The sequence below is a fragment of the Heterocephalus glaber genome, unplaced genomic scaffold (genome assembly GCF_053883595.1).
Source record: "Heterocephalus glaber isolate CG9 unplaced genomic scaffold, H.glaber_assembly_v1.0 deba00001687, whole genome shotgun sequence".
Taxonomy (NCBI): Eukaryota; Metazoa; Chordata; class Mammalia; order Rodentia; family Bathyergidae; genus Heterocephalus; species Heterocephalus glaber.
Window position 1 is genome coordinate 5,191,043 of NW_028258412.1, and position 288,358 is coordinate 5,479,400.

The window sequence follows — 288,358 nt, forward strand, 5'->3', positions numbered from 1 at the left end:
CATACATTGAAAAAAAAAGTGGTTTTCATCACTAACTGAGGTTTAACATACACACAGAACATTCCCCGATGCGATTTCAACCCTCAATACTTGTTGGTGTCTCCTCCACCCTGGGTAGAGGATAGAAGGAAGAAGAATGCATGTTCAGGTCATGAGCTTGACTTCTGGACTTGCTTCTACAGGCAATATAGGGAGAGAATTTTTAGAGTTCCTTTAATTATTTGATATGTTGCATGGTCAGCATGCAAACGCACCATTTAGCTCTTCTGCTGCGGGGGACATAACTGATTGGCAGCCCCAGGTGCTGTCCCTCTGGACCTACCTGACATCCGAGTTTGCCCTGAGGCTTCCCAGCCAATTATGGAGCACAGTGGGGTCTCGGCTCAGGGCCTTCCTAGGAGACACAGGACACCTATAGCTTTTTTTATGTCAACGATGTTGAACACCTATAACAAAATTTGAGTCAACTTTGGCTCAAGGACTCTGTATTAGCCCATTTTTCGGTTACTATCATGAAATACCTGAGGCTGGGTAGTCTGTTAAGCTCAATGGTAGAATGACTGCTTATTCACATGTGGGGGGCTCTGGGTTCTGACTCCAGCTCAAAAAAGAAAAGATGGAATGAAACTAAAGAAAAGAGGTGCATTTAGCTTGTGGTTCTGGAGGCTTAAGGGCACAGCACAGGCACTGGGCAGGCCCTGGTGAGGACTTGATGGTAGATGGACCATCGTGGCAGGCCAGGCAAGGGCAGAGGGAGGATAAGATGAGACAGGAATTAAGAGAGAGCCAAGGAGGGGCCAGATTTACTCTTTTACTTATTTTTTTGGTTTTTGATTTTGGACAAGAAATGGGATTTGTTAGTGAGTGTGATGTAGAAGGGGACACCACAGTGAAAGCTCTCACCAGTTCAGGGCCCGCCACTCATCCAAGGAACCACATCTGAGGACATGTTTGATGCCACGGCCTCTGAGAAGGAGCTGCTTCTCGGTCATCATGTCTTCAAATTCATCTACATTAACCTCGGTAAATTCCTACTCTTTGCAGTATGGATCTTCTGATGGCCAAGGAACTTAAACTTGGCCCTGCACAGGGCCTCAATCACATGCTCCTTGTTTTGCAGCTTGGACAGGATGCTTTGTCCAAAGTGAACCCTAGACGTGGTGCCCCAGGGCTTCTGAAAGGCAGCCTGCATACCTCTGTGGAGTGTCTCAGCCCCAGCACAGGACATCCTGTTGACACAAATGACACAGAAAGGGTGGAGCCATACTCAAATACGAAAACCATCTTTGCTGTAACTTTTCACCATGTGTTTACTGGTACAAATATGGGCAGCCTGCAGGACTTCAGAGGAGAGCTGCTCATAGTCACTGGACACCCTGTGGTCACAGTGGGAATGCACCCACTTCGGCCTTCTTCCACCCCAGGTCAAAGATTTGGATCTTGGCATCAAGGGCACCTTGATCCATCAAGGGAGACTTTGGATATGAGAAAGAAAAGTCCAGGTCCTGATGGCTTCACTGCTGAATCCTACAAGACATTTAGAGAGGAACTACTGCCACTACTGTTCAAATTCTTCAATGAAATTGAAAGGGAAGCAATACTCCCAAATTCATTCCTGGAAGCAAGCATCACCTTGATACCCAAAGCAGAGAAAGACCCAACCAAAAAAGAGAACTATAGGCCAATCTCAGCAATGAACATAGATGCAAAAATCCATAATAAGTACTGGCAAATAGAATGCAGAAAATCATACACCCTGACCAAGTGGGATTTCATCCAAGGGATGCAGGGATGGTTCAACATATGCAAATCAATAAATGTAATACACTATATCAATAGAGCCAAGGACAAAAACCATATGATCATCTCAGTAGATGCAGAAAAAGCCCTTGACAAAATCCAGCATACATTTATGATAAAAATCCTACAAGAAATTGGAATAGACGGTCTCTATCTCAACCTGATAAAAGCCATCTATGAAAAACCAACAGCCAATATCATACTAAATGGTCAAAAACTGAAATCCTTCACACTAAAATCAGGAACAAGGCAAGGATGTCCATTATCACCACTCCTGTTCAATATAGTTTTGGAAACAGCCACAGCAATTAGACAAGAGAAAGAAATAAAAGGAATAAAGTAGGAAATGAAGTCAAATTGTCATTATTTGCAGATGACATGATACTGTATATAAAAGACCCCAAGAACGCCACCAAAAGTCTTCTAGACTTAATAACCAAATTCAGTAAAGTAGCTGGATACAAAGTCAACACACAAAAATCAATAGCTTTCCTCTACACAAACAACAGACTCACTGAGAGAGAAATAAGGCAAACAATTCCTTTCACAATAGCATCCAAAAAACTGAAATTCCTAGGATTCAACCTAACAGAAGAAATCAAAGACCTTTTTTCTGAAAACTATAGCACTCTGAAAAGCGAGATTGAAAATGATATCAGAAAATGGAAAGACATCCTCTGCTCCTGGGTAGGAAGAACCAAAATAGTGAAAATGGCCATACTTCCAAAACTGCTATATAGATTCAATGCAATCCCAATTGAAATTCCTGCAGCATACTTCACAGACCTTGAGAGAATAATCCAAAAATTCATTTGGAACAAGAAGCGACCTAGAATAGCAAAAGCAATTCTAGGCAACAGAGACATGGTGTCCGGAGCAATGCTACATAATTTTAGGGTAAAATCATTTGGTTAGCCTAGTTCTCCTGTCTACAGCCCAGCTATGGAATTCTGAGACATAACTCCATTTTGGCCTCCAGTCACAACTGAGACCTCAATGATCCGGTGATGCTGTGATTCTTCAGGACAAGAAACATCCTGGGAGCTGAAAAAATCCTGGGAGGAACAAACATCTACTTAGTTCCTCATTCTTCTTGGACTGTTACCATCTTGTTTACCTGGATGTACTGAACTCTCTGCAAGTCATTTGTTACATTTGTTTCTCCCGATGTACTGAATAAAAGGTGCAGTAAACTGGGGGCTTTTGTCTTTGCTGCCCAGAGCAGGACTGATCAGGCCTAAAGCACAGCTTCTTCTCAGTCTCATTTTTCTACCTTTCCTGTAATTCGCCTTGTGCTGCCATGACTCGCAGGAGACCAGGACTCACTGCAGAGGTTCTGGTAACGTCCCCTTCCCCTGTTCCCTACAACATGGCAGGGAGTAGCACAACCCCCAACTTGAAACTATACTACAAAGCTACTGTGTTAAAAAAAACAGCATGGTACTTGCAAAGAAACAGACCTGAGGACCAGTGGAACAGATTAGAAGATGCAGGAACAACTCCAGACACACTCAGCCACCTCATCTTTGACAAAGGACCCAAACACCCTCGCTGGACGAAAGATAGCCTCTTTAATAAATGGTGCTGGAAAAATTGGGTTTCAACTTGCCAAAGATTAAAACTAGACCTATATCTCTCACCATGCACTAAACTAAAATCAAAATGGATTAAAGATCTAAATATTAAAAGAGAAACACTGAACCGGCTGGAGCAGAGGTTAGGTAGAACTCTTGAAGACATTGGTGTAGGAAAAGATTTTATGAACAAAACCTCAGTTGCCTGTGAACTAGCACAAATAATCAATGAGTGGGATCTTTTCTTATTAAAAAGCTTCTGCATAGCAAGAGAAAACACCAGCAGTGTGAAGAGACAACCCACAATGTGGGAAAAAATTTTCACCTGCTATTCCTCAGACAAAGGACTACTATCTCGAATCTATAAAGAACTTAAAAGATCAGACCTCCCAAATTTAAAGACCCAATCCAAAAATGGGCATCTGAAATGAGCAGACATTTATCAGACAAAGAAGTAGAAATAGCAAATAAACATATGAAAAAATGTTCAACATCACTGGCCGAGAGATGCAAATGAAAACAATGCTGTGATTCCACCTCACCCCAGAAAGAATGGCTGCTATCATGAAATCAACCAATAACAAATGTTGGCGGGGCTGTGGGGAAAGAGGAACACTGCTCCACTGCTGGTGGGAGTGTAGACTGGTGCAACCACTGTGGAAATCAGTATGGAGATACCTCAAAGAACTAGGGCTGGAAGTCTCATTTGACCCAGCTATTCCCCTGGTAGGTATCTTCCCCAAAGAATTAAAAGAATCATACAGTGATATATATACAACCGTGTTCATAGCAGCACAATTTGTAATAGCTAAAACTTGGAAGCAGCTCAATTGCCCATCAACTGGAGACTGGATAAAGAAAGTGTGGCTTTTAAAAAATAAAATGGAGTACTATTCAGCCATACAAATGGGAAATTAGAGACATTTATAGGAAAATGGATGCACATTGAGACAATACTCTTAAGTGAAATAAATAGGACACACGTGTAAATACCGAATAATTCCTCTAATGTGAGAAACTGAAAGTGTAAGTAAGGACTAAAAGGTATAATAGATAATGTGAAATAGGATGAAAAGGGGAAAAGGGAAAGGGGAAGTGGGAGGGGTAGGGGAAAGAAAAGAAGGGAATGGAATTAATATGAGAAAATGAAAAAAAGAAACAAAGTCTTTGTAAATAGGGAGGGGTGGAGGGGTTGAAGGAGGGCAGGGGGTTGGGGAAAAAAATAACCAAGGGAGATTATGTAAAGGTGCAAATTTCCAATAATGAACTGTATTGTATTATATATGTAAAATGTACCAATAAAATTAATTTTTAAAAAGAGGAGAGAGAAGAGTAAGAAAAGGAAGTGGAAGAGGAGGAGGAAGAGGAGGAGGAGAAGAAGAAAAAAGTGAGGAGGAAGGGAACGACTCTGTTCTATGCTGGGAGGATGTTACCAGTCTTCACCTGATGCAATCACTAATTTTTAGCATCCTTATTTTTTTCTTATTAACCCATGACAATTAAAATTAGTGCTATCTGATTTTGGTAAGGTCACAGACAGAAACAGATGCTTGGACACCGGTGGTCATTGAGTCCTTTCTCCCAAATCTCTGCCTCTCTGACTTCTGGAGAGGCACTGGCCAATGCAGTGTGAGGTGGCCCAGAGCATTTCATTGCTAGTGTGAGACCTCTATTTTCTTCCTTCATGGAAACCAGCAATATTTAAAGTGAGAACTACCTTGGTGTCATGCTGGGTCTTGGAGGGAGGTGACATGAAACAGTGTCAGCCAACATGTAATGGATATGTGGCATGAGATAGCACCAGTGTATCATGTGTATACTTCTGTTGTTAGAAAATCCTGAGGTGCAGAAGTTGTTTGTTACTGAGGCATAATCTAGCCCAGTGATGGTGAACCTTTCAGAGCTTTCAATGATACGGACAGTCCATTGTGGCATGCATGACATAGGTGCACCACCACTGATCTAGCCTGTCCTGTCTGATATAAGCACTGAATTTAAGGGAAGATACTTATTATGCTTGTATCTAGATGTCTCCCCAAAGCATCATAAGTGGGGATATTCAAGGGTGGCTGGATTAGGGTATGTGAATGTGGATTAAGGATGTGATACTGGGGTTAAGGGTGTGGATAATGGAAGCCCCACCCTAGGTGTGGGTGGCACCAGTCAGTAGGTTTGTAGCTTGGGTGGAGTATAAAGAGACAGAGAAAAGGCTGACTTGCTGCTTCACTGTCTTCTGCCTGCTTTGTCATGGACTATTTCTCCTCTGTGATGCCCCTCTGCCATGCCACACTGCCTTGGAGCCAGCCAACTATGGACTGAAACCTCTACAAACTGTGAGCTGAAATAAACCTTTCCTCCTCTAACTTATGGGTGTGGGGCATTTTGTCTCGGTAACGAGAAAAGTAACTAAGATAGTATTGTAATATAAAGAACTCACCAGGATGATCTAGAACATCTTCATATTAAGTTATTTGAATTACTAAAAATGAGAATTATATCATAAGTATGATGTTATGGTGATTTTGTGTTAGAAAATATCCTTATTCTTAGGAAATGTAATTTGAAGTATTTAGGAATAAAAAAGTTCTTACATCTGCAACTTATTTTCAACAAAGGTGAAACCGAAAGAACAAAAAGTTAATAATTTGCAATGCTAAAGAGAAGCTGTACATGGTGTTCTTTTCACTTTTCTGTAGGTTTGAAATGAAAGAACAGAAACAAAAATTAGCACTGAGAACTCAGGGGATCCCAAGAATGTTAACAGTTTTGGGTTTGAGAAGCAGCTGTGGGGGACTTCTTAGTCTGTTTTCTATTGCTAATAACATAAATCACAGTTTGGGTCATTTATTTTTTTTTTTCTGTACCTGGGATTGAACTCAGGACCTTGTGCTTGCGAGGCAGGTGCCAGAACCACTGAGCTAAATCCCCGGCCCCTGGGTCATTTATTTTTTAAAAAATGGTTTATTTGGGCTCACAGTTCTGGTCCAAGGTCAAGGACCTGCATCCGGTGATGAACTTCTTGCTGGTAGAGTCGCAAGGTGGCACAGGGCATCACATGGCAAGAGATAGGGAGACTATGTACATATTTCTTCTCTCTCTCTCCCTCCCTCCCTCCCTCCCTCCCTCCTACCTGTATTCAATATAGGGGGCTTTAACTACCATGATGACCTTTTTCTAAAACCCTCACCATAGTTGGATTTAGTGCCCTCTTAATACCTCACAATAGGGATTAAACTCCAACATGGGTTGTGGAGAGGACAAATCATATTCAAACCACAGCAAAGGCAATGCTTCTCTCAGGAGAGAAGCAACAGGATCAGATTTTTGCTCCAAACATCAATCTGGAAGCAGAAGGAACACCCTGGGGCAGTCTGTGGCAGTGATCTGAGTGCAAATAATATAGGGATTGGAGGTGGCAACAGATATGAGACAAATTTGGAAGTAGAGTAGATATGGCTTGAGCTGAGGGTCAAATGCTTTCCTCCAACATCTACCCTTGTGCTGTCCAATATGGTGGCCACGAGTTGCATGTGGAAATTTAAATTTGTTTAGTAATAATTACATAAAATTAAAAATTCAGGGCTGGATGGGATGGTTCAGTAGTAGAACATTTGCTTAGCATGTGCAAGACCAGATTCCATCCCCAGTACCAGAAAAAAAATTACAGTAGTAAACTAAAAATTCAGTTTCTCAGCCACAGTAACCACATTTCAAGTCCTGCATAGTCATCCTGGCATATTAGTCTGTTTTACGTTGCCTCTTTCTTTATAAAGTACCTAACCTTGGGTATTTTGTTAGAGAAATACAAAATGGAATAAGAGAGCAGTAGTTAGCAAACCTAAATGTAAATATACTTCAAGATCCAGCAATTCTACTCCTGGGGATATGTCTTACAGGGTGAGGATTGGATCTAGCAAAGAACATGCTCAAGAATGTCCTTTGCCATTTTATTTATCATACCCCAAACTGGAAACAACCCAAATGTCTATCAACATACTATAAGATTACATTATTATGAAGTTCAGCCAAAATTAATCCATGCTGATGGAAGTCAGAATAGTGGTTACCCTTAAGTGGGTTCTGACTGGCAGGGGCCAGAAGGGAGCCTGCTAGGGTACTTAAAACATTCTATAGCTTGATCTGGGTGGATGTTACCTGATTGTGATGGATATAAAAACTTCCTGGAGCCACACAACAATCACTTTATCAGAGAGCCCTTTCCCCACCACTCTTTTGGAAGTAGCACATCACCTCCCACTCTCCTGACTCCTGACCTGCCTTCTTCATAGTAATTATGACTGCCTAACTGTGTGAGCTAGCTCAAGCTGTCATAACAAAACCATACACTAGGTGACTTAAACAACAGACATTAACAGTGGTGCCTGGGTTTATGAACTTGATTTTTTTTGTGAATGTGGTCATCCAGTTTGGTTTGCAGCAAGAATCATGGAGAGAATTAAGTTCATGAACTGAGGTATTTTTTTCGTAGCTCTAGATGCTAGAACCCCAAGCTCAAGTTTCTGGCTGATTTTGTGTCTGAGAGGGCTCTTTTCTTGGCTTGCAGAAGGCTGCCTTCTTGTGTGCTCACAAGGCCACTTCTTTGTACAATTAAGTGTGTGTGGGGAGATCTATTTTTTCTTGTGGTGCTAGAGATTGAACCCAGGGTCTCACACATACTGAACACTTGGTCTACCACTGAGTTATACTCCATTTCCATGGTTTCTCTTCTCCTAAAGAGATTAGCCCTATCTGATGAGAACCCATCCTCATTTTACCTTGATGACTTCCTTATAGGCCCTATCTCTAAATGTAGTCACACTGGGTTAGGGCTTCAATGTGTAAATTGTGGTGGTGGGGGATACAAACATCCACTCTATAACAACAATATGCCATGTGTTTGGTTGTTAACATATTTGCCACCACCCCCCATTAGAATCTACTCGAGTGCAAGGACTCCATTTTGGTCACTGTGGCAACTCAAGCATCAATAAGGGTACCTGGCATAGAAGAGGAGCTCCATAAATATTTGTTTAATGATAAAGACCATCATCATTGTCATTCTCATTTTAAAATTTAAATTAATTTTTAACTGACATGTAAAGACTTAAAAATTGTAATGAGGGACCGGGGATTTAGCTTAGTGGTTTCGCTGCCTGCTGTGCAAGTGCAAGGACCCGAGTTCGATCCCCGGTACCAAAAAGATAAAACAAAACAAAAAAATTATAATGAGGTGTGGTGACACATACCTGTCATCTCATTGCTCAGGAGGCTGAGGCAGGAGGATCACAAGTTCAAGGCTAGCCTGGACAACTTAGTAAGACCCTGTTCTCCAAATAAATTAATGAATAAGTAAATAAAAATTATATGTATTTTGGGGCATTATGTGATGTTTGGATATATATGAACACTGTATAATGTTTTGTTTGTTGTTAATTTTGCCATGCTGATGATCAAACCCAAGGCCTCATACATATTAGGCAAGTGCTCTACCACTGAGCTCTGTCCCTATTTTTGTAATGTTTTCATCAAGTTAAACATATCTTTCTCCTCAAACATATCATTTTTTAATGATGAAAACATTCTAAATCCTTTCTTCTAGCTTCAATATCATTTTATAATTATAAGGGTACTTGGCATATCACCCAAAGTTTTTGCCTTTAAATAATTGACACTCTAAAGGGGGAGAAATTTTTAAATGTGCATTTTTCTGTGTGCTGTAGAGCATGTACTATGTTGAGCTATTTATTACTTCTTTTAAGAAAATTATTTCTTAGTTTGTCTCTGTGGTGTGCCTTTTTTTTTTTGGTAGCGGGGATCGAACTCAGGTCCTTGTGCTTGCAAACAGGTGCCGGAACCACTGAGCTAAATCCCCAGTCCTGTGGTGTCTTGAATATGGAATTGTCAAAGTTTAGGTCTTGGTTATTGTCTCAAGTTCACTACTAATTTGTCTATTCCCTGGTAATTCCCTTTCCCCCATAGACCTTGCCTTTCTCAACTGTGAGATAAAGGGTGACAAGTAAATTAAAATCTTTCAGGCCAATTCTTTGCAGCTGGAAAATGGTACTACTGGTTTAATGCGTTGTTCTTATTTCTAGCACTAGAGGGCAATATAATCAGCATTTTGAAACACATCTGGGAATTACAGTTCCTGCTAATAGGTAAAGTGATTAATGCAGCAAGGTTTTTATTCTCTCCTTTGGTTCCTCGAACTCTTCTGAAGCCTCAAGTTCACAATTTGAACCTTCTACCAGCCTAGAGACACAAACGTCCATCAAAGAGAACACGGCTGGGTCCCCTACAAGATCTTGGATCCCTCGCTTTTGTATCATGTATATGGTTGGGGAAAAGGCATTGTCCATCAATGCCAAATGAACGCTCAGAAGGAGAAAATCCAAGGTGAAGACAGATTCTGTTCAGAAGAGAAAGCCAGTGTAGTAATACTATCTAGCTACAATGTCCCTCTGAGATCAGCCTGTGGTTGGAAGTTACAAAAAGGCTGTGCATAGCTGGAGAGTCCAGCCTGTCCAGGGATGAGTTATGTGACCTGGGGCAAGTCACTGCCCTCTCAGCCTGTGAAATGAGGAGGGATCTATACACAGCCAGATGTCTTCCTCTTCCTCCGGTACTATGACAGGTGTGTCCAGCACAGATGCAGCCTCAAAACCCTAAACACTATAGCCAGTGAGAATTGGCCCACAAGGGGAAACCTTTCTGTCATCTCTTCTGATCTCAGATGATTTCTGACATTAGCTATCAGTGAAATGGAGCTTTTATTGTAGAGACCCCTCTGGGGTTGACCAACTTCAGCTGTTTATGGGTGATTAGGCATCAATATTCTAATGACTTTGCATATTGGGTAGAGACAGGGCAGTTTTCTGTTTTGTGTGACTACAGTGCTGACCAAACACAGAAGAACATGATGCTTGGCCCACTGGTTTAGTAGGAGGGCTTAGTTTTCATGGAGAGATTGATGGTAATGTTCCAAAGTAATTAAAAATGCTTGGCTTTGCCCTTGATTTTTTTTTTTTTTTTTTTTTGGTACCAGGGATCAAACTCAGGACCTTGCACTTGCCAGGCATGCGCAGTGCTACTGAGCTACATCCCTGGCCCTTGCCCTTGACTTTTAAAATTTCACTTGGAATTTTCAGATCCAGGTATAGAACATGATGACATTTAGGCACAAAATTAAATTCTTCTAAATAAATGTGGGATTAACTCAGAATTTGTTATCGGATGTTACCTCCATCATATGATTCAGACACCATTCATTTAAAAATGAATGCCAGTGGACATATCCTGGCTAATAGTATTATTGAACTAGAAGTTAGAAGACCTGGGTTCTAGTCCTGGCCTTAACCATGGTCACTTTTTTTTTTTTTTGGCACCAGGGATTGAACTTGGGACCTTGTGCTTGCTAGGCAGGCAGCAGAACCACTGAGCTAAATCCCCAGCCCTCTTGGCCTAACCTTTATAAGCCAAGTGACTAAACCTCTCAGGGACTCAGCCTCCCACCACCATCTGTAAAATAAATGTAATTATACCTGGCTTACCAATCTCGGTTATGAGGGTCAAGTGAGATCACACATCTGAAAGTAGATCACATGGAGCAATACATCATACAACTCCAAGGAAATGTGCCTTAGGTTTTTATAGGGACCATCTAGGGACATATTTACCATCTTGAGTTCAGTGAAGTGACTCAAGATTTCTGAACTCATGTGTTGTTGGCAGAAACCTAAATTGGGCAACTTTCTAGAGCTCTGTTTGGGCACTATGAATCAAAAGCCTTAAATGACCATGTTACATGTCCACTAAACTGGTTAAGATATAAAAGGCAGATGATATCAAATGTTATTGGAGATATGGAACAAACTTTTGTACTCTATTTACAGGCACCATGATTGGTACAACCACTTTGGAAAATTGTGTGGCAGTATTTCTTGAAGTTGACAATGTTATACCACATAACCAACAATTCTACTCCTAGGTATTTACTCAATGGAAATGTCTATATATGTTCACCAAAAGACATGGACTAGAGGTTCATTGCACTCTGCTTTGTATTGGCAAAAACTGAAAACTTCCCTGGGACTGCTGGCGACAAAACGGATAAATACATTGGGGTATGTTCACACTATGGGATTCTATCTAGCAATGGGATGAAGGAATTAAAATTAACTTGTTAAAATAGGATGAATCTCATAAATATAATGTTGAATTATAAGTGCAAAATCAAAAGCCTATATGCTACATAATTCCATTTATATAAAGTTCAAAAACAGGCAAAACATCTGTGGTGATAGAATGCAGAATACTTATTCCTTGAAGGGAAAGGCAGGGACTGGGAGGAAATATAAAGAGAGTTCTTTAGGAGCTCAGAATGGTGGTACATGCCTGAATTCCTAGCACTCTTTGGTACTGGGGATCAAACTTAGTACCTCAAGCTTGCCAGGCAGGCGCTGTGCCACTGAGCTAAATCCCTGGCCCAATCCTAGCATTCTTGGAGGCTGAGGCAGGAGAATTGAAAATTTGAGCCCAGGATTGAAAATTTGATTTAGTGAGATACTGCCTTAAAATTAAAAAAAATATATTTAAAGGCTCAGAATGTAGCTTAGTGAGAAGTTCCTGGGTTTAATCCCCAGTTTAAAACAAAACGAAACAAAGATAAGAAGTTTCTGGGTCAAAAGCATACAGATTCTTTTTTTTTTTTTTTGACAGTTAAACCAATAACCAATAATTTCGTATTCGCAACAATCAGGATTTATTACCACACAGCATCAACCTCTCAGCCTCTATCTAATTGACCATACTGATCAGTGATGTTCAAGCCCATTTCAGAAAATGGCAGAAATTCCAAGGCAAGGTGGTCTCTTGAAGTGGCATGGGGGGTTGTCTTCCTATGTTGCCCAGAGTGGTCTGAAACTCCTGGGCTCAAGCAGTCCTCCTGCATCAGACTCCAGATGTGAGACACTGCATCCCACCATAAATCTTGAGTGTACAGCTTGATGACTTTTTACACCTGTGTAAACCAGTTCTTAGATGAAGAAATTGAATATGTTCCTGCCTTCTATGAACCTTTTTTTGTGGTACTGAGGATTGAACTCAGGGCCCTTGCACTGAGCTACAGCCCCAACCCTTTTTTTTTTTTTTTTTGGTATCAGGCATCAAATTCAGGACCTTGTGCTTATGAGGCAGGCAAGGTACCACTGAGCTAAATCCCCAGCCCAGTAAGTTGCTAAATTGGCCAGGCTGGGCTAGAACTTTTGATCTTCCTGCCTCAGCCCTCCAAGGTATTGAAATTACAGGCATATGCCACCACACCCAGTTTATTTATAGGTGTATGAAGAGGGTTCCTAGGGCCCAGATATGCTGGCACATGCCTGTGGTCCAGCACTCTGGCTGAGGCAGGAGGATCACAAGTTCAAGCACAGCTTTGGCAACTTAATGGTTTAACTAGACTTTGTCTCAATATAAAAACATTTCAAAAAAGGGCTGAAGTTATAGCTCAGTACAAAGGGCCTGGGGTTCAACCCCCAGTACCCCCCCCCACCACCACTGGGGGTTTTTTTGGTACTGGGGATTGAACTCAGGACCTTGTGCCTTTGAGGCAGGTGGTGGAATACCAGTGGTTTGTTGGGGGTTTTTTGGTACTGGGATCAAACTCAGGTTCTTGTGTTTGTGAGGCAGGCGTTGGAACCACTGAGCTAAATCTCCGACCACACCAGTGTTTTTTTATAAATAAAGTATCTATGAAACAATTATTGAGGATAACTAGTTTAGATTCAACTATGAGCCACTTTGTAATAGTGATTTGTTTTTGTTTTTGTTTTGGTACCTCAGATTGAACTCAGGACCTTGCGTTTGGGAGGCAGGCAGTGGCACCACTGAGCTAATTCCCTGGCCCTGTAATAGTGTTTTATAAAAAATATAGTTATTTAGTTTTCTTCTTATTATGTGATACATCTTTTTCCATCCTTTTACTTTTTGTGATGATTTTGTTCACTGCGATAAAATATACATAACAGAAAATTCACCACTTTGATCATTTTTATGTTTACAAGTCAGTGACATTAAGTACATTCTCAATGTTGTGCAATCATCATCTCTACTCCTTTCCAAAAATTTTTTACTGTCCCAAATGGCAACCCTGTATTCAATAAATAATAATTCCATTTCCTCTTCCCCAGTCCCTGGTAATCGCTATTCCAGTTTCCATGTCTGTGAATATGCTTATTCTAGGTAGTACATACAAGTAGAATGATATAATATTTGCCCTTTTGGGTCTGACTTATTTCACTTCACATGATATCTTCAAGTTCATTCCTGTTGTAGCATGCATGATAATTTTTATCTTTTTAAGACTGGATAATATCTCATTGTTTGTGTACCTCTTATTGTTTATGCATTCATCTGTTGATAGACATTACATTAATCTGTTCATGGATTGCATTCATCTTTTGACTATTTTGAATAATGCTGATTAAATATTGCTATATAAGTCCCTGTTTTCACTTCTTTTGAAATATACCTAGAAGTGAAATGGCTGGATCGTATGGTAATTTATATTTAACTTTGTTTTTAAGATATGGTCTCACTATGTAGCCTAGGCTGGCCTCAAACTCACAGCGATCCTCCTGCCTAATCCTCTTAAGTGTTGGAATTACAGACATGTGCCACCACACCTGGCTTGTATTTAGCTTTTTTTTTTTTTTTTGGTACCAGGGATCCAACTCGGGTCCTTGTGCTTTCGAGGCAGGGGTCCTTGTGCTTTCGAGGCAGGCGGCAGAACCACTGAGCTAAATCCTCGGCCCTGTATTTAACTTTTTAAGGAACTACTTATTTTGTTTTTTGATCGTGGAGGTATGAAATGATGTCTCATTGTGATTTTGATTTGGATTTCACTAATGGCTAATGCTACAGTGAATTGTTTCAATTGTTTTTTTCTTTTTTTTCTTTTTTTCAGTTTTTAAACTTTTTTTTTTTTTTTAAAGTCAGGGTCTCTCTATGTAGTTCAGGCTGGCCTTGAACTCATTATGTAGCCCAGGCTGGCCTTGAACTTGCAGCAACCCTCCTTTAGGCATGCACCACCACACCTGGCTTGAACAAGATTTTTGTGGGTATGCAAATGTAGGAGTGTGATTGAAAAGCTATTAGAGCTATGCATCATCAGCTTTATCAGATATAGGTTGAGAATCCCTTATCTGAAATCCTTGGGGACCAGAAGTGTTTCAGATTTCAGATTCATTTCAGATTTTGGAATATTTGCTTATATACAATGAGATATTTAGGGGGTGAGACCCAAGTTTAAACATGAAACCATTTATATTTTATATGCATAGCCTGAAGATAATTTTATACAATATTTTAGTACACTTGTGTTATGATGAGGTCACATGTGGAATCACATTTACAGGTTTTTTTTGTTTTGTATTGTTTTGTTTTGTTTTTTTGGTACTGGGGATCTAACTCGGGACCTTGTGCTTGCAAGGCAAATGGCAGAACCACTGAGCTAAATCCCCTGCCTCATGTTTACAGTTTTAATTTTGGAGCATTTTGGATTTTGAATCTTAAGATTAGGATGGTCAACCTGTACCATAAAATTGTTTTTCATACCCACTGTTCCAATTTATGTACTCCCAGCAGTATGAGAATTCCCATGGCTCACACCATCACCAACACTTGGAACTGTCAAACTTTTTTATTTGTGCCCATCTTATGGCTGCAAAATGGATCTTATTGTGATTGTAATTTGCTCTTCTCTACTTAAGAGTTTCTTTGTGAATTTATTGTCATTCCGGTTTCCCAGTTATATTTTGTCCAGTTATGTTTTCTATTGGGTTGCTTATGTTTATCCCATTTATTTATAGATTTTGTTTATATATTCCTAATACTGGCCTTTTATTGATTACATGTTGCAAAAATCTTTCCATCTGTGGTTCAGATGGTTTTGTTTATTTAATAGAAGATTTTAAATTTAATGTGTCTCAAAAAATTAATTTGTCTCTCTTTTCCTTCATGGTATAACTTATTTAAGAAATCTTTAGAGCTGGGTGTGGTACAAACCCAGCACTCTGAGAAGCTGAGGCAGGGAGTTCTCAAGTTTGAGCCCAGCCTGGGCAACTTAGTGATTTAGTGAGACCCATCTCAGAAATTTAAACGGCCCTGAATTTAATCCCCTCTACTGAAGAAAAAAGAAAAAATCTTCAGGGGTGGGGCTATAGATCAATGGTAGGACATGTGTTTAGCATGTGCAAGGCCCTGGGTTCAATCTCCAGAACTAAAAAAAAACAAAACAAAACTTTAACACCACCAAAGTTGAAACAATATTTGCTGGTATTTCCTTCCTAGTTTTGAAGTATTGCCTTTCAAGTTGAGGACTTTAATCTTCTTGGAATTGATTTTTGTGTATTCTGTGATGCAGGAGTCCCTCTTTTTTCTGTTTGGATAACAAGTTGTTCCTTCCCTAGGTGACCAGTAATCAGTGACAGCTGATTGTCAGTCTCCTGCTTAAAACCCATTTATGTTCTTTAGTCCATGAGGGGAAGCCCATCTCCTTGCCTTGGCCTAGTCAGTATTGCTGGGACTTGTTCCTGCCCCTGGCCCCGCCCCTGCCCCCACCACTTCTCTCCTTCTCCAGCCACCCCAAGCTGCCTTTCCTTCTAAAGGGCTGGGGTCTCTTGTACCTCTAATCTTCACTGGTTTTGTTTTCTGCATCTGGCATGCCATTATCCTTCTGGTCTCAATGAATAATAGTTATAGTTAGTTAAATGATGGACCTCCAAAAGATATGCTTACCCAGAATCTGTAATGTGATCTCATTTCAAAAAAAGGTCTTTGAATATGTGATTCAGTTAAGGATCTCAAAATGAGATCATCCTAGATTACCGGGGTAGGCCCTAAATCCAATGTCAAGTATACTCACAAGACTTGGAAGAGGAAAGACACACAGAAAGAAAAAGAAAACCACGCGAAGATAGAGGCAGAGATTGGAGTGACACAAGCTAAAAAACTGTGGCAGCCACTAGAAGCTGGGAGAGTCAAAGAAGTATCCTCCCCTAGAGTCTTTGGAGGGCATCTGGCCCTGGTGACCCCATGATTTAGATCCTCCAGTCTTCAGACTGTGAGATAGTAAAATTCTATTATTTTATGTCACCAGGTTTGTAGACAGGGGGCCTAGACTGGAGGGCTGGAGAGGACAAGGCAGGTGGCGAGCAGGTGTGTCTACTCTTACTGATGAGTGTGTCTACTCTCCTCTTACTGATGAGTGTGTCTACTCTCCCAGGTTAGACAGTGGCCAGGAACTGGATGTAACTGACAGGGCCAAATTGGAAGGATCTTTGGCTCCAAATGTCCTCAAAGGAAGGAGCAAATCCACTTTAAGACACCTATGGATGCCTCATCCATTGAGGAAGAGGGAGAAGGGAGCCCAGATAGGACCAAAGAGCAGGAGCCAGGAAGGGAGCTAATGTTTCAGGAGCTAATGTTTTAGGAGCTGGGGTCTGGGGAGGCTATGGCAGTGCAGTCTGACTAGGTAGAAAGAAGAGAGGACATGATGGAGATAAGGACAGCTGGGACCTGGGAGGCACATGGCCTTCCAGTGGCCCAAGAGAAGCAGACTGATCTCAAAGAGAAGGGCTAATCAAAGCCTGGCTATAAGCAAGGTCAAGGGGCAACGGTGCAGCAGTAGATGCCAGCAGGCTAAAGGACAATTCTGGGACAGGGCAGTGGGAGGGCTCCTGTGTCTTTGAATTTCTTTGATCTCTGGGCCGCTTTGGCTGGGATAGAGCCTTGGGCACCAAAGGGGTCATGTCTGTTTAAACAAAATCAAACACTGGATGTAAATCATTAACTTGTGGAAGAAACAAACAGAAGAATAGGCCATATCTCCAGCACCGGGACTGGAGAGCCACAGGGATGTTAAGAACTCCTGCTTATCAAAAGTGGCTGCCAATCACCAATTCCTCTAGGCCAGCGCAAGCCTTTGCTGCCCACTTTCTGTAAGCAAGACCTGATGCCAGGTGCTTGGGAACAGATGCATGAAGACAATCAGAAATCTACCCTCAGCTCGAACAGGAGAAACCATGTGCCAGGTACCAGGCCCATCATGGCCTGTTCATCATCTCATGTAGACTGTGTGAGGTGGAGCAAGGATTGCCTGCACTTCGTAGGCAAGGAAACCCAAGCTCAGAGTGGGAGAGCAACTTGTCCTGGTCATCCAGCTGGTCAGTGGTGGAGGAAAAATGTAGGAGTTGGCTTTAGCACTAAGACAAAGAAATTGCTAGGGTTCAAAAATGTGGTTAGGAGTGTATAGGGCAGTAAGCATAACTGGGCTTCCTAAAAGATAGGGGCACGACCAACAGCCATCATAAGGCAACGTAGCTACTGTCTCTTTGTGGAATCATATAGTCTCCCGACTACTTCTCACTGAGTGTTTGTTTTGTTTTCCCTTTTACTTGGGAGTTAAGAGCAAAAGTTCTAGCTGGATGCAAACCTGTAATCCCAGCTACTCAGGAAGCTCAAGCAGAAGGATTGCCTCAGCCCGGACAAGTTAGCAAGATCTTCTTTCAAATAAAAGATTAAAAAGGTAAGAGTGTAGTTCAGTGGTAAAGCATCCCAGAGTTCATTCTCCAGAAACTACCACTCAATTAAAAAAATAAAATAAAAACCAAGGGTTCTGGGTCCAGCCACAGCCTCATCATTTATTACCTCTGTGATCTCACACAAACTCCCTTCTCTGCCTGTGAAATGGGGATACTGCACTCTCCAGGCAGGGATCAAAGGAGAAAACATGTGCAAAGCCCTTGGCACTGTGTCTGACACATAATAAATGCTCAATAGACATGAGTTGTTGTTCTCATCTTACATGACCGGAAACAGCCTCTCCAGCCTTCCCAGCTTCTGTGCTACCCATCAACTTACTAGCAAGCAACCTGGCTCTGGCTTCAACAGCCAGAGAACCAACTGTAGCAAGGGTCTGGGGGTGGGGGATGTTTCATTCAACCACACTCTTGTCTGTGTGTGTAGACTAGTTGAAAGAAAAGCAGAGATGAGAAAGAGCAAACTAGTCAAAACATTTCTATTACAGAATTTTCAATTGCAAGGCTTTATGATCAGAAAACTGGTTTGCTGACCTTTCCAGGTCCCTCGAACATGAACCCCTGGGGTGTTGGGGAGAGTGATCTAGGGAGAGAATAGCAGGATAAAGAGATGAGAAAGGGTCTTGTGTGTTTGGAGGAGTATGGGGTGCTGCTGACCTGTAGGGTGTGGAAAGTGCAGAAAAGGCAGGACAGATGGTTTGGGCCCAACTAAGAAAAAGCATTGAGTGTTAGGATTTTATTTTGGCATAGACTCAAGAGTTGGTCAATCATATAGCAAATATTCATTGTGTACCAAGTGTATCTGTGGCATTTTGCCAGGGATTACCTACCTCAGTGAAAGCCATAGTCTTTGTCCTCAAGGAATGAAATGGTCTAGTAGGAGGAAACAGACACACAAGTGGACATATGCTCCACAACACAATCCAAGCTGTAAGAGGGATCCACTCAATGTGCAAGAGGACAGGACAGGCTGGGCATGGTGGTGCACACCTGTAATCCCAGCACAGGGAGGCTGAGGCCAGCCTGGGCTATAGAGCATTAAAGGCCAACTTGAGTGACTTAGTGAGACCTGTCAAAAGGGGGGGGGGACAGAGAAGGAGGGAGGGAGGGAAAGAGGGAGAGAGACAGAGAGAGAGAGAGAGAGAGAGAGGGGAAGGAAGGAAGACAGGAGGTACCTGCCCTCCTGGGTCTGAGGAAGCAGGGAATAAGTGAGAGGAGGCAACTACCGAATCTGTTTTTGCTTTTGTGGGTTTTGCCTGCCTAGCATTCATTCCCCTTTTCTAAAGGGAAACACTTGGCCAGTCTCAGTGGATGCAGGTTGAAGTGGCTGACCCATGTCCCCAGCGTCAGTCCTTTGCTCTGGAGAAAGGCAGATGAGCCAGGTCTAGCACGGTCTATCACTCTGGCCATAGTGACTGGTTTAGCAAGGTGTACATTGACAAGGTTTGGTCAAGAATCAAGCTGTGGTTTGGATGGGTGTTAAGAGACCCCACCACCCATCCTAGTGTTTGCAGTGTGGGTGATAAGAGACAGGAAAGAGGTCGGTACAGTGTAGAATCTGAGAAAAATGACATAAAGGAAAGCAGAGCCACAAGCCTGAGAAAACTGGTTCTGGATAATATCCTTTGAGCCCCTGGACTCAGCTGTGTCTGGAACCAAAATAGTCCCTAAACGTTGCACTTTTATGAGAAGCATTAAATTCCTTTCTGCCTTAATTACTTTTCTTGTTGCTGGGACAAAATACCTGACACCCATACATTAAAGAAGGAAGGGTTGCCGGGGATTTAGCTTAGTGGTGCTGTCATCTGCCTCGAAAGAGCAAGGTCCTGAGTTTGATCCCCAGTACAAAAAAAAGAAAGAAGGAAGGGTTTATTTTAGCTCACAGTTCCTAGAAGTTTCAGTCCATAGTTGGCTGGTTTCAAGGCAAAGCAGCATGGCAGAGAGGCATGGGAGAGGAGAAACAGTTCATGGTGTGGCAGGCAGGAGCCCACATCAATGAGCTTCCCTTTCCCTTTTTTTTTTTGGTACCGGGGATCAAACTCAGGACCTTGCACTTGCGAGGCAGGAGCTGGAACCACTGAGCTAAATCCCCGGCCCTCCCTTTCCCTTTTTATTCCATCCAGTCTCCAAGCCTATTGATTAGTGCCACCCACACCCAGGGTGGAGCTTCTGTCTCCAGTAAATCTATTCAGCCACACCAAGAACTATGTTAAACAAATTAGTGTACTAATCCAGTATCATACACTCATAATCTAGCCACCTCCCAAAAGCCCCACCTGTGAGCATATGAGGTTTTGAGGGGACATCTATACATAAGCTGTAATGCCTTCTTTGCTTAAGACAATCTAAGTTTGGGTTCTGCCACTGTGAGTGAAAAAATTTCAATGTTATATCTCTCTACCATCCCAGACTTTCCATTTTTTTCTGTTTCAAAAAAATTCTTGTAAGAATTTATAAGAAGAAACTGTACTATTCCAGGGGAGATATATACATATACTTTATACATATACACACACACATCCATAAATATTTTTGTTTTATAAAAAGAAAATATCAATATAATTCCCTTATCTCACGGCCCTACCTTCCCCTATTGGAGTTACCCATCATCATGAATCCCTTGCTTTCCTTTTATGTAATTTTTTGTGTGTCTATATGTAATTCTAATTTTTAAAAAATTTTAGTTGCTTTTAACTTTATAAAAGAATATCATAAGGGCCAGGGATTTAGCTCAGTGGTTTTGCCTCCAGCTGTGCAGGCACAAGGACCCGAGTTTGATCCCCGGTACCAAAAAAAAAAAAGAATATCGTAAGTGTAATCTTTTGGGGGTCTTTTTCCCACTTAGTAGTATATTGTTAATACTTGTCCATATTCTTATGAGTCCTTGAAGTTCACATGTATATGAGCTGAAGACTGAATTCAGAGCCTTCACACTGAACTACATGCCCAGCCCTTTTTAAAATTTTTTATTTTGTGGCAGGGTCTCACTAAGTTACTATGTTGCAAGAGGCTGGGCTCAAACTTGTGATCCTCCTGTATCATCAATTCTTCAACACCTTTCAAACCTCATTCTTATTACTGTTTCTCTTTCTTGATTTTTCTCTTCTATTTCTTTCTTTTTTTTTTTTTTTGTACCGGGGATTGAACTCAGGACCTTGCAACTTGCATGGCAGGTGGCAGAACCACTGAGCTAAATCCCTGGCCCTTTCTCTTCTATCTTAGATGAAAGCAGGGCAGATGCCCAGAGCAAAGAAAAAGCACCAGTGGAAGTAAGGCCAATCACATAGCCATTCCTGGGGAGGAATTGTCATTAGCTCCCTGGATCTGGGTTCTATGGCTTCCAAAAGCCTCAAGACTCTAGCTAACCAGGCCAAAGAAGGCAGCAGTGCTCCAAACATTCAAATAAAGAAATTTTGTGGGGTAGTCCTCTTCTACATCACATGTGTGCTCAGTGTTTAGTTGTTGCAAAGAAGCAACTGAGTAGAAATGAGACAGTGTGAGAAGCTGACCACCACCGTGGTTTATGCTTTTATTGACTCATTAACTTGTGAGTTCTGGGTCTTGGATTTTTCATCTGTTAAACTAACAACAATAGCAATAATATTATATAAACTCTAAGGTGTTTTTCAGTGATAAAATGTGAGGGCTAAGTTCTATATCACATTTGGAGATTATAGTTGTCATCATCTACATAGTTATTTCTTCTAATTGCCCTCAAATTGAAGTTATAAGGAACCCTAGTCTAAAGTATTTATTCATTCACTTAATATATTGAGTACTTCTTTACTTTAGATCTTTTGGTTCCCGTTTTTCTCCCCTCCCTCCAGTACTTACGGGGATTGAACCCAGGGCCTTTGGACTGAGCTACAGTCCCAGTCCATTTTTATTTTTTATTTTGTGATATGGTCTCACTAAGTTGCTCAATTGCCCAGATAGGCTTAAACTGTGATCCTCTTACCTGAGTTTCCTGAGTATTCGAGCTTATAGGAGTATACCACCATGCCTGGCTTTCTCATTCCTTTTTGATTCAAATATTTTTTTCCTTGTGTGTATGATGATACAGAGATTTTGAATTGAAACTATGTTTGGCTCAATTATTTTTAGCAAATTTGGGTTTCTTGGCTGACCTCAACCTGAGCTTTTTTTGGTGTGTGTGTAGTCCCTATTGTTGCTATGGCTGCCGTATTTATCAGAAGCCTTTTGTTACAAGGATGGATCTAGGTGGTGCTCTTCTTCTTTGTCTCATCTTAGGCTGGCTTTTTTTTTTTTGGTACCGGGATTGAACTCGGGACCTTGCGCTTTCGAGACAGGCAGCAGAACCATGAGCTAAATCTCTGGCCCTCATCTTAGGTTGTTTTTGATGATGTACTTTCCCACAGCAGCATTTTCTATATGATTGAGGAAAATAGCCACACACAGCTTAAATTTACATAATCTTTATCGTTTGAGATCCCAGACCAGAAGACAAATTTTCTTTTACCAGGTTGCAATAGATCAAATTTCACTAAGGGAGTGGAGTACTCTGATTGGTCATTCTGGGTCACATGCCTACCTATGTTAGGATGCTGAACTTTGTGATTGACAGGTCCATAGAGATACCATGGGTCTGGAAAGGGTGGTTACCCATAGGAATGAGTGCTGAATCAATAATCCCTGTTCATTACAACCTCCCTGCAAGCTGATGTTGTTTTCCTGTGAGTGGAGCACACATTACTATATTATCGCCCAAGTCTCTTTTCTTTCCTATTAACTCACTTCTATGCTAAGCCATTCTGTTCAATACAGTTGGACAAAAGCAAGTAATTGACCTTTATTTCTCCTAGTGTTTTTTCCCAATCTTTTTTCTTTATCTTCAAATAGAAGTATAATCAGTGTAAAAGCAACATGACTTGTCTATCTTTCAAAGATCTAATGACCTCTCATCCATCATCAGTCTTTCTTGGCCAAGTAGGGATGCGATTACATTTCCACTTCAGTTAAATACTGCATCGTAAAGACATGTGCCTCTTGTGGTGAAGGGTGCTGCCCACAGGTACAACTGTCTCCTATATGTAGTGTGGTATTTATACTTCTCAGATCTTTAAGCTTCTTCTTCCTTTACCTTAATAGCCAAGAAGCAACAGCTTTACTGCTAGGTACAATCAGTATTTACACTGTCAGATTTCTCTTCTGTATCTCTTGAGCCAAACTTGGCCTATAGGTGAGTTTTATTTAGCCCGTACAGTAACACAAATCTTGAAAACCTATTGTAAAACATTTAAAAACCAGAGAAGCTGGGCATGGTGGTACATGCCTGTAATCCCAGCACTTGGGAGGCTCAGACAGGAGAATAGAGAGTTTGAGGCTAGCCTGGACTACATAGTAAGACCCTGTTTTAAAAAAATCAAACCAAAACTAAAACAAAACAAACACTAGTAGATGCTGTAGACTTATCTGGACTTTAACTTTTTTAAATAAGAAGATCTATGAGTCTTGGGCCCACATTCCCTAGAGCAACAGCATACTACTATGGCCCTCTAGACTGGCCAAGCATTCCCAGGCCACCACTCCCAAGGGTACTCCCACTTGAAGCCCCATTCCCATTTACCATCTCATTTACTGGTTACTTTTGCTTGCACCTGGCCCAGTTATTTCAGTCACATTCCCTGCCTGGCCCCTGAAGCATTGTTTGAGTTTGACTCCTGGTTGGGTGGCCATTGCAAATCAGGGACAGGTTGAAGCAAGGTTTAAACCACTGATGAGTCGGGGCCTAGATTGGCCTTCTGCCTTAAGGCTCAGTGCAGACATAGATTGATGGTGCACTTCAAAGGCAGAAGAGAGACTTCTAAGGATTTTCAAAGAACTGCCACTACTTGTCTGTATAACAACTATTGTACCTTTCAAGAGAATTATATGATGTTTAAATACAATAAATGAGTTTCCAGAAATAGATATACTGTGGAAGAATGCTAGCATGTCTTCAATTTGAATCACCTGAAAGAAACAAGATGAGACTGAAAGTCTTAAATTATTTTATAAAATAGTAAATGTGTACTTAAGAGTTTATTGGAATCTTTTATTGACTTGTCTTATATAGTAACAAATGTTTGCAGAAGGAAGAAAGGAAAAAAAGGAAGGAAAATACTTGCATACAGGGACTAGCCAATCCATTTGAATCTAATCTTTTTTTCTTTTTGGTACTGGGGATCAAACTCAGGACTTTGCGCTTGCGAGGCAGGCGGCGGCACCACTGAGCTAAATCCTCCGCCCTTAATTTAATTTCTTAAATTAAACCCAGGGCCTTTGCACTGAGCTATATTCCCAGCCTTTTTTTTTTTTTTCACACAGGGCCTCACTAAATTGCTAAATTATCCAGGTGTCCAGGTTGCGCTTGAACGTGTGATCCTCTTGGCTCAGTCTCCCAGAGAGCTGGGATTACTGGCATGTGCCACCTCACCTGGCTTAATTTTAATTTTTTAAATAATTACAAAATAGTACAGGAGGTCCTGTGTGTTCTTTACCCTTCTTCCCCCGATAATCCCATCTTTTATAACTATAGGCCAATTCCTTTTCGTCTCCTAGTGACACATTTTCTAGTTGCATAATTTTATTGCTTTTTGATAAAGTTTATGGAATGCATATGTTTGTATATAGAAAATGAATGCTATCATCTTTTGGTTTAGTAGATGAATCTTTTATTTTATTACTTTCGAGTGGGCAATATATGTACATGTAGCAATATTCAGTAAGTTCAAAATATACAGGGAAAAGCAGGTCTTCTTCTCTTCCCTCCTTCTCAGTTACCTATGTGCCTCTCTAGAGACAATCTTTTTTATTTTTTAGGTACTGGGGAGTGAATCCAGGGCCTTCCCCGCTGAGCTACATCCTCAGCCTTTTAAATTTTGAGACAGAGCTTTGTCAAGTCATTAAATTGCCCAGGCTGTGCTCAAACATTTGATCCTTCTGCCTCAGCCTCCCAGAGTGCTGGAATTACAGGCATGTACCACAATACCAGCCATAGACAATCTGTTTCTTAAGTCTCCATTCACTTAATGTATGCAAACCTTCATGTATCTAGTTTCCCCTTGCCCACATCCCCCCTTCCATTGTAGCATACTATTGGACACTTTTTTTTGCTTAGTAGAACATATTGTGCAAGTTCACAGTTTATTTTTCAAAATACCTATAAAATATGTATCCCATTATATATTAAATGAATGTACCATAATTTAGTTAACTAATTCCCCATTGATGGGCACTTAGGTTTTCAAGTGTTATTTTATATTTTATGTATACACTTAGGTTATTTTATTATTAAAAACAACACCACAGTGATTATCCATACCTGTTTTTATTTAGCACATTTATAGTCTCTTTAGGTATGAAAGCATATGTTTATGAACTTGAAATGCCCAAACTTCCTTATTTGGTCATATAAATAGAACCTTGATGGTAGAACTTTTCCGAAGCTTTGTACGGTGTTTGGCCTAAGTCTGTGAGATCTGCCAAAAATTTGGTAGCTTTAACTGATGGTAATGCACCTATTCTCAGTTATTTTCGTCTGAGTAGTGTCTGATAAATGGAGAAAAGAATAAGTTACACTCAGGATGATTTACCAGGGATATGCCATGCAAGCTAATGAATATGCATTACTTGTTTTTACTCCTAACATTTGATCCAGTTTGCTGATTCCATCCTTGCCCTTAGCTGGCAAGTCTTATCTCTTATTTATTTGAAGTTATTTCTATCTCCCTTCACTGCCTGCCAGATCGTGGTGAAACTTCATTACTTAGTAAATACTTCCATTTCTAAACAGCTTCATGCTGCTGAGAGATGAACTGTTGTTACCTCTGTGTTGCTAGCTTCTCTTAACTGTACCTTTCCTTAAGCACAGTTTTAAAGAATCAAAACCAATTTCTTTTCTGAGCCGTGTCTGGGTTTATATCGCAGTTCTTGAGGGAAGTACTATTCTTCTCCATACTCAGAATTTATTTTAGTCTGATGAAACACAGTGCTCCTAAACAGCTGTTAACAATCTGCTCTAAATGTCTGCAAAATAGGAGGGATACATGTTGATAAGTTTATCACTCATTTATTTAGTCATTAATTCATGCAACAAATACTTATTGAGTGTCTACACTGGCCAAGTAGCTATGGCCTGTTAGTGAACAAAACAAAGGTCCCTGCCATTATAGGGCTTGTTCACTGGCATGTGTGCATAGAGGACAGACAAAAATAAGCAAATTATTTAGTATGTTAGAAGATGATAAATGCCACACAGTGGTAGGAGGCAGGGCAAAGGAGGTTAGGATCAGGGGAGAGGAGGCACATTGCAGTTTTAAATAGAGCAGTCAGAGTAGGCCTTGGGAAGGGTGTGAGACTTGAGCTAAAAAGAGCATGAACTATCCTTACACAGTATCCTGTGCATGCATGCACACACACTTGAATGAAAATACCACTGAAACTGGGTGTGGTGGCACATGTCTATAATCCCAGCACTCTGGGAGGCTGAGACAGGAGGATCAAAAGTCTGAGTCCTGCCAGACTGGGCAATTGAGTGACTTAGTGACACCTGGACTCAAAAGCAAAACAAAACAAACACTGAAGGCTGATATATGTATTTCTTCAGGTGCTAGGGATCAAATCCAGGGCCAAGTACATGCTACGCAAGCATAATACCCCTGAGCTACATTCCCAGACCTGAAGACTTGAGTATTTTTTTAACAGCTGTATTGAGATATAATTAACATACCATAAAATTCAGCCTATCAAAGTGTACAATTTAGTGGTTTTTGTGTATTTATAGAGTGTACAACCATCACTATTATCTAATTCTGGTATATTTTCATTATCCCCCAAAGAAACACACTAGCAGCCACTACTCAATCCTACTTCCCCCAGCCCATAATAACTACTAACCTACTTTCTAATTCTATAGATTCTGGGCATTTCATATAAATTAAAACATAGTATATGTTTTACTTAACATTATATTTTCAAAGTTCACGATGTAGCATTTATCAGGATTTCCTTTTGGGGGACTAAAATCCAATTGGATTGGTAGACTATTTTTATTTATTTATTTATTTATTTATTTATTTCCCCGTTAACTTTATTGATACATTTTAGGTATAAAATACAGTTACATTCATCATTGGGATCTTGTACCATTACATGAGTCTCTTGGTTCTTATTTTTTTTCCCCTTCCCTTGCCCTCCCTTCACCCCCTCCACCCTTCCCTATTTGCAAAGACCTTGTTTCCATTTTTTTCCTCTTCTCATATTTTTTCCTTTCCCTTTTTTCCCTTCCCCTACCCCTCCCAATTCCCTTTTAGACCTTTTCTTCCTGTTACACAATATCAGTTATACATTTTTTAAATTACAATATTAAGATCTAGGAGACATTACCACAGATTTTACAGAATTTAAAAGGATATAGAAAGCATATTACAAAAACCTTTTTTGAAATAAATTTGACAACTTCTAAGAAGTACCTTGGAAGACAAATTAATGAAACTAACTCTGAAGGAAATATAAAATTTGAATAGCACCTATTAAAGAAAGCATATTCCTAGCTTGAAAACCTATCTATACTATTTTTATTTATTCATCAGGTGATGATGACCTTGAACTTTAACTATTACAAAGTGTGCACGGACTGTCGTGATTGCTTTCCCCTTTAATTAAGGATTGGATGGGACCATGGTGATGTTAAAGACTCACGGTGCCCAGTAGCAGTCAGCTACTGGCAAAGCTTGATTTTGGAAAAACTAAAGAGCCACTCTCTCCTCAGATCCCTATTTTCCCAGGTGCTTCCCTCCTGACCCAAGGCCCTGGATGGTCTCAATGCAGTAACACAGATCTGTGGATTTCTCTTCAAGTGCATTTTCTATTCCACATTTTACCAAATATTTGTAGGTATCTGGATAAAGCCATTCTGGCCAGGGCACGAAGACACACGGACCAAGTAAGAACTGAATGTAGCTTTCGAAGAGGGGTTTCGATTCACATTTACTAGATGAGGAAAGAAAAGGCCTGCTGCAACTGGTGGAGAGGAATTAAGTTTACCTTCTGGGTTACTGGGAACCCTTGGTCCCAGGCACGTGTCTTTGTTTTGTTAACTCGCCAGTCCCTGCTCTAAAAGTGTTGGGACTCAACCGCCCTTCGCCACGTGAGGAGGCTCAGGTTTCAAAACTTCTTTGAAAGTCAATTAGTCTCTTTGGTTGCTGAAAGAAGACTCTATTAGAATCCAAATGACTTCTTCAATGTGTCCTCCCACCCGTCCTGGCTCCTTTAGTTGACAGTAACTATCTAAACAGAACTGGACCCGTCCCCAGTGTGGCAGAGCTGCAAACAGCTCCTGATCGACTGGGCCTTTTCCCTTCCATCCCGGAGGTGGGGGTAGGACGAAGGGATCTGTGCTGGCGTCCACCCCTGCAGGCACTGTGGCAAAAGAGAGATTCATTCCCGAATGGCTCTAATTCCTGTGCTAGATCCGCATGAGTGGAGCCTGTAGATAGGACACGCACTGCCCTGGAACAGGTTGCAGTACAATTCCCGCCGAACCCTGGCAACTGCGAGGAGAAATGTCGGCCAAGGAGGGCGGAGCGCGGTCGAGGAGGCGGAGCTACAACTGAGGGGCGGGGCGAGCCAGAGGGGGCGTGGTAGAGACCAAGGGCGAGGGGCGGAGTGAGGACGATGGGGCGGGGCGAGACGGTGGGAGGGGGGGAGCGAGGACCATGAGGCGGGGAAAGACGACGGGAGGGGGCGTGACGAGGGCGACCTGGTGGAGTGAAGGCGAGGGGCGGAGTGAAGGCGGAGATGGGGAGGAGCGCGGGCGGGGAGTGCTTGGCCTCGGCCTCGGGGCCCCGCCTCCCGCCGCAGGCGCGCCCGCCCCGCCTTCCCGCTCCCCACAACGGCTACGAGGGCGGCAGCGGCCGAGCGCCGAGAGGGAGGGGAGAGCGGGTCACGACGCTGCCGGGGCGGGGTCAACCCCTCACGTGGAGCAGATGAAAGGGCCGCGGCGAGACTGCCGGGGGAGCCGAGCAGAGCCTGCGACCCACAAAGCCGCCGCCGCCGCGATGGGACTGTGAGGCGTCCGCCCGCTCTTGGTCCTCCGCCGGCCCGCGACTATGCCCGGCCGCGCCCGCCCTCCGCGTCCTCCCGCCGCAGGACCATGAGGCCGCGCTCGGGCGGGCGCTCAGGGGCCCCGGGCCGCCGCCGCCGCCGCCCCCGCCGCCGCTCCCGCGGCCCCCGCGGCCGCCGCCTGCCGCCGCCGCCGCCGCTGCCTCTGCTACTCGGACTTCTGCTGGCGGCCGCGGGGCCAGGCGCGGCGCGGGCCAAGGAGACGGCATTCGTGGAGGTGGTGCTGTTCGAGTCGAGCCCGAGCGGCGACTACACCACCTACACCACCGGCCTCACGGGCCGCTTCTCGCCGGCTGGGGCCACGCTCAGCGCCGAGGGCGAGATCGTGCAGGTAGTGCCCGTCACCCGGGCCCCGCGCCGTCGCCACAAGATGGCCCCGGGGGCTGCGCCCGCCGACCCCGCCGTGGGTTGGCGGGCGGGAGGGCAGGCGGCGAGGAGGCCGGCGCATCCCTCCCAGGAGGGCCTCGGGGAGCTGCAGCGGGGGCCAGCGCACGTGGGGACCCGGCCTCTGCGGGTCCAGGCGCCGGAGGGGGACGCAGGGCCCGGCATCCACCCTGGGCGGCCCCCTTGAGCTGGTTGAGCATTTCTGTCCGCCTCAGGTGGAAGTCTCGGGAACTACCTGTTGAATGCCAACTTTGGAAGGACAAGTGTTGCAAGGATGGGCGGCTTCTTTCAGGTCGCAGGCTTTGCTTTCCATCCCTGCGTGCTCCTTTTGGGAGAGGCCAGGTTTGTCTGAGGGGCTGCATACCTTCGGGTTCTTTCCTTGGAACCTGCCGCCAGCCTCATCTGGGCGCTGACCCTTCGGCAGGGCTCTGGACAGGCAGCAGCAGGCAGGGGAGCAGGCGAAGCTGACCGAGGAGTGAGGATCGAGGGTGTCCTGGAGTGGCGGTGGAAGGCAGCCTTCGTTGCGTGCCTCAGATTACAGAGGATAGGAGGGAGACCGCCTGCTCCTCCTCCCCTGCCCAAGGATTCATGCGAAGGCCTTGCAAATCGGGAGCCAGGGTCGCTCACTGACAGGGCCTCCACCTTGCTCCACACGAAGGGAGCTGTCTAGGGAGAGCTTTAAATTACGGCCACTCTTTCGGGGAGGGACTTTCAACTGAAACCCAGCGTATGGTTAGCTGGTTAGATTTCCCGCTTCCTTGGGTAAGATTTTAATCAACTTGCTAGTAGACGGCCAGTGCACTTTTGGCTGTTAATAGGCGTGCCTTTGGTGAAGGTGATCTGAAATGGTTAGTCTTTGAGCCTTTTGGGGCCACGGCATGGCTGCAGGGCCTAAACTTTGGGCCTTCTGCGCCTTACTGTTAAAGAGAAGGGGACTGCATGGAATGACTACGTAGAGTGTAGATAGTTTTTCCTTTTCCCCACTTTAGCCCAATATATGTATGTGTGTGTGTGTGTGTGTGTGTGTGTGTGTGTGTGTGTGTGTGTATATATATATATATATATATTTTTTTTTTTTTTTTTTTTTTTTTTTTTTTTGGTACCGGGGGTCAAACTCGGATCCTTGCGCTTGCGGGGCAGGCGGTGGAAAGAAGGAGGTGAGGCAGGCTCAGGTGGCACTGAGCTAAATCTCCGGCCCTTCCCCTGTAGTATAGACAGCGCTCTGCTTGGGTAAGACGGAGCTGTGCAGCGTGGATCCTTGGAGGTGTGTCCTTACAAAGCTGGGGGAGGTACCCGTGCCCGATTAATCAGCTTTACGGGGCCTTTCCCCCATCTTAAACTTCTGCCTGTTAAACAGAAGGGCAAGCACACTGAGTTCTGTGACTGAAAATGTTGTTAAAGGATTTTTGGGCTTTTTTACCTTAATGGTATTATTGCCTTTAACTTTTAGGCTTTAGAAAGGATGCTATGCTGAAGATTCCTAAGAATTTTCATTGCAGCCTTCAAGAATAGTTTGAATTTGGGGCCGGGGGTTTAGCTCAGTGGTTCTTCCACCTGCCGCGAAAGCGCACGGTCCCGAGTTCGATCCCCGGCACCAAAAAAAAGAATAGTTTGAATCCTTTTTTTTTTTTTGGTACCCGGGTTCGAACTCGAGTCCTTACCCTTGCGCAGCAGGCAGCAAAACCAGTGAGCTAAATCCCCTGCCCAATAGTTTGAATCTTAATCTTGCTTCTTGTGACTCCTTGAGATACTCTGCCCTTGTGGCTTTTTTTTTTTTTTTTTTTGAGACAAGGTCTCTATTTGTAGTTCAGGCTGGCCTTGAACTCACTGTGTACCCCAGGCTGGCCTCAAACTTGCGAGATTCTTCTACCTCAGCCTCCCTAGTGCTGGGACTACAGGTGTGCGAATCCTTATAGGTTTAGAAATGTTTAACAGCCTTCTAAAGGGTGAAAAGATGTCTTAATGTGGCATTTCACTTTTTGGAGGAGACTTTTGAAGTTTATGATTTTTATCTGCAGTGTTTTAGATTTTTTTTTTTTTTTTCCTACCGGGGATCGAACTTAGGTCCTTGCTCTTGCGAGGCAGGCGCCGGAACCACTGAGCTAAATCCCCGGCCCCCATGCAGTGTTTTAACTTGTACTCTTTCTGCATGGTAGTTTGTCTGGAGAGCTATCCATTATGACTAGTGCTATGCTTTGGAGATAATCTTGACTTCACCATTTAATACAAAATTAGCAGTTTAAACACACCATTTTTAACTATTTTATCCTTGTAAGTAGAGAGATACTGTGTGAATTTGGCTGAAGGAATCTATTCTCTTTTGAATCTTTTTGAAGTGCTTATCTAAATCTTTTGTAGTCCATTAGCTTAGGCCCCTTCCCCCCAAAGTCCACAATTGCTAAGGAAAGAAAAATGACTTAAATGGTATTTAATAAGTTTACCTGTTAAGCAGTCACTAATAGGTGTCCTTAATTTCCTTATAACTGCAGTACTATTGGTATGTTTATCTGAGCTGTCCAAATAGTCATTCTTTCTACACTCTATCTTTAATAACTTTATTGTGGTGTCCAGCTCATTGAACTCTGTGTCCACAAATGGAGCACAGTGTGGCTCTCAGGACTGTGTATGTACAAAGGTTGGCACATATTTTTGCTTTTTTTTTTGTACTGGGGATCGAACTCGGTACCTTGCGCTTGCGAGGCAGGTGCCAGAACCACTGAGCTAAATCCTCAGCCCAGGCATGTTTTTATTAGTTCTTCAAATACTGCCCCTGAAAAAGTGTTTATTTTATTTTGGTAAGGAAAGCTGATGTTTAGGACTGCTGATGGGAATATAACTTTTTTGTGTGTGTGAGAAATGAGAAATAGAAAATTGGCATTCAGCTTCAGATTAATCATGTTTTCTAAGTACTTTTCAAAACCATCTTTTATTTAAAGCATTCTGTATGATTTTCCATTTAATGTTTTATGGTCTTCAGTTTATTTTCTCATAATTAAAGCTAAATAGTAGCACTGTAGCATTGCTTTTGTTATTTGGGTTCTGCAGCTTTATTGTTTTTGATTGAAGAGAAAAATTTGTTTGAAAGATGCTCTCCTGAGCTGGACATGGTGGGTCAAGCCTGTGATCCCAGCACTAGAGGTTGAGGCAGGAGGACCCTTGTTCCTTCAAGGCCAGCCTGAACTACATAGTGAGACCGTGTTTCAAAAAAAAAAAAAGCTCTCCTTTAAGAATTCTGAGATTCTAAGATAAGAACTTGGTTTGTATTACTGTTTTTTTTCTTTGCTGTTATATGCCAATGAAAGTATGTGTGTGTATATATCTGTTTATACAGTAGATACCTTATCAGAGTCTGGTTTGCCCAGCTACTTCTAATTAGAAGTGTTCAGTCATTTGCATGGGTTAAAGTAGAGGAAAGCCTGTGTGTGTGTGTGTGTGTGTGTGTGTGTGTGTGTGTGTGTGTGTGTGTGTGTTGGGGGGGTAGGGGCAGGAATTAGATACCAGGAACCTTGGTGGTTCACTTTTGCGTTTGAGGCTTATGTAACTATCCTGAGGTCACTAGTATCTGTAAGAAGATTTAAAAAATTTTTTAAAATGTCTCCATTTGTGAAAGTTGTGATGAATAGATTATGGAGGTATGAAATTTCATTAATTACCTTTATTTTATTCATTCAGGATTACAGTTCATTTGCGTGTAAGAGTGCCAGGCATGCAGTTTGAGTGCTGAGGGAATTAATTACACTTTTCCTGTAGTTCTGAAGTGTGGAACTGTAAAGGGTTCTCAGATATATTGATAATATTTCATCTTTGAACCAATTTGTTGCTGTTAATGAGATCATTATCTGAAGCTTTTAGTCTTGGTTGTGTAGCCCACATGGTTGGCGATATTAAATAAAGGCCCGATTAAACATTGGCTAGTGGTATGTGGATTGGTTAAACAAACAAAGAAAATTTGCATTGCTAGAGATGAAAGATTGTTTTAAAGTAGAAATGCATTTTTTTCTCTTGAAGTCAAATATTTAGAAATGCTTGAGAAGTACATTTGTTAAAGGAATTGGAATGATAGGTCCTGTGTAACTTTTTTGGGGGGCGGTACCTGGGCTCGAACTTGGGACCTTGTGCTTTTGAGGCAGGTGCTGGCATCACTGAGCTAAATCCCTGGCCTCCTGTGTAACTTTTAATATCAACCTTTCTGGATCCTAAGTTAAGGGTTGAATGGACTTGAAGCTGAGAACATTGAGAACTAAATCAATTTTTTTACCTGTTAAAGGTAGGAGAGCTGGGTATGGATTAGAAAGGCTGATTGAGGTCTTTATATGTCCTTTGTTAACTAAAGGTATCACAGAGAATAATTTTAAGGAAACTTAATTTCCTTGCTTGTTTCCCTGTCAGTGTTTTTTTGGAGTTTAGCATTTGATCATACACTTGCTTTTCATCTCCATTTTAAATTAACTTAACAGGCCTCCCTCTAAAAATTGACTTGGCCTAATAGAACAATTGTATGTTGAGGCTGACCTGGATTTACACAGAAAGGGATTGCCAACTGTCTTCTCAGATGGGCCTTTATAGGTTAAAACCAAGCATTTAAATCAATTTGGGGGGAAAATTAGGGCCATATTTTATGACCTTATAAGTTAGGGTCTTGTTTTCCTTGTTCCCTGGAATATGATGTGAATTACTAGTACAGTTCTGCGTAGGCATGAATGTGGGAGTAGGAGAAGAGCAGAGTCCGTAGACCAAAGGAAAAATAGTGATGCACTGTGCCAAGTGTGTTAAATGTTTGCTCCTTGCATTCTGACATTAATAAAGCGTTAGGAACTGTTGTTAACCCATTTTACAGAAAAGGGAATTGAGCCTAAGACGGGCAAAGGACAGGTTCCTTTCTCTAATCTTGTACAGCTAGCAAATGGTCTAACCTGGATTGAAACCCAGCTTTGTCTAACCTCCCTGTTTTTGTTTTTGCCAAATAAGTAGAACTTGGCTGGTTAGGAGTTTGATATTAATTCAAGTCTAATCTTTAACAAGGTGCTACAGGAATTGTTAACCTGAGGGTCACAGACTTCCAGAGATGCTTGGTCAATGGACCTTTGAAATTATACACAACATTCTTATGAATGGGCACTTTTTTCTGAGAAGACATACAAATTTATGCCTTGGATGATTCTGTGGTGCTCCCTATCCTGAGAGGAAAAATCTAGTACTTGTCATCAGATAGTCTAGTACTACAAATTTGAGTGGAGTGATGTGGGCCTCAAGCTGGCAAGAGTTGGAGGGAAGTCTGCAGGTTTGCATGCCTTTCTTGGGCATATTCACTTGACAGATGTTTACCAAAGTCCTGTTTGGTGCCAGACATTATATTGTTGTTGTCTTCTGGTATCCAGTCTCTTATGGATACAGACATGTGCATGGATAAATGATAATCCTTCCCGACTGGATTTTTCCACAGAATTGAGTCCTTAGGCCCTAAGGTATTTATTATCTATAGTGAATTAACTTCTCTCCTGTGTATCTCCAACTAGTTATGCATCATCCTTGGGAGAAGTGAGAAAATAGTCACTCAAAGAATTTTCTGTATTTAAGTGAAGTGCAAGAAGATGACTATCTGGGTGCAGTATTTGGGAGAGTAGAGTGTAACTTCATTAAAAAATGAAGGGGAACATGTCAGTGTTGAAATGCCTTCAGAGCAGCTCCTTACATCTTCCTTTGTGGGCCTGGACCCCAGAGGGGTTTTTGCTCTTCCCTGGACCCACCCCTGCTAATTATCAGATCCTTGATATTTATTGAATGAATGATGGGTTTAGATAGACATCCGGTAGGCTGTGGGTCTTGGGGGGTTGGATTAATTTTAGAAAATACCTTCATTTGGTGTGGCAAATTAATTCCAGAATCACTGTTCCTTTTTTGGTTAGATGGAAAGGTAGTTCTCTCTGGTTCCAGTATGTCCCCTGGTATTATAATACCAGGTTGTATGAGAGTGAGCTATATGGAGTGTCTGTGTTTTAGGGCAGGGTACCTGGCATTATAAAAGTCTGCAGATGTCCTTTTCCTGATAAAACATTTGAGTGTACTGAGAAAGCCCTAATGTGGATAGGTGTTATGATGGTTGAATCCTTAATGTAATTGAAAGTAACTGTAATCCTTGAGAATAACTGTAAAGACTTGGTATTCAGAATAATCATTTTTGGCCGGGGATTTAGCTCATTGGTTTCGCTGCCTGCTGTGCAAGCGCAAGGACCCGAATTCGATCCCTAGTACCAAAAAACAAAACAAAACAAAACAAAACAGAATAATCATTTTTTGTTTTTTGAGACAAGGTCTCACTGTGTAGTTCAGGCTGGGTGAACTCATGGCGATCCTCCTGCCTCAGCCCCCTGAATGCTAGGATTACACGCATGTGCCATCATGCCCGACTCAGAATCATCAATAATCTGAAGATATACCATGTGAAATCTTGGCTTTTGACATTGTTTCAGTCCACATTCAATCCACATTGGAGAATGTGGATTTGTAGTTCATGACAAAAGTGATATTTAAATCAGTCTTCATAATCAAAAGAACAAAATACAGTATTTCAGTGCATTAGATACGAAGACTGAAATCCAGAGAGGAAAAGCATCTTGCCAAGGGCCACATAGTAAGGATAGGGATATCCCAGAATTTTAATCAGGTCCCCTGACTAGAGGTACAGGGTGTTCTCCCTGACTGTATGTAGGCAGGGTATACTAGAGAAGACAATATGTAGAATGTCACCTGTGGTCAGGTGTATAACTGAGGAAAACCAGGCATTCTTTAGTTGTATTTTAAGTTTAAGTAGTTGCTTTTCTCCTCTAATTAATTTAGGTTTAGGTCTTTCATTCTTCTTCTCTGCCAGAGTTTTTAAAAAGAGCTAATGAAGCTGGCCACAGGGGATGTACCTGTAGTCTATCATTAGGGAGGCTGAGGCAGGAAGATTTCTTAGCCCAGGAGTTGGAGGTCAGACCTCATTTAAAAAACAAAAGCTACTAATGAGCAAGTGCCCTGGACTTAGGGCTTTGCCCTATCTATCTATCTATCTATCTATCTATCATCTATCTATCTATCTATCCATCCATCCATCTATCTATCAGCTATCTGTTGAGGCAGGCTATCACTTATATAGTCCACTTATATATTGAACTCATTATGTATCCTAGTCTGGCCTTGAACCTGCAGTGATCCTCCTGTCTCAGCCTCTCAAGTGCTGGGATTACAGGCATGTACCACCACACCCAAACTTTGCTCTTATTTAATGGGCGAGATAGATGGCAAGGTAGAGGAAGCTGAGAGTGGAGAGGTAAAATTACCTTTCAGAGCAGCTGACTAAGTCAGTAGTACAGGTGAGATTTAATCTGTGGTCTGAATGATTCTAGTACTTTTCTGTTTCTAGAAGACTCCTTCACTTGGCCTTTCTTTATGATGAGATTATATGAACTGATGGTGGCATTGAGATTAAAGTTTAAACCCAGAACGATTGACTAAGAAATGAATCTGTAGCTTCAACTGAGAAACCCCCCTATCCTCACAGAGTTCTATTTCCTTCCTTCCTTTCTTCTTTTTCTTCTTTTTTTAATCACAGAAGGCTCTAACTTGTTTTTTCCACTAAGAGTGAGGCTGCCAAGTTTCGGAAGAGGGACCAGTGACTTGAAGTATACAACTGTCACTCGATGGCACTTCCGTTGTTCTTTTGGCTATTAGGAAAGCTGGAACGGGTGAAGTGTCCTGGCATTTAAAGGGATTTCTGGTGTGAGACACACCTCCTTCCTGTGGCTGACTTTTTAGACATTCAGGAGTCTGCACAGCTTTCTACAAAGAGGTCATGTCCCATGTTTGTCACCTTCCTAACTTTGCACAGTCTGCACATTCCCTAAATGTGGATTAAAAGACTGTAAGAACTCGAAGTTGTGGATTTTCTCTGTTCCTTCCTTCACCAGACATTAGCGGTGCCCTCTGCCCACCAGACATTTGATGGGGAGAGGCAGGGAACACGGATGAGTAAGACTGTCCCTGCCTGCTGACAAGTGAGTGTAGGGGCCAGACACCAAGCAAACAGTTACCTTTCACTAGGACATGTCCTGTCTGATAGGACACAGCCTGTGGAACACTGAAGAATCCCTGGGAGAGGGAACTTGGCCCTGGTACTGAGTTTGGGTCTGGGCAGCCCATTGTATATCACAGCACAGTATGTGGATTTGAGCAGTCTGGCCCTTTTGACTCATTTTTGTCTACCTTTGAGGTTAAAGCTGATAACCCTTTTGTGGAGACGTGCCTTTGTACCTGTCAAAGACAATAAGTAGGAGGTAAAAAGTGGAGGCTTTTGTTCTATTTGTAACCTGAATGAGATGTTTTAAAATCTGACGTTTTGCAGCTCTGTTGACTCATGATAGTGTGAAAAGAATAAGATCAGCTAGCCCAATGTGGTTCAAAGGAGAGCATTTTATTTTTATTACTCTTAAAATGTGTTGTAAGACTTGCTATTAATCCCCTTCTCTTCCCAGCATCCAGAGTGATATGATTGTTTAGAAACTGAATGTGAGAGCTGATTTGGTGAAAATAAACTGATGATACTGAAGTTTGATCTAAAAATGTATGTTGGAATAGGAACTTCTGGCCTCCTGGCACAGAAGCGGCTACATTTTTAAACTAAAGGATTAAGGGTGGAACAGTTTTAATTGTAAGATCCCATCTAGTGCAGTAAGAATTTGATTTAAAGTTGATTTTCTGCTTGAATTTGAGTTGATTTGACCATGCTAAGTTGTCTTCAGGCAATTATTGAATTCCTACTATAGATACCAGTTTGGAGAAGAAAAGTAGCTTTTATGTATCCATGATATGGTTTGTACATTATAGATATTATTGCTCTGATTTCTCCCATACAAACTTGGGCTGTTCAGTTAACATCACTTTAGAGGGGAAACTGAGGCTGAGAATTTAAAGCTTTTCAGAGCCACAGGGCTGGGATTGATTTGGGTCCCGTGAAGCCAAAGCTCATGCCCCACTTGCCTGAAAACCCAGATATATTTTGGAACAATTCAGGCAAAATTGTTAGAATTAACTCCTTTTTTTTTTTTTGGTACCGGGGATTGAACTTGGGTCCTTGCGCTTTGTGAGGGAGGCGGCGGAACCACTGAGCTAAATCCTCGGCTCTTAACTCATTTTTTATTACCTATACACAGGACTTAAACTTACATTTAAAAAAAAATCTGTAATTCTTTTTAATTGTAAAAATAACTTGTTTATTATATAATACTTGGAAAATACAGAAAAATGTGAGAAAAATTTCTAATGTCTACAAGCTTTTGTGTTTTGGATGCTTTTACAAGTTTTTCCCTTTGTGCCATTATATGGATTTTAAAGAAAATTAGAAAAACATTATATAGTGCTTACAACCTTTTGTCTACTTTGAATATTTTCCTATTACCAAATATTTAGTGACTAACATGTTCTTATTTTCTGTTATTATAAGTAATACTGTAAAGAATATACTGTCTGACTCTGTCTCTGTGCCCCACCCCCCCACCCCCGCCGCAGTGGTGGGGATTGAACCCAACCCTTGTACATGCCAGGCAAGTGCTCTACCACTGAGTTACAGCCCTAGCCCCTTTCTGTATCTCTTGATTTTTGTTAGAGGATTTCTAGAATTAGCCACACTGGATATAAACATTTTTATGACTTTTGCTCCTTTTGTCAGATTTGTTCTTCAGAAGGTTGGTTCTAGTTTATGCTTTCCTCAATGTACCTTGTTCACAATGAGTTATATCTATTTCTTTAAAAAAATCATAAAAATAACCTTCATGAAGTGAAAGTCACTATATTCTTGGAATTTAGTACACAGTGAAATACTGGCATTTTCTGTCATGAGACTTGAATTATAGTTAATTCTGCATCAATGCCTGGCATGTTATCTGAGTACTGCCCTGTGGTGTTTCTGAGCACCATTCAGGAGTAGAGGCTGCCTTTGTGTTCTGGGCAGAGACAAGGTGGCAGTCTGGACAGATGGCTGTGCTTGGAGGACTAGAGGAGATGTTGTCTTACAACCACGGTGTTGTCTCTATCCCTGGTGGCAGCAGATTGTTGCCTGAGAGGGTGCAGCCGTGCCTGCTGTTTCCTGTGCAGCCTTTTTCCCAAGGAGCAGGCTCTGCTTATGAACAGCCTGGGTTTGGAAAGGACCAATGAATCTGTCCTTGAATTCTGAGTGACACTGTCAAAAAGTTGTTGGTGGGCAGAGATGTTAGTATAGAGCCAAGCACCAAACTCTCAGGGCTGCATCTAAGTAGCAGGCCTGTGGGTTGAAAACAGCTTCTAGGTATTTTGTTTCATTCTTGTTAAATACTTAGAAATTTTACATGCACATCAGCGCTTGTTGAAAAATTAAAAGATCTGGCAACATTGAGTTCACATTCCTGTGTGGTAAGAGCCTGATGTGGTAGAGTGGCAGGGAGGTCTTCAGATGTGGCATGAGTCCTTCAGCTCACAAGTCCGTAAGTCCGTATGCCTGGCTTACTGTTCTCACTGACAGTTTTATGTACCAGTGCCAGGTCCATGCAGGCATTGGAGTTTGCCATCCTCTCTGTTTCTGTAAGTGCTGAAGTTAAACTTTCCAGGTGTGCTTGGTGAGTTTCCTTTCTTTTCCTCAAACATCCTGTGTTTCAGCTGTCCATCCGAGGGCCCTAGGAGTGTCAGGTCATGCTGCTGGTGAAAGCCTAACTGCCCCTGATGAGACCAACATGCTGTTTTTACTTTGGTGTAAATGTGTCCATTTTCTCTTGGATTTCTTGAAGGTTGGGGTCTCAGAGTCACTCGGCTTGTGCCTTCATAAGGATCTATGTCCCTTCTTTCTTTTTGTTTTTTTAATTATAGGAAGTACTTTTTGAGTTAAGAGCACCTTGAAAATGGCATGATTCATCTCTTATTTTACAGTGAAGGAACTATGGACAAGGGTGTTTAGCCTTTAGTCATAAAAGAAGCTGGAATTAGGACTCAGGTTTTGGGGCTCCTTGATAGTGGTCTTTCTAGAACAGTATCCCAGTTTGATGATTGAGTTCCAAAAAACCTTTCATGAGCCTAGTGCTTTAGGAAATGTCTGAAATGTCTTTCTGTACCTCAGTGTTCCTGGTACACTTGTATTATCTTAGTTCATCTTGTCTGGGAGTCCATTCTGCCCCAGAAAGCCACCTGTCATTTAAGTGTCCTTGTTGCTAAGACTTATCCCATACTTGATGCAGAATGCTTTTCTTTATACTAATTGTATGTATTTTTTTCTTAAATTTGAGATTGTGTTTAGCACCTTTATGTGCTTTCTGGAATATCACTGAGTACCCAGAGATGTGGCATCTTTAGAGTTTCTTAGTTGTGGAGTAGGTGGTAAACAGATAGCTAACGACATGTAAAGAATGTTGTAAACTTGACTTAGACAGCTATTTCAAAAGTTAAATCAAGTTATCTTGTCATGAGTCAAAAAATGGTGGTGTCCTCAAGAAGATGCTTGGCTTACTCTGACTCCTCTTGACTTTACTTCTTCATGCCCAGTGTTGATTAAGTCATTTCCCATTCTCTTGCCTCCCATCAGCTCTTCCTTTTCCACCAGATTCATCTTTCACAAGTACTGATCTCATCAGTTCCTTGATCAGTCTTTTGTAATATCCCTTTATTTGCTACTGCTTTAGTCTTTCTCACTGTTTGCTCTGGGATGTGGGCCTCTGTTTCTGCCCTTTTTCTCTGAATGGGTCCTAGGCTTTCCTCCCTTCGGGCTTTTCATTTTGATCACCCTTCTGCTGAAGTCTCTGTGCCTCAACATTCCTGACCCCCATCTTTACCTTCTGCTCCTTTTATTCTCTTCCAGCTCTCCCACCTGCACACAAGCCTTCAATCCTTTCCTAATTCCACCAACATGTTCCTCTGAGCCAGAATACTTCATACTTCTATTGCCTTGTGGATAAAACTCTTATAACTGAGCTGAATTGCTTCTAGATTTTATTACTTTGAGAGGGGGGTGTTAGTGTAGCCAGAAAAAGACAACTTTTTTAAGGAGAACTTTCTATGATTGTAGCAATATTCACAAGTAGTTCTTAGACATGGGTGTGTCCTAAGGCTATTCCAGATAGAACCTAGGCCAGGTTCTCAAAATAATTTCACTTTTCTTGTTCTCTCCTGGAGGTCTGCAGAAAGAAGGTTAAGTGAGATGACACTCTCTTAACTCCTTCCAGCCTGTGTATGACTGCCCTGGGTATATTGTTCCAAGCATATTGGAGAAGAGATTATCATAGCTTGACTGTAGAGTTCTAAGGATGTGTTTTATTTAAATATGTATATTTTGAATCACTTAAAAAATTGGTAGCTTAGGGGAACAGCAGAAATTATATGTAGTTACATGTAGTTCCAGAATGACCCAGAGGCAACTGTATGTGATTACAAATTTATATCATATGGCTTCCTCAGAATTTCTTTCCTCCTTTGAAACCTCTGGCATGGGCCTTGATCTTATGTTTAAGTTTTGGGTGTGAAGCAGAGTTTTAAAGGACTATAGTAGTGTTTCTGAAGAGGTAAACAGGCTATGTATGGAGAAATTTTAGGTTTCAATTTAGTGAATATTTGATTTTCTACTCTGTGGGTTCTTGGTAAGCATTTGGGAAATTATTAAATATTGCTTATTTCTTCTGCATGTTGGCAATCCCGCCACCCCCAGTATTGGGGATTGGACCCAGGACTTTGCACATGTCAGGCAAGTGGTTTACCACTGAAGTACATTCCCCAGTCCTTTTTTTTGAGACAGGGTCTTGCTAAGTTGCCTAGGTTGGCCTTGAACTTGCTGTCCTCCTGCCTCAGCCTCTTGAGTAGCTGGGATTATAGTTGTGTACCACTCCACAGGTATGTATGTATGTATGTATCTAAATATGTATGTATTTACTGTTGTTTTTGTGGGACAGTGTTGATCACATGGGCATGGGGACTTTCAGGAATATTCCAGAATCTATAAATGATATGTTATATTTCACTGGTGTTAGATACTTTTCATGGTTGCCTTTTCATGGCATGTCCACTCCATATCTGTTTTAGTGTCCATCAATAAATGTTACTCTCATCCTCGTATCACTTCACAAGATAATATATAGTTTTGATGTTATTAGGAGTAAATCTCTAGGGGACATATAAACTGGCTTATAGTATTAAATATGCCATATGAGTGATTTCAAGTTCCAGGGGCAGTGGTAATTTTTGCATTTCCTGACTCTTGTGTTTAAATTTGCAGCCTCAACATTGCATCACCATAGGTTTTCACATTTAATGAATATTTATGTTGAGCTGGTTCTATATGAATGTGGTGGTTTCTTACTTGATTATAGCTTGTTATGTACTGTGGCCAGGAGTGCCCTACAGACGACAGAGTTGGCACACGTTTTAGCATGCCAAGCCCCAGCGGATGTGGTTAGAGACCATGGTGACTGGTGCTTTGGTTGTCATGCTAACCTTGTTTTTGGAAGGGGGAGGTTTTAAAACAGCCATGAGATGGGGGCAGAATAGTTGTGGATGTTACAAGTAAAATTATTCCTTATAGGTGTCCCTGCAAGAAGATGTTATAGAAAACCCTAGAATTCTTACTAGATATTGGATAGCATTAATTATTTTTTAAAAATTAATTTTATTTTGCAAGACTGTTTGTCCTTTGGTAAACCTGTGGAAGTTATGTGGTAGGTTTTTCATGTGTATATGTTTTCTCTACATGCTGGGTGGTAAATAGAGAATCTTCTGTCTCTTAATATTGCCGACCCCCTCCCTCCAGCCCACTGACAAGCTTTAACCTAGTGATGGCCGATTGGTGGAGGGAGAAAGGATGTAATAACAGAAGAAAGGGTGGATGGGGAGACTTCTTCTTCCAGTTCCCTATTTCCCCCACCTTTTCCCTATCCTAAGAAGCCCTTTTGTCTGTCTCTGTTGAATCTATCTTATCTAATCTTACCTGTCTATCTATCTGTCTGTCTTTGGTGGTACTGGAGATTGAACCCAGGGACCTCACTTTGAGCTACATCCCCAGCCCTTTTAAAATTTTTTATATTGAGACAGTATCTTGTTAAGTTGCCCAGGCTGGGCTTGAACTTGTGATCCTCTGCCTTAGCCTTCCAGAATGCAGGGATTATAGGCATGAGCCACTGTACACGAAGCAATTTGTATGTGTGTTTGTGTGTATGTGTGGTCCTGGGGGTTGAACCCAGGGCTTCATGCATGTTAGGCAAGCACACTACCACTGAGTTGTACCCCCAGCCCAGCTCTATTCTTGTGTATCAGCAAAGACCATGGTCATAGATACATCATCTGTAATTGGGATGTTAGGCTGCCCCGCTCTTGAACTTTGCCAGTTAAAGCTGTGATGGGATGGGACCTGGGGCTCAACATCCTGCTGTAGGTACTGTGTACTCCTTTGCAAATGGTGTCCTGTGTGATTAATTCTACAGTGATTGGTGTTTTACAGTGAAATATCAGAAAGGGAATTGATCAGGCCTAGTAAACCAGATTCCAAAATTTAGAGTAGACAGGAAACAGGTAGCAAGGAGGTGTCAGGAATTTAGTATGTGGATTCTGGGCATCTGCTCTGACTGATTTTCCACTTGGTGCTGGATCTTTGGAGATGAGTATGAAGTCTTCAAACTTTTGGGCAACTTACAATTTAATAGATAGTCTTTTTGTGGAGCAGAGATTGCAGCATCACTTTATGGAAGAAAATACACATATATTCCTAATCACCAACTTTCAAGTTAAATTTTGGACTATAACTTGATTTGCATTTAAGTCGTCTTTTGTTTTAGAACTGCACCTCTTATCCAACTGTATTTGAGAAGAATTTTGGGAGGATACTTTTGTGTTCCCAGACAATGGCATGTCTTTTAGGGGCAATAATTTTCAGCTTTGCTTTGAGACACCCAATGTTTACCAGATTCCTTTGAGGACGTTGTAAGCTCTGCAGGATGAATGGTTCTGGGTTTTCTTTGGTGGTAGGAGAGGCAGAGGCAGAAGAATGCCCAGTCTGGGGCCAGTTGTCTGGGTTTGCATCCTGATACTATCAGTTACCTCTTGTGAAAAGGTGACTTTGCTTCACTGAATCTCAGTTTCTTCATCTGTGCCAAGGAGATAAATCCTTCCTATACTTGTGGAAAAGATTGCATGAGTTGCTAACAGCAGGAAAATGGTAGTCACGATAAGAATGAAGAAAATAACATACATAATTTCATGATGTTCCCTATATACACCTAACATTTATGTTGTGGTTCCCAAATGGTTGAGATTTTTTGTTCTAGAATAGTCTAAGTAGCTTATGAGGGTTAAAGAATAGTGCTCATTGAGCAGAGAAATGATTGTACCATGGAAATCTTTTTTTTCTTCTCATCTTTTTTTTTTTTTTTTGGTACCGGGTATCAAACTCAGGTCCTTGTGCTTTTGAGGCAGGTGGCAGAACCACTGAGCTAAATCCCCGGCCCTGGAAATCTTCTTTTTAAAAACATGCCGAATACTATCCTACTTGTACTATGTTCCTTTTCTCCTGATGTGGGACCTGTGGCTTCCCAGAGTGGGTTTGAAGCACCCAGGCTCTTCATACCTCTCCCTGTTTGTCACTCACCTCCATGTGCCAGGAGGTGCTTTGCTGCAGCCTCACCTGCTCAGCCCTGCTACTCCCTACTTTAGATGCACGCACACACTCAGCTGGACAGGAGGTACAAGTCCTGTGTGCTTCTAAGCCTGCCTGACTGTTGTTCATGAACCACATGGCCTTCAGTCGGGCACTCTGAAGGAAAGCAGGGTAGTTGATTGTGCCTGTGGGTCTGGCCAGAGCACATGGAATGCTGTGATACATTAAGGCCACGCTCTGGGGGCCTAATTATTTGGCAGGCACAAATGACTTCAGTGCTTGGTTTAATCCTGTATGTGATTTTGCCAAAGCAAATACTTTATTAATCTTAACTCCCCAAATTAGACACATTGACTTTTTCTAAAAATGGGAATGATTAGAGTGCATTTTTAAAAAATCCTCCACTCTTATCCTCTTTCCACTAAGACTGGGTTGTGCATTCCTCTCCTTGAATGGAGAAGGTGATTTTCATAGTTGTCTACCTCCTTCTCTTAAATTCCTGAAACCCAGTGATGGAAAGATGCCCCTTCTGTGAAGGGGTGTGTGTGAGTGTGTGCACAAGCTTTTCCAGCCACTTCTATGTCTTCTTTCTTCAGGGCCAAAGAAAGGATGACTTTCTGACTGAGTACTGGTCTTAGTTTCCTTGGGATTCTGATCCAGAACATGTGCAGGGAAAACTTTTGGCTGACTCCCATTAGTGACCTTGAGTGTGACCATAATTTGTATGGTATGACAGTAACCAATCAAAGTCAATAGGGCCTCCCACCTAACACACTGCATCTGTCCTTAGAGTGTGTTGGAAAGAGGGCAGCACACAAGGTAAAATGTACCCAGGATCAGAAAGTGAGCTTATTCTTATCTAACTAGGGAGAAAAGTGCCTCCAAATAAGCACCCTACCCTCATCTGAGGAAATATTTCTTGATTAACCTCCTCCTCCCTCCTGTTCACATGGGTTCTGCCTTTAGGTCTGAGTTGACCTGTTAGGGTTTATCAGCTTTGAAGTTGGAAGGTACTATTTTAGTTCATTTCTTTCACATTGCAGGTTTTGAGACCGATTTAACTAGATCCTGGAGGGAGCTTACTTTATAGCATTCTTAAGAGCTCGGATAATCTTGAAAGAGTTAAACTCTAATTAGCTCATTCCTAAGGTATTTAATGCCCTTATTAAAACTCAACTGCTTGTTCACTTTTTTCTTTAGTGAATCAGATTTCTTGAGCTGAGCCTTCGCTCCTCAGATCACAGGCTCACATGTTGAAGCTGGCAGTGCTAGAGGCTAGTTCTATCTATGTGACAGCATTTTTAATTTAACAGGACTGCCTTTGATGTTTCCAAATATTTATAGGCAGCTTTAGATCATTTCAGTGTGTGCTTGCTTGCTTTCTCTCTCTCTCTGCCTTTCTCTCAACTGGAGCAGAAGTTCTTCCTGATGAAACAGCCTTCCTTTATCCTGTTAACTTATTTTTGTTTCCTTTGCAGCTTTGGTGAAGATTCTTTGGCTGCATTCACACACATGAGGTTGACCCTTCTTTTTGCTTCTTTGGTAAAGGCCATTTCTCTGTGTCATCCTGCCTGCTTCAGATTGCTTAAGGCATTGCTGTTGCTTCCTTGACTTTCTTCTTTGTCCCTCAACTTTCTAGAAGTTTTTTTTTAATTTGGCTTTTTTGAATCTGTTTTCTGGCTGATCTTAAAGCTGTCAAGCCAGCATTGAGACCTGAGCCACGTGTGTGAAGGTAGCTCTTTATGGATGATTAGGCGGTGGTGTCCTCCTCTGCCTGCCTATATTATCCAGGCCTCTGTAGGCTATAGCTTACAGTGGACTTTCAGCGGGCACTGTTGTAGCTGGAGCAGGAAATTCAGATAAAGCTCTGTCTTGATCATTGCAGGCTTGTTCCATTTGGCGCTGCTGAACTTCTTGGCTGACAGTAATAGAAAATCAAACTCTTTCATCTCAGGAATAGGAAAAACAAAGCTGCAATATAGATTTGTTAAGCCAATAAGAAAAAAAAAATTTGTACCAATCAAAACAAATGACAGAACAGAGGGCAGCCTGGGTTCTAGGTAAACATTCTGCTTGTGAAACAGTCTATTATTGAACCCTCTCTTGCTGTTGCTTACCTCGCCCTGGCAGGCAGAAGAAGCTCAGAACATTTCATGACTTCCTCCCTCATTGCTGGCTCTGCCTTCTACTAGTACATGGAACCCTTGTAGGGCTGAAGGTCACATAGGTGGTTAATGAAATGTTTGAATGAACAAATACTGTATGTTTGACACTGTCTCACTAGATTCTCAGGAGGATTCTGAGTGATAAGAATCCTTGCTTTTTCTTACTTGTTTTTGCTTTTTTAGATGAGGACACCAGTGTGCAGAAAGGTTGAGTACATACAGCTAGTGAATTGAGAAGCTGGTTGAAGCTTAGGACTGTGTTTATTGGCTCACCATAAGGTAGTTTTGAGGCAGGCAAATCCAGTGGCAGTCTGCTATTCTCTTATGGTTAAAAAATGCTCCTTAGTGTAATATTTACTGTATGTTGTGACAGTTCAGAGCTGACTAGGTTCTTGTCATGCTAGGGGCACAGGAATAGAGAGCACAGCTTGAGTCAGACTATGTTTGTTATATCCTGGCTCTGCCACTGCCAGCTGTGTGGTCTTGGCTAGGTCACACAACCTCTCTGGACTTCCTCATCTGTAGCATGAGTCAGATAGCTTGTACCACCAAAGGATAATGAAATTAAGTGAGAGAGAGATTATGCATATATATAATATATAATGATATATAATACATTATATATATATATATATTTTATACAGCAGATGCGTAACATGTTAGATTCAGTGACTCTTGCTACTACTGAATTGTCACCACCCAAGAATTTGAAGACCTGTGAGAAGACAGTTACATAGGCCATTCATTGGAAGACAACTTGGCAGCTGTAGTAGAGAGATGTGCTGATTTTTAGCAGGGACCCAGGATAGAGCCACTGGCTAGTTTATAAGCTTTCTTTCAGCAGATACATACTGAATACATACTCTGTGGCAGTTGGACTCACTGAAGCACATTGATCCTGCCCCCTCCCCATTTTGTTTTTCCCTTCTTAGGGGAATTTGAGCTAAAATGTTAATTGCCACCTGGACAAAGATTTCCCGGAGCCATTTTCACATAAAACCCCAAGATGCCAAATAGCACAGCCATACTGTGTTCACAGTTTATCTTGAATGGCCTTGTGCTATCCTTCAACTGTTATTTTAATCTTATCTAATTTTACTTAATTTTTCTGGCTTCTTCTACATGAGAACTTTATGGTCCTTGAGAATGTACTTGCAGCTTGCCAAGGGAGCAGGTGGTGACCGTTTTGTTCCCCACAGTGCCCAGATGGTGTCCGTGCCTTCTCGTGGCCTGGTTCTATGGGGATTTGTTGATAAGATTTTGCTTTGATTTAGTTTTCCAACCTTTCACCATATTTAGATTCAATTACTGGCATTGAAACGTTTTTCTCTGCAGAGTTTCACTGTCTAGATCATTGGCTGTGTTGAAACATAAGTCTCATTTTCTATAACACCAACCCCTTTGTAAGTAGTGTGGATGGTTGTGCAGAAATTTTTCTTTGCCCATAATGTATGGTGTAGAGTACATTTTAGCAAACTTTTACTTGCTGAGTTGATTGTAAACATATTTAATTTAGAACAGAAGACACAATTGAAAGGCAGTTATTGTCTTTGTATACTTAAGAATCCAAATAAACCTTTCTTTAAAATAGATTCAAGGTCATTTTTATGTCTTTGCTCTTGAGTTAGGGAGGTTTTGGTGGGAAGTGTGTGTTTTTAATTTTTTTAAATATATTGTTGATTTGAAGCTAAGTTGATGCTCTACTTTTAGGCCATGAAAATAGTGTTAATTTTGATTTGGCTCTATTTGGAGGAACCACTGGGGCTGGTGCATACATTCAACCATGGTAAACATGCTTTCCTTAATAATACATTTAATTTCACATTAGAACTAACTTCAACTAAACTAACTGAAAGGTTGGTTCAGAAGAAAGCAGCATGGCTTCAGGCATCTCTGTAAGTAATTGAGAGTGAAGTGAAGGCGAACTTTCTTTTCAGAGGACCCTCAACAGCCCCTCTACATTTACTTATCTTCTTTTGGGCATCTTGGTGGCTTCCTTTTGTCCTTGGTGCATGGCAAGCAACAGCCGTTCTGTGGATAAGGCAGTTTGTCAGGGAAACATCTTAAAGTAGTGTTGGATTGTGTGCACATCTCTTTTGGAATGATATGTGGGAGTCACTGGCCAGCAAAATTTGGACAAAAAGAATTCCAAGAGGGTTAAATTAGTACCACTGAGTTGTATGAGGAGGTGTTTGACTTTTCTAATACTTTCAGAGTATCATTTTGTCCCATGCCATATGGGGCGTGTCTGCCTCCTTCCCTCCTTGGCTGTCAAAACTAGAAACAGAGGGCTGGGTGTGGTGACACATGCCTGTAATCTCAGCACTAGGGAAGCAGAGGTGGGAGGATCGCCTCCAGTTAGAGGCTAGCCTGAGCTACAAAGTGAGTTTAGGGCCAGCCGGAATTACACAGTGAGATCCTGTCTCAAAAACAAAAACAACAAAAAAAACTAGGAACAGAAGCAAAATTCTTTTTGCATTGGTTATCTAGCTGAATTGCTAGATGTACAATCAGTTGGATGCAATTTGTTATTGCTAAAGAAAGAGAAAGCCTACATTGATAAAATACAGTGATAGGATCTGTGCTTTCAGTTTAGGTTTTTAAAATTTGTGATTAGATTTATGTAAGTGGGGAGCAAAGATGAAGCTGATGGTGTATTAGAAACCATTAGTCCCAGGTGAAGGCCTAGAGTCTCAGTTGGGATTTTTAGGCATACTTGTGTAAAACCTTTTTTGATTTTTGAACAACTTTACAAAGCTCTGAAAACCCATTGTAGTCTTAACTCTTTGTTGCTGCTTTCTGCACACTTGCTCTGTGGGAATGGGCCACAACTTGGAGCCAGCAGCTTTTGAACCCTGTACTTTTCCTAGAAGCTTCATGTTGGACTAGTTTACTAACTCTACTGTGGATTCTTCCATTTAGATCAGGATGATTTTCACTGAAAATCGTCAAACCCAAACTTGCCCTTGTAGGTATAGAATGATTATGTAAATCAGGTCTCATGCTTATGTTCCTAGAAATGTCATTCATTGAAGAGAAGAAAACGCCTTGCTTTTTGACTTGCCTGGGCTGCATTGAATGAAGAGGAATCATCTTGGACTGCACATAAAATATGTAATATAGTTAATGTGTATAAGTAAGAAACTTCCTTTATTTTTTATATTTTAACTTACTACATTTTCTTATAGAATAACAAGCCCAGATTTATTTTTAATTTTTATTAGTACAAGTTTGCAGAACATAATGATTACATTCGTTGTGGGGAGTTGATACATGTACATAACACTTCTTTTTTTTTTTGTACCGGGGATTGAACTCTGGTCCTTGCGCTTGCGCAGCAGGCGGCGAAACCACTGAGCTAAATCCCCGGCCCAACACTTCTTAATTCTTTTTTTTCTTTTTTTAATACCTTCTCCCCTCCCTCCCCCTATCTCTTGGTCTTTTTCCCTTTTTTTAGTCCAAGTTTAATACTTAAATAAGAAAACTTACATGTCTGCTTAATAACAGGAAATGCCTGTCTTCACAGGCAACACACATGAGGTAGGTTGAACTATTGTTAGCAGGACTCACCATGTTTTAGTTGCCAAGTTGCACAAGCCCATGTAAAGTCTGATACATGTGGGCTTCAGTTTGACTGTGTGTGGCAGGTGTAAGAGGTGGAGTTAGCACTGCACTGTGCCTTTCCCTACACAGTGTTCATTCAGTTGTTGTCTATGCAGTCTGAACTTGAGCACTGTGTAATTGAATCATGAAAAATATTGCTAACTATCACATAACGATGTTAGAAGTTTTTCTAGCTGTCTAGAGCTCCATGTGGTATGCATGGGCTGCCAGTTGGAAACATCTGGAGTTCATGTACTTTTTTGATGAAATCTAATTTGTATTGGAACCCTCGATTTGTCCATTAGATTTTGGATCTCAAAGAAAAAGTAATTTAATACTTTCTTCTCTTTGTGGATGTAAGCGATCCTGGACCTCTTCATTTGGTCTGCCCTGCTGGTGTATTCTTGAGTATGAATATGAGGAAGACTGCAGAAAGGCTTTAGATGTTTCAGGTGTGTCTGGCCTCTCTTTCTTTGCCCTTCTGAGTTTCACCCCTAATGCTGTCTTTTTCCTGGAGAGAGTTGGATGTAGGGCCTGATGTTTTCTGGGTAGTGCTCACAGAATCACCACCAGTTTCCTCTTGGGTATATGCTAGGATTGGGCCTTTGGGCCAGTGGGAAAGACGGGATATGTTCCCAAAATGGTGACAGTATAAAACATAATAGACTGAGTGCCACATGCTTTGGGTCAAGAGAGAATGCCTAGAAATCAGAGAAGGGTCCTGGGGTAAGCCCCTAGCTGAGTTCTTAAGGGAAATGTGTGCGTGGATCTGCCCTTGCTGGCTATTGCTGTGGGCAAGGCTTTTTTTTTTTTTTCAGAGACCCAGGGTGGGTTGGCATCTAACTTTTCCTAGCTTTCTAGACCAGGAGGCTACTTATGTGGAATGTGCTTATGGGCACTGTTTGGAAAAAGGAGAGGCTGTCTGAGGCACGTTGGGAACCAGGACTCAACTGATCTGCTTCCTGGTCTGTTACTTAACTGGGACTTGAGGAGAACTAGCTTTGCTGACCCTCTGTCTCCACATCTGTAAATTAGGGGAATGTGTGGGGCCTTGTAAGATTCTGGGAGGGATGAGGGGGAATCTACAGCTGAATCTCAGTAAGGTGTCTGCAAATGGGAATATGAATGGGGAGAAACACCCAAACTAGCAAATCAGGGAACAGGAAGAACTTCAGAGGGTAAGGGATGGATCGTCTTGAATCCCAAGGAAGAGTATTTGACTTTTATCTTAGAGACCAGTAGGACCCACAGCCAGGATCAGATGACATCTTTGTGCACAGCTGGAGTTTTGATGACCCAGCCTCTCTCCAGCCTTATGTTATCCTGCACAGTTTGCAGTTATAACAGTCATTGCACAGCAGCCAGGGGACTCATTCCGGGGCTATTCCCCAGCAGTTACTCCCCTCATGGGAACAGCCTGGAATGTTAAGGGAGTAAGTGATATTCTAGTGACAACCTTGAATTTACTTTATTAAAGATAAATAAATCACACGCCAACTTTGACATTTAACTGTTATTAGTAACAAATTGCTCTCCATCCATACACTTGTCCATTCATGACACCTTAGGGAAAAATTGCTGTTGTGGCATTTGACCTTAGTTAGCACTTTTTTCTGAGCTTTTAAAAAAGAAATCATGAGTGTGTAGAAACTTCTGAGGAGCAATTTTTCAGCTGCCTGTCAAATTCTGCCTATCCCCCTTCAAATTGGGCTTCATCTGTTGGCTCTCCTGGGCTTTAGTGGTAAGATTGGAAGTGTGGCTCATCCTGAGCCAGGTCCATTAGCATTAGGCAATAGTGTGATAGGCTGGTTTGGAAATTTTTCTGGTTATTGACAGGCCTTACTGTGGCTTCTCCCAAATGAATGAGGAATGTATTTTTCTAAATTCAGCCATTGAGCCAAATGAGCCACACTGGGATAAACTCTGTTTGTTTACACATTATGTAAGAGAAGGGCTCGGCCATTAAATTCTTCTGAGCCAGAATTCCTACCCTTCTTCAAAGTTGTGATGAAACTAAACAAACACTTTCCACAGGAACTAACTCCTGCCCGAGAAATGGGAGCAGATGCTCCTGGGAGGCCTTCAGCAACTTTGGAATGTTTGAAGTAGAAATATGTAACCAAGGTGAAGTTGTTCCAGAAACATTGCTTGCTCTAGCCAGAACCAAAGCACATGTCAGCTTTTTTTTATTTAGGGCAAGAGGTGCAGAATGAACTGAGCCATTCTAGGCAGAATTTTCTTTAGAATGTTTAATTTGGGGTTTTTATCTCATTCTGCATCTCATAGCATCCACTTCTTGTGACCTTTATTCCTTTTTGCTTAACTTTAAAAAAAAATCTTGATTCTTATCTCTTATCTTAGCTATGCTGGATTACATCTTGGGATCAAGGAGCCCTTCTCTTAACTAAAGCATTCAATGATCACTTCTCTGTCCTTTGGAGCAATGTCAGCTGCAGCACAGAAGGGAAGCTGGGGCTCACCTTGCCTTTGTATTGTCTCAGTAAGACTGGGAAACTTGCTGCTCCTCCATTCTTTTTGGGATAGACAAAGACTCTACCCTCAAGGACATAGTTTTCTAGCTCTTGCTAATGTGATTCTGTGGAGTGAGTTGATTTATTTTGGCCTGGGTATGAAATTTTAGATTGTCAGACACACCAGATTCCCCTGGAATATGTCTGAAACAGACTTTTCTCAAGGCATCTTCATGGCTGCTTACTATAGTTTCCTCTTTAGATTTATGTATACTGTGTAGTAGTGAATTAATGGCTCTAAGAAATCCTACTGAAGTGAAACCTACTTTTACTCTATTTAATCTGGTATTTCTCAAATATTCTTGATCTCAGAACTTTTCCCTAAAGAGCCCAAGATACCAGAGGAGATTCTGCTCTAGGTACCCAGTTTTAGGTTGGTTTAGGGTCTGTTTGTTTAGTTGGTGTCCCATGGGATTATGAGTTGGGTAGGCCAAGACCATGCTAACTTCCAGTTTCAGGACTGTGGGGTATAGTCATTACTGGATGACCTGACTGTCTTTCATCTGTGATAGGACTGTTCCATTTCAGCTTAGCAGTCATCTCTTTAATTGCATGACGGGGCATAAGGAGTTCCAGTATAAAAGAACCAAGAAACTGTGCCTTTCTTTGAGGAACTTAATTTCTACTGGCGTGGGAAGAGTCACAAAACAGTCAAACAAGTAATACTATCCAAGGGCATATGAAATAATCCCAACGTGAGCCCAGCTCCAAGTGGTCTGTCTTGTGACATTTTGGGGTTAGGGAGTGGTAGGAAAGAGGTAGCCTTTATTGTGTCTTGACTTACTAAGGTATATTTTATGTTGGGTGAAATGCATGATGACCTTTTTTAAAGGTACTCTCTGGTTGATCTGTAGGTTTCCCTCTGGTGGGTTAACGTTCTGAATTTAGGATGGTCATGTTATCCTGCTCTGACTCTCAGGCTGTGAGTTGTCTGCTTGGTTTTGGAAGCCTGCTGTCTTGAATGTGCTATGATGAGCTGAACGGATGTGCATTTTGTAAGTTTGTCTACCTTGATTAATGCATAAAAGATGACTGTAGTTACCAGTATCAGTGGTGGTGAACCTATGGCATGCATGCCACAGAGGGCAGTTTATCATTGGAAGTTATACAAGGTTCACAATTGCTGGTATATAACCATGGTATATATTACTGGTATATATTATGGTATATATATTCCCCCTTTGAAGTGCTAAGAGGAAATTCTGAGATAAGTAGCTTAAATTCTTCTCCAACTCTGTCATATTTTATAGAGGATTGACCTAGGGCTTTTTTCTTTAACTTTTAAAATTAGGATTGATCTACCTGATGGATATCTTCAGTAGTTGACCTCTCCCTAGTTTGGAACAGCCTTTTTGCCTCAGTAGCTTTTGATGAGGTACAGGGTCTGTTCTTGGCACTAATGGTGGGGTTCAGCTTCTTTTCAATGATCCACACCCCCATTGAGGAGGCATTCCTTTTTTGCCGAGTGCTGATTACCAGAAAGTTCTTCATTACACTGGATGAGATTTCTGCTTCTTAGTTCCATGCAGCTTTCTGATGTACATGATGTGATAAAAAAAATACAGTGAATGTTTAAATTTTAAAAAATTCATTACAGTAAAAGACACATTGGTATTAATCCCCCTTAAAACACTCTCCTGTGCTTCAAACCCACCCCATTATTATTGCTACTTTGTGAAGCAGTTCTGGAAGTCCTCTTTCATGAGTGTCTAGTTGTGCTGTTGTGGCTGCCTCAATGTCCTGAATTGATTCAAAAGTTTACCTTTCATGGTCATTTTGACTTGGGGGAAGAGGTAGAAGTAGTATGGTGCTAGTTCTGTTGAATAAGGTGAACGAGGACATACCATAATGTTTTTATTTGACAGAAATTTCCATAAATGAAAACTAAACCATTTTTAGAAAGTAGCAAGAGTGATGGGATAAGTGTGTTCTAAGTGTAAATTTAAACTACTTGAGAAAGTGGCAAAAATAATGGGATAAGAGTGTATAAAGTGAGGGGGAATACATGTGTCATTTACTGTAATGAATTTTAAAAATTTAACTATTCATTGCATTTTTTTTTATCCCACCTTCTGTTAATGTCCTGGGGCTGCCATAATAAATTACTGTACAGTAGAGGGCTTAAACAACAGGAATTTATTTTCTCATATCCTGGAGGCTAGAAGTCTGGGAGCAAGGTAACTATAGGCTTGATTTCTTCTGAGCTCTCTCTCACCTCGGCTTATAAAATGGTATTTCATCTTTGTGTGTTTTCACATGGTCTTCCTTCTCTGTGTTCAAATTTCCTCTTAGAAAGACAGCAGTCATAGTGGATCCAGACCTGTTTTAACCTGATTACTTCTTTAAAGATGCTATTTCCAAATAGTCACATTCTTAGGTTCAGAGGAGTAGGACCTCAACAAACAATTTTTATTTTTAAAAAATGTATTACTACTGTACTTTTTTTTTTTTTTTTTGGTACCAGGGATCGAACTTGGGGCCTTGTGCTTGCAAGGCAGTGCTGTATTTTTTTTACAATACATAATGACCTTTTATTGTGGATATTTGATATAGGTACATGACACATTTTTTTTAATGTCTCCTTCCCTCCTCTCCTTTCCTTTTCCCTCCATCTCTTAGTCTCTTTCCATTTGCAAAAGATCTATGTCCCTAAACATAACAATTTTTGAGAGAAACAATTCAATCTATAACGTAGAGCTTGCTTATTTATTTTAGTACTGGGGATTGAACCCAGGGCACTCTTTCACTGAGCTACTTTTTTTTTTAAAACTGAGCTACTTTCCTAGCTAGCCCTTTTTATTTTCTATTTTGAGACAGGGTCTAAATTGCCCAGGTCTGATTTGAATTTGTACTCTTCCTCCTGCCTTAGCCTCCTTCATGGTATACACCAGTGCAGATTACTGGTGTATACTGTGATGCATGGTTTAATTTAGAGCTCTTAAGACGTATGATGGCCTTTCAGATTTTTGAAGGTTGTAATCTGTCACCCATCCCCATCAATTAAAAAAAACACAACTTCTCATTGGTGAGCACCCCCAGTTTTTTCCATTGTTTCTCATAGGAGATGGCTTTGAGGTCCCCCATCATCTTGAGCATGGACTTGCTTTAGCTTAGGAAGGACAAAGTGGAATATCTTGGACTGCTTGTCGTATTCCAAAGAGAATTTATTCTAAAGCTCTGCCTCAGGAGTTTTGATGATTGCTGAAAACAGTTTTAAAGTCTAAAAATAGGCCTACAAGGTTTCAGTAGTAATTATCATCTTCAATTTTGCCTGAATGTGTCTGACCATTGACACATACACACATCCTCTTATGAGTTCAATGCTGTGTCTTGTTTGACTCAGACATTGTATTTAGAATTAAGAACACAAAGTCTAAATTTATTCACCACTCTTCTCCCTTCCTCGTACTTCTTCAATTTTAGGAAATCAGTTGTGGATAGTTATCGCTATAGAACAGATGATTGTAAATATTTTTTTCTTTTTAAGTGTAATTGCTGTCTGGAGAGCTAGAAGTAAGTTAGTTACTTGAGCTCATTTTAGATGTATAGTCTTATACCAAGCTGTAATGTCATTAGATTTAAAATTATAAAGTATCCTCTTTATTTCTGGAATTTTTTAACTTTTTATTTCCCGGTTTCTCTACTAGAATTTACTGAAAAGACTGTGTTTTAATCTTTATGTTGTACCACACCTGGGTGAAGTTCAGAAAAAGTTTCTTAAACGACTATCAGTGATGGCTAACCTTTTAGAACTTTTCTAATAGTGATAGCAAACAGCCCACTGTGGCACTCATGCTATAGGTTCCCCATCACTGGACTAAATCAATCCTCTTAATTAATCTTGTACTTAATCAGATATCTTAGAAGCCTCATGTAACAGAAACAGCAATTTAGGGCTTAGGGTTTATTCTGGCTGCTTCGCCCTGCCCTGTGCTCCTTTTTTGCACAGTGCTGAGAATGGATCCCAGGGTCACATACATGTTAGGTAAGTACTCTACAACAGAGCTAGTATATCCCCCAGCCCCTGCTTTTCCTTTTGCTGTTGAATTGTGAAGCTTCCCATGAAGAACCCCTCAGTGCTGTTCACTCTTCTGCCAACTGGTGTTTTATAAATCCTGATGGATAGTTTTTATAGCCTTTTTCCCTTTCCTGTAGTCTCTTTAGATAGAATGTGACATCCTTGGAGTTACTTTCTCTGAAGGTGGCTTTGGCTGTACCACTCAGGATTTCCAAATCATGGCCCTTTGATTTCTAGGGCCCTGACCCCACACAGTTGTTAGGCCCTCTCTGTTTCTGAGGCCCAACAACATTAAGAACACCAACTATTTATTTATTTATAACATACTTTTCAGTGTCAGTAAAAATAACCTGACCTTGCTAGTAAGCCAGGGTGAACACTCATTGGCCTGCAGCTCCGTGATTGGCGGACAGCTTCAGCCAGGTGATGAGCCTACCTGAAAACTTCTGGGGCCTCACCTAGTACTTCTGCAGGACACTAAAGCCTGCTGGGCTCGCATGGGGTTCCTAGTTAGAGTCCATATCCCTTGTGATGAAGGGGTTGAGGGTAAAAAAAAAAAAGACACTAGAAACTTCTTCTGAACTTCACTTAGGCGTGCTTTTGAGAGAAGCCCATGCTGATCTCTCTGCCAACTCCCCAGGCAAGTGTGTTTTCAGTATTCTGCACAGTTTAATCACTGGTGAACTAGGGAGGATTGTACACAGTGTCCATTTACTCTTCCCTAGAAAGATAACTCAAAATTCTAACAAGGGACCTGAAGAACGTTGATTCTAAATGTGGGTAACTTAAAATCTGTAGGTGAAGAATTTTAAGAGTATGTAAAAGCTCTTGGAAAGGCCTAACGGTCTAGGTGCAATGGTGGGGAACCTATCGCTGTTATCATTGAAAGGCCTAAATGGTTCTCCATCACTGGTCTAGGGTCTTCTCTCAGGTGCCTCTGGGAAGAGATGTCCTAGTTTGACAGAGTGGATTGTGAGAAACAACCCCCCTTCACAGGGCATTGTTTAGAATTGGCTTAGTTGCTGGAATGCTGCTGAAGCCATACTCTCTCCTGGCTGTCACATGCCAAGTTGGACTTTTGGGGGCAAGTTTTGTTGTGGTAGCTTTTGAGCTCCTACAGTTCTTTGCATGGTTTGGGGAGGGCCGGAGCAGCAGAGTGAAAGAGGCATGTTCTGTTAGCTGGAGTTTCCACTGAAGTGCTAACTGTTGGATTCTTTGACCCTCTAGCCTATGAGGGTATTTATAACTAGCTGTTTGTGTGCTTGGAGGAACTGAGGCCCTGCCTTTCTGTAGTGGTTTAAGAGCTGTGTCCTTGGTATGGCTTGAAAGGACAAGCCTGGTGGAGTGTGGGAACTCATCCATGGCTCCTCACATCCTTGTTCTACCCACTGCCCTGCCAGGCCAGTGGCCCTTTTAGGGTTAACTTCTCTGCTTTGGAAGCAGCTGGCCAGTTTACACTCCTCCCTGGGCTGTACAAAAATACTTCCTTTGAAGTGTTAGGAGAAGCGGTGAAAGGTAAAACCTGGTGAAGAATAAGATCTGGAGTGGGTTTGAATGCACTTCTTTCCAGAGAGTGTACTGTGAGGCAGAGCCCCCAGCTTCATCATAACCTGCCAGGCCTGGTGGCTCTCCTCACATAGTTTACTGCTTTGAGCCCAGTTACAGCTGGCTCTGGGAGTGTGCACGCGTGTGTGCGTGTGAAAGGAATATTTCTCAACAAGAGAGATAGTTAGAATGCGGCCACCACACTTGCTGGTGGCAGGAATCCCTTTGAAGGCATTCCCCCTTCCCCTGGGTGAAGGGAGAGAGCTGTTCTCCTGTGTGGGGGAGGAGGTGGTATTCTGGAGTATTCGTGAAGTCCTAAAGTCACCAGTCCTGTTCTTGCTCCTACTGGGGTAGGAGAGTTGCCACTGATCCTATCTCCTTTGCAGTTCAAAGCCCAGCAGTCCAAATGAGCTCTGGGCCTGGAGTCAGTGGTTCGGACTTCTCTCAGCCTTGAGTTCCCTGTCAGTAAAGTGGAGCTAGCAGCTCTTGGCAAGTGTCTGTGGAAGTACAGGGCTAGAGGCACCTTGAGAAAGTGCAAGATACTTCTCTAGGATAGGGCCTGCTGTGGAGCAGGAATGGCATTTAGGATGAAGGGGCCAAAGAGAAGAATGCCAGAGCAGAAATGAGACGGAACAAAGCTTGAATGTCTCCTTAATCCTTGAGTATTTGCAGCCAAGGAGGGGTTGGGGCGAGATGGGAGGAGAGGCAGCTGTTATATTCTAGAAAAGAATGCCAACCTATTTCTCCCCACAGATGGGGCCACACAAGTTCTTTCTGAACTGGGGTTTGCAATTCTTTTTCCCTGGAAAATGCCCCCATGTGGACTTGTTACTTTTTACTATACTACTTCCTGTCTCTCTTAGACAAGGGACATGATCCACAGATTCAAAAATAATATCATACATTGATGACTTTTGTCAGGCACTGTGTTAGGCACCCAACATGAATGATTTCATGTATTTCTCTTAACAGCCCTGTGCTATTAACCTGGCCCCACCTTTATCTCTTTGTCTTTTCTTAATCTCCCACTGTCATTTCTCACTCCATCGACCCTTCAACCATGCAGGCTGAGGCACTTGTCTCCATTTTATAAATGAGGAAATTGAAGTCAGAAGAAGTGAGATGAGTTACCCAGGTTCTGTTACCGAATGTGCAACTGTGGAAATAAGACCCAGTCTCTGACTTTGGACTCTTTACTTTTTTTTTTTCCCCCTTTCTTAGACAGGGTTACCCAGGCTGCCCTTGAACTCATCATGTATCCTCCTCCTAGACTCTTTACTCTTAATAGATGGAAGTTAAGTAATGGAAGCTGAGATTTGATTTTGTGCCCCAAACTTGGGGAGAGGTTGTTTTTAGGGAAAGAAGTGGAACATTGAACTCTGTTCATTGAGGTAGTTTTGACTCATGTTAAATCCATCACTTGGCCCTAACTGATTAGTTATATTTGTTTGTTTGTTTGTTATATTTGAATAAACATAAATGCTTTTTGCCCAGTGGTTCCTGAAAGGGGACCTTTGTAACGACTAATCCTCCATGTTGTCTTTATAACACAAATGCTTTTTCTCTGTCTTTGAGGACAGGAAGGAAGGTAGTCCTTGAGCTCTAACCAAGGCTTTCTTCCAGTTGAAGGTCTTGGAATTGAGGATGGACAGGTAGCCTGCACCTCTAAGAATGTAGGCTTTGGTGTTCAGTTTAGAACCAGAGTTGACACTTCCTTCAAAGGACTTAAGGTCCTGTCCTTGACTCTACACAGCTTATAGGGGGAAAATGAGGTCTGAGAAACAGTGATTTGCCCCCAACCACACATGGAGCCAGACCCAGGGCCAGGCCCTGGCAGGTTCTCAATCCACTGGCCACATGCCTCTCCTTTTCACCTGAATTTCAAATGGAAGGGAAGATGAAAAGAATACAAATGACAAGTCAGAGGAGTAGGAGGGCTCTCATTTGCAAACAGTTTCTTTGATCTTTACCTCTTTGTTTAAAAAAGAAAAAGCCACACACACAAAACTACAACTGGTAGCCTGAGCACATGGTTCCCTCTAATTCATTGAGGAGCAGTCCTTTCTCTTCTAAGTGGGGTGCCCCTTACCCCCAGTGATCTGTTTTATTTCAGGCCACACTTCTTTTCTCCCTTCTGATGTTCCGCTGCCAGATGTCACCCTCCTCTTCCCAAGGTCTTGCTATATGGTTCATGGTGGCCTTGAACTTGCAGTCCTCCTGCCTTAGCCTCTGGAGTGCCGGGATTGCAGATGTGTACTGCCACAGCTTGCAAGTCTTTCAGAGCCTTTTACTGCTCTGCAGTAACCCTGCCTTACTGTAGTATTCTAAAGCCTGTGAAATTTTGCTCCTGTCTTTGTAATCGAGTATTCTGTAGAACCCCTCATGTCCATTCAAATGTCTCTTCCAAATAGGCTTCGGCCTTTATTTACATCTTTGCCCACATTCTGCCTATCTTTCAAGGCTGCCATCTCCAGGAAGCTTTCTAAGACCATTGCAGCACTCAGTTGTCTCTGCTGCCTCTGAACTTGAAACAACCTGGTCTGGCCACTTGATAAATGAAAAATAATAATAATAATAAAATGTTGAACTACAGAGATTTTTACCAGATCTATGCTATGGCAAAATGTATTTTAAAATCAGGAGTATTGGAGTGAGTCAAAGAATTTGAGTTTGTATAATGAAAAAAAATTTTTTTGAGACAAGGTCTTGGTATGTAATTTAGGCTGGCCTTGAACTCACTGTATAGCTCAGGTGGGTCCTGAGCTTGTGACAATCCTCCTGCCTCAGCCTCCCAAATGCTGGGATTACAGGCATGCACCACCATGCCTGGCAGGTTTTTTGTTTGTTTGTTTTGGGTTTTTTTTTTTAGCTGTTATGAGAATCTGTTTTGTTTTTTTGACCCTTTCCATAGTTTGTGTTTGTGCTCTTGATTCCGAGAGAACCAGGTATGTATGTTGTTGGAATCTGAGAGAATCAGGTATGTTGATGGCCTTCACTGGAATTTTAAGTTGGATCTTCTAAAAGTGGATCCACCTGTATGGGAAGGATTTGTTTTTCCTTCTTCATCCCCTCCCAGTCCTGTTGTCTGCCTTCTGGCTATATATGTATGAAATTCTGGTCCTGAACACACCTAAGAATCCTGGTCCCTGTCCCTTTCTCAGTTAACTCTTTTGTGCCTGATCTGTATGTTGCATGTTTAGCTGCAACTCCAGGTGGAATCATGCGTGTACCCCCCTTCCTTTCCTTTTTGTTTGTTTCCCTTTTGTACTCCTAAGTTAAGTGTGTAGCAGAAGTGGTCCTGATGTCACAGGGTCAGCATCACTAACTCTCCATTTTTAAAATATAGAAACAGGCTAGGAGAGTTTAGATAATTCACCCAAAGTCACATAGCCTGTAAGGAGCAAACTTGACCTTGTGACAGCCCAGGAATGTGCCATGCCTTGTGATGACCCCATGTGGTGGTGGTGGGATCTAGTAGCCTGTCAGGTCCCTGTAGCTTTCAAAGGACAGGAGTTGTCCAAATGAAGCAACTTGGAAATAGTTTAGTATCTCCAAAAAAAATACTTTACAAACAGTTATCTCAAGCTGAGGCCCATAAATGTATTGTTAGTGATGTCTCCTCCAAAGGTACCCCCCACCCTGCAAATGGTTGTGCTTTTAGGTGCCTGGGTCCTTGGCAGCTGGGTCTGGAGACGGATTTTGGGTGGAGCTCTGGAGCTCCAGAGGGCTGGGCAAGGCGAGGCCCCGCCTGGCTCTTTGCTGGCACAGAGATCTCCATCTCCGATCCTCCATCCGCTTGGGCGCAGTGATGGTATCGGCTTTGCCGTGGGCGGGAGCTGCAAGATCAAAGGCACCACCGCGAGCTGGGGTGCTTCAAAGCAGCCAGAGAAGTCAGATTGATGCCTAGAATGAGAGCACTCTGCTGATGTAATCATAGCCTGCGAGACAGGTTCTCCTCGGCGCCCCCCCCGCCCCCCCCCGCTTTTAAACAAAGACATCCCTGTTTGTTTAGCAAGGTGAAGCCTGTGCCACAGAGGGCACCGGGATCTGGAGGACTCCACTCTTCCACCTGGTGGGTCTGTGGTGGGGCAAAAGTGCTTCTAGTGGCTAGAGTTTTCAGGTGGGCTTGCAGATTTTCTGTAAAAGATAGGTGTGAGATATTGCCAGAGGATGGCAGGCAGAGCCAGCTGGTGGGATAGGGGCCCCCAGGAATATGGATGAATGCCAGGATCTCCAGTACCCTCAGCCTGAATATCTCCCAATCTGTAAAAATCACAGACATGTGGCTAATCTAGGTATTTTCAACTGTGTTGATGCCCTATCTTAAACCTTATATGCACACTTCTGTGAGTAAAATCATATCCATATTCTGTTTTCTTGGCTTGGTAAGTCTTGCAGATGAATACCCAGACAGACAAAGCAGCCCTTCAAATTGAGCCAGCTTGTTGGATGCTAAGTTCCTTACCAAGATCTTCCCTACATCAGAGTTCAAGATCAGTGGAGTCTGAGGCATTCCTCCACTGAAATGATGGTGACTGAAGTCCTCCTTGGCATCTTACAGGTGTCCCACCCAAACACAACACCTGTAAAAGCAGATTTCCCTGCTTTTTTGGGGGGGGCCCGGGGATCGAACTCAGGACCTTGAGTTTGCAAGGCAGGCGTCAGAACCACTGAGCTAAATCCCTGGCCCAGATTTCTCTTCTTAAATGGAGAGTTCCGCCTCTTCTCCAAAAGGACATTCCCCAGTATTTTAGTAAGAAAAATTTCAGCCATATAGGAACAGGGAAGCAGTTGTACAGTGAACACACATATATACCTACCGCCTATATTCTACTGTTGACATATTACTGTATTTATTTTACCATGTATTTATCAATCTTCATACAATTCTAATATTTGAAACCCAAGTACATGTATATCCAGAACATTGCAAGTACTTAGACATTTCAGTGAATGTGACAGGTTTTTTGAGGACCTATTTTTAATTCTGTTTCTACCACTTTTAGGTCCAATTTTCCTCTTTTACTCAAGAACAGCTCTATAGATCTGTATTCAGGCACTAAAGGGAGTACCCAGGAGATTGCAAAGACTAGAGTACCACTTGAGACACAGTTTTCTGTGGAGACTGTGCTTGAATGATGTGCACTCCTGTGTGTCCAGGAGTGGGACCCATGCCCTGCCTTCATTTTGGCCTGTCCTTTTGCCTTGTAGTGAGGTGCCCTTGTGGTCACAGTGAGCATGGGCAGATTTTGTTTAGAGGCTGCAGATTTTTGTATAACAGGGAATGGGGGAGGATGGGAATGGCTAGTGTAGAGCATACAGTTAGCTAGCTGAATGGAAGTTTTGGTAGGTTTTAAACAAATTGGTTTGAAAAATCTCTAAACTTCATTTACTTGTTTGTTTGAGATAGAATCTTGTCATGTTGCTCAGGCTGGCCTTGAACTCACAGTCCTCCTGTTTCAGCCTCCTGAGTAGCTGGGATTATGTTTTTTTAAATTAATTTTTTTAATGTTTAAAAGTGAATAGAACAAGTCATGTTTCTTGAGATAGCAATGTGAACTTGTGCTTTGGATGGGGGAGATAGAACAAGTTGACAAAATCAACTTATCCTGAAAGTCAGCCCTTTCATAGATTTTAACTCTCATTTGTAAAACTGTTCTACAATTCCCAGGAGCCTGGAGTTTGGACTGATTGTTTGTAAAATGAGTAACTTTTACAAAGTTAAGATTGGATACAACTTGTTATGCTTAGATGGGTTTCTTTGCTGTGATTTGTATCTCTTCTAGAACATACTGATATGTGAGTGTGTGTGTGTAAAGTCTTATACACTAGAAGCAGCACTCACTTTCTTAACTGTTGGGAGAAGTAATGGGACAGGGTCTACAAACTTACAAGTCTGGCCTTGAACTCACAGTGATCCTCCTGCCTCTGTCTCCCAAGTGCCGGGATTACAGGCATGTGCCCCCACACCTGGCCTAAACTTGCCTCATTCTTAACCTGGTTGTTTCTGTTCATGGAAATGGCTAAGCATGTTTCAGGTAACAACCTGTTTTGAGGGCTTGAACTCAGGTAAGTTTTCATTTTAAGGTGTGTATGTGTGTGCATGTGTGTGTGTGTGCATATGTGTGTGCATATCTTCAGAAAACCGACCTGACTTTGCATTGGTCTCCCATGGTATGTGGGGTGCAAGATATCTGTGATATGAGTTGGGTAGTGGACTTGCTGAGTGTCTTTTTCACCTGTGTTGTACCTATTTTATTTTACTGTAGCTATGAAGGCAGCTACACCGATTTTTAGTAATGAAGCTATTATCACCATTTCCAATTTGGCAGTTTGATTCTTTTTAGAGAATCTTTTTTGGTGGAGTCCAGAGTAATGATCTAGTGATGCCTGGAAGTTTTTTGATGTGTCTCCCTACCTTGTATGTTGGTCCGTGTTTATTTCTGGCTTATTTTTTTTTACTTCGAGTGTTTAAGCCTGTAAGAATAGTTTAGTAAGATGTTAACACTCAACCTTGATATTTCACTTACCGTGTACATTGTTTGGGGGGAGTAAAAACTTATAGACATTTGTAAAGCTGTCAAGAGCCTTCTAGAATAGAACTTAATTTTTCTCCCCTTGAGTCTTCAAAAGTTGCACTTAGTTCTTGGCGATTTTTAAAAAATTTGAATCATCTACCTTTTCTTTCCAAAGTGTTTGCCTTATTTTTCATATACTAAAACTCCAGTTTTGCATTGTTTATATTTAATTTGGTTAAGTAATTATAGGAGGTGAGTTGACCTAAATAGATCCAGATCCTCAGCTAGTGGTGTGTAAGACCCCTAGAGATTAGTTTATTAGCCAGGAGTTTGCAGTGGGTGCAGGTAGCCAGCGGTAGTAAGGTGGGCAGATCTGTTAATAGCCCTTGTTACATTTTGAAGTACATGGTTTGGTCCCCAGAGGAAATTAGTAGTGCACTTTCTAAGAGTGTGCCTCCTTAGTAATGCTTATCTTAACTACTGAGCAGGTTATCCTACAGGTTCCTTGCAAGTTGGGTAACAGGAAATGCCTTTGTAAATGTTCCATTACTTTATTATTAATAAGCTAGCTATTGCTTAGCCTGAGAATGGATGCATGCTTCTGAGGATGTGTTGGCTGCCTCTTGCTTTTTTGACAACATCACAATGACTTGCTGGTCAGAAGAGGAAACAGGAGGCTTTGCTCAATGCAGATGGTTTTGGGCTCCAACCATACTTGATGGTGAAGTTACGTCACAGAGCTGGGTCTTTTCATAGGTTTTGGTTTAGTGAAGCTTACTGGCTTCTCAGTGAAGACTCCTGAGTGGGCAGGGGTGAGCGGCTAGTGGGTGAGGGTATCAGGGGTTTGGTGGAAGTGTAAGAGGCAGCCAGGGTTCTCATCACAGTCTTTTACCCATATATGTGCAAAGTGAAGGACCTTGTAAAGACTAAGCCATTCTGGAGGAAAAGAAGTAATCATTTCAATACAATATTTTATGGTCTTCTGGAAAGAAGGAAGCTTTACTTCTGCAAGGGTGCTGTTTTCCTCCTTTCATTGATTCATGCAGGTTGACCAAAGTTGGATCTGTCTGCTTGTGAATCTTGTATCACCTGACAGTTAGATAAATCTTGCACTGTTGTTCATATCTTTTTTTTTTTTTGGTACGAGGGATTGAACTCAGGACCTTGTCCTTGAGAGGCAGGCACAGCACCACTGTGTTAAATCCTCAGCCCTTGTTGTTCATATCTTGAAGGACTTTCCATTGTAGAGTATTACACACTGGAGAGAACAGAGCTTATTGCTTTTTAGCTACTTTATTTTCTCAGCCTCTAAAGGAAGCTAGAATTTCCCAGTCTTGGTTCGCTAGATGAGCCTATTATTTTGTGAGTACTTATATAACATGAAGAATACTGAAATTGTGTAGCACGAAGGGGAGTTCTGTTATTATTGGCCAAAAGCTGTTACAGGTACAGCACAAATCTTGCTGGTAGGACAGCATTACTGTTTTGACATAGGACTTGACAAAAGGGGAAATAGAGGCTCCTTTGCTCTTAGAGAACATCATCCATCTGTCCATTCATCAAGCCTTATCCATTTGTCGGTCTCCCAACAGTGCTAGGTACTGTATAAGGCACCTTACAGGATACTGCAATGGCAAAGATCCCTGCCCTGGCGGAGCTAACATTGTACTGGGGCAACTTAGGTCCTAGCTGTGATGGTGAACCTTTTAGAGCTTTCAATGATACAAGCAACCTGTTTAGTGAGTTCAAGACCAGCCTCAACTGCATAGTGAGACCCTGTCTCAAAAAAACCAAAACAACAACAAGACAGTCCACTATGGCACCGTAGGTTTGCCACCACTGTCCTAGCCCATTGCTGTTCTCAAATTAGAGAGAAATCTTCTGTCCAGTGCCACTGGGATAGATATGTAAAGAGAGCTAGTAATTGAAGAATATCTAAACTTTGGTTGAATAGCAAGATACAACTGAGGCTCTTATGGTCAGAGAAGGGAGAAGATGTGGTGAAATTCAGTGATACATCACAGTAGACACCCTTTGAAAAGTAATGCAGGTCATTGGCCAGGCATGAGTCAACTTGGAACTGAGACTGGAAGAGCCAGGTGTAGTGTGTAGTAAGTACCTGTAGCTAAAGCTCACATGATAATCTTCTCCTGCTCAAGTGCAGAAAACCCATTCAGCCAGGTGTGGGGCGATCACTGAATGCCCATTAGTAACCAAGATGAACGCGTAGAATCGGGAAGGTCTGCATAGGCCAATGTGTGGTGGAACTATTTATGCTTGTTTTAACAGAGGGAAGCCAACCCCATCTCATGGTCTTGGTTTCTTCACCTGTAAATTAGACCTGTATCTCAAAAGGTTTTTTCCAAGTTCGACTTTCAAAAAATAATAATAAACCTGAACATAATTGACTAAGAATGTAACTGGTTGCCTCTTTGATCTTTGTTGGGTGATCTGCAGGAATGGAGGAGGTCTGATTTTTCCTATTTTCGCTGCCTTTGGAGGGAGTGCAAGTGTTACTACTGGCTGTGGTCGTCTTCCTTAAGAACTGTCACAGAAGAAAGTTATCATACACTTGTCTGCCCAGCAGGAGCTCCATAGCCTACTTCACCAGCATAAATCTTTAGTACATGCCTTCCCTGAGAGCCTTTCTGTTCTTTCCCCTCTTCCCTGTGGCCTCTTTCTCTCCTTCTGTTTACTTTAATGGAAGAGTGTAAAACTGCTAATTATATGGAAATGAAAGATTGCCAAGGTTTATTAGAATGAAGGTTGTGTATATGTGTTGTGTGTCTGTGTGTTCCATCTATAATAGTGGCCAAATCTTCCAGAGTACATCACCTGGTGTTCTAGAATATATACGTCCCTCTTGTAGCAAAATTGTATTTTATTTTTTTTGATACTGGGGATCGAACTTAGGACCTTGGGCTTGTGAGGCAGGTGGTAGCACCACTGAGCTAAATTCCCAGCCCTGCAAAGTTGTATTTTAATAGTGTGTGGTTTTAAAAATATCGTCTAAACTCACAAACAAATGCATTTTTCTCAATTATACCCTAGCTCCGCTATAATCTTCCCTTTCTTCTCCTTAATTTCTCTAGAAATTAAATTAGAATCCACTTATAAAAACTAGGGGATTATATGTTACAGTTGTTTAAAGAAGGAATCAAGTTTAACCCATATGGTAACTCAAAGGAGTTTTAGGCATTATTCACATTTTTAATAAAGAGCATTCTTGACCCTGAATGAAGCAGTTGGTGTTCCTGATGAGCCACAGGCCCACTGTGCTAGAATTCTGAGTCTCTTGGTGCTCATCAAATCTATTTTAGGAAGTTAATGTTACCTCTTTCATGTTTAAATATTAACCAAAGGGCTTCCTCTGTCATAATCTGTTAAAAACAATTACTTGGAACAGTTTTTGGCAGTCAAGCTTTGTTCTTCCTCCTGTAAGATGCTAGCACAGGATAAGGATAGACATTAGGCCACAACAAAGGACGATTCATTGTGCCCATGGCCTTGTGGTTGCATAGAGTTTGCCTTCTTAAGGTTAACGGGAATCGAACTTGGGACCTTGCGCTTGCGAGGCAGGCGGCAGAACCACTGAGCTAAATCCCCAGCCCTGCCTTCTTAACATTTTATAACCTCCTTGCCTACCTCACATTTACCTGGATATAGGGCAGAAGGATGTGGTGAGTGCTTTCAGCTTAAGGACTTGGGGTATTAATGTTCTCTAGGCTACTCATATTTGGGGGGATGAATAAGGAGGGTTCCACATTACTGCATATATATTCCTTTGGGTATTAACAAAAGGCTGGGTGGCCCAGAAATGTAAACACTGAGAAGAACAAAAGTACTTTCAAACTTAGAAATGGGAAGATCTTTGTAAGCTCTTGAATAGCTCTTCTGGAGTGCTTTCTTTGCCACCTAGCTGCTTTGGAGCTGTGGTGCCTAATAGCTTCTCAGCCTAGTGGGCCCCATAAAATTTTAGCCTTTTTCTGTATAGAGTGCTTTGGAGTGGCCATTTTTCTCTCCCTCTTATTTATTCTCAAATACCCCTTGGAAAAAGAGCTGATGAAGTGCATTGAGACTTGGCATCAGAAACCATTCATTGATAGCCATTGATTGCCTCTTTACTCTTTGTCTTAAATTTTGTTTAAAAAATCATTTTAAAGAATTATTCCCGTAATGCAACAAAGCATACTAATTAAAATCTAGGGTCGGGGATTTAGCTCAGTGGTTTTGCCACCTGCTGTGCAACCGCAAGGACCCGAGTTCGATCACTGGTACCAAAAAAAAAAAATCTAAATAGTGAAAAAATTATATGGATTAAGAAGGGGATGCCCACCCCACTCTTCCCTCATATACCACTGCAATTAGCTGGTGTCTGGGTTTTCTTTTTATGTATTTATCTGTTCTCACACGTTTTGCACAAAAGGGATTATCCCATGTACCTGTTACTAGGTTAGACTTGCTGGCCCAGAGGTTCTCTGAATGTAAGGTATTCTAGGTGCACTAAAACAAAATCCTATTATGACTTATGAATTCAGATGGTGTGAAACAGGCACTTCCAGTTACATGTTAGGGAGTAGCACTTGTCTTAAAATCCTGAGTTTTTCTTCTCTTCTGTAAGCTTTGCATTGTTCTGCTTTCTGGGTATTCCTTTAATAACTTGATTCTTCCTGTCTTATTCTCTTAATAGCACTCTTCTCGAATGGAATTTCTGCATATCCCAGTTCCTTCAACCTGAGATACAAGCACACAGGGTTTTTTGTTGTCTGCCTGCCTCTCTCTGTCTCTCTCTGTCTCTGTCTGTCTCTCTCTGTCTCTCTCTCTCTCTCTCTCTCTCTCTCTCTCTCTCTCTCTCTCTCTCTCCCTCTCCCTCTCCCCCCCTCCTCCCTTCCTCTCTCCCTTCCTCCCTCCCTCCCTTTCTCCCTTCCTCCCTTCCTTCCTTTGGCTTTCTGTCTTTCTAGGTTTTTTTCTCTTTTTTTGTGTGGTATTAGGGAATGGGGGATTAAGTAGTCCCAGGACCTTTGCACTGCACTACATCCTCAGCCTTTAAAATTTTTTCTTTGGTCTTTGGTCTTGCTAAGTTGCCCAGGCTGGGCTTGAACTTGTAATTATCCTGCCACAGCCTCCTAGGGACTACAGGCATGTGCTATCATGCATTGCTTAGTAGAAGTTTTTAAAAGCCTACCTGTGTGTCTGCCTTTTTCTTCTAGGGGTACTACCATGAGTGCCCAAATTATGAGTGCCTACCATCAGTGTCCCCTCTGGCCCTGTCTTGGTGTCCCAAGTGATAAAGCCCTGTTATTTTTAAAATTTCTAGTTATCTACCCTGACCTTAGGATTGTTCTTCTCTCATTTGCTTTCTGGGAGCTCTGTTCCCTTCCTTGACTCATTTTGTTCATTCCATGTTCTTTGCCCACAGCATATTCACTAGACTGCATTCCTTGTGGTCATGACTTGAGCACTATTTTGTATACTCACGAGTTAGTCTTTCTGCTTTTGGAGTGATGTGGGGATTTGCCCACACCAATACCACCAACACAGATCTGGCTGACCACCTGGGATCAACCTGCTACCTTTTATCATCTCCAAGATTTATTAGATTCCAACTTCTAGCAACTACAGATAATGATTTTCTACAGTTCTTTAAAATAGAATCCATGTTTCTAAATTTGATTATAGGATTATTTCTACCAGCAACAAGACGTTCTCTTAGCATCTCCAGAGAGGCTCCCTACCTGAGTTCCCAACTACCTCACTAACCTGGGAGGTAGAAAGGGGGAGTAGATATTTTTGCTTCAAGAAGCACTGCCTGTACAAATGTTTTCATCCTCTACCATCAGTGCCCACTGACCCCTATCAGTCTTTCTAGTGCCCTCTACGGTGTGCAAGGAGCTTGGGGTCCAGACTGAATATGCAGTTGAGGTAATTTAGGAAGCTAGCCTCTGTGTTCTTCTGAGCATGGACTTCTCTGCATCAGTTACTGTCTTCCAAGTCCCATCATTTTCATTCACCGTGAGTCATTTCTTCAGAGTCTCCACTCATTCCTCCCAAGTTCATGCAAAGGTCTTTCAGCCATAAGGCCCTGATCAAGGAGAACAGTTTCCTGTCTACACTCCAGTTGTATTCTTATCTGTGGCTGGAATTCCTAATCTAACTCAGCTACCATCCACACCCAGAACCCCAGTGGCCGATCTCTCATCTCTGTCTACATTGCCTGGGTGTTGTGGCTGTCGTACTCAGGCAACAACACCTTTGAAGTCTCCTGCCATGACCAGGTGCTGTCCCTTGCCCAGAAATAACATCGGTGGTCTTCACTGTAGAGCACCAGCTCAACACCTGGGAATGTGGCCCCTGTTCCTTGGGCCTAGGAAGCTGCCTTGGGTATCTGCTTAGTCATAGGTGCGTTACTTCTAATAAACTTATACTTTCTCCTCTCCTACTCCAGTTCATCTTGGCACTTTGATCCGTGGAGTGGGAATAAACTAATTGGCTGTAAGAGGTAGTGGTTTTTCAAGGCTGGATTTCTGTGTTTTTCTTCCTGTGGCTTTCATAATTTTACTGCTAGAAGCAGGTCCCCACGAGTGCTCTGAAAGTACAGCTGACATAAAACTTCTTAAGTCTTCTGCAGTAGTTAGGAGTCAGGAGCCTAAGGATGTACGTGGTGCAGAGAAGGCAGCTGGAGATTATAAATATGCCCAGACCACAGAATATGAATGAGGAAGGATATGAAGGGCCATCCCAAAGCAAGGGCTCATAATAACCTAACATGGCATCTGTTTTCATCTGAGCTGCTACCACGTACAAGTTTATGGTTCTCTTTAAATTATGAAGATGAGTCTCTACCTCTTAATCTGTTAGTTGATGTGCCCTGGCTAGTAGTGTTAATATAAAACTGAGACTAGATGCCATAAATTGGAAGACAAAGATGTTAATCTACTCATAAACATGTCTCTTACAAAATGGAATTGCTAGACCTGTTTATCTGAGATATGTCTTTTTAAGCTTCCCAGAGGCCCTCTTAGAAGCCAGCTTCAAGGGTGAGGAATGGATAGAACAGGTCACTATGAGCTTGGGAGTGGCCAGTGCCTGCATCCTGGGGCAGGCACTACTGTGTTTGGGCATGTGGCAGCTCTTAAAATGCTATTATCCATCGGCACAATGACCCCCTTTTCAAGTTTTATTGTTTGATTGTTTTGACAATAAAGTGGCACTTGTTACAAAACCAGTTTCTGTGGTCTAGAACAGCACTGTCAAAACTTTGGGATGCATTAGAATCCTCCAGACCCACTTCTGAGTGTCTCATTCAGTGGCTCTGGGGCGGGGCCTGAGAATTTGCATGTCTAACAAGTTCTCAGATGCTGTCTCTGTTGATTTGGCAATCACCCTTTGAAAGTGTGATGTAGGAAGTATAAGGAAAGAGAGTCAACAATGTTAACATTTTAGGGTATAATGAATGTTTGCACACATGCTAACATTCTAAAAAATGATAGTTCTGAGCTGCACATAGTATTGCATTTTTTTTCAACAAACTTTTGTTTTAAACTGTGGAATAGTTTTAGACCTACAGAAAAGTTGAAAAGATAGAATAGAGGACTTCTGTATACCTTGCACCCAGTTTCTCACATTGTTAATAACTTACACAGTTATGGAGCATTTGTCAAAACAAAGGAACCAACATTGGTACATTACTGTTAACTAAACTCCATGCTATTGTTGCTTTTGAAATAATGCTTTTTTTAAATTTATTTTTTTATTTTTTATTTATTTTTTGGTACCGGGGATTGAACTCGGGTCCTTGCGCTTGCGCAGTAGGCGGCGAAACCACTGAGCTAAATCCCCAGCCGCTTGAAATAATGCTTTTAATGAAAAGTAATAAATGTATTTTTTTCTAAGATTCAACTAGGACTGCATAGTAACAGTTCTGTTTGAATCTTTACTTGTTTCATCCCACTTCCTATATATTTCAGGTTGTTTTTCTACACATTTATATACACATATAATTACATATATATATATATACACACACACACACACACACACACACACACACACACACACACCCATCTTATTTTGGGACATGCTTTTTTCATTTAAACATTCTTTTAGAGGTTTGGTTTTTTTTTTTAACATCAGTGTATCTAGATCTGCCCCATTTTTTTTTTTGGTACCGGGGATCGAACTTGGGTCCTTGTGCCTGCACAGCAGGTGGCGAAACCACTGAGCTAAATCCCTAGCCCCTGCCCCATTTTTTTTTTAATGGACGATGCACACTGTTTTGTACCCTTTTAAATATCTTATCTGTTTCCAAATTTAAAATCTAGCAGATTATGGCTGAGGATGTAGCTCAGCAGCACAGTGCCTGCCTGACAAGTGTGAGGTGCTGAGCTTGATCCATGGCACCAACAAAAAAAATACTGGCAGATTAAAGATGAGGTCTGGCACACCTCTCTTTTATCTTACATGGGAGGTTAGAGATTATGTGCCCGCCTTTGTGGAGTACTTAGCATGTTCCAGGTACTGCCAAGCACTTAGCATATATTATCTAACTAGCTATCAAAACAATCTTAGGAAATAGGTATCATTACATCCCTGTTAACAGATGAAGAAACTGAGGGTCAGGAAGGTTAAGTGAACAAAATCCTTTGACAACTTTCTAGATGAAACTCTTTCTGGTATTGAGGGTGCCATGAGCCATTCAGCCTAGTGTGCACTTTGCTTGTTTGTTTAGCCTTCCTGTGTGCCACACCTAGTGTTATAATATGAAAGTGAAGGATATCCTTAAGGAGCTCACAGTTTAGTTGGACAGAGAAATATATAAGCAAATACTTACATATAAGTACTACGTGTTTTACAATAGAGATTGTAAGTTGTAAGTGGTTTCAAGGTAGGTTTTTGGTGCCTTAAAAAGTGTAGTGAAGGAGGTATGAGTGCCTGCAACTGTAATGTTACAGATGGAAGTACTGTATAGATGCTCCTTAATTTAAAATGGGGTTACATCTGATAAACACAAGTTAAAGATATTTAAAGCTGAAAATGCATTGAATACATCTGTCCTCTGGCCAGGGATTTAGCTCAGTGGTTCCGCCGCCTGCCTCGCAAGCTCAAGCACCTGAGTTTGATCCCCGGTACCAAAAAAAAAAAAAAAAAGGAATACATCTGTCCCCCGGAACATCCTACCTTAGCAGTATAACACATCATAGTCATGGTTGATTCCCCTTGTGATTGTGTGGCTAACTGGGAGCTGTGGTTCACTGCCCTGCTCAGCACCACCAGAGAGTAATCACATTACATATCACTAGCCCAGGAAAAGACCAAAATTCAAAGTACACATACTGAATCCATAAGGCTTTGACCACCATTTGAAGTAAAAACTTCCAAGTCAAACCGTCGTATGTAGGGACTTGCTTGTATAAGACCAGACTTGGCAATCAGACCTAAGTTCAAATTCTGAATATTACTTTTTAGCTGAGTGACTGTAGACAAGCCACTTAACCTGGATTTTTGTTACAAGTATCTTAATGTTTTCTAGGGTTGTTGTAAAGATTGAATGAATAGGGCTGGGGATTTAGCTCAGTGGTTCTGGCACCTACCTCGCAAGCGCAAGTTCCCAAGTTCAATCCACAGTACAAAAAAAAAAAAAAAGATTGAATGAATACATAATAAATAAGAGAAAGCTATTATTCTGCTTCACAATGGCATAAATGTATATTATTCAGTCTTTTAAGTATAAATGTGCACTCTGCCACATCACTTGCTGAATAGGGAACCTGCCTTTTAAAGTCCTTGGGAAGTTTCAGGTATAAACAAAGAGGAAACCAAATCTCATAGTCTTCTTTCTTTTATGTCTCCAGACAAAATCCAGAAGCCCTATCTGAGTCCTTTCTGACTTGTCTTTGGGTTCTCAAAGTATCTTTCTGATGGCCTCCCTCTTGGCACTATATCCTTCACTCCTGTTGAAGAATACACCATTGTATTCTGCTTACACCTTCTCTTCTCTGTGCAGCCATGGTTTCTTGGAACTCAGAATCTGTGCCTTGCATTCTTGTGTCCCCTGAAGCTTAACAGGGACACATTAAATATCAGTTGCAGAATCAGATGCTATAGAAGGGGCTCACATCCTATGTGTCAGATTAGGTTCACACATTCTGGTTTTTGAAAAGTTTTTTTCACCTCTATAACTGTCCTTTTACCCCCTGATTTTAAAAGATATTAGATTTTGAAATCCAGCCTTGAGTTTTTAGCATACAAGGGTCATTGAACATTTTGTTCAACAAGATTTTTAATGAATTATATCTTGATATATGAGTAGTCTTTATTATGAATTGATGTAATCCTCAGCTCTTTCAGTGGGAGGAAAGATTAACGTCAATATTTTCCCCCCTACTTAGAAAAGCAGAACAAAACCTCAGCAGGCCTGTGTCTTGTATAGCCTGGGCAATTCTTAACCAGATTGCCACAGGTTAGATAAAACACTCTTCTCTTTTCCTTTCCTGCTCATGCCTGGAGTAGAGGGCATTCCTACAAGGATTCTGGGCTAAGAACACAGGAATAATACTATTAAAAGTTTTGTTGAAGATAAGGCAGACTGAGTAATGGGAAAGACTAGTTTCTTTGCTATGTAAATAACTTGGAAATGTTTCTAAGTTTGTGCTAGGAAGATTGGTGGTTAAAGCATGTTCCATGTTAACCTGAACTGTCTAAATAGTAATACTGAGAAGTATAGCAGTGTTATTTTTCCTTCCTTCTCCTGGAAAATCAGCTGAACTTGTACAGTATATGAAAATCCACTCTCCCAGATTTGAAGAACAGGATTCTTGTTTTTAGAAGGCAGTAACTGAGAGCCACACTAGGTTCCCCCCACCCTTCACCACCAAAAGAGATTGTTCCCTCTTAAGAGAGCCAACTATTCAGAAAACTTAATCACAGGTTCGTCTTCCATTCAGACTTAATCTGGTTATTCAGAGGCCCTTGCCTTCCCCTTCAGAGGCTGCCTGTTCCTAACCCAGGGCCACAGAGGTCTTCCTCTTGGGATTTTAGGAGGCTCAAAAGGCAGGATCCTGCATGTCCTGTTCTTTAACTAGGGAATTGGTTTGGATCTTTGAAAATTAATCTTGGTTATGAACTTCAACCAGCAAAGTTTCACTCCATAATTTACCCATTGCAGCCAGAAGCTTTTGGTGGTTTCAGCCAAAAAACATTTGTTTTAATAAAAGTGACCAAAATGCAGTGGAACTTTATTTCATTGAGGTTGTCCATTTTACGGATAATTGTTCCTTTTTAGGCACTTGAATCGTCCTGATAAGATCCTCCCTCATTCCTTTACTGTTTTCAATTCTGTAATATGTTTAGTGACAGGAGTAAAAGGACTTTATTCATGTAAATAAGGGCCTACATTTATCACATTTGTACTTTTCCTCTGACATTAAAACGCCAAGAATAGAGTAGGGTTCTTAGCCACCTTATCACTACAGAAAAGATTAGCTTAAGATGGCAGTGGCAGTAGCAGCTAAAGAAGAATATCAGGAGTTCCTTTTTATTTATTAGTAGTTTGACACTGAACTGTCTTGAGTAGTGAACATTTGTATTTCTTGATTTGAATTCAAAGTGCTTTTGGTCTTTATTGTTCATTTTAGAAATTAATTTCAGATTTATTCTTAAATAGTCAGTGTTAAAATTCTGTATATTGGGCCAGGGATTTAGCTCAGTGGTTCTGCCTCCTCCCTCGCAAGAGCGAGGTCCCAAGTTCGATTCCCGGTACCAAAAAAAAAAAAATTCTGTATAGTCAATTCTAATCTTGCAAAACTGATAAAATAAAATTATTATTTTTTAAAGTTCATGTTTACTCTTTTACACTTGACTGAGTGTGCTTGTAAAGCCCTGGTGAACTGAATGAACCATTTAAATTTTGCCTTATTTTTGTTTTTAACCCAGGACATTTTATATTTGTAAAATGTGGTGAAGACAGATCCACTGATAAAAACAGATAGCATGACTGTTCAGCTTCTCAATATTTAAGCTGAAAAAAAAAAAAATCTCCATTTTAGCTTTTCCTTCCATGTGGGACATGGTTCTTTGATGTGTTTTTCAAGCCTGAGCCCTTAGTATATGTATCTCTAATCCCACAAACCTCTCAGTTGTTTCAAGAAATGATTTTGAACAAACCTCACCTTCTTTGAATGTCTCAATACATTTTTAGCAGGGCTTGTCAATAGAGCTATGTGGTACAGACACAGAGAGCTGGGATGAGGACATGCAGATGTGTCTACCTGCCTGGTGGCCTGACTCTTATATGAAAATCCCCTAAAATCAACAGGTGAACTGTTCTCTTTGGAAAGAGAAAGAAGACCCAGCACTTGGCCAGTGTCGATCAAGCCAGTTAGTAGCAATCAGAAACTAAGTGAGCAATGAAGACCAAGCTAAGCAAGCATGAGGACCTGAGTTTGATCCCCAGTTGTAGCCTGACAATGGAAAGAACTATAACCTGGAATTGGGAGACTTGGACTTTCTGCAAAACAGTGATCTTGAGCAAGTCTCTTAGAGTCCCAAGATGTTTCTCCAGAGTGAAGGAATGGGACTTTGTTTTGTAGTGGTCTCTTCCCCTTGGGTCTATATGATTCCTAGGGATAGGTCCTACATCTGGGGCTGGGGGTCTGAAATGTAAAAGGAACTAGTTGAGGTATTCACTTAGGGGCATAGACTCTATTGAATCTTGTGTCTAACCTGGGAAAATGAAGGTAGCTTCTGATAAAATTTAGGTACCTTTCGAAGGTCGGAAGCATTTTGGATTAAGAATTTAGAGATTTTTCTAGCAAGGGATGATCATATTTGTACTGAAATGATTCTTAAAGCTGGTAACTTTACTTTTATCATTAATGACTACTCTTTTCATAGGTGTGGACTTTATCCGACTTTCTGATTCCCTGAAAGATTTGGCTAGTGTGTTGTCAAAGGCATGTTTGGGAAATACTATTTTCTCTATTTTCCCCTACTTTCCCTCCTTGTGGAACAGCATAAAACTATCAGGATTTATGTTCCACTGGGCAGCTGCTTTGGGTTTGATGTTTTTTCTTTCCCCTTCTTCCTCCTCCTGCTGTCTCCCCCTCCCCTTCTTGCTTTGCTCTGAAGGGAACTGTACCTTTGTGGTTCTTCTGCAGCTGCTGGACTTTGATGGGGACATGCTTGCTGCCTCTATACTTGCTTCCCTTAGCAACCGGTCCTTTGACGATGACCTCTTGCTGTTTGCCTGTTGTCTCTCGTGTTGGATTATAGATGAGAGATTTACCAGGCCTGGGGGTAGGGGCCTGCTGTTAGCACATTTCTTTTAGGATTCCTGGCATCCCTCAGCCTGTATTTTCTTTCTCCAAAATGTGAGGTTTGGAAAGGGCATGTGTGTGTTTGTGTGTGTGTGTGTGTGTGTGTGTGTGTGTGTGTGTGTGTGTGTGTGTGCTTATGGAAGGTATTAATGCTGAAGCCAGGAGTTTTTTAAAGTTTTTAGGATGGTCCTAGCTGTCAGCCCATAGATCCTTTGGTGATTAAGGTTACCTGATTTACTTCTCATTTTTGTTATCATGTGATTAACACACATAGGAGGGGGGAAGGGGCACCATTTGTTTCTTTTTTATCTTCCCAAAGTGTTTGTATACTGGCACTAAACTAGCTTCCTGATGTAATCTGAACTCTGGGAATTGCCAGATTGCCTAATCTCCACACATTTTAACACCCGTTTTCCTACAAAGCATTGGATATTCTCTATATTTAAAGGAAAGAAATCAAATGGTATAAGGCTGTTGGCCTGTGTGAACGGCTTGTGATATTCTGTGCAGCTAGGATGTGCACTTATGTTTAGCTCAGATTTGCCTTGGACAAGGTGTGGATTTAAGACATTGTGGGACAGCAAGGATTCCAAAAGAATACTGGTTTAAGATAAAAACAAGCCATTTTTAATCTATCCAAACAGTAAAAGTTAGAATAAAATTACCCATTTTCATTAAAAGTTACATGAAAACAGACACTTACTATGCACTGCTGGTACATGTATCAAGTCTTAAAAATATTCATACCCCTTGACTTAACAGGTTTTTTTCTAGGAATTTATCCTTTTAAAAAAAATCCTAGTTTTTCTTAACTAAAAAATAAGAAAAAAATATGTAGCATATTCAGGAAAAAAAATGTAGAAGACTATAATGAAGTTCTATCCCCAAACTGTTTCTTAGATTTCAATTTTTTATTTATTTGTTATTTTTGTTATGCCAGGGATCCAACCCTTTTGTTATGCCAGGCAAGCACTTTTGCCATTGAGCTACACCCCTGGTCCTGTAATGGGATTTTAAACTTTTCTTCATTACATTTATAAATTGAGAACATTTAATTGACTCCCCATCTTCTAAAAGTACTATGAGAATATTTTTATCTGAAGCTAAGTATATTATGAGTAAGCCAAGAAAATGCCTTTGCTCTTTGTTTTGTTTTTGTTTTTTGGTTAGACTTTGTTTTTTTTTATTAAAGCCACCATCATTCTTTATATGAGAAATATTTTGTGGTTTTAAGAAATTATAGTTTTATCCAAAAGAATTTATATTGCTTAGCAGGAAATAATGTATTATCCTTCTGTAATCATGCAGTGATGCCTGACTTCAAAATGACTTACTAGGTTTTGAGAATTGAACTAGGTTTTAACCAATTGTTTATGGCAAAGTCTCCAGGAGCTGTCCATTTGGTAAAGGTGGATGAATGGCAGTGGACTTGAGAATCCTTCTGTTTGTTGGTGGTTGAAATAGTTAAGTACAGACCAGGTCTTTATTTGGAAAGTTTCTAACTTGGGAAGAATGAGAAGTTATTAGCAGATAATGGTAATAGGAGCAGGTTTTCTAGGGGTATCAGAATTGTGGGAGAGGAGCTTGAGAATAGTGTTTGGCCTTGGAAGGTAATTGCTGCCTAGCGTTGAAAAGGTTTTAGTTGTACTGTCATGGCTGCCTCCTTAGTTATGTTGTCATGGCTGCCTCTATGTTCTGAATCAGTTCAAAATGTTTACCTTTCATGCTTATTTTGACTATAGGGAAAAACGTGTAAATATCATGATACCAGATATGATGAATAAGGTGGATGAGGACACCGTATTTTATAAGCCTGCTTCTCTGTTGGATGGTACTCGGCAGCAGCGTTCACCATATTTTTTAAAATCACAAAATCAATAAAAACACTCATGAATCAGGACTTCCAGAACTGCTTCAGAAAGTGGCAAGAACGATGAGATGGGATAAGTTGTGTTCAAAGCAAGGGGAATAGTATCAAGGGAGTTAAAAGAATGTGTTTGTTATTATAATTATTTTTTTAAAATTTAAGTGTACACCATATTTGTTGATCAGCCCTATGAGGTTGGAAAAGAAGATAAATATTAGCAATCACTTCTCAGGAAATTGATAAGAGGCCAGTTCACTGTGCTACAACATGGATAAAACTAAAACCCTGTACTTCTGTCAAGTTCATCATTTGGGAGAGACTGGCGAAGTTAGAGTTGGTTCTCTTGAGAAGGTTCAGTCTTTTAACACTTTCTTCTGTTTTAATTCCTTTAAATAGGAATCCAGAGCTATCCAGACACTGTATTCTTCCATTGGTGCCTCGTTATCAACCATATATTGCTGATAATATACTGTATGGTCATACTACATGTATGTATTGATTCATCAGGTTATAGGACATTTGGGTTGGTTCCACTCTTTGGTTATTATGAATAATGCTGCTATGAACATTCTTGTACAAGTTCGTGTGAACTTTTTTTTTTTACTTCTCTTGTGTATATGCTTAGGAGTGGAATTGCTCCGTCATGTGGTCACCCTATGTTTCATGTTTGAGGAACTGCCAGTGTACCATTTTACATTCCCCTCAGTGATGGAGACTCATTTTTCCATGTCCTCACTAATACTTGTTACTGTTTATCTTTTTTGTTGTTGTTTGTGGTACCAGGGATCAAACTCAGGACCTTGTGCTTGTGAGGCAGGCAGCGGAACCACTGAGCTAAGTCCCCAGCCCAGCTGTTTATCTTTTTGATGGGAAATGGTATCTCATTATGGTTTTGATTTGTATTTTCTCTTGGCTAATGATATTGAACATCTTTTCATGTGCTTATTGGCTATTTATATGTGTTCTTTGGGGAAATATCTGTTTAGATCATTTGTCCAACTGGGTAAATCCCCTTTATCCCTTCCTCCCTTCTCTTTCCTTTTATCCTTTCTTCCTTCTCTTTATCCTCCCCTCCCTCTCTCTCTGCTGGGGGCTCCAACCCAGGGCCTTTTGCATTCTAGGCAAGTACTCAACCCCTAAGTTATATCTCTACTCTGTAAATCTGTTTAATGTCTGGCTTAATAATAGAGTCTCACTTCTGTTTCATTCATTCAGTACTGGGGTTTGAACCCAGGGCCTTCACATTGAGCTACATTCCAGCCCATTCTTACTGTTTATTTTGAGACAGGGCTGGCTAAATTGCCCAAGCTGGGCTCAAACTTGTGAATCACCTGCCTCAGCCTCCCAGAGTGCTGGGATTACAGGTGTGTGCCACCGTGCCCAGTATGCTTTGGTTAAAGTATATGAAGAAAACTTGGCTTTGTACAGATATGTTGTTAAAAATGAGTAGTATTTTAATAGCATCTTAAGATAATTATGGAGATTCTTTAATATTATATAAACACTTGGCAAGAGGTTGTTTTGTAAAAGATCAGTTGCAGTGTGAAATCTTGAAATCATATCAGTGAACTCTTGATACCCTTACAGTGAAATCCATTGGTCGGTCTCTCTCGCACCTTGAATAGAATTTTTCTTTCTTTTTTTTTTTTTGGTGCTGGGGATCGAACTCGGGTCCTTCCGCTTGCAAGGCAGCTGGCGGGACCACTGAGCTAAATCCCGGGCCTAGAATTTTTCTTATAAATAATTTTGTGTTATCATTCATTGGTCATTTAGAAAATATTGATTTGCTTAGTCATGCAGCTCTTCCAAATACAATATCGCACCTATCTCAGTAGGGAAATCTTTAAGTATCAGGATTTTGTTGAGTTCATGATGATAAATATAATGTTCCCAAAATTCTAATGTTTATGTGAGAGTTCAAATTTTATCACTGGCAACAAAAAGAGTTTAAATTGTTTTCCTTGAAGTGATGGACTTGCTTCATTCATTGAGAAAGTATCTGCCCTATACTTGTCCATGAGTACCTGAGATATAACTATGCTTTGTCAGTTATTCTTTGAAGTATAGTAGTATTACATGAAAAATGGGCTAGTTCAGCTTCCAACTCACAATTGCATAAGTTTAAACAGCCATTGTGTTTGGTATGCAGTATTTCATCACACAATATCTTAAAAAGTATACTCAGGGTCGAGATTTAATAAAATTAATGGTTTTAATTGCTTTGTCAAAATTGCTTCATCGGCATTCTTTAAAAACTACTTCCAAGTGTATAGTGGTCAAGAATACACTTGGTCCCACTGATGTGATTTATGGGACAGTTTTTCCTCACCATTATTTTTGCACATCATCACAAATGTCAATAGAGTGTAGAAGACAAATAGTGTCTTTGTGTTATTACAATAATATTTTTGCGCTCACAGATTACCTGAAAAGGTTGAAAGACATCCCACCCTAGTCCACAGGCCTTACAGATTGGACTTTGAGTATTGCTGGCTTAGATAGCATTTAATGGAAATTGGGTTGAAATTGTTTTAAAAGTGCTTGCTTTTGTTAACAGACCAGGTAATATAGACTTGCATAATAATGATGACAAAGTATATGTCGTATTATGCACCTTGTAATTACATCATTCTTTCCTGTCTTTGGTAATATGGAAAATCACAAAGCTACGACCAGTGAGGCTCTTTTAAAAAATAAATTATTTTTCATTTTCTTCTTTCTTGTTCTAAGAAAAAGACCCTCTTCATCATCCACCTTTGCCAAATGCACCATTTCCCTTATTTTATGTTTTGGGTTTGAAAAGTCAGTGGCCTTGAGGGCCTTTCTCCATATCTTTCATACAACACTCCTCCTCACACTGAAAACCTTTGACTGGTGTTTAGTTCAAGCCTAGGCCAGTGGCTGGCAATGCCCTGATCCTTGTCATGTAAATCCTCAGTGAATGGCATGAGACTCCCAACATAGCAGTTCATGGAATTGTAAGGTGAGCCCAGTTTCCCAGCCAATTATGACTCCATCTAAAGCCATGGCTGGGCCATTAATGTATTTTGCGCCTTGTCCTCTTTCATATCTTGCCAAACTCTGAGAGTCTACTCTATAGCTACTGGCAACAGGCCTCTGCCAAAACAGTCTATGAATGTATCATTTTACACCTCATTTTTCCTTGTTTCCCCCTGGGATGGCACCTTGCCCATATTTCTCTCTCCCACATCTTTCCACCCACTTAAAAATTACTCATTTAACTTGCTCTTGCATCTTGATATTTCAGACTTTTGGCTTCTGGAGTTACTTATTGTGAAAGAGATGCTGAAGAGTGAAAATGCTTAGTATCTTCTTACGGGGCCCCTTTTCAACTGCCAGTAAGTGGTTCTCCTAATGCCCTCTTACTGGTTGAATTCTGTCCCCATAAAATTTTATGTTGAAGTCCTAATCCTTATACCTCAGAATTTGACCTTATTTGGTAAAAGGGTCTTTATAGAGGTAATCAAGTTAAAATGAAGTCATTAAGGTGGATCCTAATTCAGTGTGACTGGTTTCCTTATAATCTTTAAGATACTCAATGGAAATTTGAAATAGACACACGCAAGGAGAATGCCAGGTGAAGATGATGCTTCTACAAGTCAAGAAACACCAGAGATTGCCTGCAGCCCACCAGAAGCTAGGGGAAGGGCATGGAACAGATTCTTTCTCAGGGCTCGCAGAAGGAACCAACCCTGCCAACACCTTGATCTTGCACTTCTTGTTCCCTGAACTGTGAGACAAATTTCTGTTGTTTAAGCCGCCTAGTTTGTCATACTTTGTTATGACAGCCTTAGGGAATGGCTGTTGGCACAACACTGACTGTTGCTTCCCATGGCCCTGTGGTTCTGTTACTTACCTTGCACCTTTGTTTTATAGGTCACATCATGAATGGTTTCCCCAGGGTGATCTCTGTCCCTACCATTTGAGGTTCCTGTTCAGAGCAGTTCTGTATGAAAGCTCACTAATTAAGAATATAAGGTTGAAGACAGTGTCTTCTAAAACGATGGATAGAGAAGGTTAATGGACCCAGAGACAGGTGGCTGCATGTATCTGCTTCCATTCTTTTGCCCATACCTCTTCCCCTGCACTAGTTAGAGATGTTGAAATCTGTCTGGCCTCCACTTGCTCCCCTTTCCTGTGGAGCAAGGAACACTGAGCCAGCACAGGTCTATCTGGCTTTATTTTCACCAAGTGCTTTCTCCATGGGACCCTCTTGTGGGCTCCCAGCTGACCACTAATTTGCACCACATAGCCAGGAGCAGTGGCCAAGAAAAGCAAGCTGCTGGAGTACTGAGGGCCCCGAAACATTACCCTTTGTGGTCGTTTGGTTCTTGCCAGTATGTCCTTGTAAAACTTTTATGAAGATGTTGTTGTACTTGCATTGGAGATTGAAAATTGCTGTTAACCTTGCTAAGTCCCCTGTCCCCTAGGAATGTGGGATACTAAGGAAATGCTTATGGCCCTCCCTTATGAATGGGGGCTCCACTGCTGCAGCTGCCTGCACAGAAAGTTGAGCTGGATGGATGGATTAAGGGACATCAGCTAGGCCTTTGTTTAAAAATATTTAAAATATGTTTGAACCTCCCTTTATCAACAAAGAACAGCTCCTTTTACCAGAGAAGTTTTTCATTTCCATGTTTTTTTTAAAAAACAATTTTGTTTGGTTCTTTTGTGTATTAGTGACTTTGGAAAAAAGTGTTCCCATTCACGTTTTGAAAACCAAGTTCAAAAGCCACTGCATAGTTATGTTCTATTTTGCTTAAGGGAGAAGAGCAGTTTATTTCTATTAAGAACATAATATTTATGAAGATAATCTTCTCTAGCTTGAGTTAATTTTTTCTGGTGCAGAGCTTTGATGATTAAAAAATAAGAACATTTTTGTGAAAGTGTGTTTAAATTTTCTGTGGAGTTAGGAGTTAATGGAGATATGTTAGTAATGAGAATGAGCTTTGGAAATTTTAAGGAAATAAAAATGAAAGATGTTCCTATGTCAGGATCTGCTAATATGAGAGCCCAGAGTATTAACCCACTCAGTCCTTGGCTATTGGTATTTTGAATTAATGTCAGAATAAGGTAGCATTTTCCTAAAATAAGGCCCAGGTTTTTCCCTAGCTGCCTTTGTGATGATCGCACTATGTATCATGTTTCTACCTAACTTCAGACCTTTGGGCATCTTCCCAGTGTTATTAGAAATCTGAGTTACTGCATACACACAGGAGGGGCCAGTGTGTTGCATAATTACAGGAGCCCATTCATCTTAGAGTATGTGGAGTAGGGCATCAAGGGCTCTGGGTGGCATTTGGCCCTGCATGCAGGTCATGAACAGGAAAGGTTTGGTGAGTTGAGGTCCCAGCTTCTTGGGTCATTTCGTACATTTTTAGGAGCGGATCCTAGCCATACTTCTGGTATTCTGTCCTTAAACCAAATCATTCATCTTGAATATTTGGCCAACTCTGGGGTATGGGTTTGCCCTCCAGCTTCTGGCTCAGCCACTAGCCACAGCTGGACAGGAATGAGGATGCAGCTGGTGACAGATCAGTCTGGAGAATTATTAGTTGTCTCAAGATTGCTTTAAAATCATTTGAGAGCCAAACCTGAAGTTGAGGAAAAGCATATGTTCATGTTTCTCCTCTTTATACCTCTCTCCTTCAAGTGTTCCTACTTTTCAGTTGACTCTGAAGACTGGAATATGATTGAAGAAGATGAAGGGGATTTAAGTTATGTATTCTAGAATATTTTACAAGTTTCAAAACTTTCAATTTAGTGATATGACCAAGGTGCCATTATATCCTGAAAGGAAATTTCTCTCCTGACACTCATACCTTAGTCAGTAATCAGTCATTTAACAAATAGCACTTTGTATATTAGGTTGAATCCCACGACTTTTTTGTTTTTGTAGGTCAGAATTGGTTGGTGTTGGGTATGGTGCCTCACACCTGTAATCCTAGCACTTAGGAGGCTGAGCCAGGAGGATCCCTATGAGTTTGAGGCCAGCCTGGGGTACAAAATGAGTTCAAAGCCAGCCTGAACTACATAGTGAGACCCTGTCTCAAAAAACAACAAAACAAAACAAAAAAAAGAATTGGTGAATATTGGCAGTTTCCCATGGCTCTACCTGGAGGAGCCTTGTGCATAAGATCAGAACCTTGGAGCCTTTATGCCTTGTGTTGGGCTGAATTCCTCACCGTGGACTTGTGTGTAACATCAGACAGGCCACTTGCCCTTGTTGTATTGCTGTATATTGATCTGAAAATGAGGATGATGATAGTTCCACTTCATAAGGTTGTTTTAAAGATGATAGAAAGTACCTGGAAGAGAGCCTGGCACACAGCTCACTATGTGTGGTTACTCAAACACTTTTTAGGACCTTCACAATTTCTGCCATATATGTATGCCACCTATTTAGTCCTTGTCTTAGTCCAGTGGTGGTGAACCTGTGGCACACATGCTGCAGTGGCCTGTTTGTATCATTGAAAGCTCTAAAAGGTTCGCCATCATTGTCTTAGTCCATTCAGCTGTTATAATGAAATACTACCATATTATAGGGGCTGGAAGTCCAAGATCAGGGTGCCATCATGGTTGGTTTCTGGTGAGAGCTCTCTACCTGGTTCATAGATGGCTATCCTCTTGCTGTGTCCTCACAGGGCAGAAGCTAGAATGGAGACAGCAGACTCTCCGATGTCTCTTTGTGTGAGGACACTAATCCAATCAGGACAGCTTCACCCACCTAACCTCATCTAACCCTAATTACCCCTCCAAAGTTCACTATACATTTGGGGAATTAGGGCTTAATCATATAAATGGGGAGGGGGCACAGTGGACAATTCAGTCCATAGTGGTCATTTAATAGTTTTCTTTAAAAGTGAGTACAATATGAAACATGGTGGAAATAACTTATTCTATTGATTCTTAGATGCTAATTTCATCTGTGAAATTAGAATATCTTAAATCCCATACTATGCCCTGTTTTAAATTTTTGTTTGTTTTGGTTCTTTTGAGACAGGGTCTCGCTATGTAGTTCAGGCTAGCCTTGAACTCACTATGTAGCCCAGGTTGGCCTCAAACTCATGGCGATCTTCCTGCCTCTCAGCCTCTCAGGTGCTGGGATCACAAGTATGCACCACCACACCTGGCTTGTCCTGTTTTTTTTTTTTTTTCCCCCCCTTGTTCAATAAATGTAGTAACAGTTGATGGGGTTGGTAGAAAATGATATTTTTAAAAGGACATTTTACTAAGGATGAGTGCTGGCTATCATTTTCTAATTTTTGTTAAATAAATATCTCTTGTTTCCACCCATGTGCTGCCTCAGATACTCTGAAATGGCAGTGACTTGGAGCCTGTGCTTTGGGAAAGACAAATACTCTGAATGGTTTTTAAATCATGTTTGTGGAACGCATGAAGGCCCCTACCAGGACCAAGGAGGCAAAAGGAACAGCCTTGGGCCTCTGCTTTTGTTGATTCACTAGAGTTTTACTTAAAAATTGTTTTATAAAAAAGACTTAGACTACTAAACATAGCTTGAGGATATCAGCTGTAAGCTATCTGGCCATTTATCCCACTACTGGCCTGCAGAGGAGGGTGAAGCTGTCTTGATGGGTTTAGTGCCCTCGCACAAAGAGACATTGGAGAGTCTGCTATCTCCATTCCAGGTTCTGCCATGTGAAGACACAGCAAAAGGATAGCCATCTATGAACCAGGAAGAAAGCCCTCACCAGAAACTAGCCATGAGTCCCAAAGACTAGGCAGGATGGGGTGGGGGCATGGAGGATTGTCTTCCTCCCTAGGACAGGAATAGCTAGTTGGTCTACCTGGCTAATGGAAGGTGCTGGAGCTCCTTGAGTGGCTAGAGGTGGAATGTCACCTTCAAGGAAGGAGTATGTTCATTACAGGCTGCTTTCTGGTATGAAAGTGAGCTAGTAAAGTGATATGTGGCGTTTACCCCAAAACAGAAAGGACTGAAAAGGTGTGAAGATACATTAAGTGGGAAAAGGTGATAGGTAGTCCTTGCTTATACCCAAAGATCTCCCTTTAGATGGAAAGTCTGCTGACATTTTGAGATTTTAACACTTTGTTTTCATTGAGTTGTTTTGTTTTTTGTAGCAGCTCCTTGCTTTGAATTGAATGAAACCTTGACATAAGCACCTCCCAACTCTTCCCTTCCCTCTTCTGAAACCAGCATTTCCTATATGACTGACAGTGTACCTTGGAAGTTTGGGAAAGCTAGTTTTGCCTTATCTTCTACAGTGAGAGGGACTTGTCTCCAAAGCAAGGGACCTGTCTTTCAGTTTTACAGTCACCTGCTCTAACGGAGCATTCTCTTGCTAGCTTCTTGAACCTTGAACTGAGAAAAAAATTACTCAGTTGCCCAAAGCAGTGTGTGAAGTCAGTGTTGAGGACTTCATGCATTCCTGCTTCGACTTTATCTGCAAAAGAGTTGAAAGAGGAATGAGGCTTTCCTGTATCTTGAGACCTTTGTAGGGATCAAGAGACATTCTGGTGAGTTGGGTGTAGTCCATTGCTTCAGGCATGGGGTGCAAATAGTCCCAGAGGACTTGGTAGTCAGCCTGAGTTAATTTTGGAGGAAAAATAGGGCCTAACAGCCATGATCCTTTTCTGCCCCCAAATATAGACCTAGAGTCCTTAGTAGCTGAGTGGGGTTCAGGGCCACTAGCTAGTTACTCCCCTCTCCCAGCACATCTTGATTTATTAAGAAGGTAGATTTGTTATAGGGATGGCAGTGTTGGTTCAGCATTGGAAGATCCACCCCCAACCAGATCTGACTTCTAAGGGTTTGTTTTGTTAAACGAATTTCTATCTATGTTCATACTTTTCCCTTCTATTGTCTTTATCCAGTTTTAGGATTAGCACAGTGTTGATTTCCTAAAATGAGGGGAGAAGTATTTCTTCTTTTTTCTGCTTTAAATGTTTGGTATAATTTATCAGTTAAAATGTTTATGAGCCTGCTGTTGTCATATAGGTAGGTTTTCAAGCTGGGAATATACTTTCTTTAATAGGTGCTATTCAAATTTTATATTTCCTTCAGAGTTAGTTTCATTAATTTGTCTTCCAAGGTACTTCTTAGAAGTTGTCAAATTTTATTTCAAAAAAGATTTTTGTAATATGCTTTCTATATCCTTTTAAATTCTGTAAAATCTGTGGTAATGTCTCCTAGATCTTAATATTGTAATTTAAAAAATGTATAACTGATATTGTGTAACAGGAAGAAAAGGTCTAAAAGAGCAGGGTAATTGGGAGGGGTGGGGGAAGGGAAGGTCTAAAAGAGCAGGGTAATTGGGAGGGGTGGGGGAAGGGAAAAAAGGGAAAGAAAAAAATATGAGAAGAGGAAAAAAATGGAAACAAGGTCTTTGCAAATAGGGAAGGGTGGAGGGGGTGAAGGGAGGGCAAGGGAAGGGGAAAAATAAGAACTAAGAGACTCATGTAATGGTACAAGATCCCAATGATGAATGTAACTGTATTTTATACCTAAAATGTACCAATAAAGTTAATTAAAAAAAAAAGGTAGATTTGAATTAAGTCTAGAGAAGGTAACGTGCCTGTTTTGCAAAATGCAGGGCTTTTTGTTTGAGGTTGTTTCTATTTGTAATTAGAATAATAGAGCAGTGTAGGTGTACACAGGGCATCTTGAGGTCTGTCACAACCCTAGGCCTTATGGTTTGAAGTCAGTGACAGTGCTTTTCAAAGTCTGTCTTTGTCAAGGGATTTTGCAGTTCTGAGATTATGCATTAATGGCACTGGATAAAAGGTAAGACCCCTAGTTACAAAATTCTGAACTGTGGATGATCATCTAGAACCATTCCACAGTTGGATCTTTGGGCTGACCCTCCACTCTACCATATAACACCTGTTCCAATGTATGTCATCCAGACGATGCTTGGTAGATTTATTTATTTATTTTTTGTACTGGGGATCAAACTTGGGTCCTTGCGCTTTTGAGGCAGGCAGTGGAACCACTGAGCTAATCCCCAGCCCTCAGATTTATTGAAGGAAGTTATAAACTTACAAATTGCTTTCTGGTTGGATAATAATACTTGTCTTTCTGAGACCTTGTCCATTACATTGACCCTAACAAGGTTTCCCCTGAAGTGGTACCATATTTAGCAGTGGGAAACAAATGAGCTGAGTTTCCAATGAGGAGAACTTAGCAGGCAATGCAGTGGGGTCATGGAGGATGCTTTGGAAAGTGTCACTGTTCTGTCCAGTTAGTTATTAATAAGACCTGAGGTTGAGGGGCTGGGGATTTAGCTCAGAGGTTCCAGCGCCTGCCTCGAAAGCACAAGGTTCAGAGTTCGATCCCCGGTACCAAAAAAAAAAAAAAAAAAGACCTGAGGTTGCAATTCATTGGAATGAGTTTTGTCTTTCCTGAAATACAGTTATCAGTTGGTCTATCAGCTGTTTCAGTACCTCCTTAGGCAGACAGTAAAGCAGTGATTGTCAGATTTGAAGATGGATAAAACAGTTGGTTTTTCTTTTGCTCCCCTTTTTTGGGGAACAAAAATGACATAGTGATTAATAGCAGAGACTGGAGGTGGGGTACCAGAGTCCCTAGTCTGAATGTAGATCCAGCAGACTCTGCTACATCATACTCTGGGAGTCTTCCCTCCTGGTCCCAGGCTCCTCCTCTCATGGAACAGTCATCTCTCTCATCCACTTCACACAAGGAGGAGGCAGAAGGGATTTGAATTATGAGTCATAAAGACTGCACATCTAAAGTGGTTGGGCCGGGGATTTAGCTCAGTGGTTCTGCCGCATGCCTCACAAGTGCAAGGTTCTGAGTTTGATGCCCTGTACCAAAAAAAATAAAAAATAAAAAATAAAGTGGTTGCTGTGCTCTCCACTTACTGGGAGCAGGTATTAAGAGTGGCCTTTGTCAAAGGAGCGTTTGGGCAGCGGGTACTGTAGATCCCTCTTCTCCCTCTCCCGCTGACCTGTTTCCACACTGTCTTCTGTGGGGTGCACTCCAGCAGGTGGGGACCTCAACTCTGGAGACCCGAGACCTTGTAGAGGGGCGAGCTGTGCTCTTAGCCCCTAGCAGGGATGTGGGCTTTGCCTGCATGGAGAGTCCGCAGTACCGTGGGCACAGGTACCGGCCGTCAGGACAGGGCTGCCCAGCCCTTGCAGGTAATGTGAAGTAAGAAGCTGCCAGGTTTGTAAACTTCCAAACTGCTTTGAAGCCACCGAGGCCCAGACAGCAAGTGTAAACCGTAGTGGACGCTGACGTTTCATGGTACAGAACAATTCTGTGATAACTTAGGAAAGGAAGACAGTGCAGACTAGTGATGATGGAAAGCCAGACTGGGGGAGGGTCAGGGCGGCAAGATAAAAATCACAATCGGAGGGGCTTCTTCCAAGACTTCCAAAGAGATGGAATTTTTTTTATCCTTTAGGTTTTCATGTTAAACGGATTGAGTCGACTGTCCTACTCAGTCTTTTTTTAAAGAATTGCCTTTTTAAAGTGAAATTATTAGGGTGTACGTAAATATTTCCAAGCCATTCCCCCTTGCCTCTTCGGACGCTGTCGGCCGGAGTCCGCCTCCTCCAGTACTCCTGGCTGTGTCGCCCTGCAGCCGCGGTGAAGGGTGAAGGAGGTCTGGATGCGGATCCGAAGGAGCCGAGTGGGGACCTGGAACTCGCAGGGCGCCCACACGGGGTGGGGCGTCGTGGGTGCTTAGCCTGTGCCTCCGACCCACGCCCTTTTTAGACCCATGCCTTTTCTAGGGATCCGTCCACGTCTTCCTGGTAGTGTTCTGGAGCCTCTGGCGTATTCCCGCAGCGCCCCACGTGAGAGCAAGCTCCCGAGTTAGATGAGCAGCTGCCACCGCAGCTCCCAGGCTGAGACCAGGCCCTCTTCCGAGAGGGTGGGGTGGCTGAGCACAGGGTAAGAGTTCAAGGCTCGGGTCCTTGCCCTGGATGGAGCCGGTCAGTGCAGCCTTTTTCCCTACGGTTCCTGGGTTACAGACTTGTTTCAGGGAATTTCAAGTCAACAACAGGTTGAATGAATATAAACTTGGTTACCAGCCTAATGATGTGAATTGGTACAGAATTATTCTATGTAAGAAGACAAAGACTTTATGTAGATACTTTAGCTATAAATTGATGTAAAATACTGATTTTTTTTTTTAAAGGAAGGGGCGAACAGTGTCTTATTCACTTACGCAATCAATCAGTAAACGTTTTTTAAAAGATACTATGTATGTGAGAGGTAGTAAGGAGAGATCATGCATGGATGGTCAGTTTGGTGTAGTTAGGAGAGGAGAAATCAGTCTCGTTATTCCATCCCAGTGTGGGAGAGAGAGGAGGTGAGAGGGAATCAGAACGTACTTAGTTGATTCCTTGTTAACAAGTGCAATGGGTATGGGCAGACTTTACTTTCAGAGCCAAGGGGACTTGATGGTTATAAATTAAGTTGTTTGTAGTGATGGAATTTATAGACAGATCATGTTGTGAAAGATGTGACTAGGACCCATGATAGCAGGCTGATTCAGGAAAATGTAGATACTTAAGACTAGCGAGTGCTGATCATTTGATTTCTTAGGCTGAGGTTTTAATTTTAGTATTTAAAAGAAATTTTTTAAAAAGTGGCCTTTGTGGGGTACAGAGGACACCAGGAGCCTCAGATGTATGACTGGCCAGTTTTAGTTCTCCCACCCTCCCTGGCTACCAAGTTCACTCTGTTTCAGTTTGGCTTCTCTTTTAGCTCAGGTGAACAAGTGACTGTTCAGAGCCGAATTAATTGCATATGGTATATTTAGTCTTTGTGTCTTGTAACAAAGACACCTCTGGGGGCTTGGCAATATGAGCATGTGCTCATCACCAGAGAAGAATGGAGTCGCTTGGAAAAGAGCAGCCATTCTGGTATGAAGCTTCTCAGTGATCACAAGTGCTTGTGAAAATTGTCTTTAGTATGCTCTTTTCATCTTCCACAAGAGAAGATTGAATTGCTTCTCAAGTTGTGCGACCTTGGGTGAAAATTTTGGTTTTGTTGAAAAGCTAGAACTCAAAAACAAGGAAGTATAGATAGTTTTTCTTGGAGGAAGGGAAAAACTCAGTGTACATGAGCATCTGGCCCAGCAGCTCTGTGGCTTCTGCATGGGAAGTGATCTTTTAGCTGTGGAACTCAGGCAGGTGGGTGAATATCTTGCCTTTTGGCTGCTGTATCCATTATATCCATTAGCTGCTGCTTCCTCTTTCCTTTTCCTGGTCTTCGGCCTGGGGAGATTCTCCCCCCTCCCCCCTCTCCCCTTCTCTTCCTCCCTCCCTCCCCTCTTCTCCCTCTTCTTCCTCCCTCCCCCTTCCCTCCCTCCTTCCCTTCTTCCCCAAGCCCATGGGGCTGTATCACTGAGCTATATCTCTAGCCCTAGCCCTTTTTATTTTTTATTTTAAAACAGGGTCTTGCTAAATTGCCCAGGCTGGGCTCAAACTTGTAATCCTGCCACAACCTCCTAAATAGCTGAGATTACGGGTGTGTGCCACTGTGCCAGGCTCTGAGTAGATCTCCTTCAAAGAGTATGCTCTTCTGTGGCTGAGAAGCTAGCCATTCACTAAGGCACATACTTTATCTCTGTAACTAATGACACCTTATTATCATACCAGAATTAAGTAGAACCATATATAGGTGCCATTTTTGTGAATAAAAAATTGGGACATGGTATCTATTCCATATGGTTCTTCCCACTAATAACTCTTCAGAATCTGAGTTATGATTTCTTTCTTTTTTTTTCCCTTTTTAAAAAATAAATTTACTTTCATCAAGGTATTTATTCTGTAGCTTGATAAAGATCCAGGTTATGAGGGCATAGAAATTTGTCAAAATTCTTCAAGCTGTAACACACGAGTTCTTATATGTAAATTATACAGCAAAAGAATATTAAATAGCAAAGTCAGATAAATTTAGAATTTAGAATACTAAATGGCCCCAAATGGAAAGAAAATCTTGGCTGATGTGATCTTCTTCTTCTTTCTAGCCTTCCCCCCCACCCAAAACATACTATGTGCTCAGCTATACATTAACCACTGGGGGCTTCGAAGGCGAAGTAAGTCCTAGTTCTTGCCCTCCTGGAGCTGAAAGAGGAGACTAAGAGGCCTTCTTCTATTCTTAGCTCTGTGGCTCTCAACTCATAGAAATACTCTCTGTCTCTCTCCTCTCTGTTTCACACACCCCCACCACCACACATGGGTATGCAAACATGCATGTATATATCTAACATAAAAGTTTCACAAAATAAAATTTAACTATACTAGTTTGATATACTCTGATATTTTCTTTCCTATTCTAATGTAGTCATTTTATTTATTTATTTATTTATTTATTTATTTATTTATTTATTGGGGGGGGGTCATACCGGGGATTGAACTTGGGTCCTTGCACAGCAGGTGACGAAACCACTGAGCTAAATCCCTGGCCCTTGGAGTCATTTATTACAAAAACAAAAACAGGTCAAACCGATAAATGAAATTCCATGCTTCCCTGAATGGATTATGAGCCACAGTTTGAAAAACCTAGAGTCTATAAATACTTCTCAGACAAAACTATTACAATGGGTACCCTGATGCTAAGCACTTATAGCCTTGCCAAATCAATATTTACTGAACATTTAGAGCTGGGTAGTGTTAGCTTTTTATAAAAAGAGTAATTAATCTGTCCTCACCCTACAAAAAACAAAACAAAACAACAAGTAAAATAAACTTGATACAACCAAAACACAACAGCAAGGAAAGAAGAGCAAGTTTACTGCCGTGAGGCCTGGAAAGCCGCCACCCTGGACTTCCTCACAGCCCCCAGCCCCGCGCCCGGCTGGGAGCCAGGGAGGCTGCTGTCCTCTTTTTCAACAGCACTTCAACCACATCCTGTGAAGTTAGCTTAGCAGACCTTCTTCAATACAATGGAAATAGCTTATCAATAAGGTCGGACAGGTCGTGCATGTAGTACTTGAAGACAGATGCATTGGTCGCCCCCAAAGCCAGCAATTACTCATTCCGGGCTTTAATGGCCTTCAGCTTATTCTCTGTGTACTTCGCTTGGCGCTTCTCCTTTATCTTCTCAATCTTCTTCACCGAGCTCCGCCGGACATGTTTCTCCTCGATGCGGACATTGGCTGTAGAATCAGGGGAACGCGGGGTCTGCCGGTCCTCCTGCTTCACGGATTTACCAATCTGCTTCTCTTGCTTCTCCACCTCCTTCAGCTTGCTCTGTGCACTGATGCTGTCGGCATTGTACATGTGATATGTCTTCATGACCGAGTAGAGCTCATTCAGGACCTTCATCAAATCATCTTGGAGCTGCTGGCCGACTTCTTTACTCTTGTTGCTGACCCCGACTTCCATGCAGAAGAAGCGAGAGGGAGGAGGCAGGGCAGGCCTAACCAATAAAAACTATGATTTCTTTCTTTTTGACTGGTATTATGGGACTGAATGTGTGTCCCCGTGTATTGAAATCCTAGCCCTCAAGGTGACAGTATTTAGGGATGGGGCCTCTGGGAGGTAATTAGGGTTAGATGAAGTTATTAGTTATAAGGGTGAGGCCCTGATGGGCTTAGTGCCCTTATGTGTAGAAGTTCCAGAGAGCTTGCTTTCTCTGTCCCCCTTTGTGTCCACAAAGAAGAGGTCATGCAAGTAGACAGCAAGATGATGGCCACCCAATAGCCAAGATGAGCCTCAGAAAGAAACACCTTTGCCAGCACTGGTCTTAGATTTTTAGCCTCCAGAACTGTGAAGAATAAATTTCTGTTGCTTAAGTCATCCAGTCTGTGCTATTTTGTTATGGCAGCCTAACAGATTAAGATACTTAGTTCTGATAGAAACTAGAAAGTCTAATTTTGAATATGTTCGCTGTTTGCTCTTGGTCTGCTTTTTTGTTGTTGTTGTTTTTTGTTTAGGAAAGTTATTTTCAAGTTGTTTTCTTTTTGGTACTGGGGATTGAACTCAGGTCCTTGCGCTTGCAGGTCAGGTGATGGAACCACTGAGCTAGATCCCCAGCCCCAAGTTGGTTTTGTTGTTGGTGGTGTTGTTTTTGGTACCAGGGATGGAACTCAGGTCCTTGCTGTTGTGCAGCAGGCGGCAAAACCACAGAGCTAAATCCCCAGTCCAGTTGTTTTCTTTTTGTTGTTGTTGTTAAATTCTTTTATTGGTACATTGTAGGTATACAACACAATTACCTTTCTCATTGGGACTTGTACCTTTACATAATGCATCTTGGTTCTTATTTTTTCCCCATTCCTAGCCCTCCCTTCACCCCCTCCACCCTTCCCTATTTACAAAGACTTTATTTCCATTTTTTCCATTTCTCATCATTTTTCCTTTCCCTTCTTTCCTTTCCCCTGTCCCTCCCACTACCCCTACCCCTTTGGACCTTTTCTTCCTATTTTGCATTATCGATTATTCATTCTAATCATTGGTACATTTTAGGTATACAATATAATGACATTCATCATTGGAAATTTGCACCTTTACATAATCTCTCTTGGTTCTTATTTTTCACCGTTGTCAACCCCTCCTGTCAACCCCTCCATTCCTCCCTATTTACAAAGATTTTGTTCCTATTTTTCCATTTTCTCATACTGGGATTAATATCAGTTGTTTTCTTTTTAAAGTTTACCTTTAGCAGAGTCCCCTGGGAAACATGTTAAAAACTCAGACTGAATCTCAACCCCAGAGATTCTAATTGAGTTTATGTGTGTGGAGGGTATGGGCATTTTTTTTCCTTTGAGATAAAATTTATGTGGAGTGAAATGTATAAATGTCATGTATACCATCCTATGGGTTTTCACAAGTGGGTTCCCTTGTGTAACCCAGCCCTGTCAAGATAGACAAGAACATGACCACCAGCTCAGAAATTCCCCTAGTACCCCTTCTCAACAAGTCCCCACTGGACTGGTCCATTTTTAATGGTGCTCCAGAGCTGCTTATTAGTGGTAACTGTAACCAGAGAGCTGCTGTTAATTAATGAGTGATGGCACAACTGAGAAATTAAACCTACTGTAGCAAGAAGGTCTGGGACTGAGTTGCCGTTCCAAATTGGGCTCTCAAATTCCATAGATCTTGGATCATATTGATAGGGACTGTGTTTTATAAAAAAATATTTTGGCAATTTGGTTAGAAGGAAATTGCAGTGAATTCCCCTTCAGACCCACTCTGCTGCCCCCTTCTGAAATTCAGGTGTTTTCAGTTCTGATTGCTGCATTGTTGTTCAGATTCTCATAGAACCCATCATCTGCCAGGCTTGCCTTTGCTTTGAGCCTTCCTGCAATCCCACTGTTATTAGGGTTTCCCAACTGCTCACTCTTCACCTGTTGCCAGTTATTGTAAGTGTAGGAGACTACACTGTTCTTAGCATCTGCCTCATGACACAGCAGCAGCATCTCCCTTCATTTTATGATGTTGCTTTTTGGGGGGAGGGTAGCAAAAGTTTGTCATTTGACATGCTATCTGTTCCTGCAGCTATAACAAAATAGTCCATGTACTGACAGTGTGTCTCAGGCCATGCTCAAATGTTCCCTGGGTCATTGCCCCAAAAGACATGATCAGTTGCTTGTTTTTCACAGAAAAAACTTCCAGGGTATGGTCATTTGTTGTATATTTATATGTAGAGCATTTTATGTGTTACTAGTGCTATGCATTTACACAGTTGTGTGTGAGCACATCCATGGGTCATATAAACATGTATGCCTGGATTGGGGCAGAGATTGCAGAGGAAGACAGCTGCAGCCAGAAAAGCTCCTGTTTAGAGAAACAAACTTCCCATGTTAATAATGTTCTCTTTTGTGATTTTTGGTCTCTGGCTGGAATTGCTGAGTACATTCTTTCAATTTGCAAGATAAAACCTTGAGTCCTAAGTTACAGGTGGAGGACTTTTGCTCAAATGCACTGAAATAAGTCTTTTTGTTGTTGTTCATTGATATATACTGTGACCATCCTTTTAGAAGGGCAAGGCAAAGAGAGTTCCTGGATGTCTCAGCTCATGTACTACTTCTGACTGGTGGTGTTTCAGTCTTTATTCTACCAAGATTGGTTTTTATGGAGCTTGGAAAAGAACCACTTCCATACTAGTTCTCTTGAAAAGGCATTGTCTCTTAGCTCCTTGGATTTTCCATGGCTCAGATCTGAGCTGGACCTGAATCAGAAAAGGACCCCCCATCAGAAAAGGACCCCCCCCCTTTCTTCATGAGGTCATTATGTACAATATTTGTGAATTGAAACTATATAACTAATGATACTGATAATAATCAAGTGGTCAGGATGGGGATTCTCATGACTTTTGGTTGGGTTTTAGAGCTCCATACTAGAGTTGCTGATTCTTTTTAGAATGCTTTGTTCATAGCCTGAATCCAATGATTTCCTTTTAAAAGACAAATATATTTAATAGAGGTAATTACATTCAATAGACATTTAAAGATGCATTGCATAGTGAATTATGACAGATGTATATACCTGTGAAACCACCCCTACAAGATACAAAGCATTTTCATCAACCTGAGAGTTTCTTTTCTCTCGATGGTCCCTTTTTTCTCTACTCCAGACCCAGACAATCACTGATCTGCTTTCTGTCACTATAGATTCGTTTATATTTTCTGGAATTTCACATAAATGAAAATATGCATTTTATGCCCCCTTTTTTGAAGGGGAGAAAGGTCTGGGTTCTTTCAGCTTTATGATTTTTAAGTTCATTCATGTTGGAGTGTATATCAGTGTTTTGTTGCTTTTTATTGCTGACTAGTAGTCCATTGTATAGGTCCACCACAGTTTATTTACCCATTAGCCTGTTGGAGGACATTGGATTGTTTCCACTTTTTGGCAATTACAAACAAAGCTGCTGTGGATGTTTGAATATAAGATTTGTGTGGACAAATTTTTCATTTCTCTTGTGCAAATACCTAGGAGTAGAATTTTTAGGTCACATAGTAGGTGTCTATTCAACTCTATAAAAGAATGCCAAACTCTTCCAGAACAACTGTGTCCTTTGGAAATACATCCCCAAAAGCAACATGCAAGGTTCCCATTGGTCCATATCCTTGTTAACATTTTATGTTATCAGTCTTAATTTTAGCCATTCTGGTAGATACGTAGCAGTATCTTGTTGTGGCTTTAATTTGCATTTCCCTGATGACTAATGATATCTTTTTTTGTGCTTATTTGCAGTCTGTATCTCTTCTTTGTGAAAAGTATTCAAATTATTTACCTATTTAATTGTGTTATGTTTTTACCATTGATTTTTTAAAAGAGTTCTTTATGTATACTGGATTATAGCCTTCTTATCAGTCTTACAGTAATTACTGTATTTTTTTAGTTAAGTAACAAGGCCTTATCTTCATTTTAGTGTTTAGAACTGAACTTTTTTCAAAACAAACATATTCTCTAAACTTCTTCATGTCAGGTAATGGCATTTCTATCCTGGGGGCCATCCTTGACCCTTCTTTCTCCATTATCCATATCTAACCCCTCAAAAAATTCTCACCACACCTGCCTGGCAAGTACAAGGTCCTGAGTTCAATTTCCAGTACACCCCCCACCCACCCACCCAATTCTGCTGCATCTGCCTTCATCCAAACATTTCCAACCACCTGTACAATTTCTGACCTATTCCAGGCCACCATCATTTCTCTTCTAGATTATATTACCTAACTGGTCTTCGTTCTACCCTTCCATTTCCTACCACTGTCCCCTCTCCCCAGTCTCTTCCCAAGCACAGTAGCCAGAGAAATCCTGTTAAATCACATGCCAGACCATGTTACTACTCTGTTCAGAATTCACCACTGACTTCCCAGCTGACTTGTGAAGGCTTATAAAACCTTTTGTGGTTTGGCCTGTTATAGCCTGTCTCCCCTTTTCTCCTATACTCTCCCTCTTGCCCATTCTATTTCAGCCATACTGGCCTCCTTGCCACTCTTCAGATATGCCAGACCTCCCTTAGATATTTTATACTCGCTCTTGTTTCCTGATTTGGAATAATTTTCTATGCCCAGACATGGCTTTCTCCTTACTTCCCTTAAGTCTTTAAAATTAGTGTTTAGTGTTTAATTTTGAATCAGCCCCCCCCATTCCAAACACCAAATATAAAGAGAAAATTAGAGGTATAATTATGTTCAGAGACAAAACGGAAAAAAAGAACAAACATCAAGATTACACAAGATTAATCTGGAAGCCAAAGTCCTGCCGTCTTTCATGTCTGGAAGTAGGTGCTGATGTTAGGCGCTCTACTGCAGCTCCTAGTTTAGTTTCAGTAGTTACTAAAAGTAGTCCATGTAGGGAAGGGATAGGAGCCAGACTTACTACTTCAAACCAAGCCCTGAGCTGGTCATGAAAGGAGGCTAAAAACAGCTGACAGGTACTGCTCAGGTGAAGCCTAGGGCAGTGGGAAGAAATAGATACAACTTTGCAACAGTAAGGGCTAAGGCCGCCTGAAGGCCTGATGACTGAAGTTTACCAGTATTATTGTGTTCTGGGGGTCCTGATATGTCAATATAAAATCTGTTAATATAAACAATTAGAAATGAAAAATAGACATTGAAATTTAAATCTTCATGTGCAACTCCAAATTGGACAAAGATGCATGTAGGATTGGTGAATTATTTATTTATTTTGGGGGGTTACCGGGGATCCAACTCAGGACCTTGTGCTTGCAAGGCAGGCAGTGGAACCACTGAGCTAAATCCCCAGCCCTGCTGAATCTTTTTGTCTTGGCTTCCTCACCCATAAGACAAGAGTATCTACTTCAGAGGTAATTTGTGAGAATCAGGTGAATTAATAATCCCCATAAAACTACTGAAATAGTGCCTGCAACCTGGCAAGCACATAGTAAATGTTAGTGACTGTTATTATCTTTGCTGTCTTAGTGGTTGTGTTGGACTTGTAGTATATGTTATCTCTCATCTTAACAACAACCTTATGTCATTATCAATATCTTCACATGTGGATGACAAAACAGTAAAAATACCAACTGTGTTATGAGGCTAACCCAGGAAGTGTTGGTTTGCTTGGGTCTAAAGTTTTGCTCACTGCCCTGGATCTTGCTGCTTTCTGTTGTGATAGACTAGTGATGATGAACCTTCTGGAGCTTTCAGTGATACAAACAGCCTACTGGGGTGCATGTGCCATGGGTTAGCCACTACTGTGATAGGCCCTGTGAAGCAGCCATGTACTCTTGACCTAGAGCTTTGGTGTAGTCACGGTGAAGAGTTGGGTATACCCTCTTGTCAAGCATAGAAGAGCAGACAAGGCCAAGGTCTTACTGATTCAGCTGGTAAAGGTACAAGCTGCTTTTCCATTCCATTTATTACTTACATAGAGAGCAGAAGGAAGGGAAGCCAGCAGTGCCAGCCAGCTCCCCTCAGTCTATGTCCTTCATACCAAAAAGTTTGATATGGAAACAGAAAGGGCTAATGACTGCAGTGTGTGCGGTGAGATGCCCCATTGCTGAGGAGTCTGTTTGGGACTGCTGCCAAACCAGTTTGACCTTCTGCAACTCTGTTCTGAGGGGACAGGGTAGGAAGCCTCATCCTTTTCAGAACTCAAGTGGTAAGACATTCTCTTATGACAGCCCAAGACAGAGAGGAGGTGGATGGGAGACAGTTTTGAAGTGCATCTCAGCGTCCTCTGGCCTTTACCTGTATGGCCTCTGTGGCTGTGTCAGGATGCCATGGCTGAGTGTCCTCACCACCCCTGGTCCACAGGCCTGTAGTCTTTACTTTCTTTGACCTGAAGTGCTTGGGTCTCTTTATCTGACTTCTGTTTTGTATAGTAGGGCTAGTGAGCTTTCTAGGAATAAATGTCATGTTCACCCAAGTGACAAGAGGCCAACATCAAGTGTTTTTTTGTACTTTTACACATACATGTTCATATATCGCCTTGCCTTCACTTAGAAGTACAATAAATTAGTTTCTTTGTATGTAAACCTAGAGCCAGCTGTTTTCTTTAGCTGGTTGCCTTGAAGTTAGACACTGCAAAAACTTGTCCATTAGTCTGACACCTAAGAACGGATTAGTTGAGACTCTAGGAGTCCCTTATTCCTGGCAACCTGACAGGTCCCCCACCACCCAGCCCTAGAATGTTGGAGTAAGGGATGGTAACACAGAGAATCTCAAAACCAAATGTCCAGAGGGACCTTTTTTCCTTTTAATCATCCATCACTGTGATTAAATGCCAAAATTGTGCTAGGCTTTCGAGGTACCCTTTACTGACAAGTGAGGGTTCAGGGAGTAGTTTTAAGACCAACTTGGGCAGACCCAGCCTGCGTTACGAACTTCCCAGTCTACGCTTCTTTAAACAAGAACTTTATAAGCAGATGTAATCAGGCACAGGTATCTTAATGAGGTGAGGAGTGGGAAAGAAATTGCCCTAGCTTGTGCTAGTAATTCCTGATATATAGCAGCTGTCTCCAAGGAACCCAGAGCACAGATTAGACATTAACTCATTAATCCTCCCCAAACCCCCATGAGGTAGGCAGGTGGCAAATATTCCCCTTGTGGGGCCCTTATGCGACTTGCCCAAGGTCATACAGGGTGGCAAAGCCTAGCATATAATTTATTGCTTTTAATGCTTGAGCTTGTGGTTTCCTCCCCTCTCTATCCTCCTTCCCCTGCTGTTAAGAGAGTTCATAGGAATATTTTTTTTTTGGTACTGGGGATCGAACGTGGGTCCTTGCGCTTGCAGCCAAACCACTGAGCTAAATCCCCGGCCCTGTAGGAATATTTTAATCATTTTCATCAAGTGTCCCTTCCTGAAGCATTCTTGGCTCTTTCCCTGGGTTTGGAAACTTACCAGGGCAATTACAAAGAACCAGGGGATGGAATGAGGTGAATCTATAGCCTGTGGATGTAGCTAATGAGCCCTTCGGGATCCCCAAGGCACTGTCGCCTTCCCAGGCACTCCTGCCCATTTTGGCTTCACCCCTGTTGTTTTATGCATTTTTTGTTGGGTTTCTTTCTTTCTTTTTTTTTTTTTGGTACCGGGGATCAAACTCAGGTCCTTGTGCTTGCGCAGCAGGCAGCGAAACCACTGAGCTAAATCCCCGCCCCTTGTTGGGTTTCTTGCTTGATTATGTGGTCTTGGGTATGTAGACTGTGGATAGCCTGTCACACTCAAATCCCCTTTTACTGTATCTCCTTTGAGGCTATGCCATTTTCATTCTGTTCATGGATCTGTTGGGCCCTTGGTTGAAGTGCTTTTTCCTTGAGCACTGCACCCTCATCTTCCCCCTTCATCCAACCTTGAAATCCTTACTTTTTGATTGCATGGACTTGTCCATCTCACTCGTGTGGGGGAGATGTTATCCCTGTTTTACAGACAAGCCGAACCTGTGGTAGATAAAGTAACTGCCTGGACAATAGACCTCTTTTCAGCATACCATGCTGCTGATGATCATTAGTCTTCCCCCCTGCACTTTTTTCCCCACTCACCCTTTATTTGCATAATTCTTTAATAACAGCTTTATTGGAATATAATTCACATGCCATATAATTCACCTATATGAAGTGTACAATTCAGTGGTTTTTAGTATGTTCACAGAATTCTACATCCATCACCACAATCTATTTCAGAACATTTTAATCATCTCAAAAAGAAATGTCATACTTTTTAGCTGTCATCTCCCTATTTCCTCATCTACCCCCGTCACACCTCCCAGTCCTGAACAACCACCAATCTACTTTATGTTTCTATGGCTTTTATATAAGATGTGGACTTTTGTGACTGACTTCTTTCACTCAGCATGATGTTGTCAAGGTTGATGCAAGTTGTAGCATGTATCAGTATTCTATTACTTTTTAAGGCTGAATAATTTTCCTTTGTGGGCTTATACCGTATTTTGTTTACCCATTCTTTAGTTGATGGACACTGGGGTTATTTCTACCTTTAGGCTATTATGAAAAATGTTGCTGTGAGCATTCATGTACAAGATTGTGTGGGTATGTATGCTTTCATTTATCTTGAGTATCTACCTAGGAGTGAAATTGCTGAATTATGGTAACTTTATGTTTAATCATATGAGGATTTACAGACTGTTTTCCAAAACAGCCACACCATTCTGTATTTTCACCAACAGTGTGTAAGGTTCTGGATTCCCATATCCTAGCTAACGCTTGTTATTTTTTGTCTTTTTCATTATAAGCCACCCTAGTGAGTATGAAATAGTATCTCATTGTGATATTGATTTGCATTTCCTTGAAGGGTTATGATGTGGAGCAGCTTTTCATATGTTTGTTGGCATTTGCGTATATTTTTTTGAGAAATATCTATTTACATCCTTTTGCCTTTTTTTTGTGGAGTCAAGGTTTTACTGTGTAGCCCAGGCTGGCCTTGAACTCTCAGTGATCCTCCTTCCTCAGTCTCCTGAGTGCTAGTTTTGCCCATTTTTTAATTGAATAATTTGTCTTTTTAGCATTAACTTGTAAGAACTCTTTCTGTATTTTATTTTATTTTTTTTTGTTTTGTTGGGGTTTTTTTGTTTTTTTTTTTCAGTACCGGGGATTGAACTTGGGACCTTGAGCTTGTGAGGCAGGTGGCAGAACCACTGAGCTAAATCCCCGGCCCTCTTTCTGTATTTGATATTAATCCTTTACCAGATATAAAATTTGCATATATTTTCTTTTATTCTGTGGGTTATCTTTTTACTTCCTTTTTTTTGGTACCTGGGATCGAACTTGGGACCTTGCGCATGCGAGGCAGGCGGTGGAACCACTGAGCTAAATCCCCAGCCCTCTTTTTACTTTCTTGATGGTATCCTTTATAGCACAGGTTTCTAATTTTGATAACATACAATTTAATTTTTTCTTTCGTTGCTTGTGCTTTTGCTATCATATCTAGTCCTTCATCTTTCATGTATGAGGCACACAGAATTCTTTATATCAAATCCTTAGGAATCTGGGTGGGTTGGAAAGATTCAGTACTGCCCTTCAGATGGAGAAACAATGTATGGAGGTTTCATGATTCTTCCAAGGCCACACAGAAGAGGCAGAGCTAGGATCCTTCCCAGGGCAGCATGGCTCAAAGCCCATGTCCATTATAGCTTAGCTTGATCAGGGTTCCCTGATGGAGGTGGTGTAGAATGGCAGGATCCACTCTTAGGCTAGACATTAAAGTGCCTGATCTCAGCACTGTGCTAAGAACCTCTTTCTCAGAATAGTTGCTTGGCGAATGTTAGATTATTCCTTCCTTTTTAGTTTCTATGTTCTTTTCTTTGTTTGGTACCAGGGATCGAACTTGGGACCTTGTGCTTGCGAAGCAGGCAGTGGAACCACTGAGCTAAATCCCCGGCCCTGTTTCTATGTTTTTCTAATTAAAGAAACTTTTTAGGGATTGGGGAGCAGACTTAGAATCTTGCTTGGGAGGTAAACTGCCTGTCACTACCCTCCTCTGCATTTGGAAAACTACTCAAGATTATAACAAACTGGGCTTATTACGTTTCATTAGTTCCATATAAAGAAATTACCTAAATATCAGGAGTCATTGTCTTTATTTTATAAAAAACCTTGATTCACACTTTATTGTAATAGTTGTAGGATGTGTATTTTCAGTTATACAGTTAAAGTATTTTTTAGTTCAGTTTTTGTTTTGAATATTTTTCTGTTTTGTGTATTGGAGAATGGAAATGAAATGATGCCATGGTCAGCTGATCTCTTGAACAAGCTCAAAGTGTTAGAATATTTGAGCTGAACTGCTATCATCATTGATTATAATGATATTCATTGTTGGTTCCACCTTGCTTAGAATCTTTTTTTTTTTTTTGGTACCGGATATCGAACTCAGGACTTTTCGGTTGCGAGGCAGGCAGAACCACTGCGCTAAATCCCTAGCCTGCATACTGTGTTATAGTACCTTTCTCTTGTGTCTTTCTTGATGAGCGCCTGCAGGCATCCTGTGGTTGCCTTGGAAGCCAGTATGTGTGCATGGTGCCATATGTATGCTTGGTTTTCAGCCTAGAGAGGGAGCTTGCTATGGGGTTCTGTACAACCCTGCTGGGCCAGCCCACTGGAGTCCGTGGTGCTTGTTTTGGGAAAGGAGCACATGTCTTTGACTAAGAATGTTATTACCCAGTTCACCACTTATTTTTATTTATTTATTTTTTTCCCATTAAGTTTATTGGTACATTTTAGGTATAAAATACAGTTACATTCGTCATTGGGATCTTGTACCTTTACATGAGTATCTTGGTTCTTATTTTTTTTCCCCTTCCCTTGCCCTCCCTTCACCCCCTCCACCCTTCCCTATTTGCAAAGACTTTGATTCCATTTTTTTCCTTTTCTCATATTTTTTCTTTTCCCTTTTTTCCTTTCCCCTACTCCTCCTACTTCCCCTGCTCCTTTAGACCTTTTCTTCCTGTTACACGATATCAGTTATACATTTTTTAAATTACAATGTCAAGATCTAGGAGACATTGCCACAGATTTTACAGAATTTAAAAGGATATAGAAAGCATATTTCAAAAATACGTTTTGAAATAAATTTGACAACTTCTAACAAGTACTTTGGAAGACAAATTAATGAAACTAACTCTGGAGGAAATATAAAATTTGAATAGCACCTATTAAAGAAAGTATATTCCCAGCTTGAAAACCTACCTATATGACAACAGCAGGCTCATATACATTTTAACTGATAAATTATATCAAACAAAGCAGAAAAAAGAAGGAACACTTCTCCCCTCATTTTAGGATTATGCTAATCCTAAAACTAGATAAAGATAATAGAAGAAAAAAGTATGAACATAGAAATTTGTTTAACAAAACAAACTAATAGAAGTCAGATCTTGCAGTATGTAGAAAGTGGTTTTGTTATAGGGATGGCAGTGTTGGTTCAGCATTGGAAGATCCACCCCCAAAAGTCATCCTTTTAACAGAGGAAAGGAAAAAGCCATATGATCCTGTCACTAGTTGGAGAAAAAGTGTTGGACTAAATTCTACAGCTGTTCATGGTAAAAGCTATCAGGAGACTAGAAGTAGAACAGAACCTTCTCAACAGATTAAAGACATGTATTCCATACTTCCAGCAAGAATGCCTTATATGAATGGAGAAGATACAATGCTTTCTCCATAAGGTGGGGAACAAGGGCAGATATGCTTACTCTTATCTGTCCATTAAACTTTGAAACATAGGCCCCACCAAAATAGTCTGGCAATAAAATAACACAATTAGGATAGGATTGGCAAGGTAGAAGCAAAATCTTTATATGTAGATGAAATGATCATCTACAGAGAAAATACTAAGAAATCTCTAGGAGACCCTAGAACTTTTACTTGAATTCAGCAGGATTAGAAAACACAAGGTATATATAAAAATTCAGGTCTGTGTATACTTGCTATAAATGAAGAATTGGATATTGAAATTTAAAAGTTATGTAGGAGTACAAAGGACCTAGAAAAGTTAAAAACAACAACAAAAACAAAAACAGTGTTGGAAGACTTTTAGTACCTAATTTTAAGACTTCTTCTAAAGCTACAGTAATCAAGGCAGTGTTGGTGTAAGGAAAGACATATAGATCATTTGAATAAAACAGAGAATCTAGAAATAGAACCACACATATATGGTCCACTGAGTTTTGAAAGATTATTTAACATTAGCATTTTATAGAATATAAACTCAATTCAAGAGCCAAGGAAGAGATAGTGTTTTCAGCAAATGGCACTAGAACACTTTATATAAAAAATTAACCTCAACCCTTTATTTCCATACATGAAAATAACTTGAAGGGATCTATGAACCTAAATATGAAAGCCTAAAAGTATAAAACTTTAAAAAGAAATTATAAGGGAAGATGTTTATGAATTCAGGGTAGGCAAGGACTACCTGGTACACAAAAGACATGATGTATAAAAGAAAAAAATTGATAAATGAGATTCCATCAAAATTTAGAACTTTAAATGACATAATTGAAATGAAAAGTAGTCCTTAAACAGACCATATTTCCAATGCATATAACCTATGACCAGAATATATAAAGAATTCTTAGAGCTCATTAATAGACAACCCAATTAAAAAGTAGACATAAGAAGATGATAAATAGCCAGTACAGCACAAGGAAAGGTGTGCAACTCTAGAATCAGAAAAATACTAATCAGTACAATAACAAGATTGAATTATACACTCATTAGGGAGGTGAAGTTACAAGTTTTAAAAGCCTTGTCATGACTTTTTCTTTTTGTTGGATTCTCCCCCTTTGCGTTTAATTTGTCATGCCCAATGGATTCATTCTGCTGGGTTTCCTGGGGTTGTGATCCTCATTGTCTTTTCCTAGGGTATTGTCTAAAATTTTTTGGAGTGCCGGTTTGGTATTCATGAATTTCCTGAGGTGCTCTTTATCATGAAAGTATCTTATTTCTCCATCAATTTTGAAAGATAGTTTTGCAGGGTACATCCATCTGGGTTGGAGGCTGTTTTCCTTTAGGGCTTGAAATACATCACTCCAAGCTCTTCTTGCCTTGAGGGTTTGCATTGAGAAGTCTGCTGTGATTCTAATGGGCTTTCCTTTGTATGTGATTTGTTTCTTTTCTCTCACTGCTTGTAGAATTTTGTTCTGTTGGATTTCTGGAATCCTATCATATGTCTATGTGTAGATTTTTTTTGATCAAGGCTATTTGGAGTCTTATATGCCTCACTTATCTGTATGTCAAGTTCTTTTCCCCTCCTTGGGAAGTTTTCTGCCATCACTTGTGTGAACAGTTTTTTTATGTCATCTGCACTCTCTCCTCTTTCTTCATTGACTCCAGTCAGTCTTATGTTATTCTTCTCTGCATCGTCTGTCAGCTGCTGGATTGATTTCTCGTGTTCCTTTACAATTTTAAAGCAATTTTTCTTTTCCTGGTCACTAATTGCAATCTTTTCTTCTATATCTGAAATTTTATCCTCACATTGGTTCATTCTGCTGAACAGACTTTTGATGGAGCTTTTAATCTCCTGGAAATCTGTTTGCATCTGTTTTATGGATTCCATTTGTTTCCTATGTTGGGGTTCCATCATGTTTTTCAGATCCTCTATTTTTTTATCTGTGTCCTCTCTAGATTTATTAATCATGTCTTGCACCATGAGCAAAATCTTTGCTGTTATCTGAGTAATTATTTCTGATTTCATTTTTCCCAGATCCTCTTTTGTTGCCAGTTCAGAGAGTCCAGGTGTTTGAGTATCAGATTGTTCCATCTTGTTTCCCTTTGGGGTTGCTGTAGGTGATCCAGAAGTCTGTTTTTGAGGCTTGTTTACATGTCTTCTCATTTCCATGGGGGGGGGGTTGCTCTGGCGCCCGTGCGGCTCACCTTCTCTGCCCTAGGAGTGTGGGATGGCAGCGGGGGAGCTTTCTTCTGGGTGCTGGGACCAGCTCAGCTTCTCTGCCCTAGGAGCTTGGGATGGCGGTGGGGGAGCTTCCTTCTGGGTTCTGGAACCGGTTCACCTTCTATGCCCTTGGAGCTTGGGATGGCGGTGGGGGAGCTTCCTTCCAGGTGCTGGGACTGGCTCACCTACTCTGCCTTAGGAGCTTGGGATGGCGGCGGGGGAGCTTCCTTCTGGGTGCTGGGTCCGGCTCAGCTTCTATGCCCTAGGAGCTTGGGATGGTGGTGGGGGAGCTTCCTTCCGGGTGCTGGGACCGTCTCTCACCACTTATTTTTATTTGTTTTGGTACTGGGGATCAAACTCAGGACCTCGCACTTGCCAGGCAGGCACTGTGCCACTGAGCTAAATCCTGACCCCACCATTTACTTTTAAACTGTTTATAGAGAGCTCATTTATAGTGTAGAAGCCTTGTTGAGCTTCCAGTTTCAATCACCTATATATTTTAGAATTTTTTCCAAATTATATTGATCAAACAATATTATAGTGATGGAGGGCTCCGGTCTTCATTGCCTTTTCTTACTCAGTGTCCACAGGGTCAGTGTTCAGTGAATGTTTGGTATGAATGAATACTAGAGTCTCTCGAAAGAAAAAAATCTGTACTTATTCTATAACCTATCAACTTCTGTAATTCTTTTTTTTTCAGTTTTTGGCTAAAGACTTTTTTTTTCTTTTGGTTTTGAGATAGGTTCTTGCTAAGTTTCCCAGGCTGGGCTAAAACTTACAATCTTTCTGCTTCAGCCTCCCAGAGCATAGACATTACAGGCACGTGCCATCATTCCTGGCTCAGAGGTGATTTTTAGATACTTGTTATTGTGCACATTAACTTTACTTAAAATTTTCTGTGTACCTTTTCTACCATGTTATCTTCATCATTACCACTTCTTGGTACAAAGAAACCTAGTAAGATATTCTTTTTTTCCTCTAAAATGAGAGTCCTCAGTAAAGGAGTAGTAATCCTCAAGCACTTTAATTTGAAAGTCTCCAGCAAACAGTAGCCACTGCAAGCTCATTTTCTGTGTCTGGGACAGTTTCTGTCCCTAGTCTAGTTTCCCTCATTGCTATGACAACAGAGGAGGGAGGGCACCTACGTTCAGGTTCTTCTGGATCCTTGATCCACAAAAAGGTTTAGGTGGTTGGGTCAAAGGACTACAAGTTGTCCCTTTTTTTTTTTTTTGGTATGTAGAAGAAAAAAAATTGTTTGAAGAGAAAATAAGTGGGGCTATCCTTTTCTGTTCCTTCATATAAATTGTAAATCTTGATAGTGGCCACCACACCTTTAAGAAAAGGTCTGGACTGTTTGACCTGAAACTCTGTACCCTAGTGACACCCTACCCTGGCCTACAGTGGCAAAAGGACAAAAGGAAGGAAGTTCCCCTTTTAAATCCCCAGGAATTTTTTGATGAGATAATATTACAGAGTGAAATGTCTTATCCTCCTATTAGTTTAGTGTTTGGCTCCTGTGTAACAGTAACCCACTTAGAAGCAGGCGGCCCTTTTGAAGTTATTTTAAACTCTCATTTGAACGTAGAGATAGTGTAACCTTGGATAAAAAGCACCACCAGCCCTGGTTTCAGTTTTGCCCTTCAGACATGTGGAAAGTGCACCAGTATATCTTAAGATTTCTTATTGAAACCTTAAAGAGTTAGTCTTAGTTTCAAAGCTTGGCTTGACGGATCATACTCAAGGGACCATCGTTCTTTTTCTCCAGATGGGTAACCTTGCCTGACGCAGTCTTTTGGCTCAGATGTTCCCATAGATTCTTTGTCTATTAACAGACAGTGAAACCATGATAATCAACCTTGTTGCACTCTGAGAAATTTGAAGGAAGTTTATTTTCATATTGCAACCTAAAATCAGTTGTTTCATACCTAGTACCAAAGATGATTAGGTGTATGCATTGGCTGTTATCAGCAATTGGGCCTTAGCAGCTCCTTTTTTTCCAGATGCAGGTAGGATGTTCAGTGCCTCATCTTGAGGCCATAGGATCTACCTGTGTCAGGGAGAAAATTGGTAGTTATTTTTACTTGTAAGGGTGGTGAAGAAATTGGTTCTTTCTCCACTGTGTCTTCCTGAGTCATCTCCCATGCCCTGTTCAGCCTTCCCTACCCCAGCTCCTGGATAGCTTCCAGAACAGCCATCCCAGAACAGCCTCCCTTCAAGGGTCCACTGTCTTGGTCAGGGGACCGGTAGGATCTCTTTTGAACCTGACAAAAATTCTTCTTTTCCTGGGAATTTAGTTCCGTGATTCCACCACCTGCCTCGAAAGCACAAGGTCCAGAGTTCAATCTCTGGTACAAAAAAAAAAAAATTCTTTTTTTCCTTTTTCAGAGGGGAGAGCCCATAGAATCTGCTGGGACACCTGCAGGAAGAAACTTCTGTTCAGCAGTACATAAATTTTTTTATCAGAATAAGGGGCCTTATGTTCATAGAAAAGCAAAAAGTACATCATCACTTGTAGGAAAGAGCATTCCACTGTTCCATTTGCAATTACAGTATTGACTCCTATTGCCAGAGACAACTACTTTCAGTTTTTTTAGTAGTTCTGCTTTTCATGAATTCTGAATATTTTTTAAATTTCTGTAAATAATGTTCATACTGCTGCTTCACATTTTTAGTTCATTTCAAAGTTGTCTTTTTGGCTTTCTCCTATGGAATGATGGTTTTGTCTCTTACTGTCCTACCTTTCTCCTTTCCTTCACTCTTCCCATTCTATCTTTCTTCCAATTTAATTATATCACAATAATTGTTTAGATCGGAATTTACACTATTATGGCTGTCAGAATTCTGGGCTGGTCCCTGTAGGTTATACCCTGAATATGGCCTACAGTTTTAGTGTAGCATCTTATTTCTTTCTGGAATTAATAGTTGTATGTCATTCCCCACCCCCACCCCCAGCCTCATTTACTTTATTTGCGGTGTAATTGTCACCTGTTGTTCCCTTGTTCAGAACTATAAATTCTTCTCATTACCAACAAACCCATTAGGTAATGAATGATTCCAGATTTTGGTTTTTTGGGTTGTTACAGCCTTCATCCTCTGGTCCCATCTGGATGTATCACTTGGCAGGTGGTTGTATAGCTTTTATCCTGGGATTTCTCATCTCTGTTGGAGGCCCTAGATCCCGTGCTGGCCTCTTCCTTGGTTTATTCTCTCATTTGTTGTCACTGACAGCAGCTTCTGAAATTAAACATGGGTGGGGAAACTTTGAGACTTTTGGATTTTGAGGGGGAGAATAGTCTGGTTTCCTTCCCTCTTCTCTGCCTTTTTGAGGCACTCCTGAGTGAGGGGTGGCAGTGTTGTGTTCTCTGTGTATAAGAAGTGTTGTGGCTTCATGTGCTTTTTTTCACAGCAGGGCCAAGGAGCAATAGCCTTTGCTCCTATGCCATTGTCATCAGTAAGTCTTTTTTGTCCTGGGAATGTCTTTGATGACTTAGTAATCAACAATTATAACAGCCTGGTCTTAAAGTTCATGCAACAATTTGATTAAATCTTGACCTATTTGTCCTGACGCCTCACTTAGCTAAGCAGAAACTCAAGTGCCTTACCAAAACAAAGCAGGAGGTATGCCAGCAGGCCTGTCTCCAAAAGCCCACAGGCTGTTCTGCCAGCAGCCTTTTATTGAGCACCTGTTGGTCGCAAGGCTCTGGGTGAGGTAAATACAGTACTAGTGTGCTTCTAGAAATAGATGCCTGTAATACAGGCAAGTAGAAGAAACTCCGTCATGCACCATACAAAGTGTTTGGGATCAAAAAGATGGAAACAGCTTAGCTGTATAGGTGTATTCAAGAAAGTTCCAGAGGGAGAGTGACATTTAAACTGGTCTTGAAGGGCAGAGTATTCTAGGCAAAGGCATAAAAAAGCACAAATGATCATGACAATCTAGAGAAAGTGGAGAGGACTTTCTCAATGATTGAAATCTACTGTGCTTAAATACCAGTATTTTAAATAACTTAATCCTTGAATATCCGACTGATACAGATGTTATTGTTCTTGTTTTATAGATGAAAAAAATCAAGGTTTATAGAGATAGAGTCATCTGTCCAGGTGATGTGCCCCTTAAGAGGCAGGAATGAGATTTAGACACAAGATTGCATAATTCCAAAGGTCTCATCTCTTCCATCCCCAGACACCCCTTAGAATAAAATGAGGAATAAGAGAGCAACAGCTGCAGCTTTACAATGATGTCCCACCTCATGATAAAGGACTAACTGGACATTTTTTCCTAATTGACTTAAGCAAGATGTTGAACATCCCAAAGTTATTATTATGGTAGCGCAAGATCAGAATTACAACACAGATCATACTTCCTGTTATATCTCTACATTTTAATTGTAGCTTATCATTTACATGAAGTTTTAATGTGGATCCATCCCAGGAATTTTACTTATCTTCTCATTTAAGACTGTCTTCCATTTCTAGTGGAGTAAAGCCAGTTCCATTCCAAGTTTCTGGGTTTATTTGATGTTAAATTCAAGGCCAGCCTGGGCAAATTAGCAAGACCTTGTATAGAATTTTAAAAAGTAAAAAGGGCTGCAGTTGTAGCTTGGTGTTTTCTAAGTTCATTCCCTACTACTGGCGGGGACGGGGGGGGGGGGTGGCGGCAGCAAAAACTTCTTAAATTTAAGTTAGGTAAACTCTATTCATCCAAACATTTTAAGAAAGTAAACTCAGAAATGACCATAGTTTTTAAATTCTTAAAAGTTAACATGCCTGAATATTGTACACTGAAGTGTCACTGAATAATTAAGCATTCAGAAACACACACAGGTCATGTAGTTAGTCTGAATGTCACTGGCTAGTGTGAGCATGAGTGAATTAGGAAGCATGGTTTTTATGTGATGACTGGAGCAATGAGGAAGCAATGCCTAGCTGAACCTTTGGGAGAATATATGATTTTAAGTGCAGAAGGTCCTCATTCTGTATAGATGATTGTTATCCAAAAAAGGACTTTGGGATATTTTTAAATTTAAGAGTTAATATTTATTAGTAGATAATAGAAATAAAGCTTTGATTGGGGCTATATCTTGAAAAATGAAACTGAAAATTATAGTTTTTATTTTATTTATTTTTTGGAGACATGGTCTTGCTCTGACATTCAGGTGGGCCTTAAATTCCCTGTGAAGCCCAGACTGACCTCAGACTTGCAGCGATCCTCCTACCTCACCCTCCCAAGTGCTGAGATTACACCCATGCCCCACCACACCTGGAAGTTTTAAAAAAATTTAACAAATTAAATTGTGATCATAGTCCTTGTACTGATTTTTGAGAATAAACACAGTGAATCTTGTGAGGGCAGCATTGGTACATTTTCTGCAGAATTATCTGAAACTATGATGTAGTTTCTTCATCAAGAATGATTTTTCAAGTGAGAGAATTCTCACTTTTCCTCAGCATTATCTCTTAATCCTTTGATCATTTTCTGTTGTCACTCCCATGTTTATTTCTTCTTTAATCCCTAACTATATTGTTTGCCATTGGCTTTGAGTGGGCTTCAGTCATTTATAGTACTATTGAGACTTTCATGGACTCCATTCGATTCTGCCTTGGTTGCTGATTCCTGGTTCTAGTTTGCAGCCTGTTTACATAGTTTAATCACCATATCACTGGATGTCCCAACAAGTAGCAAGAGTTTGCTGTAAGGATTAAAAATTAATATATATAAACACAGTAATCTAATATGCTAATTGAATGCGAAAGCCCTCTGCTTCACTTTTCCTAGATGTGGCATGCTCCTTTGGATTCAGTATCTTTCCCTGAAAGATTCCATCTTTTATGATAGGTCAGCTCACCTATAGATACGCTCATGCTATGACTACTTCCACTTCCCTATAAAACATTCTCCTGAGTTCGTAATGTGGAGTCTGTGGGCAAAGAGAGCTCTGGGGTGTATTTAGCTGGAGGCCTGGGATGGCAAGCATTTCTGGAAGCTGAAACTGTTGTCAGAGTTGAACTGACAGCAGCCTGAATCTTACAATATTATCTCTGGCAGGTGGCTCAAAGATGCCATTTATGCTTGAGAAAGGTGGTAGCAAGTTTGGGCACCTGGGAATGTAAACAGGAATAAGGATCTCAGAATATCTTGAGATAGAGGTAGGCAAGGATGGTGAGATGTGATTTAGGTTGTTTCTTTACCCTCCACATGAAAACAAACACACACCAACTGGTTGTACTCGTTGGAGCTTTAGAAAAATTCCTTTTGGTTCTTTAATTCTTTGATCCTGTTCAGAAGTCAACAACCTTGACAAGGCCAATGTGTTGAGCTGCTAACAAGTCACTCCAGTGTCATTAGAAGGTTTGATGGGGTGTCTTGGAGAAAGGAAGAGTGGGAGTGCTGAGGAGAGGAAAAAGAGAGCCCGGTGTAAAGTACAGCTCAAGGTGCTGACCTGATGGACTTGAGTGGACCCTGACAGATCTTCAGGGACCCTTAGGGTGTGTTTGATGCTTACTTACATAGTTGAGATTTCCGCATGCCCAGGGAACGTGCCTTTGACATGTCCTTGCAGTGGCCCTAAATTCTGCCTCCTTACAACATGAACCTCTGGTCTGGTCAGACAGTGAGTCAGGCCCCAGCCCAGGCCTCTATTGCTCTTAGTTCCTGCCCTAATCCTCTCCCTTTCCACATCTGCCACTCTCTCAGTCCTTGCCTTCTCTCCCTCTCAGTCCTTGATGCCCCTTCTGTCTGTTTCCACCATAGCCTTTACTCTTTATGTCATGGATAGTCAGCATTTGAGGACATTTGACTTTGCTTTGTAGCATATTTATTGTAGTTTATCTTCTCACGTATGGATATATGTTCTCCCTTACTGAGCATTTGCCAAAGTGTGTCCCGTGAAACCATGTGATCATAAACACAAAATGGACTTACAGTAGATCAGAGAAGGAAATGATTGTTATAATAAATCAGAGAGGAAATTGATAGATTGAAAACCTTTTGTTTGTTAAACCACAGTTTTCTGCAGAACTTTAATTTACAAATGTAGATTCTGACAGTTCCTGTGAAGTGTTTTTCAGTGTTATTTATTTGTGCAAGAACTTTTTTTTCATCTCACTGGGCCAGTATTCTGCAGAACACAATTTTTAGAAAGGTTGTTTTAATTGACTTCAGTTCTAGAAGGGTGGAAACTACATTGCCCTCTACTGTGGGTCTTCATGTGAGTTGAGGACAACAATAAGCAGGTTGCAATAATTTTTGAGTAAACTCTTAGGACAGTTTGTTTGTTTGTTTGGCAGGGTCTCACTATGTAGTTGAGGCTGGTCTCAAACACGAAGTGTGATCCTCCTGCCTCAGCCTCTCCCAAGCTGGGATTACAGGCGTGCGCCACCACACCTGGGTGTTTGATTTTTTTAAAACAACTTTTTATGGTAGTAAAATTCATATGAAGTCCACCATTTTAAAGCACATAATAGTGGCATTTAATATGTTCACAATGTTGTGCAACTGTTACCACCATGTAGTTCCAGAACATTTTCATCATCATCCCTTGGAGGAAACTTTTTACCCATTAAATAGTCACTATTTTTCTCTCTCTGAGCCCATGGCAACCAATGGATTTACCTATTTGGAATATGTTATTTAAATGTACCCATACAGTATATGACCATATGTTTTGGCTTTCTTCAGTAAAATTTTGATAAAGATACAGATAAAGATAAAGGTCAAACCTGGATGATTCCTCTGCTCCTTCAAAGCAGCTCTTTATATCATTGACCAAATGCCCAAAATATATAACTTTAAAAGCAGTCATCTATGTAGAAACTTCTTAAGTCATGTGGCTAGGTGAAAAGTATAGTATACATTAGAAAAGGGTCAGAAGTGTGTGCACCATTGCTATGACTGGAGCTGGGGTTTCAGGAAGCATGCTTGAACCATGCTGGCTTGAATTGGCCTAAAGCCCTTTCCTAGAAGCCAGAGGTGACTGAGCTGTTGACACAATTGGCTTGTCTTCCTCACTCCTCCTCCTTTGAGTCACTAATCTCAGGCTGTTCATCTCTTTAATAATGGTAGAACGTTCTACAGTGGCCCAAGCCCTGGAGGGACATCTCAGAAGGAAGACTATGCCATCCACTGTACTATAGAACTTTCACTGGACCTTTGAGCAAGCAAACTCTTTGAGCATGGGGACTTGTAAAAATTGGATGCTAAGAGCCCCCTTTCTCCTCCCTTCCTTCTCCCTTCCCCCTCCATTTCTTTCCTTTCCCCCTTCTTTTGTCTTGGAATTCCCAGGAGGGTGGGAGTACTTGTCCACTGCAAAGACAGCTGCACCTTTTAGCACCCTGGCCTTATGCAACCCCTTGTACATTGTTCCATGAGATTCAAGTTCCAAGGACCTCTCATCTCTAAGCTGTACCCTTTGCCCTCCCTTACTGTTGTCTCTGGAGTCCAGGCATACTGCTGTCCCAAGGTATATCACTCATCTGCCTAAACACCCATTTTCACTGTGCCTTCTTCTGCCTAAGAATCTGTGATACTGCCTTGGTATCTAAATTCCTTTCTAGCTTGTGTGCCTTTCTCTGCCTTCTCTGTGTGGACTGTGACCCTTTCTACTGTCTTTGATCAAGCCAATCTCATTCTCCTTCCCCCTCCATGTCATCTCTTAGCAACCTTTTCCCAGGCTTGAAATTACTGGCTTGCCTAATCAGTCTCCCCCCTCCCTCAAAGCTGACTTGAGGCTTAGCAGCTGCAGAGTTCTACCAAACATTCTAGTAACCCTTGCTGCTTGTGATAAATTCATGTTGCATTCAGATACAGGAGAAGTGAGATTTTCTGTCTTGGTCTTTCTCCACAGTCAGATGGCAGCTCTCAGAGAAAGAGACCATGAAGTAATCAGGCATCAGACTGTCAGTCCAGGGCCCAGGTCACCTCTGGGTATGCCACTTGCTGCTTGTGTTATCTTGGTAAAGCCACTTATCTTGAACCCCTCTTCTTATCTGTAAAATGAGAGAGGGAGAAAGTAGGTATATTAATTTCTTATTTGCTACTATAACAAGTTACTACAAATATCACTTGTATTCTAACCTAGATGGTCTCATTATAATTGCTACTTAATGTTAAATTTATGGTATTTTGCAGCAATTCAGATTGGCATTATATGGGAGTTACAGTGTTTTTCTCCCCCTACTACCTTTCCACCTTGAATGACCACGGGGCAGCCATAAAATATATTTATATAGTAGCTTAATTGTGTTCTCCTCAGTGCTCTGCTCGTTGTCTTGAAATAGGATTCCTCAAAAGTTGATAAAACTGTTCCTGCTTAAAGTTTTAAGCCTACTTTTGGCTGGAATATGAGAAATGCACAATGTGAATCAAGCAAATATGTACCTGGCCTATTGAAATTATTTTTCCATTTTATCTCCTAGATGCACCCACTGGGCCTATGTAATAACAATGATGAGGAGGACTTGTATGAATATGGCTGGGTAGGAGTGGTGAAGCTGGAACAGCCAGAATTGGACCCAAAACCATGCCTCACTGTCCTGGGCAAGGTAAGCACCCAGCCCTCCAAATTGCTGCCATTCTGGTTGGTGTTTTCCACTCAACCATTTCCCCAGTGTTTCAAATACAGTAACGCCTTGGTTCACAAATGTTTCTGTTTGCAAACAGTTCGGTTCGCAAACAAGCATTCTGGCAAAATTTTACCTTTCTTTGCAAATTCCATATCAAATGAGAAACAGGACCATGGCCAACTTCCCCAAAATCATAAAACAAATTAAATTCGTAAACCAAGGTACCACTGTAGCTGGTTATGGGGAAAAGCCAGTCCAGCCTAGCTCTCCCTCATGGCTGAAGTTGACTCAGACATGTCTTTCAGCAGCTTGTTACATTGTTCATGGGCTCAGGTTCTGAAGGAACCTGCCAGCTTCAGTTGGCCGTCTGCTTGGTGGCCTTGGGCAAGTTGTTTCCTCTCAAGGAGTCTCAGATTCTTGTGTATAAAATGGGTTGATAATAGACTTCCACAGTACTTTATCTTACACCCTTGGGGCCAGATATTTCAGAATTCTGAGATTTGGGGGTCTTAAAGGGTATTATTTTCTCTTTTTCTTTTGTACCGGGGATCGAACTCGGGTCCTTCTGCCTGCGAGCCAGGTGGCAGAACCACTGAGCTAAATCCCCGGCCCCAAGGGTATTATTTTCTATTAAGTAATCTCCAGGGAATCTGGGACAACATTCAATAATCATACACATTCATATTTGTGTAGCAAACCATATGGATATTCACATGAAGTGGGATAGCTAAAATCTAAATAGCTCATGTTAGTTCAGGGCAGCTTTACCTCCAAATGAGTTCAGGTCCATTAAGTTTTCCTGAGAAGTAAGTTATGGAAAAACTTTTGGGTTTTAGAGCTTTTTTGGTTTTAGAATGGTAGACAGCAATTATGATTCTGTTTAGAACTTACCTCATAGGGTAGTTAGGAGATGAGATGCAAATGCCTTATGCTAGAGTAAACCTTCCAAAAAAAATGTGCTGCCATTGGCTGTTGTCACCCCATTTGAAGTACAAAAAAAGACTTTTTAGTCAAGAAGGTCAACATTACTTCTGACTGCAGTATAAGATAGAAATAAATTTACTTTGGAAAACCATCCATCAAGAACCTTAAAATATAACAGGTAACAATCTGTTTTCAAGTAGATCATTTTGCTGAAAGGAAAGGTTCAGAGAAAGTTATTTGAATTTCTGGTTGACAGAAAGGTGGTATCCCCTAAGGGTAATGTTACAGCCTGGACATTTTTTATATTCTCAAAAGCTGAATTTCTAGGTGCTATGGGAAAGACTGCTAGAATGGGGTGGGGGTTTGTCCTAGTTCCTTACATCTTAGGCTCTCTTGGGAGATCAGGTAAGAGAAGAGGTGGTTTTGACTCAGAGAGCCAGAGAGACCCAAAGAAGCCCCCTGCCAGTGTCTCCTGAATAACCTCTGATGCCCGAGACCCTCACATATCTAATTTGTGATTTTTGTGTCCTCTTTGTTTTAAGGGTACTTGTCAAATTTCCTTGCCTTTTTATTGAAGGGGGAAAACCCAGAGGAATTACTGCCTGTTTGGTTTGCAGTTCACGAAGTTGAATCAAGGTGTTTTAGGTGGCTCAGGCTCTGATACTTCATTATTTAAATAGTTGACCAGAGCTGCTTAATGTTGGTAGAAGAGCAGTGACACTCTTGAGAATGTTAATATTTTCCTAGGAAAAATGCCAGCTACATCCAAAGCATAGAAACAGTGCTTTCCTTGTAGGTTTTCTTCTCCTAATAGACTGTTTTCTCCTGTAGTTAAATCGTTTCTATGCAGCACTCAGCTCACTGGCTTCATTTACTTTGTCCCAGTCTGGTAAGGCTCCATCTTTGTGTCTGTTCTATCAATAAATGGGTTGGAACAGTGCTCACAGAGTCACCATATCATTTCCCATAGTTTAGTGGTAGGGCTACTTGTTGGAGTCACTCAGAGAATTCAACTATTTCTTCCTCCTCCTAAGACAACCGTGCAATGGTTTTACTTGGAGAGTTTTGTATGGTTTGGCCTGCTGGCCTGTGAAGGGGGAGAAATGGAAACCTTTGACATAGATTGAATCATTAAGTATTTCTTGGGTTTACTCATTCACCAAATAGTAATTCAGTGCAAAGGCCTAGGAACCAAGTCTGTGGTTCTACTTGCCTGAGAGCAGCAGCCCCATGTTTCGAAAGGCTGGGAGATGGCAAGAGAGCATTTGCATATGGTTAGTTATTGCCATTGGCTTAGAGTTGACACTTAAATCATTAGCAGAAATGCTTTCTTGGGGCCAAAGTAAGACAGTTTCACATTTGCTTAGAAGCTGAGCTGGTGTAGGAGGTGTGATGAGTCAGGCCTGCCCCTGCTCCCACCCTCTCTCTGTCTTTGTTGCTCATCTTCCTAAAATGTGGTTGTTTTCAATTTCATTTTCATTAACTTTGCTAACTATATTTCCTTTTTTTCTGAGCTCCCAAAGGCTAGGGCCTGTAAAGGATGGCAAAGTAATCCTCATGGACAGCTCAGTCCTCTGTAGACTGCATGATTTTCTATTTCTTCATTTTTGGTGGCTATAGGAAGAAGAGATGGATAGCAAAGAGAGGCACAAAAGACATAGAAAGAGGGCTAGGGATGCAGCTCAATGGTAGAGCACTTGCCTAGCATGCACAAGGCCCTAGGCTCAATCCCCTGCAGTGCAAAGAAAAATAAAAGATGAAAGGTTTAGGGAGAAAGTATAGCCAGGCCATTGGGCTGTGGATGGGGGTGGAGGACCCCTGGGTTGTTGTTGAGACTTGTTAAAAACTCTAGAAGGGAGGGCTTCATCAGCCACAGCACACCAGGCATTCAGAAAGTCTAGAACATCAGAGGGCTAGACATACACCCCTTTCTCCCACCCTTGCCACCAACCACCCTTGCCACCCACCTATCCACAGAAAATGCCACAGGCCAAAAACTTGAAATAAGAGAGAAATATCCTAATTTTTTTTTAAAAGCCTCTCTAGGAGTTCAGATAAAGTTTCATTTTAAATGCAAAAGACATAAACTCATCACCTTTTATTACTGAGCGCTTTTGAACTCCTCAGAAAAGAACACTATAAACTCATGAGAGAAAAATGATTTGTGATCCCCTCTTTCTAATCTTTTTGCTTCTGTGGAGAAGGTACAAACCGTAGGAGCTGCTAGGGAGGCAGAACTGAGATATGGGCAACTCCCCCCAAGCAGCAGGCCAGGGTGCCCAGCCTGCCCTGCCTCCAGCCAGGCCAAGAGCAAGTCTCTTCAGTCTGGGCCTTCTTCAGGCTGGGCCTCTCTTTTTCACTTAATGTGAAGAGGCTGCCCTAGGTCCTTTCCTTGTCTCATATTTTGAGTGTCTGGATCATATTTAAAAATCTTTCCTCGATTTTTTAGTTGAGATTTTAGTTACAGCATTGAAGGATAGGCTTTATTATTTGTGACTTTTTTAAAGTCCTAAGAAATTAAAACAAAATAAAATTGACATTTCTGGGCAGCTTGCATTGAAAAGCAAGGGTCTTAAATCACCCCCAAAGTGCAGAATCTATGTTTATGTCTTAGGTGTGCATTTTAACCCTTCATTTAGTAATAGTTTGTTAAGCATCTTATAGAGCTACAAAGAATTTAGAAGGTTGACTTTAAAAACTTTGGCTCCTAAGACCCATCAACCTTACAGAGAGTCTCATGACCCCAAACACAGAAAATATGCTGGTCTTTCTAGTGGAGCCCACCTGGTCCTGATACTGTAGCTCCAGGCAGAATAAACCCACCTTTATCACCCCAGGTTGGAGCAATTCCTAAGGAGAGTTTTAAAAAACATCATGGTCAACAGGCCTCTTTCTTTTCAGGGCTTACGAGGACAATATGAGGAAGTTAATAAAATGTAAGAAAGGTGGGGAATTACATGTCACAATGACCTTGCCTTGGCTGAGTGACTTTAGGAAGGTGACTTTAGTTATCCATGACCTACTCGTTTGTGACACAGGGCTAATGCTGCCTTTGTCATTGTGGGGGTTCTGGGAGATATTTGTGGAGCATTTGGCTCAAAGCCTGGCTCACGTCAATGCCTGATGAGAGTGTAAAAGTAGCCATCTTATATTGGGTGCCCACAGTGTGCTGGGAGCTTTATATGCAGGGTCTTTGATTATCAGGATAACTCTAGAGATCCTGTCTCATTCTCATGTTATGGTGAGAAAGTTGACACCCAGAGAGGTTCTCTATATAACCTGAGACAGCTCACAAGAGCTGAGATCTGAAATAAGAACATTCTACCGCTTTACTGATACTGTTTTCTTCCCCTTACCTTATTTTGTCCTGGCCAGTTTTTCTCAAAAATCATATGCTGTTTCAGTGTGTTCACAGGCTTGGTCAGCACTGTTGGGTCCATGTAGTTAGAATCCCAGTCGAGTTCTGCTGACAGAAAGGGAAATTTGCTCTAAGAGTCCTGGGCTGTATCACAGAAGCCTTGTCTGGGTGCTGCTGTTCTAAAGCCAGCTGGCCCCTTCCCCTTCTCTGTGCCTCTGTTTTATCCCTGCTCCCTCTGCCTACTTGTTGGGAGACACAACCCCCAGTATCTCTGGGTTTGACACACTTGGTTTTGAGTCTAAAAGATTTCAGAAAAAGGATTCACTGGCTATTATGGTTTAGATCTAAAATGTCACCCAACAGTCTCATGTATTTGAAAGGTGATTGGTGCATGGAGGTGCTATTCCTCATCAGTAGATTCATCCATTGATTTGTTCAGTAGTTTGTGTTCTGTTAAGAGGTAGGGGCCTGGTCAGAAGAGATGAGTTATTGGAGGCGTGACCTGGAAGGATGTATTCTTGTTCTTGGCTCCTGCCTTTCCTCTTTGATTCCTGGCTGCTATGGTGGGCAGCTTTTTGCACCATGCTCTTCTACCATACCATTTCTGCCTTGGAGCTAGCCAGCTATGCACTGGAAACTCCCAAATTGTGAGCCAACTTAAACCTCTTCTCCTTTAAGTTGTGGTGTCAGGTATTTTGACCCAGTCACAGAGTCAAAATACAGGAAATCTGAGTAATATACTGGCCCATCTCAGAATCAGATGCTTATCTTTAGGCTGGTGAGCTGTGCTCTGAGAGTGGAAATACGCTTAGAATTTAACCTGTGCCACCTTCCATATATAGAAAGGCAGTAAGATGTGTCTTCCAGAAGAGAGCTGGTGGGGAACAGTGCTTGACTGCCATTCCCTAAAGTGGGCCCCTGCAGTCACGAAGTCTTAAATGCAGTCACAAGCTGGTGGGTCATATCCTCAGTTTATCCTGAGTCACTCAGAGAGGGTCTGAAAGGAAGGGCCCCTTGGTTCCTATATGCTCTTCTTCTCCAGCATGCAGACATTGATTGTGAGGGGGGAGGAAAAGCTAGTCCACATGGACCAGAGGTGGGGTGGGTAGGTTTTTATCAGGGGGCTGTGTGACACAGAGATGGGAGAACATGAGATATTAGGGTAAAGGGGGCAGAGGAGAAGGCTTTCTGGTCAAGGAGTTTGGTCTTGATTATCTAGGTAGCTGGGAGCCACTGGAGGCTTCTGATGAAAGGTCCAATATCACAGAATCCGGCTCTGGGGATGTGCACTTGGCAGTGGCATCTAGACTGATTGGAGAGAAGATCAGGTTATGCTTTGCTGCTGGATGCCTCAGGAACTAAGTGTACCTAGGCATCAATTCTTAACAATATTGGTGAGGCTCAAGCATTGGAACTGCAGAGGACACCTCATGTTTGCCCTCTGCCCTTCCCTGTTTTCATATGTGGGCAAATGTGCATTGCAAAAGCAGCATGGCAAACAGGGTGGCAAAGAGGAAGACTGCTATATTGTGAACAGGAAAGCTATTCTGTAGTCCCACCTCTTCTCATGAGTAGCAGGAAACCAGAGTATGGGGATTGACACACAGTTGAATCCCTACATTCAATCTATCAACCCTCATCCAGCTCTCAGAGTGTCTTGGAAACTTCATTGCAAAGAACAAATAAAGAAAGACTCTGGTAACCAAGGTGTGCAGAAGACAGAGTCAAAGGAAGATTTTTTTTTCCAGGCTGATGGGGGGATGGGAAGCCTGTAATGGTTAAGATTAACTAAACTGAGTTTGAATCTCAGGCTCAATCCTTCTAAGCTCTGTGTCTTCCAAGTGTCACCTCCTTTACATGTTTCCACCTCATGTGGGAACAGCACCTAAAGGAGAGAGAGTCCATTCAGTATTGATCATAGTTTCCTGGCACAGCTGAATATGCTAAACAAGCTAGCGGTTGTTACTGTCCATCTTTCTTCTCTCTCATTTTATCCTTCAGTGTCTTTTAGAACAGCTTTATATGACTTAAGTAGTCAAATTCATAGAAGCAGAAAGTGGAATGGTTGTTGCCAGGGACTGTGGACAGGGGAGAATGGGGAATTATTGAATAAGTACAGTTTCAGTTTGGAAAGTTGAAAAAGTTCTATGGGTGGATGGTGGTCATGTGAATATACTTATGCTGCTGAACTGTGCACTTCATGGTTAAAATGGTAAATTGCCTGTTACATATATTTTATCGTAGTTAAAAAATGTGTGACCTGGGCATGGTAGCGCATGCCTGTAATCCCAGCACCTGAGGGGCTGAGGCAAGAGGATTGCTACAAGTTCGAGGCCAGCCTGAACTATATAATGAAACCCTGTCTCCAAAAACAAAAACAAAAAATAATTTTTTGCTATTACTTAGATCATTTTGCAATATATGGAATAGGATGGTGGTAGGTATAAAAAATAATGATAAAAATAAGCTTTTTGTTCCTAAGTGATGGAGTACAGTCCCATCATGAATGGGTGATTGATATTACTAAGTTTTGGTGAAAATAGAAAAGAAATGGTACAGATAACCCAGATGTAGTGAGGACAGAAACCAGATCCTTCTTTGTACATCATGGTAGCACTGGGAAAATTTCTTACATATTTTTCAAACAACTCCTCTCAAAATAGAGATTTTGGTTAAAAGGGAAAATAGACTTTTATTTCTGTTCTCTTTTTGTGACATAGTGGATGGGACAAGAAAATGAAACTAAGTGAAATGCAAAGAGTAACTAAAGTGAGTTTAAATCCCAGTTTCAACACTTCTACTCTCTCTGACCTCCAAGGGTCACCTCCTCTGCATATTTCCACCTCCTTAAGTGGTAATAGCACCTAAAGGAGGGAGAATATAAGTGTTGATCGTAGTGTCTTCTTTATCACGTGTAGCCGGAGCTTGATATGCAATACAGTGATGAACAGCAACTGGTACATGAAGGAAAAAGAGGACTCAGAAATATATCTAGGAAGGGGACAGTTGCCTCATGATGATGAATGGGTTTTGACAAATGGGTCTGAAGTAAGATGTTTCTCTCTGGTCATTGTCTCAGTTAGTTCTCTGGTAAAAGCCAGAGCTAGTAAAGTCACCATATAGGTGTTAATCTAACATAGCAATTCTCAAAATGTGACCAAGGGACCTCTAGGGATCCTCAAAGTTAGGGTTCCACAGAGTCAGAACTATTTTCATAGTAATATTAAAATGTCATTTGCCTTTTTCACTCTCATTCTTTCACAGTATATGGTGGGGTTTTCCAAGAGCATCATTGTATGTGATGACTTCATCCCTCTAACAACTAATAGAATGTGTGCTTACATACTCTGTTTTAAAAATTTCTGTTTTAATTCCTAAAAGGGTAGATATCAATAGCTATAAACTACATAAACAAAAGTCCTTGGGACTCTTCATAATTTTGAAAAATATGAAATGAGACCTGAATTTTGAGTTCACCAACTTGGTGTTATGTTCACACTCAAGATCATCTCAGAGAGCTTGGCTGAGCTGTATGACTTTTATAAAGTCAGTAGAAATGAGCAAAAACTAGAGGATAGTCAATACGTTTCAGTTATAACCATCAACGTTAATGGTCTCAATTCACCAATCAAAAGAAATAGACTGGCAGAATGGGTCAAGAAGCAAAATCCAACAATATGCTGCATACAAGAAACACATTTAATTCAAAAGGAAACTCATAGACTGAAAGTTAAAGGGTGGAAAACAATACTGCATGCAACCGGAACCCGAAAAAAAGCAGGAGTAGCTATCCTCTTGGCAGATCAAGTAGATTTCAAACCAACACTGATTAAGAGAGACGAAGAAGGACACTACATCCTTGTAAAGGGAAGAATCCAAGAGGAAGAGATGACAATCATAAATATCTATGCACCAAACACTAGTGCACCCAACTATATAAAACAAATACTAACGGACATGAAAAGTCATATATGCACTAATACAATTGTAGTGGGGGACCTCAACACCCCACTGTCACAAATAGATAGATCAACTAGACTAAAAATAAGTAATGAACTACTAGAACTCAATCGAACTCTTGAACAAATGAACTTAACAGATATTTACAGAGTCTTCCACCCCACAAAATCAGAATACACATTCTTCTCAGCTGCACATGGGTCATTCTCCAAAATAGACCACATACTCACACATAGAACATGTTTAAGTAAGTGCAAAGGAATTGAAGTTATCCCCTGTATATTATCAGACCATAGTGCGATGAAATTGGAGATCCATAATAAAAGAAACTCAAAAAATTTCATAAACACATGGAAATTGAACAACACACTTCTGAATAACCAATGGGTCACAGAGGAAATTAAAGAAGAAATCAGACAGTTCCTTCAATTAAATGACAATGACAGTACAACATATCGGAATCTATGGGACACAATGAAAGCAGTCTTACGAGGGAAATTCATAGCAGTGAATATGCATATTACGAAAACAGAACGAGCCCAATTAAACAACCCGATGCTGAACCTCAAGCTTCTAGAAAAAGAAGAGCAGGACAACCCCAAAGCTCATCCAAGGGAGGAAATTATAAAGATCAGAGGAGAAATCAATGCAATGGAGACTAAGAGAACGATACAAAAAATCAATGAATCCAAGAGTTGGTTCTTCGAAAGAATCAACAAAATTGACAAACCTTTAGTCAACCTTGTCAGAAAAAGGAAAGAAAAGGCCCAAATCCATGCAATTAGGAATGAAAAGGGTGAAATTACAACAGACCCACCAGAAATCCAGAGGATCATCAAGACCTACTTCCAGAACCTATACGCCAATAATATGGACAACACAGAAGAAATGGACAGATTCCTAGATACCTATGAATTACCAAAGTTGAACGAAGAAGACCTAAAAATTCTGAACAACCCAATATCAACCAATGAAATTGAAAATATAATTAAAAACTTATCAACTAAGAAAAGCCCAGGCCCTGATGGCTTCACTGCTGAATTCTACAAGACATTTAGAGAGGAACTGCTGCCACTACTGTTTAAACTCTTCAATGAAATTGAAAGGGAAGCAGTACTCCCAAATTCATTCCTGGAAGCAAGCATCACCTTGATCCCCAAAGCAGAGAAAGACCCAACTGAAAAAGAGAACTATAGGTCAATCTCACTAATGAACATAGATGCAAAAATCCTTAATAAGATACTGGCAAACAGAATGCAGAAGATCATCAAGAAGATCATACACCCTGATCAAGTGGGATTCATCCCAGGGCTGCAGGGATGGTTCAATATATGAAAATCAATTAATGTAATACACTATATCAATAGAGCCAAGGACAAAAACCATATGATTATCTCCATAGATGCAGAAAAAGCATTTGACAAAATCCAACATGCATTTATGATAAAAACCCTACAAAAAATTGGAATACATGGTCTCTACCTCAAACTGATAAAAGCCATCTATGAAAAACCAACAGCCAATATCACACTAAATGGTCAAAAACTGAAATCCTTCACACTAAAATCAGGAACAAGACAAGGATGTCCACTATCACCACTCTTGTTCAATATAGTTCTGGAAACATTAGCCATGGCAATTAGACAAGAGAAAGAAATAAAAGGAATAAAGATAGGAAATGAAGAAGTCAAATTGTCATTATTTGCAGATGACATGATACTCTGTGTAGAAGACCCCAAGAACTCCACCAAAAGTCTTCTAGACTTAATAACCAAATTCAGTCAAGTAGCTGGTTACAAGGTCAACACACAAAAATCAATAGCTTTCCTCTACAAGAATGACAGACTCACTGAGAGAGAAATAGGGCAAATAATTCCTTTCACAATAGCATCCAAAAAACTGAAATACCTAGGAATCATCCTAACGAAAGAAATCAAAGACCTCTGAAAACTATGGCACTCTGAAAAGAGAGATTGAAGATGATATCAGAAAATGGACAGACATCCCCTGCTCCTGGGTAGGAAGGATTAATATAGTGAAAATGGCCATACTTCCAAAACTGCTATATAGATTTAATGCAATTCCAATTGAGATCCCAGCAGCATACTTCATAGACCTCGAGAAAACAATCCAAAAATTCATTTGGAGCAAGAAGAGACCCAGAAGAGCAAAAGCAATTCTGGGTAACAGAGACATGGCAGGGGTATCACAATCCCCAACCTGCAACTCTACTACAAAGCTACTGTGATAAAAACAGCATGGTACTGACAAAGAAACAGACTTGAGGACCAGTGGAACAGATTAGAAGATGCAGAAACAACACCAGGCACACTCAGCCATCTCATCTGCGATAAAGGAGCCAAACACCCTCACTGGAGGAAAGATAGCCTCTTTAATAAATGGTGCTGGAAAACTTGGGCTTCAACTTGCCAAAGATTAAAACTAGACCTGTATCTCTCACCATGCACTAAACTAAAATCAAAATGGATTAAAGATCTAAATATTAAAATAGAAACTCTGAACCAGTTGGAACAGAGGTTAGGTAGAACCCTTGAAGACATCGGTGTAGGAAAAGATTTTATGAACAACACCTCAGTTGCCCGGGAACTAGCACAAACAATCAACAAATGGGATCTCTTCTTATTAAAAGGCTTCTGCACAGCAAGAGAAACCACCAGCAGTGTGAAGAGACAACCCACAATGTGGGAAAAAAATCTTCACCTGCTTTTCCTCAGACAAAGGTCTACTATCTCGAATCTATAAAGAACTTAAAAAGATCAGACCTCCCAAATTTAAAGACCCAATCCGTAAATGGGCATCTGAAATGAGCAGACATTTCTCAGACAAAGAAGTAGAAATAGCAAATAAATACATGAAAAAATGTTCAACATCACTGGTCATTCGAGAGATGCAAATGAAAACAATGCTGAGATTCCACTTCACTCCAGAAAGAATGGCTGCTATCATGAAATCAACCAATAACAAATGCTGGCGGGGCTGTGGGGAAAGAGGAACCCTCCTCCACTGCTGGTGGGAGTGTAGACTGGTGCAAGCACTGTGGAAATCAGTATGGACATACCTCAAAGAACTAGGACTGGAAATCCCATTTGACCCCGCTATTCCCCTGCTGGGGATCTTCCCCAAAGAATTAAAGGAATCATACCACAGTGATATATGTGCGCCCATGTTCATAGCAGCGCAGTTTGTAATAGCTAAAACTTGGAAACAGCTCAAATGCCCACCAACTGGAGATTGGATAAAGAAAATGTGGTTTTTTTATAAAATGGAGTACTACTCAGCCATAAAAAATGAGAAATTAGAGACATTTATAGCTAAGTGGATGCACATTGAAGCAATACTCTTAAATGAAATAAATAGGACACACGTGTGTAAATACCAAATAGTTTCTCTGGTGTGAGAAACTGAAAGTGTAAATAAGGACTAAATGTATAATAGGTAATGTGAAATAGGAAGAAAAGGGGCAAAGGGGAAGGAAGTGGGAGGGCTAAGGGAAAGGATAGAAGGGAATGGGATTAATATGAGAAAATGGAAAAATAGGAACAAAATCTTTGTAAATAGGGAGGACTGGAGGGGTTGAAGGGAGAGCTGGGCAAGGCAAATTTCCAATGATGAATGTCATTATATTGTATACCTAAAATGTACTAATTATTAGAATGAATAATCAATAATGTAAAATAGGAATAAAAGGTCCAGAGGGGTAGGGGTAGTGGGAGGCACAGGGGAAAGGAAAGAAGGGAAAGGAAAAAATGATGAGAAATGGAAAAAATGTAAATAAAGTCTTTGTAAATAGGGAAGGGTGGAGGTCGTGAAGGGAGGGCTAGGAATGGGGAAAAAATAAGAACCAAGATGCATTATGTAAAGGTACAATTCCCAATGAGAAATGTAATTGTGTTGTATACCTACAATGTACCAATGAAAGAATTTAATACAAAAAAAAAAAAACCTAGAGGACAGTACAGGAAATAAAGCTGATTGTATTGTCATAAAATTATTCTGTTCTGTAGTACTGGAGCTAAGTGAGTAATTAGCTCTGACATGCTAGTAACTTGAATAAAACCAATGGGCTGATGTTTTTCACATTTAATAACCCCAGTGAATTTGAAGGATGTAGGTGAAGACGATCTTAATGTCCTTGAGGCTTGCACTGGGATGTAACCTTCAGCCTTGACCCTCCAGAACAGGGTTTCCTGGGTTGGCCCCTTACTTGAGGCAGGAACTTGGGTAAAACTGAAGAGTTGTTTACAATCCATACAGGTATTGGGGTGGGGGTGTTTATCCTTCAGCATACCATTCTCATTTGGATTTTGGTCACAGATACATATTCCCTGGGATACCTGAGTGCCCTGATCCTTGACTCAAGCCTATCTTAGCACTTCTGACTATGAGATATCCATCTCAAGAGGGGTGGTGAGACTGAATTCCTTGGGTTAGATCTGCTGTGGGAAAAGAAAGAAGGCAGCTGACTAGCCCAGGGTCTTGAGCAGGTGTTCCACATCATAGGCATTAGCCTCACCAGGCCTCATCTAGTCAGCAAGGAGGTGTTTGTCACATCCTGACCTCAGGGAACCGTGACTACACCTCGTGCCTTTGGCATCCTTGGAAGCACTCTGCAGCTGCTTGGGACACTTCTTGTACCATCTTTTTACAGTCTTATTGTAGTGGTTCTCAACCAAGGACAATGTCTGGAGAGATTTTTGGGTTTTAGACAAAAATAGTGGGGTGCTACTGGCATCTAAGGGGTGCATGCCAGGGTTGCTGCTCAGCATTGTACAGTACAAGGACAGCCCCTACCACAAAGAATAATCTGGCCTTATAATTATGTAATATATGCAGTTATGGTCTACCAATTAAAAATAAAGGGAAAAGAATAATCTGGCTACACATGTAAACAATATTGAGTTATACAAAGCTCTATTTATCGTGACATAAATTTTCTTATCCTAAAAAACCCTCAAGTTTCACTTCTTGTTCCTTCATTTCCCTTCTGCCCCATTGCCCTTTTTTATAATGAAAAATCCATGGTGACCTTAGGGCTGTGTTCTATAGAACAAATGGTAAATGTTGTTATGGCACGTTCTTTTGTGTTTCCATGTGAAGGGTGCAGAAAGCCTAAGCCAATGGTGGCGAACCTATGGCACATGTGGCACAGTGGATTGTTTGAAAACTCTAAAAGGTTCACCATCAGTAGACCATGGAGCTGAACAGCCTAGGTACAAATGATAATTCTACTCAGCAGAGGCTTAGTAACTTTGGGCCAAGTCTGATTGCCTATTTTCTCCATATCCCCTTCTGTAAAGATAGGTATGATTATTAAAATAATTATAATAATATAGGACAAGTTCTTAGAAACTCAACAAATATCAGTTTCTCCCCTGTAAACATATATCTTCCAAGCAAATGGGAGCATGATTTTTAGTGTGAGTTGAGGTGGGAAAGAAGTTTGGAAAGTTCTGCAGATTTATTTTAAGGAACACTTGGGTAAATGTCTCCCATGTTTGATTAAAAAGGAAAGCAAAAAAAGGAACTAAATTAAAAAAAAAAAGCTCAGATCAGAGGAAAAGATTGGCATGATATGAGTGGAAAAACTCAGGGAATACCATTTTCCTTTTGTCGCAGACTTTTAATTTAGTGCTTTTCATCTACACCTAAATCTTCTGGGAACTTCATGGTTAAAAGACTATTTAAACACAATACCTTTTTAAAAAAATTACATCAGACCCTTACAGCTATAAAAGTCTAGCTGAAAACATTTGAAACCCACTGGGAGGGTTAAGGGAATTTTGAAGAGAGAGTGAGTAGAGCAAATAACGTGCCAACCTGAGGAGCACAGGTGGCTGGCCACTTCTCAGGGTGGGAAACCTGGTTTGCTGCAATCCTCCTTACAACTCTCTCCAAGCTCTCAATGGCCACAGTGAAGTTATCCTAGAATACAAGAGATAATATGACAGGCCAGCTGAAACAGCCCATCAAAAATAGCTATTGCACTGCGTATATTGGCATTTGTCTGTAATTCCAGTACTCTGGGAAGCAGAGGTAGGAGGATCACAAGTTCAAGCCCAGACTGTCCAACTTAGTGACTCCAGAAGGACACTGTCTCAAAGTAAAAAATGGGGAAAAAAGAAAGTGAGGTGCTGCAAATGTCCTGGGTTCAGTTCACAATATTACCAAAAGAAGAAGAAAAAGGGCTGCTGAATAGTGAATTGTCTACTCCCAGCAGATAAATAATGGGTGTGTGTGGGTGTGTGGATGTGTGTGTATGGTACTGGGGATTGAACTCAGGGCCTTCATACTGAGTTGTATCCCCAGCCTGCCTGCCCTCCCTCCCTGCCCAGCCCCCTTCCTTCCTTCCTTCCTTCCTTCCTTCCTTCCTTCCTTCCTTCCTTCCTTCCTTCCTTCCTCTCATTCTCTTAAGTCACTGAATTGTCCAAGCTGGGCTTGAACTTGTGACTCTCTTGCTTTAATTTCCCATAGTGCTGGGATTACTGGTGTATGCTGTGACACCTGGCTTCAGACAGGCTTTTATAGCTGAAGACAAATATCCCTTAAGCAAGAGGTTCCCAGAAGTGTACTTGTATAGCACCTGTGCAGGAGGGGCAGGAGGAGTGGGGGCATGGGAGAGAACTTGTATGCTGGCCTTGGTCACTAGACCTTCAGACTTTAGAAAAATGCCATTTCTTTGTTCTTTTATGTTTGTTTCCTTTCCAAAAGCACCATATTTTATTTGATAAAAGGTTCAGGGGACTTTGTGTGTGTCTGTGTGTGATTTTGTTTCCCAAATGAAATATTGGACTATGTGTTGATTGATGATTTTTTTTCTCTTCTAGTTATAAAAATAATACTTTCAATGCATTCCAATCATTCTAAGTACTGTTAGTTTCGATTTTAGTTAGCCTAAAGAACTTGTGCTACTTCTTGTCCAGTATAAAGGAACTTGGCCTTTGCTATTCCATATTAACTTGTGGCTGTCAGTTTTCATAAATGTATTGACTCTTAAATGTGCCTTAGAGAAAAGAATGTGGAATATGTAAAGAACTTTTGTTACCATCCATTTCTAAAAATCAAAATTTAAAGTGTTTAACTTTACAGGCTTAATTTTGCATCTGTTTGTAAACATAATAGATGGCTTGTAAAAATCAGTCTTTTCTTAGTGCTTTTCTATTTTAAATTCTAATTGATAAAATCTCAGCATTTTTATCACTTCTAGTTTTAAAGGTATACTCAAATTTTAAAGCATAAATTTATTTAACCATTTCAGTTGCTATTCAGAATTCTCTAGTCCCTTTCTTTGTCTTATTTTTAAGTGTATACGCAGTATAAATATAACATTAATTTTTTATCCTAGTGCCAATAACAGAATCTAGCTCATTCAGTAGACACTAAGGAAGTATTTATTGTGTGAACAAGTTAATTATGGAGAGCTTAAAAATAGAAGGAAAGAAAACGATCTTTAATTCTACTCCTCTAATTCAAGTACTATCAATTGGGTTTATTCCTTTAAGTCTTTTTCCTGAGCATGTGTTCTAATGTAATCCCTGAATGTATAAATGATGACCTGGCCCTTTAAAACTAAATGATATAGGGGCCGGGGATTTAGCTCAGTGGTTTCTCCGCCTGCTGTGCAAGCACAAGGACCCGAGTTTGATCCCTGGTACCAAAAAAACCCCTAAATGATATATGCTAGTCATTTTATCATTTTATTATCATTTTCATAACCTATAATTTTAATCACTGTTTGTATAACATAAAATAATATAGCATGATTTACTGATGACATTTCCCCAGAGTTCAAGATTGCTTATTTTGTTTCTGACTCTTACAAGTAAACTAAACTGAAATCTTTATTTACGTAGGATGGCCTTTTAGGTCTCCCAACTTTGAATTATTTCCTTAGGGTGATATTCCAAGAGGAGACTATAGATAAAGTTACAAGCTTTAAAAGAAAATAGGGTGTTGATATAAAGTTACAAATTCCTCTGCAGCAAAATTTCCTCAGTTTTACCCTGCAATTCCTGAAGAGTAAATCATTTTTCAGAGAAATAATACAATTTTGTTTTTTGAGGCAGGGACTTGCTATGTAGTTTGGGCTGGCCTTGAACTCGCTGTATATCCCAGACTGGCCTCAACTTTGTGGCGATCCTCTTGCCTCAGCCTTCCTAGTGCTGAGATTACAGGCATATGTCACCATGCATGCTTGGTGGCTATTACTAATATGTTTCTTTTACTAAATTGAAAGATTAAAAGTAGTACTTCATTGATTTCATTTGCAAAGCCAATGGTTATTAGCAAATATTAAAATCCAAGCATTTTTCTATATGGTAATTTAATTTCCTCTCATCAATTGTTTATTCTTTTTCACTTATTTATGGGTAGATCTTAATATAGATAGTGTTTGTGTATTTGTTTTGAGTGCTAGAGATTGAACAAAAGGTAGGCAAGTGCTCTATCAATAAGCAATATCTCCAACCCATTTTTTGGTTTTTGTTTTTGGGTTTTTTTGGTACCTGGGATCAAAGTTGGGACCTTGTGCTTGCGAGGCAGGTGGCAGCACCACTGAGCTAAATCCCCAGCCCAAATAGGTTTTGTATTTGTGTGAAATGATTTTTTTTTGGTGCCGGGGATCAAACTCAGGACCTTGTGCTTAAGTCCCTGGCTTATTTTTTTATTTTGATATAAGGTCTTGCTAAGTTGCCCAGGCTAGCCTCAGACTTGTGATTCTCCTGCCTCGGGTTTCCAAGTAGCTGGTGTATAGGCACATGCTATCATACCCAGTTTAATGTAATTTTAAAATAGTGATGGTTTAATTTGTTGTCATTTGGAATTTGTTGCTGTTTGCAGTGCTGGGGATTGAATCCAGGGCTTCATACACGGTAGGCAGATGTTCTACCACTGAGCTACAACCTCTACCCAGGAATATTTTTAAACTAGCCCTTTTATTTGCTTATTTTGTTTGTTCAGCTTTTCTTGATATACAGAAGTTTGATTTATTTTTGTTTTTGAAACAGGGTCATACCATGTATCACCACAGTGTTTTGTTTTTGGTTTTTTTGGTACCAGTGATTGAACTCAGGTCCTTGCACTTGCAAGGCAGGCTGAGGAACCACTGAGCTAAATCCCTGGCCCCTAAAACGATTGAGGTTGTTTTTCTTTTTTTGTTTGGTACTGGGGATTGAACTCGGGACCTTGTGCTTGCAAGGCAGGCGGCGGAACCACTGAGCTAAATCCCCAGCCCTTATACCATGTAGCCCAAACTGTCTTCAAAGTCAAGATCCTACTGTCTCAGCTTCAGAAGTGCTAGGATTGCAGCATGCCTGGTTTAGAAGTTTGAAATATTTACATAGCCATCATTCCTTTATAATTCCTCATTGCTTCAAAGCTTATTCTATTCTCTCCTTTGCAAATTTAGAATCTTATCCTTTTCTGTTTTTTCTGATTGTTTTTCTTTTAATATATTACACCTTTAAATCACTCAAAACTTATTTTAATATATAATATCAGGAATGGGTAAATAGCATTTTTCAGAGTTCTCCCAATACCCTCTAGGTTGTTTCCTTCATTCTGTATATTCCCCTTCTTTAAAAAATATATTCATGGGCTGGGGATTTAGCTCAGTGGCACCGTGCCTGTCTTTCTTTCTTTTTTTTTTTTTTGGTACCGGCAATCGAAATCGGTTTCTTGCACTTGCTCAGCAGGTGGCAAAACCACTAACTGTGCTTGTCTTGCAAGCACAAAGTCCTGAATTCAATCCCCGGTACAAAATATATATGTGTGTGTGTGTGTGTGTGTGTGTGTGTGTGTGTGTGTGTGTGTGTGTGTGTGTATAGTAGGATCATATAACTACTGTTAAATTTTCTTTCTTTGGGGGCTAGTACAACATTTTTTAGTTTTTCTTGTTTTAAAGCATATATTTCCATAGATAAGTAAACTATGCCTGTAAACACATTTGTAAAAATTCACCTGTGGTTGAGGCGATACTCTTAAGTGAAATAAATAGGACACACATGTGTAAATACCGAATCGTTTCTCTGGTATGAGAAAGTGTATATAAGGACTAAAAGGTATAATAGATAGAGTGAAGTAGGAAGAAAAGGGGCAAAGGGGAAGGGGAAGTGGGAGGGGTAGGAGAAAGGAAAGAAGGGAATGGAACTAATATGAGAAAATGAAAAAATGGAAACAAAGTCTTTGTAGATAGGGAGGAATGGAGGGGTTGAAGGGAGGGCAGGGAAAGGGGAAAAAATAAGAACCAAGAGATTATGCAAAGGTTCAAATTTCCAGTGATGAATGTCATATTGTATACCTAAAATGTACCAATAAAATAAGTTTTTTTAAAAAAATTCACCTATGGGCTGGGAATTTAGCTCAGTAGTTCCACCGCCTGCCTCACAAGTGCAAGGTCTTGAGTTCGATCCTCAGTACCAAAAAAAACCCCCCAAAACAAAAATTCACCTGTGAATCAATAAAGTGAATGTTTGTGTTGTTCTTTAGATCAGGGAATTCTAATTAATCCTCATCCTCCCTCTATGCAGTGTATCATATGTATGCCCTGGACTCTGTCAGCATTGGGAATTGTGTTCAGAGTCTGTGTTCATTATCATAATTTCCATATTCAAGTATTTTTTTTATAAACTTTTTTTTTTTTTTTTTTGGTACCAGGGATTGAACTCCTGTCCTTGCGCTTGCGAGGCAGGCGGTGGAACCACTGAGCTAAATCCCCGGCCCCTCAAGTATTTTTTTTCAGTACTGGGGATCGAACTCAGGACCTTGCGCTTGTAAGGCAGGTGTGGTGCTACTGAGCTAAATCCCCGGCCATATTCAAGGTTTTTTCTACCCCACCATGCATATGAGCCCACACCCACACATGTTTTGTTGTTCTTGTTGTAGTTGTCATGTTAATATTGGAAAGGTATATTACAGTTTAAACCAGATACAAAATGTACTTCAACTTCTTGTTGCCCAAGATTATTTTAGCACTGAAACTTTTCTGCCCATTTCTATTATGGAAATATGTTTTTTAGACCATTGGATTCTACTTAGAAACAGAAAAGAAAGACCTGATCAGATTGTTTTATGTGAAAGTTTTTTTTAAAAAAGAAAAACAACATGCACAGTGGTTTTTTATTCATAGAATTGTACAACCATCACTACCATCAGTTTTAGGAAATGTTCATCTTTCTTATATAGCCTGGTTACAAGTCCCTTATCCGATATATGAACATTTTTGAAATTCTAAGAAGAAATCTCTTACCCTTTAGCAGTCAAATCCCTACCTCTTTCAGTCTTCCCTTGAGCCCTGGGCACCCACTAATCTGCTTTCTGTCTATGGATTTGCCTCTTCTGGATATTTCATATAAATGGAACTATATAATATGTGGTCTTTTATATTGAGTTTCTTTAACTTAGCAAAATGTTTTCAAGGTGTATCAAAGTTTGTTTGTAGAATGTATCAGTGCTTTATTTTTTTCTCTCCTTTTGTTCCCACTTCTTGTTATGGCTGACTGTCCTATTGTATGGACATACCATGTCCATTTTGATAAATTGATGATAATGATTGCTTCTACTTTTTGGTTATTATTATGCATAATGTTACTATGAGCATTTGTGTGCAAGTGTTTTGCGGGGGGGGGGGGGATTGGTACCCGGGATCGAACTCCGGAGCAGGTGGTGGCACCACTGAGCTAAATCCCCGGGCCCTGTGTGCAAGTTTTATGTAGGATAATAGGTTTTCATTTTTCTGTGTACCTAAGAGTGAAATTACTGAATCACATGGTAACTTTGTGTTTAACCCGCCGTAACATTCTTCATTCTATTTGAGGGTTCCACTTTCTCTATGTCCTCATTAACATTTGTTATTATCTCTCTGATTATCCTGCTGGGTATGAAATAGTATCTCATTGTGGCTTGATTTGTATTTCCTTGCTGGCTAGTGATATTGATCATATATTTTAGGTCCTTCTGAGTTTCCAATAAAGAATTCATTCCCTCTTTCCTCCTAAATGCTTTTAAGTGTATAGAGGATCTAGAAGCATTGGTCTGTTTGTAATACTGATCCCTGTACTGACCCATCTTCTAAGATTCTTTGACTTCACCTGGGACATCTGAACCACAGTAGTCACCATGTGGACAATGGCATGCTACTTCAGTTCCAGTTCAGTAGCTGAATGGATAGGTTAAAAATAGAAAGACAGGAGAGCTTCTGCCCAGACTACTTTTTTTTAGCCAACTATGGTTCTTGAAGAAATGACCAACCACTTCCTATAATCCAGAAAGTACATATAAATGTGGATGCTCCTGCTAACCAGCTTTAGGGGAATTAATTTGTTGTGAGATTAAAGTTATATTCGGTCAGGTTTAAGTAAGAGAGCACAAAATAGTCTATCAAAATAAAGATAATAGAAATGCTGTTTTGAAACCTAATGCTACAGAAAGGATGTAAGTGAGTGAATGACAGCTATCAGTAAGCCTCCCACCACTTCTCTGCTTTTAATACCTTGGAGAAAAGAACAGCTTGAAAATGACATTTTTGAATGTTCAAGATCTGAAAAAATGCTTTCAAAATAAACTTTCTTTCAGAAGTTTGCTGATAAGCACTAAAAATAATTCCCCTGCTAGCTGGGCCCTTATTCCTAGGAGGGAATGTAGGTGTCTTTGGGGGAGAGGGGTTATTAACTATGATTTTTTGCTTCTAAAAATGCTAACAGGCAGTTCAGGGACCATTCATTGAATTTTGCTCATAAACTGCAGCCCGTCTGGAAGGTCTAACATTCAGCCTTGGCAAGTGTGTGCCCAACTGAAGTAAGAGCTGATAGACAGGCACATATGGCAAAAGAAACTGGTTGTGTGGTGGCTTCATGCCTACTAGACCTGAAACTGTTTTCTCAAATTCTTTTTCATAATGCCAGAACACTGTCCAAAGGGGGGGGAAAAAACAAAACGCAGTGATTACTGATCTTTTCTGTCATCTGAAGTTTATCTAAAATACTTCCTATTCTGCTTGTTGCTTTAGCACCCCATTTTTCTGTTACATAGTCCTCAATCCCACCACTGGTATTATAATGGATCTTGCTTTTATAGAATAGTTATGTAGGGCTGGGGATTTAGCTCAGAGGCACCATACCTGCCTTGCAAGCAAAAGGTCCTGAGTTTGATCCCTGGTACCAAAAAAAAAAGTTATGTAAAACATAAATAGGTACAGTTGACTACCACACTGATTGTTTTACTTGGCATGGAAATGAACATGGACTCTTCCCAAAAAGTCAAAATAGAATGCCTTTATTTTGTGAAAGGACCGCCTGTAGAATTGCTTTCAATCATCCACACAGCCCTTGCAATAACCACCCATCCCTAACTGGCTAAACACACGCAAAAGACAAATCCAGTGTCTACTCATTTAAGAAATGACTGAGTGATATAAAGTTGTATCTCTTACCAACCCTCCCCTTCTCCTGATCCCTCTGTGCTATTGTCATCTTTGCTTAGGTTGGAATCTCTTTTATGAATAAAAGAAAATGAGAAAATTGCCTGTTTTAGGCAAGCCAGGTGTGTTTCAGAGATTTAGAGTTAAGAAGTCAAGTAAATATTTTGGCAGCCCAACAAAGGTAAGAAAGGGAGAATGCACCTAATGGGCTTCTCAAATTACAGGCCTGTCCAAACACCACCTTCCTCAAGAGAGGCTGGTCAGAGGTGAAGTCTGCCCTGCTCACCAGCAGCCAGGCCTCTGGAGAAGTGGGCCCACTTCTCTCCACTCTGGCCTTAAGCCAGATAGGACACTGTTTGACTTTGATTCAGTCTGGCCCAAGAGAAAAGATCTTCTTAACAGACACTAATCATATTGCTTCCTATTCCTCATTGGGGAAAAAAAAAAAAATCCCAGATCGCTTTTTCTCCCCCTTTTAAATAGAAACTGTGAAGAAATGGGGCACAGTGTCTCAGATACCCTAAGATAACAGGGAGACCTTTTCAGTGTAACTTCATCCATCTCAAGAGTCGAGAGGGAGACAGCTATGAAAGGGGAAGCAGGATGTGGCAGGGCTTCCGGTCTTTTGGGCTCAGGATCTGGGCATCCAAATGCACCCCAAGCATGCCAGTCTAGGTCACTTTTCTTTGGCTTGGTTTAAAAATAGAGACATGCCACAAGGAAGGAGCTCTGACCTACTAGTAGCCTGTCTCCTTTCACTCTGCACTTTGTGTCTCTTACAACCGAAAGGCAGACATAAAAGCTGCCTCACTTCCTTGCCCTCCCCCAGTGGCTTCTACTAGATCACCTTGGTGGGGCCTCATCCAAAGGAGGGCGGGTGGAGGCTGCTCCTTTGATCACCTCCCCACTCCCAGCAGCCCAGTCAAAGGCCTGGCTCTACTGATCTGATGAGGTGCTGAATAGGACCCAAGGGGCAGTGAGGAAAAGAAAGCCACAGGAATAAAAAAGGAAGCCCCATGAACCTGCTCCCCTTCATTGGCCGGATTTTCCTACAGGGAGCGGCTCAGTTCCTGCCAGCCTGGGGCTGTCTGCCCCTCACGCTGGCCCCTCCTGGTCTCTGCTTTTCAGACCCTGTTTGTGTTTTGTGTTTGAGTCACTGCTGCTTCTCCATGGTTCTCAGGCTGGGAACCCACTGTGCCTGTTTCCATGGTCACTGGGAAGCTCTTAGTGCCTTGTGCTTCAAAGGGAACCTTTCCCCTCCCAGCACTGTTGCTGCCTGCCCCAGGCAAGTGCACAATAAGCAGCTACTCTGAGCCAGGTCTGTGCCCCAAGCTTGCCAGGAAGACCTTACCTCTGCCATGTGAGGCTGTTCAGCCTGACAAAAATACCCCCTCAGCAGAGCATGTGGATGTGCACATACATGAGTCCTCACGGGCCCCGTTAGATTTTTATAGGATGTAGAGTTCGTAGATTGATGAAAGAATGTTACTCTTTCCTTCATCTTTCTGTTTAGGAGCTTTCCTGAAACTGAAGAAAAGAACAAAGCCTAAGCTTATCAGAAAAGAGGTGGCCTGTTTTAGGGATGAGAAATGACTTGGATTGGGGAAGGTATAGGGACTGAGAGGAAGTGGCTATGGCTGCCTGGCTCTGGAGCTGGGATGAGGAAGAAGCCAAGGGCTTCGAAGGGCCAGGGATGCTTGAGCTGTTGCCCACCAGGTTGAGGTTTGTTTTTGCGTATTTGTTGAATGGTGCTGGGGAATGAAGCTCCCACATCTGGCTAGAGAGAAAGAGGCAGTGGTTTAGTGATCTTGGAGGACTGCCTCATGATGATTCTAGAGTTGATTGCTGGGTCTTAGATACCAAGCCTGCCCTCTAGCTTGGAGCTCACTGTGTTAATTTCTGCCTTGGTCTTACTGTGCTGCAGAGAATATGTGTGGGAAATTATATTCTCCAGTGTTACAGTGATCAAGGTTTTTGTCTTTGACTAGGCTGTTTTGCCTTGATGTTTCCTTTCCTTATCATTCCTGGTTCCTTATCAGTCTAGGGTGCCTCTCTCTTTCTTGATGTTGGAGTGCTGGTGATTCCTACAGTGGTTTTGCCATGTGGCTTTCTGTGTTTGTGGTGATGGAATTCTGGAGCAGTTTCGGATTACCTTTTTTCTTTTGGTACTGGGGATCGAACTCAGTACCTTGGGCTTGCTAGGCAGGCACGACACCACTGAGCTAAATCCCCCTCAGATTACCTTTTATATTACTAGAAAATTCACTTTGGTATGTTATTAACTCTAATTCCTACTTCTAACTCATTCTTCTGAAAAAAGTTTCCAAATTTTGCAGATGCGCAGCTTGTAGCTTTGTTACACCAAAATAATACTTTGAGCACCTGGGACCCTTATCTTAATTTACTACGAGTCTTTCTCTTTTCTTTATGTTCCATAGACATTTTATTTCCTTTTAGCAAAAATATCTGAAGTTATACTTCTTATTTATATACTTAAATAATAAGAAAAGGAATAAAAGAATGGAATAATTTTTTCTATGTTCAAAAATGCCATAATCACTATCTCCCATTTGGTGGACAGAGTATACATTCTCACTTATAGAGGTTGGAGACCCACAGTTCAGGATCTAGCTATGACTACATAGCTGTGGAGTCTTATGGGGACAAGTTTGCCAATTGTTTTGTGCATACTTTCCTGGAGGTGATGGTATCATCATTCCATGTTCTAAACTAGTTCTTCCAGGATTCGTTATCTAACTTGACTTAGAAATTACTGGTGGCATGATTTATTTTGGCTCTTTTAGAGCCAGGTATGTGTCTTTTAAAAAAAAAAACTTTATTCTTTTTATTAGTACATATTTGTCATACATATTGATCACATTTATTGTAAGGAATCTGTACCTGTACATAACACATCTAAATTATTTTTTTTCTCATTCCCCTCCCCTCCCTTAAACCCTTCATTTCTTCCCATTTATACAAGCTTTCTTTCCATTTTTTTTCAGGTACGTATCTTGAAGAGAATAAGAAAGAGGGCCTTTAAGTTCTGATTCACTTGGACTTCCTGGAGTTTTTGGTCATTTTTTTCTCGCCAGTGTCAAACCTATTTAACTTGAAGGCTAAATGAATGAGTACCATTTTCTTTTTGTATGATCTCAGAATAGAACTTAATGGGGAGAGGCGTGCTGAGGTTGCATTCAGATCTCTGCTGTAGATGGCTCTTGACTTGAATTTTATGGTTCTTTAGAAAAGAATTGTGGTTTTTCATCATTTACACCAGTGACTGTCCTTAATGACAGCTTAGAGACAGTGGCATTCTTACCACTCACAACTGATTATCTAGTTCAGGTCTCTCTTCTTTCTTGTGGCTGTGATAATCTAGGTAGCCACCTAATCCTTTTTGTTAATGAAGAAGGTTTATAAAGCTGTTGGGCTAGGGTTTGTAATTTAAGATATAGACATGTCCAGAATGTTAAATTTATTGAGTATCTCAAATTAGACCTATCCAATCACTCCTTTGCCGTGGGTGCCCCAGTTCCTTAGTGTTCAGCAAGCAGCTTTGGTGTGCCCACACAGTGCTTTAGCCACACTCCTAAGTGCCACAGGGCCATCATGAAGGGGGAATCAGGATGAGCTCCTTCACATCTTGCCTTAGACATCGCTTTTTCCTAAATGTTTCTATAGACCAATAGTGTGTCAGTACTGATACTCCACAAAAGAGATGAAAACTCAAACTTTCAAGAATCAGAGGGCACCAGGCATGGTGGAGCCCACCTGTAATCCCAGTTAGTTGGGAGGCTAAGGCAGGGGCATCCCAAGTTTGGGATAATTTAGCAAGATCCTATCTCAAAATAAAAAAGTAAAGGGGTCCAGCACATCCTGGGTTCAGTCCCCAGTACTGGGAAAAAAAATTTTTTTTAACAGCTTGGGATAAGGTAGAGATAGAAGAGGAAAGTCCAGGAGTTGGGGCAATTTATATTCCTGTTGGAATGGGGCCAACAGGAGCATAAGTTGCCCCACAACTAGTTAACTGGGTCTGAGTGTAAAAGCAGGGAGAAGATCCCCTTGATAAGGAAAGCATTCCCAGAGAGACAGAAGAGCTGGAGGGAAGAGGCAGAAGGGAAGGGAATGGAGGGGAGGGGAGCGGACTCCTCGTAGAGGGAACAGGATGTGCTTATGCCTAGAAATAGCTTGCCTATTTCTGGACATTTCTATGGTATTGCTGTAGATTATTGTTCTGTAGCAATTTAAGTAAAAGAGAGGAGTAAAGTTTTGTAATGTATTAGAGACCTTAAAACTCAAAATCTAAGAGAATTTTACATGTAGGAACCAAAGTGGAGTTGGTAGAACTTCTAATCAACAGAAAACACAAATAAGGTTCCAATTCCCCTAGCTCTGTGATGCTAATTCCTTCATGATGCATCCCTCTCACCTTTTTAAAAATTGTGATTAAGGAGCCAGGGATATAGTGCTGGTAGAGCACTTAACTGACGTATGCTAGGCCCTGGACTCAAATCACCAGAATGCAAATGAGTGTTTGGTGTGTGTTTGTATTATATGACATATATAAAATATAACTCCCCATTTTTGTCTTCCTCCAGAATCTCCAGAGCAACCATTAACATACTTTCTCTTTCTCTGGATTTGCCTGTTCTTGACATTTCATATAAATGAAATCATACAATATTTGTCCTTTCATGACTGACTTCTTTTACTTAGTATAATGTCTTCAGAGTTCATCCATATTGTAGCATGTATCAGAATTTCCTTCTTTTTATTGTTGAATTTCACACATTCCATTCTATATGTCACATTTTGTTTATCCATTCATCTTTGCATTGTTTCCACCTTTTGGTCATTATAAATAATGCTGCCATGAACATCAGTGTATAAATCTCTTTGGAACCTGCTTTCAGTTTTTAGATAATGTTTTGGACCCAGAAGTAGAATTACTGGATTATATAGTAGCTCTATGTTTAATTGTTTAAAGAACCACCATACTGTCTTCCACAGTGACAGCACCATTTTACTTTCTCACCAGAAATGTACAAAAGTTTCACTTTCTCTGTATCCTGTTACCACTTTTCTGTTTTGTTTGTGTATGTACCATCTTAGTTGGTATGAAGTGCTGTCTCACTGTGGTTTTTATTTATATTTTCCTAATGATTAATGATGTTCAATATCTTTTTACATCTTGTCCACTTGTATACCTTCTTTGGAAAAGAGCTGTTCAAGTCTTTTGCAGATTTTAAAATCAGATTGTTTTTGTTGTTGTATTTTATTCTCTGGGTATTAATCTTTCACCTGATACGTGATCTGCAAATATTTTCTTCCATCCTGCCAGTTGTCTTTTCACTGTTGATATTATACTTTGATGCACAAATGTTTTTTTACTCTGGATGAAGTCTAACTTAATTGACTTTTTTTCCTCTTTTCCTCTCTTGCTCTTACTCTCCCTGCTCTCTGGTCTCTCCTTAATTCATCCTCATCTAACAATTTTTTTTATACATAGAAGTTTATACACATTTTCCTACTCAGCCTGGGTTTATAATTTATTTCCTGGGCCAGGTTCCCAGGGTCTTGATATATTAGAAGATGTGTTCTTGTGCACACAAAGAATGATAAGGAACTGCACAGGAGGTGCCCGGGGCTGGCCGCAGGGGTCCAGCAAGCTGGCTACACTATTCTGTGGTCAACCTCATACAAATGGGAAGCTGCTGTCCGTCTCCATGGCCAGCTGCCACCAGCTCCATGGTGTGAATGGTGAGGAAGTGAGGACTGGTGGCTGGCTGAACTCCAGGATGTAGCCTTTTCTGGCAGAGAACCAAGGCAGAGGGGGAAAAACACTCCATGCACAAGAGAAATAATGCTTGGTCCAAAACCTGTAATTCCCAAGTTTTAAAAAAATTTAAAAAGAAAATTTTCAAACCAAACTCTACTTTTATATTTAGGTTCTGAATGGGAGGTTGTTCACCCGGCTAAGCTGGCTGCAGAAGCCAGGCCAGTTAAAACAGTATGCAGGGAGCACTCCTCCAAGTAACCAGAACCTTTTGGCTCCAAGGAGCCTGAACCAAGGAACCGACCTGCTGGGAGACGTTTTCCAAGTAACTCCAAGCAACAGCCTGAATGTAAATCCTCTGCTGGGGAATGGCACTTTGGCAAATGAAGACCCTAATTAGAGATGGAAGGGTTTCTATTTTGTTTTTCTTTAATCCTTACCCTGGGGCTTTTACAGGGCCGCCATGTCTCTGCTTGTGTGCAAAGAAATTTCCAGTTTCTCTTTGTAACAAGATCCTCTTTTGGGAAAGCAGCAACAAGCCAACAATGTGGGCCCACCACAGCCAGGGGACCCTGCATCCAGCCTAACCCAAAACAAAGAGTTTAGGCTGATCCAGAGTGCGTGGGTCACCTGGATCAGCCAGCCCATTGAAGTTTGTTGACCAAGTTGGAGTTTATACAGCCCCTGCCCTGTGAGACACTGAATCCAGGCTTAGACTGCAAATGAAATGTCTTCATTTCCAAAGGAGAACAGAAGTATGAGCAAAATGCAAAGCAGTAAGGGAGAACAGCTCTGAGATGCCAAGGCCAAGGCAGAATTGAAGTGGTGGTTGCCAGGGCCCTTTTATCTCTTTAGCTTTCCATGTGATTCTTTGGCTGTTGCATCCAGATGGTAAAACAGAGTTAGGCTTCAAGAAATCTCAAGATACTTCTTTTTCAGCTCTATGCTTATGGTTAGCCTACTTCATCTTATTGGAGACAAGTGGCCAGTCTTTTTGCTTCCTATCAAAATGAATGATGACCATGAAGAGTATCCCTTCTGGGTTAGTGACCATCTGTATTCCACCTCACATTCTTTTTTGGGGGGGTACTGGGCTCAAACTCGGGACCTTTCACTTGCAAGGTAGTTGCGGTGCTGCTGAGCTAAATCCCCAGCCCTCACATTCTTGTTTTATTCTTCAGGGGCTTCTAGAAATTACTTAAAGCTATTGGGAAACAGGCACATTCAGGACTACAAAGAAAATTGGCTTTGTAGATGCTGCACTGATCCTTCTAAATAAATAAGCAAAACATTTTCATTATGTCCTTGATTTTATTCTCTTGCTGTTTATGATTTGTAGTACTTAGATGGCAGAACATGGTAGCAACTTTTACTCATTGTTGTTACCTGAAATTTTTGCCAAGTTATGCTGATTCAAAGTTGTATCAAACTGAAATGATGGGCCAGGGATTTAGCTCAGTGGTTTCGCCGCCTGCTGCGCAAGTGCAAAGACCCGAGGACCCGAGTTCGATCTGTGGTACCAAAAAAACCAAAAAACAAACTGAAATGGAGCTGGGAGGGTGTCCCTATTAATTTGCATGTCAACTTGCACTTGTACCTAATGAATGGCTTGGATCATTTCTTGCTAAAGTTGTGATGACAGTAAGTTTGGAAGGAAACTCATGTCAAAAACCAAATTCTGCCAGGGATTTAGCTCAGTGGTTTCACCGCCTGCTGTGCAAGCACAAGGACCTGAGTTCGATCCCTGGTACCAAAAAAACCCAAATTCTGTCACAGATTTTTAGATTACCTGTGTAGACCATAGGAGGTATATAGAATAAATTGAATAACAATGGATATATAGCAATGCTGCTTTACTACATTAGCAAGAGGAAGTGAGTGGGGTGGGCCTGGGGCCTGAGTTAGAGTAGGTCCTATTCTCTTAACATAAGCAACCTTTGGTATCACACAGTATTGGTAGAAGCCTTTCCTAGAACCACCTATCATATAAAAGTCTCCATGCTCATAGAAAAGTACAAAAGTTAACAATCTTAATATTGTTCCCTAAATATCTTTTCCCTGAATTTTTTCCTTCTGCTCTGGTCAGTTTTATGTTGCTGGTAAAGTCATATAGCTATCCCAAACGTTGCTGTAACAGTGAGAATCCTAGCCAAAATCTTGTCCCCAGGAAGAGCTGAGAAATGTCAGTCTAACTATCACCATTGGTTTTCTTACTTTTGAGTTGTGTCTCTGCCCGTTTACTAATGGCATATTTGATATCACTCAGTCCTCTAAAGACACTTTTTGTTAATGTCCTGCATGCCTCCTGCAGTTCCGCCAATAGCAGCAGCCAGCTGACTTGCTTGAGTTGTAAAGTAAGCTTGGGTTTTATAATTCCCTTTTTTTTTGGTACTGGGGATTGAACTCCAGACCTTGCGCTTTTGAGTCAGGCGCTGGAACCACTGAGCTAAATCCCAGGCCCAGGTTTTATAATTCCTGATGAATATGATGCCCAAGAGCAGTTCAGCAGCTGCTACTACAAAGAAGCTAGGCTCACAGACCGTCTCGGAGCAACTCCTTATTGGACAGGAAACAGATACTTTGGCCTCCCAGCTGTACCTAAAGGTAACATGGATGCAATGAGCTAAATTAACTAAAGTGGCTCCCTTTTGTAGTTCAGTGTAGAAAAACCCTATGTCTTTGAAATTCATTCACACATTTATTAAAGACCTACAACCCAGGTAGTGTGCTAGACACTGCTGATATGGAGTGGAGAGTCTCCATTTAGGCTGCCATGAGTCAAACGTCCCATAGTCAAGGTTCCTGGAAGAAGAAGGAGGCATTCTGCATACTCCTCTGTACAGCAGAACTTGCCTACCTCTGCCCTATCATCTGTTCTTCAACACATCTGCTGCTTGGAGCTTGTGCTCTGTGGCTTCCTGTCATTCCTGTCATTTTCAAACCCATCAAAAGGCACTTTGCTGCCATATAAGTATTAGCATCTGTTAAGTAATAAAAGGAAGGCTCTCAAGCCTTACAGACAGTTAGCTGCTTTATTTTAGGTATCATTTAAAATATTATCTACTTTACTGTTTTGTGACAGTTGCTTTTAAGCTCTTGGAAAGTTGCATAATACATGTGATATAAAAGGAAGTATATATAAAACTTTTTATCTTTCTAATAATTGCCTAAAAATACCATTTGGATTATTTAAAAACTGAATACATCCTGGGCCAGGGATTTTAGCTCAGTGGTTCCACTGCCTGCCTAGCAAGTGCAAGGTCCCGAGTTTGATCCCTGGTACCGAAAAAAAAAAAAGAAAGAGAGAGAGAAACTGAATACATCCTAAAACACCCAAAGTTTAACTAACTGAAATCTGGTCTTGATGTTTGCTTTGGGTTCATAGTCTTCCTTCCAGATTTCTTTTCCTCCTTCAGTGGCTGTAAGAGGGGAAGGAGTGTGAGCTAGGTTTGTAGCTCAGTGATAGAACACTTGCCTAGCATACACAATGCCCGGGATTCAATCTCCAGCATCATTTTTTTAAAAAGAGAAAAAAAACTGATCAAGGCATGGTTGGTGAGGCTTGTATTTTATACCTTGAGCTAAAAAATGTTGTAAGAGGTTAAGTGACAGTTACTAAATGATGTCTCTGGTACTGGTGGAGGTCACTGTTACATTTCATGCAGAGCTGCCCAGTGCATTAATCTCATCTTCACATGAAAGTCTAGAAACCAGATACTCAAAGTACCCTCTCAGCCCATGATAGGTACATTTGGGAAGTTCAAGTTGTATTTGACCACATTGAAGGAAGATGAAATCTTAGAGATGGGTTGTAATGGGTTAGAGAACTTTCTTCCTACAAAGAAGTGAATGAGAAAATAAAGTTTTGCTAGGGCAGGGGGTGGGAGCTCTAGCAAATAAAAGGTTATACTAGCACCCACTTCCTTTGTTTGTTCTATTAACTAAAGTCTTGCTAACACTGAACAATTACAGTAGAGAAATCCTGAATGAGAGTATCCTTTTCCTTGTTCAATGATGGTTAATTTAAGGGTCCAATATGACTTGAGTAGAGCTTGAATTTAGAGATTTTTGCAAATTATCTGTTAGAGGCCATGGAAACAGAAGTGTATTTGTTCTTTAATATGAATGTGGCCTCTTAGTATTTAAGAATGATTGCTGATTAACCAGGGAGTTTCGAATGAAATGTTCCCATATTTAAATCTTAAAGTTGTCCCGGCTGAGGGAGACCTGGTTAACATTGGAATGAGTTGTAAGGAGAGCGGGAGTGTATCTCAGGACTTTGTGACTTCAGCTGGAGATACCCACTCGCATCCAGGGGGTGTGCCCAATGGTGCACTAAAGCCACCTCTGCAATACATTTTCATCAAAGAGACCTGAGATAGGAAGGAAAAGTAACATTTTCTTTAAAAGGTCTGCTCCTGATTTTCTAGATGAAACTGAGGCAGTGTCCCTTTTCCCCCTCAGATTGGGCCAGGGCCTGTAAGTGCCAAAGACAGACATGACCTAACTCTGGAGCCCACTTGTTCATTTCCATTCTTGAAGGAGGGATGTTTTCTAGGCAGAGGTCTGGGTTTTATGAAGGCCAAAGATGTGAGGCATTGGCTAAGAGGATACACCTGCACATTGTTTTAAGTATAAATTAGTTGCCAGCACTTCATTTGGAAGATTTAATATAAACATTCATAGTTCTACCATCTCTTGAAAAATCAGGTCTGGCAGCAGTGGTGCTCCAGCCTTCCTGGTAAAGAAAACCCAAGCTGAGTATAAGTTAAGTCCTGTCAGGCAGGTGTGCCCTGTCCATGTGCCACAGTCCCTACAGCTTTTTTCTGTTCTCACACTAAAGTATCATGTCCCTTGGTATCAGTCTTATCTGTGGCCACTGCAGGCATCTGAATTTGTGATTTCCATTATGTAATTTTCCACATGCTGGAGGAATACCATTAAGATTGTCTTGGAAGACTGAGTGAATCAAGTATGAACACAGACTGATATTTTCTGACCATCAGATAGTAGATATGAAACAGGACCCAAGATGGCTTGGATTATCAGACTTCTTTTATGCCTCTGATTTTGTCAAGCATCATAGTACAGTACCACTGTAGGGTAACTATATGATTTGTTATCCTTGCTGAGACATTTTTGAGAATGGAAGGGAATATTATTACTGTTAATTGTGGTGATAGAACAAGTGTAAACTGGGACTGTACAGGGAATGCAAAGACAAAGACATATGGCTACTCGGGCCTATAGGACATGTGAACAAAAAGCCAAGATGAATGTAGTAAAAACTTGTAAGATGGGGTTTGATAAAGGGTACACTGCTGAAGAGACTGTTACAAAAGAATAGGGCAAGGCATTGCAGAGAAGAGGTGTTTTCTTGAGCATGTAAAGGTTCCAGGAGAGCAATTGAGGTAAAAAAAAGAAAAAACTGAGCAACAGCTAGATGTTTGTATGTCTTTATTTATCAGAAACAGGAGATAGTGTGCCTGGAACATAAGGTGCTTGGAGGCAGATGAGGGAGGCCAGGTCAACTGAATGCAAACTAGGCTGAGTCTTAACCAGATGTAGTGGTACACACTTGTAATCCCAGCACTTGGGAGGCCGAGGCAAGAGGGTCACTGCAGGTTCAAGGCCAGCTTGGACTACATACTGAGTTCAACGCTAGCCTGAACTACACAGCAAGACCCTGTCTCAAAAAAATGAAACGCCAAAACAAAAAGCCCACCAAAAGTAGGCTGAGTCTTAAACATTACTATATGAGGAGTTAGAGAGTTGAATCTGCAAAGGACGAGAGGATAACTCTAGGCATTGTGTATGGGATGAACTGGAAAACAGTTGGAAACAGGAAAATTCTTATAGTACAAAGTGGCAGGGGTGCACAGGAAGAACCCATTTGAAATGGATCCCCCCACTTTAAAGGGACTCCCTACTTAAAAGGGACCCATTGTAGAGGTAGATTGTGCAGATTAGATGAGAGAGGGAAAAGGGTTGTAAGAGGAGGGAAAGAGACTTGAATTTCTAGATTCGCCTAATGGTGATTCCATAAACCTTAGGAAGAATTTGGTGATTGTTCAATTGGAACCCTGGAATTCAGAAAAAAATGGGTCAGGGATAAAAATGAAGGTTGTGGACTCATTAGGTCCAGAACCCAGAGTCCAGAATGAGCTTGTTCAGAAAAGAATTTAGACTATGAAGAGAAAGGTGGTCCTGCATAGGACTCAATGGAAAATGATTGGGTGGGACCATGCAATAGTCAATGAAGGGAACCTGAATATATGAGAGAGAAGAAAAAGAGAAGCTGGCAGAGGAGCACAAAGCAAGCAGGATGGTGGCAGAGCACAGAGGACATGGCAGGTGAAGGAGCATGACCTTGTACATTCATTTAACAAACGTATATCAGTTTGCTTTTGCTACATAACAAACTATCCTTAAAATTTTGTACTCCCAAACCACCACTTGTTTTCCTCTACTTATGATTCTGTTGCATAGCTGAATAGATCTAGTCTGGGCCAGTATGGCTGATCTTGTTGGTCAACTGGTGGTTCATCTGCGGCTAAATGGTCTAGGATGGCCTCATTCATGTTTGGGACCTCATCTGGGACAGCTGTGCTCTCTCCTCAACCAATACACTAGCACCGTCCTTCATATGGAGGTCTCCGGGTTCCAAGCAGCAAGAGAGGGCAAGCCCAAGGCACAGGCACTTTCCATGCCTCTGCATGCATTGCATCCTACTTGTTAATCCCATTGGCCAAGAGAAGCCTAGTAGCTTCAAGGGGTAAAGAAATGAACTCCATCTCTTGCTGGGTTAAGCTGCATAATAGAGTGGTTATTTTCTTCAAAATACAGGAGGTGTGAATTTCTTGTAACACTGGGCAGGAGGAGGTATTTAATTCTTTGCATCAGTGATGTAACTTCTAGTTGAACTAGGAAGAACCAAAGATTTTAAGAGCAACTAAAATTCTATAGACACATCTAACTGTGAACATTATTTCAGTTCTTTTCCAAATGAAAGCAGAAGTATGAAGGTAGTGCAGCAAAAAACAGCACCACTCTTATTCATGCTAAAGTGGTTACTAAAGAAATTGATAATGCCCAGTTCCAAACTCAAACAAGTCCTCTTGCTCAAAGCACTATTGTCTGATTTGCAGCAGTCAGCACCTAAGTGCCATTACTCATTAAAGACTAGATCAATGAGTAGTAATCATAGCTGCCATTAACTCATGCCTACTGTACGCCCAAACTATGCCAAACACGTTATACCCACAAACTATTTGTTACCTTTGACAATCCTATAAAGTTCTATCATTGCCCCCATTCTACAGATAATGAAACAGGTTCAGATATTAAGCGACTTGCCTAAGGGTATTTATTTAGTAAGCTAAATAACCAGAAATAGAAAAATCCCACAGGCCACTTGGCTCCTCTGATTATGGGCAACAGTAGCAATACCCATAAACACTCACACATACCCCACACCTCACAATCCTGATCATCCTTATCTTGGTGAAGTATTCTTTAACAGAGCAGTCTTTTTTTTTTTTTTTTTTTTTGGTACCAGGGATAGAACTTGGGACCTCGCGCTTTTGAGGCAGGCAGCAGAATCACTGAGCTAAATCCAGTATTCTTTGATATATACTTTGTTGGGATATATCTCCTTTCCAGAGGCCAGGGGGACTCCATATGCCTGGGGCAATTTACCCTTACCCATTCATCTAGATTCATTGATAGATTTAAAATATCAAGACTGTTTTAGATATCAGAAGGAAATTATCTTGCTGAGTCTGGATAATTGTTAAAAATGGTTTTGGAATTTTCCTATATTGACTAAAAATAACAGCATTCACATGATAGAGTGTCATAATAATTTTGCTTTTAAGAAGTGATGGTAGAGGGCCGGGGATTTAGCTCAGTGGTTTTGCCGCTTGCTGCGCAAGCGCAAGGACCCAAGTTCGATCCCTGGTAACAAAAAGAAAAAAAAAAAAGAAGAAGTAATGGTAGCAATGGGAAAAGAATAGTTGTAGGTTTTCCTCCTCACCATTTTTTTTTTGTTAAAAAACTTTATTGAAGTATAATGAAAATAGATAAACAGCAAATATTTAAATTGTACAATTTGATAGTTTGACCTATGTACACATACACCTATAAAACCATCATCAAAATCAAGATGAGTATATCCAGAAGTACCTTTCATTCCCCTTTGAAAAGGTACTTTGAAAGTACCTTTCATTCCCTTCCTCCTTCCCTCCTCTGTCTGTCCTTCCCCAAGCCCTAGGCAACACTGATCTGCTTTCTCCTACTATAGATTAGTTTGCATTTTATAAAATATTATATGAATTAATTTTATAGAATATTATATAGACTAATACATGTCTTTATTCTGGTTTCTTTCACTCAAGTGTTATTATTTTGAGATTCATCCATATTTGTGGTGTGTCAGCAGTTCATTCCTTTTTATAACTTTTTAAGTTGTAAATAAGAAGAGAGAATGCTGCTGTTTTTACTCTGATCGTGGGCCAGGACTATTGAAGTTACCTGCGAATTGTACATTAACCAACTAATGGCAGTGATGAGTTAATCTGTAACTTCATCTGTTAGCTGTTAACATGACCCCCAAACCTAACGTTCTCTTGACTGTCAGACCCTGATTCCAGACACACGTTCTTGCAAATCAAAAACTAAAGTAGGGCTGAGGAGCTTGGGGAAGCCAGTGTTTCTGAATGTTGGTTGATCCTTGCCCATCATCATATCTTGATGCAGTGCATTTTATGATGGTATGTGACTAGCAGGGGCTGGTCGCTCTGCTAAAAACACTCGTTCTCTATCTTATAAGTTTGAGTTATATAAATTCTCCATCCCACTAGAAGCAAACTTAGAATGTTGGAGAAATTATTATTGTTAAAGTTCTCACCTTAAGATTTATTAAGAGAACATAATTGCTACGTTTGAAATTTAATTTACATTCTTTTTAAGATTCTGTCTCCCTTTTAAGCTATCATACACTCATCGGCTAACAAGTTCTTCGTAGTCGGCCTTCCTTTAACAAATTGTATCTTAAAAAATTCCTTAACTGGGCCGGGGATTTAGGTCAGTGGTTCCGCCACCTGCCTTGCAAGCACAAGGTCCCAAGTTCAATCCCTGATACCCAAAAAAAAAAAAAATTCCTTAACCAGGCTAGGGCTATAACTTAGTAGCATAGTAGCAGCCTAGAATGCACAGGGTCCTGGCACTGTTATGTACATGTACCACCTCCACAAAAGGAATGTAAACATTATGTATTGAAAATTGGTTTAAAAAAAAAATAAGGGGATCAAGAGGTGGGTGGAGGGGGAAGAGAGGGAAGGAAAAGGGGATGAGAAAAGGAATTAGGATGTATTATGTGCCAGCTCCCCACAAGGAATGTAAACATCATGTACTAGTACTAGTTAAAAAAAAAAGTCCTTAAACAGGCTGGGGATATGGCTCAAAGGTAGAAAATTTGCCTGGCATGTGCAAGGTCCTGGACTCAATCCCCACCACTTCCTTAAGTACTTGGCTTCAGATTTATTACTATAGTAATGTTCTAGTAATGATTGCTTGAAATAATACACACAATGTTTACATTTTTATTAACACACTAGCATATTTTAAAGCTATTTTTGAATAACTGACACTGGGTTCCACTGAATTCTGATTTTCTCCACAAACAAACACTTGGTCATTGCAGGGCTGTAAGAAGTAGCAGTGCACAGCTGACAGGATGCAAGTTGGCTATGAGTGAAATACCTTCCTCGGCTGCCAGCATATTGTGACCTCAGAGAAATTATATCCTCCTTTTGCAAATCTCAGATGTGGGAGTAGGTGTTCTTTCATCCCATCCCAGAATTAAAACATATTTAACTGATTAGATGGATGGTGGTTAGGCTCATTATTGCCTAAGAGATCCTCTTTGACCTTCTACACAGGACTGTAGTGACTCTTCTTCATTGGATCCCAGGACAGGAGAAGCAGGCTGAGTTTTAGAGTTCTACATATGCTCCTGGGCTGGCAGAAGCAGACTTAGTCTTAGGGTGCTACATATGTCCCAGGACAGCAGAAGCAGGCTTAATGTCTTCAAGTGTGCCACATAGGCTCTGGAGCCAGACTAAGTAGGATTGGTTACTCCACGTGGGACCATCTGGCCAGAATTCTTACCTTTTAAGGGAGTGGTTTGTGGTCCTTCTGGATTTGACTCACTAACTTTTTATTTGTTTAGCCTAAAGATGATGGCAGCCAGTCTCCCATGTCTGCCTTATAGCTGGGTGCTTCTTGAGCCAATGTTGGCATAACCTGCAGTTACCTGCTTCTTTTGGAGGGTTACATGACTTACAGTTTTACTTCTGTCTTCTTACCCACAACCAGACTGTCAAACTCTTGGATGGTAAAAGAAACCATAAGCATCCTGGATCATGACCCAGCTCTTTTCCTGTTCTTCTTTTGAGACTTTCCCAACAGGAAGTGCTCTGGGTAATTGATAGAGATTATCCCTGATTCACTTAATGTAACCTTTTTACTCTTTCCTTTTCCTGGGATTAAGCTCTTCCTTTGCAAGAAGTTCTTTTCTTAATGACAGAATCATTTACTTATTATTGACCGAAGGAAGTGATCCAGCCCAGCTCCACCTTTCTGTGGCTCATAGTCTCCATAGTCTCTCATTGTAATGACTTTTAAAGGCATTAACTGATATTCCCCCCCCATTTTCTGTTTTGTTTTGTTTTTTTGGTACCGGGGATTAAACTCGGGACCTTATGCTTGCAAGGCAGGTGCCAGAACCACTGAGCTAAATCCCCGGCCCTCCCCCCATTTTCTGCATTGTTAAAGTCTGTCAACACGATACTTTAAATTACTCTGCCTTCCTAAAACAATAATTGTCCATATATCTGTTGGTGGAGATAAGTGTTAGTATTGAGTAGATATTTTAGCATTTACTCAGGGAGGGCTCCTAGGCAGCATTCCTGCGTTGCTGAGGTGTGTCCTTAACAGGACAACCAATTGAGGTCTGATGGAGTAATCCAAACTCATAGGGACTACTCAGATATCATGTACTAGAAACTAAACTGTGGGCCTGCCACTGCTACTAAGAGAACAGTTAGGCTAAGTTTATGCGTTGGCCTTGTGAGTAGACTGTGATATGAAACCACCATGCATCTCACTTGGCACATTTCTCCCTCTATGCTACTTGCAGGGTCTGCTGTCTCTACCCACCTTGTATCTTCAGCTCCTGGCCTGCCCTCTTCCTCTTCATTCTGGCTGCTTGGCTTGAAGTCTTTCTAGACCACACCAGCTCCTGGCATGTCACCCATCCAAGCTCCTGCATTTCAGAACTGTGTTGAACATCTTTCAAGGGGAGCCACAGAATTGAGCTTGATCCATTGTTCCTCTCATTGGTCTAGCTCCATTTCTTTAATCCCATAGACTACTTGTTCTCCACTGCTTTGCAGCCCAAAGAGGCTCTGATGGGGCCATGAACCTAGGACCAAGAGGTATTAGTGATAATTGTTGCTGAACCCTTCACACTTGGGAGGGATGCCAGGAGCATCTTTTTCCTCCAGCTAGTGTCAGTTCTGGGCTACACAAGGCCAGTTTGATGTCTATTTCCACTTTTCTCCTTCCCCTTCCATCATCACTACTATTGTGATGACTGTTTATTGAGACCAGGACTGAAATGCATTCATAAAAAAAGTAGAGTTAACAAATAAAACCACCATTACCTGTTGGTCTGTAGAAGTAAAATTATAGCACTTGTCCTTTGAATTAAATGCTAAAATATGGCCTGTTAATTTATAATGTGTTCTGCAACCCCAAATCTTAGCTGTTATAGCCAGTAGCACCCCCCCACACACCCCTGTCTCCATCACTAAAATTGTTCCTAATGACAAATATGTCATGACTTTTTGCAGAGAAGTGGATATTGGGAGATTGACACACAAGTTCTGTAAGGTCAGCCAGAGTGTGTTTGAGGGTTTAATTCAAGAAGGTATGTGTTTGGTTTTTTTTTGTTTTGGTACCAGGGATCGAACTCAGGTTCGTGCGCTTGCAAGGCAGGTGGCACAACCACTGAGCTAAATCCCCGGTCCAGGCATGTGTTTTTTGAAAGAAAAATTAAATTTGAAAACAATGTCCTTGAGATTCTCATCTTTCTCATTTTTGTTTTGTTTTGTTTGTCATCCTGTTATTGCAAAAATCCTTCTGGAACTTGCATTTTACTGCTTTGCTCTGCAAAGGGGATAGAGACTCCTAATGTAAGGTCCTGGGATGCCTGTGGAATAGAAACTGAAAGCTGGACCCAGGAGGCAGGCATCTGACATGGAACCCCATTTGGAATGGTTGCTTTTGTGCCCACAGCTATGTCCTCCCTGCATTTGCATACCTACTGGTTTCAGTTGCTGTGACAGAAGCAGATGACCAGGATGCCTGTGTTAGTAATTGCCCATAAGGCCTTTATGAAGGATCCAGACTTATGCTTTGAGGGGGATACCTTTCTTGAGGCATCACAAAAAGCTCAAATATTTATTGCCTTGGAAGCACGTTTTTTCTTTGGGGTTTTTTTTTTGGTACCGCGGATCGAACTCTGGTCCTTCCGCTTGCAAGGCAGACAGTGCAACCACTGAGCTAAATCCCCAGCCCTAAGCCCATTTTTTTCTTAATGGGGCTTTCTTTAAATCTGAGTTAGAATAGTGTAAATGGTTTCTTGAGTTTGATCCCCGGTACCAAAAAAAAACCCAAAACAAAACAGGAATTTGGTCATTTGAGGAGGGGAGGAACAGGGAATCGATAAATTGGGTTAAGGGCATTCCTGCCAGGCATGGTGGCACACGCCTGTAATCCCAGCATTTAGGAGGCTGAGGCAGGAGGATCGCTGCAAGTTCAAGGCTAGCCTGGGCTGCATAGTGAGTTCAAGTCCAGCCTGGATTACATAGCAAGACCCTCTCTCAAAAAAACAAAAAAGAAGGGCATTCCCAGCCTGCCATCTCTCCCTGTCTAATCTCCTTAGGGTTTTGGTCTTGTGGTTGTCTTAATTACACCTCAAACTTCACCTGAGAAGCTTTCAGACCTACAGAGCCCAGGTGCACCTCCAGCCAGTTCCACTCAGTTATCTCCAGAGAAGACTATTAACAAGCTCCCTAGGTGTTCCTATATGCCACCTGGCTGACAGCCACTGAGCACCCGGTGCTGTCTCATGCCATGGCATCATTTCCTTTTCTTTTTTTTTTTTTTTGGTACCAAGCAGTATGAGGTGGCAGCTCCCCTCCCTGCCATTCTTCCATGACAGTGCTTTTAAAAAAAAAAGAGCCTGGCTGTCCAGCCTGGTGTCCTGCTGTCCCAGACTTTCAAGCTCTTATTCCTCAAGGCTCACAGCCACCTTGGTGGGATGTTAACAAACTGATTGCACCCAGATAAGAATAGTGGGGCAGGGGGGTTGTGACTGCCTTTTCCTAGAGAAAGGGATTTGATTCTTTTGCTGTTATAAATGGTGTGGGGTTAAGGATAATAAAACAGCATCATTGTTAAACTCTACTATGGTAATACAAAGTCTCAGATAAAGAGAGTCAACACAATAGGGTACAAAGAGGACCATTTTGAATCAGATCCTCAAGAAGTATTGGGCCGGGGATTTAGCTCAGTGGTTCCGCCGCCTGCCACACAAGCACAAAGTCCAGAGTTCAATCCCCAGTACCAAAAAAAAGAAGTATAAAAGGTGAAAATTGTACTGTTTGTTAGCTTGCATTGACCAAAATGCCAATGGATATAATTCCTTGAATGAAATAGCCTCTGACTAAATACACAGGAACTTTCAAGCTGCTAACCTATACAAAAGTAGGAAAAATTCTACCCTACCACCTCCCAGGGAGGGTGTAGTATGATAGGCTTCCCCTTCTTGTGTGACTTTTTTTTTTGGTACCAGGGATCAAACTTGGGACCTTGCACTTGTGAGGCAGGTGGCAGAACCACTGAGCTAAATCCCCGGCCCCTTTTGTGACTGTTTGAGCAACATGGCATTTGATGAGAAAAGTCTAAATGGGTCGGAGAAGAACTATCTGGAATTCCTTGTACAGGGAAGTATATACAGTTACATCATCTGTTAATGCAGTACTTGGAGTTTGAGCATGCATGTTTATGTAGTTATACGCCTTTCCATCTTGATTTTAGAAACTCCTGGGACTAGATAAGTATTTCTTTGGCCTGGGATTATGGAGAGAGGCGTAGGTCAAATGTCAGCTCTGTGCTTCATGGCAGAGTGGCTGTGGACAAGTTATGTAACCTTGGAGCCTCCGGCTGTAAAGTGGGGGTCAGTGACACCTCCCATGCAGAGCTGCTGTGCAGATTCACTTCCATAAGAAAGCACTGAGTGCCTTGCCTTGTACAGTAATAAGTACTTTCCTTACTTCTTAGAACTTCAGGCTTCCAGCCCATAGTGCCCGGAGACAAGGCAAGGGGTGGAGCATGCTCCAAGATTGAGCTTCTAAAGCTTCTTCCCTCAGGGTGAAGAGTCCAAGGGAAGCCCCTTATAAACCATTCCTCGGATCCCCTAACTCCCCAAATGACCCTGTGATGGGTTCCAGTCCTTGCAGCCCTCCACTCTAGTACCACCCTCCTGGGGGCAGACTGCAATGGCAGCGTACCCCTGTACCTAAGGAGGGTGGGTAGTGCTTGGCCTTGGAGGCAGGGGTGCTCACCTGCATGTGCCCAGGCTCCTCCATTTGGCAGGTGGGTTGGGGGTTAGCTGACTCCACTCTGGCTTGCTCTATCGAAGAACTCTGAGGAATTAGGCGAGTCTCACCTGGAACCTAATCTCTGAGGCCTTATGAAGGTGTATATGTTAAGATAGAAGGGCAGGATACTGTATATTGTATTTTGTGGTTTGCTAGTCCTTGTCCAAGGTCCCACAAATATTAGCACCTGCCCTACTTCAGGCATACAGAAGTTTTTCTCCACATAACGTACCTCTCTCTTTATGAAAATAAGAAAACTGTACAATCAAAATAATCCTTTTTAAATGTCTGCTTACCACCTGATTTGGGAATTCTGAATACCTCCCTTTGCCTCATTCTAAATATTGTTGTGAGTGCCAGTTAGGTAGCTCTGGGCTCGCTCTACTAACCCAACTGCATTAGGACAACAGCTCTAGAAAGGGCCTTGGACACTTACACAGAGGCTCTGTGTAGTTTTGGGTTACATCAGTGGTAACTGGAAAATTTAGAAAAATATCACTACTGGGATTCCATTCCACAAACATCAAACTGTTGTCTTCTATGGGTGGGGCTCAGGCATGGTTGTTTTCCTACTCCCCCCAGTTGCCTCCTCAGTGGGCCAAAGGTCAGAACTAAGACCGATGCTGAGAGCTCAGCCCTTAAAAAGGTTTTGTTGGGCCAGGGATTTAGCTCAGTGGTTTCACCGCCTGCTGCGTCCAAGGACCGGAGTTCCATCCCCAGTACCAAAAAAAAATGGTTTTGTTACACCCCCACCCCCACCCTCACCCTCACCACATACACACTCCAAAGAATGGCTGTAGGGTGTTCAGACTTTGCAGGTCCTGTTCCTTGTTAAGCTTGATTCTGCCACCTAATTAACACTTGTTTATATTAATTAATTACCACAAGTATAGAAGGTTGTAGTCTTTTTTGAAGTCTGTAGTTGCTGACTTTATAAGATTTGGCCTGAAGTGCAACTTTGGGAAACTCAACCCAAGATAACAGCTTCCAGGTTCTTCCAAGTTTCTCTTCCAGGTACAGGCAGTTCTGTAACCGTTTTCCCTAACATTGGTACCCATGGAACCAGAGGGTGTGGACAGCTCTCCTGGGCTTTTGGTGCTCCTTGTCAGGTGTTAAAACAAAGAGGATCATTGTGTTTCTTGGAACTGATCTAAAAGTCTGTGTTTAAGATTAAGATCTAGGGAAATGCATTTCCGTTTGACACCAAGTAGTTTCTGCTTGTGAAAAGGGTACCAACCTGTGTAGCACACTCCCCCCACCTCTGTGGACACCACTACTTTTGTCTGTTCCTTTAATTAGGAAAAATTAAGTGGGGGCAGCTACATATTTTGAGAATAAATACACTGTTTAAACTTAAGCAGCCTTAACCACTGAATTCTCGCTGCTACACATTTCCTGAATAGATCAGCATAATATTGACTATGACTTAAAATGTACCATCTTCTTTCTGGAGCTCAGAACCTGCAGCTAAGGGGAGCCTTTGGAGGCTTAATGACTTTAATTATGGCAAGAAGTATCTTTTCCCGGTAGGGAAGTGTGTGGCCAGGTTTTGGTGGGGGGTTGCTTTCTTAGAGTTAGAGAAAGGCTGGCTCCTAGATGGGGGTGGGGCATGGAGAAGCAAGACTAGGGAGTGAGGGAGGATGGGCGAGGGAGGGGGAGGAGGAACCCTGTTGGGGGGAACCACGAAGGGGGTGTTGGCCGCAGGGCCTCCGAGTTCTGAGCTGTTTGTGGCTTTGGTGCTTTGATCTCCTGCCAGGGAAACCTGGAAGGTCAAGCCAGGCTGCAGCTAAGCTCCGGAGCAAGGAGCCAGAGGAGCAGGCAGAGCTCTGCCACCCACCCTTACCTCCTACCCCCTGGAAGTGACCCTGCCCATCTGGTAACCCAGGCTTCTTGCCACACCCTTCTTTATCCTTGGGGCTTTTTTTGTGTGTTGGTCTCCTTTAGGCAGTGGATTACGGGCTCCAAATCCTGAAAGTAACCTAGCAAAATGCCCTACAAGTTTGGCTTGATAAAATTATATATGTTGTATGTATTTTAAAAGAAACCAGTTTCTTAAACCCCACCCCGACTCCTAACCATCCCACCCCCTTCACGATACCTAAGATCTAGGTCCTCCCCGTGATTTGTATCTATTTTGCCTCCCCATTTCTAACATCCCCCTTCCTAACACCAGGTTTTTCTCACCGGTTACCAATGTGCTCTGGTGTGTGACTTCATTTCCTATGGAATGAAAGGTTTCTGTCGGAAAACAGGCCCTTTGGTGAGACTGGCCTTGTAAGCCCCCTTGGCTGGTTGTGAGTGTCCCATGTCATGCAGTGACTCATGCTTCAGGGAATAGCAACTGACCAGAATTTGCAAGCCTGGTGCCTGGGTGGTCACTACTAAGTGAAGAATTTGGGGAGGAGGTAAGGAAAAAGTGAGGAGTAAGAGTTTAAAATCTTACTTTGTAGCCTGGGGGTAGGAGGTGGGCATAAAAGAACCCAGTGAGCCCAGCTCCTTGGGCTAGGGTAGGACTTGCTGAAAAGAGACCTGTGGGCATTAGGCGTGGCCAGTCTTGGGTGTAGCTGGTTGGTGTCCATCAGTGTGAATAGTCCCTCACCCCTCCTTGACCACATGCGCAGGCTTAGTGGCAGCAGCAACAGCAACAAAAGCAGGGCTTATTGCTGCCCTGCATTTCTATAGTGTCAGGACTTAGGTGGATATGTCTTTCAAGCTAGTGTCATGTGTGCTGCGGTGTGGAACCAGAAGGAAGGCTGCAGGAAATCCCATCTGTGGGAATAACACCCGCCCTCTGGCTGAGGAAGAGTTAGAAGAGGTAAAGATGAGCTGTGGGTGAGGTGTAGTGGATGCCTCAGTGGAAAGTAAGTGGGCTCAGAGAATTAATAGAAGAGGAGCGCAGTGTGGTGAAAGCGAGAGCTGGAGTGGTGAGTTTGGAAGCAGTAAGCAAAAGGAGAGCACCTCTAGCCCCAAGAGCAGGCCAGGGATGGTTGAGGAGAATAGGCAGGTCAGGTCCATGATTTAGAAAGATCCCTCTGCTGCACTGGGAGCAGTGCAGGCAGGCCAGGAGTCTCCAAGGAAGAATGTGGTTGTGACTCACAGGTTGCAGGATGGCAGCAGTGGAGACAGAAAAACAATGGATGAATTTGGAAGACAGAATTAGTATAACTTGGCAAGCAGTTAAGTGCAGGGATAAGAGCAAAAAAAAACCCCTGATTTTTTAATTGGCCCCTGAGCTGGGAGGGCAAGGCACATCTGCTTGAGGAAGAAACCCAAGTTGTAGAAAAGTAAGGACTGTATGAAGGGTAAGTCCATGGTAAGGACCCATGCGCCCACATTGTCCTGAGCAAGAAATGGCCCACAGATATCCAGGACAGTGTACTCTGCTCTGCCGGAACAGAAAGTTGGGGGTCCAAGCTGAAGCAGAAGGCTATGGCCAAGTCATGGGAACCAAGCTCTGGAATTCCAGTGCTATTTGAGTTCTACACAATCATGACTTATGCTTCCTTGGGTCAAGCTGCTGGTTTGTCCAAGGAGAACCCCATGTGAATTTTTTTTTTTTTTGGTACCGGAGATCGAACTCAGGTCCTTGCACTTGTGCAGCAGGCGGCAAAACCACTGAGCTAAATCCCTGACCCCCCCATGTGAATTTTACTTGGATAAAAAGATATAAAGGGATCAGTTCTGCTGGGCATGGTGGTGCACACCTGGAGGCAAAGGCAGGAGGACCACCACGAGTTCAAGGCCAGCCTGGACTGCATAGTGAGTTTGAGGCCAGCCTGAACTATTTAATGAGACACCCTGTCTCAAAAAAACCCTAAAAACTAGAATAGCCCAAATATGGGCGGGGGGGGGTACATAAGCAAGTAAATTACAGAACATGAAGACTATGTCAAAAACAGTAAAAATATTTACGGGGGCTGAGGATATAGCCCAGTGGTAGAGCACTTACCTAGTATGTAGAGTGCCCTGGGTTCTATCCCCAGCACCAGAAAAACATTATAAAGGATTTTAAATAACTTGTTGGAAGCTTGTATTTAGAAAAAGCAGAGTGCAAGATTATATTCAATACAGGCCAAAAAAAGTCTACTTAGGGCCCCCATATATCATAACTTTCCCATAAGAAGTCAAAGACATGTCTTCATATTAGCTCTAAAAATCAAACTTTTCTTGGTTATCCTATGATTAGGAATAGGGGACAAAGGAAATTTTCTGCTATCTTTTAGGTTATTTCCTATTAAGACTGTATTCTGTCTACATATCCCTACAGTAAAGGTTAGGGATTGGGGACATTGTATCCCATGCTTGACAAAGGGACAGGTAAACAAACAAAAAAGGAGTTCAGAGGCTCCAGGGAGGAGGTGTTGGGTAGGGCTGAGCCCCAAACAAAGTCTGGGTATTACTACATCCAACAGGGAGACGGTCAGATCCATTCCTAAGTGGAATTCCTTGGTGCTGGGCTCTAGGCTTTATATTTCCCACCTACAGTGGTGTTGAAACTGTTCTCATTAGAGTGCCCCATTTGTATTGGAACCTTCTAGACTTAATCTTGATAGAAGCACTTCCTGATAGGAAAACCAGATGCATGGTCAGGGAGCGCTTTCTTTTTACTGGCAGTAACCAAAAGTATGATTCGAGGCTCATGTGCACCATCACTCTCCCTCCCTTTCTCCCTCTCTCTCTCTCTCTCCTTCCTTCCTCCCTCCTTCCCTCCCATCCTTCCTTCCTTCCTTCCTTCCTATTCTTCCTTTCATAGTATTGGGGATTAAACCCAGGACTTTTGAACCAAACTACATCCCTAGCTTTTTAAAATTTATTTTAAGACAGGATCTCACTAAGCTGCCCATACTGGGCTCAGACTTTCAATCATCTTGTCTCAGCCCCCCAGAGTGCTGGGATTACGGGCATGCATCACCACTATTGAATTATTATAGGAGTGATAAGTGCCAACTCGGTACAGCCCTATATACTAAGGGTTCAATTTGCGTGCTTTGCAAAATGTAATTTAAGTGTGCAGATGTTTGCTCTTTTGTTACTTGTCTTAGTGGCTGTGGACATTGTCTAGCCTCTGGTCCTGCAGCCTTGGAAAGGAAAATAAAGGACCACGACAACCTTGAATTTAGCATTCTGCCCCCAGGCTTCTTTCTGGACACCAAAGACTGGTCCCATCTGCCTTCTCCTGCAAAGCTGATGAAGGACATGAACATAATTTTATGGAAAGGGCCTGCCAAGGTCATGTGGGCAAGGCCTTTGGCTGGCTGCTTCTTGAGCTTTGTTGAGACTTCACACCTCTTTTCTGTTGTCACACCTTCTCTTGCTCTTCTTTCTACTTTGGTTTATGCACAGTTTTAAGGATAACTGCCTATTAGAGTGTAACCCAGTTTATCAGTGACCTTCACCTAACCATATCCACCAAGTTGCATCCTTCGCATTCTTCCTTTTAAAGAGCCTTATTTGAAGGGCTGGGGATTTAGCTCAGTGGTTTTGCCGCCTGCTGCGCAAGTGCAAGGACCTGAGTTCAATCCCCGGTACCAAAAAAAAAAAATTCCTGGTAATAAAGAGCCCTATTTGAGAGTTTTGGATACTGTGTGACACTATAAAAATAATTTCTGGTGGTCACATGACTGGTATGTTGTGTAATAAAAAATTCAGTGTTTAAATTTTTAAAAAATTATTACAGTAAAAGACACATTGCCATTAACGCCCCTCAGAATATTCTTCTTCACTTTGAACACACTTATCCTATTGTTATTGCCACTTTCTGAAGCAGTTTTAGAAGTCCTCTTTCATGAGTGTCTTTAGTTGTGCTATTGTGGTTGTCTCGATGTCTTGAATCAATTTAGAAAGTTTACCTTCCATCATCATTTTGACTTTGGGGAAGAGCCAGAAGTCACTCAGTGCTAGATCTGATTAATAAAGTGGGTAAGAACACGCAGTGATGTTTTCATGAGCCTGCCTTTTCATTGGATGGTACTTGGTGACAGCATTCACCATATTTTTATGAAAACTTGTTCATAGAACTTGCTGCAAGTTTTTAAACTGAAAATGGGCAGAGGGGCAGGAGGGACAGTGTGACTAGTGTTCTGTACTTCTTAATTTGCTTTGGGAATAATATAATAGAGGTGTCACTTTCTGAATATAGGTTATTCATCGCCTATTTTAAATCCTAAGGTGGGTCCTAACAGGCAAGTTCCCAGTAGGTTCTGGGTTGACTCCCCACCTATCCAGTCCTGGCATGTGCAGGAAATACGAATTTACTTTAATAGCAGCTTACATTAAATGTAATTTTTTTTTTTTTGGTACCAGGGATAGAACTCGGGATCTTGCACTTGCGAGGCAGGCGGCGGAATCACTGAGCTAAATCCTCAGCCCCATTAAATGTAACTTTTAAAGTAAACTGACTGTGAGAATTAAGCATTTTCTTAAATACAGTATTTGTCCTTGGATTCTGTACATCACCCTGCTTGAGGTGTGTCTAAAGTCAAGCAGGAAATGGGATTTAAATACATTCTCCACCTGTTTTAAAGAGTTTTAAAACCTCTTTTACGGGGCTAGGGATGTACCGCAATGGTAGCACACCTCCTTAGCATGCACAAGGTCCTGAATTCAAACCCCATTACCACCAAAAAAAGAGACTATTATGCTTGTCCCACATGGGTCATACCTCATCTGGAGCTTCTAGGTGTTTTACACTTCCACATTCTTGGGAAGCCTAGAACCGTGAGAGAGGCTGCTTGGCTGTGTGGCTTCCTTGAGGCACAGTCCCAGGAAAGTGTCTTTGCCCCACGTCCTGTGAAGCCTTTCATCCAGTAGCTGGCAGACTCCCTGGTCGCACTAACATCAAAGCAGGAGGTGCTCTCCTTTGGAACACATCTGAACCCACATTTCCCTGCAGATGCTGTTTGATATGCTTGATTATGGATTGAGAACCAAAGAAATGATGAGAGTCCTGTTTATTTCTTTGTCTGTGGAAGAATTTGTGAAGAAGACCTGAGCAGAAAACACAAGCACTTACTCATTGTTATTACCTCTGCAGTCTACAAGCTGTTGACCCAGGCAGAGGTCTGTAGTCCTAAAGACTTTAAGGGAGAGGCCAGGCGTGGTGGTGCTTGCCTGTAATCCCACCACTCAGGAGGCTGGGGCAGGAGGATTGCCGAAAGTTCAAGGCCAGCCTGGGCTGTACATAGTGAGTTCAAGACCAGCCTGGGCTACATAATGAGAACTTGCCTTAAAAAAACAAAGCAATGCCACCTTGCCTCTTAGCTGTGTCACCCATGTTCCTTTGCCAGAGGGAGATGACAGGGCCATTGCAGTTCTGAGTACTCTGGATTCTCAGTTGAATGGCCTAGAGTGGGAAGTGGAAGGGACACCAATCATAATGCCATAGGTTCTCTCCTTTTGCAGATGAAGAGACTGGGGCAAAGATGAGGAAAGAAATACAGTAACTTGTCCAAGAATGGCTCCTAGGATTCATTCCTTCCTCTTAGTGTACTCTGGTGATGAAAAAGAAAGGGGAGGCATCACTGGCAGAGACTTTAAATACATTCAATCTCAGTTTTAAAAACTAAAAGCCCGCTGCACAAGGACAGATTCTTTCTTGAGCATAGCACCCAGATGTCTAGGGCTTCTTGAACTGCTAAGGTGCATGCTGTGCCCTCAGGATGACACTGAAGCTGGTTTTGCATATTGTGCCACCTGCAGGGAAGCTATTTAAATGCTATGGGATGAGACTGCCCCCTAGTGGGCCAGGAGAGTCATTGGTCTAGCCAAGTTCTTGCCTATTGTACTTTCTCACATCAATAGATAGTGACAATTCCTGTGGAAAGAACTCAGATTTTCTTAAGCACTTGGGTCCACAGTGACTCTATTGACCTCTTAAACACTAGCCATCATTTTTCCATCATATAGCATGCCAGTTTTGGGGTTTGTTCTCCCCACATTTAGAGGAATCATCTCCTTAACAAGATTCAGACTCCTAAAAGTAAGGGTCTGCCTTATGTCTTTTTCTTTCACACCTTCTACCCTGTTGCTCACTTAGTTGGGCATGAAATTAGAAGGTTCATTAGGAAAGGAATCCTCCTCATGCTCCCTACCCCTCAAAAAAGTAACCTTAAAAAAAAACAAAAAAAGCAACCTTGTCCCTTCTCATTTGTTCTTGAACCTTCTAATCTCATCTCTCTGATCTATAGTTCTACAAGTGTTTGAATCATTTGACTCCCTTGGAAAGCTTATAGAACTCAGTTTCCTGGGCCTGACTCCAGCCCTGCTGAATCAGTCTCTGTGGTTTGAGCCAGGAAATCTGCTTTTACAAACTTCCCAAGTGGTTTTTGATGTGCAGCCAGGTTTGGCAGCCAAGTGCTCTAAATCTCCATTTACAATTATTTCTTGCAGGTTTCCCCCCACCCATAGTGTCTCCAAAGGTCTTCAGCTTGTGTCACTTACTAAAATTGACCATTTTGAGGTTCATTCAGAGATAGCCAACATACTATTCTGACTAGATGACATGGGATGGAAGAAAGAACCATGAGTGATGAACTAAAGGCATTTGTCTTGGTTGACAGGGGCTCTGTGTTCATAGCAGAAAATACTAAAACCAACATCTCTGTGCTGGCTGGATCTATAGTTTGTTTTTAATGTTTGGGCCGATTAGGGAGACAAAGGCTTATTGAGTAATCAGCTACCTATTTCTACTTACTCTAACTCATCTGCTTCTTAGATAACATAAAAGGTAGGTAGCATTGTCTCCTTTTTTACAGATGAGAAAGTTGAAGCTTAGGAAAGTTGGGTAACTTGCACAAAGTCACATAAGATTGTTGCTGTCAGTTTCTTGCATTTGCACACAGGCTTGATCTGTAAGACCACCATTGGGAAAGTAAGAGGACCAAAGTTTTTTTTTGGTTTTTTTTTGGTACCGGGGATCAAACTTGGGACCTTGCGCTTGCAAGGCAGGCGCTGGAACCACTGAGCTAAATCCCCAGCCCCAAGAGGACCAAAGTTGTCAACCTGCTCTTTTTCACTTCTCCAGGCCAAGCGAGCAGTACAACGGGGAGCTACTGCAGTCATCTTTGATGTATCTGAAAACCCAGAAGCCATTGACCAGGTAAACCTACACCAATCTTGCAGTCTCCCTGAGAGTCACTTCCTTTAGTTAGCTTGGCCGGTCACAGTCATGTCACCCCAAGTTAGAGCCTTTGCCCTTGTCTGCTAAACTAAGATATCTGTGTTTGGACAACATACCCAAGGGAGCTTTACTGAGGGGTGTTCAGAGCCAGGGAGTTGGGAATTGAGGACATTTTCAAAGACTCTGCTGGGCCCCCAGCCTGCCCAGCCTATCTTTTTTTTTTTTTTTTTTTTTTTTGGTACCAGAGATCGAACTCGGGTCCTTGTGCTTGTGCAGCAGGCGGAGAAACCACTGCGCTAAATCCTCTGCCCCTGCCCAGCCTATCTTAGAGTAAGCACCACCCTTAGCCTTGCTCTTCTGGGAATCCCCAGGCTAGAATGTTTAAAGATTTCAAAGATTTTCAGACAGGGATTTGGTGTTCTTTTCCTTCAACCTTTTTCTTTTTCTTACATTCTCCTACCCCCTCCAATGCTTGACAGTCAAACCCAGGACAGGTACTCTACCACTGAGCTACATTCCCAGCCCACTCTCTGTCTTGGTTCTTGAAATAAGCACTTTTTTTTTGGTACCAGGGATCGAACTCGGGACCTTTGTCTTTCGAGGCAAGCAGTGGAACCACTGAGCTAAATCCCCAGCCCCAGTAAGCATGTCTTTTAACCAGAGCTCTCTTCTTCAGCTAAACCAAGGCTCAGAAGATCCACTCAAGAGGCCAGTGGTATATGTGAAGGGTGCAGATGCTATCAAGTTGATGAACATTGTCAACAAGCAGAAAGTGGCTCGAGCAAGGATCCAGCACCGCCCTCCTCGAGTGAGTGCACAAGCTAGCCAGCCTAGGCCCAGTGGTTTCCCTGCCACTACCTATGCCTGTGTTTCCTTTAGGCTTTGGGCTTTGTTTTTTGACATCTTTCTGTCTAAAATGCTGGCAGTCACGACCCAGGAAGAAGTTTCACCTATATTCCTTTATAATGAATTTGAAAATACATGTACCAGAAATAGATGACTAGTGCTAAGAAGTCAGTCTCTGGTCTCTTCCACCTGGCACTCGTCTTGGTAGCCTCTCATTTGTCCGTCTCTCCTATCCTGTCTCACCTGAGGGGCACACTGAGGAGGGTTGAAGGGTTGGACTCATCATTTGGCTTCCTGTGCCCCCATCCTCCCATTTGATTAGGCACTAGAGAAAAGGCCTGCTGCACTCCTTCTTCCTGTAGGGCAAATTACTTTATCAAGACTTCCCAGCTCACAGATGAGTCTAGAAAAGTTAGCTCTTGACTGGGACTGACTTCCATGGCTGACGAGTAGTACTTAGGCTTCTCTTCAGTGTGTTGAAGGAACAAACACTGCTGGCCATTAACCCTCGCCTGTCATCTTTTCCCCAACCTCGGGCTGAAGGATTCTAGGAATCTACACTGGTGCCCATACTCCTGGAGTTATTTCCTCCTCCCAGATAGTGGAATATTCACATGTAGAGTGTTCCTTTCACATGTGCTAAGTATCTGAATACATATAGCGTCCCATTAGCAAAGCTCTGTTCCTACTGACTAAATGTGGCATCCTAGGTGAGACAGCTTCAGGCTGTAGGAGGCAGTGTGCTAGTGTGCTGTGAGGGAAAAAGGCAAGGGCTAAAACTGGAGGGGGAGTTGCAGAACTGACTTGCTGGCCTCTTTTTAAAGGAAGAAAAACCGCTTTGGTAAATATGATTCATTGTAGTGGAAGCCGATATTTGTGAAAGCACCACACAATTTTCTGAGTTGTTGTAAACCGTTAATTACATGGTTCATAATCACTGTTCCCTCAAAACATGACACTCACTCCTTTGTACCATAAATGCAATTATTTGTGTTTGTTTGGAAAGGCCTGTGCTAGTCCATGGAGGTCCAGGCTGTTTTTATTTTGTTTTGTTTTATTTTTTGTTTTTTGAGACAGGTCTCACTACATAGCTCAGGCTAGCCTGAAACTTACTATATAGCTCAAGCCAGCCTCAAAACTCACAGCAATCCTTCTGCTTCAGCCTCCCGAGTGCTGGGATTATAGGCATGTACCACCAAGCCCAACGCCAGGCTTTATGAGTAGAGTTCCCTTGGCTATTAGGAGTTCTGGCTGAAACCACTGCAGGCCTCCCCCAGCCAGTCCAGGGCATGACCTGGGCCCAGAGAACATGCTGTGTTTATATGAGCTGAGCCCTAGGAGTTTACAACACACTGATGGGACCCACGCCCCACTCAGCCCATCCTTGTCCCAACTAGGGCCAACAACCCATATGTGCCCATTACCAAGCTGAAGAGTGGCTGAGATTAATTATGTTTGTGTTCTATTCCAGCAACCAATTGAGTACTTCGACATGGGCATGTTCCTGGCTTTCTTTGTGCTCGTCTCCTTAGCCTCCCTCATCTTCCTTGTCAGAATCAAGCTGAATCAGCGACGTCAGGTAATCCCTAAAGCAGCTCCAGAATGTTGACCTGGTTGTGCTGCTGCTGGTGAAAGTCAGGGCTCTGATCAGCCCATTGTTTGTGAGTCTGAGTGCCCATCGGGTCTTACACTGTGTCTTTAGTGTTCCAAAAGCCCAGGTCTATAAAGGCCCTGCATTATACATACTTTATCAGAAGAAATGTTTAAATAAATGTTCTTATTAAGCCCTACTGCCTCACTTCTCAAACAGACCTGGGCAGTAGCACCACTTGAGAGCCTGGTGGAATGCAGATTCTCAGGCTCTGCACCAACCTGCTAAATCCAGTCTGCATCTGCTAAGCCCTCTGAGTGATTTCAGATAAACAGAGTAGCCACAGTAGTGCTCCAACGAACACATCACTATGTACTTGTAAGAAAGAAAGATTTGGGGTCAGTATAGTAAGAGGATGAACAGGAAGCAGAACTCTGAGATGCATGGTATTGTGACATCTCAGGGAGAGATGGTGCTGCGCATGGTGGCAGTCATTCAAGAGGAGAAATGCTTAAGTTCTGATGAGGCTTGAAGGGCAACCCCCATAGAACAGGGGCTGATGTTTATCCACTACATCCTATGTGCCCGTGGCCAAGGTTGCATGCATTGTTTCATTTACTCTCACAGCTTCCTTCACCATCAACGGTGAACCTTTGGTGGAGAGCAGGGTCTCACAAAATTGGGAAGCACTGGGGCCAAATAATTGAAGGAGATTCCTGCCTTCAAAAGGAAGGCATGACCACTGGGGAAAGCCTGGGCTGATGTCATGGGTGCTCTAGGGGTCTGGAAAAACATCCTATGGCAGTCTGAATTTTCAGTGATGTGTCAAAAATCTGTGCTGGCTGGCTAGAGCCTAGCACTGGAGTTGACCACTACATGATTTTAACACTGACCATGTTCTGCCATGCAGAATTCCATGAACAGGCTGGCTGTGCAGGCTCTAGAGAAGATGGAAACCAGAAAGTTCAACTCTAAGAGCAAGGGGCGCCGAGAGGGGAGCTGTGGGGCCCTGGATACTCTCAGCAGCAGCTCCACATCCGACTGTGCCATCTGCCTGGAGAAGTACACCGATGGAGAGGTAGTGTCAGAGACAGGGCCTGCCTGTGGGTGGGGAGGAGGTAGACAGACCTACAGAGGTGCCCAGGACCACAGTCTTTCCCCCACAGCCTTGCAGGACCAAACAAGATTTCTAGTGGATGGCCTGGGCTGTTCTCACTGTTTCTCCTGGGCTTGGGGTGGGGGCCACAACACTTTCCACAGGATCACACTGAATGTAGGTGACTTCAAAAGTTGACTAAAAATACATGCCAGAAAACGTCCGGTTTTAAGAACATTTACACTTGTTGACTATTTTCGAATTGCACTTCTGAAAACTCTAGTAGTTGATATGTTTTACTTCCAAAGAGACATGGGATTTGATGTCCCCCTCCATACTTTTTATTTTCCTTCAGAAAAATTGCAAGAATAGGACCATGAACAACGTAGATTATTCACCAGAATCACCTCTGGGTAACATTTTGCCTGCTACCTTTGCTTAATCTATATCCAGATAGATGCATCCATGTTACAGTTTTGGAGAACAAGGAGCAAACCACTTGAGAATTTTAGCCATCTGATGCCGTTTGATTTTTTTTTTTTTGGTACCAGGGATCAAACTTCACGCTTGCCACACAGGCACTGTGCCACTGAGCTACATCCCTGGCCCCATTCCACTGCTTTTTAAACTGTTGAATGAAAATAAGTTTTTACAGAAGCCTCTGGAATAGTAGATTCTTGCATGACCTATAGGGTACAGACTACCTTGGCTCTAACCCTGGCCCAGGGTCTAACTTTGTGAACTTGGAAAAATGGCTTCATTCTCTACCTACACCTATGACATGGACTTGATACTGACCACCATCCCAGGTGGTCATGAAAGTTACGTGAGAAAATGCAGGTCAATCTCTTGGTACTCTGTCAGGTACAGTGTTAGGTATTAATTTGAATGTTACGGTGTACATTCAAAATGAAAAGATAAAGTAAAATTAGGAAATTTAGAGGATGCTTAGGCTTAAGAACTTCACAGGTGGTTCTGCCCCAGAAAAATCCTCTCTATGTAGGATCCAGTGACAGGGGACTGGAGAATTTGCCCCCTTGCCATCTACCCTATCAATCACAAGACCCAGGCACCTTTTTTTCCTATTTGTCTCTATTAGCACAACTTGCAGGCAAACCCCCACCCCACCCCACCCCAAGACATGCATAATATCTTGGGGTGTTCCTAGCTCTCCCTCTCCACACCCCCAGGCTTCATAGCCTCATTAGTACAAGGCTCTAGTCTTTGCTGTATGAAGCCACGAATGTGCATGCCCTCCCACTCCCTCAAAGGAGGTTGTGTTCCTACTCCTTTAACACTGAGGACTGTGATTGGGGCAGATGAATGGATAGTTCCCTTCTCCATAGTACCTGTCTATGGGTCTACCTCAGGGAATGGAGCTGACCTATAGCTGGAGGTGGAGAGGAGAATGGGAATTATGTTAGTCAGCTTTCCATTACTGTAACAAAAGCCTGAAATAACTTGGAAAAGGTTTATTTGGGCTTACAGTTTTAGAGTTCTCAGAGTGATCAGTTGGCCCTGTTGCTTTGGGTCTGTGCTGAGGCAGCCCATCATGGCAGGAGCACATGGTAGTAAAAAACCTCTTACTTGACAGCCAGATCATGAAAAAGGGAAAGAGGAGCCTGGGGACCCCAACCTCCCTCGAGGGCACACCTCCAGTGACCTCCCAGTAGTGCCAAGCTGGCCACCAAGCTTTTAACACGTGGGCTTTTGAGATACACTTAATATCCAAACCTAACAGAAAGTCACCAGCACAGTGAACTAGGGCTCCTCAGTCCATGTTGGGCTCTGCAGGAGGAAGCAGGTATAGAGCTGAAGGCAAAACTGCCCTCCTTTGTCCCCATGCCCTCTTTTAAGGCTTTGTCCTCTCTCCTCTCCCCAGGAGCTGCGAGTTATCCCCTGTACTCACCGGTTCCACAGGAAATGCGTGGACCCATGGCTGCTGCAGCACCACACCTGCCCCCACTGTCGGCACAACATCATAGGTAATTGTCACTTATCTCAGTCATTGCTGAAGAATCACATCAGAGAACACTGTCCCTGCCAAGTGCCTGGCAAGTACGTAACACATACCACTGGCTCAGGAGATGCAAAACCACCACAGCATTGCCTCCTGGAATCGGAGGCATGGTGGCCATGGAGGTTAGCTATACAAGGCTTTAGAGGAGCCTGACATTAAGAGTCACTCTAAGGGGCCTTGGAGTGTAGCTCAGAGATGGAGCATGTGCCTAAGCATACTCAAGGCCTTGGGTTCTATCCCTCGCCCCACCCAAAAAGAAAAGACAAATCACTTTGAATTCAAGTTCAGCCTTCACATTAAACGGGAAGGTGACCTTTCCCTGCCTCTCCATGCCTGAAGCCTCCAATCTCATTCAGGGGATGACAGTAATGATGCCTGCCCATGCCCACATCACAGGGTTGCTCCCAGGGGCCATAATAGATGATGGGTGTACTGTAGCAGATGTGAGCTACTGCTCCTGTGTTCCTGTGCTATGGGACCAGGCAGGAGGCACTGTCATCTTTGTACCCTTCTTGGTACCCTTGTCAGGCACAGTGGTGGGTAGGTGGGACCTGGGCTCTCACAGAAGTGACCACCTTTCAGAGAGACAGGTTGTCTTCCTGCCAGCATAACTGAGCTTTGATGACAGCTTAGAATGTGATAGGGTGGTAAGAATAGGCACCCTGGCATGTGGCCCTTTCTCACCCCTCCAGACTTTGGCACCAATATGCTCGGCCTTGTTTACCTTGTTTCCTCCACCTCTCCCCAGAACAAAAGGGAAGCCCAGGTGCCGTGTGTGTGGAGACGAGCAACCTTGCCCGTAGTCGGCAGCAGAGGGTGACCTTGCCAGTACATTATCCTGGTCGTGTGCACAGGACCAACGCCATCCCAGCCTACCCCACAAGGACAAGCATGGACTCCCACGGGAACCCTGTAACACTGCTGTCCATGGACCGGCATGGGGAGCAGAGCCTCTATCCTCCACAGACCCCCACCTATGTCCGTGGCTACCCACCCCTACATCTGGACCACACTCTGGCTACTCACCACTGCGGCCTGGAGCACCGGGCATACTCTCCAGCCCACCCCTTCCGCAGGCCCAAGTTCAGCAGCCGCAGCTTCTCCAAGGCAGCTTGCTTCTCCCAGTATGAGACCATGTATCAACACTACTACTTCCAGGGCCTCAGCTACCCGGAGCAGGAGGGCCAGCCCCCACCTAGCCTCCCACCCAGAGGCCCGTCCCGTGTCTTCCCACCTAACGGAGGCAGCAGCCTGCTCTTCCCCACTGTGGTGCACATGGTCCCACCCACCCACCTGGAGAGTGGCAGCACGTCCAGCTTCAGCTGTTACCATGGCCACCGTTCCATGTGCAGTGGCTACCTGGCTGACTGCCCAGGTAGTGACAGCAGCAGCAGCTCTGGCCCGTGCCACTGTTCCTCCAGTGACTCTGTGATGGACTGCACTGAGGTCAGCAACCAGGGTGTTTATGGGAGCTGCTCCACTTTCCGAAGCTCCCTCAGCAGTGACTATGACCCCTTCATCTACCGCAGCCGGAGTCCCTGTCACACCAGCGAGGCAGGGGCTTCAGGCAGCTCAAGCCGAGCGCCTGCCGTGTGCCTTGAGGGCTCCCTACCACCCGAGGAGCTCCTAACAGCACATAGTTATGGTGCTGGAAAGGGAGAGCCATGGCCAGGCCCTGCCTCTCCCTCAGGGGACCAGTTGTCTACCTGTAGCCTGGAGATGAACTATAGCAGCAACTCCTCCCTGGAGCACAGGGGGCCTACCAGCTCTACCTCAGATGTGGGGCTTGAGGGTTCTCCCGGGGCTGCGCTGGACCTCAGGAGGACCTGGAAAGGGGGCCTAGAGGGGCCATCATGTGTCTGCTGCTGTGAGCCTCAGCCCTTTGCACTGGGGCCTGGTGCAGGAGCAGCTGGCAATGGCAGCACCTTGTTCCTGAGTGCCCCCCTCCATGAGGGTTGCAGCCACACAGGAGGGGAGTTACAGCCAGGAAGTTCCCAGGGCCTGTATGGCCTTCACCCAGACCATTTGCCCCGGATAGATGGGGTGAAATATGAGGGCCTGCCTTGCTGCTTCTATGAAGAGAAGCAAGTGGCCCATGGTGGTGGAGGGGGCAGCGGCTGCTATACTGAGGACTACTCAGTGACTGTGCAGTATACACTTGCTGAAGAGCCCCCACCCAGCTGCTACTCAGGGGCCCAGGACCTGAGCCAGCGCATCCCCATCATTCCAGAGGATGTAGACTGTGACTTGGGCCTACCTCTAGACTGCCAAGGGACTCCTAGCCTCAGACCCTGGGGTAGGACGCCAGGCCTGGATGCCCTGCGGCCCCACAGGAGCTTGGGAACAGCCCAGGAAGAGGAGCAGGCTCCATGCTACCAGGCTGATGTGCTGCTGCAGCCTGGCTGTCTTCCAGAGGGGGCAGGTGCCACCAGGGCCAGCCTCCCCAGTGCCCCCCAGGACACTCAGGAGTCCAACGCCCCAGGTGCTGAGGCTGCAGGTAAGAGCAGGCATTTCCATGGGAGGGCCCTTATCCTCAGTCCTTTTTTCCTCCATGCCCTTGGTTTTAAACACCATCTGTACCTGATAATGTATGTCAGTCCCCAAATCCACCCTTTCTCTGACTTTCATATCCACTGAGCCTGTTTTCATGATCTTTCAGTCTGTCTCACAAGCATCTGCCCTGTCACATCCACAGCAGCACTCATCCCCAGAGGTACATCTCAAATATATCAACTTTTCTGCACCCCCACCACAGTGGTCTCATTCCAGCCCCATTCCTCTCCAGGCAAAGGCAGAGAAGTCTCCTGTCTCAGGGCTTGCCTTCTCTTCCACTTGAGAGGCAGAATGGCCCTTTTCAAAACAAATGTCTTTACACTAGAAAACTCTTTAATGATTTGTTATTATCCAGAATCTTTAAAATGTGAACTGAAGCCAGGCATGTTGGTGCATGCCTATAATCCCAGTACTTGGGAGGCTGAGGCAGGAGGTTTGCTGCAATTTCAAGGCTAGCCTGGGCTACATAATGAGTTCAAGTCCAGCTTGAAATACATAGGGAGACCCTGTGTCAAAAAAACAAAGAAAATGCCAGTCATGATGATGCATGCTTGTAATCCCAGGTCTTGGGAGGCAGAGGCAAGAGGATTACCAAGAGTTCAAGGCCAACCTGGGCTACAAAGTGAGTTCAGAGACAACCGAAACTACAAAGCAAGACCCTGTCTCAAAAAAAAAACAAAACATGAGCTCCTTACTCAGCCCTGTGTGATCCGGCCCCTGCCTATCCATTCAACCAGTGCCTGTTCTGCTCTCTTTACTTGCTGCTTTTGCTTTGCTTGCTTTAGCCCCCTGTGGTCTCTCTCTGCTCCTTCAAGGTGCCAAGCTCATCCTAGCCTCCACACCTCTCCGTTACTTCTGTCCTCCAGATCTGTCTGAGTGACCCTCGACCCCTGCCAAGGTCCCTCAATGAGGTGACTTTGTGGGGAGGTCTGTATACGCTGCGAGGGGGCCTTTACTGTTTGTAGCACCCACCTGCAGCTGGGTCTGGCGCTCACTCAGCACTCCCTTAACATCGCTTTTATATATTTGTGGTTTCGCCCCACCTAAGGACTTCCAGAAAGTTCTGCATATCCAGATGAGAGGGGCTGGCCCCCAGGAGACCATTATATTCTTAGCATAGACTGAGCTCCTCTCAGAAAAAGAGACCTGCTTCAGCCCTTTATCATGAACACACAGTCATGACAAGCCCGTTGTGAGCTACCACTTTGTGAGGGCCTGCCCAGTGTGCACACAGAACAGGGGCACCAGAGTCCCTTTTCTGGTCCCTGTGCATTGTGTCCAAGGCCAGCAGTGCCAACTCCCTCCCTGATGATTGTTTTCCCTCTGTCTCTCAGGACCAGGATCTCGCCCAGCAGAAGGCAGCGGCACAGGAACCTGAGCTCAGAAGGAACTGTTATTGAAAGTTGGGAACTGTCAGACTCTGACTTCCTTCAAAAAAAAAAAAAAAAGAAAGAGAAAAAAAGAAAAAAATTTTTAGCTTTGACAAACACATAAAAGTGGTAATAAAGAGAGCCCTCCTTTCAACCCAAAATGTGAGCCACCTGTGGCAAAAGTCTCCTCTCCCATTAACAAACCAACAGACAAAATTCTGAGTCCTTTGCCTCTTTTGATAACATGTTATTCTTCTGTTTTGTAAAATGTGTGCTTGGGGTTACAAGGTGTGTGGGATTGAGTTCTCTGCTTTGTTTCTTTTTTAAAAGATATTATATGTAAATGTAAAAAGATATTTAAATATATATTTTAAAGAACCCTAACCACCAGTTTTTGCTGAAAAAGAAAAAAATCATTGCTGCATTAAATGAACCACATCATGTGTAGATACTCTTGTCTCCCTGGAGGGAGCTCAGGCCTTTGAAAAGCTCAGGGCTACACCTGCCTTAGAAAATGAACCAGAAACTTGAAGTGAAGATAGTTAATATGGGTACAAACTCTGAGGAACAATGTAAAGCTGCCTCTTTGTTTCTCGTGGCAAATCCAAATGTACAAAATGTCAGGTCTTGGAAGCCATGCCTCTCCAGCCTGTACCTTTAGACAGGGGATGGAAATGGCTATGAATAGGCCAGAAAGTCTGCAGCACTAGGGAGCTGGGTCAAACCATTGCTGCACAAGCCTCAGCAAGACAAGGACAGTTCTGCCCAGTATCCTTAATCTGTCCCTTTGGGTCATCCCAAATGAAACGAGTTCACAATCCTGATCATGGCAGAGGCTCAGATCATAATAAGGGCAGTGTTCTTGAGGACCTCCACCTGAACTGTAACCCCTGGGGCAGAGAAGAGAAAGCTCTGCCTCTGTTCTTGACTTTGGATTCTTTTGGAAATATATTTTGGGCTTCCTGCCACTGGCTATGAAATGGTTAGACAAGGAGTGTGGGCAAACACCCAGAAAGAATGTAGTTTTTGTGGCCTTGGTGTCTGATGGGGCTGGGGGAGATTGCTCTCCAAGTACCTTGCAGCACACTACCCTTTGGAGAAGGGATGCAGGGCACGCCTGTGCACATGCTCTGTGGAGGGAGGGGCCAAGCACCTTTGGCTGCTGTTTCTTTGGGCTGCCTTCCTTGGGGTAGGACTTCAGACCCCATGGAGGAGGGTCTGAACCCTGAGCTCCCCTTGAATGATACTTTTCCCATCCCATTTTCCCACAAAAGCCCCACTTCAGGGTTATTCAGCCCTCTGCCTCATGGCTGAAATTGCTCATCTCACCTGCAAATGTCTACTATCTACCTAATGCACTATTATAAATTGATTCTCCATGAGATAGGCTATCAGATAGTTTAGACCCAAAGGGTAGTTTTTTGTATATTTTTCCAGCCTTTTGCTTTTCTAAGGGGCAGGGAGAGCTTTTAAAACCCAAACCATTTTTTAAAAGAGAAGTGTTTCATTTTTAAAAGGGAGAGACTCTATTTAAAACTACTTCAGATCAGGGATTATCATCCTTTTTGTCCAGTTTATTCCTTCTTGTTCTTGAAACTAGTCACATTAGCCTTTATGTTCACTAACTCTTCTGATCTCTCTCTCTCTCTTTTTTTTTTCATATAGCAGATGGTTGTTGCCATTTGAAAGAGCGTGGCCCATTGAGTATCTAAAAGCTCATTTGAGAATAGGAACCTTGGGACCTGGCTCCCTATAGATGAGGATAGGGATCACCCTGGGATGTCAGAAGACTTACTGACCCCTCTCCAGTCAGGCACTCAGAAAGTCAGCCCAGGGTCCAGACTGGAACTTTTTTTTTTTGGTACCTGGGATCGAACTCGGGACCTTGTGCTTTCAAGGCAGATGGTGGAACCACTGAGCTAAATCCCCGGACTGAGACTGGAACATTTTGAATAAAAGTCTCACTATATCAGAATGCTTTTAAGACTCCAACCTATTATGAGGAAATTATTTCTAGCCAGGATTTGACAGAAGGAAATCCCAACATCAAGCCATTTGCCATTTAGGAACTCACAGTGGTGAGATTTATCCTCCAGCCTCTGGGGTACACTCTCTTGGGGCCTGCTCCCCTGGGCTGTGCCTAGCACACCTGTTGGTAAGGGTGTGAGAAGCGCCTAAGCTGTTGACATGGGATCAGGGCCGCCTTTATTTCTGAGGCCAGGAGTAGCAGCTGCTAAGAATAACAGCTTGCATTACATGGTTTTAGGGAGCGGGTGGGGCATGACTTTTAACATGAACTGCAAAAAGCAGCTTCTCATTGTTGAATTTTTGTTGTTGTTTGTGGTTTTGCTTTTTCAGTTTTAATGCCTTTGAGTGCATATTATCTTCCTTTTCTGAAACCCTACCCCCAAAGTGGCTTTCTTTAGCCCTAGCTAGAAAACCACCCCTCAGTAGCCTTAAGCAGTAAATAGATGAGAAAATTTGGCTGCCAATGGATTTATTAAAGTAAACACATCAATTTTTATTTGAAAGACTGATAACTATAGACAACAAAAAGGACTATTTAATTTTTGTACTGTATAGGTGGAAGAAAATGAAAATTTAAAAATCAAGCATCACCTTTCAAATTTGTATTGGCTCATTAAACAGGAAGGTCACTGGAGTAAAATAACCAACTATCTTATTGCATCACTATTTTAATCATATGAACTGTCTTTGAAGTTTGAAGGCTCCAATTATGGTGGCAAGCACCTTTGTGGTGTGTGGTAGTTGTATAGCCAGGGAAACAGGAGCATCCCACTTTCCACTTGGAACCACCCCTTCCCCCAAGTTGGGATGTGACAATAGGACATGGTCTTGGGGCCTTGTCCTGTGTATAGGACAGCCATGTAAACTGAAGAATTCTAGAACCAGCTGAACATGGAAGTCTGAGCATTCTGACCTCCAGGGTACCTCTGTGGACACAGACCCAGTAAGCTGGCTTTAACTGTCCTCCAAGCTTCTTTATTAAGTTCTGTCTCCTGTTCCACTGTTCAGACTCTCCCATATATACTTCTGGTCTCTACTCAAGGTTCATGCTTTCAAAATGAGGTCTAAAAAATAATTACTAATCAAGAGTATTGTCTTTGCAACAGAGCTGCCTTTTTCTATTCTTTGTATAAACTCTTGTGTTGGTCTAAAAAGGCACTATTTAAAAGAATTTTTTAATTTCTTCCATGGCACTTAAAATATTTTATAAAGACTTTGCTGTAAAGATTTTGTAATTAAACAATCTAAGGGCTCCTTTTCCAACATTACCATTTTTTAAAAATGTTTTAAAAGCTAGAAAACAACTTATGTATATTCTGTATATGTATAGCAGCACATTTCATTTATGGAAATATGTTCTCAGAATATTTATTTACTAATATATTTATCTTAAGCCATGTCTTATGTTGAGAGTGTGACATTGTTGGAATAATCATTGAAAATGACTAACACGAGGCCCTGTAAATACATGATAATTGCACACAGATTTTACATATTTGCAGACCAAAAATGATTTAAAACAAGTCGTAGTCTTCTATGGTTTTGTAACAAATTGTACAAATGACTGTAAAGAAAATACAATTTTATCAACTATGTGTTATATGTTGTCATTGCTCTATTCTGTTGAGATCTTCAGATTCTACCAGGAAGAGGTTTGTATGGACCAGTGCTTTGTTTTGTTTTTTCAGTATTGGGGATTGAACTCAGGCCCTTTGTTTGTTTGGTACCGGGGATCAAACTCAGGACCCTGCGCTTGCAAGGCAGGCAGAGGAACCACTGAGCCAAACCCCAGGCCCGACGCAGGCCCTTTGTACTAAGCTACATCTCTGCCACCCCTCCCCCCTCTTTTTAAAATCAGGACTAATAAATAAATAAATAAATAAAATCAGGACTAAGTCTCTAAAGTTGCCCAGGCTAGGCTTGAACTTTGTGTCCTCCTGCCTCAGCCTCCCAGAATGCTGAGATTACAGGCAGTGCTTTGAACTTCAGTTTACCCATGGAAGTATCCCTATAACTTCCTCTCCTGTGGACGCAGAGTTCAGGCTTTGGGGAGTTCTCCAGTGTCAGGGAGAACATTTGCTGGAGACTGGGGGTTTAAGTCCTTGTGGGGGTAGGCTTTCTGCTCAGTGCATATGGAGGAAGGTAGGGAAAGCAGTACAGTAGAAGTAAATGATCAAGAGCTTTGCCGAGGTGCTGACACACCTATAATCAGCACTTGAGAGGCTGAGGCTGAGGCAAGACCCCAGGTCCAAAACCAATAAAAGCTTAGTGGTCCACCTTCTTGAAATAGGGAAGATAGATTGGATATAAACCATTGGCCTCATCTTCCAGGCCTTTTCTTACCTGGAAACCTCAGTCCCTTGTAGGAAAAAACCCCTAAGCATCTAGCTCAAAATTACCTAATCATGTGCCAGGCATGGTGGTGCAAGGCTGTGTCCCAGCTACTCGGGAGGCTGAGGCAAGAGGATCATGAGACCAGCCTGGGTAACATAGTGGGGCCCTGTCTCTGTCACATGCAAATTACCAAACCGTGCGTGGAAAGGGACTTCAGTCTTGACTAAATCTGATAGCTTTTTGTCATGTTCTGAGAAAGTAGTCACTAATTTGAGGAGCACTCCAAAATTATGTGAAAGGTGGAAAGTAGTACTTGTTTTTCAGACATCTAGCAGAGAATATCCTAAATTCATGAGTTCCTGTTCTTTTCACTTTAATTTGGGTTATTTCTTGGGCACAGCCTTCTCACCCAGCCACTCACTTCCTGCCTGGCTAGGGGTCCTGAGCACCTTCAAGGGTGATGGCTTGACTGCACAGAGCTTCCCAAAGCTTTTGTTTAATGGCCTTGCCCAGCACCAAGTTGTACCTCTTGGGGATTCCTGAAGGATTCCACAGCATTGGCTCCACCACAGCATGGTACAGAGCCTGATAGCCCTCTGTGGGGAGGCCATGGATGGTTAGGGTATCCTCTGACAGCTGCTGTCTCTTCTGAATTTCAGGAAGCGCTTGGCCCTTGCAGGCTGTCATCCCACTGTTCCGGAGTAGTTCTTGGGTGGCAGCCACGTTTTTGGCATATCTGTCCTCAAGATCTTGGCGGGGTGTTACGTTTTTCTCCTTTGAACTTTCTTTGCTCTAGCCAGGAAGAAAGCAGAGAAATCAAAGCTAAAACTTGAGAAGGGAGCTCAGAATAATCATCTGGGATTTGTGTCTCAAAGTCTTGGTTATAACAACCAACAATTGTCTCACATGTTCTAGTTTTCTGAATTCCTTCATGTATGCTTCTGTGTGTGTTCCCTATGGCCCTGTAAGGTCACCAGGAGACAGCTTTAAAGGCAAGGAAATTGGTTTGCCCAAGGCCACACAACGAGAAGGTTAATAACTACAGCTGTCATCTGCTCAATGCGGGGCAGGATCCTAATTATTTACTTGGTGCCAGAGTCTGCTCAAAAGCCCTTTAACATGTAGTAACTCATTTAATCTTAATGAAGCTTTCTGAGGGAAGGGCCATTAGCTCTCATTTTATATGATAAAATCAAGACAAAGAGATTAAGCCCAAGGTCATCCTCAGTTAAGGTTTGAGTTGGGATTTGAACTCTGACAGCCTGACTCCAAGGCATACTCAGTTCTACTGGCCCTCAAATGAAGGGCAGGGCTCATATAAGACAGCCAAGCTAGCTCCATGTGGAAACTATAGCATACCTCGGTCATGTATATGTGAGAAAATACAACCCATAGCCTGGCCTTTCTCACCCTTAATTTCCTTCTCTGTCAAGTTCTTCTTGTTTGTGTTTATGAAGGCCCTTTCATCCTTTAAATAATAGCATGACCCCAGATCTGGTGCTTTCTGCACTCCATCAGCAGCACCCTCCCAATCCCAACCCTATTTCCTTCACTTGGTATACCTCTCTTAGATGTGGAGTGCTCTCTAGCTTTACCCTTTCTGTCTCCCCACCCATCTCATAAACTCCACTACTGGCCATTGTCTACCTTTCTGATGCTTCCTCCTGGCCTCCTGTGCCCAAGTGAACCTGGCAGCTGCCCTGCTGGCCGCCTGCTCTTAAAATTGATAGAGTTTCTTATCCCAGACAGCTGGGTGGCTTTTGTTGAATTGTCTGTGGGCTTTAATCTCTTCAAGGGTTTTGCTTCTCCAAACCTGGAAGGTACTGAGCAGCATTTATCCTTCAGTTGCCGTCTGAGCACAAGTTTAACCAGGGAGAATGAACTGGTGATTAATGGGTTCTTTACCACTTCCCAACAAGAGGCGGTACCTGGTGCTGGGCCTGTGATGTTCTGCTTTGCACATATTCTAGCCATCCAGATGTTGGTGAGAGCTGGAGAGATAACATAGCAGTCCTGCAGCCTGGTGTTCAGTAAGACAGACTGTCGAAGTCCATAGGTGGCGGTGCTAGAGTCACTTCCCACATGGATTCGATGCTAGAATTACAGGGAGCAGAGGAGGAATAAAAAAGCAGTTCTCATGCAGAAACTAGCAAATCTACTTTGAAATCTTAAGTATTAATATCTTTTTATAGACCATTCTTTCTACATAGATTTTTAAAAATTTTTTCTATATATCCTCTCCCCTGCTCTCCTTTTTTATACCAAATAGGGAAAAGACAGACCTTTACAAGGTCATGATATTCAGGCTGAATATCATGAAGAACGTAGCACCCTGAAGCAAGAAGTTGGATGAGGGAGGGTTTACTAGGAATACCAGACAATCCCTGTCTGCTGGAAGAATAAGGGAATCCATGGCAGGAAAGGAATAGGAAGGAGGGTCACCTAAGACTCCCGTATAAGCTATAGTCACAACTCATTCACACTGCAACACAGAAATGACAGCAGGTAAGTCCGGCCAAACCCTAAAGACCCCCTCCAACTATACTCCCCTAAGTAAGCCAAGAAAGGCCACTAAAGAGAGAAATATACTCTGGGGTCCATAAAGGCAAAGTACAGCCTAAATTACGCTTGTCTCCATATCCTGGAGACTAGCCGAGAACAAGAAAACAATTTGGACAGATTACAATCAGACTTAAAGAGACCTGGCTTTCTAAGAAATGTCATGTATAAAAAATAAAATCACCTTACCATATTTCAGTTGCCTTAAATTTTATTTTAGCTAGCTTAGTAGGGGAAAGAAATATATATTTCTTTTCTCTCTTTTTTTGTTTGTTTTAATATTTCTAGTTCTGTCTTTCTCTGCCTCAGTCATGTATAGTCAAATTGCTGTTTGTTTAGATTTTGGCTCATATGTTATCTCTAGTATTTGTGATGTCACTTTGGTTTGTGATATGGGTGTGGGTGGGTGTTACATTATCAGATTTTATAGTTAAATTATGTAGAAAGAAGTTCTTTTTTGTAGTACTTGTAGCCTCAGTAACTTCTGAAGTCCTCACCTCCTCTAGAGTGGCTTGGGTGAAGATCCTAATGTTCTTAAGAAACATGCTTTGTATAAAATGTCAAATACGCAGATAGATTTGTGGATACAGGTAGTGAGATGCATCCCTACATGTGCAAAAGAACCCTCCTCCATGCACATGAAGAAGGTACTGTTAAATTCTTACAATAGCTGCCAAGGTTAGGGACCAAAAATGAAAGACTACGTTCCTACCATCCTGGGCACTTCTCCTTGTGTGTCTCTCCCAGGGAGACTACATGGCTTCTGGAATGTGGTTTTATTTTACATCCCATGGCAAATGCAGTAATTAGAGCTGTTAGTGGTGTCAAGAGTTTGAAAGGAGAACAAAGACACCTCTTCATGGGAACTCTTGGGCAATGCCCTGCTCCTTATCAGGTGCTGGTCCTGATGGTGGTTTTGATTTTTCATATGCAAAATGCCAAAGGAGCCTCCCTCCCCAGGGAGAAGAGAGTGAAATGATGGAAAAACAAAGTATGAGTCTGGCAGGGAAGCCTGGAATCGCATGTGTTGCCTGTTTGAATTTCTGAGTGTTATCCCTGGAGTGAATCAAAGCCTACAGGCAGACCACACCACAGACCGTGGTGGAACTACCTCCAGACGGATGGCATCTGGACCCACAGACACTTGGGAGGACAATGGCACTCATTCAGTGTTGAGCCCTGGCCTCACCTCCCAAGAGGTGGGTCAGTTTTAGAGCAGGGCTTTGGAAAGGGTTTGTCTTTGGAAACGGTTTGCGAATGTCTGGAGACTGGGCAGGCAAGCGAGCATCCTCTCAGCGCCGGTGAATCTTGGGGAGGTGGCAGGCAGCATGTTCTTAGGCTACCTGAAAATTGCCATCCAGAATTTAAACTCTGCCTGGCAGGGATAGAAGGCAAGTATGGAACTAAAAAGTTATCATTGGAGTAGCTCTTCTGGTTCTCTTTCCCCACCGTTTTTGTTTTGGTTTTAGTTTTTTGGCCCTCTTTTCCTTCCTTTTTTCCCCCTCCTTCCTTCCCTTTTTCCCTCCCTTCCTTCCTTCTTTTCTCCCTCCCTCCCTTCTGCTTTCCCTTCTTTGAAACAGGGCTTCACTAAGTCACTACATTGCCTAGAGTAGGCTCAAGCTTGTGATTGTTCTACCTCAGCCTCCCAGAATTCTGGGATTACAGGTGTGCTGCCACTATGCCCAGCTTCTTTCCCTGTTTTTTTTTGTTTTGTTTTTTGGTATCGGGGATCTAACTCTGGCCCTTGTGCTTGCTGGGCAGGCGATGGAACCACTGAGCTAAATCCCTGGCCCTCTTTCCCTGTCTTGAGTTTGGCTTCCCAGCACCTCCTCCTTCCTTCCAGATATTCATCCAACATATTTAATTTCCTGTTTTTGACTCAATACCAAGTGACACAGCTGTGACTCTGAAGAGCACACTGAATCTCCTTCTTTTAGCACCAAGCTGTTCACATGGGCAGCACTCTTAATACTCTTCAAACCTGATCAAGTGCTGCCTTCTCTCCATTCCATGTAACTTACTTCAATTGACTGTGCCCTATAGATGACCCTCATCATCCTTAGAACCATCCCCAGGGAAGCTTTACTTGTGCTATTTTCCATATGTTGAGAAAACTAGTATTTATTCAATATTTATGAAGGCCAGGAAATGTTCTAGGGATGTTAGAAATATTGTATCATGAAATGTCCTGTGAGTATGAGTACTGTTGTCATCCCAACATTACAGATGAAGAAACTGAGCCACAGCTGTTCAAGAACCATGCTCTAGGTCCCATACTTCATAATAAATAAAGACTGGACTCAGCCAAAATCTGAACAGCCCTTGTGAATCACTTACAGTTATCACTGTGAGGCTTTTCTTCCACTCTGTTCATCCCATCCATATACCCTCCCTGGGCCTAATCCTAGTCCTATCTTTGTTTTGAGGCTGTCTAGGCTCAGGAGTTATTCTGCTCTAATTAGCATCCCAAACCCATATCTCAACCTCAATTTTCTCACCTATCCTTCTGTCACTTCCACCTCTGCTACTCTAACCTGTCAGACTCCATATTTTGGGTCTGGAAGATCCTGGCATGGGGCTGGCCCACAGGTCTCTCCAAATTCCCAAGGCAGTCCCCCTCCTTGGGCAAATAAGACTTCACCTTCCTTATATGTGAAACGGGGATGGTAATAGTGCCTACCCAGTGGTTATGGTGAGAATGGAGTGAATGAAGTACTTGGCATGACTTCTGATGCATAGTTAGCACCTAATAAATAATATTCTTGCACTAGGATGGGAAAGGAAAAAATATCTCTGGGCTTTCTGCCTGTGGGGTGGCCCAGACTAAATTTGGGAAAGTATCTGCAGAAAATAAATAGATGATGTTGTTATTAACAATAATGTTGTGACCTATTCACTCATCTAACCATCTCTCTCTCTAGCCCCTGCTGCCCATGGTCTCAGTGACATAATCCAACATTTGATATTATCTTTGTCTCAGGTCCCTCAGATTTATGAAGTCAAGCAATGAGCCCCTTGAAGGTGGGGAATGTTTCTGATCTGCCTTGGGTATCATAGCACCTCTTTTCTCGTGATCCATCTTTACTAAAGATGTGTGGGATTGATTGACTTCACAAAAGTGGTAGATGCACAGGAGCTACATTTCCTGTTCAATTGTGGGAGCAATCCAGAACAGCTCATGTTTCATTAGATGGAAAGGGAAGTGGGCAGGTGAGGATACAGTAAGAAAGTAGCTAGACATTAGCAGAGATCATTCCCTCAAAATTCTTATAACTCAGGCTGGAAAGAGCATTTGGTCCAGGGACCTGAAACCATGGTGAGAGCTTCCATCCTCAGTACCAAATCTTGGGGTTATGATAGTTGCAACACTATATTAATGAAAGGCTTCTTCCTCAGTTTGATGCTGCTATGAAGCTTTTTTATTGTATTCTTGCTGATTTCAGTCTGATAACCTCAATTTTCCACTCATCATTTGGAGTTGTGCTTCCTGATGTATCTAAATCAGAACCTCTATTTGGAAGCACATCTGCCCTTCTTTGATGCTTAGCCAAACTTTCCTCCTAGTATTTTTAGTTCCTATAATCTTTCTTTTTTCTTTCATTTCTTCTCTTTTAGTCTCTCTTAGCTCTTATTCTCTTCCTGGAGAATCAGTTAATCAAGAAGAAATTGAATCCATTTATATGAATTCTTGTCTTTCCCTCTTTATGGAATAGTTGTGAAATTTCAGTGAAATTGTTGTTTCTTGTTTCCTCAGAAGATGTTTTTATTTTAACACCCATGCAGTAAACTTCCATGACCTTGTGAGACATATCTGAGGCTCATGATGCAGAAGAGAAAAGCTTTGGAGAGAGAATTTGAAAAGATTCCTGAACTATAATGCAAACTTTGAAGGTCACTGATTTAGATGACATGTGCTGAATGTACAACAATCATGGGCCAAGGATGTGAAATGATGGTGTCTGTCTGTCTTTCCACCATTTGTCACCTGACTTTGAATGCAGATTACTCCCATTTCCAACCCAAACTTGTTCAACCTGGACACTCCACAGATACCTCTCATTCATTATGTTCAAGATCAGATTCTTTCTCTTCTCTCACCCCCATCAAATAAGAAAACTACTGCTTCTCTCAAATTTTCCATCACTAAGATGCCTCAGTCAGAAACCTGGGAGACAGGATCAGAAAGCATACTGTCCTGAATCAAGCCTGAGTCCAAAGAAAAATCAGATCTTGTCTTTATTTAAAATGTTGATATGGGCTGGAGTATAGCTCAATGGTAAAGCGCTTGCCTAGCATGTGTGAGGCCCTGGGTTCAGTCCCTAACACTGAAAAACAAAAGTTGAAATATTGTTCGTTGTGGATTTTGGTGTTCATTTTTGTTTTTAAAATGCTTATTGTATATTTATTAGATGTATATGATATTTATTAAATAACATTTATCTTGACTACTGAGGGTTTTTTTTTTACTGTGTTCAAATTTAAGTTCCCTTAAATTTTTAGCCTGTGTCTACTCAATTGTCTCACCCTAGTCCCAGCCCTGGGTCACTCAAAGAGTGTTTGTTGATAGAACCCTATAAAGATAAGGAGACAATTTAGCATACTGTTTAAGAGCATAGCCCTGGAGTCCCACTGCCTGGATTCAAAGTCCAGCCCACCACATATGACCTTTGAGCAAGTCATTTAACCTCTGTGTATTGGGGGTAGGAGTGGTGGCATACCTCCTTCATAAGGCTACTGGGAAGATTATGTGGAATAGGACTATACATACTGTGCAGTACTTAATAAAATTCACATTAGATATTTGCTATCGTTATAGTCAGATTCCCTCGTCCAATGGTCACTCCATGATGCAACTTTGAGCAGAAGGCATCCCAATTAGAGTTTCAAGGACATAGACTGACCCAAAGTCCAGCGGTTTAGGTCTCTCAGCTTCTTGTCAAACTTTGCTACCCATGGAGGAGGAAAAGGGCCTGACTGGAGAGTGCAAGTAGGTAAACAGACACTAACATCTTCCCGGTGGCCCAGGGGCCACAGTCAGTGTCCTCACTCTTTCCATGAAATAAAGCTGCTAAATGCCCAGGCACGTGAAGCACTGAAATGAATATCTCAGGCTGCTCCCTGCCTGAGGCCAGGACCACATAACTGAGCAGAAGACCTTGAGCTCTTAAGTGCCATGACCTAGACACACTTGGTTGTATTTTTAGCCTCTTGTACTCTGTTTCCATCACCTGTGCTGGACTTTAAGCTGAAAAAGAAAACGTGTGTGTGTGTGTGTGTGTGTGTGTGTGTGTTGGGGGGAGGAGGCTGGAGGAATGCTTCTTATAGCAACCAGAGGGGACAGGAGCTTGCACACTTTCTGAGTTCTGTTGTACACAGGGCTGATTTCATGGGGGTGCCACTTGTGTATGGACACAGGTCCCCTTGCTTTAATACTCTGCTGTCTCTATCTTGAAATTTTTAATAAGATTGAACAAGGACCTCACATTTTCATTTTCCAATGTGCTGTGTAAATTACACAGCTGGTCCCATTTGTTCCCAAAGGGAGGAAAACCAAATGAAGGATGGGGGGCTGATTTCAGTCCGTAAGGGTGACTTCCTACCAGGGGCAGAACAGCCTGGAGCTACTATCAGGAGGCATTAGTGCCCAGGGTTGGCCAGATAAACTTTGTTTCAAAGCTCCTCCACACACCTTTTTGTTTTCTCCCCTGAAACAGCCAATGATATGGGGGAAAGACTAGTAAGTTGAAGAAACTGTTTCTAGTGTTTGTTAAACTTTCCCCAGAGTCCTACTTAAAACAGTCTACAGACCATTCTCCTAACTTCTTTGTTTTTGAGTTTTTATTTTCTCTCTGTGGTGCTTTCGGATGTTTGAAATTCACACACACACACACACACACACACACACACACACACACACACACACACATCCCCTCTTCCCACCCAGGGGTTGACTAGGATGTCAGTTTCCAGGAGGAGAATTTGGGCCTGTCTTGTTGGTGGCCATGTCCTCCTCCGCGATGGACATACTCTTCACTGAGTGTTTGTTCAAGGAAAAAAGGTTCATCTTTATCCAGGGTTTGCTTTGTACTGATGGTGTCACTTGCACTTTCTCATTTCATTGTCTTTGAAAGTGCTTCTGCCCGGGAGGGCCCAAGTCAGGAAGGGAAATGGTGAAGAAAATGGAGGCTGAGCAAGAATCTGAGGAGATGTGGAGGGTGTATCCCCAGGATGGAGTGTGTCTGGGTGGGTTGGCTAGTGATGATATCTCCGTGCTCCAGTAAGAAGCCCAGAAGATTCTTGAACTCAGGAATGACAATGAAAACAAACGACTGAACAAGATTCTTCTTGCCGTTAGCGCTGGGTCGTGTGGGTGGAGAGGGACAGAGAGGCCTCCTGGGAGGTAGCTGCGCCCTTGGGCCCGGCCCTGGGAGCACCTGGCTGTGTGTTTATAGCGGGGGATGACAGGGAATTGTGCGTTCTGGGAGTCAACGGTGTGGCGCAGGAGGGGTGTATCCTAGGCAGGCCAGGGAGCCCACGGGGTCGGAACCGCCCAGCCCCCGGGCACCACGAGTCGGCACACGAGGGCAGGTGTTCCCGCCGCCGCTCTGGGCGCACGTCCGCACTTGCAAGACCGGGACCAGGGACTTGAAAGCACCCGGCGCGCCGCCCAAACCTGTCCTGCTAGGCGTCACTGGGAAGTTTTAGACGAGAACTGCAGGAAAATCCCCTCTGCCTGGGGGTGTATGGGGGAGAAGGCAAGCTTAGGGTAGACCTGGCTGAGGCTGGGGGAAGACCTTGCGGGGGCAAAGAGCCTCAGAATTCAAGCCAGCCACCAGTCCTCTCAGCTGCACTGTCCCATTCATTTCTAGGCTTTGCATCAGCCGGTTTACTGGCTTCTATCTCATCCAATCTGTGAAGGGCCTTTTAGGGTTCCTATTTTCCAGATGACTGAGGCTCAGACAGATAAGGAAACTTGCTCTAAGGATGTGTGACAGGATTCTTTTTTTTTGTACCGGGGATCGAACTCCGGTCCTTGCGCTTGCGAGACAGGCGGCGGAACCACTGAGCTAAATCCCCGGCCCTATGACAGGATTCTGAATCAGGATTTAGTATGTGCCTTCTTTGTGACTGGAAGACTTGGCATAGAGAAAGGAACTTCACATTTTCTGAACTCCTACTGTGTGTGCGTAAGTTTCCATGCATTATTTCATTTTAGCACAACCGTTTAGGGGAGTAGTTGCTATCCCCCCCCCCCCATTTAACAGATGAGGAAATGTGTTTCTTTTAACCTGTCCAAAGTCTTACAGGTGACCCAGTGGGCTATGACCCTGGAAGGGCTGATTCCGAGGCACCTTTTTGTTAACCACCACGATGAGCCAACCAGGGAAAAGCGGTTTCCAAACGCTGTTCTGATTATTACTGCTGTGATTGAGCCCGCGCGTGGGTCACGACCCGACTGAGGATGGAGCAGGGGTCACCAGGAACCCAGGCCGCTTCAGCCGGGCCAAACTTCACCAAGGAGACTCGTAGGCTGGACCCCAGCCCCGCCCCTCACCTACTGGCCCCAACCCTAGCTCAGGCAAATAGGGGGCCCAGCTGGCCGGGCCAAGGGGGAGGTGAGGTAGGCGGGGCCTGGGGCATGAGTGGCAGGCGAGGGGAGGGGCGGGACAAGAGTGTGCCTTCGACTCCGCCCCTCGGGCCTCCAGGCCGAGCGGGGAGGGTCCTCAGCAGCCTGGGAGGCAGCCGCGGCTCTGAGGAGGGCGGGCCGGGGCGGGGCGGCCGGGCGGGCGGGGCGGGGCGGGGCGGGGCGGGGCCAGGCCACTTTCCGCCCCGAGTCTGGCTCCCATGGCCGCCCCCGGCTCCCCGCGCTGCCCCCTCTCCCCCGGGCCGCGCCCCGGGGCCCCGCACTGACGGCCCATGGCGCCGCCCGCCGCCCGCCTCGCCCTGCTCTCCGCCGCGGCCCTCACGCTGGCGGCCCGGCCCGCGCCCGGCCCCGGCCTTGGCCCCGGACCCGGTGAGTGAGCGACCCCCGGTGCCTGTCCAGTGAGGATTCCGCCCGAGGGGCGACGCGGGCCGCCCACGGGGCGGCCCCCTCCCTCCCGCCTCGGTGTCCCCGGACCCCTTCGCCGAACCCCTCAGCGAGGCCCTGGGCCCGCCCGATGCCTCCGGGCTCTGGAGACCTGGTACTCCTCAGTGCCTCCCCCACCCCACCAGGTCACCTTTTCCGCCTCGGTGCCCCCGGGATCCCTTCGCCAAGCCCTGGCGACTCACTGCCTCAGGGCCAGAATGCCCCTTCTGCCCCGTATCTACTGGGATCCCTTCTCCAAGTCCCTTAGCGACACCTCTCGGAGTGGGAGGGCTCCCCGCTTCAAGGCGCTGTACCCGCTTTCTAAGTTCCTCAGTGTCACCTCCCCCGGATCAGGACCCCTTTTCCGGAGCCTCATTGCGAAGCTCCTGCGCCTCCCGCCTACCCGAGTGCACCCCGGCGCCTCCCCGCGGAGCCCCCGGCCCCCAGCCCCTCTGCCCGGTCCCGCTGCGCCTTCTTGGGCGACCCTGTAACTCCTGCCTTCAGAGCTGCGGAGTTGACTTGCCTCCTTGGCCCCGCTAGAGGCAGGTCTGGGTCCTGGGACGACCCGCTGTATCTATCCTGGACGCCCCCTACCTCCTGCGTCCCCGCGGCCTCTGAACTTCTCCAATACTCAGGTGACTGTCCAGCAGCAAGAGAGAGAAAAGGAAAGGGTGAAGAGAGACTTCTCCCCTGCAGCGCTTAGGGTACTACTCCTGAGCGTGCTGTGCTGAGTCCTGTGACCTGGGTAACACCACAATTTAAATAGGTTATCCGGCTCCGCAGGCCAAGCACAGGTCTTGGGAGGTGGGGCCCTGGATCAGGATGGAAGCAGGGACTTTGCTTAGCTTCCACACAAAATCTTTGATAGCAGAATACTTTCCAAGTTGAAGAGAAGGAAAGAGGACGTTGCCTGGCCCAGTTAACATTTTTCTGCAGGTTGTTTGGGTGTTGAGCATGGGACATTTGTGAAAGGGAAGGGAAAAGTTCATTACCGGTCTGTTTGAGTAGAAAAACCAGCCTCTGGGTTCTCCACCCAAATTTACAGACTGTGTTGTTGGAAAGACAGGATTTTTTTTGCTGGTGAAAGAAAGCTCAGTTGCTTTGTCAGGGGCATAGCGGTCCACGCCTGTAATATGAGCAACACTCAGGAGGTTGAAGCAGGAGGGAGGATTGAGGATTGCCTGAGATCGAGGCCAGCCTGGGCTACATAGAGTTCAAGGCCAGCATGAAGTACATAGTGAGACCCTGTCCCTCCCCACCCCCCCCACCCCTAAAAGAGAGAGAGAATTACTTGGTTTACTCACCAACTTGGGTCAGTGCTAGGACTTGGTGTTGTCTTTTACCTTTGAGCCTCAGTTTCCTCATCTGTAAAGGGGGGATGATGATAATTCCCTTGTGGGATGTTATGAAAGCTTAAATGATATACTACTGTTGGTAACACATGTATAGAAGGCAATCAACATATTTTAGTAGTACTTTTTATAGTGCTTTGAAGTTCACCAAGTGCTAGACACCTCATTTACCCTGGGAATGCTGTGAGCTTCCTGTCTGATGAATCCCTGAAAAAAACAAAGCTTAGTTTTAGATCAGTAGAACAAGGGTCTCCAAGCACTGTAAACCTGAGGCTCAGTAAGTAGTTTCTGAGTGCTCATTGTCTTCTATGAGACTTTTACAATTTGATCACTTCTACCGTTTGCCCTATATGAGGAGTAAGGGAGGGACATTCTAAGAGGCAGTATATGTCAACATAACTGTAACCTAGTAACTCCTTAGCTCGACTTTGCCATCTGTGTATTCAGGATTTAATGTCCTCGATGGAGAGAGAGGTATGGGTGAAAATAGATTGGTTCCCCCTCTGGAAAGGACAGAGTAATAGCTCTGAAAATTGTTCAGTGAGGCAAGTCTGCACTCATGTTTATTGGAAAGTGGATCTCTCCAGTCACCTTTGCTTTGCTAGGTCACATGTAGTGAGTAACTTTTATGTAATTTAAACCCTAAATCTTGGTGTGATTTGTTTAGAAGTCTGGGCTAAGGGCAAATAACCATCGTGATAAGTAGCCCAGGTTCTTAATTCAGAGTCTTACCAGCTTGGTTTCTAACTGTCCTGGTACATTGGTGCTTCTGAGACTTTTCCTCTCTGGTTGCAGAAGCAGTTTTAGAGACATACCACATGTTCTTCAGCATCACATCCTATCAAGAGCCTACCCACCAATTTTTAAAAATCCTTTCCAATAAAAAACACGTTTTACGCTGAAGATATGCCAAGTCTGCCATTTCATATTTTGTGATACTGTAATTTTCTCTAAAATTTTGTGGATGGAAAAAATTATTCCAATACTTATATTCTGTACAATTTTGTAATATTTAAATTACTGGTGGTTTACATTTTTGAATGCTGACTTTCTAAAAACAGTTAGCTCATTCCCCATCAATGCTACTTCCAATTACAGTGTATAGGGAACCCTGAATGATCCCCCTTCTCTCCATTTTCTTCCTTCCTTTACAACTGATAAGAAGGAAGATAGAAATTAGAGGGGTAATCTGGACTGTCCTCTGAAGAAGAAGGGCAGTGGGGCCATGGGCCTGTGGGCTCTCAGCAGTGGGTTATCTTGTGAGATTTATTGACCTTAAGTGGAGAGCAGTGGACTTGGGTTATTTGAGTTCTCTGCATAAGGCAAACTGCCCAAGGTGAATGTCTTCCTTGAGAGTTTTACGGTGCTTGGGTCTGCTTGGTGTGCATCAACAGAGCTTATCCATTCAGGTTACTGTTGCTTTTTGTAAGTGTGTAAGTTGATGTTTGTTCTCCCTTAACACTTCATCTGGAACTTGTTCCATTAGCCAGTACTATGCCTTGCCATAAAACCTAAGAGATTAGTTAACAGCAAGAGTATCATTCTCTCTACAGAGTCTCGCCCCTTTTTAGGACTTCCTAGTGCTAATACTGGGGAGCTGAAGCAGTGAAGGAGTGAAGCAGACCAACATTCGTATCAGTTACTTGTATGCTCTTTGAGTATTTTATGAAACACCATTTTGACCTGGCATCAGAGAACTCTAATCCTTTTGTGAAAATTTGTTTTGATCCCTAGAGAAATAATTTAAATGTTTGAGATTCTCAGCCATTTTGTACATCTTAAAGCAGTGGTAGTGAGCCTATGGCACAGGTGCTGCAGTGGGCTGTTTGTTATTGAAAGCACTAAAAGGTTTGCCATCACTATCTTAAGGTGAGAAAGAATTGCTACATTTAGGCTCACCAGCATAGTTGGACCATAAGTAATAAATGACTAAGATAAAATACATTGTTTCACAGTATCTAGATTAGGGATTTTTGGTAATAGGCCTCTTCATTTTGGTAACACCCTCTTCATTTTACAATTTTTTTTTGGTACCAGGGATTGAACTCAGGACCTTGGACTTGTGGGGCAGGTGGTGGCACCACTGAGCTAAATTCCGGCCCTCATTTTACAACTTTTGAGCCTGGAATGCCACCTGAGGCCCTAGGTCAGTTCCGGGCAAACATTTTTGTAAAGGGTAAGACAGTAAATTGGACTTTGGAGGCCACATGCTATTGCAGTTACTCAACTCTGACTTTGTAGTGCAAAAGCAGCCATAGACAAAATATAAATGAACAGGCATGACTCTATTCCAATAAAACTTTATGGATAGTTTTGAATTTCATATAATTTTTATATGTCACAATATATTGTCCTTCTGAATTTTTCAAATTTAAAACCCAGTCTTGGGGTTGTGGCCATACAAAAACAGGCAGTCCAGGTGAATTCAGGTGAGGTTGAGAAGGTGACCCTGCAAGGAGGGGTTGTGACCAGAACACCAGGTTGGGGTGGGGCTGATTCTGCAAGCCATGCCTCTCTGATGCCCAAGAGAGGATCCCGGGCGAGAAATGGGTGTTCTGCATGACTTTGGAGTCCTCTACATCCCCCCAACTCAGGCTGGGAGAATGACCGGGACATTCATTCATTCAACAGGCATTCCGTGAGCTCCTGACCAGACTCTGTAACCAGAGGAGTGCCCACGACAGAGAAGCCTTGTGTCCTGTCCTAGCTTGCAGTCCTGCAAGAGGAGAGAGCTAATGAGTGAGATTTCTGTGACACACTCTAGAAAGGAAATAAAAAGTGAGCTGATTAAAAAAAAAAAACAAACAAGCAGTCCAGGTTAGGTCCTCAGGCTGTACTTTACCAACTCCTGCTCTAGGTGTATGTGTTTTGATTTTTTTTTCAGTGTTCATAGGTCTGAAAAAAGCAACAAGGAGAGGACTGGGGATTTAGCTCAGTGGTTTTGCTGCCTGCTGCGCAAGCGCAAGGACCCGAGTTTGATCCCCGGTACCAAAAAAAAAGTGACAAGGAGGATTACTTTTACCATTAAAAGTAATGGATGAACCTTTTACCATTACTGTTAATTACTTTAAGATACATATGGGAGATCCCTAGCAATAGAGAAAGCAACAACAAAAAAGCAAAAGATACATATGAAGGCTGGACGTAGTGGCGCACACCTTTTCTCAGAAGAAAAAAAGATACTTATGAAAGAAAGAAATTTTTTAAATGATAAATTTAAAATTTTACCATGATTTTTAAAAATGATACTGGTGAAGGAAAGTTCATGCACATACATTTGGATCTTTAATTAGACATTTTAAAAAGGCTTTAAAGGGAAATTTAGTGTGGTTCAGTGCACAACATAAGGACAACAGTGCTTGCCTTTGGAACTAGCCTATAGTTTGATTGTTCAACTGTGCCTACAGATGTTGCTTGGAACAAACTGTTGAGAGATCTGTTTCTCAGAGGAAAGCCCAGGCAGCAGGTGGCACCAGCCCTGAGACCTAGAAAAACAGCCAGGAGAGAAAAAAAAGAAAAGAAAAAGAAAGAAAACAAATTTCCGTCACTTTCCTAAGCAGTTAATTTTTATTTCCATGTTTCTATTGTCATATACAAAGTGGTCATTGCAGAACAACCATGTGCTTAGTGTGGCTGATTATTTTGTTTTAATTAAAACATTTCTGAAAAAACAAAATGAAACCTTCAAACATACGAAGCTGATTGTGTTTGTACTGTGGAGCAGTTAATGCAAAACATTCAAGAGAGGCTGTAAGTTTGGATCTGTAGCTTTTGTCTGAATTTTTACCTCCTAAATAAGGACAACCTACCAGAAATTGAATGTGTCCTTAGGAAACTGCCTACACAGGTTTTGTTGAGATGAGATTTCCTCAAGCCCCCTGACACCACTTGGCAGGTTAGTTTCTGGCTGGCTCACTGTGCAGCCTCACGGAGGTGAGGATAACTTTCTTTCCCTGTTCAGTTTGACCTTGAGACTCCAGCTGAAACCTGGAAGTATTCATCTCCAAGGAACAGTGTAATGTCACTATTTTTTCCTCCCTCTTTTATCATTGTCGTCTTTCCAAGATGGCAGTGCCTTTTCCCAGACCTCAACTTTAGACTCACTGTCTGGTTTCAGACTGAACAGGGACATTGAGAGAGGCCTTTATAGATATGTCAGAGATGTGTTCCTACATCTCACAAATAACCACTGTACTGAAACCTGCCTTCTCCTTCAAGGGAATCTCTCTCTAAAATCCTCTTTCTAGGTATACGCCTACTTGTCCTGGACTTGTGTCACTTTGAAGAGGAATGAAGTTGGGTGCTAGGAAGTGGCTTGGGAGACAAAAGGGTTTTGGCCACCCCACAGGCAAAGTTGTTGCTCTCTTTCCCACTTCTACAACAGGACCCTCTTGGGACTGTCTTCTGCTGGGCCCAGCTTCTGGTTTCCCCTGACATGGATTTAATCCTGGCAAGTAGCCAAAGCATTAAATTTTTATTGTTCAATTTACCACAAGGGCGGGGCCTTGCTTTTCATGGGTTGAGAAGGCTGTGGCTGTTTCCAAACCTGAGTGTCACACCACATTAGCAACTGCAGACTTTGAGGGCTGCATTTCTTTCAGTTTGGTTAGATTCTTGGTTAGATCCAGAACAGTATACTCACACTTTTAAGTTTAAAAGCTAAGAAATTGTAAAAACAGAATAGACAACTTTTAAAGATGATTCATAATGGTTGTAGCTATCGACATATGTGACTGACCTTGTGTGGTTTCTATGTCTTACATACAGATGTATTAAATGGCTGTGCAGTTTCCTTAGTGTCCCAAAGTCAGATGACAATATGGTGACCAAGTAGTTTTCTTCCAGCAGAGTAGGGATTTTAACCAATCCCAATACAGTATGTAAATTACTTGCTGCTGTTTAATCTATAAAAATTTATCTTCAAAGAAAATTATTGGGCTGGTAAAAATATTTTTAATAATGACCACAGAAGCCATATTTGTTTTTCTTTGATGTTCTTCCGAAGACTCTTCTGGTTCTAATCAGATTGTTCCCACATAAAATACAGTGGAAATCTACAATAATAAAATCCCCATTTCTATGTCTATGGGGAAATAAACAGGACGGGGACTGTTTTTTAAGGGGCTTTCCCCTTGCTTTTCCCCAGACTTAAAGCCTCTATTACTGGTGGGTGTTTTGGCATCAGTTAAGGGCCTTCAATCCTTCCCTCCCTCCATGTTTTGCTCTTTCATTAAAGTGTTTCTGTTGTCTAATTATATCCTTTCAATCAAATTAGAGACTGCAGCATCTGGTGAGGGCTCTAACTGCTGCCATCTGCACCTCGTATATACAGTCCTTTTCAGCTGAGAATCACTCAACTTTCAAATGGCAGGAAGAGATTTGGGAAAAAGTTTAGTTGGAGGGGAGGTTAATTTAAAAGGAACATCTTCAAAGGCTGGGATAGGATGCCCAGCTTGCTGTGATGTGTGCATGGCCATGCAGAGCTTCATTGGCTTGGCTCTCCAAAGATGCTTGTTCAGAGTTTCTGGTGCATGAAGGGTTTATCTGTTGGTCTTAGCTGAAATGACTAGGCCCTCCCCTCCCTATTATGGTTTTGGAGGGGCCTGGGTGGAGCTGAGATTTTTCTCTCCTGAGAACACTCTTGTTATATGACCACTGGTTAATGGATGTGACACTTTCTTTTTGACCATTTCTTCTAACCTAGTGATTTTAACAGAAGGAGGTTTTGCCCCCAGGGGACATTTTGCAACACTTGGAGGCATTTTTGACTATGACAACTGAGACGGTGCTATCAGCCATCTAGCAAGCAGAAGATAGAGATCCTGCTAAACATCCTAGAATGTACAAGACAACTCCCCCCACCCCCACCCCCACTGCACCCCACCCCACCCGCCATGACCCATCCTAAGATGTCAGTAGTGCTGAGGCTGAGAAATGCTGTCCTAATTGTATTGTTTTTTGCCTTTCCTTTTACTGTGGTTTAGGAGCAGGCAACTCTGATCAGCATCTTTTTTTCATTCTTAGAGTAGATTCCTCATTATCTACACCTAATCTCCTTTAGCATTTGTTTGGACAGTGTTTCAGAAACCTAAATGGAATAAGGTCTGTGATTCACTGTGTCTTTATAGTCTTTTTAGAGAGTTAGATTGCCAAATTAAATATAGGATGCTCAGTTAAATTTGAATTTCAGGTAAACACCAATAACTTTTTAGTATAAGTTTGTCTCATGTAATATTTGGAAATAACAGTACTTAAAAATTATTCAGTAGTTGAGTTAGGGTTAGGGAGAAAAAAATTACTTAGTATTTACCTGAAATTCAAATTTAACTGAGCATCTTGTACTTTTATTTGCTAAATCTGGCAAACCTACTTAAGATCCATAAAATGCTATGTGAAACTTTAAACCTTGGATAATCAAAATTATTCTGTTTCCTCTATCTGCCCTTATTCTTGTTGCTCAGAGGGGCTAGGGATGCCAGCATTGCCAGTTCCTGCCTGTTCATAAACCAGTGTTAAACTAAATCCTTCCTTCTGCCCTAAACTGTCTTCCTAGCCAGAACATCAGAAATCTGTCTTTTGATTATATTTTTGTGTTAGAACCAATTAACAAGTGCTTATCAAATGCCTAATGTGTACCCATCCTCTCTGACCAGAACTCAACCCTGTGACAGATCACAGAAGCCTGTAACTTTGTTGCTTCAGAGTTTATTTTATTGTATTTTTTTTGCTTCAGAGTTTATTTTGAGGATGTACTCTAGAGATATGTTATCTACCTGTCAATGAGCTCTCCCCACTGAAGAACTCTTGTATTGCTTGTTCATCCCATGTCAGCTAAGAGAAGTTGAAAAGCCCAGAGCCTGGCTTCCATGGAGCATGGGCTGCACTCCAGGACTCCATTATTGGGGAAATTTCTTGCCATCTGACATTAAAAGTAGGATATAGACGGTACTGATAAAAATTGTCTAGAAGCTGGATTGTGTAAATTTATTTGATTTCTTTTTAGTCTGATTGAGATCTTTATATAGTATGAAATAGGAATATTCAAGTGATAGGCAAGGTGTAGATTTGAACCAGGCATATTCTGCCTAATGTGAACTCAGAAAATAAAAAATGTATATTCACTAAAAATAGGGTAGACTACTGAGTTTGATCCCTGGTACCAAAAAAAAAAAGGTGGACTATTTCCCCCATTATATGTGGCTTTACCATTGATTTCCTTTAAATAGCAGGGTCCTCTAGTTTAAATGATGAGTATTTGACTTTCAAATATTTGATTTACATAAAATTTCCTGGAACTTCTCATAAATGATTGCTAGGCAGTCAGGAGGCTAACTTAAAAGTATACATTGGTAAGGAAACTTGGGCATTCTGTAACAGATTCCCCTACCCCAGGTCCCCATTGTCTACTTCTCTCACTCCACAAATATTTGCCGGTACCCTCTGTGCGGTTTGTAGTTGCTGAGGATACAAAGGTAAGATGCTTGGAGCTGGGGGTAGAGCATGTGGTTAGCATGTGCAAGGCCCTGAGTTCAATCCCCAGCACCAAAAAAAAAAAAACAGCTGAGTGGGTGAGGGGCTGGGAATTTGGAAATGTAGTGCAGTGGTAGAATGCTTGTCAAAACATGCACGAGACTCTGAGTTTGATTGCCAGCACTGGGTAGAGGGGTAAGACAGGCTGTTGGAAGCAAGGCTAGGTGCTTTTTCAGGAATTACGGTTCAAGATGATCAAGTCCTGTGGAAGGTACCATGTCACTTGTTTGATCCCCTTGTTCCTATAGGAGTACAATACTATCCTAGATCTAGCATTGAATTGTTCTCCTTTTGTCTTTTTTTTTTTTTTTAGAAATGACTTTTAATGAACTGAGGTATTGTCCATCAGAAAGCTGAACTTGAAGCTTTAGATATATCATACTTTCTATGAGCAAATTCTATCAAGATTGAGGTGACTTTTATAAATAAATATCTGAAGTAGACCCATTTGTACTATGTATTATATTGATAGATAAATGGTTTACATCATCCAAGTCTGATAGAGTATGTTTGGTTGGTACTGTCTGTAAAATCCATCAAAGTATTTTGCTTAATTAATGAAATGTTTTTCTTGTAGTTCTGCTTCTTCTGACTTCTCAGTATCTTGAGTCTTAAACTGAGGCTTGGCTTAATCTCTCTGTATATGTTACAGAGTTAGATGCTGATAGGTTAGTGGTCATTTTTTTTTTCTCAAGAACTATCAGGGATAGGGGTATGGTCAGTTATAGAGAGTGTGCTTAGATTGTGTGAGGCCCTTAGATCAACCTTCAGCACCATAAAAGAAATAGAATATTAAAAGAAAAATAACCCAGCTCTCTTTTGAGCTTCAATTCAATGATTATTTGTGTTTACAGTATCCTACATGATAAATTGAAATTCCTCAGGCACTACTACATATTCACAGTGGCTATTCCTGGCAAAAACATATGTACTTCACAGTGACAACCATGACATGTTTTCCAGTGGGCCCTGCCTGGGTAGGAGGGGAGGTTAAGATGAGAGCCAGATGGGAACAGAGTAGCACCCAGCCCTTGCATTCTGGGCCTTCTCTGCTTCAACAGTTATTTGTTTTTTTGCATTTTTATTTAATAATAAGATCCCTTGAAGTGTTTTCATGGGTCTTCCAAATTTAAACTTCTAGTCCCATGCTCACCATAGGTTTGGGTTTTGTTTTGGAATCGTATTTTAAGTAATTCAATATTTTTCTGTTAATAGAGATGAATAAATTAGAGATTCAAATAGAAAATCTCAAGTCCTCTTTCAAAAGTATAAATTCTTTAGTTAAAACTGCTTTGAGAAGCATGGACTGTTCTGTTTTTGTGTGGTGTGTGTGTGTGTGTGTGTGTGTTGCTAGGGTTTGATCCCAGGGCTTCACACATCTTAAGCATATTTTGAACCATAACTATATCTGTAAACCTGGTTAATGTTTTTAAGGACACTGTCTCCTTAAATGAAAAGGATGATCTAAAAGATACTTTAATGGAAAAGCTACTGATGCTTAAAAATTGCAGTGATTATTTATGTGGTAATTCTACTTTGGGCAGAAGTACAGCTTGTTCTATGTTCATTTTGCTCAGTTAATGCATAATCCAAGAGTAGAATATATGAACGACTGTCTTGGTTTTAGATGGCTTGATTTATTGCTGATTGAGTTTATGGTTCTTGAAAAGAAGCTAAGGTAGATTAATTTCAAAACAACATGCTAAGAACTATTTCAAGATGTTCTTTAAACACTTTTTTTTCCACTATGGAAAATTTAGAATGCACAGAAAATAGGAGACTATAAGGAAGTTGTATGTATCCATTTCCCAGCTTTCAGGATTATCAACAATGGCCAAAACCCTTTGCTCCTCTCCACTAGGTTATTTTAAAAAATTAATTAATTAATTTTTTATTATTACATGTTTGCAGTACATAATGTTTGCATTCCTTGTAGGGATTTGGTATATGTACAATAACAAATTTTGATTCCTTTTTCATCCCTCTTCCCTCCTTTCCCTTTCCTCTCCCTCCAACTCTTTGTCTTCTTCCCATTTGAAAAAGATCTATTTGCCTATTTCCTATTAACTATCTTTTATTTTGCTCTTCATAATTTGGGTTTCTCATATAAGAGAAACTATGCAATATTTAAGCTTGTGTGTCTTGATTTATTTTACTTAACATATGGTTTTATGGTGTATCCATTTTCCTACAGATGAGTTAAGTTTATCTTTCTTTATTTCAGAGTAGTACTCCACTGCGTATAAATAAATTTATCTGTTATCTGTTGATGGACATATAGGGTGCACTGAAGATTTAGCTATGATGAATTGTGCTGTTACAGTCACCAGTGTGGATGTTTTAGTGTAATATAATGTCTAGGTTATTTTGTTACAAATCTCAGATATCATCTCTTCTGTAAATAATTCAGTATGTATCTCTAAATGATAATTATTCTTTTCAAAAACCTACTAGTTTCATAATGTACCTAAAAAAAAAATCAGTTCCTTAATGTCATCAGATATCCAGTCAGGATTCAAATGTCCCTGGTTGTCTCTTTATAGTTCAGTCAGGACCTAAACAAGGTACATTTAGATGATAAAGAGGTTTTTTTTGTTTTTCTTTTTGAGACAAGGTCTCACTTTGTAGTGCAGACTGGCCTTGAACTCACTGTGTAGCCCAAGCTGGCCTCACTCTCAATGATCCTCCTGTCTCAGCCTCCAGAGTACTGGGATTACAGGTGTGCTCTATCATACCTGGCTAGATGATGTGAGTTTTAAGTCTTTATTTTTATTTTTTATTTAGTTATTTATTTTTTGGTACCAGGGATCGAACTTGGGACCTTGCACTTGTGAGGCAGGTGGCGGCACCACTGAGCTAAATCCTTGGCCCTGTTTTAAGTCTTTATTGACTTTTTCTTTTCTTTTTGCAATTTTTGTTGTTGTTGAAGGTATAGTTTCTTAGCCAGGTGTGGCAAAGCACACCTGTATTCCCAGCACTTGGGAGGCTGAGGCAGGAGGATCACTGAGAATTTGAGGCCAGTCTGGGCTACATAGTGAACTCAAGGCCAGCCTCAACTACAAAGCATGACTCTGTCTCAAGGAAAAAAAAAGATGTAGTTTCTTCTAAGCAAAAGGATGGCTTAAGTGTCTCTTGAGAGGGAGGGCCCACATGGGAGGCAAATTTTGTTTGTTTGTTTGTTTGTTTACTTATATTTTACCATAGAATTATTACTTCCACTAGAGAAGCATATAGAATTAGAGAATTTTAAGGGTGGAAGAGATTTTTAACTATCAGTCCTTTCTAGTGACATCATCCCAGACTTTTGAATCTTAGTTTCATGTTGTTAGATCTTGAAATTGCAGGTACAGTAATTTGAGTTTAGACTGTAAAAGGACATTATGGTCATCTGGGTCAAATCCCTTCATTTCACATGTAAATAACTGAGGAAAAAAACAAGGGCCCAAGTGCCTAGGTGGTTTGCTCAAACCATAGAGTTTCAGCTATTTACCTGATGTCATTTCCACTTATTCCGGTGACTCTCTATATGTACTAAGTGTAGAGGGCCCCACTCCCAACTGTCTTCTCTCTACTGTAGATCTGATAACCTCCCTCCATGTGATCACAGAAATCACTTTAAAAGGTGAGTATCTTGTCATAGCCTCATGATTTTGGGTGAAGAAGGTTGGGCATCACTGTCTTCCCAGGATCGTGTACCTCTTTACCATAGACTTGTGCTTAACTGAGCAGCATCCTGTAGTGGTCTGGAGTGTCTGAGGGCAGAGGTGGCTTGCCTTAGAATATGGGTTTGGAAGATATACATACCCATAGGGGACCAATCTGTAGTTGAAACCCAGCCGAGCAGCAGGTGTCCTGTATGCACTGGACAGCATTGTCATACTGCCCTCTAAATAGTTAAGAAGAAATTTTTCCACCAAAGCCTTGTCTCTCTGTAAAGTACTCACCTACCAAAAATCTCATAGATATTTTAAAAAGGACAGAAGATATTCCCATTGGAAAATGTTTTCTGCTGTCTTACTTCAAGATGCTGTAATTGAATTTAATGTGCATTGCCTCTTGTTAATTCCAAACTAGGCTAAACCCAGCCAGATTCTTCCAACATAAGATCAACAGAGATGCTAAGTTGTTTTACATAGAGCAGAAACTTGACTGGTGGATTAAAAAGACAAAAACAAAACAGAGACTCTCACAAGAATCCTATGTAGAGATCCAACTAGTAATTCTACCAGAAAACCAGGAATCTTCTAAACTCGATATAGAAAAATACTCTACTTCTCTTTTCCTTCCCTTCCTTCCTTCCCTTCCCTTTTCTACCCTCCCTCACCTTCCTGCCTGCCTCCCTCCCTGCCTTCTTTCTTTCTTTTCTTTTCTTTTATTTCTGTACAGGGTCTTGCTATGTGATCTTCCTGCCTCAGCCCCCCAAGTGCAGGATTACACGTGTACATTATACTAGAATAGCACACTTTTGAACTCATAGTATGTTAGTCTGTTTTCCATTACTGTAACAAATGTCTGAGATAATTAACTTATAAAGAGAAAAAAGTTTATTCTAGCTCATAGTTTTGGAGGTTTCAGTTCATAGTTGTTTGGCTCTGTTGCTTTTGGGCCTCTGGTAAGGCAGCACATCATGGTTGAAATGTGTTATGGAGCAAAACTTCTCACCTTTCTGGACAGAAAGTAAAAGAAAGGAAGAGCATGTGAGGACACATGCCAAATGACCTATAATCTCTCACTAGGCCCCACTTCTTAAAGGTTCTACTACCTCCCAATAATGCCATGATCTGGGGACCAATGTCTGACCTTTGGGAGACAGTATTGTTTGAGACAGGGTCTTGGTGTGTAGTTCAGACTGGCCTTGAATTCACCGTGTAGCCCAGGCTAGCCTCGAACTCCTGACCACCTCCCTGCCTCAGCCTCCTGAATGCTGGGATTACCGGTGTACACCACCATGCCCAGCTAAGCCTTGGTTTGTTTGTTTGTTTGTTTGTTTCTCTGTCCCTGTCTCCCTGTCTTTCTTTCTTTCTTGTACTAGAGATTGAATCTAGAGCCTTCACACTGAGCTACATCCCCAGTTTATTTTTATTTTGAGACAGGGTCCTCCTCCTAAGTTGTTAAGTTGCCCAAGCTGGGCTCAAACTCATGATCCTCCTGCCTTAGCCTCCCAGAGAGTTGAATTACAGGTGTATACCACCATACCTGACTGGGGAACATTTAAGATCCAAACTCTAGCATTGTAATTAGTAATAACCTAGTCATAGAGCTTTGTGGATACTGTATTCTTCAACTTTAAATTTTATGAAGGAATAGAATGTTGTTTAGATTAACTGCTTTCCTACCACTGTTTCATAATGTCGTTTTAATTATTTTAGAAGAACACCTTATTATAGTTTAAATTTTCTTTTTTTTTTTTTTTTTTGTACCAGGGATCGAACTCGGATCCGTATGTTTGTGAGGCAGGTGGCAGAACCACTAAGCTAAATCCCCAGCCCCTAGTTTTAAATTTTTTATAGTCCTGAGGTCTTTTATTGATTTTTTTTACCTATTATACTACAGATTTTTAGCGAATAGGTTTAGTCCCTTTTCCATTGGTTCTCACAGATGGTGTGGGCATAGATGAGGCTCTATGTTCACTGCCCATCTCCAGGAAAACCCTAGGAGCCAGGTGTGGGGGTGTACACCTATAATCCCAGCACTTGGCCTACTGAGGCAGGAAGATCATGAGTTTGAGATCAGCCTGGGCTATGGCGTGAGTTCAAGGCCAGTCTGGACCACATAGCAAGCCCCTGTCTCAAAAAACAAAAAAGACAACAAAATAAAACCTAGGGTATTTTGGGACCCAGCTAGCATTCCTTCTAGTTGTCCTTCTCTGGTAACCCTCTGACTGGTCTCCCTGGCCCAATTCTTGCCTCTCTATGGTTTCTCTTCCCAAAAGCTAGAGAGTTATCTATGTAAAACATTTTTTAAAGGGCTGTAGATATACCTCAGTGCAAAGGCCCTAGGTTCAATCTCTAGTACCACCAAAACAAATAAACAACTCACAAAAAAAACACTCTCAGATAAGTTAAATCATGCCATTTCTCTGCTCAAACCCTTCCAGAGGGCTGGCAGTATAGCTCAGTGCCATAGTACTTGTCTAGCAAGCATGAGGCCCTGGGTTCTATCCACAAATTCTAGAAGAACAAAGCAAAACAAAAAACCTTGCAAGTGGATTCCCTTCATAGTTAGAGCAAAAGCCAAAATCCTGTTTATATAACCCTGAAGACCCTTCCTGTCCTGGCCTTGCCTGGCCCTCCCTTCGTGCTACCCCTCTCTGGTCAAGTAAGAGGAGCGACTGTAGTTCCCCAAACCTGCCAAGCATTTGTCCTTTCTGTGTCCTTCTCTAGTAACATTCTTCCCAGCTTTTTTACAGGGTTTGCTTCCTCTCTTCTTCTACATCTTTGCTCAGATACCTGCTCCTCTCCAGGACCATTCTTTCTTATAGCACTTAGCACTATTTGACGTTAATCTTGATTGGTTTAGTATGCATGTGTCTCCCCTGTTAACATGTGAACTCCATGAGTACTGTACAGGGCCTTTGTTCATCACTGTGGTCTCAGTGCTGTGAAGAAAGTCAGGTACATGCAAAGTACTGAATAAATATTTATTTAATTAATGAATGAATAATACCCTACACATTAGGTTTATACTTTCACTTATTCTCTTTCATTGAATATGTGACTGTACAAGGGGCCATGTGATTTTTTTTCTTTTTTCCTTTTAGTTTAAGCCATTTCTTGGTTATGTAGACAAAGCTTATGTCAGTTTCATAGCAGTAGAAAACGAATGAAGCGGAGTCCTCATTACCTAGTACACACCCTAGTATTCTGATGCAATCAGGATGCCCAAATAACTTTAAATGCAACCCAAAACCTACTTATTTATTGCAGAGTGCCAACACTGCAATTAAAACTGAATACTGAGGTTTTAGTTTAGAAAAAACAACACATACAATTCATGACATCATTGCAGAGAGCTTGTGTGTTCACTGCAGCATACATACCACAGGTTCACTATGACTGTGTTTGTTTTTCTTGGTTTTCCCCCACAATTGATGTGTACTGGCAAGTTTGGGAAACAAACAGACAAAATCATTAAAATCTAGTACACTGCCTCAGTTCCCCAGTGGAATTAAGAATAAGATTAGGCACCTAAAATGTACCAATAAAAGGATATACAAAAAAAAAAAGAATAAGATTAGGTCTGAGGAACAGACAGAAACAAGCCTGCTCTTTCCCATTCCTGCTCTCAGATGACATTTCATCCCCATTCATGAGGACTGGCACATGTGTGGATGGCTGCCACATTCTTTTGTATTACAATCAAGTCATCTGAGCCTCTGGGAATATGTTGCTATATATCAGTTGGCCTGCATTTCTGGCTCCTGGGTCACTCCTTACCTCTTCTTTTAAAATTCCTTTTTTTGTTGTATTATAATTAAAGTATACAACCTGGTGTGTTGATATATAAGAACTGACAGGATGTATTAACACATAACAATTAAAATTCTAGCAATTGGCAAAAATTTGATTGATGTTCTTAGAATCATCTAGTCTAGGGCTAGGGATGTGGCTCAGTATTGGAGCTCTTGTCTACCCATGCACAAGGCCCTGGTTTTGCTCCCTAGCACCACCAAAAAACAAAACAAACATCTAGTCCAATGATTTCCAAACCTGATAATGAAACAGAATCACCTGTACAGCTATTTAGAAATACAGGTTCCCAGGTCCCACTCTAGCAAGGGTTTCTAGCCTTAGGATTGAGGTAGGGCTCTGGGGTGCTACCTACCACACACATTGATATTCATAAGTAAAGGGGAAGGAAAGAGTGGAGAAGATAGGAAGACTTTTCTGAGGAGGTAATACTTAGTCTGCAGTGGGAAGTATTGGAGGAAGAGCATGCGAGCAGGAAATAGCATGGTGTGTTTACAATTAAAAGTAGACCAGTGTGCCGGGTATCATGTGAAGAAAGGGAAGGAAGCCTTGCAAACACCCATGAGGAGTTTGGGTTTTGTTTTTTTGGACCTTTTTTCCTATTTCAAATTATCAGTTATTCATTTTAATCATTTTAACCCTTGTTTACACTATGGGTTTTGTTTTGACTGCTTTTGTTCTCCTGCTATCTCTGAGTTCTGTATGGAGAATTGATTGTGGAACAAAAGAGGGAACAGTGGGGTCTGAACTATTCTCTGATGATAAGTGGGACTCAAACTCTGGCTCTGAAGATGGAGAGGGGAAGGCAGTTTAAGAGAGTCAGCAGGACTTGTTAATGAGATGAAAATGGGTTGGAGGGATAGGTGTGTAAGGATGACACTGAGGGGGTTCTGCTAGACATAGGATGTGGTCAAGTGCCCTGGTTGCCTTCTTTGTAAGACATATTTAAGGGCACCTTTCTACTGGGTTGGTAGTGAGTCAATATTTGTAAAGCTCTTAGGATAAAATTTGGCACATGGTAAAACACTATGTAAATATTAGAATTGATTCCATGATGGTGATTTGCTCAAGGTCACACAGCCGGTCAGCAGCAAGTGCAGGAAAAGAAGGCCAGGCCCAGCCTCTCAGTTTAGTGTATGTCATCCATGCTATGCTGAGCTGCTTCCTGTAGTTACCTTTGACGTTTTTTATGTAGACCCTTAGTAAAGAGTGATCATGGTACATGATGAGTTGCACTTATTGTGTTGCACTAAACATGATTTTTTAATTGCTGGAGTTTTCTGTACAGCCTAGAGTTCCAGATTATTTTGGTTATCCAGAAAACAGTGCCATTCCAGACAAAACACAGGGGCTGGATGGTGGGAGGAAAAGTATATTGGAAGAGAGATGTTCTGTGTCTAGTTTCTAAATATTAAAATTTAAATATTATATCTTCCAGATAGATGTGTTCATATTGTCCACAAGCCTATTAGGCTAGAGTAGGCACATGTATTCTCCAATGGGAGATGGCGTTGAAATACTCAATACCAGAAGTTATAGGTCACTGTGTGCCGGGAGAAAGAAAGAAAGCAAGCTAAGAATGCTAGTCTAACTCCCCTAGACTGTCAGGTTTCTAGTGATACATCTTAAAGAAGTGTTTGAAGTGCTTCTATCTGTCAGTTTCAACTAAGCTAATTTTTTAAAATTTCCCTTTGTACTGTGCCTTTTTCATGAACCTCAGTGAGTTTAATGTATACAATATGTGGGGAAAAGCCTGTCAGCCTCTTGACCATCCCCCCCAAAGTCTGAAAAGCAGACTTTAAAAGCACATGATTATACCTGCAAAGATTTGTATCTTATCAAATGGGACCCGAGAGCATTTTCAATGTAACCTACAGGAAAAATTTCAGAAAGGGGTGAGAGAAAATGCTGCCCCAGCCCTTCCTCTCTGGGACTGACTGCCTGTTTTGTTGCACTTCTATTTCAGACAGCATAGGGAGGACTGTTCCTCATTACCAGGGAATGTGAGTCATTCCCAGATTTGTGTGATTGGGATTCCAAAGCATTGCTGTATCCGATGGTCTTATTAAATCCAAGTGTCAGTGCAGCTTTTCAGACTGTAGGGGAGAGCTCAGTTACAGCTGCTGACCTGGTTCTAGTTACCACACAGAGACACTGGCAAGAGCAGTGACTCCCTCCGAGTACCCAGAATTCCACATGCATGGCTGTTACCAACTGTTCCCAGATTTGGGGGTTTCCTGGTTCACTTCATGACCTTCAATATATTAGGCTCCCTGTTTATATCCCAGTTAGGATCTGTAAACTTTAGCGGGGAAATGTCCTACTATCCCTACAAGATAGTGCCAAGATTACTCTCGAATTTTCAGGGTACCTTGTTCTAGATTTATACATCCAATACTGGTAACTGCATGGTGTCCAGCATCTAGCAGGATGCTATCCAATTCCAGCTTGGTCCAAACAAAACATAAAACATCAACCAGAGAGGGAGGAGACTTCAGATGTTACCAGAAAATTAGTATGCTCTGTCTTTTCTTTCTTCTAGAATGTTTCACAGCCAATGGTGCAGATTACAGGGGAACTCAGAACTGGACAGCACTGCAAGGTGGGAAGCCATGTTTATTCTGGAATGAGACTTTCCAGCATCCATACAACACTCTGAAATACCCCAATGGAGAGGGTGGCCTGGGCGAACATAACTATTGCAGGTAAGATGGGGCCACAGTAGTTAAAATCTGTAGTCTCTTCCAACTCCTTTCAACCCTGCTCATGAGTAGAGAGAGCTTCCTTATCTTTTTGGCCAACTCAAAAAACTTTTCGTGACACTATTTTAAAAATTGTCCTCTCATACCTTACACGCACACACTCACAATCAATCTCTCTCTCCCACAATCTACTGCTTTCTTTCAACTTTTAGCACTCCTTCCCTGTCTGATCATTTACTTGTCAGAAAGGAGGTGACTGACATTAGCAGGGGCTTTTTGAGATGAGGTCTCACTGTGTTGCTCAGGCTGGCTTTGAACTCTTAGACTCAAGTGATCCTCCTATACCACAGCTTCCTCAGTAGCTGGAACTATATGCGCTCACTCGCCAATGCACCTGGGTGCTAGGAGCTCTTAATTTCATATCCATGGTGCTTCAGATAATCATGATTTCCTTGAGATGATCGGTGGCTTTAATCAGATTCTAAAAGTTACCTATAATCAAAAACAAGTTAAGAATCATTGGTATATAGGAACAAGAACAAAAATTCTAGGCACCTTTGGTTATATCTTTTAGCTTTTTACACCTAAGATCCTGGTAAAATGACTCATACTTTAGCAGTGTGTTGAATCAGTATCAGGACAGGTACAAAAGCTGCCTCTTGAGCCATTGGGACTGGGAAAAACTATTGCTGAGCTCCATTCTGAGTTACATGCTGTATCCCTGGTTCTGCTAGGAGGTTAGCATCTCAACCATATGGCACTGTTGACCCAGCTGAGCCAACACATATATTCCTGCACTGCATGGGCTGTTTTATTTACCTTCTGCTCTCCACATATCTTTGTTAATACTTGGGGGTCCTTGTGGTAGTCAACAGGCCTGCAGGCCATGTTTTCTTTATCCTTGCATCTTCACTTCCTTCACCTCTGTCCTAACTTGTATCAACTGACCATTGCCCCATAGCTGTTATTGCTGTATGTTAAAGACTGTTAGTATGAGTATTAAAAGCTTGTTACAAAAAAATTCCTCAAACTCTACAGATATTTATTTTAAATAAAGTTACCTCTTTTCTGAAAAACTCTCCCCACCAAGTCCAGCCATTTTATATGTGCTACTTTCCATTTTGTTATCTTTTGTATTTTATTATTAAAGTTACAAATGCTCATTAAGCAATTCTCTTTTATTTTCAAAGTTGTACACATTAATTTCTTGCATAAATAAAAAATTAGCCCTATTCTGTTTCCAGTATATTACTTCCTCTCATTTTTCTATTCATAGGAATGGTTGAGTTGGGTAAAATGTTTAGACAGGGAAAGGAATGTTTGTTTTTTATTTTTACATAGATACTTTTCTCTTGTTCATATATATATATATATATATATATATATCCCTTTCCCACCCTTCTTACCTTCTTCCCTCTCTCCTTTTCCTTTCCTCCCTCTCTTCCTTCCCTTTTTTGTGATAGAGTTTTGCTAAGTTGCCCAGACTGGCTTCAAACAGGATATCTTCCTGCCTCAGCCTCCCAAGTGGCTGGGATTATATGCAGGCTTCCTCTTCCTCCCCTCCCCATCTCCCCTCCTCCTCTCCCCTCCTCCTTTCTCCTTCCCCTCCTCCTTCTCCTTCCAGTACTGGAGATTGAACCCAGGCCCTTGAAAAATGCTAGACAAGTACTCTACCACTAAGTTACACCCCACCCCCATAAAGTTTCCCTTGGTATTAGGCTGTTGGTTTATTCTATTACTCTCTTGGCTTTAATTATTAAACAAGTCTTCTCAGAAGAGCTCCTGCTTTTAAGTCTGACTTTGAGGAAAAATTTAAACTTCCAATGAGAGTTAATTTATATGAAAATCATTTTTTTCCCTAAAAGCACCCATGTCTTCTCACAGGCTCTCAGAAACACACCAGCAAATATTCATTAAGAGAGCACCAAGGGCCAGGAGTACCTTTTTCCTTAGTCCTGACTGGCTGCAACACTCTCCTTTGATTTGATGGAATGTACCAGACCTGAATTTCCAGTTTATACTTCAAAAAGGGTGGCTGGAATTGTTGATTATTATCACATCAGAGTCCAGTCTTTTTGTTTTAGCACTGCAGTGAAGTAAAGATGAGTTTGCTTGCTCTTTATTAAGCTGTTCTGATGCTTTTCAGAATGGCTTTTACATTGATAATAAATAGTTGTTTTTAAGGGCTTTACCCAGTTCTACATCAAAGCTGAACACTGAATAGAAGAGGAAAATGACAATGAAATACTATTTAAAGAAGGGCTTTGTACAAGTTCTCCTCCTTTGATTTCTCAGCTGACACCCGACACCATGTTTGTCTTGTGCAACTTTTCAGAGCCATCAGGTCTGATATGTCTGAGAGTTGGTGAATGATGGGAACGCCCTTCTGGGCTATGCTCTAGGTATCTGGATTAGAGAAGAAGGCAGAGACTGGGGAAGAGCAGAGTTGGCGCTGCCACCTGGCTTTGGGCACAAGAAATAAAAGAACCCTTTGTACCCTGGGGAAGCTTATCTTTTAGGCAACACAATAAACTTATCCTTCTCATGCCTGATAGGGGTTGCTCCAAAACTCTACACTGCTGGGTCTTTATGCCCATTTCCGGCCTAACCAAAGCATCAGGTTTCCAGTATTCTGAGTCTGAATAAAAGGGGCTTGGAAAGTGGTGAAGAGAGGCAAGGCTTTCTGTGTGTCCAGTAGGCCCTGCCATTTGTTGATTGCTTCAGCAGTGTTGACTGTTACAGGCATGACATCTCTGAGTTGAAAAAAACTTAAAAGGTGTTTATTCCAAGCTGTTCTCATTTAGGATGTGGAAGCAAATCTTTTAAGAACTCATTGTTGCTGTATCTGAAGCTTGTGCCAGGATGACAAGATGACAGATTCTAACTCAGACTCTTGGCATAGTTTCCTTATTCTCTGAGGGTTCAGTGTTTTGGGGAAGGAGTAGGACCCATTTCTATCAAACATGAGTAGACCAGTCTGATCCTGGTGGAAGCTTGCCAGTAGCATATATTATATGAATTCTACTTTATTGCTTTAAAATCACACAATTGGGAATATTCATTATAGAGAGAGTACTACCAGAAAAGAAAAAAATTGAAGTCACTAATAATCTCATCAGCTGGAAATAAATAGTTTTAAGAGTTTAGTGTTTATCTTTTTCTAAATACATTTTTTAAAACATGAGATTTTGTCATCTATGGTTTTATAACTGCTTTTTTAAATAACTGCTTTACAAAAGCAAAGCAACACTTTTTGTGTTATATCATGTACCAGCTCCCCACAATGAATGTAATCATTATGTACTGCAAACATGTACTAATAAAAATACATTTAAAAAATAAACTAGACAAAGAGCAGAACAATAAGACACTGAGAATGTTTTCATATTAATAAGACAGGGCCTCTACAGCACATTTTCTCTACCTGTGTAGTAGTCCCTTGTGTGAATATTCCATATTTGTTTAATTAATCTTTTTATTAGGTATTTGCTATTTCCAACATTTTTATATCCTAAAAATACTTTGTTGAACATCTTTATAAGTAAAGATTTCCTTAGAGTAAATTCCTAAAGAGGAAATTATCAACCAAAGAGTTTATATCTTTTGGAGGGGGTCTTTTACTCTTATTATCCACTGCCATCCTGGATGTTTGTACTGGTTCACGTTATCATCAGCACTGTTAAAGGTGCCTATGTTCATTCAGCTATCAGAATTTCTGTGTTTACATTCAGTTGGCCAAATGTCTGGCATGATTGTTTTAGTGATCTTCATCATACCACAGTGAATTTGTTTCCACCTTTGCTCGCTTCTCCCCAACCTCCGAGGGACATGTCAGAGTGGAAAAATTTGTTCTCAGAATATTGCTAATGTTTTCCTTCTTGATAAGACACATACCAATCATTAGGAATAACACCGAAACTGTTCTGTAAAACCGAAGAGAATAAACTAGCTTACTTAAACATGAGCAGTGTCATTGATTGTGTTCTTGTCCCCAACAGAAACCCAGATGGAGATGTGAGCCCCTGGTGCTACGTGGCAGAGCATGAAGATGGGGTGTACTGGAAGTACTGCGAGATTCCTGCCTGTCAGAGTAAGATTCATGCTTATCTGATGGTTTTCAGGACCTGAGCACTAAGTGAAGTATGGAAGGCCTCCACCAGAGGTCAGGTAGTTCAGGCCTAAGGATTTCGTGAGTAGATACAGGAAGAAGCCATCTGGGCAGGGGATTTTCAGTTCTTTTGTTGAGGTTTTTCAAGAATACCAGTACTCATTTCTTCTGTACCTTGTCCCATGGGTGTTTTCCAGATGGGTAAGACAAGTGAAATTTCTTTTAGTTAATTTCCTCATGGGGATTCTTTCATAGCTAGAGTGGGCAATGGCTCAGTAGCAGACTAGAGGGGGAAAAAGGTGTTTTATACTTTTTCAAATGAATTTTTGGGATTGAATTTGGGATGAATTTTTTGAAATGAACCTCTTTAAGTACAGTGAAACTAATACTATTTAGTCTTTAGCTTTGAACAGATCCCATGAAAAATGATACTTGGTAACTAACTTGTTAAATACCACATAACCCATATGATAGTTCTTTTATCCATATTAGCACAAAAGCCACTTTTTTATTTTTTGTTTTTTTGAGACAGGGTCTCACTATGCAATTCAGGCTGGCCTTGAGCTCACTATGTAGTTTAGGCTGGCCTTGAACTCACGGTGATGCTCCTACCTCAGCCTCTCTAGTGCTGGGATTATAGGCATGCACCACCACGCCCAGCTAAGAACACTATTTTAAATGATAATAAACAACCCAGTTTCTTCAGTCTTTGACCAGGAGATCTGTTTTCTATTTTGTTCACTACTGTATTCGATGCTTATTATGTGCAAGTTACAAAGGCAAAAGGACACCTGGCAAAAAAAAAAAAAAAAAAAAAAAATGACAGCTGCCCCTTATGAAGTGTATGAGGTAGAGGGACTCTTAAAAAAGATACTTTAAAACAGGGTAGAAAATATTGTGCAGAGGTTTTAGAAATACTTTAAAGAATGGAAACTAAAACCAAATCTGATACTACAGTTATCTATTAGCATTTGAGTGGGATCGGTTCCAGGATCCCCATTGGCAAAAAGTCTGAGGATGCTCAAGTCCTTTGTGTAAAATGGAATAGTATTTGCATAGAACCTTTGTACATTCTCCTTTATGTTTTAAATTGTCTCTTGATTACTTATAATACCTAATACAATGTAAATGCTATATAAATAGTTATTATAAAGTATTGTTTAGGGAATACTGACAAGAAAAATAGTCTATACAGGCTCACTATAGATGCAAGCCTTTTTTATTTTTCCTTCCAAATATTTTAAATTTATGGTTAGTTGAATCCATGGATATGGAACTTGCAGATGCGGAGCCCATGGATATACAGGGCTGACTGAATAAGAAAGTTACTAATGTAGACTTCATAATATATGTATTTTTAGGGCTGGGTATGGTGGCACACACCTGTAATCCCAACACTAGTGAGGTTGAGGCGGAAGTATTGCCTTGAGTTCAAGGCCAGTCTGGACTACAAAGTAAGACCCTGTCTCAAAAAACAAAACAACAACAACAAAAATTTTTTTTTTTGCAGTGCTGACAATTGAACCCAGGGCCTTTTGCATGCTAGGCAAGTGCCCTGCCACTGAGCTACACCCCAGCCCTAGAATATATTTTAAAATGTGCCAAAGGAATGACAGAGTTGCCTAGTTCCTGAAGCTAAAGAAAAGAACAGTTCATTCATAACCAATTTTTTCTTTATTACTTAAGCCTACTTTTTGGTCTGCCACTCATCTCACTCCTCAGATCAAGAGGCTTGTGTGTATAGAGTTACTTGGAGGTTTATGTGGGACCTAGGACGCTCTCACTCTGGCCTAGAGCAGCACTCTGAAATCTGATGCCTCAAGGGAAAAGGAAGGGCAGCTGAGGGAGGAGGGTTAGAAGTTTGAGCCAGGCCTGGACAATTTAATGACTTACCAAGACCCTGTCACAAAATAAAAACTAAAATAGCTGGAGATGTAGCTCAGGGCAGAGGCTCTGGGGTTGATCTCCAGTACTGAAAAAAAGAGGAGGGTGGGTGGGGTGGGAATGAGCAGTTGGACCAGTGCTGCAGGCCCTGTATTTGCCTTCTATAACTCAAACTTCCAAATATCTCCACTGCCTGGAAGCTAGGCCCAGTTTCACTATCCTTCCAACCTGAGTGTGCCTTAATTCAGTCCCCAAATTGAGAAAACTACAAAGACCAGAATATTAGGCTTTTGGTCAGTCTGCTTAATCAAATTTTTTAAATGAAAAAACATCTCATTTGGCTCTACTTGTATAAAGAAGAAAGGGGCAAGGGAGAGGAAAGCAGATTTTCCTCGGTCCATTTGTTCTACACAAAGATGGTCTTTTACTACCAGGCTGTGTCATTCTCTCGGGGATGGTGAAGAGGGGATTTCAATCTGGGCACTTTTATTCAGAAAGATAATCTTCAACTTGCATTTATAAAATATAACTTGGATCAATAGGAGCTGATGCATATGGTTACTGGAACTAGGTTCCAAAAGAGAGAATTATAGCAAAATAATACTAGCCACCAAATATATCTAATTTGTAATATTTGCTGGATATCCTTCACTATCTCAGAAAGGGAAATTAAGTATTATTTTCATTTTTTCTGGCTCTTTGATACTTATTAAATGGGTGTGAGCAGGTAGACTTACAGAAGCTGGGAATGAGTAGTTCTTGGTCTGTGGGATGGAGGATGAGTTGTGTCTAGCTCTGGTTCTTTAGAAAACCCTTCAATTCACCCTGTGAGTACTGGGCTCCCCATCAAACCAAACCTTAGACCTTGCATCTGGCAGAATATTGTGCTTCTAGTGTGTCTCATTAACATAGTTGAGGAAAAACTCTTGTGCTATTTGCAACAAGAGACCTTGGTAATAGTAGGCTGGTGGATTTAATAGAGATACAGTTTGCCTATTTTAGGCAAATTTCCCCCTCTTTCTGGATGCAGAATCATAGATTTCATGACTAATACTGACTCTATAAAGCCTGCTATTCATGATTAGGACTGAACTTGTCATACAGGAAAAGGCCTGTGACATGATCAGATTCCTGGAAAGTTCATATCTGAATATAACAGGCCCAGCAGGAGCTGGGGGAATGAATGTTGAGGGACAAAACAGAATTGGCTTGAATGGTGGGCCATTGTGTGGAGACCGGAATCTCTACCCTTGGTTATAAGAAGGGCTGCAACAAGCAGGAGGCAGAGATGAAGCACGATTCAAAAGTGGGCAGAGAGAAATTTGAATGGTGCTCTTGGCCTACAGAACATGGATCAGAACTTACTATTAAAAAGAGAATAACTCTGAGGTAACTGGGTTTGTCCCTCATGTGTTTCTGCCAGTATGTTTCTCAGAAACTCCAAGTTCTTATTGCACTCAGGAAAAATACAGATTTTAAAAGCAAACTCCAACATCAAGTTTAACATCCTTATAGATCTGACTCTCAAGCTAAGTCCTGTTGGTTTGGCTTTTTAGGGGGAAAATCATTTGGCCTAATATCCTTTGCATATTTGCCTTCTGTTAAATAATCACCTTCACCATTGTAATTCCTTTTATTGTTTTTGAGGGACATGCTCATGTGGACCTTCTCATGGCTTTTACTTTATTTTATTTGTAGCTTCTTTATAAATGTTTTATGGGGATTTTGAAGAGTAAATAATGTAATTGTGAATTGTCTGCAAATGGCATTTAAAGGCAGATATGATTTTTTTCATATAGCTGGTTTGGGTTTGAGGCCACCGGGCTTGAGAGATTTACCTTCTCATCTCTGAAAGCCATATTTTGTTTGCTAAAAAAATTCACCTACAAATCTAGCTATAAATTCATTTTTCAAACAGGGAAATTTGAATACAGACTATTATATTAAGAAATTATTGTTAATTTTATTAGGTATAGTAAAGATGTGAACTGGGTATGGTGTCACATGCCTGTAATCTCAGCATTTGGGAAGCTGAGGCCAGCCTGAACTACATAGACCCTACTCAAAAACAAAAACAATAAAGGCATGTTTAAGATTGCAGATACATAATGAAATATTTGTTTGAAATAGCATTATATCTGAGATTTTTTTTTTTTTGGTTCCGGGGATTGAACATGGGTCCTTGCGCTTGCACAGAAGGTGGCGAAACCACTGAGCTAAATCCCTGGCCCCGAGATTTATTTTAGAACAATCCAACTTTTCAAAGAGTGGCTGGGTGAGTGGGGCAAAGAGAAATAGAAAAATAAGAATAGTTTTAAGCGGCAATTTGTTGATGCTGGATAGTAGGTTCATTATTCTTATCTACTTTTGTGTATGTTCAAAGTTTGTGTTAAAAAGAAAATTTTGGTAGGTGTGGTGGTGCATGTCTATAATCCCATCACTCAGGAGGCTGAGACAGGAGGATTGTCAAGAGTTTGAGGCCAGCCTAGGGTACCTAGTAAGTTCAAGGCTATCCTGGACTACATAGCAAGACCCTATCTCACAAAAAAAATTAAAAAAAAAATTTTATAGTATTTTACACATTTAAAAATATATGAAAAAAATAAAAATAAAAATATATGAAAGTCATATTCAGAGTATCTGGGTTGAAATATGTAACATGATTAACCTGAACTGTTACATTTTGTCTGTTTTTCAGTGCTAGGGATCAAACCCCGAGCCTCATGCATGGTAGGCAAGTGCTATAGCACTGAGCTATATCCGAAGCCCTGTACTAGTTTTACACTAACTCACATGCATCTGAATTCATTGTTAAAGTTAGTTATTAATGTTTTAGTTATTAAACTTAGAAAAGCTATTAGTTATTCAACATTATTAAAACTTATTGAAGTAGTTTTAAAGTCAGTTGTTAGTTTAAAATTCCAAGAAATTTAGACCTATTTAGAAGTTTTTAGGTGTGACAAATGGTATTTAAGTTCTGACCATACATCAGACCTTGTACAAAATAGGAGACACGGGAATGGTGGGACCTGCAGTCTCCAGAGAACCCTCAGTCTAAGGCAGAAGGCAGACACACACGCAGATGAATACATGTAAAACTCTGTAGTATCTGGCCATGGTGGCATACACCTATATTCCAGCTATGCTGGAGGGTGAAGCAGGAGGATGGCAAGCTTGAGGCCAGCCTGGGTCACTTAGTGAGACCTTTGTCTCAAAAAAATTTTTAAGCCAGGGATTTAGCTCAGTGGCACCACTCCTGCCTCGCAAGCACAAGGTCCTGAGTTCGATCCCTGGTACTGCACACACACAAAAAAAGCTTTAAAAAAGGGCTTGGAATGTAGCTCAGTGGTAGTGTACTTGCCTAGCATGTGTTCAGTCCCCAGTAACCACCCCCCACAAGTCTGCAGTAAATAAGGTGACCAAAAGGTTGGGAGCACTGAAGAGGAGACCTGCCTAGCCATGGCAGGAGACTGGGGCCACTGGTTATCAAAGAGGGCTCTGGAAGAAGTGGGGGGTTAGCACATGGCTTCTCAATTTTAAGGTATGTGCATTCATCTGAGATTTTATAGATTCAGTAGGTCTAGAGTGGACCTGAGATAGTGGAGTTGCAGGATCACACTTTAAATAGTTATTGAGGTTCTAGATGTTAGGGTTGGATGGAGCAGCGGTAGGGAGGGCATGGAGGCAAAGGGAGCAGAGTGGTTCCCAACATGTCACACACACTGGCTCACACATGCTCTCCAATTAATTCCAAGCAAGTCAGTGTTGCTTTTATTTAGGAAGGAAGGAATAAGAGATAAAGACTGAGAAGGAAAAGATAAGGTCAGATAACGGACGGTCTTATGGTCTGCTAGATCAGGAAGATGGTGATGAGGCTGAGAAGAATGCTGAGGGCTGGAAGGGGATTAAGCCTTTTTAGGGGGTTGGGGGGATTTCTCCTTTCTAACCCGTGAGAAGTTCTCTAGTGATTGTATCATTCACATGGAGCAGCCTTGAGGGCATGCCAGCAATGATATTTCTGTCACATGGAACCCCAAGTTGATCTCAGCTCATGACCTCCCTGGCTCAGGTTCTTTTTAACTAAATAACATGATGCTCTTTTTGAAATCGATTTGTTGTTCCTCACATGTAAGTATTTGCCTTACAAAAATGCAGCCCCCCCAGAACAGGATTTGAAAGCTTCCAATTTTGATCCCTAGTAAGAGTTTTGTTGTTGTTGTTTTGTTTTGGTACCGGGGATCAAACTCGGGACCTTGCACTTTTGAGGCAGGCGCTGGAACCACTGAGCTAAATCCCCGGCCCTCCTAGTAAGAGTTTTTTTTTGGTACCGGGGATCAAACTCGGGTCCTTGCGTTTGCGCAGCAGGCGATGAAACCACTAAGCTAAATCCCCGGCCCCTAGTAAGAGTTTTGAAAGCTGCCAAGATTGAGAAGAAAGTCGAGGGCACTTGGGCAGTGGTAGTCAAGCCAATCTCTCTATTATGGAAAATGTTTTGTTTCTTTCAGCCCCTTTTTCATTTTGATGTTTGCATTGATTTTTAGTGTGTTTAAGCTGTTGTGGAATGCCTATCCATTATAAGCACTTGCATCCACAGTTTATTTAACCTTTTCAACAATCCTAAGAAGCAGGTGGTATGTCCACTTTCCTCCCCTACTCTTCAGATGAGAAAATTGAGGCTAAGGATTAAGTGATTTGATGAGGATTATACGCTGAATCTAGTATTCCTGATAGCCAGACCAGTGCCTTTTCCTTCTAGTACTTGAACATATCCCTGTTTCCTTTATTTTCTTGAAAATAGGGACCCTAGGATGGATCCAGGTTACTGTTGAGGTCATTCTTCAGAATTTTCTTTGTAGATTGTTTGAGAATTAAAGTTTGAAACTCAGATAGTATGCCAAATTATTGAGATTGCCTTTTTGACATCATGGAAACCAAAGGATTAACTCAGTGGCGACAGTGGGTCTGCAGCTCATGCTGTTAGCTCTAAGTCTTTTTCTTTTATTCTTTCGATTTGGAAAATCCCAAGCCCCAGGAGCAAAGGAGGCTGCAGTGGTATCCAGGAAGCGCATTTGCTCCATAGCAGAACTGCCCTGTAGAATGCTGGGCTGCTCCACAGTGTCCCCTGCCCAGCTGTTCTCAGCTGGGAAAGGCTCTCTGGGGGTGGAGCCTCTACACAGAACACTCCACGGGCAGCTTTGTCCAGGCCTCAGGATCTTCCGCCAACCCCATGCTTTACTACTGCAGGTTGGAGTTCATTTTCTCTCAAAAGACATAGCTCTGTGCATTATTTACACTTTATAGCTAAAATGAATCCGTCCAATTTTTTCCAGTAAAAGCAATATTGGAAGCAACATGAATAATATAAATTACATAAACTAATTTTTGATACTTCTTCTGTTTTTCAATTATAATTACTTAATGTTTTTATTCAGTTGAAGCCTTTTAGACTACTAAAATTGTCAATACCCTGTTTTAATATTGTTTATTCTTGAGTTCTGTGAGTAGTTTTATTCTCAACTAGACTAAGCTGTTTAAAGGCAGAAACAGGAGTAGCTCTGGAATTTCAGTGAAGGAGAGATTAGTTTAGAGAGAAGGACTCAAAGATTTCTCTGGAAGCTGCATTTGCCTAGCAGGTGCCCTTAATTTATTTGATTATATGTGTATTTGTGGAAGGATGTTGATGGTGTTTATGCTACTCCCGACCCCCAAGGCTCTGCATGGAAGCCACTGAAAAAAGCTGCATATTTCATCATTCTTCCCCCACAATGAAGGCCAGAAAAGATGCTCACTAAATAATTCTTTCTTGGTCCTATGAAGTCATACCTCTTCCCATGAGAGATAACACAAGGTGGTGGAAAGAATGTGAGCTTGCGTGCCTTAGCTTAGGTTTCATCATTATTCATTTGATAGCTTTAGGCAAAAGGACTCTTCTCTATGCCTTGCTGTCCTCATCTGCGCCTTTCAAGGTTATTTTGAAGGTTAAAAGAATAGAATGCACACAGCCTCAAATCTAAGACCTGGCTCATGGTAGTCATGAAAGTGCCAACAGGTTCTATGGTTTGTGTTTTACCCAGCGTATGGACTACCATGGCATGTTTCTCTCATCTGGTTCCTAGAATCAGATTTCTGTCCCTCCCTTTTTTTTTTCTGTGCCTCCCTTTTGTATCCAGCTGACTATGGGCTTGGTGTGATACATTAGCTGCTACAATGGGTACTCCATGGGGCCAGGTGTAGCATTGCACTGAGGGAACACAAGAGGCACCACATTTTTTCTTATTTGCAATTTTATGGTTTCAGAACTGACTTGAATTCAATTTTTTTTGCAGTTGATGTTATTTAATTTTCCATTAAAAATGCAGATTTTTTGAAGCAAATGGACATTTTCCTCAGTGACATATAAAATATTCTAGAGCATAGTTGTATAATGTGTACTAATAAAAGGGAAAATATTCAGATGCGCATGGACAATTTTATTGAAAATATTTACATTAGCACTTGCTTATAAGGGATATACATAAACATTAGAAACAGCCCTTTGATCAGACAATATAATTAGAAATTTCAGTTATAAATGTAGATAAATTTGGGGCCTAGTTCCTCAGCTCTATGAATGTGTCCAAGGTAGAGTGCTGTGAGTGTTTGAAGACTTAGTAAAGATCATGGAGGTTGGGAGAAAGGTGAATGGGGCTGGACAGGTCAGGGCATAGTGACAGAGGGTTGGAGGAATGAGCATGGGATGGACGTGCACGTGGGTTGAGATCCAGGCTGCCTGAAGTAGAAAAGTGGACAGAAAGGTCAGGTCCAGGGCTTTAATCAACTCTGGCTTCTAAGTTCTGACGTGGATCCTTTCTGTCCACTTTTCTACCCTAGTAGATCTACCTTAATTGAAGAGCCCTAGTTTAGGAAGATGAGCCCAGTGTCTATTTACAGGCTGGATTGGAGGAAAGAAATTTGAGGAGGAAAGGTTGGCTGTAGATTTTACATCCAAGGGATAAGGACCTGGGCTATGGATGACAGCAGTGAGATTAGATAGAAAGGGTTAAATCTCAGATGAATTTAGAAGGAAGATGGAACTTGATGATGAGTGGAAAATATAAGGGATGAAACAGCAGGCAGAGTAAAAGATGATTCAGTGGTTTCTTACCTGAAATATTTGTGATATCTCAGGGTTGGGGGGGGGGATCCAACAGAGTTCATTAGCTCTTTTTCCCAGGGACACACTGTATCATTCCTTTTGAACTTGGACTGATTTTTATCAAGGAAGGTATTTCAGTTGTTTATTACCATGTGATAAGCCATCCACACCCTAGTGGCTTAAAGCAACATCAGTTTATCATTTCTCCCAGTTCTGTGGGCTGGCTGAGTTTCAGCTGGGCCATTTTTCTGCTACTGTCACCTGGGCTTGATCAGATGGCTATACATAGCTGGGAGCCCTGCTAGGGCCATGACATCCAAGATGGCTTCTGGTCCCTGCCTGATGATCTCTCATTCCAGCAGCATATTCAGGCTTCTGAAATGGTGGCTGGCTTCTCTGAGAGAGGAAGCTAAAGCAGCTGGTCCTGTGACGGAAAGAACTCAGAAGTCTACCACATTTTACTGATCATAGCAAGTTTCAAGGCTAGCCTAGACTTGAGAGGAGAGGAAGTAGACTCTAACTCTTAAAGTGGGAACAACATGTCCCAAAAACCTAGAAAGAAGGCATGTACATTCACTGTTTCTCTCCATTACATGTGCTCCCATCCTTGTGTCTCTCTCTGCTTGGCATCCATTCTTCTTCCTGTCTGTGGACCAGCAGAATCAGCTACCTCATTCACTCATGTGGCCCAAACATGAGTTCGGTTGCCTCAACTTATCCTTGACAGATCTCTACAAATCTAATGCCTGCATTTCACTAAGTGGATCCCAATTTTACCCTTTTGGGAGCAGGAATGTGGTGGCTGTGGTGGCCAAAGGATGAGGTCTTTTGCCATAGCAGCAGTTTTGGGAGCAGAGTTTTTTAGAAGGTGGTTCTCAGAGAAGGGCTATCAACCCTAGAGGCCACCATGGAGGAATGTGTGGAACCATAACAATGAAGCCATAGTTGTAAGCCTATGAGTTATAAGCCTAGTGTTTGATAAACCTGCCTAGTTGCTTCCTAACAGATTTCCCATCCAAGTACTAACCAGGCCTGACCCTGATTAGCTTCTGAGATCAGACAAGATCAAGCGCATTCTGGGTGGTATGGCCATAGGCACTTCCTAACAGTTCTTTGTGATAGTAAAAGAGTAATAGTTATTCAATTAATCTGAATGGAAGATTGTCTCTCCTCAGTTGCCTTGAAAATATTTTCCTTGGTGAAGAATTCTGAACATTGGTAGAGAATGTTGATGCAGCAGTTCACCCTCATCTGCAACTTTGCTTTTTGCAATTTCGGTTATCCATGGCCAATTATGATCTGAAAATATTAAATTAAAAATTACAGAGCTTGGGGCTATAGCATACAGCTGTAGTCTCAGGCAATTGAAGCAGAAAGATTGCTTGAGCATGTGGCTACAAGGCCTGTGGGTGCAAGGCCAGCCTTCGCAACATAGTGAAACACTTTTTTTCTTTAAGGAAAAAACAAAATATAAAATTCCAAAAGAAAAAAAAAAAAGGAAGGAAGGAAGAAAGATTCCAGAAGTAAACAATTCATAAATTTGAGGTGTTTTTGATTTTTGTTTCTTTAACTTTTTTTTTCTGGTACAGGGATCGAACTCAAGACCTTGTGCTTTTGAGGCAGGCGAGACGCCACTGAGCTAAATCCCCAGCCCGATTTTTGTGTTTTGAGTCAAGGTCTCACTATGTAGTTCAGGCTGCCTTGAACTCACTGAGTATCCCAGGCTGCCCTTGAACTCATGGTGATCCTCCTGCCTCAGCCTCCTGAGTGCTGGGATTACAGGTGTACACCACCACACCTGGCACAATTCATAAATTTTAAATTGTGCACCATTCTAATTAGTATGGTAAAATCTTGCACTGTCCTGTTCCTTCCTGCCTGGGATATGCATCATCCCTTTGTCCAGGGTAACCACACTGTTTACGCTACACTCTTGTTAGTCTTGTAATAGCCACCTCAGTTGTCAGATTGACCGTCACAGTATGGCAATGCTTGTGTTCAAGTAACCCTAATTTTACTTAATAATGGTCACAAAGCTCAAGAACAGTGAGGCTGGCAATTCAGATATGCAAAAGAGATATGTAAATCTTTTTTAGATATATAAAGTTCTCTCTTTAAGTCAAAAGGTGAAAGTTCCTAACTTAATAAAGAAAGAAAAAAAACTTCTGCTGAGGTTGCTGAAATCTGTGTTAAGAATGAATCTTCAATATGTGAGATTACAAGGAAGGAAAAAGGGATCAGTGTTAGTTGTGCCATCACACTTCAAACTGCAAAAGTTGAGACTGCAGTGTGTGGTAAGTGCTTAGTCAAGATGGAAAAGGCATTAAATTTGTGTAAGTTTGTATAGGGAAAGAAATCAGTATGTATATGGTTTGGTACTGTCTGTGGTTTTAGGCATCCACAGTGAGGTCTCAGAACATATCCCTTGAAGATAAGCGGAAGCTACTGGAATTAATTGTCATGAATTTTGAAGCCTCAACTATGATAAACAAGGGGTCCACTTATACACCAGGATGATTCTTTTTAAAAAATTGAAAGTGATGACTCTTCGGTAAGAAGAAAAATGCATGACCAAGCCACAAGGACTTTAAAGTGGCCTTGAAAATTGAAAAAAAAAAAGAGAACAAATATCCTTTTTCAGATGGACTTTTCTTCCCTGTTTCTGGGAAGAGCTAAGGGTGGGACCCGCTGGAAATCCACTCATCTAACCAGTAATGCTTTTGAAGACAATGTGATGAGTCTTCTCTGGTGAGCTCTGGAGCCACACTTTCCAGTACGAGTGAGAGGGTAGTGGCACCCTCTGAGGCTGAGGCTGTCTCAGTGGCTGCCCTCCTGTGCAGAACATCAAGGACTCAGCATGTTTAGGAGCTCAGACTTGGGCCAGAGATGTAGCTTACCGGTAGAGCACTTGCCTGGCACACAGGAAGCTCTGGCTTGATCCCCAGGACTACAAAAAAGAAAAACAAAAATTCAGTCTTGAGTCTCAGGGAGTCACTTTCATTTAGCTCCCCTGGCCTTATAAGAAGAGCGGGAAGGATGGGGGGAAAAACCTAAGGATTAGGACTCTGTGGCCCTCAGGTATACCTCTGTCTTCCAGATACAGCTTATATAACCCTGTTCAAGGCCCTTCACCTGGTTAAGCTGGTTTCTTCTTTGTCCAGTAGTAGTAGTATCATCTGTCCTGCCTTCCTGAATGGGCTAGTACTTTGTATAAGTGAAATGCGTTATGTGAAATGCACTGTATGTGGTGCAGTGTTGAGTTTAATATTTTAATATCCAGAAAAAAAACCTCATTTCTGAGGTGACTGCATTTGATTTTGTCTTTTAAATCAGTGCTGTTTTACTTTTCTATTACTCAGCAAGTTGTCCTTGTTTATATGGTGAATGATGAAGCCTTGTTCTATATAGTGATAATAAACTTTCTTTATTCAGCACATACCACCCTGCCAACCCTTGGCATTTGTATTGGCATTGGAATTTCTTTTATTTACATCATCTCATTTTTTCACAAGAACTCTTTGAGGCCCATATTCTTCCTCTTTCTACTATTGATGAAACTGAGCTTAGAAGGGCTATGATAGAGGGACCAGAATATGCCCTAGGGTTTGTCTCACTGCAGAATGCTGGCTGCCCCTGGATTCGTGATGGTCACACCCCTGCACTTCAGAATATTGCCCAGAACTTGTAAGTGAGTAAGCAGAAACAGCTCCTAGCTACAGTAGGGAAGGCAGAAAGTGAGAAACATAAATATGTTCCCTCTTTTATTTTTTTTTTATGGGTACCAGGGATTGAACTCGGGTCCCTGCACTGGCAAGGCAGGTGGTGGAACCACTGAGCTAAATCCCCAGCCCTTGTTCCCTCTTTTAGAAACTATTCTTTTCTTTTTTAAAAGCTAGGATCTGGCTAGGTTGCCTACACCGGTATTGAACTCATGGGCTCAAATGATCCTCCTACTTCAGCCTCCCAAGTAGCTGGGACTACAGACACATGTCACCACATCTGGTTTATTCATATATATATTTATATAATTTTTTTCATCCTAATAAGCTCCATAGTTTTGTCCTAAGTCTACAAAATAGCAAATTAAGAAGAGGATAAGCAAATACTGTGGGCACTGACAGTAATAAGTAGATGCTCTCTCTAAGATTCCTTTTTAGTTGTAATGTTCTAAGGTGTCAGCAGCCTTGACAAACAACTGTTTTGGACTACTTGTTTGTGTGCCCCTAAAATCCATATGTTGAGCCTTAACCCCCAGTGTGGTTTGGAGACAAGACCTTTAGGATGAGTTCATGAGAGTGAGGCCTCCTGGCAGGATTAGTGGCCTTATTGAGAAGAAAAACCAGACCTTAATCACGCTCCACTATGTGAGGACACAGCAACCCAAACTAAGACAGCAAACAAGGAGACAAATTAACTAAAGACAGAAGTAATAACAAAAAAGCACACCAGTCTGGGGCCTTTTTTTTTTCCTCGTACCAGGGATCAAACTCAGGACCTGGCACTTGCCAGGCAGGCACGGCACCACTGAGCGACATATCCCTGGCCCTCTGGGGCCTTTTTGGTGGAGTACATTTGATGGCTTCAAGTCACCAAGAAAAATTTACAGCAAGATGAGCTATGTTAAATATGTTTAAGAAACATCTAATGCATTTTAGAAAGGTTTCCTGCAAAGGGAAAAAGAAAAAATTTAAGTTTTAACATTAACCTCGGAAAAACTCAGTTTCCAGAATACTTCTAGATAGCCAAAGAAGGTGGTGAGTAGGAAGGAGTCAAAACCAGCAGTTACTAGCCTTAAGTGGATGCTGTTATGCAAATAAGCTCTGTCTTTCACTTCTACCTGCCAGTTCATTTACTGCTCCCTGAGAAGGACCTTTACCCACTCCATGATTTCAGCTTGTTTATTCAGCAGAGTCAGAGTGCCTGCTATGTGACTAGGACCAATGTAAGCCCTGGAAAGACAGTGGCTTATGGAAGATATAGTCCTGCCCTTAAGTTGTCTTTGGTTTATATCAGGAGAAAGGCAAAAATGTATTAGAATCAAACTCAGCATAGACTGCTATAGGACTGCACAGCAGGGGACTATACCTCTCTTTTTTGTGGAGGGCAAAGAGAGGATGACAGGGTGATGGGCTTTCCAGGGAAAGTGGTGCTCAAGCTGAATCTTAAGTAGGCATTAAGCTTAAGGAGAGTATTCTAAGCAGAGGTGATAGCTGGTGTAAAATTTCAGAGGCCAAAGAGCAAAGTACACTTAGAAATTTGCAAATGTACTGTAATTTGGCCTTCATATAGAAGTTAGCCAAGGGGTAGAGGGAGAGGTGGGAAAAAAGAAAGAGAAACAGCACAGATGAGGTAGGCCATTACATACCATGTGAGAAGATCTGGATTTTATTCTATGTGGCAACCAGGGAGCTTTATGGGTCTGAGGCAGGGCTCACATACCTTTCCAGCTGCTGCTCTCCTTCCCTCCCCCTGTAACTGGTCAGGCTCAGTCTTTACTGTTACTGCAAAGGCCAAGATTATTCTTGCCTGAGTCCTCTACACTTGTCATTCCTCCTGCCTGGCATGTACTGTAAGGATTATTTTGGTTGCACTGTACTACCTATATTAGAGTAGATAAGCCAGAAATGGAGATGGAATAGGAGAGTCAGCTGCAGTGGTCTAAGTGAGAAGAGATAGAGGCCTCACCTGGGGAAGTGGCAGTACTTAGGGTTAGTACTATGGATAGAGAGGCACAGACAGATGCACATACTATTTTAGGAGGTAGAATGGAGAGTGTTTGGTCAGTGTTGGATTTAGTGAGCAAGGATGATGCCTCAGACCATTGGTGTTCAAAGGGATTAGAATAGCAACAGAGTACATGTGATCCCAGTGATCTACCTCATGGTGTGTTTTGGGACCTCACTGCACCATTGAGAAGCAAGCTGCCTGGCTTTTGTTTGCTGAATTGTTAATAAAGCTTATAGGTTCCAGCTGCATTAATGCAGCCATGTCCTTGCTCATGTCCAACCTTAATATTTATGATTATATGCCTGGGCTCTCTATAGACTAATACCTAATAACATGCTTACTTGTGAGGATAATGGAATAAATGAGACAAAAAATTAGAGTAAAATACCAAGATGGTTATGATCAAGTAGTTCTTATTAAGAACCATTAAATGTATGGCTCAGGTTTCCATATGTAAGGTCCCTTTAACAAACTCAGCTTAAGTCATATGCCCCTGACTAGAAATGGTTCTCTCTGCAGTTGTTTAAACTCTAAAACCCCGACATTCCCAAGCCAGGGCCCCACTGAACAATGGACTGCTACTTCTTAGAGTTATTGTGTTTACATTTGCTACTATAGAGATTTGGTTTGTTTCCGAAAGATGCATTTTAACATTTTGTGGTGAACCACATGTGTTATATTTGAACCGTGTGTGACGCAAGGGATACGGGTAACCACTAGGCTTAAAGGGGGAAGGGTGAGTATTTGAGTTAGCAGAGGTAGTTCTTGCCAATTTAAAATGAGCTGGTTAGATGGCCAAAGGAAATGTTTAAATGTATGTGTGTGTGTCTACACACACACACACACACACACACATTTTTATATGCTTAAAAGAGTAAGTGGAGATAAAATTTATTAAACTGGACTGTGCTATTTATCTATCCAAGACTGTATGGCCATCACTTTGGAATTGGATAATATGTAACTCCCAATTGACCTAGAAGTGCTTCTAGGGCCAGATCTTATTCATGTCTTATTATATTTTTAGTGATATAAATTATGAGGAGCCAAGCAGAGAAAGGGAGAGAACTTCAGTGGATATTGGAGTGGTTCCTGAATTAATAACACCAATGGAAAACTAATGGGATGGGTGGAAAGTTTCAGATTCTAATGGCTTGGTTTTTCTGGTGACAAGCCCCACCCTGAAGCTATCCAGGAGCCCACTGGGAATTGCCTCTTTGGAAAAACCAGTCAAGAAAAGCTAATTTATCCATGGCCCATTGTGAATTTATTTCTTCATTCAAAAAGGATAATTTGAATATAGAAGTATAGTAGTTATCTCTTGCTGTGTAACAACTACCCCAAAACATAGTGATTTAGAATAGCACACACATATTGTTTTACATAGTCTATGAGTCTGGAGACCTGAGTATAATTTAGCTAGGTCCTCTGCATCAAAGTTTCTCACAAAGCTGCCATCAAGTGTTTGCCAGGTCTGGAGTCTCATCTTAAGGCTCAACCGGGGAAAGATCCACTTTCTAGCTCACATAATTTTTAGTAGAATTTAGTTCTTTGTGGATTGTTGGACTGAAAAACTCAGCTATGTTGGCTGAAGGCCACCTTTTAGTTCCCTGCTACCTGGCCTCTAACATGGCATATTGGGCCGGGGAATGTAGCTCAGTGGCACTGTACCTGCTTGGCAAATGCAAGGTCCAAAGTTCGATCCCCGGTATCAGGAAATAAATAAATAACCTAGGATATTGCTTCATGAAAATATACAGGCCAAGAAGGCAGTAGAGAATCTGCTAGCAAGATGAAGCCATAACTTTTTGTAACCTAATCACATAAGTGACATCCCATCAACTTTGCCACATTCCATTGGTCAGAATCAAATTGCTAGTCCAGGCCATACTCAAGGGGAAGAGATTCCATAAGACATGAACAATAGTAGGCAGGGATCTATCTTAGGCAATTTGGGGTGCTATAACAAAATTCTCTTGGACTAAGTGGCTTAAATAAAAGATTTATTTCTCACAGTTCTAGAGTCTGGGAAGTCCAAGGTCAAGGTCCCCTCAGATTTAGTGTCTGATGAGGGCTGTCTTTCTGGTTTATTGATGATGGTACATTCTTGCTGTCTCCTTACATGACAGAGGGAATGAGCTCTAATGGAAAATATCACGTGGGGGATTCAAGCTTCAGCAGATGAATTGAGGGCATGGGGAGTAAAGGAGAAAAACTCAAAAAACAAAAACTTTTTTCTGTACTGTACTTTCATATACTTCACTTCTGACACCAAATGGCAGATGTGTGGGTTTTTCCCAAACCAGCTAATTCTCCCAACTCTAGACACCATCTGGACATCCTGCAAGTAAATTATAACACTGACTACCTAGAGTTAGTACAGACTCACAGTTTAAGGGCACAATTCCACAAGATTGCAGTCCATTTCAGATACAGTTACAAGTAGTGGGCCCCAGGTTAGCCACATTTCTGTCAAACCTGACTACAATTCAAGGGTTCCTACAACCTCCCCTCTGTTTTATAACTTGCTGTCAGGGCTCACAGATCTTGGAAACACATTTATCAATTTAGTATAAAGGATATGTTAAAAATACTGATGAACAGCCAGACAGAAAGTGTGCTGAGCACAGAAGCTTCTGTCCCTGTGGTGTGTGCTACCCTCTCAGCACATGGTTGTGTTCACCAACTCAGAAATTCTCTGAACCCCATGTTTCAGGAATTTTTAGGGAGGCTTCATCATGTAGGAATGACCATTTATTAACTCAATCTCTAACCCCTTTCGCCTCCCTGGAGGATTGGAGACGGGGCTGAAAGTTTCAAGTTTTTAATCATGATATGGCCTTTCTGGTGACCAGCCCCCATCCTGAAGCTAGCCAGGAACCCACCAAGGATTGCCTCATTAGAACAAAAGATGCTCTAATCACCTAGGAAACTTACAGGAATTGGGAGCAGGAATGAGAGGCCAAATGTGTGTGGGATGTTTTGTTTTGTTTTAAGACAGGGTCTAGCTTTATAGTTCAGGCTGGCTTTGAATTTACTATGTAGCCCAAGCTGGCCTCAAGCTTACAGCTATCCTCCTGAGTGCTGGGATTACAAGTGTGCACCAACATGCCTGGCATAATTTTTTGTTACATTAGGGTAGTATACAAACATTTAGTTGATAGGAAGATAATTGAAATCTATCTTTGAACGCTGTCTATCAAGTTGGTACCTGTATTTGAGTTCCTGTATTTATCAGATAGTTTTTTTTTTTACTACACCAAAACATTTGATATGTGCTTGTAAAACATTAATGTCCTCATTGGTAGGCTGAATAATGCCCCCCCCAAAGATGTCTATGTCATAAACCCTAGAGTCCATGAATATATGATCTTTGATAGCATAAGGGACTTTTCAGATGTGGTTAAGGATTTTGAGATGGAGAGATCTTCCTGGATTATCCACACATCCAGGGTAATCAAAGGTCCTTATAACAATGAAAGGCAGGAAGTTCTGAGTCAGAGAAGGCACTGTGACCATGAAAGTAGAAGGAGGGAAAGAGGTAGGTGATGACAGAAGAAGGGGGCATGTTGGTACAAGCCAAGGAATATGGACAGCTTCTAGGAGATGGAAAAGGCAAGGAACAGACTCTTCCCTTGAGCTTGCAGGAAGGATTTAGTTCTGCTGACACCTTGATTTTAGCCCTGTAATATCCAAGTAGTACCTCTGGCCTTCAGAACTGGAAGATGATAAATGTATGTTGTTATAAGCCAGTAGGTTTGGGGTAATTTTTTCCAGAAGCAATAGGAAACTAATTCACTCATCAAGAGGCCTTGGGGAAACCCACTTATGACATTTTTTAAGAAACAAGGGATTTGAGTATAAATTATAGCATAATGGGCTTCTGAGAGCTTTTCCTGCCCTCAGTAACTATGAAGCATAATTTACATTTGTAACTTCTCTATTTTCAGGAAAATGTTCCCCTTTCTCTTCTATAGTAAATCCTATCCATATTGACATGCTAAAATGAAATGTCTTTGGATTCATTAAAGAGGGATATGGGTTTCTTATATTCTTCAATATAAAGCAAAAACATGGTGTTTAGCAGAGAATGCTGAGGCTTCCACTTGTAAAGCTTCTGGCTTGTTATTTATTTGTACCTCAGAAGTGGAAATATTGGCTGAGATGAAAGTACCTGGCACAGATTGCTTTTCCTTTTTCGTGTTTCACAGCCAGATGTTGTGAAATTCTATTTTTTCTTTTTCTTTCTCTCTAGTGCCTGGAAATCTTGGCTGCTACAAGGATCATGGAAACCCACCTCCTCTAACTGGCACCAGTAAAACATCCAACAAACTCACGATACAGACCTGCATCAGTTTCTGTCGGAGTCAGAGGTTCAAGGTAATGGCTTTGTGGATATGTAACTGTAGAAAAAGCTAAAGATCCAAGTGTGTTTTGCTGAGGTAACTTAAAAATGTGTATTTTTTAAAAAACCCCATCAAACCATACAACTCTATTTTTCTGCCAAGGAAAAATTAGAGGAATGGGCTTGGGATTCAGGAGGGTGAGGCACCATTCTTGTTTAAGAACTGGGAGGAAAATTTCCAATACATAGCAGCATCTTTGCTTGACCCTTGACTGAGTTATGTATTTGTGCCCTTGTGTATTATGAGCAGGGACATCATTGTGTGCGCAGAGAATCTGAGAACAAGCCAAGGTAGTGGTTTATTTCCTTTATAGATTACTGGGCTCTAATGAGTTTACCAATCCAAAATGTTTTCTTTTCTTCCTGTGCATTTTTTTATCTGAAATTAATCCCTTAATCTTTAAGGTTCAAGAATGCTATTGTTGGGCTGGGGATTTAGCTCAGTGGTTCCGCCGCCTGCCTTGCAAGTGCAAGGTCCCACGTTCTATCCCCAGTACCCAAAAAACCCAAAAAAACATAAAGAATGCTTTTGTTTGTTGTATCAAAAAAGGAGAAAAAGATTCCTCTTTCCTTCCTTTCCTTCCTTCATCTTTCTCTCTGACTTTCCCTCCCACCTTTCATTACTTCTTTCCTGTCTAATGGCCCTTAATCAGTCCCAAGCAAGGAAGATAGCTTTTCAGGGTTCAGATCTTATTGAGACAAGTGGCTGATAGTGCCCCCACGATCCAGTCACCTTCCAAACACGTGAGACTTTTGGGAACATTTAAGATCTAAACCATAACATGATGGAATTTGGAAATTCACCGTTTGGTAACTATCATAGTAATAATTGATTTAGAAACTAAGTATCAAGATATGTAAATATCCCAAATCCTCATTTACTAGTGATAAAAGTTTATATACCCTCAAGAATTGCCCCAGAAAATACTTACTAACTACAGAGGGAAAACAAATGATTCTACAGTGGAGAAAACTGGCATAATTACCTTACTCAGGTGACCAAATTTAATATTACTAGTGATATCACAAAAAGTAGACATTGTACTAGCCCATTAGGACAAGAACATAAGATCACTATGTGTTTTCTGCCAAAAACACATACTGTGTATTTATTTGTGAAGAAACAACAAGCAAATACATAACAAAGGACATCCTACAAAATGATTGATCTTTATTCTTGGAAAACCTTACTGTCATAGGAGTCAAAGAACTGACTTCTTTGAAGATTGAAGAATTGACAGAAAATACATCTCTGACCTTGGATTGCATCCTTTGCCTATAAAGGAATGATTGAGGCAATTGCCAACTTGAATGGGGTTGCTAGGTGAAGGGAGTAGAGCAGTTTTTCGTACTGTTCTTGCAGCTTCTCTGTAGGTTTGAAATTATTTCAAAGTGAAATATAGAAAAAAAATGAAATACAGCAAAAGCATTTGAGAAAACACAAAACTCATTAATGACAGAAGTCAGCAAACTATGAATAGAAGAAGGGAGCATCTTCTTGATTAAGAGTAACTTTTTTAGAAGGAATAAATTTAACAAAAAAATTTAGATTATATACTGAAAACTATATTAGATTGCAAAGGAAAATTAATGAAAATCTAAATAAATGGAGATATAGACCTTTTTCATAGATTTGAAAACTCAAATTTATCCATAGATTCAATGTAATCCTGATCAAAATCATAATATGATTTTAAAGGAACTGACAAGCTGATCATAAAATTTGTTGAAAGGATTTTCAACAAATGCTTAGAGAAACAGTAGGACTCTTTATGAAGAAAAATGAAACTTTATCCTTACATCATTTCTTATACGGAAAGGTAAAGAATAACCAAAATAATTTTGAAAAAAGTCAGCTTTGGAGGAATTACCCTGTCTGATCTGAAGATGTTCTATAAAGCTACAGTCATTAAGCAAGTGATTTTGGCATAAGAACAGTCACATGGATTTTGAGTTAGCAAACAATAGCCCATGGGCTAAATCCTACCACCCACCTTTTTCTTTTCTTTTCTTTTTCTTTCCCCCCTGGTACTGAGGATCAAACTCAGGACCTTGTGCTTTCGAGGCAGGTGTGGTGCCACTGAACTAAGTCCCTGGCACCCACCTTTTTCTTTAACAAATAAAATTTTATTGAAACACAGCCATGCATATGGATTTATATATCATCTATAGCTATTTTCATGCTGCAACAACAAAGTTTAGTTGAGAAAGAGTCTGTGTGACACACAAAATCAAATATTTACTCTCTAACCTTTTTTAGTTCCTGTATTTATATGGATAACTGATTTTATTTTTTGGTACTGGGGATCGAACTCAGGACCTTGCACTTTTTTTTGGTACCAGGGATCGAACTCCGGTCCTTGTGCTTGCAAGGCAAGTGGCGGAACGACTGAGCTAAATCCCTGGCATGGGCAACTGATTTTTGACAAAGGTGCCTGGATAATTCAGTAGTGGAATAGATTTTCAACAAATGCTTCTGGAGTAACAGCAGGGCACTTTACAAACAAAAATGAACTTTTATTCTTGCTTCATATCAGGCAGAAATTAAATTTAAATTATACTGCTTAAAAATACTGTTAACAGTGGGATAAAACATGGACATGTGGATGAATGGAATATAATTAAGAGTACAGAAATAAACCCATACATTGATGGTCAACTGATTTTCAACAAAGATGCCAAGATTACTTAATGTGAAGAGGATAGTCTTTTCAACAAATGGTACTGAAACAACTGGATATCCACAAAGAATGAATCTGAATCCCTGTTGCACACAATATATAAAAATTAACCAAAAATAATCAAAAACCTAAATGTAAGAGCTAAAACTATAAAACCTTTAGAGGGAAGCATAGGTATAAACATGCCTGACCTTGGAATAGGCAGTGGTTTCTTAGTTATGGTACTGAAGGTCCGAGTAACCAAAGAAAAAATAGATAAATTTGACTTCCTCAAAATTAAAAACGTTTGCACATCAAGTACACGAATAAGAAAATGAATAGAAAACTCATAGATAAGAGAAGATATTTACAAATAATATATCTGATAATGATCTAGGGTCCAAGATGTATAATTAATACAGGTTCTCAATTCTCGCGTTAACGTGGACAACGTGCTACTGCTCCCTGAGATTTGTAGTCGCTAGTCTGTCATTTGGCTCATCCTTCCCGTCTGCAAGGCACCCCGACTCTAGATTGGCACAGCTGGGTGCGGGCCGGAATGGGCCGGCTTGCTCTTAGTTACAGATTTGAGAAAGTTTCGTAGTGAAGGGAGGGGAAAACACCACTTTTAATTGCTCTGAGGACCACTCCCAAAGGGACGCAGTAGACGTATTTCTTTCAGGAGACAGGAAGGGACAGGGAACGGGCAGTGTCCGCCGTCTTGGTGAAGGCAAAGGAAGGTGCTGGGAGCTGCACGATGGTCGGCTCTGCCAGCTCAAATGCGTCATATTAATAAAGAGAAAAGGAAGGTTGAACCTTTCTTGCGCCCCACCCTTCATACACACCCCTTCTCTCCACCCCGCTGTCACCACTAAACTCGTGGGGCCCTTCGCCTGCCTCGATTGTTAAGCCTCTGCCTGAAGGAAGCTTAGCAGCCAGTGCCTCAGAACAGGCTTAAGATAGCGCCGAATGAGGGGCGAGGGAAATGCCGACCAATTGCGTTGCAGCAGGCTGTGCAGCTACCTACAACAAGCACATTAACATCAGCTTCCCCAGGAACTAAAATCAAGGAATCTGTTGAAGAAAAACAACAATTGCTCGCTCCCTGGACCATCTAATTTAAAATCAAACATTAGTAATCAACAAGTACTGCTTGAACACAGTTATGCCTTTAGGAATCCTATGGAAGCAAAAAAGAGGATAACTAAACTGGAAAAAGAAACAGCCAGCTTAAGAAGAAAAATGAAAATTTGCCTACAAAAAGAACGTAGAGCAACTCGAAGATGGATTAAAGCTACATGCTTGATGAAAAATTTAGAAACAAATAACGTATTACCTAAGGGCACATCAGAACACATTTTACCAACTGCCTTAAGCAGTCTTCCTTTGGAAGATTTCAAGATTCTTGAACAACATCAACAAGATAAAATATTACCAATTCTCTAAATCTAAAAAAACCCCAAGAGTACATTCACTTAAATATCTTGCACAGAACTTGATGCCCATCCACTATTCTTTTCAGAGGTAAAGATATTTATGGCAAAATTGAGTATTTAATAAAGTTTTACTTGAAGTAACATTATTACTATATAATTTATGAAGACTACAAAAAAAACTTTTATTTGAGAATTAATGGAAGTGCCTTATGTGAGAATTATATACTTAGAAATTTTGCTAGGAAGTTGTATGTTTGCAAGGTTTTTGTGTTTGTCTTTTTAAACTACTGTTAAAAACAGCCTATCACACATAATATGTTTATATTTTAAAACAAAGATTTTCCTGTACCAAAGCTGGGGTGTTACACTCTAAATAAGATGCCAGATACTAATTAATCACATTAAATGTGACCTTAAAAAAATTAATACAATTCAACAGTATAAAGACAATTCAATTTAAAAAATGGGCAAAGGGGCCGTGGATTTAGCTTAGTGGTTTCGCTGCCTGCTGCACAAGCGCAAGGACCTGAGTTCAATCCCTGGTACCAAAAAAAAAAAAAAAAATGGGCAAAGGATTTGAATACATATTTCTCCATACAAGATAGACAGCTGACCAATAAGCACATGAAAAGATGTTCAGTGGCATTAGTCTTTAGGAAAATGCAAATAAAAATTCATTAGATACTACATGGCTGTATATATTTATGTTTTGAATTTTTTATTTTTATTAGTATATCTTTTCAGTACATAATGATTACATTCATTGTGGGGAAATGATACGTACACATAACACATCTAAATTCTTTTTTTTTCCTATCCCCTCCATGCTCCCTTTTTTGGCCAGCATCAGATTCACTTATTTATCTTATAAGTCCTTGTAAAGTTAATTACATACATACAGATTTTAACAGCCAGACTAACAGGCCAAAAAACATGTAAACACTTAAGACAATTATCTAAAATCAACAGCATAGTTTTAGGTACATTGTCCATGATGAATTACATTTTTTCTTCTTGTCTGTCTTTTATTTTGTACTTTATTTGTATATTGAGTATCTCATATAAGACAAGCCAAGTGATATTTAAGCTTGTATGTCTGATTTACTTAACGTTATGGTATTATAGTCTCAAGGTGGATCCATTTTTGGCTATAGGTATATTTTTTTTAAAAGGACAATAACAAGGGGCCAGGGATTTAGCTCAGTGGCTCTGCTGCCTGCCTTGCAAGTGCAAGGTCCCAAGTTCAATCCCCAGTACCAAAAAAAAACAGGACAATAACAAATATTGGTGAGTATGTGGAGAAACTGGAATCCTTATACATTGCTGAAATGTAAAATGGTGCAGCTACTGTGGAAAATATCCTAGCAGTTTCTCAAAAAGCTAAACAGGGCTGGGGATTAGCTTAGTAGTAGAGTGTTTGTTTAACATGTAAGAGGCCCTTGGTTCACTGCTCAGCACTGGGAAAAAAAAAAGTTAAACATATGATTTCCTTGTAACCCAGCAATTGCATATCTAGGGATATACTCAAGGGAGTCAAAACATATATTCACACACATACACTCACACACATGATTTACACAAATGTTCAGTAGCATAATTTATTATAGCCAAAATGTGACTATTACTCAAATGTCCATCAGCTGATGGATGGATAAACAAAAAGAAGTATTCCATACAATGGAATATTATTCCTCCATAAAAAGAAATGAAATGTTGATGTATTCTGTAATATGGATGAATCTTGAAAATGTTATGCTGAGTAAAATAAGCCAGACACAAAAGACCACATATTGTATAATTCTATTTATATGAAATGTCCAGAACAGGAAAATTTGTAGAGACATAAAATAGGTTAGTAGTTGCCAGGGGGTGGGATATGGGAGGAATTAAGACTAACTGAAACTAGTGCAGGGATTCTTTTTGAGGTGATGAATGTTCTGGAATTAGCATAGTTAATTGAATACACTAACAACTACTGAAATGTATACTTTAAAATGATGAGTTTTATGTTCTGTGAATTATATTTCATTTTTTAAAATAGAGGCTGTGAGTGTAGCTCAGCTGTAGATCACATGATTAGCATGCTTGACATCTTGGTTCAATCCCCAACACTCACACACCCCCAATTTAAAAAGGAGCTGAAACTAAGCTAGAAAAAAAATGTCAAAAATCTTATGATATTGGGTTAGACAGCAAGTAAGGAAGTGAAAAACCTCTATAAAGAAAACTATTGTACTCTGAAAAAGGATATTGAAGAGGATATCAGAAAATGGATATTCCTGTTCTTGGATAGGTAGAACCATTGTAGTCAAAATGGCCATACTTCTAAAACTGATACACAGATTTGATGCAGTTCCAATCAAAACACAAAAAGCATTTTTCACAGAACTAAAGAACTGTAAAAACTCAAATAGTAAAAAGCTAAATAATACAATTTAAAAATAGGCACAAGACCTGTATACTTCACAAAGAGAATACACTGATTGGGCTGGGGATTTAGCTCAGTAGTTCTGGTGCCTGCCTCGAAAACCCAAGGTCCCGAGTTCGATCCTCAGTACCAAAAAAAAAAAAAAGTAAAAGAAATGTGTGGAGAATACACTGATGGTAAATAAGCACATTAAATGATATTCAGCATCCTAAACCATTAAAACAATACAAATCAAAACCACAGTGAGATATAATTATACCCCTATTGGAATGGCTAGAATAAAATCCACTGATAATAACAAGTGCTGACAAAGACAGATCATCTGAGACTTATATGTTGTTGTTGCTAATATGAAATGGGACAGTCATCCTGGAAAAGTTTGGTAGTTCCTTAGAAAGTGAAATGTACACTTACTATGTGACCTAGCAATCACATTCCTAGTTCTTACCCTAGAAAAATGAAAATTTATGTTTACACAAAGTCTATACACAAATGATTATAGCACTGAATATTAAAACCAGAAACAGTCCAATGGATGAACAAATTGTGGTGTATTCATGTAATGCATTGTTAGATAATAAAAAGTGAGCTATCATTACCTGCATCAATTTAGATGAACCTCAAAGACATTACGTTGAGAGAAAAAAAAAGCCAGTCTCAAAAGGTTACATAGTAGGGCCTGGGGATTTAGCTCAGTGGGTCTGGCACCTGCCTCGAAAGCGCAAGGTTCCAAGTTCAATCCCTGGTACCAAAAAAAAAAAAAAAAAAGGTTACATAGTACATGATTCTATTTTATTACATTACATTCCTCAAAACACAGCTATAATAGTAGAAAGCTGGTCAGTGATTGCTAGGGGTTATGGCTGGGGGCTGTAAAGCAATAGCATGAAGCAGTTTTTTGGGGTGATACAGCTATTATGTACCTTGATAATACTTGTGATTGCACAAATCTGTACATGTGTTAACATTTATAGATCTATATGCTGAAATACAATACTATATGTTAATACAAAAGATGAAATACAAATTTTAAATGGGGCTTCTAATAAGTTTGCTATGAGTATTTGCTATAAAGCACTTGCTACCTGTCATGTAGTAAATAATCAAAATGTTTAAGTATTATTATTAATGTTTCAAGTTTATGGGATTTTTCTCCCCTTAAAACTTAATTAAGGGGCTGGGGATATAGCTCAGTGGCACCTCACCTGCCTCACAAGCTCAAAGTTCTGAGTTCAATCCCTGGCACCAGAAAAAAAAAAAAGAAAAACTTAATTATATACAGTAGAAATGCAAACATTAAAATGGGATGTTCATTGACAGGGGAATACTTTCATGGTGTGTGGTGGTGTGTAGCTCCTCATCAGCCTGGAATCAAGTGTTGGTAGAGTGGGACCAGGAAAAGGTCCCAGGGGAAGGGTGGGCCCGGGAAGATGAAGCTGATTGTTGGGAGCCAACCCTGCCAGGCTCCTTCAGGCCATCTGACAACACTCACCATGTGCTACTTGTCTGTCATGGCAGTTTGCTGGGATGGAGTCAGGCTATGCTTGCTTCTGTGGGAACAACCCTGATTACTGGAAGTACGGGGAGGCAGCCAGCACCGAGTGCAACAGCGTTTGCTTCGGGGATCACACCCAGCCCTGTGGGGGTGATGGCAGGATCATCCTCTTTGATAGTGAGTATGTCTTGTGCCTGTCACTACCTAAAACACAGAACTCTTGGACCAGGGTAGCAGACCCTTCCTTCCTTCCTCCCTTTCTCCATCCCCCCCATCCCTTCCTCCATCCTTCCCTCCCTTCCTCTCTCCTTTCCTCCCTCCCATGTATTCATTCATTCACTTTTCAGTACTTATGGAGCACCAGATAGCCCAGGCACTGCCCAGACCCTGGGGATACAGCACAAACATGCAAACTCAGCCTCTCCTCCAAAAGGAAGAATGAATGTTTAACAAGTGATAGGCTACAGTTGTACCAAGTGCTTTGAGGTGGCATGGCCTATTGTGACCTGCTTAGGAAATCTAGAAAAGATAAGTCTTCCAATTTTACATAGACATGGATATAACTGTTCAGTATCAGCTTTAATATCTTGTTTTAATACAATTTCCAAGCCTGATTAGTGTGTTTTCAGGCAGTTGGGGTTTATATTGGGGATTTATGCCCAATTTATACTGTGATGCATCTTGGAATATAGTATATTCTTTGAGTTGTTTTTCCAGGGCTCAGGTTGAGTTTGCCCTGACCCACCTCCTCTCTGACTTGCTCCATTTGTGACAAGCCAGCCAGGGGCAGAGTCTGTTCTGAATGGGGTATGATCCCAGCATTGATCTTTCCAGTACCAAGTTCTCACCCCTCAGCCCCCGAGTCCTCATTGTAACCCACTCATACCTTCTCAGTGGTCGTGAGACTTTATAAGAATCACAGTACCAATGCAGCACCCTATTTTTTTTCTGGTACTGGGGATCAAACTCAGGACCTTGTGCTTGGAAGGCAGGCACAGTGCCACTGAGCTAAATCCCTGGCCCAAGCACTGTATTTTAAGATAGAAAGGAGAGGGCTGGGGATTTCGCTCAGTGGTTTCACCACCTGCTGCACAAGTGCAAGGACCCGAGTTTGATCCCCGGTACCAAAAAAAAAAAAAGATAGGAGAGTCACAAATGAGGCAGACAAAGGAAAAAGGTTTGAGATTACTATGAAAGTGTCCATAGTGTCTTTTTTTGGTACTTAAGAGGAGATGGATTCCTGACATCTCCACCAGGTAGAGTGGTTCAGTTTTGAGCAAAAGTACAGCATGGTATATTAGTTTCCTAGGGCCATCGTAACAAAGTATCACAAAATGAGTGGTTTGAAATAACAAATTTATTCTTTTATAGTTCTGGAGGCCAGAGGCCCCACATGAAGGTGTCAGTAGGTCTGTGCTCTCTTTGAAGGCTCCAGAGAAGCTTTCCTAGCCTTGGGTGTTTGCCAACAATCCCTGCATTTGTTGACTTATAGCTGCATCACTCCATCTCTGTTTTCTTCACACAGCCATATTCCTCAGTGTACATCCATGTCTTACTGCTTCCTTGTAAAGACACCAGTCATTGATTTTAGAGCCCACCATAATCTAGTATGACCTCATCTTAACTTCATTTACATCTATAAAGACCTTGTATCTAAATGAGGTCATATTTACAGATATCAGGTGTTAGAGTTTGAACATATCTTTTTGGGGGGGCACAAGTAACCACTACTTATGGTGACTATACATCCCAGCCCAGATTTATAACTGAGCCTTTACAAGTTCTAACTTAGATATTGTCTAAAGTATATGGATATTTGTGGTTTGGAGAAAGGGTGAGAAGACTTGTGTGGTCAATTTTTTTTTTTGGTACCAGGGATCAAACTCGGGTCCTTGAGCTTGCGCAGCAGGCAGCGAAGCCACTGAGCTAAATTCCCCGCCCTCATGTGGTCAATTATTGATCTTTTAACCAAGTGTACCCCTTGGAGACTGCTGATAACTTCCTATACATTTTAGAATGTCATGTCAAGACAAATGTTCTGTTGTGGCAAACACTGAACCATGGCTAATGTTTAAGGAAACTTGCTAATGTTTAGTTGGCAAATACCTATGCACTACACATCATCGTAGAGTTCATCAAGGTAAGATTCTGTACCTTGACACCTTAACCCAAGAGAGTATGTTTGCTGAGCTTATGAAATTCCTGGTATAGCATTAAGCAAAAAAAGAGAAGAAGTAAACATTTCTTGAGTACCCTGTATGTATTGAGGTTTCCTATAATCACCTTAGTCTTCCTGGTAGCTACCAAGGTAGATTTTGTTATGATGACTGTTGGTTTGTAGAAGAGACCCATGGAGAAGGTCAGTCACTTGCCAGAATTCACATTTCCTGGAAGCCATTGGATTAGTGAGGAAACAGGAGCAGAGTTTGTGGGTCTGCTACCTGTTTTTCTACTTTAAATCAAATATAGTATTAATTAAAAGATGGAAAATGGAAAGCAACTTGGGGGTAAAGATATGGAGAAATTGGAACCCTCCTACATGCTGATTGAAGTATAAAAGGATGTAGCTGCTCTATAAAGTCTGGCAATTCCTCAAAATGTGAAACATTATTACCTAATAAGCCAGCAATTCCATTCCTAGGCAGATCCTCAAGAAAGTTGAAAATATATGTTCACCAAAAATTATACATGAATGTTCATAGCAACATTATTCATAATGGCCAAAATGCAGCAACCCAGATGTCCATTAGCTAATGCATTGACAAAGAAAATGTGGTATATTTATATGGTGAAATATTACTCAGTCATGAAAATACGTGAAGTCCTGATACATGCCACAACATACATGATCTTTAAAAGTGTTACTCTAAATGAAAAAAACAGATGCAAAGGGCCGCATATTATAGGATTCCATTTATTTAGTGTCCAGACTAGGAAAAGCCATATGAACGGCAGATATGTGGTTACCAAGGGCTAAGGAAAAGAGGTAAATGGGGAGTGACTGCTTAATGGGTACAGATTTTCAGTTTTTGATGGTGAAATGTTCTGGAGTTAGAGAGCAGTAAAAGTTACTCAACATTATGAATATACCAGATACCACTGAATTGTATACATTAAAATTGTTAAAATGGTAAATTTTTGATCAACAGAAAAGTTGATCAAAAACTATAGTTTTTTTTTTGTTTGTTTGTTTTTTGGTACCGGGGCTCGGTCTCGGGTCCTTGCACTTGCGCAGCAGGCAGCGAAACCACTGAGCTAAATCCCCGGCCCAAAAACTATAGTTTTTATAGGACAGTCTTTAGCACATTTTATTCAGCATCTGTTATGTGGCAAATAAAATTGTGTTTTATGTAGTATAGTGTCTTTCTTAGAGATGCCAAATAGAAATCATTTGGTTTAAAGTCAGACACATAGTGAATATCATCTTTGGTACTGGAAGTACATCTAGGAGGTAAAAATGAATTAGTTATAATGAAAATAGTTGCATTTACTGAGTGCTTGTTGTGCATGAGACTTGATCCTGAGTGATTTTATATATTTTATGTTATTTAATCCTTACAACAACCCTATTGATAAGAAAACTGCAGATCAAAAGATGAAGTAAATTGTCCCAGCTAGTAAGCACCACAGCCAAGATTCCAACCCAGGGTTTTTTCTTCCCTAGTTATTTTTTAAATTAGCATATGTTTGCAGTACATAATAGTTGTTCATCTTGGAGAATTGGTACATGCATGTAACATATCTTGGTTATTTTCTATGTTTCTACTCCTCTCCTTTACTTCCTCCTCCCTATGATCCCTTTTTCTAGTGCCAACAAGTCTGCATTCTTATTTCCCATAATTTCTTTATTTTAATTAATTAATTAATTTATATTTTAGGTTTCTCCTATAAGAGAAAAAATGAGATATGTAGCTTACTTCTCTTAGCATTATGATCTCAAGTTCTAGCCATTTTCCTGCAAGTGACATGATTTCATTCTTCTTTATAGCTGAACAATATTCTACTGTGTATATATATACCACATTTTCTTTATCTGTTCATCTGTTGATGGGCATTTAGGTTGTTTCCGGAGCTTAGCTAAGGCACAGTCTTAATTTTCTATTTTCAGCAGCTAGAATTTCTTTTTTTTGGTTTTTTTTTTTGGTACCGCGGATCGAACTCGGGTCCTTGAGCTTGCACAGCAGGGGGCAGAACCACTGAGCTAAATCCCCGGCCCTAGAATTTCTTTTATTAATAAGAATAAACTAGGGCCGGATATTTAGCTCAGTGGTTCCAGCGCATGCCTTGCAAGCGCAAGGTGCTGAGTTCGATCCCTGGTACCAAAAAAAAGGGCGGGGGGATTTAGCTCAGTGGCACCGCACCTGCCTGGCAAGCACAAGGTCCTGAGTTCAATCCCTGGTTTTGCAAAAAAATAAATAAATAAACTAGATCATAATAACTGATCCAAAAGTCTGAACAGAATATGTCTGCACCCAGACATATTATCAAATCAGCTCTTCATGCAGTGCTGCAGAAGCTACCCTCTCTTTTTTTTTCATACTAGCAAAATACTTTTATTATTTTTATAATGATAAAACAAGGAAAGTAAAAACTTCTATTTGGTGTATCAGAGTTAAGGGAAGTAGAAGAATAAGGGGACTAATAGGATTTTTATGTACTTACAATGACCATAAAAAGTTAACAATACCAATGTTTTGCCATAAAACTTGTAATAGTGCCCCCAAAGCAGTCCCCTTTATATAAAGGATCATAGTTTAAAAATCTGTAAAAGTAGAAAAAATACACAGTTGGAAGCTCTAATGCTTATTCCATCTTCAGTATAAAATTATAAACATTTATTTACACAGAGCATATGTGTATATCAAAGGTCTAAGTACCATTTTCTTTTGAGTCTTGGCTCTAAGAAGAAGATGATGTGCACAGTAGTAGTCATCTCCTCCCCTGACTCCCCAAATCCAGATTCATAAATAAAGCTTTGGGCAGCTCTCTGGAGAACCCCAAGAATCACATTTTATTGCTCTGATACTGCAGCAAGTGAGGAGCCCACTGTGTGTAGCCAGCCTGGGACTAAAGCTAGCTACAGAGGATGTTAAGTACCTTGGGGGACAGAGGCAAGAGGCAGGCAGCAGCCCAGGGAGATCAGGAGAGGAACCAGGATCCAAAACCAGCCTTTGTGCCTGTTTTTGGTAGATAACCCATTGAAATCACCCTCTTCTCCTGAGATTGGGGAAATTGCTCAGAGGGTAAAGCTTTCACTGGCTTTATGATTCATCTCCTCTTTGCAAATAGATTCTTTGGAGAAAGCAGGGAAGGTGGTTAAAGGGGAAATGGCCAACACACTATCATAGTGGCAAATGGAGAAGCCGCCCCAACTGGCTGCATCTACCCAAGGACTGAGGAGGATGCCTTCTCAGTGCCACCTGCCCTTGTCTTCAGAGGCCAGTATGCGTGTGGTCTGGCAGGAGGCCTTAACGGCTGCCAACTCTTCAACTCACGCTGTGCAGAGAAAGGTACACAATGCAGCACCGCAGAAATAACTTTTAAAATTTTATCTGCTAGAGAGCAAAATAGTTTAAATAGCTCAAGTACTGTACAGCCTTGTGGGAATTCTTATGATCCATTGGGTAAGGCTGAGAACTTTGGTGATGGTGACTACAGACAGGGTCATGATTTGGGATGGTAGAGATGTCTCTCTGAAGAGATTGGAGAAGTTGAACAGTGAGAAAAGACTAGGTTACAGTTTCTGTCTTCCAGGACATGAGGCTGTTTTTGGTTTTCAGCATTTGACTATGATATGTCAGGTGTGTTTTCTTTGTTTTGACTTGGGTTTGCTGAGATTCTTAGATCTATGTTTTGACACCTTTAATTTATTTTGGAACATTCCTTGCTATTATTTTTTCAAATGTTTCTTCTGCCTTATTCTCTTTTTAAAAAATCTCCTTTAGACCTTCTAATATTGTCTTATAACTGTTGAATACTTTGTTCATTTTTAATAGTATTTTTTTTTCTTTTGGTACCGGGGATTGAATTCAGGTCCTTGCGCTTGTGTGGCAGGCAGCAAAACCACTGAGCTAAATCCCCAGCCCTGACTTTGTTCATTTTTGTTTGTTTCTTTTTGATTTTTTTTTTTTTTTTTTTTTTTTTTTTTTTTGGTGCCAGGGATCAAACTCAGGACTTTGCTCTTGCGAGGCGGTCAGTGGCACCACTAAGCTAAATCCCTGGCCCTGTTTTGAATATTTTTTATTGGCTTTTCTTTGCCTTTACTGATTCTTTTTTTGTCTATGTCTACTCTGCTAATAAGCCTCTCAAAGGGATACTTCATTTCTGATATCATTTGTTTTATTTCTAGTATTTACATTTGAATTTTTTTTTTTGGTACCGGGGATCGAACTTGGATTCTTGCATTTGTGAGGTAGGTGGTAGAACCACTGAGCTAAATCCTCGGCCCAATACATTTGAATTTTTATAGTTTCCATATCTCTATTGAAATTTCTAGTCTGTTCAGCACTGTTGTCTATTTTTTACTAAGTACTGGTGTATTCATTGTAGAGTCTCTGTGTCTAATAGTTCCAACAGCTGGGTCCTTTATGAATCTGGTTCTGTGATTATTTTATTTCTCGACAATGTGTTGTATTCCAACCCTTTCTTACTTGCTTTTAGGTACAATGTATTTATTTATTTATTCTTTCTTTATGTATATATTTGTTTTTCTTTCTTTCTTTTTTTTTTTTTTTTTGGTACCGGAAATCGAGCTCAAGACCTTGCGCTTTCGAGGCAGGTGCCGGAACCACTGAATCCCCAGCCCTATTTTTCTTTCTTTTTAATGTATTCATTTATCTTTTCTTCCTTTTTTTCCTTCCTTCTTCCCTCCCTCTTCCTCCCTCCCTTTCTACTTCCTTCCTTTCTTTTTCTTTTCTATTTTTTTTGGAGGGGGCATACTGCAGTTTGAACCCAGGGCCTCCACACTGAGCTACTTACCAACCTTTTTTTTTTTTTTTTTTAATTTTGAGACAGGGTCTCAGTTGCCTGAGCTAGGCTTAAACTTGGAATCTTCCTGCCTCAGCCTCCTGCCAGAATGCTGGTATATTTTCTTTTTTTTTTGGTACTGGGGATCGAACTTGGGTCCTTGCGCCTGCGCAGCAGGTGGCGAAACCATTGAGCTAAATCCCTGGCCCCTAGTATATTTTCTATTGAATATCATGTGCCATGTGTAGAAGAGTTGTATACTGCTAAAGTAAATAGCATTTACTTCTGACAGGGATGAAGCCAGTCAGTAATTCATCAGGGTTTGGGTTTTATTGCTTCTAACATTACCCTCAAAACACCTGAGATAGTGCCAAGGATTTAGCTCAGTGGTTTCGCCTCCTGCTGCGCAAGCACAAGGACCAGAGTTCGATCCCCAGTATGGAAAAAAAAAACACCTGAGGTATCTTAGTTACTTTCTTTGTAACTGAGACACAATACCTGTCACCTGCAAATTAAAGGAAGAGTTTATTTTGGCTCACATTTCAGTCCATAGTTGGCTGGCTCCAAGGCAGGATGGCAGGGCACAGGGGCATGCAGAGGAATAGCTGCTCATTTTATGGCAGACAGGAAGGAGAGAAGGGAGAAGCTGGGGAGGAAGATAAATCCTGCCAGTCATATGCCCAGTGATCTGCCACTTCACACCAGAATTTTAATTTTCATTAGTATGTGTTTCCAGTACATAATGATTACATTCATCACAGGGCGTTGGTACATGTACATAACACATCTTAATTCTTTTTTTGTCCCCTTTCCCTCCTCTCCATCTTCCCCTCTCCAAAATGAATCTCCTGGGCTGGGGATTTAGCTCAGTGATTCCACCGCCTGCCTCGCAAGAGCAAGGACTCAAGTTTGATCCCCGGTACCAAAACCAAAATGAATCTCCTAAGAGTAAGTCAGCTATAAGCCCCCATAATCCACTCACCTTCCAAAAGCCCCACCTTCCAAAAACCATAACATTCCACCCCTGACCCCCAAAAGATTCATCTGCATGCCTTTGTGCAAAATGCGTTTAGTCCAACTCTGAGTTGCCAAACTCCTAACAGTTTCACCGTTACTGAGAAATCCAAATCCAAAGTCTCCTTTGAGATTCAAGCCAAACTCTTACCTATGAGCCCCTGTTTAAAAAAGAAAAAATTAAACTCTGCCAACATACAATAGTGTAGGGTAAACATTCCCATTCCAAAAGGGAGAAATAGGGACATAGAAACCAATAGGACCAAAGCAAGATTGATACACAGTATGGCAAACATTAAATCTTGTAACTCCATGTCCAGCACCCAAGGCAAGCTGTGGTGATGTATGAACTCCCAAAAGCTCGTGTGGGCCCACCCCTATGATATTGCCAGTGATTCCAGCTCTCACAGCTTCTCTTCTGGGCTGGTTTTGTTCATCCCTTACGGCTTTCCTCAGCAGAAGTTCTATGTTGTTGCCATTTCTAACTTCCTAGGGTCTATGCTGCACTTTCAGCTTCACTCTCAAAGCTTCATGCTCAGCCCTCTCTGGCCTTCCAGACCTTCTTCTGAAATCTGGGTGGAAGCCTCCATGACCCCACAACTCTTGTATTCTGCATGCGTATAAAATCAGCACCACATGCACGATGCCAGGGTCTGCTGCTGGCTTGAGCAGTAACCAGACTCCCTTGAATCAAGGCTGCAGAAGTCTCTAAGGGTCTGGATAGCTATATACTATGAACTGAATCCCAGAAAACAAATTTCCTAGGCAGCCATTTTCTTTCTCAAAGCCTGGGGATCCCTTCTCCAAGCAAATTCTTTCAGTTTTACAATTTTGAGCCTGTGATGGGTGGGGCCTTGATGGTTCCTCTCAGGCCCTCAGACCATCTTTCCTGTCGTCCTGTTGTAAAGTACTTAGCTTCTTTTAAATGGTAATCTTTTCAACCACCAAGCTCTTCTGTGCTCTATTTTTGCAGGAAATTCCTTTCTAGGAAAACCGAAGACTTTTTAAATGGACTTGTTGCACCTGTTTCTCAGTATAAACCTGGCTAAAAGCAGCAAACAGTATCTATGCTACAGCCTGCTTTGGACTGCTTTGAAATTCCCTCCACCAGATTAATTAGATCACAGCCCTTAATCTCAGTCTTCCACAAAGTCTCAGTATATGAGCAAAATGCAGATAAATTTTTCACCAGAGTATAACACACCTTGTTTGGAATCCTACTGTCAATGGAATACTTGACCTCTTTTTTTTTTTTTTTTTTTTTGGTACCGGTGATCGAACTCGGGTCCTTGCACTTGCACAGCAGGCGGTGAAACCACTGAGCTAAATCCCTGGCCCAACCTCTTTTTTTTTTTTTTTTTTTTTTCAAATTTTAATTTTCATTAGTATGTGTTTGCAGTACATAATGATTACATTCATCTCAGGGAGTTGGTACATGTACATAACGCATCTTAATTCTTTTTTTTTTTTTTTTCTGGTACCAGGGACTGAACTTGGGACCGAACTTGGGACCTTGTGCTTGCAAGGCAGGTGCTGGAACCACTGAGTTAAATCCCTGGCCCATTAATTCTTTTTATGTCCCCTTTCCTTCCGCTCCATCTCCCCTTCCCCAAAATGAAACCTCTTGAGCCTGGTCCTTACCATCTGAATTACTGTCAGCATCCTGGTCTTCTGAGCTCTGACTAGAATCTCCCATCAAGCTTGGCTTATAGCATTCTTCTCTAGCCTTCATCTCCAGACCTTTCCAAACTTCTCTGACAGATTCCAAAGGCTTCTGAACCATGTAGTCAGGTAGTGTCACAAGAATGACCACACTTCTCTGGTACAAAAATCTTACTTTCATCATTGCTGAGACATAGTGCCCAACACCTGCAAATTAAAGGAGAAGTTTATTTTGGCTTATTTTTCAGTCCATAGTTGGCTGGCTCCAAGGCAGGAAGTCATGGCATAGGGGCATGGTGAAGGAATAGCTAGCTGCTCACCTTACAACAGATAGGAAAAAGAGAGAAGGGAAGTGCTGGGGAAGAAAGTAAACCTTTTTATTTTATTTTATTTATTCATTTTGGCTTATTTGAGACATGATCTCGCTATGTAGTTCAGACTGGCCTTGAACTCACTTTGTAGCCCAGGCTGGCCTCCAACTTGCTGTGATCCTGCTGTGTCAGCTCCCCACACCAGTGCTGTGATTACAGGCATGTGCTACAACACCCAGGTAAAAATAAACCCTTCTAGGCTATGCCTCCAGTGGCCTCTCCAACCAGACTATACCTCCTCAGAGTGAGTCAGCTATAAGTCCCACCTATGAGTACATGAGGCTTTCAGGGTCCATCTATATTCATCATAGAGTCTCTGTCTGATAGTTCCAACATCTAAGTCCTCTGTAAATCTGGTTCTTTAAAAATTATTTTATTTTATTTTTTTTGTATGGGGGATCAAACTCTGGACCTTGCACTTACAGGGCAGGCAGCAGCACCACTGAGTTAAATCCCCAGCCCTATTTTATTTCTTTTTTTTTTTTTTGGTACCAGGGATTCAACTTGGGTCCTTGTGCTTGTGAGGCAAGCAGCAGAACCACTGAGCTAAATCCCCAGCCCCTTATTTTATTTCTTAACAGTGAGGCTTATTCTACTTCTTTCTTGCTTTTATCCATGTTTGTTTGTTTGTTTGTGGCAGTACTAGGGATTGACCCCAAAATTTTTGCACTGAGCTATATCCCTAACTTAAAAAAATATATTGACATAGGGTCTCACTGAGTAGCCCAGGCTGGGCTCAAACATGCCTCAGCTTCCTATAGAATGCTAGTATATTTTCTGTTGAATACCATATGTCCTGTGTAGAGAGTAGTAGACACTAAGATAAACAGCATTTCTATCTGACAAGGATGAAACCAGTCTGTCATTAGTTGAGCAGGATTTTGGTTTCTTTGCTTCTAACATTACCCTCAAGGCACATAAGGCTTCAGACTTCTCCAGCCATAGCCTGCTAGTACACTAATATGGAAGCTGGGAGGCCAGGGGGGCTTTTCATTGTTCTAGTTACACTATCAGCTTTGAGTAATTCCTATGTATCTGTGCCACAGAGTGGCTCTATCTTTACTCTTGTACCTCTCTGGCACTGGTGGACTGCTGTTACTGGTTATTTGGTGCGTGTTTGTAGGGAGGTGAAAGGGGGCTCCTGGTTCTCTTGTTTCATCCTCAGCCTTGGCACATGTCCTCAGCTGCAGGGTGAGGCCTTTTCAGCATTCCTGCACCCTTTTCTCTCTGGCAGTCAAACTCTGCTTTGGTTGTGGTTGATCCTGGGGAAGAGAGAATTGTTTTGCCCCTCTCCAAGGGTGACAGACCTATACTTTGTAGGATCCTGGGCCCAAGAGGGCTGAAGGCAACCAGGGGTTGGTGCCTTTTGCTTCTGCTCTTTCCCTGGAAGCAGTGGATTTTGGCTGGTTATTTGCCTAAAAGGAATCTCCTACTTCCTCCCATAGAGGCAAAGGGATTTTTCCTCTAAACCCCTTTCCAGTGGCCCTAGAAGCAAGAGAATTTGCTGCTTCCTTTGAGTGTATGGGAAGCAGGCACTGTTTCATGATTGTCTCAGCAGCAGCCTATCACCTCTTGCACACCTGTGACACTGAGGGGGACCTTGGCCAGCTGCCTGACCCCAGTCTCTCATGGCAGCACTCTGTGGAGGCCTGTACAGAATAGCCTGCAAGTGAATCAAACTCTATTGTGTCTGCTGCTCCCAGTTATTCTCAACTGAGAGGCAAACCCACACCCAGCCTTTAAGACTTTTTGTTTTGCTATTTTAGATGCTTTCTTCTTACTTATTTCTATGGCTGTTACCCTTTCCTCCCGTGCTCTGTCAAAGAATAAAACCATCTTCATAGTTTGAATCTCCTGGGAGGGGTTTTGCACATTTTAGAATTAAATTCCCTCTGTTGTCTTAAAACCTCAGCTTCTTGGGCCGGGGATTTAGTTCAGTGGTTCCAGTGCCTGCCTCCCAAGCGCAAGGTCCCGAGTACGATCCCCGGTACCAAAAAACCCAAAAAAACCCTCAGCTTCTCAATTTTGAACTGCATAGATGAGAAAGCAGTATATTCTTTCTTTCTTTTTTTTTTTTGGTGGTATGAGGGATCAAACCCAGAACCTCATGCAGACTAGGTAAGCACTCTACCACTGAACTGTACCCTCAGCCCAGCAGCATATTCTTATTGCTTTCTGCATTCTAAAGCGAATCAAAACTCCTCCCAAAGCGTGCTTTTGGAATTGCAGCCCTACATTCCCTCCCTAGGCCTTTCATTTCCAAGATTTTGTTTACACTTTACCCCTTAAGATAGGAAGTGGTTGTATCCCCTTCCAAAGGGTGCTGGTCACAAATAGGAAGCCAGAGAAATCAGATGTATCCAGTACAGAGTGATGGGAATCTAGTATTTCCTCTACGCAGAAAATCCTTTCTTGTGCCACCACTTCCTGCTTGAAAAATGAGTGTGCACACCTCCTATGAGGATTGTATTTGTAAGGTATTTGAGACACCCAAGCAGCCACAGAGCTCTTCACGTCATACCTCCCTTGCCAAGAGGTCCCAATGTTTTTGTGTGCTTTATGTCATCTGTCCTCGAGCCATCATGCAACACAGGAGCAGATGGTGGCCCCTGCCTGGAAACTGAAAGAAGGGAGAGGCCTGGAGGTGACACTGTCAGTCCTAAACCCAGACTCTCTGACTCCAGCCTGGCCCAGCCTAGGCTGCCCCACTGTGCTATGTGTCAAGTATAAGGTTTCCTGGGAAAAAACACAAAAGTCTCCACAGTCATTTGTTCAGAGTTTAAGTGATTCATTTTGTGATTGGATCCTGAAATCTAAGATGGTCTAGTTTTGCAGATAAAAACAGTATCCCAAACAGGATCACATTCCTTAGGAAGAGTTCTGTTTGTGTCAGCATGGAGAGCATGCTAAGTCCCAGTCTCAGGCCTGCTGTCATTTCTTCTTCTGCAGCTCTCGTTGGTGCCTGTGGTGGGAACTACTCAGCCATGACATCCGTGGTCTATTCCCCCGACTTTCCTGACACCTATGCCACAGGGCGGGTCTGCTACTGGACCATCCGGGTCCCAGGAGCTTCCCACATCCACTTCAACTTCACCTTGTTTGACATCAGAGATTCTGCAGACATGGTGGAGCTGCTGGATGGCTACACCCACCGCGTCCTGGTCCGATTCAATGGGAGAAACCGCCCACCTCTGTCCTTTAATGTCTCTCTGGATTTCGTCATTTTGTATTTCTTCTCTGATCGCATCAATCAGGCCCAGGGATTTGCTGTCTTATACCAAGGTAAGACATTCTTACTTACTGAGGGCACCTCAGGACATCAGTGTCTCATGCTTCTCTTTCCCACCAGGGAGACTTTCGAATCTTGGGCAGTTCTGGTTGAACAGACTGGGACAGCAGCTACTGACTCAACTCTGGATTATTCCAATGCACAGCACATTCTCCACCTCCCATTGTACAACTTGTTTATGTTTTAGTTTTGCTATTTTAGTAGTTATAATGACAGTTTTCATCTCAGGGTTAAAAGTATAACTAAAAGAAGGAGCTGAGATTGGCAGAATTGGAAGGCTTTCAAGAGGTCATTTGGTCTACACTCTCACCTCTAAACATCCCAACCAATCCCAAAGACTTATTTACTATCTTTCTTCCAACCCTCTTAGAGTGGAGCGGCACCCTCTACCCCTCTGATGTGAACATGGGTGCCAGGCACCACTCTGCCAGCACCCAAGAAGCATAGGTGTTGAGACCTAGGCTTTGTCCTGAATCACAAACCCCAAGAAGGGTTTAGATGGTGGGTGCTACAAGAGATGGTTGGGAAGAGTCCCTCCCTCCAGGTGGAACAGTCCTAAGGAACAGGTAAGTCTATAGATAGAAAGGAAAAGGTCTTCCAGACAGAGTAAGACAGCTGTAAAGCACAGGGGAAGGAAACAGGAAAACATGCTCAGGTGTCTGCAAGGAGGCCAGTCACATAATTAGAAGTTGACAGCCCCTTTCTTCTGCCTCCTGCAGGACCAGAGCCAGAGCCTCAAGGGTTCTGCTTTGGGGCCAGTGGGACCAGTGGAAGTGATTGCACCCAGAATTAAGCCAGAATAAAGGTCTTCTCTTCATGACCAGCCTCCCTCCTCCTTCACAGCTCTTCACTGTGTCCATGGGCTTTCCCTCATCAGTCCTTTTTGATCTTCTAGCCATCAAGGAAGAAGTGCTGCAGGAGAGGCCCACTGTCAACCAGACACTGGCCGAGGTGATCACGGAGCAGGCCAACCTCAGTGTCAGCGCTGCCCACTCCTCTAAAGTCCTCTACGTCATCACCACCAGCCCCAGCCATCCACCGCAGAGCGTCCCAGGTAGCAACTCCTGGGCACCAGCAGTAGGGGCTGGCAGCCACAGAGTGGAAGGTAGTGCTCTTGGTGGGTGGTTACAGAAACAAAAGTGCTCTTGGGTCTTCTTCAGAGGCAGATTGGGGTTCTGACTGTGTGACCTCTAGCTGAGCCAGTGGAGCTGGAGAGGGCCATCAGCAATGACTTAGCCTAGGGGTTTCACACTTTTCCCCTAACCATGCAGAACCCACCATAGAAGGCCAAGGAGGAGGGCCTCTCCAATACTCAATCACTCTGCATCATTTCACTGTGGGCCCATCAGGATTTTATAGATCATGCAGCTCATTCTTTAAATGAGAAAATTGAGTCCAAAGACTGTGTAACTCACCAGTGGTGACACAGTGGTTCTAGTGGTAAAGACAAAAGGTACTCCCCACTTTGATTCTGATCATACTAATTATACTGCTTACCTCTACCCCAAAGGGAATTTCTAGAACAGAGCAAGGTACTGAGAAAGCCAGGGACTCCATGCTTAGCCCAGCTCAGCTGCTCCCACCACCACCTTTGCTTCCTGCCCGCTACCTGTGGAAAGCTTCTCAACTAGACCTGCACCTCTGAGGTGCAGACCTCCTTTGGAAATTGATGCACAATCAGGATCGGTAAATGTCTTTTACACTTGCAGGATGGACAGTGTATGGCCTGGCAACCCTCCTCATCCTCACAGTCACAGCCATTGTGGCAAAGATACTTCTGCATATCACATTCAAGTGAGTACAAGAGAGCTGCCTGATTCCAGGAAGGGGAAGGCTCAACATTCCTTTTCTCCTATGCTTCATTTGTCTGCATGCAGTTGTAACATCATAACATGATTCCAAAGCCTTGAGTCCTACACAACATAAGGCATTTTACTCCTCTGTAGAGTGAAATGTACAACTGGACAAATCTCATTAAGGTTCGAGGGATCATGTTCATTCCTGTGTCCAAAGGATATAGTTTCAGGGAGGATTGAAACAATCTTGGCATAAAAAAGAACAATTTCCACTTTTTGTGCTGGTTCTTTATAGAGCTTTTCTTTGTAAGAGTAAAGATTCCTAAGACAATGCTATGGCTTTTCCTTGGGCCTTCAAGAAATAAGAAACAGTCTTAGGGAGAGAATCCTAACATTTTATTAACTATTGATAATTATTTTTAAACAATCATCTAAGTAACTTATAGCATCTTTATCCTTCAATTCTAACCAATTTGGGAAAAAATATTTCCTTTACTTATTTTGCTGGTAGGGTTTAATAGTTTTACCTTCCAGGAAAGGGGCAACTGTTTATGTTACTTATGTTTATGTTACTGTATACTTACAGAGCAGAGTTCTTTCTTATTTTTTCTTGACCCAGACGCTTGTCTTTCTTGAGCTTCCTCATCCCGGCTCTCCCCATTTCAAAGCCTTCCTGAGCACCAGTGTCCAGTAAAAGCCCTGTTTCCTGACCTTCTCATTTGCCGTACATTAAATGTGGGATCCTCTGTTGTCCCATGAAGGCTACCTTTGGCTGGCCATGCTGTGATGACCTTACTTAGACATCTCCTTCCTAGACATGAAATCTTTCAGCAGAAACAATGCCTTGTTATTGTTTATTAAGCTCACTCTCATGTCTTACACACACACACACACACACACACACAATGTTCCTTAGTATATGTGTGACTCTGGTTCCAGGAACCCTGTCCACATGTTCCCTGCAGCAGCAAGAGAGCAGGTCGCTTTCTGTAGGTCCAGGATCTCTCAGCATGGCTGAGACCTTACAGTGGGTGCCTAACTCCCCTCTGACATTGGAATCTTTCTGTAGCTTCCTCCCCTAGCAGCTTGAGGGGCTTGCAGGGATGGTGTTAGGCAGGTCCCTACTTGAGGCAGAAAAATTTTGCCCTTACCCTGTTTTAGCTAAGTGGGCTTCCAGGTAAATGGGATTTGAAGACAGGGTGTGAGTTTGTTTGTTTGTTTGTTTATTTGAAAACTCATTATCTCCCAGGCCAGCCTTTTCAAGACTGGAATATTCTGCCAGTTATTCCAAGAAGGACTCTGCCCTGCTACACTGCCCTTATGTCCCCTGATAGCCACATTACATCTGCACAGTAGTCCTCCAGATCTTTAAAGAAAGCCATTAGGTCCTGCCTAAGACCTGCCCCATTGGACACATTCTGTTTTATGGGTACAGGTGCCTCATGAGTTGGTAGGCTGTTTGAACATGAAGTTATTTTTCTTTGACAGAGCCCATCGTGTTCCTGCTTCAGGGGACCTTAGGGATTGCCGTCAACCAGGACCTTCAGGGGAAATCTGGAGCATTTTTTATAAGCCTTCTACATCGATTTCCATCTTTAAGAAGAAGCTCAAGGGTCAGAGTCAACAAGATGACCGTAATCCCCTTGTGAGTGACTAAATGCCCTCGTGCCTAGGACATGAGGTCCCTCTTTCAGCTCAAGGCTGCTGGGGTTGACCTTGCCATGGTTCTCCTCTGACAGAGACCAGCTCTTCCCTGCCTCTCCCTCCTCAGACTGAGAAGGGGCACCATGCTGCAGGGCAGCAGAACCCAGATTCCTCCTGCTTCATCAGCTACACTTGGGAGAGAGACTCAAAGCCCAGCACCTGGACTTCCCTGCGTCTCTCTCTTGTCTAGCAGTGGAGATGTCACACAGTGGGGGCCAAGATGACAGAGGTGGTGGCAGCTGGCATTGGGCTCAGGTACATTCTAGATGACTGCTGGGTGCTGGGTAGGTTTAGTGTATATTGAATTTTTCTTCTCTGTTTTGTCCACACACAGATCAGTTTGCTCTGGTCTTTAGTTTGGAACAGGGCCAGACTGGAAGAATTCAGTTCTCTTGAGGGCTGGCCTGGTTCCACACAAGTATGGACTCCTGGGCATTAGCAGTCCCAAATCCTGAAGAGGGCTGGTGCTCTGTACTGACCCTGGAGCTTTGCTGTCTGAGTGCTGGACTAGGATGGGCCCATTCCAGAGGGCCTGAGAAGAGGGTCTAGTGAGCCCCCATTCATGTCAAAGCTGCTGCCTTCCACACACATGCTTTTTTCTAGAGGCTTCTTTCTGCAGCTCAGTGAGCTATGGAGCAAGCTTGATGGGAGGGCATATAAAATATCCACTGCTTTATCCCTGCTACAGACTCTACTGGAAGTATTTATAGGCACTCAGTAACTCCTTTTGAATTGGATTTTTTTGGTGGGGGCCAGTACAGGGGATTGAACCCAGGGCCTTGCACATGCTAGGCAAGTGCTCTACCACTGCACTGCATCTCCAGCCCTTTTCATCTTTTATTTTTTCCGGAAATCAAACTCAGGACCCCGCACTTGCCAGGCAGGCATGGTGCCACTGAGCTAAATCCCCAGCCCTCATCTTATTTTGAGACAGGATCTCACTAAGTTGCCAAGGCCAGCCTTGAACTTATGATGCTCCTGCCTCAGCACCCCCATATAGCTGGGCTTACAGGACTGTGCCACTGCACCCAGCTGTGAATTGTATTTATTTGGGCTGGCCCCTGAGAAGTTCATGGTCCTGTGGAACCTGAGCCAGGCCTTGGGCTTTCTGTTCACTCAGCTGACTCTCAGTTCAGAACAGGGAGTATAAAGACTGGCATAGCCTTTTAGGCAGCATTGTGGCTGAGACCTGGGGCCTGTAGACCCTACTTTAAAACAAGATAAAAAACACCCTGAGGGCTATGTGCTCTGCCTTTTCTTATGAGAACCCAGTGGAATTATGAGTGACTCTGTGGGGAAGAAGAGGGCTCTTATCCCTGGCCCCATGCCACATTGTCCCTCACACAGAGAGGTGACCTACAGAGATTGAGGCAAGGAGAAGGGAGGGCTTGGGAACTGGAGATCCTCCAAGGACAGGCCTGAAGATTGAGAGCTCCAGCTGCAGTGGCTGGTAGTTGTGAGAATAAGTGCCATCTCTAATTTAGAGGTCCTGCCATCCGGAAGCAGGCTTTGTCAACAGCAGCTGAGAAGAGCAGCCCATGACCCTGTCAGAGCATGGCTTTCCTGCAGGCACTCGAGCCTTAGTGCTTACGTGCCTCTGCCTTCTCAGGTGCCCTCTTTGGCTCTGAGCCTACCTTCCTCAGATCCCTAAGCCACTGCCTGCAGTGGCCTTTCCTGGGATTCCAGCAATCCATCTGCACCTGGCTGCTCCAGGAGGACAGAAGGTTGTACGGTGCCAGCTGGGTAATGTCTGCTGGCAGAGGTGACATTTGACAACATGAGCCCAGGAGAGACGTTCAGGGCCAGTAAGCAGAGGGGCATTCAGAAGAGAGAAAAAGGGCAGTATGCCCACAGGTTGGCAGAGCACTGGCCCAGGTCCTGTGCAAGACTGCTGAGGGCTAGGAGCCTCTGGGTGTTGTCTTTCTACTTTGATTGGGAAAGGGTGGTCATCCTGAAGCAGCTGACCACAGGCCCCTGAGTCCAGATACAGAGGCCTGTAACACACAAGGACCACTGGAAATAGACTGATACGTGCAGTTTCCCCTCCAAGCTATTTGTGGCTTTTGTGGAATCTCCTGTCAAATGCTGGTGTCAGGTGTGGGCAGTCACAAAGGGCCTGTACTGTGAATAGCTCCATGTACATCTCCAAGGGAATGTGGAATTTGTCCCTGGGAAGGGCTGGCCTGGCCAGGGGCATTTGCTCAGTTGCCCTGGGCTAATGCTAATCACTGGTCTTGAGCTTCCTGAAGGCCACTCGCCCACCCTGTCTTCTACCCTCCTCACATCTCAGGACACAGGAGGCCATGCCCCAGCCTGGTGTTGTCTGAGTGGAAGCTGGAGGAGCCTTTTCGCAGAGGCCCCAGGAAGGTCAGGTGATGCCCCTGTACTCCTACTCCTGCTTGGCCTGGGCACAGCCTAGCACCTCCAGGACCAACTTCCTCTCCAGGGAGCAGCCCCAGGAAACCCAGACCCACCTCAGGACAGCACTGGGGGAGGAGGGCTGTAAAGTGACCCAAGCCCAACACCATAAATGCCTGGCCATGGGCGGCCTCAGTTAGAACACGTCTGCAGCATCCCTATGGCAAGTAAACACCGGAGAAATAAAATTATCTCAGCTGAGGTGAGCCATGCTTCCAGGAGCCTTGGAGGAGAAGGCACTTGATCTTTTAAGAAACACCTTTAGAAGAGAGGAGCGGTTGGAAGGGACTGGAAAGGGGTGACCCTGAGGAAAGTAAATGACAACACAGCAGAAGACCTTAAAAGAGGCAGGGGAAGGCTCAGAGCCTTTCTCAAGGGGATAGAATGTGGCCTCTCCTCAGCCCTGTGGATGGCAGTACCCAGCCTACCCTCCTGAATGTGCACCCACCAAAGTGTTGCTCCTGTGGTGGCTATACCTCATTCAGCTGGGGCCCAGCTGCCTAGTGTCTAGCAGCGTCTCACTGCCCTTGGTCCCTCTGAGGAGGCTGACAGGAGGTCCTGGGTACCCTTGCTCTTCCCCGCTTGTCCAATCTATTGCAAAGCAGAGGCTGCACAGGAGTGAACCCCGTGCCTTTCCCCACATCAGTCACCACTGGGTTGAGGGCTCTGGCTCCAGACTTCTGTCAGCCAGCAGCCCATGAAGATCAAAGTACTCCCTGTCCTGGCCCTCAGGTTGAACCAGTGGGGCGTGCCTGGGCCCGTAGCCACCACTACGCCCCAGGCAGCCCAGCCAGGAGCCTGCCTGACTTTTCTTGGGATGTGGATCTGGATCTGGCTGCTGGTCTGACCAACCGGGCACACAACTGGCCATCACCCAGCTCCTGTGGGCACCATGCACTTAATCTTCACAAGCACTTAGAAGTGGACAGCCTTCCAGACCTGGCCTCCTAGAGCCTGGCCAGACCCCCTCTCACAGCTCAGTCATCTGGGGCTCCCTTGGGTTTCAGATCTCCTGTTTGATGTTTGATGTTGGCTTTTGTTACTCCCTTGGGAATTTGTAACACTTTGATTGTTTCTTCTGGTGTCTTTGTTTACCTTCTTCACTGTTCTACCTCCTGGCCAGGTCTCTCAATTTAGCTGCCCTGGTGTGGGGTGCTTTTCAAACCTTCAGCTGCCACTTGCTCCCCTCAGGCTGGACAGCTGGGGGGTGGGGTGGGAGAGAGACAGACCCCAGCCGGGCCATGGCACAGGCTCCTGTCTTGTTGAGCAGGGGTTGAGCACACTCTGTGCTGAGGGAGATATGGAGCAGGTGGAGGAGGGCAGTCAGAGGTGAATCTCCTGCTTCAGAAGGGAAGTGTCCTAGGAGGTCCCTTTCCTGCCTGTGCAGGGGTTGCCATCCCTGGAGTTCACATGGGGCCAGGACCTTCCCACATTCAAAGTTGCTTCCCAGCGGGGATTTTGACTTTGGATGACAAGGCTTTATTTGTAAATATGCTCTTAATATGCAACTTTGAGAATAAAATAGAAACATGTATTTTAAAATATAAAATGAAGTGTGATGCACTGTATACAATTTAATATATATTTTTAGGATTTTGTTATTTAAGAAAATGGAATGTAATGGTACTTTTACAAAAGAGAGAAAAATGTTATTTTTACTGTCTGGAGAAAATAAATATTCTCATTGTTGTAGAAACAGTGGTGGGTCCTAGGCTGCTGTTTTATGGGAGCTCCTCCAGAGCCCAAGGCATGACAGGGAAGCAAGGAAGGCTGATAGATAGTCTTAGCCCTTCCCAAGCACCAGTCCTCACCACTGGCTCACTTTCTCCCAGTCGTGTCCCAGGGTTCCTCAGGTCTTGTTGCTGCCTTGATGAAATCTGATCAAGGGGCTAAGAGCTGAACACGAGGACTTCCTGTCAGCACACTGCACTGCTGGCGCTTGGGAGGTCGGGAAAGAGCCCGGCTCTCCCGTGAAGATATACAGGTTTGGCCTGGCCTTGAGCCAGGCCATGCACTTGTCAGCCTCAGGTTATCCACCTGGAAATCCTAATCTATACCTCTGGAGGCTGTGAAGATTAGGAGAGAAAATATATCTAATACACTTGTGTAATTACCCCCTTGGAATTGGCCTTGCTCTCAGAGCAACGGATTCCTCCTTCCCATCTCTTTTTCTCCCCACCCTTTCCCTTTGGTTATTTTCAGAAGGGCTCTTGCTGTGTTTCCTAGGCTGGTCTCAAACTTCTGAATTCAAGTGATCCTCCTGTCTCAGCCTCCTGACTACAGGCACAGGCCACCATGCTCAGCTCAACCTTATGCTTTTTGTAATATTCATAGGACCACAGGTGTGTGTTGCCCACTACGCACCAGGCACTCTGTTAGGCACTGTTTATATCCTAACATTCCTTTCCAATGGGTATCACTGCCCCTGTGTGCAGTGAGGGAATGGGCTCAGCAGGGCAGTGTGAAGTGTAGTTGAGAGTACAGCCCGGGAGTCAGACTGCTGGGGTTTAGATTTCCCCTTTATTAGCTTGAGTCCTCAGAGAGTAAAACAGACCTGGAAGTGTTGTAGTGCAGGAATGATACAGATTCCAGTTTAGTAAAATGTCCTCCTTGTATTCAGTAAACCAGACTGGAGTAAGAGTGCAGGCAAGGAGATCAGTCAGGAGGCACAAGAGTACACAGTCCAGCCAAGAGATGCCAGGGGCCTGATAACCCCCCAAAGAAGCAATAAGGCAAGTCACGCCCATAGGTCAAGGGCCACAAAAATGGGTCACATCTGACCAATCAGGGCAATTATAGTGCCTGCCTTGGTGATGCAGGAGGGTGTATGAGTGATTACCCATGGTATTTTTCAATCAGTGGTAGCTGTTCTGTTCATTCTAGAATAGGGGCAGGGTGATATACAGATATTCTGACCTAGTGCCTGGAAGGGGGGAGGGACTGCTCCTAAAGGAACATAGAGGCACCAGGTGTGAGAGGAAACCTGATGAGCTACATTTGGGCTGAGTCCAGGGGAAGCCCTGTGGGCCACCAAGGCAGAGCCATCCATTGGGCACTGGACAGATGGCCTAAGACCACACAAGGATCAAGTGTAAAGAGCACAGTCTACGGAAATATGCTTAAGGTCAGTGTCTGGGATGACCCCAGGAGATTGCCAAGGACAGTGTCTTGGGACACACTGAGACAGGTGAGGGGCACCTGGGCAGGACCAGGCTTGGGTGGGGGGGTTCCCCAAAGCCAGGGATCCCTGAGCATGGTTTCTGACCTGACTGGTTCAGGTACGCACAGATTGCTAGTTCTTTTGAGTCCCAATTCCAAATTCACAGGAGCTGATTTGGCCAGTTCAGTCTCCTAAGTCCAGCCAGATTTACTAGGTATGTAGGGATTTTGGAGAAAAGGGCACATGGACCGGTCCAACTTGAGAATCTCACCACCTCTGACACAGACATGTTTTCTCAGAGTGTGGTTCCCAGGGACCTGTGTGCTTGATCAAATTGAGTGCCTAGGCCCTGCCCCAGACCTATCACATTGGCCTCCCTGGGAAGGTTCCCAGATAATTCCAGTGCCCACCAGGGCCTGACCACTAGTTCAATTTATCTGAGAAATCTGATCGCAGTCATCTTTTTTGCAATGAATTGTCCACATGCAGCCGTGCAAGTGAAGTTCTGATCTCTGCCTCCCTCACCCATGCAGGTATGTTTGTTACTCGGCTGCAAACACTGTTTCAGCCCAGAGATCCTTTGCAGGGCAGACAGGTGCACGGCAGGGGATGTGTATGCAACACGGCAGTTACCCAGGTGCTTCTCTGCAAGGGCCATCACCTGGGCATGAGCTGTGTGCTCCTCCTTCCCACCCCCCCCCCCACTGCCGCTGCCCTTGCAGTAGGAAATCTGGCACTTTTAATGTCTGCCTTCACTTGAGTGTTTATCTTCACTCAGCCTTCCTCCTCTTTCCCAGAAGCTCTTTCCTTCCATGAAGGAAAATATTTTTAATGGCAGGAAATGGCTGGTGGAAAGCAAACAGGGTGGCCTTGCTGGTGAATTTCTTAGAGACAAATTGGGCGGCAACAGAAAAATAAATAAATAAATGTGGCCAGAATGTTCAGCTGTTCAGTCAAAAGAATCCCCTTTGGATTATGGGACAATGGTGCCAGGAAGAGACCACCCCAACCCATTTGAGTGGACTTTAGGGACCACTGGCCTTTGGTTTGTTTTGTTTTGCTTTTGAGACAGGGTCTCACTCTGTAGTTCAGACTGGTCTTGAACTCACTTACGTAGCCCATACTGGCCTCAAACTCACAGCGATCATCCAGCCTCAGTCTCCAAGTGCTGGGATCACAGGTGTACGCCACCATACCCAGCTTGGGACCACTGGCCTTGTCCTCACTTTGTCAAACATCCCCAAGGCCCACCCCCAGGAGCCAGCACCAGGGTAGCATCAGTTTCATCCTTTGTCAGGTAATCAAAGCCTCTTCTTCCTGTGTGGAGGGAAAGGGCTGCACAAGGATGACCTTGTCTCCAAGCCTGAGAATCACATAGCAATCTGCACTGAGCATGCGTGTATAAAAGTGCAGACAGTCTCTTGGACTCAGAAAACTGGAAAGCTTTTGTTCCTTTGTGGCTGGGATGGATCTCCATGGGGGTTTGTCTTTGCTCTGCCAAAAGGGGCACTTTGGGAATAAAATATTTCACCCACAAAAAAATGCAGTATTTGTCCGTAGCTGGAAATCTTCACTTCTGGTCTCCAGCTGTTGTCCGGAGCCAGGCCCCTGCTAAGTGGGCCTACAACCCTTGCCTGGAGGCAGGCAGTGCTGGGCTATGCTGGATGTGAAGCAGCTTGTGTCTGCAAGACCCATCTCTAGGACAGCTTGGCTACAGGGATGCCCTGTGCCCTCCCACTGGGCTCTGGAATGAACCTGTTAGCTCAGGGTGGCTGGTTTGGGAAATTGGCTCCAGGAAAAGAATTTTAAGGAGAAATGAGATCCTAACTCCTTGGTAAAGCCTGAAATAGTACAGGCTTTTGCCTGTATTTGTATTTATTTCACAATGAAGACCATCTACCATTGTCCCTGTTTAAACAAGGCCACTGAACATATAAAAACATGATTGGGGACCTGCTACTTTAAGTATTTCTCATGTTTAGTTAACTTGCTTAAGTTGCTAGTACCAAAAGTATAGATGAGGAATATGCAAGGGGAATTCAAATCTCTTGTTTAACCAAATACAGGGGCAGCTTGCTTTTCTTTCTCACTTTTTGCAGTAAAGGATGGAAACCAGGGCCTTGTGCATGCTAAGTATTCTGCCACTGAACCACACCCTATCCCTTTTTTCTTTTTGAGACAAGTTCTCACTAAATTGTCCATGCTGGCTCAAAGTTGTGATCCTCTTGGCCCAGTCTCTCCAGTAGCTGGGATAATAAGGATGGGGCACTGCACCCAGCACTTGGGGGGGGGGGGGTACTGGAAGTTGAGCCCAGGGCCTTTGCATTGAACTATATTCCCAGTCTTTTTTTTTTTATTTGAAGGCAGGATCTTGCTAAATCACTAAGTTATTGTTATGGGTAATATCTAGATGTACCCCTGTCAGTTAATGTATACTAGACAAACAGATATAACATGAGATATACAAATAGATAAGAATTTACAAGATTGGCTTACAGTGGCCACCCACAGAGTCAGATGTGGAAGAGTGCAGAGGGTCTGTCTGCACACTGGAGACCAAAGGATTCAGTCAAAGGTCTGGAGCTCACAGCAGTTTCCCATGCAAGTCAATATCAGGAGGCCGATGGGTCTGCGATGAGAGGCTGAAGAGTTCAGGCCAGAAGCCTGAGGGATCTGCACCGGCAGCTGAAGGGTCTGCACTGGAAGCCAGGAGATGACATCCAAGGTGAAGGCAAAGACTGGAGCTCCTCTAAAGAAACAGAAGCAAATCCGTCAATCATTTCCCCTTTATACCATCCAGGCAGCAAGCTACCCTGGGATGTAGAATTGCTGAGCCAATTTAGTTGAGCTTCTCTTACTGAAATTGACATAATCAATCAACCATCACAACCCTCAGGTGCTCATAGGTGGGGCTTTGAGGAGGTGACTGAATCATGGGTGTGATACTGGATTAGTCCAGTGATTGGTTTAGCATAGTTCTGAATATGGAGGATGGATTTACTGAAGAGGGAAGATCCACACTGGGTGCAGGTGGCATCAACCAATAGGCTTGTAGGCTGGATAGAACAGAATAGAATAAAAAGGGAAAGAAGGAAGGATGGCTGCCTGCCACACCATGGATGGTTTCTCCTCTGCATGCTCCTCTGTCATGCTGCCCTGCTTTGGAACCAGCAGATTATGGACTGAAGTCTCTACAAACTCTGTGCTAAAATAAACCTTTCTTTCTTTACCTTTTGGGTATCAGGTATTTTGTTCCAGCAATGAGGCAAATAACTAAGACAATAACCCAGTCTGGGCTTGAATTTACAATCCTCTTGCCTCCGCCCTCCAGAGTCCTAGAATTACAGGTGTGTGCCACCACACCTGGCTAAGGCAGCTTTTCTATGGGCCTGAGTGAGCTAAGGAATGCTTTTGAATATGCAAGGCTAATAATAATAGTAATAGCGGGCCGGGAATTTAGCTCAGTGGTTCTGCCACCTGCCTCACAAGCGCAAGGTCCCGAGTTCGATCCCCGGTACCAAAAAACAAAAAGAAAATAATAATAATAATAATAGCTCTCATTTCTGTAGTACCTATTGTGTGCCAAGCACTGGACCAATGTTACTGAATTTATCTTTGCAACAACTCACTAAGGAAACCAAGGCTCAGAGAAGGGGTCCAGCCAGTGGAGGGAAGGGCCTGGACTCAGTCCAAGCCAGACAGCTCAGAGCTAGTCCCCTCCCATCACCTGGCTGGGGAGGGGCATCCCTCAGTAGAAGATCATCACAGGTGTTGCCTTCAGGTACCCAGGAGAAAGTACAGATCAATTTGCCTGGGCAAAGAAGGCATGAAACCTACACCTCTTTACTTATTAGAGGACACACCTTTGAAAACCAGATGAATATATGCAGCCCTTTCTCCAGAAGAGACCTCACACAAGACTTCACATAGCAATTTTAGAAGTCTAGAGATCCCCGGAAACCTTTCTGTGTCCTTGAGGTTTACAATCTCCATTAAGCCATGAACAGTCATTTGAAAAGCAGAGGCCAAATGGGCCACAATAACAACAATAATTATAGTAACCAGGTATTCATTTCACTGACCACTCATTGTCAGACACTTACCACCAGGAGTCAGCAAGCTTTCTCTGTACAAGCCTAAATAGTGAACATTTTAATCAATTCCTGTACTACCAAGCTCTGGTGGGGGTGACCATTTGCAGAGACCTTGATGATGGTGTCACCACACTCCCTGGTGCCATCTAAGCTACCCCATGAGGAGTGGGGGATGACAAGGGGCCACCAGACCCTTTGTTATTAGCTGTAGACAACATGTAAACAAATTAGCACAGAGTGTTACAGTAAAACTTGATGGACACCAAAACTTGAATTTTATAAAACTTTCACATGTCACAAAATACAGTGGTACCTCAGTTCACGAACTTAATTCTTTCCATGATTCTGATCACAAACCCAATTAGCCAAGAACTGAATAAAATCCAATGGTTAGGTTCAATGTTGACCTTATGAGGAAATTTGCTTTGGTCCTGTCCAATTGGATTTACAACCAGAATCATGGAAAGATTTAAGTTTGTTTTTTATTTTGTTTTTTTAGCACCAGGGATTGAACTCAGGACCTTGTGCTTGTGAGGCAGGTGGTGGAACCACTGAGCTAAATCCCCGGCCCTGGAAAGATTTAAGTTTGGGAACTGAGGTACCATGCACTATCCTTTTGATTGTTTTATTTTCTAACAATTAAAAAGTGGGAAAAAAAACATTGTTGGTTCAGGGGCCACAGAAAAACAGCAAGTCTGCCTCTGCCAACCCCTGTACTACACTAACCACTTTTCACTGGTATCTAACTGAATCCTCACAGCAACTGTAGGCATTGTTTTTATCCCCATTTATCAGATGAGGAAAATGAGGCTCTGAGAGGTTAAATAACTCATTCAGAAAGCACAAGAGTCAAGACTTGAGCCCACTCCCATCCTGACCACTTTCTTGGGTGAGTTTGAATTGTGGAAGAGGGGAAGAAAAGCTGGCGGAGGAGCTGGAAGGGGGACCCTCAGGCAGCTGAGGTGGCACCTTGCTCCTGGGGTGCAAGGGAGAGCCCCACCTCCCACACTCCGCCAACATGGTCTGCGGCAGGGGAGGGCAGCTGGTTTCCTGAGCTGCTCCCCAGCTCCCCCGCAGCGGCTCCAAGGACAGAGGCCCCAGATCCAGGACAGCTGGCGGCCCTCACATTGTTTTGCGTCTCCCAGGTTCTCTTAATTATAACCAGTTTGCCACCCTCAGCAATTCTTGTTCTCCTTTGCTTAGATCCACGAGTTGGAACCATCCTCCAAACTCCCAGCCAAATGCTGGACTAAAATCAGCTCCCTTTCCCATGCGGAGGATCCTCCAGTCTCTTAGAAACTTGCCTTTCTTCTCTGTCCTGCAGGGCGGGCAGGGCTTGCCCCCTTTGCATTGCCACCTTGCTTGGCTGGTTTTTGCCATCTGAATCTCTCAGTAAAGGAGCAGACAGAATTGGTTTAACTTGCTGGAAGCCCTTGTCCTTCCCAGCTGACTCTGGAGGCCCCAGGAGGCTGATGCAAAGGCCGGATGTTCTCCTCCATCCCCGTGTTCCTAACATGGGACTGAGGTTTTGGAACTCTCCACTCCAGAAACAACTCCAAGCTGGACCTGTGTATCACTTGGGTCCATGGGGTCTGGAAGCTGGGGCCGAGAGAGGCAGCAGCACACAGAGAGGGAGAAGGACACGGGCTTCATGTCACACCCTGTGTAGAGAAGCTTGACCAAGGGACCTGGTTTCATTAAGTAAGCCAATGATTCCCCATCAGGAAAATGCTAAGACTATGAGCTGGGGTCCACAGGGACCTGGGCTCAATGCCAGCTCTACCATCACTACTTTGCAGACCTTAGTTAAATTGCTTAATCTGCCTAATCCCCTTTTGCTCATCTGTAAAATAGGCATAATATATTGGGCTTAGTCACTGGCCTAAGAGTCCTCAATATGTTTTAATGACACCCCACCCCGCCAGCCCTGGGGATTGAACTCAGGGTGTTTGCACTGAGCTACATTCCCAGCGCCCCCCCCCCCCCCCTTTGGTACCTGGGGATCGAACTCCGGTCCTTGTGCTTGCGAGACAGGCAGCAGAACCACTGAGCTAAATCCCCGGCCTCCCAGCCCTTTTTAATTTTTGTTTTAAGACAGAGTCTCACTGAGTCCCTAAATTGTGCAGGCTGGGCTCGAACTTGCCATCTTCCTGCCTCGGCCTCCCAGACTGCTGGGATTACAGACACATGCCACCACATCCAGCTGTTTCTCATGACTGTTAGCAGTAAATTAAAAATGACTCGGGAGAACTCAAAGTGACAAGGACCCGGCCCACAGTGATTCTGCAAATGAGAGCTGAATCTCAAACTGGACTTCACAGGGACCATTGAGCGCACGAGGACCTCGGGCCAGCTGGCCCTTGGGATCCAAAAGCCACGTAGGTGAAAATAAGCCTTGCTTGCTGATCGCTGCCTGTGGTAGGTGGGTTTCATTTTCTGTTGCTTCGATTCAGAAATCAGAATTTGTTTAGTTCCCTCAAGGCCCCAGCTGGGTAGATGAGCTCGGTAAGACCCCCAGGTCGAGCTCGGTAAGACCCCCGGGTCCAGCTCACTGCCGGCCTTTCCCTTCCGCACAGCCTCCCGCACCCCTCACCATCTCTGCAGGAGCCAGCGCGTCACAGCCTTGTTCACTAGCGCCGCCCTGTGGTAATGCGGAGGCCCTCGGGGAAAGACCTGCCCTGAACAGCCGCCTCCATACAAGCCCTTCCAGGCCTCAAGCCTGGACAGTCCCCAGAACTCTCCCTGTCGTCGTGACATCTTAGCAACTTTCCGATTGAATCTCCAGAGCCCTGACCCCATAGGACTCAACAGTAGGAGAGTATTTTCTTAAAAGTGTACTTATTCCTGTTTATAAAAGGAACTCAGTCTATCAGCAGGGTAAATTATTCTACCTCCGTTCTATGAAATTCTGTATTACTATTTGAAATTAATGCAGTACATTTACAGATATGTTATTAGAACATCCCGAGTGAAGAAATCACAACACAGAACAAAACATAAGTATGATATCATTTTTGCCCCTCCTTTTTTTTTTTTTTTTGCTGATTCAGAGTCTCATGTTACCCAGGGTGGTCTTGAACTCTGAGGCTCAAGTGGATCCTTCTGCTTCGGCCTCCTAGTAGCTGGGACTATATGCATGTGCCATTGTGCCAGTCCTTGGCAAAATTTTTCAAGATATTATACTTTTATGTGTCTGCAAAAGCACGAGAAAAGTCCTGGAAGCGCCACACCGAACACTCACTGTGGTCACCTCTGAAGCAAGAGGAAGGGGAAGGGGCAGAAGCGCTCACATTGTATTTGATGTACTTACATGTGGCTTGAATCGTGTACATTCATGAATCACATGTGCTACTTCTGAAAATAAAATGCACATTGACTTAAAAAAAACTTTGGAAAGCACAAAATACAAAGGGTGACATATTTCACCATTACACTACTCAGAAGAAATCAGTCAAAATGGTGGTGTGTGTATTTCCAGAACAGCCTGGGAGCCCTTGGGACAAGTCTCCTGGGGCCCGGCTGAAGCTGCTCAACCAGCCATCCACTTTGCTGCCCAGTGCCGCCCACACCACCCCCTGCCCCACCCAGAGTCACCCCAGAAACACCTGCTGGGGTTAAAGGGCCTCCGGAAGGCAGCTTCTCTTTAGGTCCAGCACAGTACTCAGCCCTCAAGCCCAAAGATCCTTTTCTTTGTTAACTGTAAAATAAACATCTCCAGCCCCCCAACCCCGACCCCACTTGTTCAAACATTTATGCCTTTGGAAAGAGAGGGAAAAATAGTCTTTTGCAAGTTCTTACCAAACAGATGGGCACCAAGTCAGTAATTAACCCTCAACAATCAGGGCTTCTGATCTTCTGCCAGTGGGTCTGCAGCAGGTTGGGGGATAACTAATAAGGGCTTGTGCTATAATTTGGTGTTTGATGGAACTTTGAGCTCTTGGAAGGCTCTCTGGAAAGGATTCCAGCTGCATCTTTAAAACTCTGAATTAGGCACTGAGGACCTACCTCCAGAAAGCCCCTCACACTGCCACCTGCTGCCCCAGGAGAAGGATTTTGAGCAGATACAGCATTCTTCAAAGCCCTAGTGCAAGACACTGGTGATAGGGTACACAGGAACAAGGTCACTGGGCTAACTTGCTGAATGGCAGGGACTTGGCCATTTTAATGGCGAATATTTAGTGATGCCTGAGGAACAGACTCCCTGCTAAACATTGCACACCTTAGGATCATTTCACGTGATCCTGTGGAGCTCAATGCAGAGATCACAATCAGTATTCCTTTTGGTGTAGCCAGAGAGAGTAAGAGGGGCAGCTGAAATCCTTGCTGAGTCCATTATGTGCCCAGAATCTTATATCATGAGTGGCTGGAAGATCCAAAAGGACCAAGCTTCTCCATCCTTTATTGGGGAAACTGAAGCTCAGAGAGAATTTGTGTCTAAGGTCCTTGTGTCAATCAGCTTTCCATCAGTGTAACAAACACCTAAGATATTCAATGTATGAAGAGAAAAGGTTCATTCTGGCTCACAGTTTTGGAGGTTTCAGTCCATAGTCACTTTGCCCTGTTGTGGTGGAGCACATCATGGCAGGAAAGTGTGGCAGAGAAAACCCACACATCTCATGGCCAGGGAGCAAAGACGAAGGGTAAGGGTCCCAGATTCCACAATTCTCTTCAGGGGCCTGCCCCCAATGGTGGTCTTACCTCCCGAAGATTTTACCACCTCCAAACAGGGCCAAGCTTGGGACCAAGCCCTTAACACATAGGCCTTTAGGGGACGTACCAGGTACAAATTATAGCAATCCTACTGTGATGTTGTCTCTATGGTTATTTCATGGCCACATGGAGGCTTGGTGGCCAGAACCAGGCTGAGGAAATAGAAAAAAAGATGGTCCTCCTGTTGTGTTCCCTGAGTCTTATGCTGAGAAGAGCCATCATGCAATTTCTGAGGGTGTTGCTTATATAAAGTCAGCCATGGATGCTCAAATCTTACAGCTCCATCATTTTATCCCTTCAAGACACCCTGAATCACAAATAGGCAGGTGGAAGAAGGGTATACAGACAGTGAGTGTTGGGGAGAAGTTAGGGGCAAGGCTATGGAGTCATGGATCTCATGTCTTCCCAATTCCATTGGCCATGACATGGATAACCCCGATTCAAGGATACTTGGAAAGTGTAGTCTTCCCATGGGCAGGAAGTTGTGGGCAACAGAATTAATTACTGCATGGCATATCTCTGTCACACTTTAAAAGCTCACAGTCATGGCAGGGTCTAGAATGCCTCAAGATATTTGCTCAGTTCGTGGGGGAGCAATAGCCCATGAGGCTGGAGAAGTGGACTGGCCCAATGTGACACAGATGAGAAAATGGAAAGGGAGGAGGGTACTGATTTTCAGGCCCTCACATCAGTCCAGCTCTATTAATCTATTTTCTGTTACTATAAGAAAGTACCCGAGACTGGGTACTTTATGAGGATAACAGGTTTATTTAGGTCACAGTTTTGGAGGCTGAAAGTCTGAGATTGGGCAGATCTATCTCATCAGCCTCTGGTGAAGGGCTCTTTGTCACAACATGGTGGAAGAGCAGAAAGGGAATAGCTACATTCCAGAGAGGTGGGTGTGTGGGGTATCCTTGATTTATAACAAACAGATCACAAGAACTAACTCATTTCAAGAGGACAGCATTAATCTCTCTCTTCCAAGGGGTGAGGTCCCCAATTCCCTAATCACCTTCCAGGAGGCTCTACTAGTTTCTACCACTTCAACACTGCCTGCCACACTTAAAACCAAGCCACTTTGACCTTTAGAGGTCAAACCACATCCAAACCATAAGAGCAGCGATGGCGTGAGAAGGACAGGATGATGCCAGATCAAGAAGCACCTTCCCACAGATGGAGGTCAAGGGAAACCCAGTACCCCTGAAAATGTCAACAGAAGGCCATGTCAGCCATGAGTCCTGATCAGCTCTTCAGAAAAGAGGCAACAGGAAATGACGAATGGAGGAGAGAAGCAAACGAGGCACTGGAGAATTCTAAGAAAGCAGGGATTAGTGGCTGGAAAAGTTTCAGGTGCCAGCAAAGCCAGCTTCAGGGGTGTGAAACCACTACAGCCACATGGCCTGTGTCCCACACTTAGTTCTGGCTGTTGCTTTCTTGAAATTCTTTTTGCAGTACTGGGGATGGAACTCAGGACCTTGTGTTTGCCAGGCAGGCGCACTGCCACTGAGCTACATCCCCAGCCCCTTCTTGAACTTTTTAATAATTTTCCAGTAAGGGGCCCCACATTTTCACCTTGTACTGAGCCTCACAAGTTACCTAGGCAGTGCCAATATGAGATTGTGTGGTTTGAACACAGTTTGTCCACTCCAAAGCTCACGTTGAAATCTGACTGCCATTGTGTTGGTGTCGGGAGGCAGGGCCAGGTGGGAAATGTTTGGGTCATGGGAATGGAGCTCATGTAAGTAGATCAATGACTTTCTTATGGAATGAGTTTTTTCTCACAAGAGCAGGTTGTTAAAAAGTCCAGCCGCCTCTCATGTTTTGTCTGTGTCTTCTGCAAGTGCCCATTTGCCCTTCCACTTTTCACCATGATTAACAGCTAGAAGCCCCCAAGGGTGCTGTACTCACAGGGCTTCCCAGCCTCCAGAACTGTGAGCCAAATCTCTTTCCTTGTAAAATACCATACCCATTCTTGGGCATTCTGTGATAGCCACAGAAAATGGACTGAGACAGCAGCCTTTATCCCAAATGTCCCTGCCTCTGGGGCATGGGTGCTGCTGATGGGGGCCACTTTTTAGCCTGATGGGACAGGAAGGCCACAGAAAATGGATCTGGAGGAAGATGGGGGTGTGGTCGGCTCCCTGAGGCTTTTGCTCCATAAGGAGTGCAAGTGTAAACATTTAGGAGGCACACATTTCAGACTCCATTTGCTCAGAGGCAAGATGGGTGCTTAATGGTGAGCGGTTTTGCACAAACTGAAAGAAGAACTCTGAAAGCAGGGGGGTATTAAGGATGGCGGATGGGTAAATGAAGTCCAGGAACCCAGGTAGAAAGATGAGCACACTAGGTTAAAATGAGAGGGAAGAGAGACTGGAAGACAGCGAGGTTGCTCCTAATCTTAGGAGTCTCTACTTTTTTTTTTTCCGTACTGGGGATGGAACCCAGGGTCTCACATAGGGTTGATAAGTGCTCTACCACTTAGCTATAATTGCAGCACAGGGGCCTCTACATTATATACAAAGAAACATTCAAAGATGACTGTTAATTTAAAAAAATAGACCTAGCATACAAAGGAGGAAATAGACTAACTGGTTCAAATGGACATGGCTATTGGTTGTGGTATGGAGGACCCTTTTCAAGTCTAAGAGGGATTCAAACACATTGGGCAACCTGATAGAACCAGTCCTTTGTTGCATTGACTGGAAACATTTAAGGAAAGAAGGAAGCTTGCACAATGAACTCAACCTAGTTACAAAGCATGATTCCAGAGCAGATTAATTAATAATAGGACCTTGCTGTCATTTATTGCATGCTTACTGTGTGCCAGGCAGTATGTACTAGTTATCCTCTGCTGCATAACAAATTATCCTATAGGGGCCAGGGATTTAGCTCAGTGGTTCTGCCGCCTGCCTCGCAAGCACAAGGTCCCGGTTCGATCCCCAGGACCAAAAAACAAAACAAAACAAAACAAAACAAATTACCCTATAATTTAGCAACTTATAAAATAATGGGAAATTATTATCCCCCAGTTTCTCTGGGCCAGGGATTCTGAAACAGTTTGGCTGGGTAATTCTGGTCTCCCATAAGGTTGCCATCAAGGCATCAGACTGGGCTGTGGTATTCTGAAGGCTTGACTGGGCTGGAAGACCCACGGCTAAGATGGCACACTCATGTAGTTGGCATGGTAAAAGTGCGTGGGCAACAGGCCTCAGTTTCTTATTACTTGAATATCCACTTAGGTACCTTCAAGACATGGTAGCTGGCTATCCTCAGAACATGGGATCCAAGACAGAGCATGATTTCATTTGCTCATCATAACAGGGTTAAGTAATAATATTTTCCCCAACTCACAAGAGAAAACTTTGCTCAAGACCAAATAACTATAAAGTAGCAGCTCTTGGGTGTTGTGACAGTTAATCTGGATTGTCAACTGACTGGACTAAGAGACACCTAGAGAAGTGACTGGGTCATGAGAGTACTAACGTCATCAATAGATTAACCATCAATAAGTTAATAGGTGAGCAGGCTATAAGGAGATGAAGCCCAGTTGGAGGAAGTCACTGGCTATGTGATTTTGAACAGTATAACTTCTTGGGGTTTTTTTTCTCCTCTGTTTCCTGGCTGCCATGAAGTGAGCAGTCTCACCTGCCAAGCCCTTCCACTGATGGTTCTGCCTTGGAGCCAGAAGACCACAGACTGAAACCTCTGAAACCATAAGCCAAAGTAAATCTTTCCTCCTTTGGATTGACTCTGTTGGGTATTTTATCACATGAATGAAAGCTCACTAAATAGATATGAACCCAGCTCTCTGTGGATGTGTCTGAGCTCTGCACAGAGCAGGGATGATATAAGCGAAAACCAACAGAAGTGTTTGAAAAACCCCATTACACACTGAACTCTAGGCAGCAAAGTGTTGTGTTTCTGTCCTTTAGACAGATCCAAAAGGAAATAGGCATTTCCTTCCACTCTCCCACAGGCCATGGGGGCCTTTGGTCCTGGGAGACCACTGATGAGCAGAGCGGGCAGAAAAACCACTGCTTCTGTCCAGCACCTCCTCACTTCTGGCTATAATGAGAGAATGCTGCCCAGAATGAGTAGGGCTCCAGGAGGAACATGGTCCAGTTACTAGGGGGCAGGGTCACCATTAGAAAAGCCATCACACACACACACACATCTACCACATGTGCAAGTACACAAAACTGACCCATGCACACTCCACATATGCATGCACACACGCACCCCCCCCCCATCTCTCTCTCCTTTTAGCTTTCTGCCTCTGGGTGACCAGATGGTTAATTTTTCTCACAAATATTTCCTGGCCATCTGTTAGGTGTTTCCCCTAGTGCTTGTGGAAAGCGACATAGTGACGTGAAACACAGATGTGGTCTCTGCTGTCGTGGAGCCTATGGTCGTGCAACCTGGGGCGGGGCAGGTAAGTGCTGGCCTACTGGTGGTCGCTTTTGCTTTTATATCCACTGCAGGTCATTCATTCACTCCTTTGATTCAGCCTTTGGGTACAGGCATAGGGGCTCTACTTTGTATCTTGGACTCTGGCCCAGTTTGCCAGAAGCCCACATTAAGACTAGCTCATCAGGGGCTGGGGATTTAGTGCAGTGGTGCCATGCCTGCCTTGCAAGTGCAAGGTCCTGAGTTCAATCCCCAGTACCAAAAACAAAAAAGAAAAGAAAAATGAAGACTAGCTCATCACCTACTTAATAACATTTTGAGAACTCTTAGTGTATCTGCAGATATTATAGACACCCATCCTCTCTTGACTCCAAGTCACAATGAAATGGAGCTTTTGGGAAATCAAGAGACCAAGATCAAAGGTTTTTTCACTCCTCTTTCCTTCCTGATTCAGACTACGCTAAGTAACTGATACCACGATTCTGGCTTCCTGCCTCCCACCAGTGGTGAGATTTCTTCTGCCACCCAAGCAGTTCAAGATTCTGGTTTGGGGAGCCCCAAGGGACCTGCCTGCGGAACACTGCCAGGCTCTGCAGGCATGGGGGGTGGTGACTTTGTGGGGCAGCGAGAATGTCTTCCTCACTTCTCCTTGGACAGAAATGGTGAGCTTAGAACCATTGGTCACAACTGTGTGACTCTCTTGGTCAGGCCTGGATCTGGGCCCTGGCGTCTGGGTTTCTGGATTTTCTTTACCTGCCTGACCAAGAGTAAAGGAAAATACCTTTAAAAATGGAAAGTTGAGTTTATTTATGATTTGGCCAAATTGCGAGGGCAGCTACCTGCCCCACTGGAGTACGCAGAAGTACTCCAGTATAGATGGGGCAGAACAGAAGCCAGGAAATAACTCTTTATGTAGATTTAACCAAAGTTTTTCCAGAAGGCAAGAAGTGTTGAATCTTTCCTGGCCTAATGGGTGGTGCTTTTGTGTTCGGCATGAGGAAGCTAGAGAAGCAACTTATCTATTTTTTTATCTTAATTTTTAATGATCCACCTTACCCTTTCAGTTACATCTCCCCTTTGGTTTGGTCAAGCCCTCAGTTGTGAGGGATTTCAGGTGCACCATGTTGTGCCCGTTCCTTGATAGGCTGGCACAGATTCCATCAAGGGCCTTGCTTGAGCCTGAGCAATGCCATTAAAGTCTGTGGAGCCAAATACAAGAGGGAGCCGAAGCCAGGAGATATCTAACAGTTACACCTGTTGGAAGGGCTTTTTGATCTCAAGCAGTCATGCTTGAAACACTTCTCTAATCTTCATAGCTCTGCTTATTTTTTGGTAGGGTTGACACAGGTGATTCTTTTTGATGTTCACAATGATTCCTCCCCGCTTATCCCTGAATACATTTTCTTGTTTCCTGAAGGCGCTGTCAATCAACCATCTGCAGGTTGCTGTCCTCAGTGCCAGGATAGCTTTCCCATGGTTAGACAGGTCAGGGCACAGGTGGGAGGGGAAGTGATAGACAACTATAGTCAGTGATGAAATCCCCTTTTAACTGAATTTGAACAATAATAGAGGCTGAGAAACAGTGATTCTTAGGCTAAATTTATATAGAGCACATCCCCAAGTTTAATCTCACCTGTTCTGTAGGTGATAGAACCTTAAAACATTAGAACTCTGGCAGGCAATAGTTACAAAGTTTACAGGAGAATGTAAAATTAAGAAGAACAAAACAAATCCAATTTGTATGGTTGATTTGAACTAAGAAACAAAGTAACCAGGATAATCAAAGAAACCACCGTTTGAGACAAGTTTAGTTCTGTTAGAAATCCATTAAGTGTGTTCTGTTCTTTTGTTTGTTCAGTACCTGGGATCGAATTCGGGTCCTTGCGCTTCCGGGGGCAGATGGCGGCAACACTGAGCTAAATCCCTGGCCCAAGTGTGTTCTTAAGAGTTATTTTTCTGGGGCTGGGGATTTAGTTTAGCGGTGCCGCTGCCTGCCTCCTAAGAGCAAGGTCCCGACTTTGATCCCCAGTACCCCCCAGAAAAGAAAAGGGCAGGGGATTTAGCTCAGTGGTTCTGCCTCCTGCCTTGCAAGCATAAGGACCCAAGTTCGATCCCCAGTACAAAAAAAAAGTTATTTTTCTGCAAACCAATGTGAATTACCATTTGGGGAGATAACACGTTATTTAATAATGCTAAATATCAAGAGTTACAGTTTACGGCCAGGGATTTAGCGAAGTGCCTTGTAAGTGCAAGGTCCTGAGTTTGATCCCTGGTACTAAAAAAAAAACCAAAAAACAGTTACAGTTTCGTATTTAGGCTGCATTTGTAGATAGGCAGATAAAACTTTTTGAATGTTTTAGGTACACAAAACAAAACTGCAAAAATTTTAGATACAGACTACAAGAACAAATGCCCATTTACCAATGAAGAATATTTATCACATTTTAAATGTACTTCACATTCTGACTTAGTTTTTAGATGTTTACAACAGTGTGACTGAGGAAAACATTTTAATATAGCCATTGACATATCTTTTATTGAAATCTTTAATTCTAAATACTGTATATTTTGAGGTGAGGATGAATAAAGCAAGATTGTCCCTTCTTTCTTTCTTTTTTTGCAGAATGGGGGATTGAACTCAAGAACTTGTGCTTGCGAGGCAGGCACGGTGCCACTGAGCTAAACCCCCAACCCCACAAGACTGTCCTTTCTTTTTATTTATTTATTTATTTTTGGTACCGGGGATTGAACTCAGGTCCTTGTGCTTGTGAGGTAGGCAGTGGAACCACTGAGCTAAATCCCTGGCCCAATAGACTGTTTCTCATCAGAAATGTTTTACTGCTAGGACAAAATTTTTTTGGTTTTGGGACAGGGTCTCACTATGTAGTCCATACTGGCCTTGCACTCACTGTAGCCCAGGCTGGCCTTGAACTCACAGTGATCCTCCTGCCAACACCTCCCAATCCCACACATACAAGGTGTGATCATAAAATATGATGAATGTTTAAATTAAAAGAAACTGATTACAGTGAAAGACATTTGCCTAGAGTGATGGGAAAGTATTTTGAGGGAGATTAATGGAAATGTGTCTTTTACGGTAATAAAGTTTTTCTTTTTGGTACCGGGGATCAAACTCTGGAGCTTGCGCTTGTGAGGCAGGCAGCAGAACCACTGAGCTAAATCCCTGACCCAGTCACCAAGAGATTTCTAGGTCTTCCTCAAAGTCAAAATGACAGTGAAAGGTAAACATTTTGAATTAATTCAGGACATCAAGGCAGCCATTGCCACGAGAGTCCAAGGAAGTTCGCAAAACAGTGATGGAGAAACTAAACCCTCCCTATCTGTGGAAGAAGTTGCAGGTTTGCTGACCCCTGAGAGGCTTAAGGGGATTTATTAGGCAGAAATTTAAAAGTACATGAGCAAGGAAATACAGGCACATTGTTTCTTAAAACTGTGAACATTTATGTTTCTCCTGAGACATGAAAACCTATTGAATTTGTAAGTCTATAGGAAATTCTATCCTGGGTCTTGGTTTATAGGAAAAAGATGGCCACTCGCAGAAAGATAATGGCCCACTCATAGGGAAAGGCCTATTTTACAGGTGCAAAGAGGCAATCTTTTCACAGGTCAAGGAGGCCCACTTGCAGGTAAAAAGGGACTTGACCCTGCTTATTGCGCCTCGGGAGAAAACAAAAAGAATTAAACTGGGCTCATATCGTGAAGCTGCAGTTTTTATTTTTAAAATTATTACTTTCCTTGTCTCCTTTCTGAGGTAGGATAGAAAAAGATAAAATACAGGTGAAAAGGAGACAAGAAAATCTTAACTAAAAATTGTATGTTTAAGAAGACTGCAATTTTTGAGCCTCAGTCAAAGTTACCCAATGCTATGTCTCTAACACATTTCCTTGATTGCATTTAGGCTGTTTTTTTAGACTCATCACACCCACATTTTTAAAGAAATATTAAAAGTCCATAAATTGACTTAATTGAGAAAACAAAGATCAAAAACCTGATCCTAAGGTAAAGGAGCTAAGCGGTAAGGTAATTCAAAGAATGTTTAAAGTACCCTTTCAAAACAAATAACAACAAAAACTGGGCCCATGTGTGTACATGGGCTACTACCCTCCTGGGGGGGACTCACCCAACGCTTCCACTCCCTCAGAGAACCATAAATGTTTCCTCTTCCAAGAAATAATCACCTCTCTCCCTTGGGGGCCCGCACTCTATTTCTTTGAGTGTGTGTATTTGAGTTTCTGCCTAATAACACCCTTCCTGGCCTCTTACTGACTAGTCCTGAAAATTCTTTTTCTGCAACAGGATTCAACAAACCTGCAAACTTATTCTACAAAAAAGAGTAGGTTAGATTCCTTGTTTTGGCTTTGGGGACCTCCTCAAACCGTCTAGTGACATTTTCTTTTGCTAGCCAGCCAGGAGGAAAAGAGGCATTGAGACAGTAACTCTGCTACTAAGTCCAGCCAAAGGTTTTTCATTTTTCTCTTCCCCACTTTCCCCAACCTCTTACCTTCTGAAGTGTAGTTTATCTCTTTTTTCCCCTCTTTTCTTTTTTTCTGTCTATAAACTTCTATAGCTGTGGACTCAGACCAAAAAAGAGACCACTGGTTTTCTTTCTTTTCCTCCTCTCTCCCCGCAAAAATTCCCAATCACCTTCTTGGTCCTTCTCTCCCATTCTGAGGATTTCATCTGTCAAGAACTCAAATCTTTTAACTTTTCTTTTTTTATTATTTTTTTTTTATTTTAATTTTTGGTACCAGGGATCGAACTCGGGTCCTTGTGCTTGCGCAGCAGGCGGTGAAACCACTGAGCTAAATCCCAGGCCCTAACTTTTCTGATATTAGTTGTCAGGAAGAGCAAGGGAGTTAGAGGGTAGAAAGGGCTCAACAGGAGTTGGGGAATGCAGGAGGTTTTCTCAAAACTCCAGGACATTTCCTAGTGTGTCCCACCATGTGGAAGGGGAGGGGAAGTGGCTTCTATGTTTTCCTGCTGGTAGGAGAGGCCCACAGGCCTATAAGAACGGCTCTACCTCAGCCCTTCTCAGCAGTCTAACATGACCTTCCTGGGTCCTAGGTGCCTGTCCAGCATGGCCTTTAGGTATTTTTTTTTCCCCAATAGCCACTTGGGGTTGCTTCTCTAATGCTAACTTGCTTTCTCTCTCCATCTTATTTGATTCTGGTATTTTTATGATAATTTTGGCATCGAGTTTATCTCCCTTTTTTAAATTATGTGTGACTTGTAGCTGCTGAAATCTCCAGACTTTGTAAACCCAGGATGAGGTGGGCTGTGGTGTGACCGTGGTTTGGGGTAGTCTGCACATACAGTGTGACCCCAGCATCAGGCAGGCTGTACATGTGGTCTGAGTTCAGTTTGGGGTGAGCTACACACACAGCGTGGCCTTGGGTTGGAGCGGGCTGCACAAGCAGGATGGCCCTGAAATGAGGCGAGCTGCAGCCTGACCTTGGTTTGGGACAGGCTGCACAGGCAGTGTGACCCTGGGGTGAGGTGGGTGGCTCACTTAGCCTGTCCTTGGAGACCTAAATAGGATCCTATCTTTTCTCTTTTTTCTTTTATTTCTCTCTTCCCAAAAATACAAGAGAGATCTTAAAGGCATATAATACATCTTAAATGATTATGAATATGAATAACTCAATGTTTGCTCCCAAAATGTCACATTTGGGTTATATTTTGTAAACTTGGGACCACTTAAAGGTAAAACATTTTAGGCTCCCAGGAAGATGGCAGAGTGGTGAACAGCAAGGAAACAACCTCTCTGAGATGCGGGGTCCAGATGCTGGAATATAGCAACATGAGGAAGAGAAGGAGGGAAGTGGGTCCCCAGGACCTAGCAAGGATCTGAAGTGAGAATTGAAGCCCATGAGGAGAGCAAAGAGAGAGTGAAGAAGGTAGCAAGTGGCACTTCCTCCCTCAGCCCTGACTCACTGTGTGGGAAGGATGACTCGAACCTGCAGACACACTGTGACTACTGGTGACCCCAGAGGCCTCCACACACAAATGAATCAGTGGAATGGAGTAATGGACACAGTGGACTGCAGAGGCTGGTGAGTTATTCAGGTTCAGACATCCCCAGGAGAGGGCAATTTGCTGGTAACCATCTTGGAGAGGACCCAACAAGCTTGGAACTTAGAGCAGCTACAGGCTGACTCCATCAGGGTGAGGCAGAACTGAGTTCAAGTCAGCAGAAGGTCAGGGAGCCAAGTTCAAGTTGGCAGGAGCCACACAGGGTGTTGCAGGCTGAACAAAACAGGTTCCAGCCTCAGAGTAGGAAACCATTCTGAGCTTCATAACTAAAGGTGAAGGCTTGCTGGGATTATCCACTAACCTGATTTAAATCTACAGCTGGCTTGCTATAATTAATCAGATCTGGACTCTGCCCACTGTGTCTACCAGTGACAGGAGAGACATGCCTTAGGCTGGGGCTTAACTCAGTGATGCTGCACCTTCCTGGCAAGCACAAGGTCCTGAGTTCAATCCCCAGTACCAAAAAAAAAAAAAGGAGAGACATGCCTTGAAGTGGACTTTCTTGTTTTTATTTTGTTTTCTTTTTTCTTGATTGTTCTTGTTTTTATTTGTGTGAACATTGTTTCTAGTTTTTTAATCTCTCTGATTAAGAGAGTCAATGGAGGTCACTACATCCTTGTAAAGGGAACAATCCAAGAGTAAGAGATAATAATAATAAATAGATAAGCACCAAATACCAGTACACCTAACTATATAAAACAAATATTAATGGACATGAGAAATCAAATAGGCACTAATATAATTGTAACAGGGACCTCAATACCCCACTGTCACAAATAGATTAACTAGACAAAAAAATCAACAAAGAAATATTAGAATTGAACTAAACTTTTGAACAAATGAATTTAGTAGATGTCTAGAGAATGTCACCCCACAATATCAGAATACACATTCTTCTCAGTTGCACATGGGATGTTCTCCCAAAATAAGAACACATACTAGCTTATAGAAAATGCTTAAGTAAATGCAAAGGAATTGAAATTATCCCATGCATATTGTCAGATTTTAGTGCAATGAAATTGGAAATCAAGGGCAAAAGAAATCATAAGAACTTCATAAACACACGGAAATTAAATAACACCCTCCTGAACAACCAA

General features: G+C 42.2%; 3 protein-coding genes and 1 pseudogene across 13 annotated transcripts; 2 read left to right on the forward strand and 2 right to left on the reverse strand.

The window, feature by feature from the left end:
* Positions 1–899: 899 nt before the first annotated feature.
* On the reverse strand, positions 900–1,466 carry LOC147821947 (large ribosomal subunit protein uL16-like; annotated as a pseudogene).
* Positions 1,467–11,364: 9,898 nt separating this feature from the next.
* On the forward strand, positions 11,365–183,924 carry Znrf3 (zinc and ring finger 3). 7 transcript variants are annotated; one of them, XM_087197987.1, is made up of 10 exons: positions 30,578–50,411; positions 51,240–51,330; positions 119,374–119,499; positions 170,725–170,799; positions 171,497–171,628; positions 173,138–173,245; positions 174,168–174,335; positions 176,236–176,338; positions 177,122–178,870; positions 180,261–183,924. In XM_087197987.1, exons 2-10 carry the CDS (start codon positions 51,322–51,324, stop codon positions 180,302–180,304), a joined length of 2,514 nt encoding a protein of 837 aa, XP_087054113.1. In that variant the 5' UTR covers positions 30,578–50,411; positions 51,240–51,321; the 3' UTR covers positions 180,305–183,924. The 7 variants fall into 7 exon arrangements, with proteins under 7 accessions (XP_087054114.1, XP_087054112.1, XP_004843427.2 ...); XM_087197988.1 differs by lacking the exons at positions 30,578–50,411; positions 51,240–51,330 and adding an exon at positions 11,365–11,497; XM_004843370.4 differs by lacking the exons at positions 30,578–50,411; positions 51,240–51,330 and adding an exon at positions 28,843–29,426.
* A 1,151-nt stretch (positions 183,925–185,075) lies between these two features.
* On the reverse strand, positions 185,076–186,748 carry CUNH22orf31 (chromosome unknown C22orf31 homolog). The gene is given in 2 exon segments (XM_021257757.2): positions 185,076–185,450; positions 186,306–186,748. Coding segments are annotated over 2 exon segments (702 nt in total). The 5' UTR covers positions 186,633–186,748.
* Positions 186,749–195,042: 8,294 nt separating this feature from the next.
* On the forward strand, positions 195,043–266,534 carry Kremen1 (kringle containing transmembrane protein 1). Of its 5 annotated transcripts, XM_087197994.1 has the most exons (11): positions 195,127–195,231; positions 199,269–199,415; positions 214,179–214,341; positions 218,337–218,428; positions 237,448–237,572; positions 245,640–245,793; positions 258,579–258,911; positions 259,814–260,023; positions 260,628–260,712; positions 262,203–262,359; positions 262,454–266,534. In XM_087197994.1, the coding sequence occupies exons 2-11, from the start codon at positions 199,373–199,375 to the stop codon at positions 262,640–262,642; spliced, it is 1,551 nt and encodes a 516-aa protein (XP_087054120.1). In that variant the 5' UTR covers positions 195,127–195,231; positions 199,269–199,372; the 3' UTR covers positions 262,643–266,534. The 5 variants fall into 5 exon arrangements, with proteins under 5 accessions (XP_012927437.1, XP_087054119.1, XP_087054121.1 ...); XM_013071983.3 differs by lacking the exon at positions 199,269–199,415 and having other exon boundaries at positions 195,043–195,231; XM_087197993.1 differs by lacking the exon at positions 199,269–199,415 and having other exon boundaries at positions 195,044–195,231; positions 259,814–259,972.
* The last annotated feature ends 21,824 nt before the right edge of the window (positions 266,535–288,358 follow it).

Excerpts from the sequence above, each read along its gene's own strand:
- Kremen1 (XM_013071983.3), top strand. The coding sequence starts at position 195,135 with ATGGCGCCGCCCGCCGCCCGCCTCGCCCTGCTCTCCGCCGCGGCCCTC. Across the intron at positions 214,342-218,336 it reads GGCGAACATAACTATTGCAG|AAACCCAGATGGAGATGTGA; the intron begins GTAAGATGGGGC and ends TGTCCCCAACAG. Across the intron at positions 260,024-260,627 it reads TGGCAGCCACAGAGTGGAAG|GATGGACAGTGTATGGCCTG; the intron begins GTAGTGCTCTTG and ends TTACACTTGCAG.
- Znrf3 (XM_004843370.4), top strand. The coding sequence starts at position 29,127 with ATGAGGCCGCGCTCGGGCGGGCGCTCAGGGGCCCCGGGCCGCCGCCGC. Across the intron at positions 119,500-170,724 it reads GCCTCACTGTCCTGGGCAAG|GCCAAGCGAGCAGTACAACG; the intron begins GTAAGCACCCAG and ends TCACTTCTCCAG. Across the intron at positions 170,800-171,496 it reads ACCCAGAAGCCATTGACCAG|CTAAACCAAGGCTCAGAAGA; the intron begins GTAAACCTACAC and ends TCTCTTCTTCAG.